Source organism: Podarcis melisellensis (assembly GCF_964234715.1).
Source record: "Podarcis melisellensis genome assembly, chromosome: 10".
In the NCBI taxonomy this organism is placed as follows: Eukaryota; Metazoa; Chordata; class Lepidosauria; order Squamata; family Lacertidae; genus Podarcis; species Podarcis melisellensis.
In genome coordinates this window covers 9,610,357-9,855,237 of record NC_138542.1, presented here as the reverse complement: position 1 = coordinate 9,855,237, position 244,881 = coordinate 9,610,357, and the positions used below count along the sequence as shown (strand labels likewise).

The window sequence follows — 244,881 nt, the reverse complement described above, 5'->3', positions numbered from 1 at the left end:
AACAGTTTCAGGTTAAGAACAGACCTCCAGAACGAATTAAGTACTTAACCCAAGGTACCACTGTACAGGAGAGAAGAGCATGAAGGAGTCAGGCAAAGGCTAAATCAAGATTTGCTCCAGTCAGGCTGTCCCCTCGCAAGGCCAACTGATACCACCTGCCCTGAAGGAAGGAAAAAGGGAGAGACGTGCAAAGAGAACTGGCACTTTGCCAGTTAGACTCTCTCACCCCCACCAATTTTTATATCCTTTGTGTTGGCATTTTAAAATTCTAAACTGCCTTGGAAGAAATGGTTTCATTAAAAACAATGAACCTCTAGAAGACGTTTTGACAGCAATTCCAGAGAAGAGGTCTGGGAGTCTCAAGAAACCTTAAATCTGCAGTCCAAATGGTCAGGTCAGGAATGGTCAAGTCTCAGTAATCAATGGGACTGAACTATAAATATTCTGGTTTAGTGTGCTTATGGATTATGGCCATTGTGACTGGAAGTTTTGAAGCAGAAGCTGCCAAGGAAAGCAAAAGGACATGAACAAGAAAGGACTGAAGCAGCAGTCGGAGAAGCTGCTGGGAGGGGGAAACAGAACACTTTGTATGCATGGCACTCCTATATCGACAGGTGCTTCTCATCTGAGGTAATCTTCAACAACAACAAATCCGTATATTGTGAGGACCATGCCTGTACACAAAAATCAACACTACAATAGTTAAAAATATTAAAATTCATTACATACTATGCCAACAAAAACTTCTTCCCACAAAATAGAAAAGGAGGGAAAACGAGCAACGAGTTAAACAGACGATGAAGGGGTCTTTACATTGTCGTCCAACTTCGTAAACGTCGTAAATACCAACTTCTGGAAAATTATCTCCAGTCAAACCAAAGCTCCTAACGAGGGCACAATAATCCCTGCAAACCTATGGGAAGAGCACTATAAAGTGCTGTTTAGGGAACATCGACCTTCTGCGCTGCTTAACATCCCCTTAGATAATGATACATCATGGCCCCCAACATCTGAAACTGAAATCACTTCGTTAATTCTACAAATGAAATCTGGCAAAGCCCCAGGAAGTGATTTCATTGTCGCTGAACTTCTGAAAGCGCAAATAAACTGGTGGGCCCCGGTTCTTGCAAATCTATTTTCATATATAGATAAGACAACAGAAATCCCTAAAGATTGGGGACTGGCTATAATTGTTCCTATATTTAAAAAGGGCAACCCCTCTGATCCATCTAATTATAGATCAATTAGTCTTCTGAATGTGATCTGCAAACTTTATACAAAACATCTATGCCTAAAATTATGTGAATGGTTAGATCATAATGACTTACTAGAAATTGAACAAGCAGGGTTTACATCTGGACGTTCCACCATTGATCACTGCTTAGTGTTAGATTATTTTGTCTATAAGTATGTGAAACATTGGAAAAAGTCATTGTATGCGGCTTTTGTGGACCTAAAGGCAGCATTTGATTCTGTATCCAGGGGTAGGCTCTGGGCCAAATTGGCCAATATGGGTATTAACAGAAGGTTATTACTTCTGATGATTAAGCTTCATGAGAACAATACCCTCCAGATAAGACTCGCACAGGACGGCAGACTCTCTAGAGAAATCCCAGTCCATAGAGGAGTTAGACAAGGATGCCTATTAGCCCCATTTTTATTTAACATCTATGTTAACTCTCTGGTCACATGCTGCCGTGAAATTGAACACCCCCCCCCCCCGTGTTCTCTAACGGCAAAAAAGTACCAGTTTTAATGTATGTGGATGACGCTGTTCTTCTCTCTCAAACCAAAGTGGGTCTGAAACGTGCCTTAGGAAAGTTTAGTGACCAATGTAACACTGAACTGCTAACAATTAACTTTGCCAAAACCAAAATTGTACATTTTAACTGCTCCTTCAGGAAAGATAATTGGAGCGTAAAGGAAAACGCCATTGAACAGACTAAGACCTTCCAATACTTAGGCATTACTTTCTCTTATAATGCCAAATTGTCAGCACACCTGACCACATCAGCTATATCAGCAGGAAGAAGTGCAAATGCCATCCTTAGATTATTCAGAAGGAAAGGAGCTGGCTTCCTCCCGATGGCCCTAAAAGTTTTTCAGGCAAAATCTTTAGCCCAACTCCTGTATGGCTCTCAAATTAGCCCCTCTGCCAACCTTAAGACCCTTGAAACAGTACAATCAAAATTCTTAAGATCATTATTTGCTACCCCAAAGTGTACACCTAATGCAGTCTTAAGGCAAGAGGCAGGACTGCCCAGAGTGGAATTAAAAGTCTGGGAGCAAGCAATATCCCTCTGGTTGAAAATCCATTACAATCCTAAGGGACTGTTACCTTGCTTCCTGGCCGCAGTCCCCTATCCTCCTTGGCTTATGCAAATAACTAACAAGATCAAACAAATTGGCCTAAACCCTGAAAATCTTCTTCTTGGAACTCTGAACAAGGCAAAAGCAATTATCACTCAGAGACTTTACGATGTCGAATTACAACAAGAAGACGCCCTACTCCCGGAGACGTATAGATGTTTAAAAGCTTGGCCTAATTTTGCAGCTGCCCCCTACTTAACTAACATCACTAACGAAGCTTATAGATGGGCTTTCTCTAGAGCCCGCTTTGAGACAATGCCCTCAGCAGTCCTGTACGGCAAATTCACGCGGGTACCAATGCATGCACGTCTCTGCCCCTGTATGTCTAATAAGGTAGAATCTGTTACACACATCCTCCTATTCTGCGAATTTTATAGTGAAGAACGAGCTCATCTTATTTTGCCGCTTTTATCAAAATTTATACCCCTACAACATTATTTGGAATCCTCCCCCGAAATTCTACGAAAATATCTTCTGGAAGATTCCTCAAGCTCAATATCATATGAGGTGGCCAAATTTTGCACTTTAGTAATCAGGAAGCATAAATCTCTTCTGTTGAATGGCACACTGCAAAGTTCCCTTGTGTAATCTTTTTTTTTTCCTTCTTTCTGATGTTGCTGTTGATTCCCTTTTGTTTGACCTTGTGGTGTTCAGTGTCACTGGCTTTTGCCACAATAAAACTAGTCTAGTTCACAGGAAGAGAGCCCAGAAGTCACATATTCAGTCACCAGATATTGCGCTGCCATGATAGATATTTGACGAAGAATGATCTATGCTACAATTCAATCCTAAACTGAAGGCCCATATTATTAGATCCGCACTTCTGAAGCCCACCCCATATAGCTGTGTTAATTGATCTTTTAATCTTTCTTATAAATTTTTATCCACCCATTATCTATCCTTAATTAAGTATCCTATGTACATGTTTAAATCTACGTTTGGTTCTAGCTACTATTTATTTAATAATTATTCGTCTGGATTCATACTGGTATGCTATTTATGTATATGTTTTGTCTATGCTGGTCTATGACCGTAATAAAGTACTTGACTTGACATTGTCGTCCATAAATCTTTCCCCGCCTTTCATGGCCTTCATCACAAAAACCGCTACCACATGGGTAATGCGTGGGTTTGCATCAACTAGCAAAAATTTTACTCTATCTTCAGGACTGGTTATAGAGTTGGGTATAATTTGCAGCAATGCGTCTCTGAAGCCCGAGTAAATGGGGCAATAGAGGAAGTAATGTGTAAGATCCTCTTTAATTTTCATAGGGCAAGGACATAAACGATGTTCTACTGGGGTTTTTGTGTATCTACCGGTCAGATAAGCAGTTGGCAATGTTTGAAACCGTGCCATAGTGAAAGCTCTCCAAAGGGTGGGATCAGTGATCTCCACCAAGTAGTTGGCACAGATTTTGACTGCTTTTACTCGGGGGAACCAGTAGGAAAACCCAGAGTTTTTTATCTTAGTGGAGTCCAAAAAGGCGTCTTTTTCAAAGATCCATTCCCGAACTTTATCAGGGCTCCACAATTTGAGAGTATTAAACTCAGGTAGGTTGTATCTGGATAGAATGTCTAGTAGGTTTTTATGCCAAATGGTATTATTTTGTAGTGATACAAAGGCTTGTTTAGCCAATAAGGTGTTCGGGGCATCTATGAGGTTGGTGAAAAAACGCAGGAATCTTAAGTGGGCCCTGGCAGACACAGAAGGTAATCCTACTTCCACTCTTAGGAGAGCTGCCGGAGTACTCTGGGGGAGGCCTAGAATTCTTCTGAGATAAAAATTTTGGAAGATTTCAAGCCGTTCTAACAGCTTCTGATTCCATCCCCAGAGTTCTACTCCGTATAACATCTGGGGAATCACTTTTCCAACAAAAGTTTTTAGTGCCGGGGTCACCAGTTGCCCTCCCCTCGAATAAAAAAACCTGAGCAGAGCACCAATTGAGGTAATCTTGATGATATCCATAGTACCAAAAGCAGCCCTGCAGCTTAATTCAGAGGCACATTTGTATGCAGTGAATGCTGAGTTGGATACAGTGGTACCTCTGGTTACGTACTTAATTCGTTCCGGAGGTCCGTTCTTAACCTGAAACTATTCTTAACCTGAAGCACCACTTTAGTTAACGGGGCCTCCCACTGCTGCTGCGCCGCCGCGCGATTTCTGTTCTCATCCTGAAGCAAAGTTCTTAACCAGAGGTACTGTTTCTGGGTTAGCGGAGTCTGTAACCTGAAGCGTCAGTAACCTGAAGCCTATTTAACCCAAGGTACCACTGTACATCTTTGTGGTGAAGATACATCTTAGACTACTGCTAGTCCTTAGAGCAGGGGTGGCTCCGGCCCAAGGAGGGTAGGTTTTGCTTTAGTGGGGGTCGTGTCTCTAGTGGTTGTGGTTGCCACACACACAATCCACACCACACAGGCTGCACTTAGTCCCTTACGAAAAGCTTGTGCTTTTTTGAGAGGGGGTGTGGGGGAAAAAATCTGTCACTGAAAATATTTACAAAATGTGCAGGTCTTTGGATGGTGAGAGTGTGGTGAATTAATCAATGCAGAGTCTTCTTCATACACAATAAAACTTTTACTTGAGAAAAATAAAGTTCATAAACAGCATAGTTAAAGAGCATACACAGAGTGCTCATAGCAGCTACAGTATCTGACTCTTCACATACACAGTCTCAGTTATCGATTTACTGCAGTCCTGGAGCCACTCTGCAGCAACACGACACACAGAGACACTGGCTGAGACACACACAGAGAGACTTGACACTAAGGCCCACAGAGAGGCTGGCTACTTTAATAGGGAGAATAAAGATAAGTCACAAGTCACAGTGACAGCAGTTTGCTGTTAGCAGTTGCTGGCTTGAATGATTGTGTAGGCTTTGTAGGCCTTGCTGCTTCTGCCCTCAAGAACCTTTGTCTCATGACAGAGAGAAAAGCTGAGGTGAGACAGCAGCTTGCCAAGACAGCTGGGAATCAAAACAGCAGCAACTTTGTGCATCATGCGCTTCAGCCTTTGAGCTTGCCACTGCTGAGGATGTGCCCATTATGTTACATCAGTTGCAGCAAGAACTGAGGAAGCCCAATATAGCACCTCTCGTTTGTCTTTCCAGCATGCATGCATGCATGACTTTCCCTGAAGGTTTAGCAGAACCGTAAACCACATCTGTCTTCAGCGCCGTTTTGCAGCCTGAAACAGGCTTTTAATAGGGAAATGTAACAGCTCCTGCATACTGTGGGATTGGCCTAGCAACAGAGACCAAAATAATACCTCTGCTTCGTCAAGTGCTAAACCGATCCCACAATTGCTTTATTGGTGTACGAGGAAAGGTCTGGGCATTGGATTGGGCAATCAAACTGTCTTTGATAGGTTTACCACACCTATCAGCCAATCGCCCATTCTCACCACCCTTCTGAGTAATACCCCTCCCTACCCTCTCACTATATATACCGTATATTTCGCTCTATAAGACGCACCAGACCACAAGACGCACCTAGTGTTTGGAGGAGGAAAACATTGAAAAAAAATATTCTGAATCTCAGAAGCCAGAACAGCAAGAGGGATCGCTGCACAGTGAAAGCATAAATCCCTCTTGCTGTTCTGGCTTCTGGGATAGCTGCGCAGCCTGCATTCGCTCCATAAGACGCACACACATTTCCCCTTTTTAGGAGGGAAAAAGTGAGTCTTCTAGAGCAAAAAATACGGTTATATATGGATCTGGTGACTTCAGTGTATCCGAAGAAGTGTGCATGCACACAAAAGCTCATACTGGTAACAAACTTAGTTGGTCTCTAAGGTACTACTGGAAGGAATTTTTAAATTTTGTTTAAAATGGAAGATCCTGGGGGAAGCTGAGGCACGGACTCAACCACATTTTGCAGCCTGAATTGGAGCCAGGATGGGGTGGGTCTGTCCATTTGTCCATCCCACCCTGAGCCAACATTATTCAGACACTTAATTCCTGCCTTCCTTTATCCACCACCAGCAACCAGGGCCTACACCTGAAGCAGGTTCCTTTACCCTACAAACCTTTTTCTAGCAAAACCTTAGCTGCTATTAATTTCTGTGAGGAGCTGTGATAGCAGATACTGGTAATTTGGATGCTTGGTCGTCAAGATGTTTTTTCTATGGCTTGGAAAAGAGGCATCTCTTCCCTCTGTCTTGAGTTCTAAATTATTTAAAAAGCTGGCAATGGATATTTGATAGGGAGGCATGTGACATTTATTTTCATAAAACATTAAAAGAGCTGCGTGGTGCTCCTTTGTACACGCAATTATAGCCCCTAGTACGCTTTAGTTTTTCCTTTCAATTGAAAATTATTTTTGTGATGTTGGAGTCCCTGTGCCACTGGTGCCAATTTTACCAGCTCCGTGGCGCCTAGGAGGACTAGCATGTCTCCTGTTCCCTTCATTTAATGGGGTATACTGGAATTGTAATGAACAATTAAAGAGTTGTTTGTCATCTTCAAGAGAGTCTGAAATCTCTTGAAGCACAATGCCAATTGAATACCCTGGAAAGCTCAGAGAGGGAGGGGGCAATCCAGCCTGTGTGTGTGTGTGTGTGTGTGTGTGTCTGTATGACAAGCATGCACACTGTATTTTCTTTAAAGCAATGTTTAAAGGTGGTTAGCATTAAAATTAGTAGGGATGCGGGTGGCGCTGTGAGTTAAACCACAGAGCCTAGGACTTGCTGATCAGAAGGTTGGCGGTTTGAATCCCGCGACGGGGTGAGCTCCCATTGTTTGGTCCCAGCTCCTGCCAACCTAGCAGTTCAAAAGCACAAAGTGCAAGTGGATAAATAGGTACCGCTCTGGTGGGAAGGTAAACGCCGTTTCCATGTGCTGCTCTGGTTCGCTGTCTGCGGACAAACGCTGACTCCCTCGGCCAATAAAGCAAGATGAGCGCCGCAACCCCAGAGTCAGTCACAACTGGACTTAATGGTCAGGGGTCCCTTTAACGAGTGTTAAAATTACTGGTGCTACCCATCTGAAACATGGCCAGGTTGATTAGCTCTAGAGGGGCTACCATGTCCCCAAATTTCATGCCCCCTTGTGGACAAACAATGATGTTATGGCCGTTTTGGTTTCATAGTGCAAGACTATGAGATTTCCAGATCCGGTCAGAAAGGATCCAATCTACATTTATAAATCAGGGCCACAAATCGGATCGGTGTGTGTCTTGCGTGTCGCCAGGATTGCTAGAGGGCTTAAGTTGCTGCCTCCCAAAATTCATGCATAAGGCTTGCTTCTCCCCCCCCAAAAAAAAAACTGGACAGTGTCTACATCTGTACAATATGCTGTGCATGAGTCTGCTATGTCCTCTAAAATGAATGGGTTCAGAGTGGAGCCTGCCTTTGCAGAAGTCCCAGGTTGTAAGTTCTAGGCTCTGTAGGATGCCATTTAATTGAATTATGTGGCTAGTACATACAGATGCAGAATGCGTTAACACCTGGATAACTCTAATTTTCTAAATTAAATAAGGCAGTTACCTAAGCAATCCTTCCACCTCAATGCGAGCATCTGCGTCATCAGGTGACTCAGGAGACCTACACCTTCTGTTAACAAATGCATTAATAAATGTGGTGCAGATGTTCTACTGAGAACCTTTTGCAGAAAATAATCCAAGATCTGGGGAAAAACAAAAGACTTTGCAGCTTTGCACAGATTTCTGACACCACTGAACATTTTCTTGTGGTTCACACCAGGATGCAATTATGTTGCTCTGACAGAGCACCCGTTGTTGAATTTCCCCTTTGACTTCTCACTCCGTTTTCTCAAATGCATCAACCTGGCAGAAATCAGAAGCCAGATTTAGCAGCTCAAGGAAGCGTTCGCCTAAACTGTTATAAATTAGTTGAAGCTGAATCTTTACAGCATTCGTTTGTATCAGGCTTTGTGAGTTTGCTGTAGGCACTTTGGGGTTTTATTGAAGAAGCGGGGCCAGCAAGATGTAAAATGATTTCCACATTTATTTGGTGATATATATGGAGCCCCATTGAGGCCAAACTTGTGGGTCAAAATCCAGAAGAGCCTGTCCCATCTTCCCCTCAAAAAATGGCAACATGGGAATATCAGAGCCAATCTCGGTTAGAACATGATGCTGGTAACACCAAGGTTACAAGTTTGATCCTTACATGGGACAGCTATGTATTCTTGCTTCGCAGGTCGTTCACTAGATGATCGTCAGGTTCCCTTCCAACTCAATGATTCTGTGATACTGTTTTTCACAACAAACATTCCCACCCCCTTAAAAAGAGTTGTTTTTATAGCATTTGAGCATGCCGTGTAGTGAAACTCGAGTCAAACTGGATTTTCACCAGGCCAGAGGCACAGTGGGGAAACAAATGGCAGGTGCAACTGGAACTATACTGGAAAAAGGTAAAATATACTAAACTGTGCTCTGAACCCTCTGCAAAAAGGCTGTTTTTAAGAGAAAGCACTTCCTTGCTTTTGTAGAAAGGTGCAATTCAAGATGCACTTCTGTGTTTTACTAGAACTGTATTTACTTAATCCATCTAGCAAATTAACACTTCCTTCTGCCATCTGTACTATACAGCTCCCTGGTAATGTACAGATCTGGTAATGAGGCCTCGATGGTGATGGGGGGAAATCAAATAACACTAAAGCAATAAGTCTGGGTGACATACATAAATTATTCAGGAGGATGAGTCATTGCAAGTATTAATGACTCAGTCTAGGCTGTGTATTTGCAATCAGATTTAATTCAGTCATTAGCTTCAGCAGAATCAGAAATGTTCTGTTGCTCTAGAACAGAGATGGCGGCCTATCGCCAACCAGCGTGACAAATAGGGATGATGAGAGTTGTAGTACAGCAATATCTGGAAAACTAAAGAATTCCCGTCCTTTCTCTATAATATAACAATAAGCTCTATTGCCTTGAGTTTTGCATAGTTCTCAGTTCTCACTGCAAGTTGCTGTGTCTTTTGCATTTGCTTACAAGTATACAGTGTACTGTGTTCTTTTATATTTGCTTACATAATATTCCACACAGGCAGGTGGAGTCCAGGTTGAAGTAGCAAAGGCTATATCACTATTGCTACTACCAAGTGAGACATACCATGGCATACAGACCATGGCTTAGGGTTTCTTTGGAGTGAGACAAAGCATGAGATCAGGGACTCATCTATATTGGCAAAGAAAAAGCGCTTTATATGCGTTGTACTGTATATGCATTATAACAGTGTTTCCCAACCGGTGTTCCGCGGCACACTAGTGTGCCGCTGGACGTTGCCTAGTGTGCCGTGGGAGGGAGGCGGGCGAGTCGGGCTAATCCGCCGACGAGCTCCACCTCCAGACCCATTGCTCAAATCCTTTAACCCAGGAGGGCGGGGGGGGGGGGAGAAAGAGAAAAAAGAAAGGGTGGGAAAAAAGAAGGGGAAGAGAAAATATTTTTTTAAAAAAAGGAAAGAGGGAAAAAAGCGAGGGATGGAGGAAGGGGAATAAACAGAAGGGGAGGACAATGAAGAGGGGCGGGGCTTGGCAGGCAGCAGATAACTGGGGAGGGGGGCGCGGCTGGCGGCGGCTCAAGGCAGGAAGGGAGGAGCTGCCTCGCGGAGAGTCTTGGGCTGCAGAGATTTCCCGTTCAGGAGCGCGGAAGGCCACGCCGTGGATGGGAATCTCCTCCTCCTCCTCCAGGAGAGAGGGTGGTCCGCCCCACCGAGTCGGGCGTGCTCAAGCGTGGGAGCCTATAGTTAGAGCTCAGCTCCTTTTCTTGCCTTCCCCGCCCCCCCCCCCACGGAGCACATTTTCCTCGCCCCCCCCAACCCCCGCATGTAGAATAGAAGCCCTCCAGCCTCCACGGTGCACAAACTCTCCCCTCTGCAACGAAGCGCTTTGTTGCATATCTTTGGTGAGGTTTTTAGGCAGTCTTGGTGCACCTTAAATCAGCGCTAATTGCGCCTGGACGCAGTATTTACTTCCGAGTAGGCCCCCTCCCCCCCCCCCGGTAGCACCTGACGTTGCTATTCGTATCATCAGGTTTGTTTGTTGATAATTTAATTGTTTTAAAAGCATCATGCTAAAGAGCTCTCTCCCACCCCCAGACCCTTGGGCAAAACAGAAACACACACATACACAAACACAGAGATTGAGCCCTGCAGGTTTTATGAAATGAATGGATTCTGAATGCCTGTTTCAGTGGCTTGTCCGCCTTAGGCTGCTGGGCCAGACACCTGTTACACGGTGCAGTCCGTAAGCTGTGAGCGCTGCTACCTGCCGCCGAGGCCACGTAACGACAGTCTTGAAAGACCTACATTGGCTCCCAGTACCTTTCCGAGCACAATTCAAAGTGTTGGTGCTGACCTTTAAAGCCCTAAGCGGTTTCGGTCCAGTATACCTGAAGTAGCGTCTCCGCCACCATCGTTCAGCCCAGACACTGAGATCCAGTGCCAAGGGCCTTCTGGCAATTCCCTCACTGTGAAAAGTGAGGTTACAGGGAACCAGGCAGAGGGCCTTCTCAGTAGTGGCGCCCGCCCTGTGGAATGCCCTCCCATCAGACATCAAAGAGATAACCATTACCTTCTATGCTGTTACAATTTTTTTTTTTTTTTACATAAGTAAAAAGTGACCTTTCCCCATCTGGCATGGTGGTGTGCCTCGAGATTTTTTTCATGAAACAAGTGTGCCTTTGCCCAAAAAAGGTTGGGAAACACTGCATTATAACACTGTGACACCAGATGGTGCCACTGTATGTATTTCAGCCTGTCGCCCTGCATGACAGAGACCACCTCCATTTCTAAAGCTGCAATCCTATATGCGCTTAAATCGGAGTAGGACTGGATGTGGCCACTGAGGCTTGGCAGCTCCCGGTACAAGTAGACAGGATTGCACTCTACTGTAGATCCTTCTGCGGGGGGGGGGGGTAACCAAACACTTCCCAACAAAAACGGGTCTATCTTTGCAGTCACAGGAATGCGCACGCACACCTTCCCCAGATCCGCAAAGTGTTTCAAGGGAACGTTACATAAAGATGCTGGAGCTATGGCTCAGAAACAGCAGGGCTTTTCAGTGGAGTTTGGGTCAGAGGCTCCACTCTGAGTAAGGACTGTCCTCGGACCTGCCTTAAGGGAGGCAATGCACATGGCCATCTCAAGAGCTCCCCTTCCAGCAAGACTTAATTCGAGTCTAAAATTACCCAGCTATGTTACTGTGGATTTGGGGGGCATTAAATTATAACAACCATAAAGAAGGCTGATTGCCGAAGAATCGATGCTTTTGAATTATGGTGCTGGAGGAGACTCTTGAGAGTCCCATGGACTGCAAGAAGATCAAACCTATCCATTCTGAAGGAAATCAGCCCTGAGTGCTCACTGGAAGGACAGATCGTGAAGCTGAAGCTCCAGTACTTTGGCCACCTCATGAGAAGAGAAGACTCCCTGGAAAAGACCCTGATGTTGGGAAAGATGGAGGGCACAAGGATAAGGGGACAACGGAGGACGAGATGGTTGGGACAGTGTTCTCGAAGCTACGAACATGAGTTTGACCAAACTGCGGGAGGCAGTGGAAGACAGGAGTGCCTGGCGTGCTCTGGTCCATGGGGTCACGAAGAGGCGGACACGACTAAACAACAACCACCACCCAGGGCTGCAGTCCCTATGCACTCTCGCGTGTCACGGGAGTGCAAACACCCTCTGAACTCCGCAGGATTTTTTTGTGGGTAAATATGCAGAGAACCTGGCTGCACTAATGCCATTGCAGAACAAGAGCTAGGTGTCGAGAGAGAGAGAGGGAAGAGGATGGGGCGACTAGCAATCGAAATAAATCCCTTTCTGCATTTGCATTTGCGCCGCTTCAGCGCTCGCCGCCGGGTTCCTTTGGTTGCCTCCGCAATGAGGCCCTTCCTGGCCCCCCCCTTTTCTCCAAAGGGGCTCCCTCCGTCGCTTCTAACCAGGCTGCCAGCCTCAAAAGCAGCCGGAGATGCCGCCGAGCCATTCCCAGGCAGCGGCAGGAGAAGCTGTCTGTCGCCACTTCGAGGCGCAACGTGTTGCTCTTGGTGACTCGGCAGCTTCTGAGCCGATAATGCCTGCAGCCTGTGCCTCCTCGCGGCCACCCTTCTCTCCTGGAGCAAAGCCCCCGCTCCTGCCGCTGCTGGCAGCTCCGCCAATTCCAGATGTTTAAGCGGAGACCTTAAACGACCTCTGGGCGGCGTTCAACCCATTGCATTCCGCTGGGGGGCTTCCTTCGCCGCTGCAAAGCGCCTTCTCCAACAGCTCGTTGCGGCGGCTACCGCGGAGGACGCTTCCTTTCGCGCAACTGCCCTTTGCAAATCGCCCCTCTCTTCTTCGGAGAGGGGGTGGGTGAGATCCTGCACTAGACTTGGGGACCAAGAGGAAGTACTATGTGAAGGCCGGAGTCTTGCCAGCCTGCCGCAGCCGGATTTTTATTTTTTTCCCCCTTTACCATCTCTGATTTTGCCGAGTCACCCTTGCGCTCCTCTCTCGGCTTTGGAGCAGGAGAAGCGCGGGGATTTAAAAAAAAGACTTCCATCAAGGTAACCGGAAAAGGACCATTCTAGTTCTGCAACAAGCTTCTTGGTACATACATCTGTGTGTGTATTTCTTTGTGTGTGTGTGTGTATAATATGTTCTAGATAGAAATTATATATAACCAGCTTCTGATGGGCTTTTATTGCGCAGCAGAGCCGCGATAAGGTGTTGATCGCGCTGGTTTTTATTATTCTTATCCACGCAGGGGGGGGGGGGTTTACGCCCGCGGCGCTTTCCCTGCCCGCTGGTTTTTGCGCGCTGGCTGCAACCACCCAGCTTGGCGCAATCCGGGTCGCGCCTTTCCGGGGCTGACCGCCAGCACCCCGTCCTCGGCGGTATTGCATGGCGCTTAATCTCCGCCGCCGCCTGGGGAAGGGAGGCCTGGGGAGAGGGGGATGGCGGGCACGGAGATCCGCGTCTGCGGGCGCCAAGGGCACCCCCCGATCGCCGTTGCCGCAGTCTCGCTAGGGACGCGGCTGTTGCGCAAAAAGGGAGATGGTGCCTCGTCGCCTCCCTCGGTCTCCACGTGCGCCCTCTCTAGTTCTCATCGCTCTCCGGTGTCGCTCCTGCTCCCCGCAGGCCAGGACCACCTTCCTCGGCTCGGGATCCGCTGGATCTTCTCCTGGATTTCGTGGATCTCCTCCGGCCAGGCGGCGACGGCGACGCTTCCCCTGCTGCAGGCAGGAGCGCCCGGGTGAGGAGCGCCGCTTATGCAACACATCATCGAGAACCACCCGGACATGGCCACGGCGCTGCTGGCGGGCGAGAAACTCAAGGAGCTGATCCTGCCCGGCGCGCAGGACGACAAGGCGGGCTCGCTGGCGGCGCTGCTGCTGCAGCTCAAACTCGAGCTGCCCTTCGACCGCGTCGTCACCATCGGCACCGTCCTCATCCCCATCGTCCTCGTCACGCTGGTTTTCACCAAGAACTTTGCCGGTAAGGTGGGCCTTCAGGGCAGCAGCGTGGAAAGCACGGAATGGGAGAGGTGGGAGGGGATCCAGTCCAACCGATTTGCAATACAGCAGGGCTGGCCAACTCCCAAGAGACTGCTATCTACTCACAGAGCTAAAAACTGGCAATGATTGACCCCCTTTTGGGGGGCTCGGGTCAAAGTTGTTGAGTTTTTTTCAGGGAGGAGGTAAAATGTTGAAGAAGAAGGGGAGTTTGGATTTGATATCCCGCTTTATCACTACCCGAAGGAGTCTCAAAGCGGCTAACATTCTCCTTTCCCTTCCTCCCCCACAACAAACACCTCTGTGAGGTGGGGCTGAGAGACTTCAGAGAAGTGTGACTGGCCCAAGGTCACCTGTATGTGGAGGAGCGGGGAAGCGAACCCGGTTCACCAGATTACGAGTCCACCGCTCTTAACCACTACACCACACTGGCTCTCTTGTCCTGTTGAGCTTTCTTTAGGGGAGCCACAGTTGTTCAGCTTCTTTGGGGGGAGCCAGTGATCTACCGCAGACGTCCAGTGATTTACTGGTAGATCACGATCTACCTGTTGGACATGTCTACAATACGGGGATCTCAAGGCATCCAGTTTGAAATCATGCCTAAGCTTTGCAAATGTGCTGGCAGTTTTGTTGCTGCGCTGCTAGGAGGAACCGGACGTCCAGCCGGTGAAGCCTTTCCTCACTCCTATTGCTGCACCTCGGAAATGGGGGGCAGCTTCACCTGTTGAAAATCCGCCTGTCTGGCAGCTGTAGAAGAAGCTTTGCTGAGGAGAGGAGAGGTGGGGAGGTAGCAGTGGTTGGGACACACACACACATAATTCCCTTCCCTTCTCATGTAGTTAGACGAATGAGGGAGGCGCAGGGCTGTAGCTAGGGGGAGTGCTAGTCGGGTTATTGCCCCGATGAAGCCTCAAGAGGGGTGCCATTGAGGCTCCCAGCCTGTTGGTCGGTGGACGCAAATGTGGATGGGTGTGCCAAACTGGGTCTTTGACCTGTGTGAAATAAAGTCCAGTTTCACCCCGGGGAGTCATCCTCCTGGCAAATAATCATTATAGTTTAGTCGGTAAGGCATGAGACTCTTAATCTCAGAGTTGTGGGTTTGAGCCTCACTTTGGGCGAAAGATTCTTACATTGCAGAAGGTTGAACTAGATGACCCTCACAGTCCCTTCCAATTATATTTATTTATTTATTGAGTTTATACAGTGGAACCTCGGCTTGCGAATGTGATCCGTGTGGGTGGCACGTTTGCAACCCACAGCACTGGGTCTGCGCGCGCGGGTCGCGATTTGGTGCTTCTGCACATGAGCGAGCGCCGAAACCCAGAAGTACAGTGGTACTTCGGGTTAAGTACTTAATTCGTTCCGGAGGTCTGTTCTTAAAATGAAACAGTTCTTAACCTGAAGCACCACTTTAGCTAATGGGGCCTCCCGCTGCTGCCGCGCGATTTCTGTTCTCATCCTGAAGCAAAGTTCTTAACCTGAGGTATTATTTCTGGGTTAGCGGAGTCTGTAACCTGAAGCATATGTAACCTGAAGCATATGTAACCTGAGGTACCACTGTAACTGATTCCGGTATTTCTGGGTTTAGCGCGGTGCGCAACCCGAAATCGCATAACCTGAAGCGTCGGTAACCCGAGGTACTACTGTATACCACCCTATACCTGGAGGTCTCAGTGCACAGAAAAGATCACAACATATATAATCAGAATGAAAACAACAACCCAATAATACTCCCCCAGAAAAGAGCCACATTTTAAAAGGGTGCAGGATGTCAAACAGATCAACCATAGGCCTGGTTAAAAAGGAACATTTTTGCCTGATACCTGAAGGTGTATAATGAAGGCACCAGGCGAACAGTTCTATGACTCTATGAAAACAGGCATTTATTAGGATTCTGATAAAAGCAATCCTGCATGATAGGGAAGAAGAAGAAGAGTTTGGATTTGATATCCCGCTTTATCACTTCCCTAAGGAGTCTCAAAGCGGCTAACAATCTCCTTTTCCCTTCCTTCCCCACAAGAAACACTCTGTGAGGTGAGTGGGGCTGAGAAACTTCAAAGAAGTGTGACTGGCCCAAGGTCACCCAGCAGCTGCAGGTGGAGGAGCGGAGACGCGAACCCGGTTCCCCAGATTACGAGTCCACTGCTCTTAACCACTACACCACACTGAAACCTCCCAGAGAAGAGAAACTTGGCAATGTGGCATGAGAAAGGCCAAGGGCTTAGTAGTGGGGCTAGACTTGATGCACTGTGGAGGCTCATCTTTGAATCAGAAAAACACACAGTCCTGATTGAATCTCATCTCTGCCCTTAGACCAGGAGTGGGGAACCTCTGGCCCTCCAGATGTTGCCAGACTTGAATCCCCCCACCTTTGGGGAGCTGGAGACCATCAACATCTGGAGGACCTCGGGTTTCGGCATCCCTGCCTTAGATGAACTACGCCATACACTTAAACCACATTTTCTCCACTCTCCCAAAGTGCAGGTAGATCTCTTCTAAAGTTTTGGCGCGTTGTGCAGCAACTGTCTTGATCCTGTGGAATCGCACCGCTCTACTTTACCGGGTTCTTGTTGCAAGGATTACAACAAAATGTAGTATTTTGGCACGAGGCGTTCTTTGAAGACTCTCAATTACTGTATAAGTTATTGCTTATTTATTATATCTGCAAGCGTCTGCTTAGCACCAGAATGTGATTAGTGGGTAGGGGAGGAGTGGCCAGAAACACTGTGGAAGGCGGAATGGTAAACTGAAACAGTTTCAGAGGGAGATGTACTATCCAACTTAGTCCTCCGTGAAAAAGCAGTTGAAAGTGGAGTCCGTGGCCTCAGTGGAACCACCACCCAGAGGGTTTTGAAGTGGGGGGCATAATGAACAGAAAGCGGCTAGAATTTTGCTCCCCAGAACCACAATTACGAACATGCTCGAAATTTTATTTCGGGATCTCTTCCCCTCAAAAAACAACAGGACGAACAATGTCCAGCTGCTCCCAGAGACTTTGCCTCCTCCATTCTTGAAGCACATGGTTGTATTTTCGCTGCAGCTGCCGAGGGAGTGCAACAGGGCGAGTGACTCCCATTCTCTCCAGAGATGCTGCGCTACCTTTGCAAATAAGCTGCCCTTGCTTTTTGCTCTTCACGGAGCACTGCTTGCTTGCCATCCCTCCTGTTCCTAGGTGTGTGATGGCCTGGGAATCCGATTCAGAGGCTGAACCGGAGGAATCCCAGCCTGCACAGGAGTCCCCGCCTCCAGGGCCGGCTGAACTGGGGCAGGGCCTTGATTCTGAAGCACCTGCACCTGTGCCGGATCCTCAGGAGCAGACACCAGGTGAATCCACTCTGGCTCCAGAGGTGGTTGAGGACTCAGTGCCTGCAGGTGAGTCTCCCCCTGGGTCCAGTAACCCTTCAGCCTCTCCTGAACTGCAGAGGCTCAGGGCAGAGAGGCGAAGGGAACTGGTTTCTCCCAGGAGGAGTGCTCGCCTTAAGGCCAGGAGAGGTGGGTCTCCTGGGGGCCGGGACTGCCCCTGGCCTCAGAGAAGATAAAGGCCAGTCAGCCTGGTCCCAGGTTGCGGGAGCAACGTTGTTGATGAGCTGTTTCGGCCAGCATCCAGTCCTGTTTCCCCCAGAGTTCCTGTCCTTGCCCGGCTTCCCGCTGTGGACCCCGCTTCGCCCGAGGAGGACTGTCTGCCGACCCTCAACTCAGGTCCTGGACCTCGCCCCACGGTAACCTCGCCCCTGAACCAGCACAAGGTGTGTCGTTTGCCCTCCTAAAAGTGTGACATCATACCGGGTTCATGAGGAAAGGGTTAGCTAATTGTAAAATGACTAACCAATGGGAACCCAAGGGGCAGAGTTAACTGTGTATAAGGTTTAAGCACAGAGGGTTTTTTGGAGAACTTAGAGTTAGGCTGGTTGAGAAGACAGTCTGGAGTTGGAAGAGACAGAGAAGATAAGTCTGTGGGTTGGGCTAGTCTGATGTGAGAGAATTTGTTAAGAGGAGTCAAACAGCTGAGATAATCAGTCAGAAGGTATTAGGAAAGTATAGGCTGGTAAAGAAACTAAAGTTAAGATACTGACAGGAATATTAGCTGAGAAACCATAAACTTGTTAATGTTTGTAAAGTAAACTTGGGGTATTTTTGGTTCACTTTTAACAACTGTCTGGACTAAGTGTTTTACCTGAGAGTAACGGGTTGGCGGCAGTGGGGAAGCAAGCACAGTGGTGGCACAGGGATCAATAGACGGTTAAACATCTGGGGACCCTGTGTGATCACCACACTAGGTATCTCGGTTTTGCCTTCTGGGTTCCTAGCGCCCCTTGCTCCCTTGACACCTACTTTTCTGAGCGGAGGAGCGCTTTGGTACAGAGGAGCATTCGGTCACACGAGCTGCCTCTCACACAGAGTCCAGCCCAGACACAGATTGATTGATTTACTTGTTAAATTTATATTCTGCCCTATACCCGGAGGTCTCAGAGCGGTTCACAGAAAAGATTACAATATGTAAAATTAAAATTTTAAAAAAACAACCAATGAACACCCCCTCCCCCAAAAGCCACATTTTAAAAAAGTATAGGATGTCAATCAGGTCAACCAAAGACCTGGTTAAAAAGGAACATTTTTGCCTGGTGCCTAAAGGTGTATAATGAAGGAGCCAGGTGAACTTCGCTGGGGAGAACATTCTATGGACAGGGAGCCACTGCAGAGAAGGCCCCGTTCTCGTGTTGCCACCCTCCAGATCTCTCGAGGAGGGGCCACATGAAGTAGGGCGTCAGAAGATGATCTCAGGGTCTGGGTAGGTTCATATGGAAAGAGGCAGTCCTTGAGGTCTTGCGGTCCTGAGCCGTTTAAGGCTTTATAGGTCAGAACTAGCACTTTGAATTGGGCCCGGAAACTAGTTGGTAGCCAGTGCAATCGGACTTTGATTAGTGTAATATGCTCAAACCGTCTTGCTCTGGTGAGCAACCGGGCCGCTGAATTCTGCACTTGCTGACGTTTCTGAATCGTCTTCAGACGCAGCCCAACATATAACACATTGCACTAATCTAACCCTGAGGTTCCCAGAGCATAGACAACAGTAGTTAGGCTATCCCTGTCCAGATAGAGGCATAGCTGGGCCACCAGTCAAAGCTGATGGAAGGCACTCCAGGCCACTGAGGCCACCTGAGCCTTGAGCGACAGCAAATAATAAATAAATAAATAAATAAATAAATAAATAATACCCCACCCATCTGGCTGGGCTTTCCCAGCCACTCTGAGCGGCTTCCAACAGAAAATTAAAATACAGTAATGCATCAAACATTAAAAGCTTCCCTAAACAGGGTTGCCTTCAGATGTCTTCTAAAAGTCTGGTAGTTGTTGTTCTCTTTGACATCTGGTGGGAGGGTGTTCCACAGGGCAGGTGCCGCTACTGAGAAGGCCCTCTGCCTGCTTCCCTGTAACTTGGCTTCTTGCAGTGAGGGAACCGCCAGACGGCCCTCGGCGCTGGACCTCAGTGTCCGGATAGAACAATGGGGGTGGAGACGCTCCTTCAGATATACTGGACCGAGGCTGTTTAGGGCTTTAAAGGTCAGCACCAACACTTCGAATTGTGCTCGGAAACGTACTGGGAGCCAATGTTGGTCTTTCAAGATCCAGGAGTACCCCTTCCTCCTTTAGGGGAAGTGAAACCCCATCAAGAGCAAGCGACCTCCCACCCATCTGGTCTAGGGAACCACCCACTAACAGTGCCTCCAGTTTGCTGGCTCTCATCCAGTCCATTATCGAGGCAAGACACTGGTCCAGCACTTCCACTGCCTCACCTACAGTTGCAAAGGAGACACAGAGCTGTGTGTCATCAGCATACTGCTGACAACGTACTCTGAACCTCCAGATTCCCTACCCAAGTCTTTGGGTATTGGCCTTCTTTTGCCCTTTCTCTGCCCTGTTACTGGCACACGGTCTCCTTGTGGTTTGGTGTCGTTGCCCTGAATTCTTACAAGCGGTCCCCTTCGTCATGACTCTTCGTCATAACATGTCCTTACCTATGCATCAGCCTCAGAAGGCCCCCCGAAGGCGCCGGAGTTGGTTTTAGCTCAAAGGATTTCATGGCAGGCGGATAAAGCACAGTAATCACTTGTCATCACTGGAACATAAGAAACTGGATTAAGACGAATCAGACCATTGGTTTATTTAGCTCAGTGCTGACTACACTGATTGGCAGAGGTTGTCCAGGGTTCCAGACTGCAGTCCAGGGTGGATAAAAATCAATGATTTTTTAAAAGAAAATCAAAGAAACAGATTTTTGTTATTTAAATCGGATTTTTAAAAATTTAAATCAGATTTTTAAAATAAAATGCTTTTGGAGGAAAAATCTTTATAAAGCTAGTTTTCTATTTAAGTTACATTTTCATAAATAAGGAAATAAGGATTTGTTTTAAGTTTTTCATATGTGCTAAAACTCAAAGTTTTGTTCTAATTGTTTAACCACATCAGTTAACAAACATGGATACGTATGCTATAATGTTATTGTTTTGGTTAAATAGATTGTTTAAATTGTTGTTAAGGAAATGATTATCTTTCTCTTTCCAATAAAGCACAGCAGAAAAGTTGTCCAAATATAAATAGTTAACTTAATGAACCTTACAATAATTTCATAATTATCTGTCTATGTATTTCTAATAGTATAACCAAATTAGTAATCTTTGATATAAGTGTAAAAACTACTCTGAAAATTTATTATTCCAAAAATGAAACCTTCATCTGGTAAATATTAAGATTATACCAGGAAGAATGGGTCTTTCTGTAAAAACATGATTTAAATCAAGTCTTACTGACTAGTGATTTAAATCATGATTTTAAATCGTGATTTAAATTGATTTGATTTAAATCAAATCCACCCTGCTGCAGTCTGTCCTATCCCTTCCTGGAGATGTCAGGAATTGAACCTGGGACCTTGTGAATTCAAGACTGATTCTCCACCACCAAGCTATAGCCCTGCCCTTATTGATTTCCTCCATATCTGTGTACACCTTCAGGCATTCTGAAGGATTCCAGGTTCCCCCTTCCCACCTTTTGCTGGAGGATATAGAAATGCAATAGGCTGCAACTATAAAAGGGTCTCTTTTCTTTTCTTTTCTTTTCTTTTAAGTGGCAATTTCCAGAGGGATAACTGTGCAGCTAAAGCAACCAAGAGTCTTGTGGTAACCTTGAAGATTTAACACATGTATTGCATGTCGAGACCCCAAGACCACCCCCTCGTTGATGAATAAGACACAAGGACACAGATATTAGGCTAATGTTATTGGGCAAATTTAGGCCACATCTTTATTGGTTACAGAATGTGAGCAGTATTGGCTTAGGCATTGGAATTGACCCGACTATATCTGACTCCTGCCCGCCATGCAGGGAGTCCTGTAAGGGTCAACCACCAATAGGGGGAGCCCCATCGATGCGAACCAACTTGAGCTCCCTCTGGGTTCCCGACGAGGTTGTGGATGTTAGTTTCTGTGTGTTGCCACTGCGCAGTGCTCTTGGAGTCACAGGACTCTGTTTACATTCCTGGGATTCCAGATCGTTGGAAGTCTCACAGAAGACAGGAGACGGATGTGATGTCACTGGTTTCCTGTTCCTTTGTTTTTCGGTTGCTCTCTGCTCTCACAGAGAGAGGGTGTATTTCTTTTCTGTCTGCATAGCTTAGTAATAAAACCCTTTAGCCATGTAGCTCAAACTTCTCATCCTTCCCTGTGCTGGATACTCTGAGTAATAGGGAATGTGCCTGGAGACTTATCAGAGGCTCAGGTCGTTAATCACGTCGGAGGCAATTCCGGAAGAGTCGCTCGGTCGAGCGCAGCTCCGACAGTGTCATGGCCCTAGCCCAACCCCGGACTTCAGAAAAGATCCACACCCCAGATTCCTTTAACGGGATACCCTTAAGCTTGGAGGGGCAGTGATGGCCACACCTCCCCTCCCCCACACAAGATCAACCAATGCCTAACCGCCAAACCTTACAAAGTTGTGACGATTGCTACGAGGTAGGCGAAAACCCAATGGCCCATGCCAATTTGCCAAGTGGAAAGATTCCTACCAGGCCCCTCAATGGCGACCAACCGGGTCTATAGCAAGGCCAAATTCGAAACCTGAAAATAGGGAGGGAGGGCGGGAGATTGAGGAAGTGAGCCAAGAGGAATCGCTCTGGCTCACACCTCAGTTTAAATGGGGCCCGGCCACGCCCCCCAGCCAGCGGATTGGCTGGCAGGCGAATGACATGGCTGGGAACCTCCGGGGGATGTGGGACTTCATCCCCCGCCCCCAGAGGGGAGTGGGTGGCCACATGGTCCACCGCAACTCCTCCCCACTGGGAAGTGGAGTGGATTTGTGGTGTAAGTGTGGTTTCATTTTCGTCTCAACGCCACTTTGAACCTTGTTTCTGCTGTGTGCTCGCTAGGTCACCAATCCGCAATGTAGGAATAGTAATCCTGGTCTCCCTTTCAAGGCTGTTGTAGGGATTACAAGATAATGTACAGAAAATGCAAAGTGTCCTTATATCCCTCTAACTTTCTGAAGCTATTGTATCCATTGCAAACAAGGCAGTAGCTTTTTGAACATGCAGTATTAAATTACTATCAGAGTAACTTCTTATTTCTAAAAAAAATAATCATATGAACATGAAATATAAATGTATTTGCGGATATAAGTCTATAGTTAGAAGAGCTGAGTTTCCAAGTGACCATTTAGTACCGGGGAATAGGGTTGGCTGGAAACAGCAATGGGATATGATATGGAAATTATTGTCTCTTTGCGAATAGCTATTAATGTTGTGTGAATCTGCATTGAGGCATTTAAAAGCAATACGTTTTCAGCTTGAATGACCATAGCACAAACACCCCCAAGCTTTTAGAAAGTGAATCATTCAGCCCACTGAAAATTACTGATTCAACACATTGTTTGGGTTTGTAGTGAAACCTTTTAGGTGCTCACATTAATCCCTTGGTTGGTTTTTGTGGGGCAGCAGCGAAGATAGCAAAGTATCAAGAGTTAAGTTGTGGGGCCTTCCGTTAAACCATTTTCCGTCGATGTAAGAACATGCAGGCTTCTGAACTGAAGAAAAACGTAATAACTAAAAGATATGCAGCTTTCTGGCAGCAGACTGAGTTCTGGTTTTATTTAGGATGCGCTCATATTACAGCCTTTGAGCGCAATGTAGTTGTTTTATTCATGGGGAATTTCACAGCTCTTTCCTTCCAGCTGCTCACATCAGCACGGCTTCATTCGGGGCAGATTTGTTTCTGCTTGTACACACACTAAGGGGGCATTGGTGGGGCAGGGATGTCTTTACCCCCCACCTCAGGCATGTCCAAAGTCCGTTTCGGGGGCTTAATCTGGCCCGCTGGTCGGTTTAATCCGGCCCCTGTGGCAGTTTATTTCCTGGGGTAAAATCCTAAAAAAAAAAACCACCTCAACAACTTCAATTCTAAAAAAAGGTTAACAACTTCACGGTCCTTCGCTTCATCAAATCTGGCCCTCTTTGAAAAAAGCTTTGACAGCACTGCTAGCCTAGGCAAAGGTGTTTGCACCTTGCCTAGAGATGAATTAGGAACGGCTCGCTGTGGAAGCTGCTTTGAGAAACATCTCAAACTGTAGCATACAGTCGTACCTTGAATCCCGAACACCCTGCAAGTCGAACGTTTTGGCTCCCGAATGCCGCAAACCCGGAAGTGAGTGTTCCGATCGGTGAACGTTCTTTGGAACCCGAACATCCGACGCGGCTTCCGATTGGCTGCAGGAGCTTCCTGCAGCCAGTCGGAAGCCACACTTCGGTTTTTGAACATTTTGGAAGTCGAAAGACTTCCAGAACGGATTCCATTCGACTTCCGAGGTACGACTGTATAGTATAACCCCAAGACTTGACCATTGTGATACTGAAAGACTGAAAGACTCCAGCTGGTACAAAATGCTGTGGGTAGGCTGTGACTATCGCTAGTATGTAAGTTTCTTTAAAACTTTTCAAAAGCTGCACTAAGATGTCCCAACTCATTGTTTTCCCCTGGAAATATTAAAAAGGACTCTTTAAAAAAAGAGTGTAAAATCGCTGTAGATTATAGTACAGTGGTACCTCTGGTTAAGAACTTAATTCGTTCCGGAGGTCCGTTCTTAACCTGAAACTGTTCTTAACCTGAGGTACCACTTCAGCTAATGGGGCCTCCTGCTGCCGCCACGCAATTTCTGTTCTCATCCTGAAGCAAAGTTCTTAACCCGAGGTACTATTTCTGGGTTAGCGAAGTCTGTAACCCGAGGTACCACTGTATTGGGTTATAAATCAACTTTCAATAGCTGGAATGCTTGGCCCTCAAAATTAGTAGAGGAATTAGAAGCTCCAAGCAGAAAATTATTGCCTCTAGCTTTTTGTTTCTTTGTTGAGTGTTGGAAGGGCCTGCAGAGAATATTGAGTGTGGCATCCTTCAGATAGCCCATCAAAATGTGTGACTCTGGCATGGTGGCCGGAACAAATTGACTGACCATTTTCAGTTCCCGGGGACAAAGTGTTACAAGCAAATAAATAACATTCCGGGCACAGAGCAGCTTCAGCATAGGAGCAGCTGGCGCAAACATTCCCAAAGGTAAAGATGAAGTGAACATTTTGTTTTCCTGTGCGCCAGGACAAGCAATTGAATTTGAGAGGGCAAAGGTTTGAAAACAATTAATTGCCTAAGTGGGCATGGTCCAGTTTTCATGCACAATTAATGCCGGCAAATTGTTGGGCTTGGCTCTGAACTGTAGCAACATTTTAGATTTGGTGTAGAGACATTAAGAGGGAAGTGCGCTTATTTCAGGAGCAACATCATGCTTTTGAAAAGATACTGCTTAATTATCCAGGGGCTATCTTCTGTACTATCTTCAGTACAGTGGTACCTCGGGTTAAGTACTTAATTCGTTCCGGAGGTCCGTTCTTAACCTGAAACTGTTCTTAACCTGAAGCACCACTTGAGCTAATGGGGCCTCGATTTCTGCTCTCATCCTGAAGCAAAGTTCTTAACCTGAGGTACTATTTCTGGGTTAGCGGAGTCTGTAACCTGAAGCGTATGTAACCTGAAGCATATGTAACCCGAGGTACCACTGTATTTTTATCCAACTCCTTATTGCATCTCCATTGTTAATCACCCTTCTATATCTATGGCGCCATTGAGGAATATGACCACTATCTGTGAACTGCCCTGTGATTTTCGGATGGAGGGTGGTGTCGTCATCATCATCATCATCAAATTATATGCCACCCTATACCCGGAGGTCTCAGATGGTTCACAGAAAAGATCACAATATATAAAAATAAAAACAATAACCCAATAACCCCCTCCCAAAAGAGCCACATTTTAAAAGGGTATAGCACATGCTTCCTCAACCTCGGCCCTCCAGATGTTTTTGGCCTACAACTCCCATGATCCCTAGCTAGCAGGACCAGTGGTCAGGGATGATGGGAATTGTAGTCTCAAAACATCTGGAGAGCCGAGGTTGAGGAAGCCTGGTATAGCATGTCAATCAGGTCAACCAAAGGCCAGGAAAGGTTTTGCCTCGCATCTAAAGATGTATAATGAAGGAGCCAGGTGAACTTCCCTGGGCAGAGCATTCCATAGACGGGGAGCCACTGCAGAAAAGGCCCCGTTCTCGTGTTGCTACCCTCCGGACCTCTCGAGGAGGAGGCACACGAAGGAGGGCCTCAGAAGATGATCTCAGGGTCCGGCTAGGTTCATATGGGAAGAGGCAGACCTTGAGGTATTGTGGTCCTGAGCCATTTAAGGCTTTATAGGTCAAAACTGGCACTTTGAATTGGACCCGGAAACTAATTGGTAGCCAGTGCAGTCGGACCAGGATTGGTGTAATATGCTCAAACTGTCTTGCTCCGGTGAGCAACCTGGCCGCTGAATTCTGCACTTGCTGAAGTTTTTGAACTGTCTTCAGATGCAGTATATAATAATAATAATAATAATAATAATAATAATAATAATAATAGTTAGACATTTCACTGCCAGGAAAGCCTCATAATTAGCTGACTTTGTGATTGCCCATATTTCCCAGTTTTCCAAATTCACTGGGTTGCCCCTCACATAAATCCCTATGGGTGCTATCCAGTGCTATCCAGACTTCCATTCTGACCCTGCAGATTTGTGGTGGGTAATAGTAGAGTGGGAAATTCAGGTGTACCTTCATAATAGTCACAGCCACACACTCCTTCTAAGATTATACAATAAACTTACAATTATACATTGTAATTAGGTAATCGTTGCAATGATCAATGTATATCTCCATGTGTGTCGCCTTTCAGTTAGCTCTGTTCTATGTGCGTACATGAGTAAATGGTTTGGGGTATTTCAATATCTTCTTTTGGAATGACTTCAGTTGTATTTTGCTTTAAGTACTGTTGTACATTACAAAAAAATTGTACACCATTCTCTTGAAACCTAATTTCATGCAGGTCCTGCTATCTGCACACTCACTATCCAAAAATTCACTTACCCACACGAAAATAATGATGGCCAAAACTTGCTATACACTCCACAGATTCACTTATCCAAACAACCAGTTTCCTTACTTCCTTGTTCGTTGCGCTTTGCTGGTCGGCTACAGCCATTTTTGGGCAGAAGCAATGGAAAGACAGTGGACAAATCAGAGAGCAGAAGCCTTTGGACAAATCAGTTTTCTACTTTTTCTGGTTAGCTGCAGCCATTTCAGTAAGAAAACACAGAAGGGGTAGAAGGAAAGCAAACAAATCCCGCATTAGAAATATTTCCATAGGAAACAATGGAAATCGTGGACTCGTTATATGAACACTTGCCTAATGAAAGGTTTCTATGGAATGCATTGTGTTTGGTAAACCGGACCTGTGTGTGCTTGTGTTTTCATTGTTCCTAAATGGTTAGCTCTGGAGCATACAGAAAAACTGTGTGCTTTCTCCAGAGTAACCCTAAGAGCCAATCCTGAGTGTCTGGTACTTTTTAGGATGCTGGAGGCAGGAACCATGCTAGGACCAGGCTGCAGAAATAGAAATGGATCTTGGACCCCCTGCAACCCAGGACCACTACACCTCTGTTGACATCTGTGTTTTAGGACACACTTTCAAGTTGCACAGTGCAACAGTGAGGGCCGGTTACATGCCGTATACTTTCCACGCACTGTAGAGCAACGGTCTTCCAACTTGGTGGGTTGGAAGCCTCTGTTGGGTCACAGTTTGGTCTGAGGTGGGTCACAACTGCGGCACTATTAACATGCAAGTATACGATGATAAATTAAGAAGTGGCTCCCCAGATGGGTACTTGGTTCTTGGGTTTGAAAAGGAAGAAGACTACTGCTATAAAGCTTCCTAAAACTTGCCCCAGAATTGTATACAATGCACGGGGGGCGGAGGGCTTAAAGCAGACCAGTCAAGGTGGGAAGGATTCCCTCCAACGTTGAAAGTTTGAAAAACAGAACTTTCAAGCCAATAGTTTCAATATCCAGGATTAGAGGATCTCTTGTTTCCAAATAATGGGACGCAGGTGGCGCTGTGGGTTAAACCACAGAGCCTAGGACTTGCCGATCAGAAGGTCAGCGGTTCAAATCCCTGTGACAGGGTGAGCTCCCATTGCTCGGTCCCAGCTCCTGCCAACCTAGCAGTTCGAAAGCACGTCAAAGTGCAAGTAGATAAATAGGTACCACTACAGCGGGAAGGTAAACAGCGTTTCCATGTGCTGCTCTGGTTCACCAGAAGTGGCTTAGTCATGCTGGCCACAAGACCTGGAAGCTGTACGCCGGCTCTCTCGGACAATAAAGCGAGATGAGCGCCGCAACCCCAGAGTCAGTCATGACTGGACCTAATAGTCAGTTTCCAAATAGTGTTGAGATTTGACTTGCTTCCAGATCTTCTCATCACCTGATACACATTTCCTGTCTTGCTTTCCCCCATGGCAAGAGCAGCAAGGAAATAGCTAGGAACGGTTTAATGGTGCAATCCCGTGCATGTCTACTTGGAATAAATTCAGTGGGATTTCCTCTCAGGTAAGGGTACATGGGACTGTAATCTAAGTATTCCCATAGCCTAGTATGAAGACTCAGTGCATCATGGAATATATTGCCAATTAGGGATTGGAATGGGTTCTTTGATTGTTTATGGCCAAACTTGGCCCTCCAGCTGTTTTGGGACTACAACTCCCATCATCCCTAGCTAACAGGACCAGTGGTCTGGGATGATGGGAATTGTTGTCCCAAAACAACTGGAGGGCCAAGTTTGACCATGCCTGGCTTATGGGGTTCTTGCTCCAGTTTTTTCAATCTGTTGCATCTTTCTGTGGACTGCTGTGACTGTGGTTTCTGAATGTGGAAGCTGCTCGCTTGTGTCTGGGTTCACGGGGCTTGCAAAAGGAATGATTCATCACTGGATCATGGGACGGTTTCATTTCGCAGCAGCCCTGGCATCTGAATGAAAGGAGGAGGGGTTGTTAACCTCCACCGCTGGTTACTCATCTGGAATTACAGCATCTCTCAGATGCCCTTTAAGAGGCTTAAGGATAGATCCTTTTCAAAGGGTAGCTTATATAATATTGAGTTGTATATTTCAAAAGTGATAACAGTATCTGACTTGCAGCAAAGATTGCACTTTTCTTCTTCTATAGATCCTCTTCTCTTCCCCCAAATATTCCAGTTGGGTTTTTTTGTTTTTAAGACAGCAGAAAAGCCAGGTGGCAGTGTACAGATTAATCCATAGCCCTCTCTTTGGCTTTCTCATGACAGCCGCTCAAAATGGCTTGATTACACCCAAATAAGCTCATGAATACTGTATTTTTCTGTCTCTTAGCAGTTCCCCACTGCAGCCCTCCACCACTCTCCTGCTAAAGAAGTAATGGAGGAGACAGTAAGTTATATGACTGATGAGTCATTTTCGGTCTTTTGTTTAATCCCCAATATGTAATCTCTCCTGCTTAACTTGTACTTTTCAATGTGTTAAGTTTAGTACATCTGTTTGAATGGGGCACCTTGACCAACCCTTGGGTGGGAGGGTCACATATTGGCAGTGGACATCCCAAAGTCTCATGTACACACACACACACAGGAAAACAGCCTGCCCCTCCTCATCTGAACTGTGTTTCAAAATTGTAGACTCAACCCCCAAACTGGGGGTTAGCCACCCCAGAATTAAAATATAGTATTAAGGATTTCCTCAATACTGGTAGTATAGCTGAACCTCAGATATTCCTATTCACTCTCATGCAGACTGTTCCTATGCATATTTACTCAGCAATCATTCATGACCGTCTCAGTGGGGCCGGCCTACTCCCAAGTAAGTGTTTGATATAGAACGGCACCTTCAGTGGACTGATCTTTTAGAAGAGAATTGATGAGAAAGCTCAAGATCTTTCCAAAACAATTTCAGTGTGGCTCTATATTGGTTACCTTTCTGGTTGCCAGAGGTATGCAGATAGACATTGGGTTAGTGTCTGACTTAATCACACTCAGAATAGATGCATTGAATTCAGTGGACTTAGGTCAGAATACAACCCAGTGTGTTACTGCTTATACACATCCAAGGCAGCCCCAACAACTTAATAATAATTAATAATAATAATTTACTACTTATACCCTGCCCATCTGACTGGGACTCCCCAGCCACTCTGGGTGGCTCCCAACAGAATACAGTCTTACCTTGGTTCTTGTATGGAATCTGTTCCAGAAGTCTGTTCGACTTCCGAAAATGTTAAAAAACCAAGTCACAGCTTCCGATTGGCTGCAGGAGCTTCCTGCACTCAGTTGGAAGCCCCGTCAGACGTTTGGCTTCCCAAAAAAAGTTTGCAAATTGGAACACTCACTTCTGGGTTTGCGGCATTCGGGAGCCAAAACGTTCGACTCACAAGGCGTTTGAAAACCAAACATTAAAAACTGCCTTCAGATGTCTTCTAAAAGTCAGATAGTTGTTTATTTCCTTGACATCTGATGGGAAGGCGTTGCACAGGGTGGACGCCACTACCGAGAAGCCCCTCTGCCTGGTTCCCTGTAACTCCACTTCTTGCAGTGAGGGAACTGCCAGAAGGCCCTCAGAAGTGGACCTCAGTGAACATCACTAAAACATGTTAAGATGTCATGCAACCTTCTCCATCAAACCTATTCAAAAGAAAATTAGCTAAGTAAGATGAAGATTTTGATTTGTGGCGCAAAATATCCACAGATTTTGAAATAATGATTTCCAGATCTGTGAAAGGACTGTGATGTAATCAAACAAGTTAGAGTTGGGGCTCCGCCATCCCCAAATGATAGCTGTAGCTTTGATGTGTGCTAAAATTAGACTTTGGATCTCTACAACGGCTGATTTTCGTTAAAGAGCAGGATGTGAGCCCTATTTAGTCTCCTTTCCCCATACAGAAAAGGTCAGGAAGAATCTCAGATAATTTGAATGTACCATGGAGTTTTTTAATTCCTGTGTTCCTTCATCTCTCTCTTTTTTCTTGAATGCCGCCGTGACATTGAGAAAACGAGATCAAAAGAGTTTTCAGACTTTTATGTTTGACGTGTTCCATAAGGTCAGCAAGAGAAGAAAAGCCACATTGGTTTATATCCAAAGCTGGTACAACCACTTCGCAGAAGTAGCACGTATACAGTTTTATGTTCTTTACGTAAGCCAGGATGTAAAGAACCACACAGATATTGCTGCACACCTGTTTAGGAACTTGAACGCTTCCAGAATTTTGAAGGACCAGGTTGGCTTTCAAAGTTTTGGTCCCTTTCATCAGCAAAGGGCTGGCTGGTGGAGGGGACAGAATGTGGCCAGCCTATAAGCCAGATTCTCAATGTGTCTAAGAGATTGATTTATTTTGTTCCATTTATGAATTGCTGCCTTGTAAAACACGTGGAAGCGATTTAGCAATAAAGCATTGAAAACGATTTCATATACAACAACACAATAATTTCAAATCAGATACGGGGTAGAATAAAGATGTGCGCAATCTGTTCTTTCAACAGAGGGAACTTGGAAGCCTAGTTAAGATTGAAGGGGTGGCAAAGAGCATATAGCGCCTTTGTCCCTCAGACCCCACTGAAGGGTAGGCTCTTTTGATATTTGAATGAGTTTCATTTGCCCCCAACTAAACTGAAAAAGTCTGAACCCGTAAACCTGGTCATTTATTTCAGAGGAACTCTCGCCCGTGAGCTGTGTTCTGAATCATGGCATAGAGAGAGGTCTGTATTTAACTGTGCACATTGTGGGAGAATGTTTTCTCAAGAAAGCGGTGTTTGCCACTGAGGATACTTCTCTTAACCAGAGGTACTATAATTATATTTTTATTAAATTGGGGGGGGGGGGAATACTTAGAACGAATATCACCACCACTTCCTAGTTGAGATTTCATCCCAAACTCTTTTTATGATGTATTTTGTTTATATATATATATAAATTTTATGTTGTGAGCCACCCTGAGATTGCCAGACGAAGGGAGGTATACAAATCTAATTAATATTAATAATAACACAGTGGTACCTTGGCTCCTGAATGGTTTAGTTGGCGAACAAATCGTCTCCCAATGCCACAAACCTGGAAGTAAGTGTTCCTGTTTGCGAACGTTTTTCTGAAGCCGAACGTCCGACAGGGCTTCCAGCTGAGTGCAGGAATCTCCTGCAGCCAGTCGGAAGCCGTGCCTTGGTTTTCGAACGGTTTCAAGAATCGAACGGACTCTCAGAACGGATTAAGTTTGAGAGCCACTGTACATGAAAAAACATAAAGGTGGCACACAGTTGTAGTAAATAAAACAATTGCACACACCTTTATGTTTTTCCACCTATAATATTGTTATTTTACGTTATTTTAATTTAATTAAATTAATTAATTTAATTTGTATACCACCCTTTGTCCGTAGATCTTGGGGCAGTTCACAACATAAAATTACAATATAAGAAACACAAATTATGTAACAAAAACAAACCACTAATCACCCCTCCCAGAACACATTTAAAAGGACATTGGGTGTCAGTCATAGCTGTCAACTTTTCCCTTTTCTTGCGAGGAATCCTATTCGGAATAAGCAAATTTTCCTTAAAAAAAGGGAAACGTTGACAGCTATGGTGTCAGCTAGCCAAAGGAACTTTTTTGCCTGGCACCAAAAGGTGTATAATGTAAGCACTTGTGATGCGAGCAACCAAGTCACCTGATTATTTGAATCAGCGTTGGCCTGTCTTGGAGACCATTGGTCATAGGCAGCATTGGGATCAGACCTCAGCAGTGATTGAGCCCAGACAAATGTCTGGGAGAAGCTGGCCAGCAGAGATGCATCAGTACTGTAGGATAACAGCTCAGAGGTTTAAACCAGAGGTGATCACAGTTCAGGTCCAAATCAGTAGCCATGAGATGTATCCCAAATGTTGGAAGATTGAGCTGGATCTGTGGCAGCCTTGAGTTTTAGCAGTTCGTCTGGTTTTCTTAGACAACAAAGAAATCCATGCCTATGAGGAATCAAGCTAGTGGTTTCCTTGCTGGCGACAGAGAAAAGGAAGCCCACCCCTTAGCTCTCCCGTCTCCACCAACCCTCTCAGTAGAAGGCAATTTTTCAATTAGCTTGCTAAGTAGAACACGTTTCTGTGCTGGCTGTTGGGGGAGAGGATTCCCTCCATGACTGGCATGGAAACACAGGATATGAGCCTCCGGGCAGATTCCACAAGAGTATTGAGGGGCTAGGCCAAGGATGAGAAAGTCGTGGCCCCACAGCTGTTTTTGGACTCCAACTCCCACCAGTGGTCAATGGTGAGGGACAGGAGTTGTAGTCCAGCAACAACTGGAGGAGCAGATTTTCTTCACTTCTGGATTAGGAAAAGCTAGAAGGGCTATCGGGATGCAGGTGGCGCTGTGGTCTAAACCACTGAGCCTTGGGCTTGCCGCGCAGAAGGTCAGCAGTTTGAATCCCCGCGATGGGGTGAACTCCCATTGTTCGGTCCCAGCTCCTGCCCACCTAGCAGTTTGAAAGCACGTCAAGTGCAAGTAGATAAGTAGGTACCGCTCCGGCGGGAAGGTAAACGGCCTTTCCGCGCACTGCTCTGGTTCGCCAGAAACGACTTAGTCGTGCTGGCCACATGACCCGGAAGCTGTCTGCGGACAAACGCCGGCTCCCTCGGCCTATACAGCGAGACGAGTGCGCAACCCCAGAGTCGTCCGTAACTGGACCTAATGATCAGGCGTACCTTTACCTAGGAGGGATATCGGGCAATGGAAGGCAGCAGTGCTCAACCAGACGACTCTCAGGAACCAATCACCTGCTTTGGCCCCTGCCGTCTTCTCAGAAAGCACAGCCTGCAAAAACCATGACTCTTGCCTATGAGTGGCTTAGCAAGAAGTGGTTGCCAAACATGGCGTCAGAGTCCTCGATTCACCAGTTCATGGTGCATTTCATTTGATGATACATTCAGTGGCAGCCATTGTTTTTGTAACAATTTGTGGATTTGCATTTTTAAAAATCACCTGGCCCAAGTGAGGAAAGCTGATACGTTTACTTGCTGTCAAACAAAATATAACGAGTTTTATTTAAACTATTTTAACCGATTTATCATTTCTTTTCCAGAAAGAAGAGGTTCCGGGGACATTGTTCTTTTAAGCTGATTCACAGGAACATTGCAATGCCTGCTTTTCACTCAATTAAAGGAATCAAGGAATTCACATGTTGTGTTGTATTTTTGTTCAGCTTAGAAGAGCGCTAGGAGATTTCTTTCTGGGCACAGTTGCATAACATTATGGTACAATATGGGCACGGTCTAACAGGTGTGCGCTCTTGTGCAGCTCTCTCATTTCAGCCGAGTTTGCACATGCAAAGCTTTGAGTGGATTGGAAACAATGTCCTATGTGGAGCCTGTTATTCGTGCACAATAGCTCTCTCCATTAGCTGAACCCGCTGTGCTTTCTCTCTTTGTTTTTCACGCTGAGGTCTGTTGTTGCAAAGGTCAAAGAGCCCGACTTTCAGTATTACCTAATGCCGTAGAATACGCTCAAATCCAAACGATGAATGCCTGCTTATTATGAAGCTGCATCTATCGGAAAACAAGCACTTTCAGGTAGCATGATCTCAGCCGAGAGGAGTTGTGTGTAGAGAGCCAAACTACTTAACAGTTTCTGGGCATTGATTTTGCTGCTGCTGCTGCGCTGTTTTCAAAAGATGTTATCACTTATTCTGGCCTCCTTGTTTCGCTGTTTCCAGCCATGTCAGTCTGTTGCAGAAAAAACAGCAGTGTCTTGCTTCGCCACATTTATTACTGCATAATATTTATTACAACATCTAAAGGCAACCCTGTTTTGGGAAATTTTTTAATGTCTAATGTTTTACAATTATGTGCTTTGAGCCGCCCAGTATGGCTGGGGAAACACAGCCAGATGGGCGTGGTATAAATAATAATAAAATATTATTATAATTTATACTTTTTTGAGATCTAGAATCGCTACATCAAGTGTGCTAAATATTATCCTCAGCAGGAATATGGAGGAGTGAGTGTGTGTGTATGTGTATGTGTAAAAAGTGAGGTCAGGAGGAAATTAAAATGCAGAGTTTTCAGTCTGTGACAATTAAAGCTTACATGTATGCAAAATAAGCAGCCTAGTGGCCAGAAGCAACTGATGATATAACAAGCATTCCAGCGTTGCTAAGGCACTTAGCTTGCCATATGTTTTCTTGCTTGATCTTATTGATTTGAATGAAATCCTGAACAAGGTGGATTAGCAATGCTATAACCATGGTTCACACCTACATGTTCAAAACAGGGCAGCTGACGTTTAGGATTAGAGAGTCCCTTCTCCTAGATCAGGGGTCAGCAAACTTTTTCAGCAGGGGGCTAGTCCACTGTCCCTCAGACCTAGTGGGGGACTAGGTCCCACAAATAACCCAGAGATGCATTTTAAATAAAAGCACACATTCTACTCATGTAAAAACACGCTAATTCCCGGACCGTCCGCTAGCCGGATTAAGAAGGCGATTGGGCCGGATCCATCCCCCGGGCCTTAGTTTGCCTACCCATGTCCTAGATGGGCAACGCTCCCAGTTGATGAGCCCTATCTGCCCCTACCAGGACGCGGGTGGCGCTGTGGGTAAAACCTCAGCGCCTAGGACTTGCTGATCGCATGGTTGGCGGTTCGAATTCCCGCGGCGGGGTGAGCTCCCGCCTTTCGGTCCCAGCTCCTGCCCACCTAGCAGTTGGAAAGCACCCTTAAGTGCAAGTAGATAAATAGGTACCGCTTTATAGCGGGAAGGTAAACAGCGTTTCCGTGTGCTGCTCTGGTGCCGGTTCGCCAGAGCAGCTTCGTCACGCTGGCCATGTGACCTGGAAGTGTCTGCGGACAGCACTGGCTCCCGGCCTCTAGAGTGAGATGAGCGCACAACCCTAGAGTCTGTCAAGACTGGCCCGTACGGTCAGGGGTACCTTTACCTATCTGCCCCTACAGCATATGCAGAAACCACCTTCTTGACCGTGGACCCATTACTGGTCTCATCAACTCAATCCTCCTGAGCCTGTTTCCTATAGAGAATTAAAAGAATTCTGCTTAACAACCTGCCTCATGGCCATAGCCAGTGAATCAGATTCCCATGCAGATGAGTGAGGGGGATCTGGAAGTCTCCTTGATTTCCATGCTGACTGCAGAGAGGAAGAGAAACCAATTCTTTAGTCTGTCTCTCCTGCACCAGCCCGTTGGGTCACCCATCCACAGAGGCATACCAGCCCATGTCAACACACTGCTCTCAGCTTGCCTCTTTCCAGTCAGGAGGTGAACTTGGAACAGCAGCTCACCCAGCAACACATTAGGAATGGGCTCGCCTTCTTACTCTTCCATTCTATATTTATTTTCTATAAAATGCCTTGTTGGTGTTAGTTGGGAGCATATTTTCTTTTTCTTTTTTTTTTCTTTTTTTGAGGCCCAAATTCCCCACTATAATATATAAATTTTTATTAAGTTTTTCTTTAACAAATAATTTTGACAACCATGTTTACCAATTTACAGTTTTTGAATTTCCACCAGTACCTCCTTCAATCATCCATTTTTCATATCTTTACACATTTTCTATGTAGTATTGCCGATTTGATAATAACCTTCCATCTCAGTTTCTTTCTTACAATATACCTTGGTTTATCACAAAGCCTCTTTAAAACCCACTAGCGTTGTCTGTTCATCACATACAGTTTTCAGATATTCCGTAAACTTTCCCCAGTCCTCAATGAATTTGTGATCTTTCTGATATCTAATTTTTCCAGTCATTTTATCCAATTCAGCATAATCCATAAGTTTCATTCTCCACTCAGTCAAGGTCGGTAATTCCTCTTGCTTCCATTTTTGGGCCATTAGTATTTTTGCCGCTGTAACTGCATATTGAAACAGTTTATAATCACATCTTTTTATCTCTCTTCCTGTTATTCCTAACAAAAAGGCTTCTGGTTTTTTAACAAACGTATATTTAAACATCTTTTTCAATTCGTTGTATATCATTTCCCAGAAACCCTTTACCTTCTTACATTCCCACCACATATGAAAAAATGAACCTTCTTTTTCTTTACATTTCCAACACTTATTACATGTTTTATACATTTTTGCTAACTTTACGGGTGTAATATACCATCTGTAAACCATTTTTATAATATTTTCCTTTAACACCGTACATGCAGTGAATTTCATATTATCATTCCATACCTTTTCCCAATCATCCAATTGTATATTATAACCAAAATCTCTGGCCCATTGAATCATGACCGACTTTATCTCCTCATCTTTTGTTTGCCATTCCAAAAGTATTTTATACATTTTTGACAATATCTTAACATCATTATCAATTATCTCCTTTTGAAATTTCGATTCTTTCTCTGTAAATCCCCTCTCTTTGAGGTCCATTTTGAACCTTTCATTTACCTGAAGATAATGGTATAATAGTTGGGAGCATATTTTCATTCAGGGGGGGAAAGACAGGTAACCAGCTTCGTTTGAAAAGTATAGATAGCCATGCAGGTCCAGTAATCCAAAATTGGCAGCGAGATAATAACTCCATTTTGAACACATGACTATGCGCAGTGAGAAGTTGTACTGGGGTTGTGTGGTTTAAGCAGGTGAGGTGTAATGCTGCAAATATATTTCTTTATACTAGCAGGGTTTCCCATACGTTGGTCTCCAGCTGCTTTTGGACTACAATTCCCATCATCCCTGACCACAGATCCTACTAGCTAGGGATGATGGCAGTTGTAGTCCCTTTCTTCCTTTTCCTTTTTTGCAAGTGATTGCCTTCACTTGATGTTGAATGATGTTGAACAGCTTGCGCTAAGTCATGATGAGACCTACTACCAAGGTATTTCAGGAACTGCTTGCCGTAATATTGTCAGGAAATGTATGGGATGTAGAGGTCATTCGCACAACACATCTCTTCATGTGTCCTGTGACGGGAGTCACTCTGTTTCCAGAAATCATACAATATGAATCAGCTGAGGCAGCTTCTTACAGAAGGCTAGCCTTGATATGACTTTGTCCTATATGGTAGCCTGAGCCATGGTTGTGTGATCACAATCCACCAAAATGTGACAGTCTTTGTACTTTCAGTATACATCTTCCAAAGCTAGATGTTAATAGCATTGTTTTAGGAGCTCCTTGCCAGGGCACTGTGAATAATTTAGCCCATTTCCTGCATTTAGTAAAGGAGCATCTGTGAGCTGTTATGAGTACAGAATAGACTCACCCATGCAGATCCCTTGCCCAAAACTATTATTGTGTCATTGTATGCCACAGTAAATTTCTCCCTAGAGAACGCTTGAAAGCAAATATTTGCAGAATCCTTAGCGGCAAACACAAATATTCAGATGCAAAAAATAATCTTTGGCAGTGCAAACTACATAAATGAGGCAAAATTAATTGCAGCCCTATTGAAATCAGTTAGACAGACCCTCCCACACAAGTGAAACAAGGCATTTCTAACTGAATTAATACTTTTATAGCACATGCAAAAAACCTATCATTACTGCAAGTGGAACTTACGGTATATGGAGGCTTGTATATTGTCGACAGTCCTTGTGTTTCTGTGCACTATCTGAGTGCGTTGTGGGCAAACTCACGCATGGCAGGATCCCATCGATAGGAGTTGGTCCCATGCCTGAGTGGCTGAGAACTGACTTTACTCCCACAACAGCATCATGAAGTACAGAACTTTGTCTTTGCCTATACAGTGGATGGCAGACATTCACATATGTAGGACAAATTAAAATGCTTTGTTTAAGTACATTTCTGGGGTGGGAGGAAATCTCCATTCAGCCATAAGATTTAGAGTCCTACTCTTAAATGGTGTCATAGTTACAGGATTTCTGTTAGCCGACTGGCTGGTTGCTCTCCCCTAGTGAGAACTTTTGTATCAGAAAGGGCTTTGAGATCCCTGGTTTAGTGGATTGCAGAGGCTATGTTTTAAGTTAGATTCTAATTTCTGATCGTTTTAAATTATTGTAAGACACTAACGGAGCCTGAATTGTCTAAGTCAGGGGTCAGCAACCTAAGGCCCATGGGCCGAAAGTGGCCTGCAGAGGTCATTTGACCAGCCCATGAGCCATCTCCAAACTGAGTTGCCCGCTCACGCACTGCGCTAAACCAGTGTGGCATGGGGACTCACTTCCAGAAATTGCATCTGTACATGCGCAGATGCCAGAAATTGTGTTGACGCAGACACCGGAAATGCGGGTGGGCACGCAATCCAACCCATGGAGGGATCTCCATGGGACTGATCAGGCCCAGGCAAGCTAAACCTTGCTGACCCTTGGTCTAAGTTGTCAAGATTTAAAGTTAAAAATATGCCTCCCTGAAGGATAAGTGTGTGTTTGGATTCTAGATCACTCGATATCCATACTGAGAAACGTTGGTTGTGTTGAGATATAACCATGGTTTAGTGTTACAAAAATGAACCTAGCCTTCCTTTGGTGTGGTAATGAGAAATATTGATTGAGAGCTTCAGCTTCTGTTTTTACCACAGGTTAGCATGTTCTCTGAGCTACGTCTAATCTTTTAACTATGTTTAGTGGAAACAAGTCGGCTTCATAAAGTCTGGTTTGAAGATGGCTTGTTTCCAGTAATCATAGGTTAAAAGTAACCACAGTTTGCCTGAGTTCAGAAGACACAGCAAGCTGTAGTTTACTTAAAATGGGAGTGAACATTTCCCAACCCTTCCTTCCAGCTGTACCAGAAAAAAAGGGAGCACACAAACCTGAGAGGAGCCCGTCATAATACTTAACGGTAGTTTAGTGCTGCAGTGAAACCAACCCATTATGTACCTAAATCTATATTTTAATTGGGTTCCCAGATGATTTACAGGACACCGGACAGCTGCATCTACATAGAATGTATATAGCCAAAATGGGGCTGATGGGTTTCTAAAAATCATAGCTGTTGTGCTTTTCTCCATATAGAAAATGTGTGGTGTTCACCACAAAATGTCTTGGTGTTCAAATTATAAGGGAGCACTTTACATTGATCATTAGCTTGCAGCAGTTTCCCTTGGAAACATAGATACAGAAGGAAGTAAAGCTGTTGGCTATCATCTACCCTGTCTCGTGTTTTATAATAAACAAACAAGCTCGGGACAAGTTATGAATAGAAGTTATTCTGTTACCCTGAATATGGTGTTCGAATCCAGCATGCTTTGAGGGGGCTGCCATACTGCTAAATTCACAACGGGCTGCGCATTGCTTTGGAATATGATGCGTTGGGATACGGATTCTGTACCCTTTCCCAATGGGCTGTGATTTCAAGACAGGCCAGATTAACTGTCATAGAAATATACCATGGGATAGTCTGGTATTTCTGGTAGTATCGTTGTCTGAGAACATCTCTGTATAGAGATTGGGCCTCTCCTTCAGGACTTATTTTTAGAAGCTCCAAAATTTAGAACACAGCAGCTGTTCCTTCAGCACATGAGAGGTCAACAACCGCCATGGTCCTAGATGCCTTGATAATTTTAAAATACCTTTCTCTGTCTGAGTACATTCAGATACAGATCTCACAGAGAAGAATCTGGACACAGCAAAGAGAATGTAGGACTTAAAAATGCTGCTCAGCATTTGAGCAGCCAAGTTCTTTGAATATATTGTTGCTGAATAGTCAAAGCTTCTGTTCCATTAAGTCAGGAGTGTGGAACCTCCAGTCTGCAGGTCAAACGAGGGTTCAATTTTGGCCCATGAGGCCGTTTCCCCCCCAAACCACACCTACCTGCCCTACAGCTTTTGTCATATACGACATCAGGTGTGGCACAGGTAGAGATGTGGCTTCTAGTGCACAATTGGTAACCTTAAAGTCCACTCCCGATGGTGCAATGGCAAGGAGAAGCTGGCTTCAGCTCTGCTGGTCCATCAGTTGGTGGGTGGCAGAGCCAAAGTCTGTTAAATTGGCTGTGCGAGCCATCCCTACAAGCAAGCCTTGCATGGTTCTTTGAAGTCCTGACTTTGGAACGTCAAAGCACCCAGTCACCTGATAACATGCGAGGTCAGGGGGTTGACAGGTATGGAGTCCCTCCCGCCTGCCAAATTTGGCTTGTGACGCTAAAAAAATGCAACCTGTGCTGCTAATAGAAGTACAGTGGTAACTTGGGTTAAGTACTTAATTCATTCCAGAGGTCCGCTCTTAACCTGAAACTGTTCTTAACTTGAAGCACCACTTTAGCTAATGGGGCCTTCTGCTGCTGCCACGCTGCCGGAGCACGATTTCTGTTCTCATCCTGAAGCAAAGTTCTTAACCTGGAGCACTATTTCTATTTCTGGGTTAGCAGAGACTGTAAATTGAAGCGTATGTAACCTGAAGCGTATGTAACCCGAGGTACCACTGTAGTACGACTCGAGCAACACGTTGGCGACTAATATACACACAATAATTACCAAAATAATTATACATTCTTTATCAGTCTTCTGAGAGAAATATACAAAACCTTATGCAAAGCCACAGAGACTTGCAAACTACCCAACGTAAGATGAACTTACAGTGTCTGGTTTCAATGGATTTTTCAAATGCTTAACTCCCTCTTTTGTTTTCTTTATTTTTTTAGGTAAGTTCATGAAGATACCAACATATCTTAACATTCATTAACATCTATCTACAACTTCACTAGCATCTCTCGGTATTGTGAACAACACCAAACTTACCTTTTGTTGGTATCTTCATGAACTTACTTAAAAAGATTTTTTAAAAAAAGATGGAGTTAAGTATTTGAAAAATCCATTGAAACCAGACATTATAAGTTCATCTTAGGTTGGAAATTAGGCTTGTGAGGCTAGGATTTGATAAGGAACTGACCTTCAGGACCAGAAGGTTCCACCACACCTGCTTTAAGGATTTCAAGGAGGTGGGAAAGTTCTTTGGCTTTTTACTCACTGCCCCTCCTGGATTTTGACCTGCTTCAAATGGGTTTTTAAAGAAATAATAATAATATAGTAAACCTGCTTAGTCACGTGTTCTTAAAGAAATGTATCTAGTCTTTGAAACAGTAAGACTGCACCTGTTCAAGGAGAAACGCAGCACAAACGCAGGTGGTGCTGTGGGTTAAGCCACAGAGCCTAGGACTTGCCAATCAGAAGGTTGGAGGTTCGAATCCCTGCTACAGGGTGAGCTCCCATTGCTCGGTCCCTGCTCCTGCCAACCTAGCAGTTCGAAAGCACGTCAAGGTGCAAGTAGATAAATAGGTACCGCTCTGGCGAGAAGGTAAACAGCGTTTGCGTGCGCTGCTCTGGTTCTCCAGAAGCGGCTTAGTCATGCTGGCCACATGACCCGGAAGCTGTACGCCAGCTCCCTTGGCCAATAAAGTGAGATGAGCGCCGCAACCCCAGAGTCGGCCACGACTGGACCTAATGGTCAGGGGTCCCTTTACCTTTACCTTACCCTCGCTAATTGTATTGCTGTGGCATCCTGTTCATTTGCTTTCCAGAGCACATTATGGTTTACATTGGAAATCTCCCCCAAGACAACTGCTGCAAGTGTTAAATGATATTCCTAGCTCATGTTCATCCTTGAGTTTTCAGGTTTACAGATTCCTCTGTAAACTGCCTAAGTTTAAGAGCTATGATCTCTATGCAGATCTATGGAATGTAAAGATTTATGTCACGATTAGGAAGACCGAGTTGGCCATGGCAATTAGATTGGTGCAGTTCTATGCTCGTTGATGCTATTTTAAATATGCAGTAGACGAAAATTGATATAGTTTATGAAATATTTATTTTGCAGAGCTTCTTTTTGTAGGTTAAATGCACAGCAGTGACTTTTCTCTCTGTTATACAGAGGAACCCATATACTGTTACACACCACACAACTTCACCCGTGACCAAGCCTTGTATGCCAGAGGATACTGTTGGACAGAACTAAGGGATGCCTTGCCAGGAGTAAATGCCAGCCGCTGGCCCTCCCTGTTTGAGCATAAGTTCCTTCCATATGCCCTGCTGGCTTTTGCTGGTATTATGTACATTCCAGCTCTTGGCTGGGAATTCCTGGCCTCCACCAGGCTGACTTCTGAACTTAACTTTTTGCTCCAGGAGATAGATAACTGCTACCACCGAGCAGCCGAAGGCCGCGCGCCAAAAATCGAAAAGCAAATCCAGTCCAAAGGCCCTGGGATTACAGAGCGGGAGAAAAGAGAAATAATTGAGAACGCGGAAAAGGAAAAGAGCCCGGAGCAAAACTTATTTGAGAAGTACCTGGAGCGGAGGGGACGCAGCAATTTCTTAGCCAAACTTTACCTTGCGCGGCACCTGTTCATCATATTTTTAAGTATCATCCCGATCACGTACTTGTCCACCTATTATGCCACGCAGAAGCAGAACGAGTTTACGTGTGCTCTGGGGGAGCCTCCCGACAAAACGAGCAGTTCAAAGTTGCTCATCCGGGTGAACTGCAAACTGCCGTCCGTTCAGCTCCAGCGCATCATTGCCGCGGTAGACATTGTCCTCCTCTGTTTCATGAACCTGATTATCCTCATCAATTTGATCCACCTCTTTATAGTCCGCAAATCCAACTTCATCTTTGACAAGTTGAACAAGGTCGGCATCAAGACAAAAAAGCAGTGGCAGAAGTCCCAGTTCTGCGACATCAATATCTTGGCTATGTTTTGCAACGAGAACCGGGACCACATCAAATCGCTGAACCGCTTGGATTTCATCACCAACGAGAGTGACCTGATGTACGACAACGTGGTGCGCCAGCTGCTGGCGGCGCTCGCTCAATCTAATCACGATGTCACTCCAACCGTGCGCGATTCCGGGATACAAACCATTGACCCCAGCATTGACCCTGCGGACATCGACCACAGCGAACCGCTGGTCATTAAGCGGCCCCGGAAGAAAATGAAGTGGATCCCGAGTTCCAATCCTCTTCCTCAGCCGTTCAAAGAGCAGTTGGCTATTATGAAGGTTGAAAACAACAAGCCTGAGAAGCCCAAGCCCGTGCGTCGGAAAACGGCGACGGACAGCCTGGTTGCCCCTTTGCTGGAGGCCAACTCGAAAAACTCTCAGCCGTCTTCAGCCCACAAAAATGAATCTGCCGCCCTCTCTGGCACAGGCAATGAGAAGAAACATACGCGGCACTTCTCCTTAGACGTTCATCCGTATCTACTGAGCAGTAAGAAACCCAAGCCGGAGATTCAACCTATTACCTCCATGGCAACATCCAAAAGCCAAGGGAGTGGATTTTTAAGCCAAGAAGAGAAAGTCATCGTGCATGTCGCTTCTTCCCTCAAAGGTAATAATAATAAACAACAATAATAAAATTTTATTTATATCCCTCCCTCCCCAGCCGAGGCTCAGAGTGGCTAACAACAGTAAAAATAATACAGTTTACATAAAATCATAATCATTTAATTGAAATACATTCTAAAATCAATTCATTCTAAAATCAATTCAGAGTCAAATTAATGGCAACCATTGGGCTAGAGTTCTATAAGGATTACAAAAGGAGGGGGGCAGACTGTGCCTCAGCCAAAGGCCTGGCGGAACAGCTCCGTCTTGCAGACCCTGCGAAAAGATGTCAAGTCCTGCAGGGCCCTAGTCTCTTGTGACAGAACGTTCCACCAGATCGGGGCCACGGCCAAAAAAGCCCTGGCTCTGGTTGAGGCCAGCCTAACCTCCCTGTGGCCTGGGATCTCCAAGATGTTTTTATTTGAAGACTGTAAGGTCCTCTGTGGGACATACCAGGAGAGGTAGCCCCGTAGGTACAAGGGTCCTAGGCTGTATAGGGCTTTAAAGGTTAAAACCAGCACCTTAAACCTGATCCTGGTACAGTGAATGTTGTGGCTAATTGTCCCATGGGGTCCAAGTCAAATGCAAAAGCTGATTGCAAACTTGCTTCTGATGTTAGGCGGTTCTCTCCACAATTACTTAGAAGTTCCTGGACAGGGTTGCTGCTTTCCACATGGTTGGAATCTCACATCACACCAATACAATAGCTTCTGTATTGGAATCTATATGTGTCAGATGGGAGGAGGTAGGATGGGAAGGTGCGGTCGCAGAGTCATGGGATTCTGAGCATGCAGATACAGAAACCAGACCCCAGGGATGTAAGCTGAACCTGGGACTTGCCGATAGGAATTTCCCCCTTCTTGCATATTCTCTTGTTAACCCAGAGGCTGGACGCCCACATCTGCAGCTTATTTTTAAATTTTAACTCACTAATGTAACAGTTAAAAGAAAATAGTCTTGTTGTTCGTTCAGATGCTCTGGTAATTCAGTCTAAACTCTTGCAAAACCAAGCTTTTTATTCCTCTTGCGCTTGTCAACTGATGTTTTTTAGGAAGGTGGTTCACTTCGAATGACGTGAGCCTCAGAATCGAAGCAGAGGCAGAGCAAATGCAGAATGTGGGTCGTATTAGTCATGTAAATTGCACCCTAGTTTTCCAAGTGGTGGGGTTTCAAGAGTTCCAGTGTTTACCCTGGGTTTTGGTTTCCTTTGCATGAGGTCATTAGGGACGTTTTCATGTTTTGTTCCATCTAGCTTCTTTACACAGCTGAACTGCTTGGACACCCTAATAGGTGTCCCAGAGCTCTGCTCTGAGTCTCTTCTTGCTTGGTCTGCCTCAAACACAACTGCAAAGTTGCAGGCCGATTGTTCTCCTCAACATAGGTACCTGCTTTCCCCCCATCCCTTACTGTTGGAGAGGGAGGGGGATAAGAATAGTCACCTCCGCCATCTTGGGCGTTTCTAGACACAAGTCAGCTGAATATCACAGGCTGTCCATCGATTTTTTTGTTAGATCTCAAAATGTCTCACCTCAGAGGGATGCACACAAATAGCTCTGCTTGCGGAAAACTCACACAGCTGAAGGGAATCCAGACCAGTGTTTCCCAAAGCTGTGTCTCCAGCTGGTTTTGGACTACAACTCCCATCATCCCTAGCTAGCAGGACTAGTGCTCAGGGATGATGGGAGTTGTAGTCCAAAAGCAGCTGGAGGCCCAACTTTGGGAAACACAAATCCAGACCAATGATCAAAAATCACACTAGGGACTTTAAAAGGGTGTCGTTCTGGAAAACGTTCTGGAATAACTCAGGTTTTACATTCTCGTTGCAAATGCTGGGATATTTAGAGTTAAATTGCTTTGTAGAATTTGGCTTTTCCTGGGGGGAATAAAGTGTGCGAATTACTCCTCTTTCAATGTCACTCAGAAGTATTTCTAGACTAGGAAAATTTATATGAGTTTTGTACTTGACATGAGCCAACAGTGTGACGCGGCAGCTAAAAAAGCCAATGCAATTCTGGGCTGTATCAATAGGAGTATAGCATCTAGATCAAGGGAAGTAAAAGTGCCACTGTATTCTGCTCTGGTCAGACCTCACCTGGAGTACTGTGTCCAGTTCTGGGCACCACAGTTCAAGAAGGACACTGACAAACTGGAACGTGTCCAGAGGGCAACCAAAATGGTCAAAGGCCTGGAAACGATGCCCTATGAGGAAGGGCTAAGGGAGCTGGGCATGTTTAGCCTGGAGAAGAGGAGGTTAAGGGGTGATATGATAGCCATGTTCAAATATATAAAAGGATGTCACATAGAGGAGGGAGAAAGTTTGTTTTCTGCTGCTCCAGAGAAGCGGACATGGAGCAATGGTTCCAAACTACAAGAAAGAAGATTCCACCTAAACATTAGGAAGAACTTCCTGACAGTAAGAGCTGTTTGACAGTGGAATTTGCTGCCAAGGAGTGTGGTGGAGTCTCCTTCTTTGGAGGTCTTTAAGCAGAGGCTTGACAACCATATGTCAGGAGTTCTCTGGTGGTGTTTCCTGCTTGGCAGGGGGTTGGACTCAATGGCCATTGTGGTCTCTTCCAACTCTATGATTCTACTAATCAGTCATGGCTTCCTTCAAAGGAATTCTGGGAGTTATAGCTGAGGATACTGAGAATTCTCAGCTTCCCAGCCACCCCCTCGCAGTACTACAGTTAACTGAGGAAAATAACTCTTAAACCTATTTAACTGTAGCATTAATATGCTCTGAAAGCTTTCCTAGACCATTAATGCCCATCATCAAATTACTTAGTACTGAGCAATCCTATTAGTTTTAATACAGCTACTTTGATATAAGCAGTTGAGGTTTGCTTGCTTTTTTACTTAATATATATTCTGGCAACAGCTCTTCTATGAATAATACTACTTCATATTTTTATTGCTTTGGCCTTTGGGTGTTTACGTCAGCTGCTTAAAATATCCTGCTTTCCTGTGTGTTGAAATATTTAAGGTGTTTATTTTTAAGAATTCATCCTCCAGCTTCCATATTCCAGCTTCCACACTTCAAGAAAGCTATTTAAAAGAAGAAAGTAGAAACAATAAAACCACGCAGCAGTTAATAAAAACAATAGGGATAATGAACCGATAAATAAAATTTAAAGCAATCACCCAATTAAAAAGAAGGTCGGATATTCTAAAATGACATGAAAACACTGAGAGAATAATGTAGACTTTGGCATCTAAAAAATATCTAGGGAGATACTCAATTCAAGGGACACTGCAGAAAAGACTCTCTTCAATAATGCCCACTTTGGAAGAAAGGGCTGTATAGAAAACAGCCTCTGATGAACATCCTAATTGAATATTCTGGTTTTCATGTGGGAGAAGACAGACAGTGAATATCTTGGCATTTCCCCTCTGGATCCCTCCTCAAAGAATTCTGTGTATGTTTCTCTGAGAGACCTTTTGCGTTAACAATTATTTAGAATCTGGAGCAATGTTCTCACCACCAGAGTCTAAAATAGCTTTCTAGACAGCAAGGCTTTCTGCAGCTGCTGATGGTCTCTCAGGATCTGTTCACGCATTAGCCTCTAAGGACGCATCCTGAGCATCTCCCTGCTTCTGGCGGCCTCTCCAGGTGCCCAAGGCGTCACCATGCGCTCACTACCATAGCATCCTTGCCTTTTCCGACTGCGGAGAAAGAGAGTCACTGCCCCTGTTCTTCTTCTTCTTCCTTGTTCTCTCAGATGCCAGCTGGTTTTCCTTGCTCTGTCTCCTCCCAGCTGAAATCAAGAGCAGCAAATAATAGAAAGAATAAGGAAGGAAAACAAGTAACTTCCTTTTTACCTTCAGTGAGTTAGGTGAGGATGGGTGAGTATTGCTTGCTGTCCTTCTGAGGGTTGGAAGAAGGTTCCCCAGATCAGGTACCTGTAGTGGCTGTTGAAACCAGTGGCCACTACAGGGACAATGAGGCTTTGATAGGCTAATGTGTCAACTAGCCCAGAGAGGCCTAAGATGATACAGGATCCTCTTATAGATACTCTGTCCAACTGTATCACAGTGTAGATCCATGGAGAACATAGTCTCCGCCAGTTGCTTGTTTTCATGGAGGTGAACCCACAAAACATGAATGCCGGAACTGATCCTGTTGGGTGTATGAAAAGCGAGCAATGATTAAAAAAAGTGTTTTGTTTCTCTTTTAGGATCTTCTGTTCCGGGGAAAGATACCCTTTACTCTCACAACACATGCAGGACTGTGCCTGCCGCCGGGACTTTTCTCACCTGCAATCACAACCACATAGCAACTTCCGGTGCTGCGAAAAAGGTCACTCTGCCTCACATAAGCCCAGCAGAGCCAGTGCCTGCCTTAAACTGTAACGCTGCTCACCCTCTTCTGCATATCAATACGTTGTATGAAAACCATGAAGAAGAAGTAGTGTCAAACCTTATAGATGAGTCTTTAGACAATAGTATTCACTCGCCCACGGAGGCAGGAGACATCATCTCCAGACCTTCCACGAAGCAAGTCATGTTGGCGACGTTTGATGAGCCCCTGGCAATGGTGAACTCTGTAGAGTATTGACGGTCTAGAGCTGACGCTGATCACAGCTGGATGGCCCGCCTCCCAGTGCCACTTTCACGTGAACCATGCTGCCCTGTCAATGCCATCCACTGCATGAGCATGGAGTGCTGAAATGCAGACCATTGGCTTCACCAATACTCCAAATCGGTCGTTCAGGGTAGTGTTGTCGTGTCTTATCGATAGCTTGCAAAATGTTATAACAATAACCACCATAATAACAACAACCAAATTATATACTATGCTTGGAACACCAAGAAACAAAGCACAAAGACGTTAGCTGTAGCTTCATGAGTTCTGTGTGGATTACTACAACTATCCAAATATTTAAAGTGCTTGAGCGCATGCCACACAGTGTTTCTTAAACAAAGCACTTATAGCCTTGGTACTTGATCTCACTCTCTGTAAAGCGGGGGTGGGGGGGAGAGACCTGGAGCTCCTCAGATGATGCTGGACCACAACTCCCATAATCCCTCACTGTTGGCCATGTGGGCCAGGACTGATGGAGTCTTAACAGCATTTTGAGAGTCACAGAGCCCCCATCTCCTGCGGTAAAGTAATGAAGCACATAACATGTATGATATTTATTCTTCCATTTTAAAAGGCAGGAGTAACATCGTGTTTTGTCTCTTAAGGTACAAAGAAACAAACAAAAAACACAGCCAGGTGCGTGTGTTCTTAATGACATGGTTGTAAGCAAGTTGTATTTTGGTCCACGGGTATTGGGCAACCAGGGCTGGCCCTAAAAATTTTGCCGCCTGAGGCAAAGGAGAAGAGCGCTCGCCACACACATGCATTCCGAATACTGCAACAACAGGCCAGTATCCTCCACCATATTGTGAGGGCAGCAGGCTAGTTTAGCAGGTGCAAGCCGGGCTACATGGGAAACAGAGCTGCATCCATCTCACTCTGCCAAATAGTTGGGCCGGCCCTGCCAGCCACTTAAGTGGCAATTGGTCTTCCACCAGCATCAGTGTAAAGAGAACTGAAACTGGCCAGCCTGCTGCACTTACGAATGAGGAAACGAAGAGCTACGTCCTGCCCTTTAGTACGTTCATATGTGTTGCAAGAGGTGACGAAAACAAAGAGTTTATTTTTTTAACGTCTATTTTCTTGTGAATGAGGGTGAATGTTGAGTCAGATGTTCTATTCTAGCAGAGCGGAGAGAGGAGGGTTGCTTATTTTTGTCCATAGAATGACGTCTGCAAAACCAGGTTAGAAACTTTCTAAGGTGCTTCACGATGTGAAGGATATTCCAGCGCTGCTAAAAAAATATCCAATAAGAGCTAATTTCTCCAATGGTCTGGTGTTTCAGCAGATGGTTACTTGAGTCTTTTTAAAGGACTTGTCTACGCTACACCTTACCACAGGTCAAGAAAATATTGACTCATCCCGCTTGTAATGGTTTTGCATCTGAACCATTTTGCTGCTTGAACTGTGGCTGAATGAGGGCAGATTCAAAAGTGCATGAAATACCATGTGGTACAGACCTTCCACAACTGCATCACTTCAAATTGTGGGTGCAGGATTGCAAGTTGGAACGATTCTCCGTGCTTTTAAAAATTGCCTGTGTGTGGAAAGCTTGCATGCATGGGAGAGGAATGTCCGCACTGTTTTCTTTCAGAAGGGCTTCTTTTCTACATGGCAGCGGGTGTGACTCAAATATTAAAATTCTTGTCTGCAGTGGCACGGATCAGAAAGGAAGGATTGCTCAGCGCACAGTATTTTTTGTACATTTGAGTCTGTCTTTAGAAACGTCAGCAGGAATTCCAGTTAAGGACAGTTAAAAGTTTCACACAGCTGAAGTGTGCCACATAGGACCATGTTCTGATCTTAGCTTCTCACACCACCATTTGCTAGTTTGGTGTGCCCAGAGAGACTGATTTAACACAGGGAAGAAAGCTGCTCCTTTCTGTTGAATGCTCTGCATTCACAATCCCTCGAGGAGAAGGAAATTAATAGCAGACCCAAATCAGCAAATGTTGGTTGAGAATACCCATAGCGTTCATGAATATCTGCTACTGCTACACACTGATAGCTGTTTAGTGTCTTCAAAAGTAGCCTTGAGCTGCTTCCTTCCATCATTTTCACAGGATCTGCTTTCCCCTTAGAATGGAAACAGATGACACCAAAGGATATGGGATATTTTGGAGGTGGAGAGAACGAGAAGAGCCCAGAATCTCTAGAATGTGGCAGCAGAAAATCCTCATGCACAGCCATGACAAGGAAATAAATCGGCCTGTAGAAGAGCTCTTAGACAACACGTTTTGGCCTTTGTGTGGAAGATAATACAGGCCGAAAGCGGTGTCTGAACAGGGTTAAGTGTGAGCCAGCAAGGTGGGACAAGAGGGCAAACTAGCTCTGATGCCAAAATATGAGGTTCTGTCCCGTTACATCAAGTCTGGGGTAGGGAATATGGTTTAACAACATAGTCATATTTAGCAAATGACATAAGCTTGGGTTTGCCAACCTGTGGCCCCCTGTCGAGATGCTGTGAGTTATAGTTCAACATCTGGACTAGGTGAAATCCAGCGCTGCTGTTCCATTTATGGAACGGCTTTTCTTCCTGTCAGTACCCCTTCTAATATAAGGGGTGGGTGGATGGGTGGAAATAATGTTCTCTAAGTCTGCCGATCCAGCTTCCATGCTGTTCTGGAGGGCCCTCCAATCCTCTGGGGTGTATTTTCAGGGCGTGTCAAGGGCTGCAAGGGGGAAACACTGGCAAGTATCACCTTCCTTCCTTGTGAGTTAGCAAACCGATCGCCCAGATGCTTTTATTCAGGGCAGATGCTGCAGGTCAGCTTCTAGCTAAGCCACTCCCATGTTCAGCATTCACCTGTGGTAATGCAGTAGCATAGAGAAGGCCGATGTAGCAGAGCACTCAAGTAGCTTTAAATATCGGTGCAGCTTTGTTGAAATCGATGGGTTGCACCTTTGAAGATTACACGGCGTGCCTGAAAGCACATTGCTATTCCAGGCCATCCGTTAACGAGGGTAATAAACAAGCAGTAATAAACATACTGTCATTTTCGAGCAATCTTTACCTTGCTTTTGGCCACAAGCGCGTCCTCATGGCCTGGTTCTTCCTATAACTTTGATGTGCAAGTTTCTTAGAAATATACCTAGCGTAGTTTTCAAAAGGCACACAGGAAAAACGTAGCACGCAATAACTGACACATTTCTAAGGAGAGGAGAAGTTTTTATTAAAGCAATGTTAAGCCAATATCGAGGATTTTGACATTTCTGTATAACGGTAGAAAACACTGCACAAATTATGGGTCTACATTGAGTGGTTTTTTTCATTTGTTTTACCTCAGATAATCAATATGGCACCCGTATTTATTGAAAAATAGCACTGAAAGCAAATAAATATTCTCAATACGGTTTGTGTCTACTGTCTTATCATTAGAACGCTGCTCTATTATCCTAAGAGCATTTATTGGGAAAATAAGTACTCTTATCTACAGTGCCTGGTTTGATAACTGCATTTTAACAACCAAAAGCAAACCCAATCAAATGAATGCTGAGCTGTTCCAGAGCATCACTGTCGCCCACTTCCCATGTTTTTCACATGCATGTTTCCTAGAAATGCTGTATTGTTTTTAATTAATGCTGTATTGTTTTTAATACTGATTGGGAGCCGCCCAGAGTGGCTGGGGAAACTCAGCCAGATGGGCGGGGTATAAATAATAAATTATTATTATTATTATTATAGAAACAACAAGCAGTTTTTCAAAGGGAAATTCGGAACATTTATTATTGCACAGTCTCTGCACAAGGCCAGCAAAGTCATCTTATTAAACGAAGTGGCATTTCATGTGAGCCTGACAATTCATAGCGAGAAAGAAACGTAGCTTGTGGTACGCACATCCTTGATGCTTTTTAAAACTCAAATAGCCTCAGACATGAATGTGTTATGCCAGTAGTGTTAATGGAGAAATCTGAGGGTTCCCTTGGACAAAAAAACAAGGACACTAGCCAGGAATACCAGAGCAAAACAGCAGCCTATAAAGGCTTGGTCTTTATTGAAGACTGTCGCAATAGGACTCCCACCTGCCACAAGGTGGAACAAGATGGAAGCCCTGAACAAAAGAAGACCCCAACTTTTATTAGCTACTAATCCCCCATGCTACACCCCCAAGACTACATCATAACTACATCACTGACACATCACAAAGAGGAGGGGTTGAGGGAGGAGTTGTGGTGGTAACCTGAGTGTCTTGTCACCTGGCTGGTTCTACCTTTCCCCCTCCTCATGAGTACTTTCCAGAGGACAAAAGGGAGTTTGCAATTTCCTGTCCCCAGAGGGAAGAGCTGATCACTGTCCTTTGTTTCAGTCCATGCTGAATCCATTCCCATATGCAGGTCCTTTGTGAGTGTGATGGTCTTCTGTCTAGGACCATCAAGGTTGGCATGCCAACTGGGCAGGTTTCCTGCGGACGTGTTGGTACGCTCAAGAGATTATGGCTGCCCTGTATCAAACCTTCCACATTTAGTAGTCCTTCCTTCATGGAGTAAAATAAAAGTGGAACGGTGCAGATCCGATGTATGGTTGATTTTCTATGAATTTATAACAGAAGTGTCGTGTGTGAGTGTGTTTGTGTGTGTCGGGTTTGTACAAACTAAATGATTGGGGGGAGGGGTTCCTGCGGCAGTAGCTATAGAAGAAGCACAAAAAATGAACATACCTTTCACTACAGGTGACACTGACATGGGAGGATGTAAAAAAGATTCCCAATTGCTGAAAAATATGACTTTAAGATTGGAAAAATAAGGAACTAAGAGAACTGAAGTGGGCAGATCCATTCCTACCTTTGAGTAAGTCCCATTGACTTAAATGGAGTTCCCTCCCAGGTGAATGGACTTAGAAGAGCAGCCTTAGTTATAACTACCTTTTAAGCGTTGCTGCTATTCTGTTGCTTTACAAAAAAACAAATCAGCTTGTCTCATGAGACTGACAGCAGATGAATTTTCAGATTGACTATACAGCTTATTTTACTGATCATTTTTTTAAATGTTCTCCATGTTTCCACATAACTTTGGTACAGCAACAATTGTCATAGAATTGACTTCTGGTCTATTTTTAGTTCCTCTTCCCAGAAAGAACTACAAAAGCGGAATGTCTGAAGCGCTAAAGCTTTCACACAAATGATTCTATATATGTCTGGCCTTGATGTTTGCACAAAAGCGCACATCTCAACGCGCCAGTATAAAAGAATTGGGTAAGTCATCTATAGCACTATTTGCCTCAAAACACTCGCACATTCTGGAAAATTCTGTGACTAGATTGCATCAGGGTCACGTGATTGATCCAAGCATTCAGCCTCTCTGTTATGCAAAATAAGTTGGCAGAATTCATGATGTTTTCCCCACATGAAAACTGATATAAGAGGGAGAAAGGTTTAGCAGGGACCTCCCCACTAGGTACCAATTTACTACATGCCAAAACCTTGTTATATAGGGGGAAATTCAGAAACATGACTTCCCACACACATTCGGTACAGTTCATCATTCATCCTACCCACTGTGCGGAATGGCTGTGAGCTGCAGAGCTCCTTTTTCCCCTTCCCAAAACCAATAAATGCTATCATTACTCTTGTTTTTGTGCATTCGTTGATCTACAGCTTGTGCTCCAGTGTGGAATACTGGTTGGCATGCCAGATGAGGAGTAAGTAGACCTGGTTTCCAAACTCCCCACCCTGCACTTGTATGAAGGGTGCTGGGTGCTGAAAATCTCTAGCGGCCAATGTACCTTGCAGGTTGTTATGAAGATGGGAGAGGGAAGCCGCGTGCATCACCCTGAATTCCTTGAGAAGGGATTAAAACTCAGATTTTGGTTTCAAACCTCTTATTTCCCTTGATTGTCCAGGTCTACAGGAACAAAACCCGCACTGCATGTTGTACATTGTTTCGATAGCAATCCAGGAGGCAACATTTCTCCCTAAATACAGTCATACCTTGGATTACAGACACTTCAGGTTGTGCGTTTTTGGGTTGCGCACCACGCCGAACCTAGAAGCACTGGAACGGGTTACTTCTGGGTTTCGGCGCATGTGCAGAAACATTAAATTGCGCTTTGCACATGCGCAGAAGTGCCAAATTGCAGCCCGTGTGTGCACAGATGCAGTGCTGTGGGTTGTGAACACTGCGGGTTGTGAACGTGCCTTCCGCACGAATCACTTTTGCAACCCGAGCGTCCACTGTAAAGAGGTTGACATTCCAGCTGGAAAGACTCCGTGAAGCATAAGTGTAGACTTCCAGGTGTTTGAGAAGCATTTTAGCAAGCAGCAAATAAACTACCACATGGATCATGACACCCTTAAGGGATTCCCCTGGCACCTGTGAAGTTCCTGCCCCTCCTCTCGCTGCTTCTTTGGTCCTTGGGTTGGGGTTAACCTTTCTCCCCCTTGAAAAGCACATAGAGCTGAGGGAGGAAGTTGAAAGAATGACACTCTTTCCCACTTCCTCTTTCACCTCTATGTGCTTTTCATTTTTGGTTATTAATTTTTATTGAATTTTCCGCTTTATAATATTTAGACACATCATCATTATCCATTTTACTTCTTTAGCTCTTAAGAGCCTGCAACTTACTTCCCTCCCTCCCGCCTCATGGTTTTCAAAGTTACTTCGCAGTTCAAAAGCACACCTGTGCAAGTAGATAAATAGGTACCGCTGCAGCAGGAAGGTAAACGGCATTTCCATGCACTCTGGTTTCCGTCATGGTGTTCCATTGTACCAAAAGCAGTTTAGTCATGCTGGCCACATGACCCGGAAAGCTGTCTGTGGACAAACGCCAGTTCCCTCAGCCTGAAAGTGAGATGAGCACTGCAACCCCATAGTCACCTTTGACTGGACTTAACTGTCCAGGGCTCCTTTACCTTTTACCTTTAATCCAAAACATCTGGAGAGCATCAGGTTGGGAAAGGCTGCTAACCAAATGTACCTGGAAGTAAGTCTTATTTAGCCTGATGGAATAGAAATACATAGCATTTATGTATGTTGTAGCATTGCCAGGTTCTTCCACTCATGTGGCTGGGGACTTATTTAAGTGAGCATGCACACTTTAAAAATACAGTGGTACCTCAGGTTAAGTACTTAATTCGTTCCGGAGGTCCGTTCTTAACCTGAAACTGTTCTTAACCTGAAGCACCACTTTAGCTAATGGGGCCTCCTGCTGCTGCCGTGCCGCCGGAGCACGATTTCTGTTCTCACCCTGAAGCAAAGTTCTTAATCTGAGGTAATATTTCTGGGTTAGCGGAGTCTGTAACCTGAAGCGTATGTAACCCGAGGTACCACTGTATTAAATTATCAGCCACTTTTTCAGATCGGGAAGAAGTATTTTATATAAAAGCTCCAGATGGGTCAAAATGAAGTTTAATTGCATTCAACGGCCTGTCAAGCTCTGTTTAATAATTGCTTCCACAAATAGTTACCTTTAATGAGTTTTCATCTGCTGATTTACACCGTCGCACAATAAAGGAAGAAGCATATGGCTCTCAAGGCACATCGATAAGACCAGTTTGGCAGGGATGGTGAGGAGGGGATGGTTTCATGGCATCAAAGTAGCTTTAATCAAATGCAAATGCGCGATTTTACAGCTTTGGCTCTTCCATATGAGTAAATGTTAATTAAGCAGGAGCCGGGTGAAAATTATAGTAATTTCCAGGAAAATCTGGATGGCAGCTGAACTAGTAAATGTATATAGGCTTATAGATGCACATACATAAACACACACACACACACATTCAGCTTTAATTTTGTGTGCATAATCTCTCCCCCCCCATTTGAAGATCCGTAAAAATGTGTGGAAAAGGGAAAATCCCATGTCCTATTAGCTAACTGCTTTGGTGCCCGCATCTCAAACTTCCCAAATTTTCTTTGATACACACTAAACTCGCTAGATCAATTACATTAGCAAACCTCTGCTGAAGAAATGGAAATAAATCAATTCCCATCCAAGGTAGCTCCGAACTTCGGACCATTAGAGCCGCAGCATTAATCAACCTGATTAAATTAACAAGGGTCAATTGGATCCCCAATTAATCACCATGGCTCCTTTTTTCAGTCCTAAAGTTCCTTAGCCCCCAAGCCAACCCGTGTATTTATTTATCTATCTGCTTTGAATATTTATAAGCTACGCTTCTGCAAAGCGGCTTACAATAAAACAACAATTGTAAAACATATTTTTTTAAAAAATAGAGTGGAACAATAAAATAAGATTAAATGCCAGCCTCATACACTACTTAAAATGGTTGAGCAAATATAAAGATTTTCACCTGGCACCAACAAGAGACAAAGATGTGTGCCTCCTTCGTGTGTCACTTTTTCAAGAGGTCCGGAGGGTGGCAACATGAGAACGGGGCCTTCTCTACAGTGGCTCCCCATCTGTGGAATGCTCTCCCCAGGGAAGTCCGCCTGGCGCCTTCATTACATGCCTTTATGCTAAGGTTACCAGATGTTCCCATTTCCCGGGGACAGTCCCCGGGTTTACAAATCAGTCCCCATACAAAAATCTATTGAAGTTGAAAAGTGTCCCCAGATTCATTGGAAAAAATCTGGTAACCTTACTTTAGGCGCCAGGCAAAAACATTCCTTTTTAACCAGGTCTTTGGTTGATCCGATTTACATCCTTTGCCCATTTATTTATTTATTTATTTATTTATTTGGGTGGTGGTGGGAGCTATTGGGATGCTGTTTTTATTTTTATTAGGTATTTTGTGATTATATCTTGATTTCATTCTGTGAACCACCATGAGACCCCTGGGATATAAATAAATAAATAAATAAATAAATAAATAAATAATAATAATAATAATAATAATAATAATAATAATAATAAAAAAGATATGTACTTTGTTGTTGTTGTTTAGTCATTTAGTCATGTCCGACTCTTCGTGACCCCATGGACCAGAGCATGCCAGGCATTCCTGTCTTCCACTGCCTCCTGCAGTTTGGTCAAACTCATACTGGTAGCTTCGAGAACACTGTCCAACCATCTCGTCCTCTATCGTCCCCTTCTCCTTGTGCCCTCCATCTTTCCCAACATCAGGGTCTTTTCCAGGGAGTCTTCTCTTCTCATGAGGTGGCCAAAGTATTGGAGCCTCAGCTTCAGGATCTGTCCTTCCAGTGAGCACTCAGGGCTGATTTCCTTCAGAATGGATACGTTTGATCTTCTTGCAGTCCATGGGACTCTCAAGAGTCTCCTCCAGCACCATAATTCGAAAGCATCAATTCTTTGGCGATCAGCTTTCTTTATGGTCCAGCTCTCACTTCCATACATCACTAATGGGAAAACCATAGCTTTAACTACACGGACCTTTGTTGGCAAGGTGATGTCTCTACTTTTTAGGATGCTGTCTAGGTTTGTCATTGCTTTTCTCCCAAGAATCAGGCGTCTTTTAATTTCGTGGCTGCTGTCACCATCTGCAGTGATCATGGAGCCCAAGAAAGTAAAATCTCTCACTGCCTCCATTTCTTCCCCTTCTATTTGCCAGGATGTGATGGGACCAGTGGCCATGATCTTTGTTTTTTTGATGTTGAGCTTCAAACCATATTTTGTGCTCTCCTCTTTCACCCTCATTAAAAGGTTCTTTAATTCCTCCTCACTTTCTGCCATCAAGGTTGTGTCATCTGCATATCTGAGGTTGTTGATATTTCTTAGGAGTGTACTTAGGAGCGCTTAATTCCAGAGATGAGGTGCTCCAACAGACAAGGCCCTGTTTCTCGTCACCATTCCACCTCGGAAGGTGGGCTGGTGGGACCTGGAACATGGCCCCATTTTAACATCCGGGCAGGTTCATACCATAGGACACATTTTTTCCCTCCTAAAAAGTAAGGGGAAGTGTCTGTGCATCTTATGGAGCGAATGTGTGGTCAATCGCTGGCTCCCTTTCTGGCCCCGGCCCCTTGCCCAGGCCTCCATTGTTGAATGTTCTGCAAACGGAGCCTGTTTGTTTCCCCAGTGACATGTGACTGTGTGCTGGTCCCGAGGGTTAACCATGCGGCGAGGTCTGAGTCCAGTCCGAGGTAGAGGGTGCGGTATGGAGGCTGTTGGTCAAAGCTGAAGCGGGTTCCAGGGCAAGGAGTCGGGTGAGGTCAGGAACTCTGGCAGAAGAGCAGGACAGGGTGCAGGCAGGAACAGACTACCAACAATGTTGCTCCCACAACTTGGGACTGAGGCTGGCTGGCTTTTATCTGCCCTGAGGCACAGGGCGGCCCCGGTTCACAGGTGACTCACCTCTCCTGTCCTGGAGGTGAGCACTTCTCCTGCGGGAACTTAGTTCCCTCCGCCTCTCTGCCCTGAGCCTCTGCAGCTCAGGAGAGGCTGGAGGGTTACCGGACCCAGAGGCAACCTCAGCTTCCCCTAACGGGGCTGAGAGTGGAGCACCTGCAGGCAATGGGTCCTCCATCACCTCAGGAGCCAGAGCGGATTCAGCTGGTACCTGCACCTGAGGATCCAGCACAGGTGAGGACCCTTCAGGCTCAAGCCCCAGCCCCGGCTCAGCTGGTTCTGGAGGCGGGGACTCCTGTGCAGGCTGGGATTCCTCAAGTTCAGCCTCTGAGTCCGAATCCCAGGCCATCACAGACTGGCTGATTAGATTATCTGTCTGGGAACTGTCGAAACAGCTCCCTTTCCTTTCCTAAAGAAGCTGCAGAACTGTGAGTTGAACCCCATAAAAACAGGATTCTTTTCCCAACAACTTTGAGCTGATCCTCAAAAAAGAGGCTTTTCCCCTTTGCAAAAGAAGCTGCACAACTGTGAGCTGACCCCCCCAAAAAACGGGGCTTTCCCCCTTTCCTCCTCTAAAAACTAGGTGCGTGTTGTGGTCGGGTGCATCTTATGGAGCGAAAAATACAGTAACTTGGTCTTATCCACTTTTTTGGCCAGAGAGCCACATTCCCTTGTGGGCAGTAGTGCGGGGAACCGGAGACAAAGGTGGGAGAGCAATGAATGTGACTCTTACCTTTGTAAAGCACGTTACACTACAGTCATGCAAAGGTTTGAGACTGGGTAGGATGCATTCCGGTCCCCTCCCCCCTTAGAATAGTGAAGCCTGACCCCTTGTGGTTACAAAACAAAAAAAGAACCATTAGGCAGCATAATCTGACATTCTGCTGATGAACGTTGCAACCCACAAATAATTTAATAATGTCCCTAAAGCTGATTATTTTCATGGAGTTCAATCCTTATACAGTTTTACCTTGAATAATAATAATAATAATAATAATAATAATAATAATAATAATTTATACCCACCCATCTGGCTGGGTTTCCACAGCTACTCTGGGAGGCTTCCAACAAAAGATTAAAAATACATTAAAATATCAGTCATTAAAAACTTCCCTAAACAGGGCTGCCTTCAGGTGTCTTCAGGAGCCAGTGTGGTGTAGTGGTTAAGAGCGGTGGACCGGGTTCACGTCTCTGCTCCTCCACATGCAGCTGCTGGGTGACCTTGGACTAGTCACACGTCTCTGAAGTCTCTCAGCCCCACTCACCTCACAGAGTGTTTGTTGTGGGGGAGGAAGGGAAAGGAGATTGTTAGCTGCTTTGAGACTTCTTTGGGTAGTGATAAAGCGGGATATCAAATTCAAACTCCTCCTCCTCCTCCACCTCCTCCTCCTCCTCCTCCTCCTCCTCCTCCTCTTCTTCTTCTTCTTCTTCTTCTTCTTCTTCTTCTTCTTCTTCTTCTTCTAAACATCAGAAGTCACACTTTGGTTTCCGAACATTTTGGAAGTCGAACGGACTTCCGGAACAGATTCCATTCGACTTCCAAGGTACGACTGTTCCATTGACATTCAGTACAAATCTTCCATTCACTTTAATGGTTAACGTAAAAAGATAAAGATTGCCTTGCGAGACCAAAGATAATCAAGAACATGCAATAGCCTCAAGATTTGGCTTTGCTGCTGCAGCCACTGGAAACCAAAGCAGCTGGCAACAAGAGTAACCCTTCTGGACCGATGTATAATATTGAAAATGAAACAATACTATCCCTATTATTTTCTCATTTGTTCCAGCTGAATAGGAAGCATTTTCAGGGAGAAACTGCCAAGAGGTTGTAAATGATTTCCTGGCAGTAATAAAGCTTTCCTGACATTAATATCATTTTTGCCTTCACTCTAGAGGCTTTTGTGATTCATGCATGCGGCGCCTCCGTCTCGAGCCATTTGCTGGCCCTGAGTTGGCTAGTAAAAATAATAACATGGGGGGGTGGCGGCTGCAGGAATGGCGGTGTTGCTAAAACTCTTAATAACTGAGGGTTCCCAGGAGTTGAGATTGTGTTGCAGCACAATACAAGCAACAAACCCCCACTGATGCATCTCGTGCCTTGATCTCAGACTTCAAGTTTAAGGATGTGTAATTGCATTTATAGACATTGTATTCATCTCTTAATGGGATGCGGGTGGCACTGTGGAGAGCCTAGGACTTGCTGATCAGAAGGTCGGCAGTTCGAATCCCTGCAACGGGGTGAGCTCCCGTTGCTCGGTCCCTGCTCCTGCCAACCTAGCAGTTCGAAAGCACGTCAAAGTGCAAGTAGATAAATAGGTACCGCTCCGGCGGGAAGGTAAACGGTGTTTCCGTGTGCTGCTCTGGTTCGCCAAAAGCGGCTTAGACATGCTGGCCACATGACCCGGAAGCTGTATGCCGGCTCCCTTGGCCAATAAAGCGAGATGAGCGCCGCAACCCCAGAGTCGGTCACGACTGGACCTAATGGTCAGGGGTCCCTTTACCTTTACCTTTATTCATCTCTTGCTTGTGCTACCCCTTCCAATTTTACTCTTACAATATGGTTACCAGATTTTTTTCAGTGAATCCAGGGACATTTTTTGAAGCTGAGTAGCAACAGGGAGTCAGTAGTGGGGATGGTGAAGCAAAAGACCCTGGGCCCAAGCACACATGCATATTGTATAAAGGTGCAAAGCCCTTCTTTTGCATCCTGTGAAACATAAATGCACAGAGTTTTTTAAAAACTGGGCAACAGCCGCCCACCTGCGACTCCCAAGCCTCCCCCGATCAGTCAAAACAAAGGGGGAAGGGGGCAGGAGATCACACAAGACACATCATATGGGGAGTTCGGTGAGGGAAAATGGCGGACGCCATGGCAGCTCCTGAAGCCAGCCAGAGCCAAATGTGCTACCAGGCTGGCTCCGGGCTGCTGAGGCTGCTGCTGCCATGTTTCCCAGGGAGAGATTTGCAAATCTGGGGACATTCTGAGGACGGAATTTGTTTGGGGGCGGATTTGAAAATCCGGGGACTGTCCCTGGGAACCGGGGACGTCTGGTAACCTTACCTTACAACAACCCTGTGAGATAGGTTAGGCTAAGAGATCAGGATGACTAGCTCCGCTTAATCCGGTGAGTTTCATAGATGGGTAGGGATTTGAACCCAAGTCTTTCATAGTCGGACACTCTAACTACGTAGGGTCTCTTTCTTTTCTTCCCTGTTTTCCTCAATTTTGATTTTAAACTTTAAGCTCCTTGGGGAGGGATCTGCTTTATTTTATTTTATTTTTTGCTTATGAAACTCTGTAGCATGTCATGTTTTTTAATTGATTTTAGAATGAATTGATTTTAGAATGCTGTGTTACTTTTACAGTGGTACCTCGGGTTAAGTACTTAATTCGTTCTGGAGGTCCGTTCTTAACCTGAAGCACCACTTTAACTAATGCTGCCACCGTGCCGCTGAAGCACGATTTCTGTTCTCATCCTGAAGCAAAGTTCTTAACCTGAAGCACTATTTCTGGGTTAGTGGAGTCTGTAACCTGAAGCGTCTGTAACCTGAAGCACATGTAACCCGAGGTACCACTGTATTGTTTTTAGCTGCTCTGAGCCCGGCTTCGGCTGGGGAGGGCGGGATATAAATACATTATTATTATTATTATTATTATTATTATTATTATTATTATTACTATGTACATTGATAATGATGATGATGATGTTCCCTAGATTAGTATAAATACAACATGGACTGAGGTTGTCACTAATATTCAGATAAGACCAAGTTCTCTATATCTTTTTCATCAAATCTAAGCTGATGCATTTGGGTGTTCTGAATGTGGTCTGAGCATAGTAATGGACCAGATCATGGAATCATGGAGTTGTAGACTCTACAAATCTTTTATTCTATGAATTGCTTGGGGGCAGCAGATTCCAGAAATAAGACCGTCCTGCTGTCAACTTTCCTCTCCGCCCATATCCCAGTCGCTTGAGCTTTTGCACAATGCAAACATCTACCCAAGAGCCCGTGTAATGAAAGCGTGCATGTATTTATCAGAATTAAAATGATTAGGAGGAGGCGAGAGAACAACAGGCTGTCTTTCGTATCAGATTTACATTGCTGCTGGTTCTTGAAAACAAGAAGACATTTCAAGATCAGTAATTATATAATTTTCAGTGTACGCAATTGCAAAAAGGATGGACACGGTACACAAAGAACAATGGAACGGGGGAGCATTACATAAGGACATTAAGAAGATAGCATGAAGTTTAGCATTTATGAGTTATGTCAGAGGCCGGAGATATTTGTCTTGTAACCTATGCTTTTGAGATACATCCTACCTACTTTGCCAGACACATTATTTGTTCCAGTAATCTTGGAATAAGAACTCTTCTGAACATTTTTTTTCCCCTTGGCAGAACATGATAAATCTGGAGAAGCTTGGGTGGTTTCAGATTTCCAAAGGCCAGATAATCTGTTCCACTTTCAGAGAAGACACTGCTTGGCTGAAAGTGGGAACTGAATAGTGAAGTGAATTCCATGGAGGCACAAGTTACAGCAACAGCTAAGGAAACATTTTTCCACCTTCGCCGCATCAAGCAGTTGGTCCCTTACCTTTCCCGCCCCGATCTGGCCACAGTGATCCATGCAACGGTCACCTCCAGGCTTGACTACTGTAATTCGCTCTACGTGGGGCTGCCCTTGAAGCTGTCCCACAAACTCCAGTGGGTGCAGAATACTGCAGCAAGGCTCCTCATGGGGTCCCTGCCATGGGAGCATATTCACCCAGTGTTTTACCAGTTGCACTGGTTCTCCGTGGAGTATGGGGTCAGGTTCAAGGTGCTGGTCTTGACTTTTAAAGCCCTTTGTGACTTAGGACCCTCGTATCTATGGGACCGCCTCTCCTGGTATGCCCCGCAGAGGACCTTAAGGTCCATGAATAACCATAGTTTAGAGGTACTGGACCCTAAGGAAGTCAGACTATCCTCCACCAGGGCCAGGGCCTTTTCAGTGATGGCTCCGACCTGGTGGAATGCTCTATCCCATGAGACTAGGGCCCTTCAGGATTTAACCTTCTTCCGTCGGGCCTGTAAGACACAGCTATTCCGCCTGGCCTTTAATTTGATTTCAGCCTGATCTTTTATTTCCCTTCTCTTTCCTCCCCCTCCCCTTTTATGAAGATCTCCCGCTCTGAGACCCCACAGCTAATTCTCCCCTGGCCTCCTCGCTGGCCCAAGTAGGATCAATTCAGCCAGCTAGCCCTGGGGATTATTTAACTGATTTTTGAATTTTATTGTTATTCATGTGTTTATACTGTATTTTATGCTGCTTTTATCATTAAGTGTTTTAAAGTGTTTTAAATTTGTTGTTAGCCGCCCTGAGCCCAGTTTTTGAACCGGGAAGGGCGGAGTATAAAGAAAAAGTTGTTGTTGTTATTATTGTTATTGATGTTGTTGTTTAGTCGTTTAGTCGTGTCCGACTCTTCGTGACCCCATGAACCAGAACACGCCAGGCACTCCTGTCTTCCACTGCCTGCCGCAGTTTGGTCAAACTCATGCTGGTAGCTTCGAGAACACTGTCCAACCATCTCGTCCTCTGTCATCCCCTTCTCCTTGTGCCCTCCATCTTTCCCAACATCAGGGTCTTTTCCACGGAGTCTTCTCTTCTCATGAGGTAGCCAAAGTATTGGAGCCTCAGCTTCACGATCTATCCTTCCAGTGAGCACTCAGGGCTGATTTCCTTAAGAATGGATGGGTTTGATCTTCTTGCAGTCCATGGGACTCTCAAGAGTCTCCTCCAGCACCATAATTCAAAAGCATCAATTCTTCGGCGACCAGCCTTCTTTATGGTCCAGCTCTCACTTCCATACATCACTACTGGGAAAACCATAGCTTTAACTATACAGACCTTTGTTGTTGTTGTTGTTGTTAAAGGTGCCGCTGTCAGCCCTATAGTCTGTTTAGTGCCCAGCCCAGCGACAGAAAACTTTACGAGTTTTGTTTTCAAAAGAGCAGGTTTATAGCACTGAGCTGGCGACGAAGAAAATGTGTGTGCATCACTCACAAACCTAAACAAGGCATTTGGAGGATAGCTCAGTCCATAGACCACAAGACTCATCATCTCTGAGTTGTGGGTTTGAGCCCCCCTTTGGGTGAAGGATTGCTGCATAGCAGGGGGCTGGACTAGATTCCTTCTTGGTCCCTTCCAACTCTACAGTTTTATGATTCTACAACGTCCTCTACCGAGAGTGGTTCAACTGACTCTCCTGGAATCTGCCAAATCTCTGAGAATTTATTTTGAAATGTTGGCCGATGAATTTTGGGAGGGTGTATTATTTCTCATAAGTCTGTAAGCTGATTTCTGACATCATCCACCCTCAATATTTTCCTCTTCCAAAACTCGCTGTAGGAAACCAACCATGTGGACTGTGGAGTCCAGCACTGAATGCTTTCAGTAGTGTCAACTAATGGATGTCTTCCTCCCATCGCATGCAGATGGCTATGTCCTCCTAGGACCTACAGACTTAGGTGCCTTCACAAATCTGCAGGAAAACAGTGCCAGCATGGGTGACATCAGATGAGAAGGGCGATAGAGGCATGCACACTGTTATGTACTGAGTTGAATAGGATCCGAAATGCAGCAGTCTGATTGGTCCTAGAACAATAGGATCCAGAATGGAGCAGTCTGATTGGTCCACAGGAGCCACCTAATCCAGCTCCAGATGGAAGTGAATCCACAACCTGATTGGCCTACAGGTGAATCCCAGAATTAGCCAATCACATGGGGCCCATTGTGTAAATAATGTATATAAAGCAGGCATTCTGGGGGAACTTCCATTCCTCCTCACTACTATGAGCTGAATAAAGAGCATGAAATCCACTCGACTCCGAGTATATTTCACACCCCCCCCCAAATGGGCACTGCCCCACCAACCTCAGCCAGCCCCTTCTTACTTACAACAAGGCACCATCTGTCATCTTTCTCCTTAAGTTTAGTTGTAGAACTCGGCTGTGGAAGCAGTTGTCATTGCCACCTGTCATTGACTCTGGCTCCACCTACTGGTGGCCTCCCAACCTTTTACCCTACCATTCCCAATGGACACTAGCCACTATTGCACCGTTCGGACCAAACTTTTGTTGACACTCTTTGGCTGAGATTGCTGTTAAAGAGTGTGTTCATCTTATCTTCATATGGCAAGCCTCTTCACATTTAGCATTTCAGTTTTGCTGTCACATCTGTTTCGGAATGGGGTCTCAGTCTGACAACAGGCTTCAGAAGAAGTAATGGAAAAAGATGAATCTGCAAGCATATATCTTCATGAATCTGCAAGCATACATCCAACACACCATTCTCTTTGTGCTTCTAAAAGTCCTTAGTTTCAAAAGCCACCAGCACGACAGTCAGCATTTTCCAGTTCAGAACACCAACTTCCTGACTAGGAAAAACATTTGGACTCCTGGAGGATAAAGCAATTCACAGCACGGGCTAATCTCATAGAAAAAGCACATTGTTTAATGAGGACGGTGCTGCGATACGACCTTTAAAGCTCTGGGCAGCAGCTTATCGTAAAGAACAAAAGCAAACACTCGTTTCATTCATGTGTGAAGAGGAGAGCTTATAATAATCGTTTTCACAACAGGACGGGTTGGTATTTGTGATGTTTTTGTCACCGCCGCTCCAGCATCCACCAAACAGTTTAACAGATCTGTTTAAAAAGACTTCTTATTGCACAGAATGGAGGCCATGTCCTAAGGAAGCTAAAGAAATTACAGTAAAGGAAGCACAGTTGCCTTGAGAGTTCTCATTTATTTATTTATTTTTACAACCCCTGAAGTGAAGTGCAGGTAACCTTTTTGAGACGGAGGTGTTTTTTTATTATTATTATTTTAATTAAAAAAAAATTCATTTTATAACACAAAGAAACAACACCAACAGAAAAACAAACAATACAAACCAATTCTTGTCTTATCCTTATTTTTTCTAAACATTGTTAGGTGGGCTTCCCCAAGTCCCCCCTATCTGATTTTCATTTTACCTCATCTTTAGCAGTTTACATATATCATAATTTCTAACCATTTTTTATCACGCTTACTTTTACCATAAAAATCTTCACATTTTATCACTTACAAATAATACTATTTTAAAATACACTATCTTCTAACCCTACAGCCTATATCCACTTCCAAAGCTATTCTAAGTTTTAAATATTAACATATTTTTTCAAATATTCCTTAATCTTCTTCCACCGTCTCTTCTCTCTGATCTCGGAGTCTCCCAGTCAGTTCGGCAAGTTCCATATAGTCCATCATCTTCATCTGCCATTCTCCGATAGTTGGTAAATCTCGTTTCTTCCAATTCTTCGCCAGTAATATTCTCGCAGCTGTTGTGGCATACAAAAAAAAAAGTAACATCCTTTTGGGGGATTTCCCCCCCCCCCACTATACCAAGTAAAAAGGCTTCTGGTTTCTTACTAAATATGTTTTTCAATTCATTATAAATCCTTTCCCAGAAGTCTTTTATCTTGGGTGTTGTTTTTAGGGGAGCACGGGGGGGAGGATGCTGTGATCTAGACTGAGGTGGGCAGTGCGGTGAAATGAGGGCTAAAGAAGGTAAAGGAAGACAGGGAAAGAATGGAAGGTTTCAGATGTGAGTGGAAAGATTTTGTCCGAATGCCAGGTTCACCAACAGATATGCAGGGAGCTTACCCATTGAGAAGCAATGGAGGGGTCCAAATGGAACAAAATCAGAGGCCAAGTCTCCTAAGGCCTCGCCAACACACAGTCACCAGATCTACCAGAAAATGTAGACCTGTTCTCTGATACTAGTTATGTATAAAAGGTAAAGGAACCCCTGACCATTAGGTCCAGTCGTGACCGAATCTGGGGTTGCGGCACTCATCTCGCTTTATTGGCCAAGGGAGCCAGCGTACAGCTTCCGGGTCATGTGGCCAGCATGACTAAGCCGCTTCTGGCAAACCAGAGCAGTGCACGGAAACGCTGTTTACCTTCCCACTGGAGGGGTACCTATTAATCTACTTGCACTTTGACGTGCTTTCGAACTGCTAGGTTGGCAGGAGCAGGGACCAAGCAACGGGAGCTCACCCCATCGCGGGGATTTGAACCGCCGACCTTCTGATCGGCAAGTCTTAGGCTCTGTGGCTTAACCCACAGCGGCACCCGTGTCCCACTAGTTATGTATGCATGTACGTAAAATTCACTTTGCCTGCACCTAGGAAAAATTCCTGTGGATGCCCTTGTATAGGGATAATGGATTGCATTCTCGTTGTAAGTCTGCCTGATCAGCATATAAATAAATACGTGTCATGGCTGTCTGAAATGTACACAACTCAGTTTAACTGTGCCATACGTTTTCAAGTTGGATGGAAGCAGATTTGAAGGAAAACATACCATGTAGCAGTATTTCTCAAGAAACTACAGGATACCTATGGTTTGTGGCTTGCATCATGTAAACGGCATTTCTGTGCACTCTGGTTGTTCCGTTGTGCCAGAAGCAGTTTAGCTGTCTGTGGACAAATGTCGGCTCCCTTGGGCTTGCCGATCAGAAAGTTGGCGGTTCAAATCTGCACAACAGGTGAGCTCCCATTGCTCTGTCCCAGCTCCTGCCTACCCAGCAGTTCGAAATCACACCAGTGCAAGTAGATAAATAGGTACCGCTGTGGCGAGAAGGTAAAGGGCGTTCCTGTGCGTTCTGGTTTCTGTCATGGTGTTCTGTTGTACCAGAAACTGTTTAGTCCTGCTGGCCACATGACCCAGAAAACTGTCTTTGGACAAACGCCGGCTCCCTTGGCCTGAAAGCGAGATGAGCGCCGCAACCCCATAGTCACCTTTGCTTGGACTTAACCGTCCAGGGGTCCTTTACTGTTTTCCCTTTTTTTACCTATATCGTGTGTACTCCAAACACCAGTGTTGGGAGTGCACTGATGCCTGAGATTGCATGCGCAAGCCTGAGAACTTGGATTTCATGCGACTTGAGTAGCCCATGGTCAGCAGTCAGCTTTGTGGCAATGGGAGGATTTGGACCTGAGTTCTAATAATTGCACCACACCAGCTCTCACGTTAAATCAATTTGAAATTAAAAGAGGGTTTTTGATTCCTATAACAGAGCAGCACAAGGCAGGGCAGAAAAACTATGAAGGCATGTACTTAAGCGTCAGGTACATATGATCCATAAGGCAAGAGAAGCGGGAAATAAAATAATGCAATTGCTTCATGAATGATGAACAACACTCCGGCTGGCTGTATTTTGCCAGTTCTGCAATCTTATAATTAAAAGTGCAGGGAAAGCAGCGTGACGGTAATAAAATTTAAAATAAGTTGCAAGCAAGGCAGTCGTCATCTGAAAATAAATAAATAGGCACTTTTGTCGGCAGAGCAGTTTGCATGATAAAATGAAGCTGCTGCTGTTAAGATTGATGAAAAAAATTGAAATAAAATGAGGAGCAAGTGAAACATTGCAAAGAACGAGGGAAAGCAAAGCCATTTTCCCAAGAGGGGAATTTGCTGGAAAGGTTTAGAGAACCAACGGTTTAAGGAAACAAAGACCAGTGTTTTACCTTTGCTGGTTTAAGCTATATGTGGGTGGTGCTGTGGTCTAAACCACTGAGCCTAAGGCTTGCCAATCAGAAGGTTGGCGGTTCGAGTCCCCGCAACGGGGTGAGCTCCCATTTCTTGGTCCCTGCTCCTGCCCACCTAGGAGTTCAAAAGCACATCAAAATGCAAGTAGATAAATAGGTACCGCTTCAGCGGGAAGGTAAACGGTGTTTCCACATGACCCAGAAACTGTTTGCGGACAAACGCCAGCTCCCTCGGCCTATAGAGCGAGATGAGCACACAACCTCAGAGTCGTCCACAACTGGACCTAATGTTCAGGGGTACCTTTATCTTTTTAAAAAGGAAAAGAAAGGAAGAGCATGATATGGTGGTCAAAAATGGAAGAAGAGAGCTGGTGAATGCCAAATTTTGGCCTCTGTAATTTGAAAAACCAAAGTCCCACCTGCATGGCGGCACATGTCTCTCTTCTCATGACTCCTCTTCTAATCTTCTGTACTCCCACAAGGTTAGAATTCTTTTTTTAAAAAAAAACAGTGAAAGAACTTATGCAGGGGTCCCCAAACTAAGGCCCATGGGCCGGATAAGGGCTGAGGGACTCGTTTATCCTGCCTGCAACGACCCCCACTGCTGCCGCCCACTCTTACCGGCACTACGCTGTGTGGCTGCCCACCTCTGGGTCGGAGGAGCACCAGAAATAGCTTGCGCGCATGCGCAAGCGTTATTTGCACAAGCGTTATTTCCGGTGCACATCTGGGTTGGAGGAGGCCTGTGCACATGCGCACAAGCTATTTCTGGTGCTTTTCCGACCTGGAAGTGCACTGGAAATAGTGTGTACGCACACGTATGGGCACGCGCTCCCCCACCCTCTGGCCCGCTGCGCGATGGGCGCTGGAGACACTGGTCTGAGGCGCGGTAAGTTTGCTGACCCCTGATCTTATGTGTGCATGCTCTTAACTCCACTGTTTCCTGGCTGGAGGACCAAGAATGTGACCTTAGCCACAGACGTTTTCTTAATTTGGATACAACTCACCATTAGTGTGGAAGGGGAGAACCACACTCAGTCTCCTATAACAGCAACACGACCAAAGGTGTAGACAGTCAGCTCCAAATTTATTCCCTGTGCATTTAAAGCAGTATTGTACCAGCTGCCTATCAGCAACAGCGTTTATGTAGATTGGGGAAGACCCAATCTCCTTCGCCCTGTGCTCACTATATGGGAGTCTGTCATTGGGAAAGGGCCAAGTTTGGTCTCTGTTGCTTTCTAACAATTAGTTCTTCCTTTGTTGGTGTTCCTGCAGAGTAAAACAAACTTAATTGCTTGATGTGGTTGAAGATGATTTTATGTAATGGATTTAAATAGTTTCAAAACAGGTGGCTTCGGATAGTCAGATGTTAAAATAGGTTTGACTTAATTTGTGGTTGTTGGGTTTTTTTATATATATAAAAAGGTAAACATGGATTTCTTCTAGAAATAAACTGGAAGTGGGGGCAGAATTGGCTCCCTCTGTTTGTCAGCAAACATTTTTCATGCCTGCATGGTTACTAGAATTGAATATTCTTTTAAGATGAAGGCTCTGTGAGTGAATAAACTTCTACTTCTACTCTGGACTCAGCTACACAGCTGCAAATAAAACATTTAAAATGTGTTGTGAAGTGCAATGTGCAAATGTGACACTAGATGGCGAAAGTGAGCTATGCAATATTCAATGTATTTTTCAAAACTTTTTTCTAAAACCATTTTCACAGCGTTTTTTTATTTGTGTGTAGATTCCGCCTCTGTTAGCAAATCACCTAAAGGCTTCAGGTATAGCTGTACTCAAAAGTCTCAAAATCAGTTAACCCAAGATGGCGTCTGGAAATTTTGATTTAAAAGGAAATAACTGTACATCAGCTAAATTGGACATTTTTATTTTTATTTTGCTAAATAATGTACTTTAAAATATTTAACCAATATTTGCACTACAGGTCAACACATTTTGGTTACCTACTCTTCATTCTGATGTTCCTGTTATAGCATCCAACATGGCCAATGCAAGACTTTGCCATGGTTTTAAAAGCCTTCTAACTGCTAATTTCCGTCACTGTCCAACAGATCTCCCTCCCTTACCATTCCTGCTTTCTCTCCCTTGTGCTTAAACCACAATCCGGTTGCGGTGTGTTAACTGGGAAATTACAATTTTAGCATTTCTTGCAAACAACATCTGAAGGGCTGCTTAAGTTCTCATGCAGAAAGGAAGGAGGTCATAATGAATTAAGCCTCCATTTAATTTACGGATCGTTATTCAATATGTTGCCTGGCCTGACTTTACCTTCCAAGTTAGATATATGGACCTGAACGCTTGTCGGCATAGTAAGAAGTGCGACGCCAAGACTGTGAACTTTTGCAAGCATTGTGCTGGCAGAATCGACAGTTTGATGGACTGCCTTAGAAAGGTCATGAGGCAGACAGAGAATCTCCACTGGGAAACAAAGAGTTTATAGCTGTGTCTGTTTATTTGTCTGAATATCCATTAGCAAGTGGGGAGAGACTCTAAAGCAGGGGTAGGCAACCTAAGGCCCGTGGGCCGGATGTGGCCCATTCGCCTTCTAAATCTGGCCCGCAGACAGTCCGGGAATCAGCATGTTTTTACATGAGTAGAATGTGCCCTTTTATTTAAAATGCATCTCTGGGTTATTCGTGGGGCATAGGAATTGGTTCATATTTTTTTTCCAAAATATAGTCCGGCACACAACATGGCTTGAGGGACGGTGGACCGGCCCACGGCTGAAAAAGTTTGCTGACCCCTGCTCTGAAGGGACTTTAATCTTAGCAGGCAAAAGTATCTTGAGAGACTGTGGCTGGAAATGTATACCTGATTTAAATTCAAAAAGGGTGGAAAACCCAAGCATCACATTTTAAATCTTGAGGTGTGCATAACTTGGCGCAACACTTCTCATCTTCAAGTCGAAGAACCATCTGCCCTGAACAGGCTGCATAAAATCAATGATTTTTTTAAAAAAAAATCAGATTCTTTTTTATTTAAATCAGATTTTTAAAATTTAAATTGGATTTTTAAAATAAAATGCTTTTGGAGGAAAAATCTTTCTAAAGATAGTTTTCTATCTAAGTTACATTATAGTCCAAAGGCTATTCATCAGGAAATAAGGATTTGTTTTAAGTTTTTCAGTCTAAGTTGGTTTTTTTAAAACCGTTTAACCACATCAGTTAACAAACATGGATACATATGCTATAATGTTATTGTTTTAGTTAAATAAATTGTTTAAACTGTTATTAAGGACATGATTATTTTTCTCCTTCCAATAAAGTACAGCAGAAAATTTGTCCAACTATAAACGGTTAACTTGTTAAACCTCACAATAATTTCATAATTATCTGTCTGTCTATTTCTAATATTACAACCAAATCAGTAATTTTTTATATGTAAATACTACTCTGAACAATTTATTATTCCAAAAATGAAACCTTCATCTGGTTGTAAAGATTAAGATTATACCAGCAAGAATGAGTCTTTCTGTAAAAAAAAAAAAAAGACTTAAATCAATTCTTACTCACTAGTGATTTAAATCAAGTCTTATGACTAGTAGTGATTTAAATTGATTTGATTTAAATCAAATCCACCCTGGCACTAAGGGACCGTCACATGCTATGAGGAAGCAAGAGGCGAAGAGGAATGATGTACACTAAGAACAGGAAGATCCATTCTCCTTGGAATATTAGGTCCTGAACTGCCCAAGAAAGATGTAAAGGTATTTTTGTATGCCACAACAGCTGCACGAATTTTAATAGCTAAAAAATGGAAAACACAAGAATTACCAACTGTGGAAGAATGGCACATGAAGATGATGGACTTAATGGAGCTGGCTGATCTCACTGGGAGAATCCGCGACCAGAAAGAAGAGGAATACCAAGAAGATTGAAAGAAATTTAAAGACTATTTGAATAAATATTGTAATATTAAAGAGTAGTAGTTACTTGAAAGTACTAAATAGGCCTAGGATTAAATTAGGATTTAAATAATTAAAGGAGACATAGAATGTTCAGAAAAGTTAAGAAATTTGATTATTAGTCAGAATATTGTGGGGGGTTTTTTTGAATAATGATATTGGAAAACTGCTACATTTAGTTACAAGGAAATTCAGATGGAAGAGATTAGAAGAAGTCAAGCAATATGTTTATAAGGTGGAAGTTTAACTAATTAATTAACGTTTATTGTCTATGTGTATGTGGTTATATTTTTTGTTATTATTTGCCATATTTGTTTTAATTCTTTTTTCTTATTCTTTTCTTTTCGTTTCATTGGTTTTATAGTATGTGCTGTATTTGTATGAAACTTAATAAATATTATTGGGAGGGGGGAGAACAGGAAGATCCAGGACAAGTGGCAGGGAAGTTGGAACTCCCTGGGACTTGACACTGGACCACTCCCATCTCAACGCTGCACTAAATGCCAACTGTGGCACTTGGGGCCATCTGCAGGCAAAGCCAAACCTCATCCATATTCCTTCTCGCAGAGAAGTGGCTGAGGAAAAAGGCAACATTTCTCCTCTTCTCAGTCCTCCTCACCCTATGACTGCTCTCCTGCTGTTCTGCTACGTCTGCAGTCGGAAAGAAAACAAGGTTCAGTTCTGGCACGGATGAAATGCAATAAAATCCTGTGTAGATGGTCTTTCTCCCCATTAACATAAAAACATATTTATAGTAATACCAGCTGCAAAGTGGCAGAGAGGCTCTGAGGCGTTAGGAACATTTTACCATATGCTTTGGATGAAAATGTTTTCAGAATGTAGTAAAATAATTGGCAAGCACTGGTGTTGTATTCCTCCTATTTGCATTACTGCTTTTCTTTGCTGAAATGAAATTTTGTTGTATAAGGAATTGTTCGTATTCACGATGATGGCAGCAGCCAGAGGGGAAAATCATACAGAAAAACTGGGGGTTTCGTACATAGCTGTCAACGTTTCCCTTTTTTAAAGGGAAATTCCCTTATTCCGAATAGGATTCCTCACGAGAAAAGGGAAAAGTTGACAGCTATGGTTTCGTATCGAACGGGGCCAGCCCAAGACATTTAGGCACCTGAGGCGAACCACAAAATGGCGCCCGCCCCGCCAGGGAAAAAGCGGAGAAATGAAGATCTACATCACAAAGAAGCGGGGAATAAAGATCTACATTGGGAATAAAGGGGCAGGAATCAAATCAGCAGATCTGGCCTCCAAGGGGTTTGCCACAGTATACTTGCCACAGTGGCAGCAGCGCCAGATGGTACCTTCCTTGGAGGCCAGATCTGCTGCCCCTGTGGATTTTCCCACCTGAGGCAGTCACTTCTCCTTGCCTCATGGGTCCCTGGTATCCAACAAAAAGGTACAAGGTATGTTAATTTGTGGGTGAACATATCAGATGACACAGCGATTCTTCAAACAGCTCTTGTTTATTCACAGGCCAGAACAGAACTGAACTGAAGGGTTCAGCCAGCCTGCTTATACAGAGCTCCAGTACAACACAACAGTAACCATTTTCTGTAACTATCCAATCACTGAACGTCACTTTCAATCCCTTATTTGCATATGTGGACCTGAGTGAAAACTATCTACAGTATCCTCCTGCTAGCCCAGGGTGAGAACTTCAGTACATAACAAGGTAAAGGACCCGTGGACAGTTAAGTCCAGTCAAAGGCGACTCTAGGGTTGCAGCGCTTATCTCGCTTTCAGGCCAAGGGAGCCGGCGTTTGTCCACAGATACTTTTCCGGGTCAGAAAGTTTTCTGCTTCTGACGCATGGAGGACCATGACGATTGCCAGAGTGCACGGAAACACCGTTTACCTTCCCACTGCAGTGGTACCTATTTATTTATTTACTTGCACTGGCATGCTTTCGAACTGTTAGGTTGGCAGGAGCTGGGACAGAGCAATGGGAGCTCACCCGGTCGCAGGGATTCAAACCACCGGCCTTCCGATCAGCAAGCCCAAAAGTAGTCCCATTCATGCAAGGCGTTCCTGTGTGCCTCCGTCTCCCAGAACTGCTCCAGACATTTGAGGTTCCTCTGGACGTATTATCCTATTTTCCTCTTTGTGGAAGTTCTAGGAGCCTAGAACCTTGGTGTTCACGGTAGCTTTTGCCAAGCAATACAAAGTCAAGTAAACTGGACAGATGACATTTGTGATTTCAAAGCTTTATTGGCTCATATATCAGGAAGACTGTGGCGACAAACTTAGCATTCAAAGTTTCAAAATGTGTAGATATTAACTAGATATCAATAAGAAATATTGCAACAGATATCACCCAAGCAACAGTTATGTGTGTACTCCACAGTGAAACATGTGATTAGTGCACAGTTCTGTATAAAGTTGTGGATGAACGTACAAGGCTCACCAATGCAATGTCTGGGAAGAACAAAATATTTGTGGCTCATTTAGTCATTTATAAATAAGCAGTGGAACATGGCCCTTAGCATGCATTTTCCATGCACAAAGACATCTTCACATGTTCAACGTATTTCCTTGATCCAGCCATTGATTTATTTTATTTTTTAAGAATGTGCATTTGATTATTTGCTGCGTTTGAAGACAAAATATCCAAAGACAGAGAAACAGAAATGTAAATGCAGTTATCCTTTGGAAAGTAGTCATTCCAAAGTCCTATATACCTTCGCTTTGACTCATGCCTATGTTACATAAGTTCAAATATAACTTCTGACTGTCAACATCACACACACACACACACACACATACATACATACATACATATATATATATATATATATATATATATATGTATGTATGTATGTATGTGTGTGTGTGTGTGTGTGTGATGTTGACAGTCAGAAGTTATATTTGAACTTTTGTTGCATAAGCATATGTAATATAGATCCAAACCACAAAAAAATAACTCAGCTTCTTCAGGATAACTATGCATCTTACTGTATAATCTATAGTTGGCAATGCTGGCCTGGAGTAAATGAGAGATGTACATAGTCCAACAATTTTTAGAGGGCACTGGTTTGAGGAAGTCTGTTCCTTCAGAGAACACTTGGGTTTTTAAAATGTTGCAGCCTGTCTTGAGTGTTCGGGATAAAACAGGACATGAAATAAATTAAAATTAAAATACTGTACATAGATCTGCTTCTGTGTTCCTGTTGTACTTTGGGCTGCATTTTGCTCACCCTCTTTATCATACTTTGTAAATTAAGAAGTAAAAACATAATTATGTGTCATTTAATTCGTTATGATTTAAAAATATTCCTCATATTCAACAGAGGTGCACTTGAATACATTCATACATTACGGTCATAATGGCATTGCACGTTATATTGGAATTTACAAATTGTCAGCTAATAGCTAGTTACCCTAAAACTATGAACGCAAACTAGTGATGTCTAGTTAACTAATAACCCTCTGATTAATGAGCAGAAGTACAGAATAGTTCTTTGCTCTTTGAATATTGCACCGTTTGGAAAATTACACTAGAGTCAGGCACAGAATATCAGCTTTTCCAAGAAAATATTTCCAATTGACGCCTTCCTATAATTGTATAATATTTTAAGAAAAACAGTACCTCTAAGTAATGAAATATGCACCAATAAAAAGCCCCCTCCTCCTTTTCCCTAAATATCAAGGTCTTAGTCAGATGTTATGTTTTCAGCCGGGATATTCACCCTGTGACTTTTTCTCTACAGATTACATGTTCCGCGATGCTGACGACTTTCCCATGATCATCTCTGGAATGATCCCATAATCAGCTATGGAAAAGGAAAGCCCAATCTTTGCAAATGGCTCCCTCCCGCACACAGCTTTATCTTTTGAGATTCAGCTACGGAGAATTTGTATACTTGAAGTCTTTGAGATGGCAGCCAATAACATCAAATTGGCTCCTAGAGAGCTTCCATGAGACAAATTACTATAATGGGTACTTCATCACAGGGAACATGGAGGACAGCAAAAGTGTTATTGGGCTCTGATGGGCTCAGAAGACATAATAGGGAACACTCTGAGAACAGAAAACTGACGGGAAGACAGATCTTTTTATTCTAGTACAGTAAGTGGACTTTTAAATCCTAAATTTGTCTATGGAAACTGTGATCATGTCTGCTCATGTCTGGTGTACTAATAGATAAAATATTAGATGTCACACAAGAAAGAATAGGGACAAATTATTTGCAAAGTGCTGACACGTGTGAATCACATTTTGAAATAATGTACGTAAGAGCCATAGGAACTTGAAGCTGGAATAGTTGCGGCATCAGTGCTAATAATTCAATAATTTTTCAGGTTCAGTTGGCGCATAGGGCTTGCTTAGGTTGTAATCCTGTGTGCATTTATCCGGAAATAAGTCCCGTAAACTCTGGGCTTACTCCAGAGACAGCATGCATAAGACTGCATTGTCAGAAAAACATTTACGTTATAACCTGAGATATAATTTAGGTAGAAAATGGGCATTTTATGGAGAGAAAGCAATTGAAATGACTTCTTTGCTCTATTTCTAGAGCAATGTGATTCCCCTCCAAGTTCCTTATCAAAGCATTATTTGGGAATGATGACATATCTCACGTATCATATTATAGAGTTGTATCTGACTATGTCATACTCAGAGTAAACCCAGTAAATAAAGCCAGCCATGACTAACTTTAAGCCCATTGATGTCAGTGAGTCTATTGGGTATGCCTTAGCCAGACACAACACATAATTATTTATATGTAGGGATTTATCATTTTTCTTAAAAGGGCGTTTAATCAAAATTGTCTCCGAAAATATTTCTTCTCCAGGGCAAGGCGAGGGTCCATTGCTATGAGTTTCATCGTGCAGTTTCAAAGTGAAAATGGTGAAGTAGATACATCAATTTATTCAAACTTCCCGTAGATACATCAATTTATTGAAATGACAACTTATTCAATCGTCAGTTATCAAAACCGACAAATGGCACTATTCAAATTTCCCATAGATGCATCAATTTATTCAAAGAACAACTTACTCAATTGTCAGTTATCAAAGCTGGCAATTGGCATTAGACAGTCTGAATTATTTTCCTGCTACTTTTAAATTGCCCCAGGGAACTGAAAGGCTACAGATCCCTATTCCTGATTGGCCTTAGCACATTTCATTCCAACAATGCACAAACTGCAGTATTCTGCACAGTGCAATCCCGTAAATGCCTACTCAAAAAACCCTGGGACTTGGCTGCATACATACCATACATTTGAAGTACATAGCTTTCCCCAAAGAATCCCGAGAACTGTAGTTTGCCCCTCGCTGAGCTACAATTCCCAGCACCCTTAACAATCTGCATTTAAGCATGTTGCCTGAACCTTTATCAAATGCCTTTGCCTTGTGTGGCTTGGCTCCTTTGTACAATTGGATATCTTTTTTCCCTTTCCTAAAGCTCCCCTCTCAAGCTCACGTCAATTAACCTCTTGACAATCTCTGCTGAACAGGCAGAGAGGGTTTTGTTTTGTTTTACACATGAAGAGTCTAAGACAAGCATGTCCGAAGTCCGTTTGGGGGGCTTAATCCGGGCCGCTGGTCGGTTTAATCCTGCCCCTGTGGCAGTTTGTTTCCCGAGGTAAAATTCTTCAATCTTAAAAAAACAACTTTGGGGTAGAATCATAAAAAAAGCTCAACAACTTTAATCCTAAAAAAAGGTTAACAACTTTGGTCGGCCCTTTGGTCGGCCCTCACGGCCTTTTGCCTTTTACTTCATCAAATCTGGCCCTCTTTGAAAAAAGTTTGGACACCACTGGTCTAAGACTTGCCAAAGGGCTTTGACGCTTAAACCGTTTATCCAAGCATCCCATGGAAAACCTCTTCTCTGGTCCCCCAGGCTTACCAAATAGAAAGATGAACATGCAGCTATTGACTCTCGTACACTATTTCAGCCAACAAAACTATAAATATGATAATAGCACCACTTCTTTCTTCCAGCCTGCAGATTTTATATGATAGCTCATCTGATGGAAAAGTGGCTGCGTAATGGTAGGTGAAATGCTAAGATTAATGCGGGGGACATCTAAATCTCTCCTGGTTAGAAATTCTGAAGGATCTTCTATGTGGCATTCCCATCTCCCAGCCAGCCAACTTTTAAAATTCTTGTTTTATGGATTTGATTTACAAAAACTCACTCTTCGTCTTTTCCAGATTAAAATCAACAGCATTTTTCTCATTTCCTGGGCTGAAATAGGATTCAACTCCTAAAGTTTTGTTGCAAGTGGATGATTACCATTGGCTGCTGAATCGAATGATTATCAAGCACACCTAAGGAAAAATTTTGTTTTTAAAAAATCGGTATATATGCAACTGTGCATCATTCTGATGATGACTGCATGCTTTTCACTAGAACAACACAAAGATGCAGAACACCACAGGTGCATAGGGAGGAAGCATCATATACAAAAACACAACACAAAGGTTTAGAAATTGCATTCAGGGCAAGTTTTCTTGGCTGCAGTTTGGAGAGAAACACAGCCCATTGGCCACCGGGATTGGCATGTGTTTTGCCAGGAATTAACTTTTCTATCATATTAGGACTACACAAAGGGCCCTTTGAGATTATTTTCACCTTCTGAAAATTGTACTGGACTATTATTTTTCTAAGATAAGCCCCTTTCAGAAAACATCAACACCATTTTACATTGCAAAGAAATGCATCTCACCTCATCTGGTCTTGCATGATTAAATAACAGAGAGCTCAAAGTTCTGCCCTTTCCGCCTCTTCGTTCTCAAGAGTTTTCTTCCTTTCTGATCTTCAATTTTCCTTTGCCCTCCCAAAGGAAAGCAACAAAGGCCATTCTCCTGCTTTCTTCCCGTCAGTAACTGTTCAGATCTCTGTCTTCCCCTCGATGTTTGATCCATTCCCTCCCATTTTCCTTCCATGACTCAAAACACGGTGAAACTTTATGGCAAATGTCTTGGGACAAGGAAAATTTATGAGTTTGCTTTTCTTCCCACCGTTTTATATAAAGAAGCACCAAAGCTGAGAGCAGATTTGTAGGTGGAGGGGATGATTGACACAAACAAACACACACACACACATCCCGCTGCTACCAGTAAAGTGGGCAAAATAAAGTTGGGCAGAATGAAAGCTGTTGCTGCCATTCGTGTCTTCTGAAGGCATTGAAGGGGTTCAGTGTGGGTGGATGGAAAAACATTTCAGGGGAAAAAATTAGGAATTGGTCCATCTTGCAGAAAAAGAGAGAGATAAAAAGGGGGAGATTTAGCCAGGTTCCCTGGCACAGTGTCACTGATGGTAGGTAGAAGGAGAATTAGGAGGGGGTTACAGGGGGAACCAATTGCAAAGATAATGAGGTGCCGTGCCAGAAAGATGGTTAATTTGTTTATGTATGCAACCACAGCAGCTAGGATCCTTTATGCTCAGAAATGGGAAAACAAAGAAGTTCCCACTAAAGAAGAATGGATAAGCAAAGTTAGGGACCACGTCGATCCAGCAAAGCTAACAGCTAAAATAAGAGAATTTAATGATGCTTGTCTTTTTTGAAGAATGGAAGCCCTTTTCGGATTATTTGAAGAAATATGAAAATATGAAGAATCCGTGAGCAGGATTAAGATGATGAGCAACAGAAAGAATTAGAGACTCTTGTGTTATGATTATAAAAAAGGGGGTGGAGACAGGATGCAGCACAGCAGGGGGGACAAGGAAAACATCATGGACAATGGGATGGGAAGTCAATAATATAGAAGCTGGGGTTTTTTAATGTACAGCCATACCTCATGTTACGTTTGCTTCATGATACGTTTTTTCAGGTTGCGTCCCACAGCGACCCGGAAGTACTGGAAAGGGTTACTTCCGGGTTTCACCGCTCGCGCATGCGCAGAAGTGCTAAATCGCGCCGCGCACCTGCGCAGATACGGCGCTCCGCAACCAGGGGTACCACTGTATTGGAATTGTATGTGGGATTTCTGGAGATTTAATCAAATAAATTTTGGGGGGGGGGAGAGATCATTGAGGTGCCTTGGGAATGCATGCAGAGAGTGTGGTTGGAGGGTTTGTGGTGGGGCCACAGTACCTTCCACAATCTCAGAGCTGCGTCCGAGTGAGCTACGAGCCATATTCAGTGTGGGATGGTGCCTCCGGGTGGCTGGGCGTGGGGCGGGACCCGAGCAGCCAGCAAGCAAGCCAAGATGATGCCCACCACCTGCATGAGTGCCAGCCCAAGGGCCGCCGTGGCAATGTAGAACATGTTGTCGCTGACGAAATTGTAGACCTTGCTGTAGCACCCGTCGCGGTAAATTCCCCGGGTGCCGAAAGGGAGAGGGCTGTGCAGGCACTTTTTGCGTGCCCTGCAGCAGCTCGCGGGCACGGAGCCGTTGGGTGGCTGTTGCTCCATAGACCATGGCGAGGAAAACCAGTCGCGGTAACCTTCCACCCCGCAGCAGTCGAGGGTGCGCTGGACGGAATCCAGAGCCTCGGCCTTCTCCTCGTCCTCTGCGTAGGAGCGTATGGCTTCGCGGAGGCCGTTCTGGAAGCCTTCGGCGATATCCTTGCGGTAGAACAAGCTGGAGAGGCCCGCCGCTAAGCCAGCGGCCAGCACCGCCAACTGAAAGCTCCCATAAGTGCGCAGCAGGCATCGGTGTTCGGTGGCGGCGCTGAAGCAGCCCAGGAAGCCCCACACGATGACAGCTGCGCCGGTCGCCAACAAAATGAAGGAGGTGTTTGGGTATTGGTTGGTGGAGAGCACCAAGTAGGTGCCCAGGGAAATCTTGGCCCAAATGCCAAGGGTAACCATGGTGAGCCCCGCTGCCCAGAAGACAAAGCTGAAAGCCATGAGGAAAAGCTTGAGCACAGCCATGGTACCTTTCTGGCGACGGTTGATAAAATCTCCTAGGTGCTTATAACCGGTATGGAGGAAGGAAGTGGCACCTGGTCCTGCCGACTGATGCTCCTTGAAGCTGACTGATGCTCTGTGATGCCACCTTTAGATGGTTTTTCCTTGAAGTTTTGGTTAATCTCCTCCACCTTGCAAGCTGGGCAATGGTGAACACCTTCACTCGGGACCCCAAGTATGAAATGCTGAATGCATGCTCTTGCCAGACGATGGAACTGGGATGGTGTTCTTTGGGGTTCAGCAGCTCCACAACCAGTGGACGTTGTTGCAGGGATGCTAGAGCAGCTCTCACGGAGAGAAATGTTCAGAAATCTCTGCCTGCTTCACCTGGTCAGAACTCAAGATACCAGTCTCTTTCTCCCTATTCCGCAGAATGCAAAGAAGATTGCACAGCGCAAAACCAGTTGGACAGGCTCTCTGGTCAAATTGCTGCCCTGGTTGTAGTAAAAGCGGCTTTTGACAGAGAGCAGGACTGCCTCCTGCCAGAATTGTCTCTCAATCACTCCAGACACTCCTGTCCTTGCCTCTACAGTTGCACGCTCCGCCTTGGTATGTCAGCTGCTAATTTGTCCGTCATGGGCTCTGGTTCCCCAATTCACGCAAGCTTTTGTAGCTCAGAGATTGCTTTTCATTCAGCTGCCACAGAGGAAATTCAGCCTCAGTAACGGGGAGCTCGTTTTTCCTGCAAAGCGGGCAGGTAGCTCTTCAACTTTGATCCTTCCCCTCTCAAGAGATAATATATAAATGTTACATACCTTCTTTTTAGCCAAAGATTGCAAGATTTCCCGGTGCATCTCAACCGGTGGTGAAACACTCATGTTAAAAGATTTCCCCATTCCTGAAAGGGGGAATGTTGCTTCTTGCCATAGACTGTGCTGATAACTTTCAGATGTAGGTAAAGACTGTCAGAGTTAAAAATAAATAAAGAAGAAGGAAGAATATTGTACAGCTGTTTTGCTCCATAAGGTAAATTCCATGGAGCTACCGTATCCTTACGGATACAGAACATCTGGTGACTCCTGTGCTGTATTATGGAGATGAATGAGAGTCTTGCAACCAGCCATTCCCAGAGTTTACACTATTTCAAGCATTAATCTAAGGGGGGAGAAGTACATCAGAAAAAACCAGGTTACTGCCATGAGATAACAAGGATCCCTGATCTAAACACCCACTTTTCTTCACTGCTCTGCCACCATTCATGAATAGCAAGTGGTACGGCTTTCCAGGAGGCTGAAATAAATAGACTGTTTAGATTTATGGCATGATGAGAACAGGGCTGTATAACTTGCTCTTTTCTTGGGAGTTGCAAGCTATAAAATGAAAGGGTTTTGCAGCTGGCTGGGCAAGATTAGTCCTGGACACAAGATATCGGCATCCCAGATTGCATTCACCAAATAGCAAATGTTTCCTAGTCATGTATCAGCATACAGAGATGGGCACCGGAGAGTAATTTTAAGAACCTTCACAAAAAAGGGAATCTTTTATTTCATTCCACAGCTGTTATCCAATACCTGTTGAGTTTCCCTCCAGAAAATATACTCATGACTATGCAGTTGCCCTGGAGCTCAAGGAAAAAACATGATTTTATTTTATTTGTTTCTTCAGAGAGGCTGCAAAAAAAGAAAAAAGGGGGGGAAGCAGCATGCTAATTGGAACATAAGGCCCAACAAAGAAAGACTGTATGAGACCACCACCTTGCTGAACCTTAGCAGGTCTGGATCTGATCAGTGCAGACCCTCCAAGTGTCGCTATTTTACAGGGACAGTCCCAGACTTACAGTAGCTGTCCTGGTTTCTGATTTGATCCTGGAATGTCCTGCTTTTCCTTAAAAGGGTAAAGGGACCCCTGACCATTAGGTCAAGTCGTGGCCGACTCTAGGGTTGTGTCACTCATCTCGCTTTATTGGCTGAGGGAGCCGGTGTACCCCGTTGTGGGGATTCGAACTGCCAACCTTCTGATCGGCAATTCCTAGGCTCCGTGGTTTAACCCACAGTGCCACCTGCGCCCCTGCTTTTCCTTAGGAGGTCCCTATTTTCATCAGAGAAATAGAAGGGTATGGGGTTATGTGGCCCCTGAACCAAGGAGATTATTATTATTATTGAATGAAAGGTAAAGGGACCCCTGACCAGTCCAGTCGCGGATGACTCTGGGGTTGCAGCACTCATCTCACTTTATTGGCCAAGGGAGCCGGCGTACAGCTTCCGGGTCATGTGGCCAGCATGACTAAGCCACTTCCAGCAAACCAGAGCAGCACACGGAAATGCCGTTTACCTTCCCGTTGGAGCGGTACCTATTTATCTACTTGCACTTTGTGCTTTCGAACTGCTAGGTGGGCAGGAGCAGGGACCGAGCAACGGGAGCTGACCCCGTTGCGGGGATTCGAACTGTCGACCTTCTGATCAGCAAGCCCTAGGCTCTGTGGTTTAACCCACAGCGCCACCCGCATCCCTTTCCATTTATTATATCTGACCATAAATGTTACGTACTGAAGTCTTCACATGGCAACACTGCCATCATGGCGTGGCTTTTCCCAGAAAGGAGAAGGCTCTTTCATCTTCATTTCACTACAAAGTCCATGGGGCTAGCTCAGTGCTTTTTCCCTAATGTAGACTGCTCTGTGCTATTTGGCATCCCTATGTTCTGTTTGTGTTTTTCTGATAATAAAACAAGTCTCCGGTGCTCATGCAAACTACATCAGACCTATGGAACACCACAGCTTGGAACCAGGGAGTGCGAAATACAATTTATTTGGTTGGTTAAAGCAACGATTACCTGTAAATCATTAAGCCACACGCATTTCTTGCCTTCACTATGAATAGTACAAACTGCTGATCTCACATACTGATTGCCGAGTTTTTCCAGGGAGCTTTGAAAAAAGTACAGGTTTTTCATTTTTTTTAGTACTACCAGTGGTGCGATGGGGGGAGGGAATGCAGATTATTGTGCATTTAAGTCTGTTGGGGAAAAGGGCCACTGGATCCGATACTTGTTGGATACCCCCTGGGAAATATTATAATATTCCAATTAGCATGCAAATGGCACTCTATTATTACAGAAATGTGTGGTGCTGCAATCTGGGGTACCCTAGCTCTAGTAGAGATGAACTGGATCTAATCCAAAACAAATTCTCCTACTTGGGAGTCCTATGCCGTATACCAGACACATCGCTTAGAATTGCAGTAGGTGTTGCTTTTCTCAAAACACACATTAATAAATCCATGATTCCATACCGGGGGGCGGGGGGGAATCTGATCTCAGACAAACCATTATTTTTTTAGGCTTGCAGAATGGGGAAGGCTGGGCACACAATGTTGTATTATCTACCTGCCGTGTACGTTGCTAAGGATCATATGGTTCTCTGGAGGCCTTGGTGAAGATAATAATGATATATGGAAGCATTTTAGGCTGTTAGCCCACAGGATTAAATGTATTCAGGTATGCTGCGTACCACTAAAAAGGCGATGTAAGCTCCCTCTAGTGACCCATTTAAGATAAACCATTTGCCTCTCAAAAGCCAGCCTGTACTTTCAGCGTGCCTGTCTATAAAATGGAAATAAGTAAATATAGTTTCTGTTTGCGTTTTGTGTCTCTCCTGTGACAGGTTTTCCTGATACTGGATGCCAAATTTCAGGTTATTAAAGTTTTAAAAGTAAAATCATAAGGACGTTAAAACGGTCTGCGTCACATCTGGAAAGGAGAAAACAGATGTGCTGTTTCAGCTATGGAAAAGCTGAAATTAATCTACTAAACAATTAGAGACTCTTTAATTGCATTTTGGGCAGCTAGGCCTCTCCGTGTGGCTACTAGCAGAACCCTGGGGAAAATCTCTTCCCTCTTATTTATTTTTCAAAGTATTTATAACCCGCACTTTCATAAAAATATAACAAGGCAGAATACAGCATGCAAAGTTTTGTATACTCCAAATGCTCCCCAGTCTCCAACTGACTGTGATGCTATCCAGAAGATAGCATTAAAAAGAGTATGTCCTGCATTAACGGCCAACTGGAATTTCAAAAAAACGGATAATTTTGGCCTTTGCAGGACTACACAGAAGCCTTAAAAGCTCAGGCCAGAATTGCGATATTTCAAAGCTAAAAATACCAATCTCTTCAGAACTTCATGGACTTTAATATTATATGAAACATGAGGGACTTACTTTAAAATTTAAAGTTAAAAAATTTTACATTTTAAAAAGTGATTTAAAAAGTCAATATGATTAAAAATCTCCCCAAGTATTGATCATTTCATATTTCTAAGAGCTTCCTGCAGAATTTCATTACATTCTTTTTTTAAAAAAATGAATGTATATGTTTGCCTTATTGTGTGCTATTTAGGATAAATGGGTCTTCTTGGGAGTAAATCATGCCCTAGACAGCTTAGAGGACAGAGTTCAATGGGACGTACTCCCAGATGAGTTAGGAGAGGCAGTACAGTTTCTGAACCAATGGATGTAGACCAATGAACTGAAGCCGAATTCAGATAAATGGAGGTTCTGTGGACAGTGAGATTTCAAATCAGGAAATTGGTAGGACATCTTGTTCTCCATGGTGCGGCAATCTTAATAAGAGCAGGTTTGTTGTTTGGGGGTGCTGCTGGTGTCAATGTTGTCAAAGGAGGGTCAGTGGGATATGGGTGGCACTGTGGTCTAAACCACTGAGCTTCTTGGGCTTGCCGATCAAAAGGTCAGTGGTTCGAATCTCCATGACAGAGTGAGCTCCCGTTGCTCTGTTCCAGCTCCTGCCAACCTCCTAGCAGTTCGATAGCAAGCTTGTGCAAGCAGATAAATAGGTACCACTGTGGCGGGTAAACGGCATTTCCATGCGCCCTGGTTTCCATCACAGTGTTCTGTTGTGCCAGAAGCGGTTTAGTCCTGCTGGCCACACGACCCAGAAAGCTGTCTGTTGACAAATGCCGGCTCCCTCGGCCTGAAAGTGAGATGAGCGCCACACCCCATAGTTGCCTTTGACTGGACTTCACCATCCAGGGGTCCTTTACCGTTTACCAACGTTGCTGTTGAAGGCTCAGTGGTCAGTAGTTGTAGCTCATCAACTACAGCTGTTCCAGGATATTGTACCCACATTTTGGTAACTTCCAGATTGGACTATAGTAATGTACTCTACATGGGGCTACCCCTGAAAAGATTTTGGAAATAACAACTGGTACAACAGCCAAGGTGTTAAGAAGCACCACAGGCTGATCTCCTGTAACATCAGTTTTGAAAGAATTGTACTAGTTGCCACTTGCCTTTCAAGTCCTATTCAAGGTGCTTCTGGTGACACAGAAAGCTCCAAATGACTTAGGGTCCAAATATTTGAAAGAATGTCCTTGTACTGTATCAACCTGAGCAATTATTGAGATCAACAAAGGATACCCTGCTTTTAGTCTCAACACCAAGTGAGGTCTGGGGTGGAGTGTGAGAAGGGCCTTCTCTGTGGTGGCCCTACGCCTATGGAATGACTTCCCTCCTGAGGTTCATCATGGACCAATGTTGCTGCCATTCTGACAGGTAGCCTTAAAAACCATACCTATTTAAAGGCTAAAGCCTTAAAACACAAACACCCCTCGCCCTGCAACTTTCCCTCTCTTGCCATCTTGCCGCCTGCTGATGGAAAGCCCAGCGGCGTAGCGTGGGTTGTCAGCACCCGGGGCAAGGCAAGTAATTTGCGCCCCCTAACCCGGGGCAAGGCAAGTAATTTGCGCCCCCTAACCCCTAACCTGCCGCCGCTGCCAGCTTCTTCTTGCTGCTGCCTGGTCTGGTCTGGTGTGGTTCTCTCCCGCGCTCAGCGCTGCGCTGGGCGGCCGCTGCACTGTCCCTCCCCCAGGTAGTCCCTCGCTCTCTCTTCGCACCACACGCCTGGGACCCACCCCCTCCACAGTGGGCAGATCGAATTCAACAGCCAGCACTGCAGTGAGAGAGAGTGAGTGAGCCAGGTAGGGGCAGAGAGCTGCGAGTGCGAGCGCCCCCCCCAGATGTTGCGCCCGGTGCGCCCGGCCCCCCCTGCACCCCCCACGCCACTGGGAAAGCCTCAATCCAACCTGCGCTTACTCAGGAGCAAACTCTGCTGGAATTACAGGACGCAAAGGATCAGACTGGAACAGGTTTGTAGGGCATTTGGAGGGGGTACAATTTTTGCAAATTTTTTCAGCAAGGGGTGTTAAAAATATGTTTTCAGGTGTGAGGAAGTCAAACCTGCTATTATTTTTAATCTTTAAAATTTAAAGTTTTTAAAGTTTTATTATGTTTTTGTATATGTTGGAAGCTGCCCAAAGGGGGCAATGCAGTTAGATGGGCGGGGTACAAATAGTGGAATTATTCTTACTGCTATTAGTGACTGGACAACTTTTAACTTTGTAAGTTTACATTTGATCAAGAAGCATATAAACTGCTTTCGGAAAGCCAACAGATTTTAATTTTACCTTCTGAAAATGTCAGGAAATGCTAAATAACAATAACAACTGCAAGTGCTCGGCAATCATTTTTTAATGATTTCTATGCAGTCTTACACACATTTTACTTCCCAAGCAAAACTAAATTCCATTAATTTAACCGAAGCACCATTCAAGTGCCCAAGCCACGTCACAACTTTCCAGCACCCCTTGTTTTTGTTGCAATTCGGAAAGCTGGAAAAATCCAACACTCCAACGATGCAATTCTGGGGCACCTTTGCACAACCAGTTGCGGAAGCTCCCAGGTGAGTTTATCATCATCCTTACCCCTTGCCCCTCTACTTTTTCTTCTTTTTTTTAAATTTATTTATTTTTTCATTCATTTTTAAAATCATTTTTATTTGATTTTACAAATATAAATTTATAACAATCCAAATGCATATCCGTACGTATACAGGTGCCTCTGTACAATATCTCGAGACTTCCCCCCCCATCCCCTCCACGGGTCCTATTGTCAACCTTTCCAACTGCGCGTTATCCCATAATCTATATTTGGCACAGTATCCATAGATTAAAATCCTGCCAATGTTTTAAAACATCTGCTTACAGTGGTCATTCTTTTTAAAAAGTTTTTGCCCTCTTGGTTCCTGTGCTTATTTATTTCTTCGACAGAGGAAACATCTATCATCTATCTATCTATCTATCTATCTATCTATCTATCTATCTATCATCTATCTATATCTATCTATCTATCTATCTATCTATCTATCTATCTATCTATCTATCTATCTATCTATCATCTATCTATCTATCTATCTATCTATCTATCATCTATCTATCTATCTATCTATCTATCTATCTATCTATCTATCTATCTATCTATCATCTAAAAAAGCACCCCTCCCGATTCAGTCCAAGACAGGCAAGGCAGTGCGCTTCCCGCGGCGCACTTTGGGAGATGTAGTCGCCTCTCCTTCCCTCCGCCCTTGGCCTGCGCGGGGCCGGGGGCAGGAAGCGAGGCCGAACTACAGCTCCCAGAATGCACCGCGGAGGTGCCTCCACCCCCCCACTCCCTCCCCGCCTTCCTCCCCTCCCTCTATGAATGACTAATACCAACATGTTGTCGGGCTAATGTGGCCGCGAGTACCTGGAGGGCTCGCCTCCCTTTCGGGTCTCCTTGGAGCGAGCTGGGGTCCTCTCCAAGCGACGCCGACGTCTCCAAGCTCGGGCTGGTAGCTTCCTTCCCCCCCCCCGCCGCCCCACCGAAAGCACCCTGCGCGGAGAGGGGGGGCTCGGCTTGCCAAGTAAGTCAGGGGGGCGAAGTGTGGGGCGAGGAGGGAGAGAGACCCTTGGGTGGGCGCGCGCAGGGAAGGAGACCCGGCTGCCTCGCCTCGCCTTGCGCGCCCAGGAGCGCGCGCCTCATTGTCGCTGTGCCACCGCGACACAAGTCCTGCTGCGAGGGGGGGTCAGGCGACAACAACAGCAGCGACAGCGACAACATTCCCTCTCTTTTTCTCCCCTTCCTTTCTTTCAAAATGGCCAGGAATCAAGAGGGGAAGGGAAGGAGTTTGCAAAAGGAACTCCTACTTCTTGGGAGTTCCCTAGCAAATGGGATTTTGTGTGTGTTTGCATTTTTCATTTTGGGGTGGGAGTTTGAAATGCTGTCCGTTTTTTTAACTTTTCCCCCCCTTTTGCCCCAGCTCAGCAAGTGTTGCCTCGTGTTTGGAAGGCTGCAGATTCGCCCCTAAGGTTTAAGTTTTCGCTGGCTTGGAAAGCGCACAAACTTTCCTGGGTGGGCCTGCTTTTTGGTGCGAGCGAAGGCAGAAGCTGTAACAATACTGCTTTGAAAAGTGTGTGTCATACTTGTGGCGAGGGCAGAGAAAATGCGGCCTCATCTGATGGATATGTGTCTTCAACCACCACTTCCTTTCCTCCACCACCACCTCCGATTTTATTTTAAATTATTTTTCCAGGGACTAGGAGCGTAGTATGTCATGCCCTAGGAACTTAATTAACTGGGGACACAGCGCTTCTGGGCTTTTATTTTAGAACAGCGTGCATAGTTTGATTAGATCGCAGGTCGTCCTGTACTAACTATTCTTCTAGCGAGCAAAGCATATTTCTCGGCCACGTGTGTTACTGGGTGATGACGCTGCCTTGCAAATGCAGTTGATTTTGAACAAAAACCGGAGAGATTGTTTCAGCCACTTGGATTGAAAACGTCAATTTCCTTTCGTGTCATAACCAATGTTGTGTTACAGAGAACATCTGGCCTCATACAGGCAGTGTGGACAGCTTGTCTCGGAAATAAATTTATACTGGAATTGTGGAGTAGCCCCGCCATTGTTATGATACAGCCTTGATTCATCTAAAACTACCTGGTTTATTGGAGGAATAGAATGGGGAAATTTTGTGCGATCTCTTGGTGGGTTTTTTGTAAGAGCAAACATTGAGGCATTTGTGAAATACGATAGTACAGTGGTACCTTGGTTTAAGTCTGTTCTTAAACCAAAGCGTTCTTAAACCAAGGCGTGCTTTCCCATAGCAGCGGGGGACTTAATTTATACTCAACAGGAAATGAAACATTTTCTGCTTCCAAGACAAAGTTCACAAACCAAAACACATACTTCCGAGTTTGCAGCATTCTTAATCCAAGTTGTTCATAAACTAAGCTGTTCTTAAACTGAGCTACCACTGTATTATCTTAACAGTAAGGTAACTCAGAATTGTTGCAGAAATTTAAGCAAAACTCAAAATGGCTCACTGGATCAGTCTTCCTGACATGTTTTGGACCCTAACTCCCACCAGCCGTAGCCAGCATGACCAATGGTCAGGGGTGGTGGAAGTCCAAAACATCTGGAGGGCACCAGGTTGGGGAAGCCTATGTTGGACTGAAGGCAATCCCATGTGTTCTTAAGTTTTGACTTAGTTGTACTGTGTTATGCCTAAAAGCTTTCTTATACCTTGCAATCAGCAAAAGTTGTTACCATATGGTTGGGTGCAGAGTTTAGCTAACACGTCACTGCTTAAAGGGGTGGTCCCTGCTACATTGAAAGAGGCAGTGGTACGACCACTTCTAAAGAAACCAGCTCTGGACCCTTTGAATCGGGACAACTATTGGCCAGTTATCAATACCCCGTTTGGGGAAGGCAGGGGAGAGGACCATGGCATTCTTGGAGGACACAGATTATTTAGCTCCATTCCAGGGTTCAGGCCTGTCCATGGAACTGAGTCACCCTTGGTCACCCTGATGGGTGAGAGCAGGACAGAAGGAGTGCAACCTTGCTCCTGCTTCTTGACCTCTCGGCAGTGTTTGGTACCATTGACCATGGTGTCCTCCTGGACCAGCTGTGGGGAACTGAGGGCATTGTATTACAGTGGTTCCAATCCTACCTTCAGGACCGAGTCCAGAGAGTAGTGCTTTCTCTCCAGTACTATTTAATATCGACATGAAACCTATGGGAGCAATCATTAGGAGTTTTGGGGCGAGGTGCTGTCAGTATACTGATGACACTCAGCTTGATTTCTCCATAACATCTGAATCGGGAGAGGCTGTACAATCGCTGGGCCATTGTCTAGACCAGTGTTTCCCAACCTTGTGCCTCCAGCTGTTTTTGGACTACAATTCCCATCATCCCTTGCCACTGGTCTTGCTAGTCAGGGATGATGGGCGTTGTAGTTCAAAAACAGCTGGAGGCACAAGGTTGGGAAACACTGGTCTAGACGCAGGGGGGAAATGGAGGAGAAAAACAAACTGAGCTTCAGTCCTGGCAAGAAGGAGGCACTGTGGGTGAGTAGCTGCTGTGTCCAAGAAATTGGTCCGTTGCCTACCCTGAATGGGGTTGCACTCCCCCTGAAGGAACAAGTTTGCGGTTTGGAAGAAGGGTTGCTTCTGTCACTGGAGGCTCAGGTAGCCTCAGTGGCTAGAAGTGCCTTTGACCCAACTGTGACTGGTTCAACAGTAGCACATGCATTGGTTGCTTCAAGACTGGATTACTGCAATGCACTCTGCATGGGGCATCCCTTGCGCTTGATGCGGAAGCTGCAGTTATTGCAGAATGCTGCAGCACAATTGCTGATAGGAGGGAGTCAGCATATAACACATGTGGTCAGAGTTTGCACTGGTTGCGAATTTGTTCCTGGGCCAAGTTCAAGGTGTTACTGTCAGTATATAAGACCTTAGCAATTTGGGACCAGTTTACCTACAAGATTGATTTACCCTACGCATGCCAGTCTCTTAAGATTTGCAGAACTTGCGCTACTGCAGGTGCCACATAATACCCACCCCATATTTGTAAGAACTTGATTGTTTAGTGTGGACTACAACTGACTGGGGCTGATGGGAGCTGTAGTCCAAAACATTTGGAGAGTGCCGGGTTGGCAAAGGCTTCAGGGTGCTTTCAGGTGACCATGCCAACTGTAGTGAAACTGACCTAGATGTCAGCCTTGGTGTGCTGAATAGTCTAGAACAGGGTTTCACAAACTTGGGTCTCCAGCTGTTTTTAGACTACAACTCCCATCATCCCTAGCTAGTGGTCAGGGATGATGGGAACTGTAGTCCAAATTTGGGCGAACACTGTTCTAGAAACCCCTCTTTATCGCCTCACCCAAAGGCAAGGTGCAGGTCAGCCCAGTTCTGGAGACGGTTGAGCTTGCAAAAATTCAGCCTCCCAACATATGTAGCTTCTGAATAGTCAGTTGGGTTAGTCTGCCAGCTGAGACCTGGCAAGCTGTTGTGTTGGAACACGCCCAGCTGTTCCACCCCCCAGAGAATACTCAATGCCTCAAGTTCCAAGGAGCTAACATAAAGTTATTGGGTGAAAGGCATCTAAAGTGAATGTTTCAAATTCTTAAGGGTTGTGAAAAGTGTAAATTCTATTTTGTTCATTTTCCTAACCTTCCAGGAAGTGGTATTAGGCTCTGTGTGACATGCAGGCCACATGGAGGTCACTCATGATATACTGCAGTGAATTATCCGGGCCTTTTAACTAACATGTTGCATATGAGCAGGTACAGTACATGTAGAGTGGGACCTCTGGATGTGAACGGAATCCGTTCCAGAGCCCCGTTCGCATCCTGAGTAGAACGTAACACGCGACTGCGCGGGTCGCGTTTTGCCGCTTCCGCACATGCGCGTGATGTCATTTTGAGCGTATGCATGAGCGGCGAAACCCGGAAGTAACGCGCTCCGTTACTTCCGGGTCGCCGTGGAGTGCAACCTGAAAATGCTTAACCTGAAGCTACTTCAACCCGAGGTATGACTGTACTCTATAATACTCAAGGCAGATGCATGAGGAAACACACCTTTATCTGCTGCTAGCACACACTGTACTCCAATGTCCTCAAGATGAGATAAATGCCAATATTCTCCTTGCACCATCATGCAGAACGCCAGACGTTTATCTAATGTGTGCGCTACAAATTAGCAGAGCAATTCAAAGCCTGGCAGGGCATGAAGGATTGGTATATCCACATCCCTAGCCCCATTGCTTGTTCCTTCAACTGCCATAGTGCTCAGGCCTTATGCCATCAAATAATGACAGTACACCATGTTCCATTTCAGGGCTTCCAAGTTCCTGCCAGCAATATTTCCACTCACCTACACTTTTGGTGGGTAGAATGGGGGAGCTTTGCACCAGCAGAGTGGTGGTACCATCAGACAGCTGTGGTGGAACTGTTCTGGACTGGGCCTTCCAATCCTCCTCCCCTGCGTGGTGGATTAGTGGCATGTATTTTATCCTTAAGTAGCTTTTGCTTCTCCTCCCCTTAAATATGACCTTGGTCTAGTTCAGCAGGTTTCACAAGGACTGGAAAGCACATAAAATGATAATCTTGAGCTGGGAAGACAAGCTGGTTTGATGGGAGACGAACTCATCAGGATGATCGTTCCACTGTCTTAATTATGTCTTGGCTTGCGTTAGTGAACGTCAAGTATTTTGAAGAACTTCCATTGGTTCAAAACCAGTGTGACTGGTCTGACGATGAAATCTCATTTCTTGCTCTGGTTGATTTAATGCGTGAGGGAAAAATTATTTAGGAACCAAATATTCATTCTCAACCAAGTTGGAAAAGTACTTTTACTATTATCTATCCAATAGGTTCTGTATTAAGATAAAAGAGAGGATACACTGGTATTTCTCAGAAAACAGCAAGACAAATGTGTAATCAGTTGTCCTAGCCTGGTCGATCCCAGGGTTGCAATTTTTGTATAAGAGCAAAAAAATCAAGTTTCAGGGTTGGGTGGCAAGGCAGATTTAAAAATTTGTTTGCTGTAGAGATTTCTTTTATCTGTTATATTCAACCAGTTGATGTTGAATGTCATTGAAACCTAAATGTAGCACAGTCTACCATGGGTTTTAATAGTGGTAAGAGAGAGTGGATCCCTTTTCTGAAGTTATACTCAGGTGTAAGACCAAAATCAGTGTGTGAATGGAAAGCAGGCAATACAAACTTCAAGTCTCCCTGGTGTTGTGCATGTTGTCTAGCACTCCTAGTGTCCACAGGTTTAGTGTGCAAAGGTGTTTGTACAACTGTACATACAAAGGCAGCTGTCCTGCAGATATTCATGCAAAGGCAGAGCGTGTGTTGATCTCACACATCGGTTGTTAGCATCCATCCCATCTCCAGTTGGTTACAACAATGTGCTGGTTGCACCAAGGTTCAATCCCTATAAGAAACAGCTGCATATTTGTGCATTGCAAGGTGTTAGACTAGATGATTCCTTCCAGTTCTATAATTCTATAATCTCATGGAAGAGCGCTGCTTCGGGGACAAACAGCTGGAGAGTTATAGCGCTTGCTGTGGCTGTAGAGACTGATATGGAAGAGACAAGTTTTATTGCAGCTGGGGCAGAAGAGGCGTCTGGTTTTGCTTTGCCAGATGCACCATGGCGTTTCTTCTCTTTGCTCTCCTCCCAGCAGCCATTCCTCCTCTCCTTACTGCTATGGATACACACACGTCATAACTTCAGAATAGGGCGTAAGGAGAACCCAAAGCACATGGTCTGTAAAGAAGTGTTGCCTACAAAATATTAGGCATGGAACTGCACGAAGGACATACCGTATTTATTGCTCTATAAGACTCACTTTTTCCCTCCTAAAAAGTAAGGGGAAGTGTGTGTGCGTCTTATGGGGCGAATGCAGGCTGCACAGCTATCCCAGAAGCCAGAACAGCAAGAGGGATTGCTGCTTTCACTGCGCAGCAATCCCTCTTGCTGTTCTGGCTTCTGAGATTCAGAATATTTTTTTGTTTTCCTCCTCCAAAAACTAGGTGCGTCTTGTGGTCTGGTGCGTCTTATAGAGCGAAAAATACAGTAAATTATTTCGGAACAACTATAAACAGTGGTGCTTCAGGTTACATACGCTTCAGGTTACATATGCTTCAGGTTACAGACTCCGCTAACCCAGATAGTGCTTCAGGTTAAGAACTTTGCTTCAGGATGAGAACAAAAATCGTGTTCCGGCGGTGCGGCAGCAGCAGGAGGCCCCATTAGCTAAAGTGGTGCTTCAGGTTAAGAACAGTTTCAGGTTAAGTACAGACCTCTGAAACGAATTAAGTACTTAACCTGAGGTACCACTGTACCTGTATAATGATTTCGTTGCTTTCATTTGCTGCGTGTGTGTGTGTGTGTGTGGTTTTTTGGTTTTTTTTACTGTCCTTCTGCAAAGTGCTGCGGCCAGAAATTGCCTACCCTTCCTCACCTTTTATCCCCTCTACAAGCGAACCAGTGTGGCGTAATGGTTAGAGGGTTGGGCTAGGACCTGGAAGAGCTGGGTTCGAATCCCCACTTAGCCATGAAGCTCATTGAATGTGGCTCCATCATTCCCATCAACTTGGTGCGATGTTTCAGTGCAATTCCTAATCTTGTTTGGTCCATTTCCAGCAAAGGAAGGGCTATGCTGCAGTTGTTCTGCTTCCAAGAAGCTTCCGCTGATTCACCCAGTACTCACCACCCCCTTGGCCAGATACCCCTCTGATGTAGCTCATTGCGGCAGCTCTTATCTTCATTATCTGTCTAGATCTGGATGATCCTGATGTGTGCGTCTGCAAAAGACTGGTGCAGCCGGTGCTGCTATGCAAAGCCATAAGACCAAGGACCAAACTACACATTGCATTAAATACACAGTTTTCCTTTCCATTCTTTTCATCCTTCTGCATGGGAGTAGTAGTCGTAAGTGCTGACTACTGAAAGCTTCTGAGAATATCCCTGCCGTTCAGGAAAACTGAACCAAAACTTTGATTTTCTGCCTTTGCCACGGCTGAAAAATCCATTAAAATTATGGGCACTGAATGTAGTTGACAAAGCATAATTGTATGTATGCGTATCTTCCTTGTGTACAAGTCTTAACTTCTATAGTTATGTTAAAGTGTTGTCTTCTTAGAAGGCATATCCCCTCACACATCACTCCCAAAAGTAAGTAGCATTAAAAATGAGCCATTGTGAACATGGGGAACAGAATTAGTGATTTTTAGGACAGCGGTTCCCAACCTTTTTGGTATGGCGACGAACAAGTCCACATTTACCTGGTGTGGTGACCCATTGATTTGTTGTCACATAAATTTTGGACCTTAGGTTAGAATCGTAGAGTTTGCAAGGGACTTCAAGGGTCTCCTAATGCAGCTGCCTGCAATGCACGGATCCTGTCCACAGCCGGACCCGGGTAGACTTGGACCAGGTCTTCAGCAGCTGTTGGTTTCATGCATTTTAACTGCACATTTGGCTCTTTTATAACCATTATCTGAGGCATCCCAAGCAGAGATGTATATAATGCCCTGGTTCATGTGGAATTCATTGAAATATTAATGTTAGTTATACAAGTTATTCAGAGGGTGGCATTCATCTAGTGCAGTTTTGGGACCAGTGCAGATTTCCCTCTTCTGCCCTCCCACTTCCCCAAATCTCCTCTGCAGGGCTGGAGAGGGGACCAAGAACTGATTATGGGAGAGGAGTGTGAAGCCTGCCCTTCCCACCTGAGAGAGCCCCAACCCCACTCCTGCTTGCACGAGAGTAGGAGTGGGGTCAGGGCTGCGGCCTTGCTTGGCTACTGTCCAGCGGCCTTCCTCTGGGAGGGTATCTTACGCCTTTCCTCCCAGTGGAAGGCAGGCAAGTGGTGTAGGGGCTCTTTGATGCTGCTGCTGGCCCAGCACTCTCCAGCAGCCCCTCTCCACAAGGTGTGGATGGGGTGATCTTTGCACCCCACGCCTTGCAGACTTCGCTTGGGAGGGTGGGCTGTGTCCTTCCTCCTGGGGTGAACGAGGAAAGAGACCTGCACAGGCGAAGGCAGTCAAACACATAGAGCCTGACAGTTCTGTGCGCTTGGCTATTGCCGCTTGGTCCGTCTTTGGGGAGTGGGGGGGCAAGCGGACAAGGTAGATCGCCCACCCCCCACGCCAGCGAAGGCAGAGGCAGCCTGGCCAAGGAGCCCTGAGGCCCCTGCTGGTTGCACACAAGCGGCAGGGGCCTCAGGGCTCACTCAGCTGGGGACAGGAGCCTTTCCGCCCTCCAGCTGAGCAATAGGCTAGGACCAGCTGTATTGGCCGCAGCCCAAGAGGCACTATGGTGAAAGCACCTCAACTGCCTCCAGCAGTTTCACCTGGCTGGGGCCAGTGCAGCTTTTTTCAACATCTCAGCTTATTGCCAAGCGACAATGTTTGGCTGACGAAACACCGCCATGTTGAAAGCCCAACATCGCCCAGCCCTGAATTGTACAGTTGCACAAGTCATGTAAGTTATAACAAACCACGAGTATATTTAATAGTTTTCTTTTCATGTTAAAGGACATTATGGCACATATCCGTGGGATGGCTGAGCTTGCATATTGCAGGTTATGTCAAACATAATCTGGTTATTGATAACATAGCCTGCTTTTCTGTTTCACCTTCATAGTAGTCACTGCTGAAAAACCTGTCTTGCAAAGATACGCACTTCCCAAATGATCACAACACAGATACGGCTTCTTTGGCAAGCTCAGGATACTCAGTGGTAACGGGGAACCAAAATTTGGATAACCTTGCTTTCGAAAAGTTTACCTGTGAGGGCCCTACCAGACGGCAGTTCAATGAGTTGCTCTTTTTGTGCAAAGACAACTTTGCGACGTTGGCTGCAAGTGGGTTTTGTGCTCGTGCAAAGTTCTCTATTAATGCGAGGACTTCAAATCACCCTGGGCTTAACTGCTGGTCACAGACAAGATGCTCATACAGAGGGTTACTTTGAGTGACTATTACAGCTCACCCTTGATGAGCGAGTGTGTGTGCAAAAAGAAGAGGTTAAAAATGGGTGTGCCGTTGGACTGTGAGCTAAAGTACATGGGCAGTACCTGGATGAACTGCCTGCTGCCTACTGAGTCAGAGAACTAGGAGTAGAACTGCAAAGACAAGACAGGTAGGAATACAACTCTTCTTGCTCCAGTCCAAGAATACTACACATGCTATGAATGACACATGTGCCACAAGTTTACCATTAAGGCTGGGTGATAGCTCGTTTTCAATATCGTGATGTACCACCAGCTAAGCATTGTGATATACTGATATATCACTATACCTGAAATAAGAATAGAGCTATATGGAGGCATTGGCTAGCTGCATGGTTTTTGCATAGCACACCCACCCACACCCCATGTTTGCAATATATTGCAAGGTCAAAAATTATGAAACTGATAGAACTGATATAATGAATTGAAAAAAAGTTTAAATTGACATTTGTAAAAAAAAAAACTAGAGGGTTGGGGGGGAATAATGTAATTGATTATGAGGATTGACAAATTGTTATGTTGAAATTGGTTAATAAAAATATTTTCTAAAAACAATATGAAACTGATATCATTATATGGACTTCAAACCGGTTTTATTGATATATCGCCCAGCCCTACATACCACCCAGGCCGCTGGTGAAAGTTTTGGCTTTAAAGAAGTTGTTCTGATGAGCCAGTGTGGTGTAGTGGTTAAGAGCGGTAGTCTTGTAATCTGGGGAACCGGGTTCGCGTCTCCGCTCCTCCACATGCAGCTGCTGGGTGACCTTGGGCTAGTCACACTTCTCTGATGTATCTCAGCCTCACTCACCTCACAGAGTGTTTGTTGTGGGGGAGAAAGGGATAGGAGAATGTAAGCCCCTTGTGAGACTCCTTTGGGTAGTGATAAAGCGGGATATCAAATCCAAACTCTTCTTCTTCTTCTTTTTATATATATATTAAAAACCAACAACTTTAAACTCTTGACAACTTTCAGAAAGCTTGCTGGGTTAGTCTGGTATGCATCAAATAGCCTTTCTAGCATCCTAATGACTAATTCGTTTATTGCAGAATTATCTTTTTTTAACCAGATGGATGGTGTGCTTTGGCTTATGCTGTGGGGGGGTTGTTGGTAGGAAATGGTTTATGAAACAATACTGAACCAGCTGAGCAGATGAGAGTGCTTTCTTTGTATTCTTGTGTTTCTGACATGAGGAAGATGGGTTCTCTTTCAGGAGGAAGAAGGAGAGGAAGTAACTGAAATGTGGCCTCTAACTATGTTTGACCAAGCTTCATGTTCCTGCTAATTGCCTCTGGACAGAATGTTCAGGCTCAGGCTTCCCTATATATTTATCTTTCCACCTTTTTGAATGAATCAATAGGCACAAAAAGCCAGGTTGGCAACAGAGACAATCGTTACGTCGTGTATCACCGCTTTTGTGTATTTCAATAACAACATTTGTGCAGATCTATACTGCCAAACACTAGCCAATCGTTAAGTCTTTTTAAATGCATACTTCACACCTTGCTAATTATTACCGCTGAACTTCTCTACCCCTCTTTTAATGTTTTGCAGGTCTGATCTGGCTGGTGGAATTTAAAGAACATTCTCGTAATGGAGGGGGAACAGCAGCAGGAGGTAAATTTTGGGAACAGCAACATCCTGTGTGGAGAGCGGAAGACGCTTCACTGGGCATTTTGGATTAACAAAATTTCTGAGGGGCTGCTGTGTTTGAGCTGCAGAAGCAGAAAACCAAAGCACGCTGAGATCTTTTGAGAGAGAAGCTTGAGTCACTGTGGCATGTATTTCTTGTAGGCAGCAACTAACCCGATAAGAAGTTTAATGTATTGTTTTGCTTGCTCTGCAGCCTTCTGCCTTATCCAGGGTAGAAAGGGCAAATGTTAAATTCCTGCAAATGTTAAGTTCCAGGTCCCATCAGCCTCAGCCAGCATGACCAATGGTCAGGGATGATGGGAGCTAGGCCTTCTCTTGGAGATAGATAAGTGACGCTGGTTCTCATATCTCTATAAAATACTGTGGTACCTCAGGTTACATACGCTTCAGGTTACAGACTCCACTAACCCAGAAATAGTGCTTCAGGTTAAGAACTTTGCTTCAGGATGAGAACAGAAATTGTGCTCCGGCGGCGCAGCAGCAGCAGGAGGCCCCATTAGCTAAAGTGGTGCTTCAGGTTAAGAACAGTTTCAGGTTAAGTACGGACCTCCGGAACCAATTAAGTACTTAACCTGAGGTACCACTGGAACCCCTAGTGGGCCACAGGCTCCCATTTCTGCCTTATGTAATTTGTGAATCTATGGGTGTGTTGCATTATGGGGAATTTTATGTATTTTTTTTAATTTAAAAACCCAACATGTCTCATGGCTACTTTTGTATCTGAAAGGAGCCCTGTTTAGGGAAGTTTTTAATGTTCGATGTTTTATCGTGTTTTTAATATTCTGTTGGGAGCTGCCCAGAGTGGCTGGGGAAACCCAGCCAGATGGGTGGGGTATAAATAATAAAAATATTATTATTATTATTATTATTATTATTATTATTATTATTATTATTAACACCACTAATACACCCCAATGAGCAAATATGTGCACTCACCCATTGTCTTCTATGGAGAAAGAAGTATGGGCTTAATTTATGCCCAGCAAGATAGCAGAGATAGTGTGCTTGTTTTGCTGAGCCCTCACACAAACCCTACAGATGTATCTTGAGCTGCTAGTGACTTGAAATCAGAGCCACATAATTCTAGCATAAGGTAAAGGTAAAGATACCCCTGCCCGTACGGGCCAGTCTTGACAGACTCTGGGGTTGTGCGCCCATCTCACTCAAGAGGCCAGGGGCCAGCGCTGTCCGGAGACACTTCCGGGTCACGTGGCCAGCGTGACATCGCTGCTCTGGCGAGCCAGAGCTGCACACGGAAACGCCGTTTACCTTCCCGCTGGTAAGCGGTCCCTATTTATCTACTTGCACCCGGAGGTGCTTTCGAACTGCTAGGTTGGCAGGCGCTGGGACCGAGCAGCGGGAGCGCACCCCGCAGCAGGGATTCGAACCGCCGACCTTTCGATCAGCAAGTCCTAGGCGCTGAGGCTTTAACCCACAGCACCACCTGTGTCCCAAATTCTAGCATAGATCTCCACAAAGTGAAGCAATTGTGCTACAAGATGCAAAACAAACTTGCCTTGCAGCCCAGACTGTGTTTTAAGTTTATCAGCTTCTAACATTTGTTATAATCGTCGATTTATCCGTGCACAAAACATGCTTTATTCAAGCTCTTCTTTCCACTCAGACCATTCACCCCTTTTTTTTAAACCAACACAGATGGCTGCAGAACCAGCGCCTTCACCCGAGGCACAAGGAGATGAGCCGAAGGAAGCTGCCGGCATTGCGTCAAATATTTGTATGTTATAGTTGTGGATAGCAAAGCCATTTTGCCTCCTACGTCTTGTCTTGGTTTAAAGCAGTTAATGGCTAGAGTTTGGGGTGGGTGAGGGTTAAGTCTACCTATGCAGTGGCAGAGCTTGGTAGAATGGACTGTACCACTTTAGAATGGACTGCACCATTCCAGTATGTGGAGTGATGATAGTCGTGTTTTGAGCAATTGTCTCTAAGGACCAGTGGCAACCAGGAAAGTGGGCAGCTGGGACCTTTTCCCTTGATGTTTTTGTTTTTTCTTGTCAGGGAGGCATTCAGAAATGAACCTTCAGTGGTACAGTCCAAGCTGCCATCTTGTTGTAATGCATGTGTGGGCGAGATCCTAAGGCACATTGGAATACTTAACTAGCATGAGCACAATGTCTAAGCCTGAAATCCTAAACACACTTTCTAGGTAGTAAAAAAGGTAAAGGACCCCATGGCGGTTAAGTCCAGTCAAAGGCGACTATGGGGTTGCAGCGTTCATCTCGCTTTCAGGCCAAGGGAGCTGGCGTTTGCTTTCCAGGTCATGTGGCCAGCATGACTTCTGACGCAATGGGACACTGTGACGGAAACCACAGCTCACAGAAACGCCGTTTACCTTTCCGCCGCAGTGGTACCTATTTATCTACTTGCACTAGGTTGGCAGGAGCTGGGACAGAGCAACGGGAACTCACCCCGTTGCAGGGATTCGAACCGCCGACCTTCTGATCGGCAAGCCCAAGAGGCTCAGTGGTTTAGACCACAGCACCACCTGCCTAAATCCCATTGAGCACCCTGGAAATTGCTTTGGAGAAAGCATGCATAGAATTGTGCTTTAAGTTAATGAGGCGGGGGACTGTGGGCACCACATCTTCTCTGGGTACCACTCTTCGGAGTATTATCACCAGCAATGTGTTTGGGTCCTATTTTAATTAGATGACTAGCTGAAATATTTTGGCCCTGCCTTTCGATACAGAATTTCATGGTGTACTTAAACCAGTTGAGCGGAGTTCTGTAGAGCAATATTTTCAGCTCCAATGGAATCATCAAGCTGCTTATGGAAAACCCAGTATGCTGGGTAGAGAATTACTCTCTTGATGGGATGTTGCTGATTCTGGGCACTTAGGTATCAAGGATGCTAACCTCACGATTTGGAGCCAGCCAGCATTTCTGAACTAAATTTATTTCACAGGGTTGTTGTGAGGACAAAATAGATCTTTGGAGGGAAGGCAGTTATAAATTAATGTGATAAAACAGATAAAGTTGATCCATATATTTATTTCAGACATTTGTGTTTTGCCTTTTAGGGCCGTACAGTCCTCTGAAGGCAGTTTACATTCCCCAACCCCCCCCCCCCAAAATAAAAGTATAATGCCATATTTATAATAGCATTAATGTTATCCTGTGTAGAGATCTTGTAAGAAAACAGACTGTTCCTAAAACAAAGGTTAATGCTGTATAACACATGAATTATAAACTGTGTCGGCGCCAAAGCAGGAAGTATTTTGTGAAAAAAAATTCCTCAAAGTTCAACTCCACCCCCTAAACCATCCCCAGTTTGATGGGGAGCAGCCTGAGAATTATCTTGACAATGCCTGTCTATTCAGAGTCAAGGAAGCAAGCCTCACCGTCCCTCTGGTATGGCTTGGTGACTTCATGGAGCCAGATCTGATTAGCACTGTGACAATATTGCTTCTATAAGAAGCTCCTGCTGTGTTTTTGTTTTTAATTGGCACCAGCTCTGGATTGGGGCCAGGCAGGGGGCAACGTTGCTGCAAACATGAAGTGAGCGGGGGGGGGGGGGAGGGCAAGAAAGTTGGTGGTTTGGGGATATTTTTCAAACACACACACTTAGTCTGAAACCCTCCCATTTGTCACCAGAATGTTTATGGTCAAAACTTTGACCTAGCCCCATTTAAACATTGCACAGTCATACATTGGTTCTCGAACGCCTTGTGACTCGAACGTTTTGGCTACATTTAAACATTATACAGTCGTACCTTGATTCTCAAACACCTTGTGACTCGGACGGTTTGGCTCCCTTTAAACATTATACAGTCGTACCTTGATTCTCAAACACCTTGTGACTCGGACGGTTTGGCTCCCGAACGCTGCAAATCTGGAAGTGAGCGTTCCGGTTTGCGAACGGTTTTTTTGGAAGCCGAACGTCCAAACTGCTGCTTCCACGGCTTCCGATTGAGTACCGGCAGCTCCTGCAGCCCATCGGAAGCCGCGCCTTGGTTTTCAAATGCTTTTGGAAGTCAGACAGGCTTCTGGAACAGATCTCGTTCGAGAACCCAAGGTACGACTGTGGTCGATTCATATCCTTTTCATAGGTATTGCAGCAAAGTGGGAGATGAATACGCAAACTAAACATGAGCTTGTTTATTCAAATTATATGCAGCTGATGCAGATGCTTTGAAAATACTTTTGGAGATGAAGATGAAGAGAAGAAAGCAAAAGCCCAGCCTCCCAAGCACCGTGACGGAACTGTCCACTGAGGAGGGCTCCAAAGTATATGTTGTTGGCACTGCTCACTTCAGTGATAGCAGCAAAAGAGATGTAGTGAAGGTAAATCTTTTTTTAAAAAATTGGGGCCCTAAAAGCTCCCCCCCATCCCTTAGGGCCGGAAGTTCACCTTTGAAACCTTGGTTATTTTTGTAACGCGGAAAAGGATTACATTTTGGGTTGGGAATGTAGCTGCGGTCGTGGATAACTTTATATAGAACCAATTCGTACAGAGGTTCTATCGTGTATACTGTAGTCTTCTCCCATATTATTCATCCTGATTGTAAACCTGTGAGGAGATAATCTTATCATCCATGTTTCAAACAAAGCTGCAGAGGCCAGGAGTTGGGTAGAATTTATGCAGAGGTGGAGAAATTGGGAACGAGGAGGTCAGTTTCCTGTTTTCTCTGCGGAGAGCTGATATGGGTAATTTGGCAGGAGGAGGGCACTGAAAAATCTCTTGAATTTGTTTGTTTTTACTGTTTGGCAATATTCTTTCTTTTTCCTGAAATATTTTAAAGTCCTTGAGATGGTAACAGCAAAATACAAAAATGTGTAATTAATAAATAAACACATTCTTTCCTGAGAGTTTTTCTCTTTTTAGATGAGAAACCTTATATTCTCCTCCAAAACATAAACAAAAAACAGTTTTATTTTTAAAATAGTTTGTGGGTTGGGACTCTGCTACGATATGCTTGGGACATTTCTCCCAGGAAAACATCAGTACAGTACTGCAAGCATGCAACTGAATCCGTATTTTTCAGACAATACAAGAAGTACAGCCTGACGTGGTCGTGGTTGAGCTGTGCCAATACAGAGTTTCTATGTTAAAAATGGATGAAAAGACATTGCTAAAGGAAGCCAAAGAAATCAATCTGGAGAAACTTCAGCAAGCTATAAAACAGGTAGGAGTTCTTCAGTGACAAAATCATCTGTCCGTCTGTATGCGAAATTGAAATACCGCTTTCCTAACTTTTAATAATCTGGCGCAGTCAAGGCTTGTATGAACATGCAGTTAATTGCACAGCCAATCCCATTCAGGGCTTTGTTCTATAGGGAGTGTTATAAAAGCAGGGATATGCAGGGACTAGGTTTTCAGTGGAGCAGAGCTCTACTGTATGTTTATGTAAAACCAAATAACAGGATTACAGTCCGGTATGATATCCATGCAAAAATTCCATGCAGGTAAACAGCTAGAGGGGGAAGCTAAAGGAGGATGGTGCAACAAAATATGGTCCTTTGCAACAGCAGAAAATCTTCTCTTAATCAAAAGCCAAATAAAGAGACTCTCCCCCGTGGCAAGAAATGGCTAGACTTTTATTTGTTTTATACATTCTGAAAGCAAGTCTTTAGTCCAGCACGGTACACTGGTATCTGGAGCTTCCTGCTGCCTCTTCAATAAGCTTTTCAAAGATGTAAAAATACATCCCTAAACTGCCACTAATTTCCTGTAGAAGATATGCAAATGATAATATCACAATTGCCATTCTAGTTAGTCAATTTATATATTCTGTTGTTTTATTTCAGATAATCTCTGTTTCTATTTAAAAAATTGTTTATTTATGTCTAATTTTGCTGCAGGATAACACTTTTCTTTTTAAAAAGTCATAACATTAAAAAAACAATTCTTATTTATTTCATTTCTATATCGCATTATATTTTAAAGAAAAATCTGAAAGCGGTTTACAGCATATTGAAACATCAATAAAGCAATTCAGAATCAAACATTTCTGAAGGAAGTCAAACATAGAGTATACAGTCAAAGCAACATAATTAACAGAAAACTAAAATGTTATCCTAAAGATTTCAAAATAAAACATTACAAAGGAGGTCAACTTAGAAATAGAAAAAAATAATTAGGTGACTAATTTAGTAAATGCTCCAGGAGATTTAGTATGTAAAGGGTGCTGAGAGGTCTTGGGAGACACAGAGCTGCAATTCACAGAGTAGTTAACAATCCCTCTTCCCAGGGAACTCTGCATGCAACTGAGAGACATTTAGACGGCCAAAGCAAGGCATCACATTCTGTTTTTAGCAAAGGGTTATGTCCTATGTACAGTAGATTTCAGAAATCAGATGGATTTGGACAGTCAGGAAAGCTGTAAAATTACAACTGATGTGTGTTGCACATCTTCGACACCATGAAGTCTCCTCAGTGCTCTTGGCAAGCAAGACTTCACCTTGCAAATGTTTCTGCCTGCCCCGGGAACGTCCATTGCTTGAGAGCGGATCTGTTGGCATTTGGAAAGCTGTCTGCCTAACAGAAAACTACTGCCCAAGTTTGAGCGAGGAGAATGGTTAGCCATTGACTTGTGACTCAGCACGAAAGCAACAGTTTCTCCTTCCTGGATCATTTTTCACAGCATTGCGACATCAACTCTGCCACACAAAAGAAAGCAGGAACACAGGAGTTTCTAGTTTTTTCTCCAGGGGTGAGCTAGAATTGTTTTCCAGCATATTTCTCAGTGTGAACCTAAAAGATACTTTGTCCAATGCTTTTATCCAATACAGTCACCTTAATATTCCAAAACACCCTCCACACTCATTGTGTAAAGGTAGATAATAGATATCTGGCAAAAAGTTCATCTGTAAATATCAAACTGAAACCAAATGTACATTTTTGGCAACTAAGTAAGGAGGCTGGCACCCAGTGATAATCTGCTTCTGAGGGAGGACACAGTGGGAAGGCTGTTTAGTTGCAGGAGTAGCAAGAACTAACATGACATGAGATTTTCTTGCATCTACCGTGGTACCTCGGGTTACATACGCTTCAGGTTACATACGCTTCAGGTTACAGACTCCACTAACCCAGAAATAGTACCTCAGGTTAAGAACTTTGCTTCAGGATAAGAACAGAAATCGGGCTCTGGCGGTGCGGCAGCAGCAGGAGGCCCCATTAGCTAAATGGTGCTTCAGGTTAAGAACAGTTTCAGGTTAAGAACGGACCTCCGGAACGAATTAAGTACTTAACCTGAGGTACTCCTGTATATACTTTCTCAACTAGCTGAGTTGACAGGTTTAAAAATATTTTTTTAAACCCTCATCTCTCAACTCTGAAACTATTACGTACGTGCTTTAGGTATTTTCTACACTTTCAGTGTAAAGCTTTGTTTGCACTGTGTGTGTGTGTGCTTATAAATTGTTCAAATGTTGCAATCCCCCCCCCCTTTATGCAATAGGTAAATAAGTCTATGCCAATCTGTTTAAATTGCAAACCTATGCAAGGAATTACGCATGCTATTTGCATACTTGAGTCACTTTCTTCTCTCGAGCAGAGATGGGTGGGTAGAAATAATAAATATTATGCCGCCAGACAGGTTAATTTAGTGCTATTTTCTCCTCTGTTCCTCCACAAGGAAACAAATTAGCAGATGTCTAAAAGGCTTCTTAGCAACGATCCTGTATGTTGAAATAAGGGGGTTTGTGTTCAGCAATAAATCAGCTCCCAGAGGCGGACTTGGTGTTTTACTCCTTCGCCAGCTGTGTTTCATCACAGCTATTAATGGCACCGTGCATCTTGTCTTTTCTAGTAATCTGCAAAAGGTTAACTCGTTCTTTTTTAATGGTTCTTCTTATGATAGAATGGAGTCATGTCTGGGTTGATGCAAATGCTGCTACTGAAAGTCTCTGCACATATCACAGAACAGCTGGGAATGGCTCCCGGAGGAGAGTTCAGGGAGGCTTTCAAAGAGGTGAGACTTTTCTTTCTTTCTTCTTTTAACTGTGTGTGATTTTGTGTGCGATTTCGCCCCTGAGGTAAAAAACGCTGAATGAATTGTGGGAGGCTGGCAACGACAGAAACCGGTGTGGGTTTCACTTGGGCCAAATTCTTTGTGCTGTATTCTGTCTCTTAAAAACAAATCAAAATCTGGAGAAAAATAATAATTACCGGTTCAAAGAACATTTGGTTTTAAAAATCTGGGCCTCCCATCTACCGTTTTCAGTCTGATTGTCTTAACGCTGGCAAAACATAATGAAAGCTGTAATATGAATGGTATCCTTTGCGGCTGCCGAGGGAACTTTAAACATATCAGAAAATTGAGTGTGTGATTCATTTTGTCCCATGTCTCGGCTGCTAGGCTAATAGATTTTCGGATAGCAATTAAGCCAGATACACCTCTCTTTAAGAACAAAAACAAAAAAAGGTGGGAGTGGGAGAAAGTTTGTGTTTTCGTAAAGGGAAAACTGGGGGAGGAATTCAACATTGTGCTATTTTGATTGTTTCAACCCCCCCTTTCCTCTTCCTACAATGCTGTTCTGAACCTTCAGATTTGGGGGCGCCATGGGGGGGGAGGAAGCCCTCTTATTAACTAACAGCTGCCCTTCCTCTAGCTTCCATCCTGGACACTTTAAATATTTTCAAATTGGGTGAACAATTCTGTTTTACGTAACAAATTTTGTCTGATTCCCCCTGTCAACAATCGCGCAAATCATCTCATAAATTTGAATTTATTTTTCTTGAGAGAGGTGTTAGAACTATTACCATAATCCTTGGCCAATATTAAAGCATTTTTTCTCACTGCATATTGAAACATTTTTCTCAATGGGTATTGCAGTTGATAATTTTGTTTGTTGGCTTATCTTTATGGATTTATAATCTGTATTGTTTATTGGTACTGCTTCTGCGGGTTTGTCATGGCCTTTAGCTAGAACAATAAACTTATATCGATTGACTGATTGAGTTCGATTTTTTTCATGTGGATTGTCCACGCAATTTGCATTTGATTTGTGATGACAGCACTTGCACTTTCTGAGCCATGCTAGTCTGAGGAGTCTCTTGTATCCAGTCTGCTTTGGTAACTTGTAATTATTCAGTATAGCTGTAAATGCTGCCATGATAAGTTTCAACCCATAACCCCTTATTTATACCACACTTTTTCATGTAAAATGCGGTTAATGACAGTTAGCAATGAAATGCATAGCAAAATGGGGACCAGTCAATAAAATATAAGCAGTAATTATTGAAAATGATAAGTAAAAACAAAGAATAATCAAATTGGAGAAGATGAAAATTAGACAACAGCTGTCAACTAGTTAGACAAGTTGAGTGGCATTCAACTAAGTTTTGCCCAGGGTAGACCCATTGAAATCCATTAGTTTGTTAATTTCAGTTCATCTGCTATTGAGGAAAACTTAGTAAGATACCACTCACTACGATTAAAATGCAAAACAAGACAAATCCACTCAGTAATCTGAACATCTCTTAAGATACTGTTTTACCTGCCAACATCAACAAAGTTTGGGTGCAGTCACTGAGAAGGCCCTGTCTTGAATTCTTGCCCAAACGCTCATCTTCCATTGGCAGGACAAGAGCTCAACTGGGATTGTAGAGGAAAAGTAGTTTCCTTGAGGTAGCCTGCCCCCAAGCCTTCTAGGCTATAACCAGCACTTTGAATTGTGCCCAGAAATGGACAGTGAAACTGTTGCATCTCAGAGAGGTCTGAAGACTTTGCTACTGCTACTCGTGTCCCTTTTTTCTTCTGCTTTCAACAATTTCTCTAAGAGAAAACAGATCATTTCTGAAAACCAACTTAATAGCCTGATGTAAGCTATGAAACCCTGAAAGAACCTTTGTGCAAGAAGCCTTTATGCAAGATAGCTAAACTGAAAATAATTTATTTGTATTATTATTATTGTTGTTGTTGTTATGTTACACACCCTGTGTAGTGCCTTAGCGTCCTGTTGTATGTAATGCTGTCTAATCGCTAATGTTCATATTCATCTTGCAGGCTAGTAAAGTACCTTTCTGCAAATTTCATCTTGGGGACAGGCCGATCCCGGTGACCTTCAAGAGGGCCATTGCTGCACTTTCTTTCTGGCAAAAGGTCAAGCTTGCTTGGGGCCTCTGCTTCCTTTCTGACCCAATCAGGTAGGAATGAGTGTGGCAACTTGTGGTTGGGTGCTCAGACCTGAGGCAGCCCTGGGGTATATCTTCTGATGGTGCTGGCAAATATTTCTGGTGCCAGTAACAACAAAAGAAAGGGCAGCCGTTGGAACAGTAGACTAGAGGCTCTCTGGATATTGTTGGGATTCCAGCTCCTGTCAACACCAAACTCTCCGTCCAACCCCTTTACACCCAACTGAAGGGGCTGTGGTCTAAATCACTGAGCCTCTTGGGCTTGCCAAGGTTGGCGGTTTGAATCCCAGCTCCCGTTGCTCTGTCCCAGCTCCTGCCAACCTAGCAGTTCGAAAGCATGCCAGTGCAAGTATATAAATATTTACCGCTGTGTCGGGAAGGTAAACGGCATTTCCGTACGCTCTGGCACTCATCACGATGTTCCGTTGTGCCAGAAGCAGTTTAGTCCTGCTGGCCGCATGACCCGGAAAGCTGCCTGTGGACAAATGCCAGCTCCCTTGGCCTGAAAGCAAAATGAGTGCCGTAACCCCATAGTCACCTTTGACTGGACTTAACCATCCAGGGGTCCTTTACCTTTTTACCTTTTACTTTTAGACCCAACTGATCACAGGTGAGGGCTTCCTGACATACCTTATTTGGAGGTCTGTACTGTACAATGTAGGAATCTGGTTGGTTGAGAACTTTCCCATCTGTATTGGATTTTTAAATACATTTAATCACCTGTTTTGCCACCCTAGGTTCCTTTAGGAACAAGGGTAGGATGTAAGTTTAATACATAAACATTCATCCCATTGAAATGCAGGCAACCCCCCCCCCCCATTTACATGCATTCAGTGTGTGCACAGCCGTGTATACCAATCACGCCGAATCCAGAAGAAACATCGCTAAAAGGAGAAATGGGAGCAGGATTTTTCCATGGGTTTCAATTACAGCAGTACCCCGGATTACAAACACCTCAGGTTACAAACGCTTTGGGTTACAGACTCTACTAACGTGGAAGTAGTACCTCGGGTTAAGAACTTTACCTCAGGATGAGAACAGAAATCACGCGGCGGCAGCGGGAGGCCCCGTTAGCTAAAGTGGTACCTCAGGTTAAGAACGGTTTCAGGTTAAGAATAGACCTCCGGAACGAATTAAGTTCATAACCAGAGGTACCACTATATATGCAATTTCAGTGATGCATGCAGTGCCTCAGAATGTAACCCCCCCTCGCCCACATAAATGGGGATTCCTGTGTAAAAACGCCTGATAAAAGGACAAGATCCTACTTGCTGCTCTTTATTTAAGTGCTCTTAAGCTATGCCAAATAGCTCTTAGGGTCAGTGAGTGTTCGGTGCCCTCTTTAAAACATGTGTTTTACTCGCACGTCAAGCAATTGTGTGACGAAAGGGGGTGCACTTTGAGCCCCGCCCCTGATTCTTTCCTGTAATTTTTGTGCTGTTGTCTGTAAGAAGTTCACGTGTAAAGGGTCAGTGTGATCAGGATTCCTGGTTGTGTGGATTCCCCAATTTCACAGAGCTCACACATGTGACTGAGCCGTAGCTACGGGGTCGAGGGGGGTACTAGTCAGGGTTTTTGACCCAGGTGAAGTTTCCAGAGGGGAGCCATTGAGGCTCCCAGCCTCTGTGTGTGTGTGTGTGTGTGAACGCAAACACATGTGGGGAGTGAATTAAAGCTTAGTTTTGACCCAGGTGAATTAAAGCCTAGTTTTGCCCCTGCGTATGAGCAAGAGTGCATATGCTGAGTTGTCTTTACAGCTAACTGTACACAATGCACAGTCCTAAACGGCCTCAGTCCAATATACCTGAAAGAGCGTCTTCACCTCCATCATTCAGCCCGGACACTGAGGTCCAGTGCCGAGGGCCTTCTGGCGGTTCCCTCGCTGCGAGAAGCTAAGTTACAGGGAGCCAGGCAGAGGGTCTTCTTGGTAGTGGCGCCCGCCTTGTGGAACGCCCTCCCACCAGATGTCAAAGAGAACAACAACTACCAAACTTTGAGAAGACATCTGAAGGCAGCCCTGTTTAGGGAAGCTTTTAATATTTAATAGGTTATTGTATTTTAGGGTTTTGCTGGAAGCCGCCCAGAGTGTCTGGGGGGACCCAGCCAGATGGGTGGGGTATAAATAATAAATTATTATTATTATTATTATTATTATTATTATTATTATTAGAAGTGAATGCAATTGGTGGGGCTGAAAGCACAGGCCCACTCCCCAGTCATCCTACCATCGCCCTATGAGGGAGTAGCATGTAACTAGGGCTTTGTTTACGCTGTGTTGGTAGTCAGCGAATTATTTGATACATTCATGCATGGCTACAGAGCTTTTTCTAATACAAGTGCTTCTATCGTGGCAATTTTCAGGTTATTTTTATCCATCACAGCAACAGCAGTGAGATGTTCTTTTACCATAAGCAGTTCTTTGCATGTTTAAATTTCCGTGTGATTCAGTGCCTCGCAGCGCTATTTTTCTGCTGCCGTGTATAAAAAATTGCATTATATGCAGTAGTAGGTTTCTACCATTTGCAACCGCCGTACGCCCAAGAGGATCTCGTTGTCTGCAATAGAATTAGCAATGTGTTTGGTAAGAAGGGCCGTTTGAGAAATATAGCAGGCACTACAGAGCTGTGAAAAAAAGAAAAGACTGAGAGAGAAAAGAAGCTGTGGTCGTGTTGGATATTTAAACTGTGTGTATGAGCATCATTTATATGCAAGAACATTGCAAGCGTTCTCTAGCTCAGTACAGTGGTACCTCGGGTTACATATGCTTCAGGTTACATACGCTTCAGGTTACAGACTCCGCTAACCCAGAAATATTACCTCGGGTTAAGAACTTTGCTTCAGGATGAGAACAGAAATGGCGTGGTGGCAGTGCGACAGCAGCGGGAGGCCCCATTAGCTAAAGTGGTTGTCAGGTTAAGAACAGTTTCAGGTTAAGAACGGACCTCCAGAACAAATTAGGAAGTAACCAGAGGTACCACTGTATAAGGCAACTTCATATGTCTTGCAGATACCAGAATACATCAGGTACACAAAATGGAGGAGAGAATCCTGGGATGGGTTTTCCTCTCACTAGGAAGGACTGTGCAAATTAAGTGGCTTTTACCTCAGTGCTGGGGGGGGTGTGTGACCCCCAGTGCCTTCTCACCTAGCTTCCCCCCTGCCTTTGGTTTATGCTAGGAAAGCCCTTCAGTTGTTAAGTTGTGGCCCGCAGGGAGATTGATGGAGAGAATGCACTATTTCCACAATACAGTCATACCTCGGGTTGAAGTTGCTTCAGGTTGAGTGCTTTTGGGTTGCGCTCCGCGGCAACCCAGAAGTAATGGAACGTGTTACTTCTGGGTTTCGTAGCTCACGCGTGCACAGACGGTCAAAATGACATCACATGCATGAACGGAAGCGGCGACACGCACAGACGCGGGTTGCATTTACTTAAGGATGCGAACGGGGCTCCTGAACGGATCCCGTTCGTATCCAGAGGTACCACTGTAGAGGCAGCGACCGTTTTAGTTGCGTCCAATTGACACGCGATTTCTGGCGCATGGGTCCTTTTGCAGCCAGAAGAGGACATAATGGGGCTGTGCATGTTTATACACCTTCCGCCAACATGGGGGGGTAGAGCCCCCACAAGAAATTGCCTCCGCTTGTAATATAGTTGCACTGCTCCCCCCCCACACACACATTTGAAGGCAGTAGCGTACCTGTTTCAGGCTATGGCTGGAGCAAACAAGGTAGCTTTGTGTCCTTCAGAAAAGTTGCATTTAGAGAAAATAAGCACATCCAAAAAGAGACTGCAGTCCGAAAGATATACCATAGGGCTTACCAGGAACCTAATAAGAACAGAAGGAGTTGGAATACTCCCCAAGTGGGAGATACCGTAGCTGCTTCTAGAACTGCGTAGCAGTGAATTACTAACACAAGACGTATTGTTTTACATCTACTAGGCAAGGAAGGCCAGGGTTCGTCAACTTGTGGCCCATTATTGTACGTTTTGACCTTCATATACAGTTTCAAGTGGTGCTCCACTTTAAGATACTTTGCATGGACAGATAGTAGTCAGAAATACAGATGGAGTCTGTGTCTTAACAGTTGGCCAGTTGAGAGCAATGGGTAGTGGGTGGGAATAAGCAATACTTCAGTTCTTTTATCTCTCAGTGGAGAGTAGACCCCACTGAACTCCGAGTAGAAATGCATAGGGTTGCATTGCAAAATATGTCATTTAGGTAAGCTAACCCCAAACTGCTTACATAATAAATAATCCTGACCACCACTGGGTTTGCCTGATTCTGCTCTGAACCTCGGAGCATGGAAGAATATTTAAAATAGGGTGCATGGTTGCCTTGCTATCCGCTATGTGGGTAGCCCAAGTAATAATGTTACAGCTGTGTACCTTTGGATCTTATCCAAAAACATAAAACATTCAAAATAGCAAGATCCTGTAGAAAATATTTCCCCTGTCTTGAACTCAGAAAATGCATCATGGTGTGAATTTTTCTCAAAGAAGTGCAGAACAGAAGTTCTATCTCTGGCTGTTTCGTACACTTAGGGTCAATTCACACATTCATGTTCAATGCCTAAGGGTGCAAGTGTCTGTCTCATTTTGGGCTGCATATTTAATTATTTATTGTACTGGTTACCTCAGCCACCCCACCATAATTTTCCAGGATTGGGTTTCACCTAGAGAATACGATAAAAAGACTCACACGCCACAATACTATGCAATATGGATCAACCAAACCAGGGCGGGTTTTTTGGTGGGGAGAGACTAACAATAAAAGTTCAACTATCACAGGAGTAGAGGTGCAATTTTTTAGACACGGTTTAGTGCTTTAAGACTTGGCTATTGTTAAAATGTAATAAAGATTATGAGCTGCATGTTCAGAAATAATCAAACAGGGAATATTCTTAGAAGCTGTCCCCTAGTACTAAGTTGGACTAAGCTGATGCTGGAAGAATTGTTATCAAGTGAAGCCTAATTGACAAGCTAAAAGGCGCATTTTTTGCTCCTGCTGTTGTGTTTCGGCAGCATCAAGGCAGAAGCGCAACATAGCTATGACATCAGAGCAAGGCTGAAGTGCTCTCTCTCTCCCCAAGGAATTAACATGTTATACTGTAATTAGAATGAGGTTTATATGCTTTTACACATCCATACCTCCCACTCACTACTTGAGTGTGAAAGGGGTAACAACCGGTTTGATTTTTCTTTGCACTGCACTTGCAGCGCAGATGCCTGCCAATTTGTTTTTGTTTGTTTTTTTCAGAAATGAAAATTGATTCCTTGGGAAGAAAGAGTTCTGTGCCAAATTCTAAACTGAATTTTTATGCAGTGCTTTTTAATTGTGTGTGTGTTGCTGCTGTTGCTGTATCTCTTTGTGAGCTGTCTTTCAGCAAGGCTTTTCTGCAGAAAAAGCAATCTGCGAATTCCATTCTTATCTCTGACCCCATTATGAGGTTAAGCAGCACTTTCTTTCCTGCAACTTACACGTCCTGGTTCTGTTCCAAGCGTGCTTGTAGGTTCATTGAGGGTGGGTTCAAGTAACCAACTTTGTACCCACACTCCTCAGTACCTTCAGAGTGGAAGTCACTTGGGAGTTTTCCATGGGAATTTAACATACCAATCAGCTCTGCAGTTATTTCACTTTCAATAAACCCGGGAAATCCAACTTGCTGGAAGGCTAGTAGCTGTAACAGACTGTGCCCTTACCTTCTACATTAGTAGCTAGCCTGTTGAGACAGCCAGTAATAACACTTTCAGCTTCTTCTGTAAGAAATAGTAATTTGAAAGAGTGGAGAAATCCCTCCTTGTACTTGCCTTTATCCATCTGGATTTTTTAAAAACAATTTTTGGCATTATTGAGACTCAAAGGGCATTGGTTCGGTTTATTGTTCTTTCTCCTTTTGCTTTCGTTCATCACTGAGAGCATAATGTAGACGTTGAAACTGTTTGTTTCAGTAAAGATGATGTGGAGAAGTGTAAACAAAAGGATCTGCTGGAGCAAATGATGGCCGAGATGATTGGCGAGTTTCCTGATCTTCATCGGACAATCGTCTCAGAAAGAGATATTTACTTGACTTACATGTTGAAGCAAGCTGCAAAGCGAACAGAACTACCTCGTGCATCTGAAGGTAAGTTAACATTTATGACTATGAATTGCACTCCTCCAGCAGTGTGGTTCTTCAGCTATGCTGCCTCTCAGGAAATCTAGACACATATTTGCAGATTAATGTGCAACATAGGGATTAGTTCTGTTAGCCAACTAGCCGAGAGAGTGTTGCCACTCTGCCTGATTGCTAAGTTTTTTCTTCATTGAGGTAGGAAATGCTCTACAATGGTACCTCGGGTTACATACGCTTCAAGTTACATATGCTTCAGGTTACAGACTCTGCTAACCCAGAAATAGTACCTCGGGTTAAGAACTTTGCTTCAGGATGAAAACAGAAATCGTGGGGTGGCGGCGGGAGGCCCCATTAGCTAAAGTGGTGCTTCAGGTTAAGAACAGTTTCAGGTTAAGAACGGACCTTCGGAACGAATTAAGTGCGTAACCAGAGGTACCACTGTAATTGGCTGTGAAGATTTGAGGGAATTTTCCTCTGTATGCTTCATTTCCCTACTATGTTCAAGGCTTGAACTAAGACAAAAGCTCCCTGTTCTTTCCCCTCAAATTATACACAGTTTTGTTCAGTTTCCTCAGCCAAGACTTTTCTCTCTGGACTCTGTCTTCATAATTTAAGTGACTTTGCCAACATAGCAAGACATGTGAATGGGCCCGATATTGCAGCCTATCTGCAAAATGGGAATTAAAAGTATTCTGATTTGAAGGATTATTGAAATGAGAGAGGTGACACTGTCCATTTAGGAATTCTATGTACCTTTTATAAAGGGGTCATACGTTTTTAGATAATGTTCCCGTTAGAAGAACTGGCTATGCCTTGGTTTCTGAACATTTTGGAAGTCAAACGGAATCCGTTCCAGACGTCCGTTTGACTTCCAAGGTACCACTGTATCCCTTTGTTTCTGTTTGAGAGCTGTGGCTGAAGAGAATCCGAAAAATAGTGGTAGTAAATATAATAAACACATTGAACATAAGCTTTTTGTTTATGTTTCTTCTGCTGTCTCAGCTGAACCCAGAAGATGCGTCCCGTCCATTGTAGTTGGGGTGGTTGGAATGGGTCACGTCCCTGGGATCGAAAAGAACTGGAATACAGACTTGAACATCCAGGAAATAATGAGGTAATTCTCTCTCTGGTAGGTTTGGTCATTTTCCTTATATGTTATGATTTCTGCAGTTAGCCTGGGGGCAGGAGGTAAAGAAAAGGCAGTGAATAGGTATAGTGGCAGACTGCTAATGACACTAAAGGTGAAACAGGATGAACTCCCAGAGATTCGGGCAATGCTAAAATGTCCTTGGTTAGGCAGGAAGTATCTCCTGAGAAATGAGTATTTGGGAGAAAGCTTGTTGTGCAGTTTTCCCTATGGAACAGATGACTGAAAACAAAGATTAAGTAACTGCATTTTGGGTTTCTGTTTTATCTGCGCAGTACCGAGGCCTGAGATACAGATTGTTTCCTGTGATCTGAAGGTTGAAATTTGATGCTCTGTATAAATAAAACGGGAAAAGAGAGCACCCAATTATTATTTTTTAAAGGGTCTCTGGGGTGAATATTTCAATGAAAATAATTAAAAGTGCATCATATAAATTAATGTTCCTATTACAGAATTATAAACCTGGAAACTACCACAAGTAGATATAATGGTGACATTCAGACATTATGCTGAGTCACCATTGAGAGTGATGAGAACAAGCCAAACAAACCGCAAGCTATAACCAAGATTACATCTTGACTTGTCGCTTGTGGTACATTTGGGGGAGATGAACAATAAGACTCAGTTCATATGTAACCATAAGCCAAACCATGGTTTAGCTACCAGTAGCACAACAGGAGCAAAGCAGAGAAGTTTTTACTCTATGCACCAGCCTGCTTGCCCATTCATACCTAACCATCATTTGGCTTGGAGTTACCGTATTTTTCGCTCTATAGGATGCACCCGACCATAGGACGCACCTTGTTTTAGAGGGGGAGAACAAGGAAAAAAAATCTCCCCCTCTCTGCGCAGCACCCCTTCAGCGAAGCCGCAGGAGAAATGGAGCCCCTTCCATTTCTCCTCCCGCTTGGCTGACGGGGTGCTGCGCAGCTCTCCCTCTCTGCTGAAGCCAGGAGAGTCTTGCTCTCCCAGCTTCAGCAAAAGGAACCCGAAGCCTCCGGAGCGCAGCAGGACCTCCCGCAAGACTCTCCTGGCTTCAGCGAAAGGAACCTGAAGCCTCCGGAGCGTAGCGGGAACTTGCGCTGCGCTCCGAAGGCTTCAGGCGGCTATCCCTGAAGCCTGGAGAACGAGAGGGGTCGGTTCGCACTGACCCCTCTCACTTTCCAGGCTTCAACGAAAGCAACGCAAAGCCTCCGGAGCGCAGAGGGAGCGCTCCCTCTGAGCTTTGGAGGCTTCTCATTGCTATCGCTGAAGACAAGGAGCCTGCATTCGCTCCATAGGACGCACACACATTTCCCCTTAATTTTTGGTGGGGGAAAAGTGCGTCCTATAGAGCGAAAAATACGGTACATGTGAACAAGGCCATTTTGGCGTCAAATAAAGGGTTCCACTTCCGTTTTTCCTTAAATGCAGCTTGTCATATTATTGGAACCACTAAACTGTAGCTTAACATTAGCCATGCTTTGTTTGAAACAAACCAACTTCAAGTCATGGATTATATTATAAGAACATAATAAGATAATAATAAGATCAGCCAAAACACTTGACTGGCCCAGCATCCTGCCTTTCACTGTGGCCAACTACTTAAATTTAAAATAAATTTAAAACCAGGTGCCTCTAGGAAGCTTGCAATCTGAATATAAATGCAATAGCATACTCTTGCTCCTATTAATAAGTTGGGAATTAAGAGTTTGAATGGAAAGCTAAACTGTAGTTAGTGGAAAGCAGAACTGAAAGCTTTCAAACCTCCCACCCGCGTCAGCTGCCACACCTAAGAATGATGGGGTGGAATGCAGAGCCTGAAGTTATCTGCAACTCATTCTCATCATGCCAAATACAGTTTTGACATGGCATGTGAATGTAGCCAATAAATGCTCATTTAGATGAAGGTAGTGGTGCAAGAAAAATCCATCTGTGATTTCCTCTCCCAAGATACATGAATCAAGTAATTTTACGGAATCGTTTTTATATATTGCAAGACTCATTGTAAAATGAAAAGAATTTCAAAAATCAAATCCATAATAGTATAAATAAATCGTAAGATATATGTAACAAATACTGCTGATGTGGACTGTTAGCTCATGGCCTGATCCATGAAAGATTATTTTCATTTAAAGCAATTGATAATGGTTGAACTGTATCGTGTATGCTGTTACCCAAAAGATAAGTGGCCAGAATAGGGCAAAATGGCCCTATTCTGGTGGTGGTGATGGTTTTGTGTGTGTGTGTGTAAGCTCAGTAGCTATTACATTGGCACAATTAAACAAAACACACATATTGCTGCATGATGCATACTGGATTCCCACCCAAGTAATAAAGGTAATGGCAGACATTTTAGTGTTTGAGGCAAGTAGTGTTTAGTATTAATTATTTGAACATAGGTGGATGATAAGTCTCTCCTCCCCCCTTCTCCTTTTTCCAGTGTGCCGCCTCCATCAACCTCAAGTAAAATCCTCAAGTTTGCTCTAAAGGCCACAGTATTTGGACTAGTGGGCTACGGCTGCTATAGGATGGGACAAAGGACAGTTCGGTTTATTCTCTCCATGCCCGTTGCACAGAACTATCTTCAGAAACTGGCAGATGTCAAGACTCAGCACTGAATTGGAAGAAGATTCTGCAAGTAGCTGGGGCAAGATCTAACATACGTAAAAATAGGTTGGAAAGGAGTGACTTGTCAAATTTAACCAAATTCTGTCCAGAGGTCTCATTTGATGCTGAGCTGGAGCATAACCAGTGGATCAGTACTAAACGCCACACCAGCTGCGACCTAAGCATTTGCCCCCAAACCTAGTGAAATGGGCAGCATAAAATGACATGCCAGTATAGGGTACCTAAAGTATGTACACATATATATCATACTATTATGTGTATATAGTGCATTTATAAAGATGGTGATATAATGGATCAACAACATAGAATCTAATATCCTCGGACACAATTCACTGGAAACTTCCGTTATGCAAGCACCTTTGAAACGAATGAGACTGTACAAAGATGCAGCTGTTCATTTAACTGAAGCTGGCACAGGAGAACTTGCTGGTGCATTGTGTCCCATGATCTGTTTTCTCCCCCAGAGGAACAGAACAAACCATAGGCTAGTTGTGTTCCTATTAGAAAGCACAGTGGCCCATTAAGTATGTGTGCGTTTGGTACAGGTAAATAAATACCAGGCTATCCTTCCTGGTGCCAAGTACCTATAAGATGACTTAGAAGGACCTCTTCTTACTGGAAAACTTTTATACTTAGTGGCTTTTTTTAAAAGAAGACAACCTGCTAAAAGCTTTTGAAATATCAGAAACGTGCTGGCTGCTATCGATGAAACCTCTACATATCTTTTACAAGCCTTACTTTTTTTAGAAGAAAAAGTTGCCTTCAGCATTGTATCCCGCCAAAATGGATCACTTTAAAACCCCAACTCTTTTATTAATGGAAAGCTCACAAGTTCCATTCAAGACTCCTTATGTTTGGTTAGCCCAACCTGACGCCCTCCAGATGTCTTTAAATTCAGAATCATCTGGGGAAAGTTGGGGAAGGACAAGCAAGATTGTGCTTTGTCGTTTGGGGGCTTTCCCAAGGTTTTCTCTGTCTCAAACGAAACATTGCAATATGTCTACTTTTCTCCCTCTCCTTAAGTTGTTGTTGGGTAACTTCCTTTGTTTACAGGGCACACAGTTCCTCCTAGGTTAGATTAATGTCACTGATAATTAGTAAACCAAATCCTTGTCAGGATAAATTTCAGTACTGCAAAATTATTGAGACTCTTATCCCTCCCACTAATGAACTTTCACTTCTCCTTTTGGGGGAAAACAAATCTGGAACTGTTGTGTATGTCGTATTTACCCTTCCTCGGATGCCATGTAAGCTATTTATCACAATTCCAGTGGAATGTAATAAAATGCTGATTTAAAAGAAAAAATCAGTGGAATGTTGTTTTAACAGATTTCAACCAGTATTTTTTGAAACTGCCTAGGTTTTGTTTGTGTAGCTTTTATGCGTCCTTTTCAATAATTCTACTTTTTTAACATACACATTTTTTTAAAGAAACATTTTGTCATGTACATTTTGTAGACATTTATATGCCCTTAAGATTGCCTTGGAGTGCATATTGCTTGTTGCCATCTCAACAGAATATTAATCGTAAAAATGCGGTTGTTAATCTATCCCGTGGAAAGCCTTTTGCCTTTTATGCAATTGTCCATCGGCTGGAGTAAAGACATTTTCTGACTTTAGTCTTCCCTGCTCCCTCTTCTTTAGAGAAGGTGGCATTTGAGGAGCGGAAACTAAACGCTGACATAGTCCACAACCTGACTGCATATTTAGCAAAGCAAATGTTTCCAGATTAATACCGTTACAGCCTGTCTTTCAAAATGCTCTTTTGCAAGTTTCCATTAACTGGACATAATGCAGCACAGATAAGTGCACTTAGGTCCAGTTGCGGGGAAGGGGAGATAAACAGGAAATATGCACAATTAGCTGGGTAATGATTGTTCCTGGGTTTAGTTCTTGCTTCTCACCAAAAGGAGGCTATAGTCTTCTTCTTCTTGGGTATTTTTGCTGATGATATGATGCTGGTGGGGAATTCTACATCTTTTGATGGGACTTACGATGGATTCCAAAGTTTTATTTAACTAAATTCAAGTGATAGATTTACAGGGCCTAACAGATTGTATTCCCCAACATCAATGAAAACAAATATCCCTAAATGAAATTTGATGCTGCTTTTTTTGTTTTTGCATCATGTATTGCAATTATATCTTGCAAAAAAATAAAAATGGTGGTGCTTGCCTGTTAATAGCACTTGAGACAATTTGCTCTGGAACCGCAACAGTTAAGTACAGTATATTGATACAATTAATTGGTTTGAGTTGGGATACTCTTCCACATACCCTCCATAGGCAAACCTCTTGAATACCTTATACAGAAGAAAATGGAAATTTGTTAAATGATGGGAGAAAGGTGCACAGGTTGATTTTTACAGGTACAGCTCAACACAAGATGCAAGAGAGAAAGGTTTGTGTCATTGGTCTTTGCCACTTATACTGCTTTCCTGACAACTGTTTGGAAGAAAAAGGAGTGAGCTGGAAAGTACCATGTTATAAGCAACTTTTCAACAATTGAAATGATTATTTTTATTTTGATGGTTTCTCCTTTACCTTTTAAAAGGTTTCCAATGATATATTTTTGGTTAGTTATCATACCTCTTGGGAATATGTTAGATAATCAGCTGATTGAGCTATTAAATTACCTTTTACATCTTACCAAATATGTTGGCTCTCTTTATTGTGTTCCTCCAGTCCCATTTTGTAAGTTAACTGTATTATGTTTACTTTAAAGTATTCATACTCAGGTAAATTTCACAAAAGTTACAAAAAACAAGATGAATGGCAAGAGTCAGCCTTAAGCTTGAATGGACTAATGTTAAATGATGGACTTGAGGCATGCTGTATTTTGTGTATTTCCATATGCCAAAAAGAGAGAAATAGAATAAAAGGTCTATCCAACAGCTAGCATTTCATATTTACCAATTCAGTGTGTGCGTGTGTTCTTTCAAGAGAATATGCTATTCCATGTCCCAAAGACTTCTGCACAATGCAGTTGAATGGGGCTACCAGTATTTGATATATATTGAATGCCTCTTAGTGCTTGACCTAACTGAAATTGCCTGATTTAAATATGCCCCATGGATACTGAATAAAGATGATTCATAGAATTTTTTTTTTACTTCCTGAAAAATGCAAAACCAACGTAATAAAAAGTGAATTATCAAGTCCCTTGTTTTTACTGTGGTGATACAGCATATTCTATAAGCCTATTTCAAACATAGCTATAGTGTAATGCAGGGGTTGCCAACTTTTTTGGGCTAGTGGGCACATTTTGAATTTTGAGAGTGCTGAGCGTGTCCATCACAAAATAGCTGCGCTGTGGGGTGTGGTATAACAAAAGTTAGAGAGGCACCTGCCTGCTGGAACCTTACACTTTACCATGAGAAGTCAGTGATTTGCTGCTGCTGAAGATCACAATATTGATTTTACAGACACCGAGATGCTGTTGCCGTCCAATAGCAAAAGGGGGCAAAAGGGGGCATTCATTATGTACGAAGTGGCCACACCATACTCATTTCACAGAAATTGCACAGAAGGATCTTGGACTTTGCACCGTAATTCTCTTTCTAGGAAGGTGATTTTAAAAAATGAAAATTTGGAGTCTGGGACACCTGCCTAGAGACACCAGTGAGAGCCTTTGTAGATAATCGGTAACCAACTCCTAGGTTAATACTATCAGACTAAAGGAAAACAAACCCTTCAGTTTCTTAGGATTAGCCTTAACCAGTATGGCATCCCAGGCAAAAAATTGAAAATGTTCTTCTGCATTGCACCTGAAGTTTTACAGGCTTGTCAACATTGTTCCCAAGTAAATGTGGGAACTGGTTTTGTTTAGATAAATCCAGTTATTGGCACAGCTGCCCATCTTCCTTTATACAACTTGAGTTTAGGCCAGGCATAGGCAAACTTGGCCCTCCAGATGTTTTGGGACTACAACTCCCATCATTCCTAGCTAACAGGACCAGTGATTAGGGATGATGGGAGTTGTAGTCCCAAAACATCTGGAGGGCCAAGTTTGCCTATGCCTGTTTTAGGTTCATAACTTTTGGGAGGCAAGACTTACACTGATTTCAGGCAACTACAGTACTGTAAACAAATATATATTTGCATATTTGAAGTCTGTCCTTGTGTTGAAATTGGTGTGTGATTCACTTGAGTAAACATGGGCTTCTGCAGACATTCCCACCATCATTTATGACATGACAGCTGCCCAACCCAAATTCTGGTTTTATAAAAATGGAGGGTCTTACTGTAGCTGTGACCAGGCTGGTGTCCTCTTAATCTTCCAAAGTATCACCAAATCTAGTTAAGATTTCCTATTTTAATTTGGGTCCTGCCTCATGTGAAAGAGAAGTAAATCCCTTTCAGTTCAAAGGGGTTTACTACCAAGTAAGTGAGAGCCCAACTGCAGCATTAGCTGTGTTGGTGGTTTTTAAGCATTAAAACAAAAGGTATGAAAAGGCAATTCTACCGAAAGAGGTGTATTCTGTGCCGTGTTTTTTATTGGTGTGGGAGGCCGAGGCTGAAAATCATAAACTGCACTCTTCCACATTTAAGCTGCTGGAACGTGTGGGCAGCAAAGGTGATTGAGGGTCTGGAAACCAAGCCTTATGAAGAACAGTTGAAGGAGCTGGGTATATTTAGCCTGGAAAAGAGGAGATACGATAACCATTGTCAAGTATCTCAAGGGCTGTCACACGAAGAGGGAACGAGCTTGTTTTCTCCTGCTCTGGAGGGTAGGACTCAAACCAATGGCTTCAAGTTACAAGAAAGGAGATTCAGACTAAATATCAGGAAGAACTTTCTGACGGTAAGAACACAGAACACTTCTTCAACAGTGGAATGAGAGGTTGTGGACTCTCCTTCCTCGGAGGTTTTTAAGCAGAAGTTGGACGGCCATCTGTCATAGATGTCTGTAGCTGACCTCCTTTGTAATGTTTTATTTTGAAATCTTTCAAGATAATATTTTAGTTTTCTGTTATGTTGCTTTGACTGTATACTCTATATTTGACTTGCTTTGACTGTATACTCTACATTTGACTTTCTTCATATTGTTTTATTGATTTAATATGCTGTAAACCGCTTTGAGGTTTTTCTTAAAAATATAAAAGAAATTTATATATAAGAATATAAAAGAAAATTTAAATAAATATAAAAGAATAAAAATATAATAAAATAAAAAATATAAAATATAAAAGAAATTTAAATAAATTAATAAATGCTTCAGCTGAGATTTCTGCATTGCAGTGGGTTTGGACCAGATGACCCTGGGGGTCCCAATTCTATTAAATTAAAATATACAGGCAGACCTATCATAAGCCACAAGATATTATGGATCGATTTTTGCCAGTGATCACTCTCCCCGCCCCCCTTTGAAATAATTCTGTTCAAATAACCGTTCCCACGAGTTGAGGCAGCTGCGCCTGCGCGACAGCGTCACTCCCAAGCGGAGGCGAAATTAATAGCTCTCTCCCTCGTCTCATTGGCCAGTTCCTTGGAGCCCTTTCCCTGATTGGGTGAAAATAAGGGGGCGAGCTGGGATAGGCTAGAGAGAGGGTGGTCGGTTATGGGCGGGACTCGGAAGGCGGTTATGGGCGGGACCGACGGTGGCCGAAAAGGCCGGAGAAAAGCGAATGGCAACGGCGCTGCTGCGTAGTAACAGCCGGCGCCTCAGCCGTTTGTTGCCGGTGCCTGTTTCTCGCCCTTTGGGCAGCATGGAGGCCGCGGCTGCTGCTGCTGCTTCTCCCTCAGGCCCGGCCGCCGAGGCTGGTCTGTGGCTGGGGGCGCTTCGCTTCGACAACCGGGCGCTGCGGGCCCTGCCCCTGGACCCGAGCGAGGAGAACGTGCCGCGGCCCGTGTCGGGCGCCTGCTTCTCGCGGGTGCGGCCTACCCCGGTGCGCGGCCCTCGCCTGGTGGCCGCGTCCGCCCCGGCGCTGGAGCTGCTGGGCCTGAGGGAGCCTCGCGCGGCCGACGAGGAAGCCGAGGCGGCGCTCTACTTCAGCGGGAACCGGCTGCCTCCCGGCGCGGAGCCCGCCGCCCACTGCTACTGCGGCCACCAGTTCGGCAGCTTCGCCGGGCAGCTGGGCGACGGCGCGGCCGTCTACCTGGGCGAGGTGCTGAACCTGCGCGGCGAGCGCTGGGAGATCCAGCTGAAGGGAGCCGGCCTCACCCCTTTCTCCCGGTAAACCGCGAAGGCGCACGCCCAGCGACACACGCGTTGTTTTCGGGAGAGGGGAGTGGCAGAGACCGGCCCCCTTCTCTTAATCCAGGAAGGGCCGGATTTACGTAAACGCTAAACAAGCTATCGTTTAGACGCCCCGCTCTCTTGCCCCCCCCAATTTTTTTTTAAGTATTTCATTATTAATATACTTCTTCAAAATTGTATTTCAGTTCAACAATTACTTTGATAAAATACATACAGCGGTACCTCAGGTTACATACGCTTCAGGTTACATACGCTTCAGGTTACAGATTTCACTAACCCAGAAATAGTGCTTCAGGTTAAGAACTTTGCTTCAGGATGAGAACAGAAATCGTGCTCCGGCGGCAGCAGGAGGCCCCATTAGCTAAAGTGGTGCTTCAGGTTAAGAACAGTTTCAGGTTAAGTACGGATCTCCGGAACAAATTAAGTACTTAACCCGAGGTACCACTGTATTTTGTTATGTGCAAATGGCTTTAGATACCTGGTAAAGATAAAGGGCCATTAGGTGCAGTCGTGTCCGACTCTGGGGTTGCAGTGCTTTTCTTGCTTTATTGGCCAAGGGAGCCGGTGTACAGCTTTTGGGTCATGTAGCCAGCATGACTAAGCCGCTTCTGCCGAACCAGAGCAACGCACGGAAACGCCGTTTACCTTCCTGCCGGAGTGGTACCTATTTATCTACTTGCACTTTGATGTGCTTTTGAACTGCTAGGTTGCAGGAGCAGGGACCGAACAACGGGAGCTCACCCCGTTGCAGGGATTCGAACCGCCGACTTTCTGATCGGCAAGTCCTAGGCTCTGTGGTTTAACCCACAGTGCCACCTGCGTCCCTTTAGATACCTGTTAGGTTATAGCATATATTCAACACACAAAAAAGCTACAGTTGTTGACAATGGACAGCTGGACATATAAAGGGCCCCACCAACCTTCAGTAGCTTAGGGCCTCATCAAACTTAAATGTGGCCCTGAGAAGGCCATTGCGCACCATACAGTCTGCAGGCCTTTGTGTTGGACAGTGTGATTTAAATAAAAACAAAACCCATTTGGTTTAGGCTGGCTTGAGTCAATGTGCATTGGGTAGGGCCTGTTAATGTCCATGGAGGTGAGGGCAGCCCACCCCCCAAATCAAGTAAATAAATAAAAATATTCTAATGCAGAATTGTCCAGGCTACTCCTGGAAGCGAGAGATTACAGCGTTGGTTCCAGAATTTCATGCATCTAAAATAAAATGATAAATAAATAATACTACTCAAAAGTAAAAATTGTAGAAAGGTTTTCGACAGGTTTTTTCTGAGCACATGGGGTCAAAAGAAAGTAATTTAAAATGAACTTCTTGTCAAGAAGTTTCATTCCAGATCTGCTAGACAGAGCCAGTTGGGATGATGGCACCTAATAATAATAATAATAATAAATTTTATTTATATCCCGCCCTCCCCAGCCGAAGCCGAGCTCAGGGCGGCTAATAACATTAAAACAGTACAAAGGTACAGCACAAACAACACTCTAAAATCATTCAATATAAAATTGATTCAAATCAAGCCACTGGCAACCATTGTGCCAGAGCTCCACAAAGATTGCCGAGGGAGGGAGTCAGGCTGTGCCCTGGCCAAAGGCCTGGTGGAACAGCTCTGTCTTGCAGGCCCTGTGGAAAGATGTCAAGTCCCGCAGGGCCCTAGTCTCTTGTGACAGAGCGTTCCACCAGATCGGAGCCACAGCCGAAAAAGCCCTGGCTCTAGTTGAGGCCAGCCTAACTTCTCTGTGGCCTGGGACCTTCAAGATGTTTTTATTTGAAGACCGTAAGTTTCTCTGTGGGGCATACCAGGAGAGGCGGTCCCGTAGGTACGAGGGTCCTAGGCCGTATAGGGCTTTAAAGGTTAAAACCAGCACCTTAAACCTGATCCTGTACTCCACCGGGAGCCAGTGCAGCTGGTATAGCACCGGGTGAATGTGGTCTCGCAGCGAAGACCCCGTAAGGAGTCTCGCTGCAGCATTCTGCACCCGCTGGAGTTTCTGGGTCAGTCTCAAGGGCAGCCCCACGTAGAGCGAGTTACAATAACCCAGTCTGCAGGTGATCGTCGCATGGATCACAGTGGCTAGGTCAGGGCGAGAGAGGTAAGGAGCCAACCGCTTAGCTTGGCGGAGATGAAAACCTAACATAAATGCTTGCTACCTGCTGCTCCTAACGTAAATCCTGCCTACGCCCATGTCACTGGCTCATGCAGCCTGTTGTTTTCTCCCTTCCTTGACAACTTGAATCAAGGTTTAGATCCATAACTCGTCTTTATTAAAATCACAGAATTGTAGGAGTAGGGCGAGATCCCGAGGATCATCTAGTCCACCCCCTGCAATGCAGGAATCTTTTGCCCAACGTGACCTTGAGATTAAGATTCTCATGCTCTGCTAACTGCGCTATTAGTTAGCTATTGTCAAGGATGCATAGCATACCATGAATAACAAAGTATGAGCAGAATTCATGCCCCCGCTCCAGTTGCTAAAGGCTGCTTCATGTATATCCACTTTGCTGCTGCATCATTTAGCGGCCTGCAGAAGAACATGTGAAAAGTTTCCCCTAAATATAGTACAGTTAGTCTGCAGCATACACACATTTAACTTGTGCACATTCAGCTTTATTAAGGTTACCAGATGTTTTTCAATGAATCCGTGGATACTTTTCAACTTCAATGGATTTTGTATAGGGGCAGATTTGTAAATCCACAGACTGTCCCTGGGAAATGGGGACATCTGGTAACCTTAAGCTTTATGCGCATTGCAAAAAAAAAAATTGTTTAAAAAAGTGGGACGGGTTTTGGGAAAGACTGGCAATCTCTCTAGCCATTGTACCCAATGTGTTTTGGCTACACAGTATGTGATTTTGGCTTTAGGTGTGATCCCCTGAGGGCTTACTTGAGCTCTCATAAAACATCTGTATTGAGATGATAACATGACTTGGTATGTGCAGACACACTAAGGCAGGGTTTCCCAAACTTGGATCTCCAACTGTTTTGGGACTACAATTCCCTACATCCCTGACCACTGGTTAGGGATGATGGGAGTTGTAGTCCAAAAACAGCTGGAGACCAGGTTTGGAAAACCCTGCACTAACACACTTCACTGAGAGTAAGTAATTGGGACTTTTGAGTAGACATGTCTAGAATTGAGCTATAAAGTGAGCAGAAGTAGCTTAATCCCTGCTTCGTTTTTTACTACAGAGCAAGTATACTTCTTTCTTCTGAAATAAAATGCTGTCTAAATGCCTAATTATTGATACTGAGTGAATTTGACCATTCTCATCTGTTAATTATGCTTTAAAAATATTTTAGAGATTATTATTTTTTTTAAAAAAACTTATTCTAGTATCTTATTAATTTAATTTCAGACAAGCAGATGGTCGTAAAGTTCTGCGATCAAGCATAAGAGAATTTTTGTGCAGCGAAGCAATGTTTCACCTAGGAATACCTACAACCAGAGCTGGAACGTGTGTAACATCTGATTCAGAAGTTATTCGGGACATTTTTTACGATGGAAATCCAAAAAAAGAAAGGTGCACAATTGTCCTGAGAATAGCACCCACGTTTATTAGGTAAATATCCTGCTTTGGGTTTTATATTAAAACAGGTATTATATACAGTTTTGATGTGTTACAGATAAACTGTCTATAATATTGACATTTCAGGTACCTGTGACTTTTGCCTACTAAAATTGTAGCTATTAATTACTCATATTTGGCTCTAAAATATTGGCCATCGACAAGTGATTTGGCGCCCAATACCGAGTTGCAGTTGCAGCCCTAGTAGTATGGGTAAAAAATTAAGAAGTCGTTCTCCAAATGCTTGTTTGGGGCAGAGGTGAGCTCCATATCTCATAGAATTATAGAAATAAATTGGAAGGGATCCCAAGGGTCATCTAGTCCTGCCCCCTGCAATGGCAATTCCATCCTTGAAACACAATTCAGTCACTTGTCTCTAATAGCCAAGAAAGCGATGAGGTTTCAAAATACTTATAAAGCACATCTTTCAGAATTGGGGCTTACTAATTAAATATTCTGTTTCTCTAGTAAAACTATACCATAGCATTTCCTGTTGTTGCAGTACATGGAGCTAAATAGCAATTTATTTACTTTTTGTTATTTTAAAATATATATAAATAAACTATACGGGGCGGGAACCCTCAATGAAATATATTTATATCCCGGTGATATAGCACAATAATTGACAATCCTTTTATTTAGGTTTGGATCATTTGAAATTTTTAAAGCTACTGATGAATATACAGGACGTAAAGGCCCCAGTGTTGATAGAAATGATATTCGAATACAAATGCTTGATTATGTAATCAGCACTTTCTACCCAGAGATTCTACAAGCGCACACAGACAATAATGTCCAGAGAAATGCTGCTTTCTTTCGGGAGGTAATAATTAATTCTTACTATTTTTATAAAAAATATGTTTGCATTCCACTCCTTGGAATGCTAATCTTTTCCAAATTATATGGTCTGCAGTGGGCTGATTTTTCACCCTTTGACATCCTGTTAACATAGGCAAGACAATTTTCATTCACACAGCGTTGGCAACTATTAGTCTTTTATTCTCCATAGGAACTCTTAAGGATCTGTGGAGATGGCATACATGGATGGGAAATGTTCAACACACATTTGCAACTGCCTGTTTTTTAAATATTACTCTACTTAATATGCAGTGTGTATGCAAGCATAAAGTTCATAGATGAAAAGAAATTGAAAATCAGCTTGTATTTTTAAGGTAACAAGGCGGACAGCAAGGATGGTTGCCGATTGGCAGTGTGTTGGATTTTGTCATGGTGTGCTCAATACGGATAATATGAGTATTATTGGACTTACAATTGACTATGGACCCTTTGGCTTTATGGACAGGTTAGTGTATCTCAGTATCTTCAAAACATAGATTTGTTATATTGACTGGATCAAATGAACTGTGGAAGAAATTTAAATGTATGGTATGTATGTTTTCAGGTGACCCTTGTATTCACTTTTACTTGTTAGTGTTAATGGAATTAATCGAGGATAATTTTGCTGTATAATGCAGCAGCAGTGTGATCAACCTTGTTAGATCTATAGATGTTGAAGGTTTATATTGGTTACCTTGTACTTTATCCCTGTTCAGTAAGATTAAACTAGGGAAGAGGGAAACTGTAATGGTTATAAGGGGTTACTTGTGCGTAAGTTGCTGTTACTGCTGGTTAGATCGCCTGGTTAACCTTGCCTCGGCTGACAGCCTTTCGCTCCGTGGCCGTTCAGTCGCTTGCAGAATCCGTCAGTGGGCGTTTCTTGAACCTCTTCCAGCAAAGAAGTTGTTTGACGCCAAGTCTCCGCCTACTCTCCCTGCGCGGAAATCTTCTGCACAGGGAAGGAGTGGGCAGAGGCGTGCCTGTGCTTTCCCCACTAGTTTCGGGCGAAGAGTCTCGGAGACCCCTCTCCGACTCCTCCATCTCCCTCCCTTCTCTACTGGTGTTGCACTGATTTCCTTCCCCTCTGCTGGTCCCCTCTCCTGCATCGCTCGGGAGCCTTGCCTCCACCTCTCGCTCTGATGTCAGTTCCCTGACAGAAACAAAGTATTTGTTTGACATGGTGATACACAATAATTCTTAAAGATGTAGAGTTGTATCCAATTGGTGTGCACTGACAGAAGACTGTTTGATTTAGCAGAGCTTCCCGCCAGCAAAATGGGGATTGAGGCTCTTTTCAGCAATTGCCTGTCCCCCTGAGGCTTCCCACAACCCCTTCTCTCCCCCCCAAAAAACTGCTCTAGCGGGCTGAGGGGGAACCCTTTTGGAAATGCTGTGGGAAACTACAAGGGGAGGAGGAAACAGTCTGCATTGTATTTGTACATTATCTAGTTACTGCAATATTACTATTCATTCATATAAACTAAATATTAAACCAAATACTCCTGTTTTGCAGATACGATCCTGAACATATTTGCAATGGTTCTGATAACGCAGGGCGCTATGCTTATAATAAGCAACCAGAGATTTGTAAGTGGAACCTAGGCAAGCTTGCTGAGGCCTTAGTCCCAGAGCTTCCATTGGAAATCAGCATACCCATCCTGGAAGAAGAATATGAAGCAGAATTTGAGAGGCATTATTTGCAAACAATGAGAAAAAAGCTAGGATTAATTCAGCTCCAGTTGGATGATGATAATAAATTGGTTTCTGATTTATTGGAAACTATGCAAGTCACAGGTTAGTGTGCATTGTATATTAATATTTAAAATAACAAATTATAATTCATGTGATGTTCTGCATAAAACAATTCAAATCATCTAAATTAATACTCTGTAATTAAAGACATAATGCCAATACATGATAAAACAGTTTGAACTGAATTATAGAAACAGCTAAATAAAGTTCCCATTAAATCTGTTTCATAGGTGCAGATTTTACAAATGCTTTCCGCTTGCTGAGCTCTTTCCCAGCAGATTCTGATCCTTTAAACCTGGAAGAGTTCTTAGATAAGATTTCAAAGCAGTGTGCATCCTTGGAAGAACTGAAAGTTGCATACAAGCCTCAAATGGACCCCAGGTATACTAAGCTGTGATATTGTGCAAAGTTCCTGTGTGTTTTAGGATTAGAGGAAATAATAGATTGACAGGTTATATATTTGACAGGTTGCATGTGGACAGTAACAGATATTTTTTTTTGTTCTCTGCAAGTTTATAGTTCCAGATTAATGTGCTAGTTCTAATCTGGAAAACTGGAGATTTGTATTTCAACTTCTGGATACATTTCTTAGTTACTGTATTTTTTGCCATATAGGACACACTTTTCCCCCTCCAAAAATGAAGGGGAAATCTGTGTGCGTCCTATGGGGCGAATACAGGCTTTCGCTGAAGCTTGGAGAGCGAGAGGGGTCGGTGCGCTCATGTTCCTGTTTTCTTTTTCTATTTCTTTTTTAATGAATATTTCCTTAACATTAAGTAATAGTATAAAATACAGCAATACAATAGCAAGCACTCATGTAGTTCCTGTCAATCTGTTGCATATTTCATTGTTTATTTTCCTGTTTTCAGACACAGGCACCTTTTTACATTTTGAGTTTAAGAAAAATGGTTTCTCTTTCCCTGTTCTCATTATGGTTTTTGCTCATGGTCCTTCTGTCAAGAACTAACATAAATAATGGTTGCTTTAGTAATATGCACATATTGAAGTTTATGTGGCATGCAAAACATTCCATGTATAATTAGATTTTTAAAAACTTACTTTACAAACAGAATATAGGAACCTATCAATAGTTTTAAAGTGTTCAGTACATGCAATCTGCCTGAACAAAGCTGTTCGTGATATTGGTACTATGAAACAATTTAGCAGTAGCAAGTTTGTGCTAGGAGACAGATCTATTGAAACAAAATCTCTGAAGTCCATGTTGTTTGTACCATGGGATGTGTTCACTCCCCATTATGGTGCACTCACGATGTTTCTAGGCTGGGTTTTCAATGTTCATCGACCATTACCCAAATTGCACATGAATCCTATACTTTGTTATAAAATACTGTTGTTTGATGCATGATTTCCCAAGCCAGCTTCACACCAGTTGGAGAGTTGAAGCGTTTCCTAATTCATATACAGGCAAGGTATTTCACTGTTTTCTACGAACGATATCATGACATTGGTATTATGAGGAGTTCCAATAGTGCAGGGATGCCCAAACTTTTTTCAAAGAGGGCCAGATTTGATGAAGTGAATATGCGTGAGGGCCAACCAAAATTGTTGAGCTTTTTTAAGGATTTCCCCCCATGGGGATCAGATTAAATCGACCAGTGGACCGGATTAGGACGTGCCTGCAATAGTGCATTTCCATGAGTTTCTCCCATTCTTTTTCCAAACAGGCTGATTCAACATAGAGAAGCCACGGGTTCCTAAACAATTAAGACAAAGTTGCAATCTGACAAAACCTGCTTTATTAGCTGCATTTTTTAATGTATTTCTATTTTGCCAGTAATGAAAGAGATGTTTTCCACCACTCTTCAGAAAAGTGAAGAATTTTTTGTTTTTTTCATTCATTATATTTCTATACCGCTTTTCTATCCCCCCCCCAACAAAATGGTGATCAAAGCAGCTTCCAACAAAGAAACAGGGATGCATTTCAAACAAACACTGCAAATACAATTTCATAAAAACATAGCAAAACATGGCAACAATTTCATCAGAATATAGCAAAACGAAAACATAATAACATACAAAAATAACACATTTCAGTACTATATATATAATACAAGATTATATAAACAACATAACAGCAGCATCCAGTAGCAAAAATAACAAGGGAGCTTCACAGTTTCACCATAGTCCTAGAAACCTTTCCCTCACATGATGTTGCTCTCCAGCAGCAGCTCTCCTCCTTCTTTCAAGACCAAAGGGTAGGCTAGGTGGAAACAGCCTTCCCATGAAGCACTCCAGTGGCACTCTGCACGTGTTGTTCTTCAGTCTGATATTTATGCATCTAGCAAGTCTCCAAAGGTTGCTACTGCTTCATTGTTGCTTCTGAGTTGCATTGTATTGGTGCCTGCCCACCATTAATTAAGGTTGCGTTAGTGCCAAGTAGAAATAAGGGACAATCAACATTTCAAATTGGTGTGTCTGGTGTTAGGCTTTGTGTCCTGAATTCTGTTCATTTTTACTAGGACAATGGTGTGTTGCATCACTGAGTTCCACCTGTTACCCAGTTAAGAATGTTACTGCCCGTTTAACTGCAGACAATGATCTGAATGTCAAGGCATTGTTCGCCATTGTGTCACAGAACCTGATGCTATCGTCATTCATTCTTTTTGCAAAGCCTTGTTTTGACAAACACTTTTAATGGTTGTTGTCTTAAGATCTTAGTACGCAGAAGTGAGTTCAGAACAACTAGCATGACTAAAAGCTTGTTTCCATTTGTCCTGCGGAGTAGCTGGAGTGAAATCGGAGACTCTTTGCTGTAGGTCCCACCTTCTCATAGTTAGTTGTGGTGATGCCAATGATACTTGCTGTTTTGCCAACAGCATTTCGACCATATTTGACTGTCAGGATCCAGGAGACTTCTTGACAAGAAAATTACCCTTTCTGAAATCCTCTTTAATTTCATCCAGTACCTGGCAAATGTCACAGGTGTATGGTTCTCCAGCATGCATAATTAATATGATAAAATAATAAGTAATAAAAAATGATGCATAAGTAATATGATAAAAAGAGGGGTGACATTGCTTGGAAAGAATCGAGACGTTAAGCCCCTCCTTGTGCTTGTTCATATATGCCCACCATAACAGAAAAATTAAAAAGATATTGTCCATAATGAAAGAAAATATTGTCCTTTAGGTCTGGATCACTAGCTAGATATGAGATTAAACTGTTCACATCACCACATGCAACTATTTTAGCCTTTAATCTGTGTTGTTTTTTTAAATTTAAAAATGCAGTAAAATGACTACATACAAATTCAATACAGCAGACAATACACCAATACATAGTGTAACTTAGTCTTTAATCGTCAAGTTAAATGAAGTTCCACAACTAGAACATTACTGTCAATGTATTTTGGAATGTGTACTTGTTCACCCTCACACCTCTGGCATACCATTTGCCTAATACCACCTGTTTTGCAGAACTAATAACCAACGTATCACCTGGTTCCTTACAAGCATCAATATCCCTGAAGACTTGGGTGTGTTGACCCAATACCTTTCACAGGGTTGTTGTCATACATAGTTCACCCAGCCAAGCTGTCAATAAGTCTTGGTATTTGAGAGCAGCTCACTTATTATTAAATTTGCACTACAGTGAAAAACATATAAGCTAGCCATCAAAAATAGCATTGAGCTGAAAGTTAAAGGATAATATGTGGGGGAGTTCACGTTTTAAAAAACATTTTCTATTTCTTTCTATTACTTAGCTTTTAATTGATTTCCAGCATTGTTCTCTTTGTTGACTGCTTTACTGTTTCATTTTTAGTGGAAACATGCTGCCCTTGTGCATGTTTAGCGATTTCAGGCTGTAAAGACAGAAATATACCCTGGCATTCAGGGTATATGAGCAGAGTTCATATATATGAGCAGAGTTGCGTAGCTGAAATGTATGACAAAACATGTCTGCTAATTTTTTTTCAAAATTCCCCTTAGAAGTCAAATATTTTGCCTGTACCCTTATAATTCATAATTTAAGGAATTGTATGTTTTTTAAGCACAACTTAACACACAACTCACAGTAACTGATTTCTAATAGTCTTCCATTTCCCCCCTTCCCCTTTTTTCTAGACAGCTTTCAATGATGCTGATGTTAGCCCAGTCTAACCCACAACTTTTTGCCTTAATTGGGACAAAATCTAACATAAATAAAGAACTGGAACGCATAGAGCAATTTTCTAAGCTACAGCAGTTAACAGCATCTGAACTGGCTAGTAGAAATAAAGGACACTGGAAAGATTGGCTTCAGAACTACAGGTGAGACTAATGGTTATGTACTGTGAAATGCAAATATATTTCTATTTCTATATATTTCTATATGCTATTGATACATATGTGCATAAATGTTTGTTGTAAAGGATTTGGCTATGATTTCATGGAAGCACCCTAAGGCTTTCATGTTGCAGCATTTGTTATCAGAATATATTCCAAATAAGATCTTTAAAATTGTCTTCTTGAAATGAATTGTTTGTATTGGCTGTGTAGCATACAATGCTCAAATAAGTTTTCAGGATGAACTCTCAGCCTTGTGCTCTGGATGTCCTATCAGAGTGCCTTTTTAGACCTGTCCTCTTAAATGATTCTTCGTTGTATGCTCCTGAGTCTCAGGATTGTGACAGAAGCAGTGTGTGTGTGTGTGTGTGTGTGTGTGTGTGTGTTTGTTAGTTTGTTTAAAACTCACCCATTATGCGAAGCTTTCTGTGTCCTTTCAGAGTTCGGCTAGAAAAAGAAATGGAGCAATTTGGCAATTCTGATAACTGGAGTGCTGAGCATGTGAAAATTATGAACTCAAATAACCCAAAATACATATTGAGAAATTACATTGCTCAAAATGCTATAGAAGCAGCAGAAAATGGAGACTTCATGGAGGTAAGCAGTATTGCTAAATCAGGCATCCCCAAACTCGGCCTTCCAGATGTTTTGGTGACTGCAACTCCCATCATCCCTAGCTAACAGGACCAGTGGTCAGGGCTGATGAGAATTGTGGTCCCAAAACATATGGAGGGCCGAGTGTGGGGATGCCTGAGCTAAACGTTGCAAAATAAATATTGAGAGGTATTGACCAGATATGGAATCCCCAAACTTTGGCTTTCCCCTGGGGACAAAAATAATATAAATACAGTTGAGGTTTGGCGGTAATAATTGTACTCCTCCTTTTCCAGGTAAGGAAAGTTTTGAGGCTCCTAGAAAAGCCATATGAAGAAGACTTGGAATGCTACAATGAGGCGACTGAGGATCCTGAAGTAGAAGAAGTGGGGGCTGCCGCTGCTGAGTGCAGTTCAGCATCCAGGAGAAGAGTTCCCTATAGCAGTAAACCTCCACTCTGGGCTTCAGAGCTCTGTGTTACATGATCTTCCTAACTGCCTTGTTTGTATTTTCCACAAAGGGATAGTGATCTTCCCGAGTGGAGATTTCAGCAAGGTGTATAGAAGTGCTATTAAGTCTCAAACAGATGGGTCGGATGTCTTCACAGTCAAGCCGTATTCATTTTACTACTTGTGACCATCACAACTGTCCACGCACACTGTTGAAAGACAGACCAAAGTTTTATCTTTTATTCATCGCAAAGTGCAGTTATATTTTTTCCGCCCTGATCTGTGAACATCCAAGTGAAATCTGTGTTTGTGAAGACAAAAATAGCAATCCAGATGCTGGAATTATTTTTGTCTGAAAATGAACTAATAGTACTTCCTGGCAATATATTTGTAACATTTTTTATTATTATGCAGGGATATCTCTCAATGGGGAGTGGGTTTAAGCTCATCATTGCTTATTCTAAGCTATGTTTCATTTAATTGTGTAGTTCATTTATTGTGAACCTTTGTGTTTAAATCAGGTTTTTAGAGAAATTATTTTTGGGTCGTAGGGAAAATATGATGGTGTATATTTTAAAAAATGGAATGAAGAAGAAAACTAGTTTCAGTATAAATAATTTACATATAGTGGCATACTAAAGCATATGGTTCAAGACTCTATTCTGGGTCTCTGCGTGCAGTTTGAGTTACTGGATCAGGAATAGTTAATGCAATCCCACAAAAAGAGGCTCCATGCTGACAGCACCAATTGTTGGAATAGTGGGGAAATTACTCCCCTCTGCCTCCTGTAGGTGTTCAGCATTGACAGTAAAGAGCATGAGTCAACAGGTTAATTTTTGCCAAAATGTATAATGTATAAATTGCTTTGTATTTGAACAATGCCTTCAAATGACGTATGCTTTCACTCTTGCATCTCAGATAACCTATTTATTTCCTATGTAAACAACTTTGCTACCTCATGGAAAGTCTTCCGTTCTCGCGCTTTTTGCCTTTTGTGGCAATTGAGTTATATTTTAACTTAAAGCTTATTTCAGCTTCATCGAAACAGCTGCATGAAAACATGGCTGTTCTTCAGAGATGTGTTAAAAGAGGTGTTGCTCCAATACATCCTGAAGGCTGTGACTGTAGTACTAAGGTCTGTTCTTTATAGTCAGTATCCCTTTAAAATCAGTAGGAATGTACTGGAGTGTCTTTCTGCCTTATAATGTAAACGTAGACTAGCAGTTGGAAAATAATACGTTGATGTGAGTTATTGACAAATGGCAGGCGCAGGAATTTTTGCAAACAACTGCTAAACTTTTCTTGCTTTTAATTTAGAGTTCTGTACACACAAATGAATGAATAGGGCTATTATTAATTGGTCTTGCTGTTAGCAGATCTTAATTGTGGCTTCTGAGGGTCTTCTGTAGAGTTTTAAATTAAAAAAACAGTGCTCAGGTCAGCTGTTGTGAATGGAATACCTGTTGCTCACAATCAAAATTACTTACTTTTTATGCAGTTTTAGCAATAAAAACACGCCACGTGAATGTTTTTATGATACTTTTAAGTATTGCACTCTATACCTTTTGAAGGATGTTGTGGACATTTACTCATTCAGCAAATAATAGCAAAAATCTGAAATCTAGTATCCTGAGCTGTGTTCATTGAAAATAAATTATTTTGACCATGCTTATATTATAAGTTTGTACTGTGTTATTTTTAGACTAATTAAGAAATCTGAGAAATTATTAAAATGTTCACTACTCGCAGGTATGTCCATTGTCGTTATATTTCTGAGAAATCCAATGCTGAAGTTTCTGGATCTTTGTTAATTACTTATTTACTGTATTTCACCCCACTTTTCAGAGGATTGTCTCCCAAAAAAGGCTTGTGTCGTTTTTTTAGAGAGAGAAAGATAGGCACTGACAATCAGGCTCACAATGACATGCAGGAAAAAAGAGAAAAGATGGGAAGAGAGCATTTCTATAGGTGGTGAGTTATGAATGGGTGTTATATGCAGTTGGGGGTAGGCTGATCTTCCCTTGGTGGCATTTTTGCCGGCATAGCAGTTGGAGGCCCTTTCCCCTTTGCTTCTGCAGTCCCAGATGCAATGAAATACAATCAGACATCAGCAGTAAAATATCAGTAATTATTTACACATTTGTACCTTTTCCCCATCATTCATAAAGAGACATTGATCAGAAATGGCACATAAGTAGAAACTTTGTATTTTCCTTTCGTTCTAGCCATATATTGCCATAAATACATTGTGTGTGAAGAGCAATCATTGCATTTTGGGTCTCCTTTGCACACATCTGTACCAAATCTAGGAGCTGCTTGTCTCAGAAAGAGATCTATTGTCATCTACTGGGGGAAATAACAACAGAGATTTGTGGAACTACCTGGGAGACTGTTTGGATCCAGATTTTGGCACTTAGTAGACCCATTGAAATCAATGGGATTGAAGTTAGTTGTAACTATTCAGCTCTATTAATTCCAGTACGTTCACTCTAAGCTTGACTAAGTTTGGGTCCAGGTTTAATGATTTACTTAAGGCATTTGTTTTTGTGCAGACATGTTGCTAGGCTAAACTGGCAGGTCTATACAGATGCTTTGGGAGAGGTAGAGGTTATAAACAATGAGATTAGCGGAAACCAGCAAAAGTACAGCCTGTGACAATTACATTAAATGTAATTGTCACAGTCTGTACTTTTTGTGTTTACCTATAACCTAACTTTTTGTGTTTGCCTATAACCTCACTTCCTTCTCCGCTCCTCCCCCTGCTGCCCACCCCAGCCAATTTATCTGCTAATTTAGGATAATGCATCTGCTGAAGTGGGCTCTGGTCCACAAAAGCTTATGCCATAATACATTTGGTAGTCTTTAAGTTGCCGTTAGACATTCTGTTGGGTTTGTAGCAGCAAAGTAACACAGCCTTCCCCTTCTGGAAATCCTACTGGAAAGGTGATCAAGTGTGCTTGGGCGTGGACCCAAGACAAAGGTTTCACTAACAAGGTTGTGTGTGTTTTATTTGGGGGGGGGGTCGTTCAAAAATCTCGTTCTGCTAATATGAATCTGGAGGGATTTTATGCATAGTGGAGAGTATTTGCTGTCTGTCGTTTTTCCTGTTTAATAACCATTCTTAGTCTTAGCATTGTGGAGAAGGAACTTCATAGCACCATCCTGTACATATCTACTCTGAAGTAAGTCCCATTGTGTTCAGTCTAGTTAACTTCCAGGTAAGTGGGAAGTGGATTACATGTTTGCAGAGAAATACATAGGATCTGATCTCTTTTTTCCTCCTCTCTCCATTTAGTCCTTGACGCAGTGTAACTCGCATTGTCTGTGCCAAATCGATGACCAGACAGGCATACACACACTCATTTATCACACCAGCAAATTTATAACTGTAAAATGTTATAAGAACAGTCATGACTGTTATTTGCCTCTGTTGTTGCTGGATGATCTATGACCAGTCTTACATTTCAGAGACAAAATGAGGTTAACTCCTCTTTATTCACTTGCCATTAATGTCCCCTAATGACTCTCCTTCTGTTTCCTTGACAGAATTCTTCCTTGTGGATATAGTATTGTGAATCTGGGGTTTTTACCATAGGGCTAATTTAAATGTGATGTGGGACTTTGTGAGCAGCATGTACCATATTTAAAATGTACCATCAGGCCCTGGACTGACTGCCCTCCATGCTCACTGCTGAATTCACCTGAATTGGAAGGATTGTAAGAGAGCTTCCTGTTCTACCTGAGCTTTGCTTGAGCAGCAAGGTCTCTGGCTTGCTCCTTAACCCCACTTCCAGGTTTATCCTCTGCCTCTGACTTCAGTCTAGGCTTGCCCCTTGACTCTTGCCACCTAGCTTCCCTTACAATTATGACTTCTCCTTGGTCCTGACTGGCTTGCTGGCCTCATGGCTTCTGGTTCCTAGCTGTTGGCTTGCCTTAGACCCACCTGGCACTGTTGTTGTCGTTTAGTCGTGTCCGACTCCTCATGACCCCATGGATCAGAGCATGCCAGGTACTCCTGTCTTCCACTGCCTCCTGCAGTTTGGTCAAACTCATGCTGGTAGCTTCGGGAACACTATCCAACCATCTCATCCTCTGTCGTCCCCTTCTCCTTGTGCCCTCCATCTTTCCCAACATCAGGGTCTTTTCCAGGGAGTCTTCTCATGAGGTGGCCAAAATATTGGAGTCTCAGCTTCAGGATCTGTCCTTCCAGTGAGCACTCAGGGTTGATTTCCTTCAGAATGGATAGGTTTGATCTTCTTGCAGTCCATGGGACTCTCAAGAGTCTCCTCCAGCACCATAATTCAAAAGCATCAATTCTTCGGCGATCAGCCTTCTTTATGGTCCAGCTCTCACTGGACCAGCCTGGACTCTCACTGGACCAGCTCTCCAGGCGAAATTAGAGCTCCCCCCAATGTTGTCCCCCTCCCCCAGATTAAAATTGTGTATGTTTGCCAAGACATTCAGGTACCCGTATTTTAATAACCAAGTTTCCTCCAACAACTGTCAACCCTGTTCTTAGGGAACTGCCATAGTAAATTCACCAAAAACTACCATAGAGATATCAACATTTTCAAAAATAGGGGGTCCATGGTTTGGCTTTTGAAAAACAAAGGGCCTGCAGTACTTAGCTAACTGGGAACCACAAGTATGTGCTGTAATGATTCTATGGTTTCTCAGATATAAGCTGAACTTTGCTATGGAAAGCAATAGCTATACTGTATTATTATTATTATTATTTATTTCAGTTATGAGAATGAACCTGTGTTTCCAGATCAAGAGCATTGCGGGGGTTTTATTAATTCTGGATTTTCAGCAAGCCGGGACAAAGGTAGTAAACAAATCTATTGCCACTTTCATTGATGCCCAAGGGCAGGGAATTTTTTGTCCATTTGAGGGTCACATTGTTGTGGGGGACCTTCTGGGACTGGAGCCAGATGCAAAAGCAGGTAGAGCAAAGGACGTGGCTCTTAGCCAGGTAAGTAAGAGGCATAATCATGGTTCAGGGACACATTCCAGCAAGGTAGAGGCACTTGAGGAGGGTGTGGAACAGGCCTGGGGAGGGGAGTGGTCTGAATGAGGGGGTGTGTCTCAGGGAGGGTGAGAGAGAGTGGGATAGAGAGGCCTGGAGGACCACAGCTGACCCCTGATCCAGAGATTCCCCACCCCAGGTTGAAGCAGAAAAGCCAAATATTGAAGCTTTACTTCTTTGACTGGGCCTCCCTTTTACTGTCTGGCTGCGATGCCTCTGGCAGTATGGAAACAGCAGAGAATGAATGAGAGGAAATGTGGCAGAAGGAGTTCACTCTGAATGCCAGTCTTTGCTAAAGAAGGCTGCCGCACAAGTTACCTAACTGGAGAGGAAATAACTTCCTTTCATCTGGAAATACCCCTTTAAAAACTCAGTTTTCTGGCTGTCCTCCAGGTGAAACTACTAGAGCAACAATCCCTAGCCTGATCCCCTTCAGGTGTTGGACTACAGCTTCCTGGCCATTGGCTGTGCTGCTGAAAATTGGAGTGCAACATCACCTGGAGAGCCACAGATTGGGGAAGGCTGAGCAGAGAGAGGGGAGAGCAGTCCTGGGGCAAAAAGGTGCAAGGGAGTTGCATATTTCCACTTTTCTCCAAAATGAAAGATAGCACTGGTGTAAGGTCTGCTTATCTCAAATATAAACCTTTGTACAGCAGTGCGTGGGGGGGGGGTGATGTTTTTGCATGAAGACAGGAATGTTTCTTAACTTTGTACATAAGTAAAGTTAGACAATTTCATTTTTACAGTGTTTGTAGCGGTCTAATATAAACATAATTTGATCTCTGCAGGCACAACCACGGCGGGTGGCTCAAGGTAGGTGTTGTTTTTTTGTTGTTCATATTTTAATGATCATTAACCTATTTTCATGCAATGTGGGGGCACATCTCTGTTTGATAAACATGTGACTGGGGCCTTGATTCACGATAGCTTATAATAATAATAATAATAATAATAATAATAATAATAATAATAATAATTAATAATTTATTATTTATACCCTGCCCATCTGGCTGAGTTTCCCCAGCCACTCTTGGCATCTTCCAATCGAGTGTTAAAAACAATACAGCATTAAATATTAAAAACTTCCCTAAACAGGGCTGCCTTCAGATGTCTTATAAAATAAACTGAATGGAGAGTCATATAATTGTTTGTAGAGTTGGGAAGGGACCCCAGGGGTCATCTAGTCTAACCCCTGCAGTGCAGAGCCTCTTTACTTCCTGTAACCAGTTTTAAGAGGAAGCAAAGTGGTGAAAACACAGGAGAGGTTGGTCATTGCGAAAAACAGGGCAAGATGTGACATAGTGGGGGGTGGGATTATTTGCTTTTTAATTAAGTGTTATATAGTATTTTGGTGGTTCTGATGGCCTTTGCAAGCATCAGTGGCTAGAGATCTTATTCCTCGCATTGATGTACGCTTCAGTCAGAAAAGCGGCTGATAGCAGAGATAATAAGGAAGGAAAAGAGCTGGAGAATGACTTCTTGTTCTTCTCTGCATGTACTGCTGCAGATGAGTGGCATTTCATTAACGGCACTTAATGGAAGCTATTCCTATGTGCTGCATCACTCTGAAATTAAGTACCACTGTTTGATCCTTCAAGGGCCGGGGAAGAAACACACCCTGACACAGCTTGTGTGAAGGACAAATTATGGCTAATTCACAAAATTCCTGGCTGTGGTTTTTGCTTAAGTACAGTATCATCGGCCTTGAGAAACAAGATGGATCATTTGGGCCTGTGATCGCATCCTAGCTAGATACAGTTGCAGCTGAAAAACTAGGAGCAAGAGGAGGCTACGAAACTGGTCTCTCACATTTTAAACCTTATTTGGGTGTTCATTGGAAAACCCACAGAGGAAGAATTGGGCCCACACATGCTATCTCAGCCTCCAGTGTCTCCATCTCTGCCAGCTTCATCCCCAAACTTTGCAACTTTAACAGGAAGGTCCGGCACGAGATTCTGCACACATTGGCTGAATATATTTCTAACTAAGAAACCTACGCTATCAGGGAAGAGTCTTTGGAAGTTCAGTTGAATGCATGAATTCCCAAGTTTCTGAAACAAATCATGCTTGGCTCATAATACCCCAGAATATACCAGAATAGGTAATTACATATTTGGATGCAATTAGTAATTACTTTTTGCCATTTGCTTCACCCCACTTCCCTTAAGCACAGCTAGGGGTGGGGAAGAATTTATCTTCAGTTCACATATAAAGGTGAACCGCACTTTCTAAAACAGAGGAACTGAAACACATCCAGCCTTTGAAAATTGCACTCTATGAATTTTGCAGTGCCTAGTAATTTGTGCAAAAATGCATACGCTAAGGTTCAGTGTCATAAAAGCATGTATTAGCAAAATAGCATGCAATTATAGGTTATATTTGGGGAAATGGATTGACTAAAATGTATGTATTAAGCAAAACAGCCTATCAGTGTGTATACTGGGAGAAATTAACGCTTAAACGCTGATGCATTTTCATAAGGATTTTTTTAAAAGAACTTTTGTTAGTTGATATAAAAATGTAGAGAACTGAACTCAAGATGGGAAGAAACCCAGAGAAACCGAAACTGACAGATTTACACATCCCTAAGCCCAGCCACCAACTTCCCTTGACTCTCATCAGGTACCACTGAGCTTTGCCCTTATTCTATCAGGTTCCACCTTATTATCAACCAGCTTCTGCCCTTAATTCCAAGGCTCCATTTTGCTGTTCACACATTCTGAGCTGCAGGAGTCTCATCAGCCTTACTCATTCTTTCCATTACAGGACCTGATTGCACAGCGATATTTGCTGCCAATGCATCTCTCCTCAGCGGCGTTTACATGATCAAACCAAAGCATTTTCATAAGTCTTTTGAGGTAAGGTATGGTTCTACAATTACATTCTGAGCCGCAGGTGTTATTGAGAGCCCCTGTTTTTACAAATGCCTTGTCTTCTGAACAACTGCATGATCTGGAGGTCTGGGCCTGTATACTGATGGCACACAGATCTACCTCTAACTTCCATAATCTGATCCTGGAGAGGCATTGGAAACTCGAACTAATGTCTGCAAGGGGGAAGGAGAACTTAATTCAGTCAATTGAGAGAGCTGGCAGGTGGTGTACAACCTGCCTCCAAACTTCCTCTGAAAGGTCAAGTGTGCAGCTTAGGTGCACATCTGGAGCCACCATTGTCCTTGAATTTTCAAGTTGTGTTTGTGGCCATATTTTATAAATTTCATCTGGTTTGCTAGGTTTGGCCATACCTGGTGAAGGCAATTCTGACTCGTACCCTAACTGCATCCAAGTTGGTTACAATGTTCTCTCCATGGGGGTATCTAGATATTTTGGAAACGCCATTTGGTTCAAAATACAGTCATAAGATTGTTGGTTAGTGCAGCATGGCTGAATCATATTACACCGACCCAACACCAGGTTCACTGGTTACCTATTGGTTTCTGGCTTCAGATTAAAGTGCTGATACTAACCTGAAAAGTCCTAAACAGCCTCAGGTTACCTTAAGGCCTGCCTTTGTGCATACAGCTGAGCCCTAGACTCCTGTTGTCTCTGGTCAGACTTTGCAGGAGTTCTGATGGGTGAGTGCCAGGATGGTGGTGCCACAACTCACGCAATCCTATGGAAAGCCATCTTGGCTCCCTTTGCCCACTTTTGATAGTCAATTGTGTTTAGGATCCTATAATTCAGATCGGTTACCTACCAACGTAAATTTCTAGGTATTCTGTGAAAAGAGATACGATGGTGGATGGACTATTATCCAGCGACGCAATGGACAAGGGGTGTATGGTGGACCTGAGAACTTTCAGAGGTGGATGTCTGAATACGAAAAAGGATTTGGCCATGTTGAATGTAAGTAAATTATTCCCCTCAACTAAAATCTTTTGATCTGTGGACTTACTTTTAGACGTCACAATATGTGCACAAATGGATCTTATTGATTGACTTCAACAATCAACCTACATGTGCAGCATTTCTCAAAGGTCTCAGGCAGAGGTCTTTTACCCCATCCCATTTTGCCACCTAATTATTTTCAAGAGGTGGCAAGGATTGAACCTGGGACCTTCCACATTCAAAAGCCTCTGCTATGATCCTTTCCCATGTACGTACAAGTAGAAAGTAAAGGTAAAGGGACCCCTGACCGTTAGGTCCAGTTGCAGATGACTCTGGGGTTGTAGCACTCATCTTGCTTTATTGGCCGAGGGAGCCGGTGTACAGCTTCGGGGTCATGATGCCAGCATGACTAAGCCGCTTCTGGCAAACCAGAGCAGCGCACGGAAATGCCGTTTACCTTCCCGCTGGAGTGGTACCTATTTATCTACTTGCACTTTTACGTGCTTTTGAACTGCTAGGTGGGCAGGAGCTGGGACTGAACAGCGGGAGCTCACCCCATCATGGGGATTCGAACTGCCGACCTTCTGATCGGCAAGCCCAAGAGGCTCAGTGGTGCGCCACCCACATCTCTAAGTAGGAAGCTGAAAACTGTTGTGGGTCTCAAAACTGCAGGCGTTTATTTCCTTGCATTCAAGATGATGTACAGTTGGCGATGGATACATGAAAGCACAACTTTATATTTTCCAGTTGAACATTGGCTAGGGCTTGTCTACATTCATGCTCTGACCCACCAGAGAGACAAAAAATGCGAGCTCCGAGTGGACATGAGAAACTGCAAAGGAAAGAAAGGCTATGCTGTATACAAGACCTTCGAAATTGGCAACGAAGATGAAAAATACCGCCTTTCTTTGGGGAAATACAGAGGGAATGTGGGTAAGAGATTCAGTGATGATGTGTTCAATGACTCCCATGTTTACCAGTTTAGCATCTCTCAAAATCGGGTCCAGAACCAAGTAAGCTGGAAAACAAAGACATTATTGGTAGGTTGCACCCCTGGAATAAAATTCTGATTTTCCTGAAGCAGCTTCTCAGGCAGGATTAACCTTCCAGAGCCATTGTAGCCACTTAGAGTCACTCTGGCCTGGTAGCAATGCATTCATGGTTTTAAATAAATACAGCTGCCTTTAGATAGGTGTGTAGTGGCTGGATATAAGCATAATTTTAGCAAGAAGTCGAAAGACGTATCGGTACATTTTGTGATTGAAAATAATTGCAAAATTAAGGAAAGGAAAGGGGAAACTCATATATGGTCCTTACCCAACTGCACTTTCAAAATTGATTTTGATCCAGGGGATGCCTCTTCTAATAAGAGAGGTAATTTTTGCTGATTCCCCCCCCCCCCCAACACCTCCTAGAAAAACAGCTTACATGATCTGGGGAACCCTCTCCCCAGGACACAGTGGAAAATGGAGAGGGTCTGCAGGGCAAAAAGGGAAATCCCTCTGAAAATCGTCTTCTGGATCAAAATACTTAAATGAGTGCAATGGTCCCAGTTGGGTTCTATCTGTTCATAGATTTTATATTTGGTAAAAAATAAGAATTATACAATTATTTTAAAGGGGGGAGAACAAAGAGTGTGGGTATACAGTATTATGAAGGTGACTGTTCCAGTTGCTTCCGTTTAGATGCTACACAGGTTCTGGCAGTTGATAAGGGACATCTTACCACTTCTACGCCTTCAGTTCATGTGCAGGAAGCTTTTGGCCCTTTAAATGTTGCTTCCCTATATCTCTCATCAACCTTTAATAACGATGTTTGCTTGACCTAATGAGCCTTGTAGTTCAGTAACTTCTGAAGGACTGAAGGCTCCCCACACTTGCTTCAGCCCATACTACTCTTGTTGCTTTTCTTCAGATAACCAAACAATACAAATTTAGGGCTGCGTTGGGACGCGGGTGGTGCTGTGGGTTAAACCACAGAGCCTAGGACTTGCCAATCAGAAAGTCGGCGGTTCGAATCCCCGCAACGGGGTGAGCTCCCGTTGTTCGGTCCCTGCTCCTGCCAACCTAGCAGTTCGAAAGCACGTCAAAGTGTAAGTAGATAAATAGGTATCGCTCCAGTGGGAAGGTAAATGGCATTTCCATGCGCTGCTCTGGTTTGCCAGAAGCAGCTTAGTCATGCTGGCCACATGACCCGGAAGCTGTACACCGGCTCCCTCGGCCAATAAAGCGAGATGAGTGTCGCAACCCCAGAGTCGGTCACGACTGGACCTAATGGTCAGGGGTCCCTTTACCTTTACCTTGAAGCAAACACCTGGTAATTTGATTCATACTATATTTTGCAAGGGCATTTTAGTTACCATAAGGCAGTTTCAGAGCCAAGTGGAGAATGCCAGCTGCTCTAGACTGACACCTCCTAATCGCAACGTGGTTAAGATTGTAAAAAGGTGTGTTAAATCACCAAGGAGTTCAATACAATTTGTAAAAGCTTCAAGAACAGCCTGCTGTTCTTTTAAAAACGTGTGTATTTGTTTTGGTGTGTTGTCATGTTGACATCTCCAGGGTTATGGCAGTTAGAATTAATTTACTCTATCCAAAAAGACAAAAAGCAGAAGTATTGTGGAAGAAACAAATTATACCACTAAGCCAATAAGAATTTGCCTCTCTTTGCCCCAAATGCCCTGATGCAGGCAATTAATGAGACTAAAATTTAGGGGGTTTTTTTGTTTGTTTGTTTAGGAGATGCATTCAGAGGGCGTGAACCCTCTGAGAATCAAGATGGCAATTTCTTCAGTGCGGTTGATAGTGACAATGACGACTGTGGCCCATGTTTTGTGGGCGATGAAGCATTCGACAGCTGTGCTGGCGAGCTCTACGGTTCTGGGTGGTGGTTCAGTAACTGCGGCATGGCGGATCTCAACGGGATGTGGCATCCCAAAGACAGCTGTAGAGGTTGGGTATCTGGCGTGTACTGGAAAACATGGAGTAATATTGATTCACTGCTATTTAGTGAACTCAAGATAAAATGTACTTAGCTGTAACAATGTCAGACTCTCCAGCCTGAGATGGCTTGCGAGTTCATTTCCCTTTCTGCAGCAATTTTAGTACTAAACCATCCCAAATCGCTGCGTATGTAACATATAATCAAGTAGCAAGTCTGACTGATCTAAGAAATGAAGTTTCTGCTAATTGATTGAAATTTTTCTAGTTTTTCAGTAGACGTAGTCCCCTTCCCCTCCCTTTTTGCCAAAACCATTTCAGCAATAAAGAACATCTATTTTAGTGCAGTCATAATCCTAGATGTACTACTTCTGTCCCCTGTAGAACAAATTAGCTAGGAACCCACACATATTTCCATCAAACCCCAATGCAAAAAGAGAGGATTAAAGACCTTGCTTAGTAACAGGCAAGACAGTAGAGATGTGTCATCTGTGCCTTAGCAGTGCAACAGCTCCCCACCAGTTAATTTCCCTCTTTGATTATTCCCCAAATAGTTGCACCAAATTTCAAAGTTTATGGAATTTCTCCTCCTGGCAAAAACCAGACGTTTTGTGTGCTGCTTGGATGAATATTTCGCTCCCCCACCATTTTCTTCCTTGAAAAAGAACTGCAGGCTTCTTTGCTGCTAGGACTGCACACAAGAACCAAGCTAGTTTTTTTAAAAAAAATTTTAGTGGGCAGGGGTGTTTTATTACTGTTGCTTGATATCTGCTCAGCTTTGTATGCTTTGCCCAGCTGAATGGAGGCCGCAAAATCCTCACCTACTGCCCTAGATAGAATAAAAGTGTGTTGTTACCAAAGCTAGGAGAATTTAGAATTTGGGTTTTACAGCTAAATGGGCTGGAGGAATTTAGGAGACAATGTCATTAACTCTGATTGCTGTTGTCAATGCAATGATTAGTGCATTCCATTAAACCATAAATTGGTTTATGCAATGCAATTTATATCACATTCCTTTGTTGCTTTATTTCCTTCAATTTTCAGAATATGCCATTTGCTTTTTTTCAGATTTGATAAGGCCGTTAAGCTTTGTACACCAATAAACCGATTGATTCATTCCAGTTATAACCTTGAGTCTGTGGCCATCACTAGTTGTGCTTTAACTTCCTATTCCACTGGGTTGCTGCTCTTATTCTCAAATCTGTTTCCTGAGAGTGATGTTAGTAATACACACTGCTGACGACCAAGTGGTATGTTTCTGCTTTGCTTTTTATTTCTTACACATTTACATGAGAAGATTTCACAATGCTACTAGGAAAAATATACACATTAACAAATTTACACTAATGCACATATTGCTGTATCGGCACTTGGCAGCATGCTTTGCAGCACAGAGGAGAATAAAAACTTCTACCATGCTAAGCAGGGCGGAATGACGTTATCTTCCTAGTTATGATGATATTTTCCATGGATCCCGTTCTATCCTTCAATTGTCTTTGATAAACATGCTTTTCTTTACAGAAGCGTCTTGACACTGGCAGCTTTCAGTGTGCCAGTTAATGAAAACACGTAGCTGAGTCTGTTCTATCACTGGTTTGCGATGTATTTTAAGAAAGCTCAGTTATCTTTATAGTAGTTATTAAAGTTGATTCGCAACAGGAAATCTTCCAGGTGAGGCTGGTACCCCCTGTTTACAAGCTTAGTTACTACTGTAAGAAGAGAAAATAAGACAACACTTGTTTAATATGGCAAGAGATATACAGATCGGTCAGCCGCAAATCTCTGTCCCTCTGAACAGTGTGCACAAGCTCAATGAGGTAAGCAAGCTGCTGCCCTCTTATTTGTCCTAGCAGAGGTTTCATTTCAGTTGAGCCTATTCGTTTAGGCATCTGTGCTCTTTTATCGTACAGTGGTGCCTCGCAAGACGAAATTAATTCGTTCCGCAAGTTTTTTCTTCTTGCGAGTTTTTCGTCTTGCGAAGCACGGTTTCCCATAGGAATGCATTGAAAATCAATCAATGCGTTCCTATGGAAACCGCCTTCAGACCAGGTCTGGGGACAGTCTGTCCCCCGACCTCTTCTGAAGGCTTGGGGGGGGGGACAAGGGCTTTTTTCCCCACCGGCAGCCTTCAGAAGGCTGGTGGTGGGAAGAAAAGCCCTTCTCCCCACCTCCCGCCCCGCAAGCTCCGGGGACAGGAGGGCTTTGCTACCGACCGCCAGCATTTTAAAAGCCCCCACTGTCCCGGGGGTGATTTTAAAATGCTGGGGGGCGGCAGCGAAACCTTCGCTGCCGTCCCCCAGCATTTAACAGCCCCCGAGACAGCGGAGACTTCTCTGCCGTTTCTCTGCTATCCCGACGGCTTTTGAAGGCAGGCGGGGGGGAGCAAAGACTTTTGCCCCCCGCCGGCCTTCAGAAGAGGTCCAGGACCTTCAAAAGCCGTCGGGATAGCGGAGAAACGCGCTGCGCTTCTCCGCTATCCCGGGAAGGGAGGGGAGCAAAGACTTTTGCCCCCCGCCGGCCTTCAGAAGAGGTCCAGGACCTCTTCTGAAGGCTGGCGGTGGGCAAAAGTCTTTGTTCCCGACGGCCAGCATTTTAAAAGCGGTCCGGGATAGCGGGAAAGCACAGCGCAATTCCCTGCTATCCCGGACCGCTTTTAAAATGCTGGCCGTCGGGAACTAAGCCTTTCGGCCCCTGCCGGCCTTCCTAGACGTCTTCTGAAGGCCGGAGGGGAGCGAAAGGCTTTGCTCCCCACCGCCAGCATTTAAAAGAGGTCCCCGGAGATTTCCCTATGGGCTTTCTTCTTGCGAAGCAAGCCCATAGGGAAATTCGTCTTGCGGAACGACTCAAAAATGGAAAACTCTTTCGTTTTGCGAGGCGTTCGTCTTGCGGGCACCACTGTAAATATTATCTCACTTGCCCATGCTAACAAACTCTATTAAGCACAGTGCTCTACAGATTTCGCTTACAACTGCTGCAAGGTCTGTTGAGCACACCAGATTCTGAGCAAACATACATAGGACTGAAAACAGAACGCCAAGTGGAAGGACTACAGCAGAGCACATCCTCTACATGCCAACGTTCAATCTCTAGCATCCAGGAAGCTAGCGATGTTAAAGAGCTGTGTCTGCAATTCTGGAGAGTACTGCCAGCCAGAGGAGACAAATACTGGGCAAGACGGACAAGTAGCCTGACCCCAATGTAAGGTAACCTATGTTATCTTCTATAGGTGCACCTCTTCCTGTTGAAGATCATGCAAGCTTTACACAATGGCCTGGTTCAGACATGACATTGATCCTGCTGGCCAGAGTTGACAGGAATTGCAGTCAAACAGCATCTGAAGCATATTTGGTTGGGGAGGGCTGGTTTAAAATAATAGGAACACAGTCACGACTAGGACTGGGCGTGAAATATCACCAGTTAACCATCACAATATAGCTGGGGAAACTGTGCCCCTCCACCAGAAGTTGCTAGACTACAACTTCCATCATCCCTTACCATCGGCCATGCTATCAGAGGCTGGTGGGAAGTTTGGGGACAGCCCCCAGGTTCCCATCCTTGCAACAAGAGAAGTCTTACCGTTGAATAAGAAATGGGAGTAGTACTTGAACGTGTTATAAGACTGCTGCATTAAGCCAAAGTTGGGATGAACAGCCATTTGTTTGCTGGTATCGAAACTCCACGATTGAGAGATTAACTGGCTACGGAACTTCAAAATGAGGCTGAAGATGCTGTGAATAATGTTCATTACAGGTGCTGCCTTTTCAGTCAGCAATCCTCTGTCAAAAGAAAAGAGATGGTTTTGATATTAAGTTAGCAAGCAGCAATACTTTTCATCTGCAGCAATGTTTAGGAGCATCTTAAAGAACATGCCTGCTGAGGTTTGATCGCAGATGCAATTTTTGAATCGTTTCGGATAGGAAAGACAACGTGCCAGTTTTATAGTGAATTTGTGTCCTTTGTATCTTCTTACCTTTCAGTACTAGGATATAGTTATCCTAAATAACATTTTGATGGACTAGATGCAGCCAGGTACTAAAGAGCATTTACTAAGGCTTAGCTTGTTTCAGATTGCTACTGTAAGTCAGAGATGCATTTGCCCAAGGGGTGGGCCTGGCCTATATTATCGCCTATTAGGGGTTTTAGGGGCAGATCACGATGACAGCTTCACTCAGTAGTATATCGCTGGTAAAACTGCTGCCTCCTGAGTCCCTCTGCTACCAGCGCCCAGTGCATTGAGGGGAAAACAAGCGACAGCTGGGTGCTGCGACTCATGAGTTTCCCCAGCGATATACTGTTGAGTGAAACTACAATCACAGTGTGCCCTGATACCGCTGCAGAGGGAGAAACAAGCTGTGATACAGCTTGTTCTTCCCTCTGCTTCAACAAGCCCCGTCACTCTGGCTCGCAGTTATTGCCCAGCCCTGCTAGTGGGGGTGTGGCATTCTACCCACAGGAAATGCACAAAGACATACACATCCATGCAGATCAGCTGGGGTGGAATCTTATCACCCTCTCCTCAAACGATTAGTCGATAATTGGGGAGGGACAATATGCATCCACGCCAAGCTGCTGGCTTAGAGGTTTAGACTTTTCTGCTCTCTTCTGTGCTATAATTTCCCTGCTTGGCCCCCCAAGGACAGGCACCGCTTCCGGAGACATTTCTGTCTCCATCTTCCTGCTCCTTCCCACTTCACTTTTCCCTTCCTCGGTCCATAAGCTGGGTGAGGGGAGAGGCATTGTGCAGTCTGCGAGAGAAATGGTCTGGTTCTCTTTCTCAGATTTTGCAAATATGTTGAAAGCAAAGTGCAACTATCCCTTTGCCCAAGTTCCCATATTTGCAATGCCTAAGTGGTGGGGCCTACTAGTTCCTCTCGCTGTCTACGTCACAATGGCAGCAGAACTGGTGGCAGAAGCCTATGTAAAGACAAGACACGTCCACCCAACTTTCTAGTTACATGAGAATTGTCCATCTCTACATGCAGACAAGGGAAGGCAAATGTGCAACGCTTTGTTAAGAAATCTTCTTACCGGAAGATGGCTTTGTTGAGGTAGTCAGCATGCGTTCTGTAGATTTCCTCCAAGTTCCCTACAGAAGACAGTTTATTTCCAAATTCACACCACGTCACGTGCAGGATTTGGTTGGCAATGTAGCCTTGAATAACTTTCACAAAGTGCTGCATTTCGTGCTTATAAAGCTGGAGCTGTCGAAACTGAACTGAGTTGGATGCATGCTTCACCAGAGCTGAAAAACCAAAACATTTTGTGAAGAGCCACAAAAAACATGTTGGGATCACAGTAGCAGGTGGCCTATGGGGGCAGTCAGTAAAAAAACAATGATTTAAGTTACTTTTTTGGGAGGGAATCTAAACTGTTCTTAAAACAGAAAAATCTCTGAAGGCGTCTTGCAAGGGCACAAAACACTTAGCATGGCATCACAGTAAGGGACCCAAAGGAGCTGTCAGATTTTTTAGCGTGGGGGTCATAGTATGTAGCCCACAGATTCACCATCCTGGTTTAATACAACTAGGAGAGAAGTTTTCAATCATTTCTGAGTCCACGGCTCCCTTGACCAACTACATTCTTTCTGTGGCAACCCTGTGGAGCCAAGTTACGTCACCCCTTGCCTGCAGAGCCGGCTGCCTCTCACCCTTTTTCGAACACCCTCCCTTGTGGAGTGTTCCCTCTGTCTCCTCGCCCCTCGGGAGTCATCTGGGCAGCTGCAGCCCCAGGTTTCTGAGTCCCCCTCCCCCCCCCACCACAAAGGGGCCTGGGAAGGACCCCCTGGCCAGCCCCAGAGGTAATATATGCCTGGCGAGCTCGTAGCCAGGGCCACTGCAACAAACAGCTGTGGGAGGCAGAGATGCGAGGGGGGACAGACGCCAGTGTTGCCCGCAGCACCCCTATCATTCAAGGCACCCCAGGGTGCCACAGCACACTGGTTGAAAACCACTGTACTAGGAGACCAGATTAGAAATCAAATAGATCTTACTTGAAACAGGCTTTCATAAATTCACCCTCAATCAATATATCCATTGGTCTTTTTGTGCTTGGTTATGTTTTTCCTCTTTACTATTTCAAATATGGTATTGTGCAATACCTACAATGTACTAGGTGAAGCAGGGGTTATTTTTTCTTGCTGTTGCATTAATAGCTCACAGAGCAAACTGGAATACCACCCTTGGAAGACAATTGGCCTTTCTTTTATTCCATCTGGATGAGAATCCAAAACTTCTTCTGTTGTGTCAAAGCAAACCGCTTTCACCTTCAGTTATATGGGTTTGCGGTTGAATAATCAAACTCTCATGGAATATACCGTATTTACTCAAGTCTAAGGCACCATTGATTCTAATGCGCACCTCATCAGTCTTGAAACTAAATAAAGTATTTGCTGGCGAATGTGAATGTGCCATCGAATCTAATGTGCACCTCAGTTTTCACAACGTAATTGGGCCAAAAAAGGTGAGCATTAGATTCAAGTAAATACGGTAGAAATAGGAAACAGTGATTTTAGATTTAACTCACTTATCTGAATCTTCTGAACAGGTTAGCTTTCAGGCTAAATAAAAGTAGTCAGATTTTATCTTACCAGTTCGCTTTAAGTGGAACCAAACATCCTTAAGAGTCCACACCATATGCTTCAATTGCAACAGGAAAGAGAAAATCTTGTTATATTTATTCATGCAGTTCTCCGTAATGACAATGTTCATGGGCCAGTCAACCTATATATTAAAAAAAAACACCTATTATGACTGCATGTCTCCCAAGGCATCAGAATATTCCGCTGCCTATTTAAGATGAGGATTACGTCACAGTTAGCAGAACAGAATGCATTTCTAAGGAGCATCAGAGAACAAGCAGGATCGATTAACTGCAATGCATATAGGGGAATCTTAAAATCTGGCTCACTTCTCAACTCTTGTGTGTCTTCTCACCTTATAGCGTAGTTCTAAGCAGTTTAGGGCATCGGGCGCATTGGGCTTGAACATCTCTGGAAGGTACTTCAGTGCAAATGAGAGATTGGAAGCCAAGTGAGTGTCCCCATGGAGACTATATTGCAGAGCCTTATTTAAAATGGAATTGAGGACCAGTGGGTTCAAAAGTTCGCCAGGTGTCTGTCCTGATCCAAGCTGAAATTAGAAAACACATTAGATATTGAGAATTTATTTGTCAGAATAACCTTTCCAAAGTAGATAATGGGATTTTTTTAAATGTTCCTACAAACACAGCTCAAGCCAGAAAGTCCCTTATATTTAAAACTTCCAAGAGAGGTTGTTCAGGTTGTGATCATTGAAACTACTGCCAAATGCTACACAATCCCTATCTTTAGTAGGACATACACATGTAATATGATTTCCTCACATGCCAGCAACTAGATATATAGTCAATAATCAGGCGTTTAAGGAAAAGCCTTTGCAAATACCTTTTCAAAAAGTAGATCACTGAGCGACTGAGCAAACTCTCCATCTTCCATCAACAAAAAATGCCTTAGTGCTCCAAAATGCTTCTCAATATTGAGTTCCACAAAATAGTAGTCAACAATGGCTTTGTTCACAAGTGAAACACTAGGAACAAATGAAAACAAACACCAGTTACTTTTTTTAAAAAAAGCCAATAAAAAGGTAAAACAGCATTTTAGCTTCATGGATAGGGTAAATTAAAAATGGCCAAGGTTTTGATCCTCTACCCACAATCAAATTATAGGCTCCCTCCAAACACCCTTTGAAAGAAATCCCAGTTGCCCATTCTCACTTCTGTTCATTACACTTGCAAGTAATTCTTCCTGCACTGTTCAAAATCTGTAACAGCTGCTGTGTTCTAACTAGAAGCTTTACGGTTTCTCATTCTAGAGCAGAGCACCAAACCTTCACTACTAGGCCCCGTTCAATAGTTCACTGGTGGTAGGTAGTGTTTGCACTGTACAGGGGGAGGAAGTGTGCAGAACCAAGCAGAGGCAGTGCAACCTGCGTTGCCGTCAAGGCTCTGGAATGGACAAGAGAAGTTTAAACCTCTACCACCTAGCGCTTTGATGCAGATGGAAACTGCTCCCTTCCCTGCTCCATCAAGTGAATGATCTGCATCCCTATTAAGGCTCAAGGCTAGGCTAGGCAGAGAAGTTCAGACCTTTTTGCCTGGTGTCCTGAAGGGCATGGGAATGCCAATGAGGAAGAAATGGAGCACAAGACTCCCTATCCAGTCCAGCACCTTATATTCAGACTGCTCTGTCCCTTCTTGGCTTTGCATGCCACTCTCTGAAATCTGACTTTAATTTCCACTTTTTTTTAATGGGACTAATCCATACTGAGCTCTCCCACTTGAAAAGCCATCGGTTTCAATGAAGGAAGCAAATCTCTATTCAGGTTCTTTGTGTGTATGACCCTGATTCTACACTGAAAGAAAAAGGATTATACATGGGGATCTTCATAATGGGTGAATGGCAGCAATGGGTTTGTAGTTTTTACTGTGTCTGTGTGTATGTGGAGTTTTGGCTGGCCCTAGAGGGTTGGTGAAGGGTCCAGGTTTTTCAGGTTGAAAAACATCCCCCCCCCCACGTTCCAGGTTTTTCAGGTTGAAAAACATCCTCCCCCCCCCCCCCCCACGTTCTGAAGTGAATGGACAGTGGATAAGAACTCTGAAGCACATCCAGCCTGAAAAAGAGAAGACTGCGGAAGAAATATGATTTGCAGTTTAAAGATCTGCTAAAGAATGCCGTCCAATAATAGATATCCGAACTATATACTGCTGAATCAGTTCACATTTCTTGTTACAACAGTCACTGAATTGCTTACCTTACTAACCAAATAAAAGGAAAGAAGGTCAATGTATGTATCGATGTGTTTCCACATTAAGGAAAGAATATGACCAGCAATGCAAGCTATATTATTACTACAATGTTGACCGATCACTTCTACATTTTACTTACTGAGAAACCAAAGGGGCAGTGATTGACCGTTTCATCAGTACTGGGAGTGATAAGAGCTCACTCAGTTGCACAGCTGTTTCGTCTGTTGCTGACTGTGCTGATGGGTCCACAGGGAAGGTGTAGGATCTTGGTATCACATGATGCAGAAGATGGGAAACTGGAAGTTCTGCTGTGTTAGAGCATAGGTAAAAACAATGATTACTGTTTCTAAAGCACTTTCAAAACAAAATGCTATACAGCAAATAAAAATGAGAGGCAACCATTACGGCCAATGAGCCCATTTCAAATTTCAAGGAAGTGTGGTGGGTGACAATCACAGAGCGGGGGGGGGGGGGGACATGGCAAAACACAAAAATAGAGAGTGTGTGGTCAGGGCTGCTCCACGTTTCCCAAGATAACCTCATGATTGGAAGTCACCCATGTCCTGCTGGTCCTGATTGTGGAGATCGAACAATACTGATCTCCCTGACACACAATGCTGTTGCTGTTTAATAACAGGGAGCATTCCTTCCTCCAGTGCAATATGTGGTGTCCACACTTTCTCTTGTACACAGCACACACTCACTTCACATATGCCCAGCGACATATACAGTGGTGCCTCGCAAGACAAAATTAATTCGTTCCACGAATTTTTTCGTCTAGCGAATTTTTCGTCTTGCGAAGCACGAAATCCCATAGGAATGCATTGAAAATCAATTAATGCGTTCCTATGGTCAAAAAAAGTCCAAACGAAGCCAAATTTGGTACAACAAGAGCTTATTAAGTGCTCTTTAAAGTCACACATACTGTAAAGAGCATTTCAAAATTCAAACCCAGAATTTTTTTTAAAAAACAGCAGAGTGGCCCAATGGTCACAGAAAATCATAAAAATGCAGGGGGAAAAAACAAGCTTCCAGATTCTTGTAAACACCTCCCCAACTGTTCCCCCAGCCACCCAGCACACAGAAATTCAAATCCAGAATTTTTTTAAAAACAGCAGAGTGGCCCAATGGTCACAGAAAATCATAAAAATGCAGAAAAAAAACACAAGCTTCCAGATTCTTGCAAACCCCTCCCCAACACCAAGTCCTTGAATTCCAAACACCCCAACCCAAAATCCAAAACCCCCCAAAAAAGTTTTAAAAGCTTAACAAATGGCTGCAAAAGAAGTTTTGGAAAAGCTTCAAAAATCACCAAAGTCTTTTAAAACCTCAAAAAAGGCTACCATGTACACTGCGTTCTATGAGTTGCTCCTCAAAGTCAAGTCGCAACTGTATTAATGGTGTTAAGAAAAAGGAAACAAACTTGCAAGACGTTTTCGTCTTGCAAAGCAAGCCCATAGGGAAATTCATCTTGCAAAGCAGCTCAAAAAACAGAAAACCCTTTCGTCTAGCGAGTTTTCCGTCTTGCGAGGCATTCGTCTTGCGGGGCACCACTGTACATGCCTTCCTCTCTCATCACACAGGATCACACGTACATCTCCCCTCCACCCCACTCTGCCCAAATATATCCGTCTCAATCACACACACCATACACATTCAGAAAAGCCTCTCAATTGGTGAAGGAAGTGCCTGCCATTAAAAATAAAAATCCAAAACAGGGTGAACAAAAATATATTTAAATGATGTTCCAAAAGAAAAATGAGAGGGGCGTTCTAATATCGGGGGCACGGCATTTCAGAGGTAATTAGTAATGAGGAAAGGGTACAAGTGAATGCAATTTAGAGTTTAACCAAATGAGGTCTACAGAATCCTGCACAAACTTGTGCTGCAACACTGCTGCAGTCTGGGGCTACTTATTTGGACTTGGGAGAATCCGCGAAGGACTGACACAATCTCTATGTGCCTTAATGATACCAAGTGTGCAACGTCAGCATGATGGCACAATAAAAAACCTTTCTGTCTAGAAGAACAGGTATAGGGCAGTATATAAATTCAATAAATAAAAAATAATGATGATTAGGTGGTGGCCTGCTGTGTGGATCCCCATCATGGAATTGAAATCCTTAAGAGACCCCAACCTACGTGGCTGGATCATTTAAATGTGACCCAAGTTGTCTGCGGGAAAGAGACTCCCCAGAAATGTTTTTAGTGAATGACGCTCTAGACGACAACATTCTACAAGCACTACTCTCCTTGAGGGATAATGGCATATCAAGTGATTCCATTCTCTTAATGCACCTCATGTTAGGAGTACTCACACATCAAATCGTAGCTGTCCTGGTATTTTTCAAGGCAATACTGATCAGATAAGGCTTTCACATAATCTTCCTCTTTCTTCCACTTGGCAATAGCAGTGCTTATGCCTTCTGAACTTTCAGATGTGCTGACTTCAGAGAGAGAAATCTGCTGAGTCATAAGAACCAATTCGGTCGATTTTTCAGGATCCTCTACCTGATGAAAAAAAGTGGAATGGATATTGGAGAAAAGGAGGCTCATTTTTGATCCAGAAGGCGTTGCAGTCTTGCTTAAGCACACTTATCATTGCATCTTGGGTTTTCCTGAACCTTCAAGATTCTTGTCATTTAAGCAGCCCTCCTTAGGTGTTGTTGCTAGTAATAGTGTTGCTTGTAATAACGTATGTTAAATGATATATGAGAAAATGGGCTAGAGTTATCCTCATCTTAAGCTTAATTTTCTCTCTCTGCCCTTTTCACTTTGATTTTAGCTAAGCGATCTGTCAAGTCGGTATCAGAATTTTTGCAAATTCCTAAAGTCAGAGGGCCCTGAGAGAATAAAACAAGGTTCAGATAAGGAATTCAGAGGACACTTAGCCAATCAGCAAGTAAAGACAATAATACTTTCTGGTAATATTTTCTGTTTAAGATATAAATGAGTGAAGACAGGGAATAACATTGGGGAGAATTAAAATAATTCATATTTGGGAGAATTAAAATAATTCAAGGGAACATCGTGCCCACTACTTCAGTAATTTTACTTGAGTGTCACAATGAGATTCATCTACTTAAGATTAGGGAGCTAGTAATTTGAAACTTACCGTATTTTTTGCTCTATAAGACTCACTTTTCCCCTCCTAAAAAGTAAGGAGGAATGTGTGTGCGTCTTATGGAGCGAATGCAGGCTGCGCAGCTATCCCAGAAGCCAGAACAGAAAGAGGGATTGCTGCTTTCACTGCACAGCGATCCCTCTTGCTGTTCTGGCTTCTGAGATTGAGAATATTTTTTTTCTTGTTTTCCTCCTCCAAAAGCTAGGTGCGTCTTGTGGTCTGGTGCGTCTTATAGAGCGAAAAATACGGTAAGTTGCTGTTTCCTCACCTGTATATCCTGAGAAGGCGCTGTGGAGAGATCTTTGGCATCATCCATTATGATTGCTATATTAACCAAAAAAGAGGGGATTTATTACTGGAGGGAACTGAAAAACATGACAAATATTGTCTAGCCTTAAGGAATCTAGAAGCAGTGTGAAATGTACAGAGCCTCACAAGACACACAAGCATTTCAAATACATGATTTAGTCTCCCACTCATGTTACCCAGCACCAATATAGTAATAATAAAAAACTATCAGGCTTTTTTTCTGTTTCATAATAGAATTTTGTCTGTTAATGGTGATGGTCTCTTGCATTTATATGGCTCTAGGTTTCCTTTGTAGAGAAAGCAGTATTTAGGAAACATGAACAATTAATTCATTTCTGTTTTAACTGCCCATTAAAATGTAGTTAAAATAAAGTTTTTACTCAGTACAGCCGTACCTTGGTTGTCAAACACCTTGCAACTCAAACATTTTGGCTCCCAAACGCCGTAATCCCGGAAGTGAGTGTTTTGGTTTGCAAACATTCTTTGGAACCCGAACGTCCAACACGGCTTCCGATCGAATACAGGAAGCTCCTGCAGCCAATCGGAAGCTGCGCCTTGGTTTTCAAACATTTTCGGATATCGAACAAACTTCAGGAACGGATTCCGTTTGAAAACCAAGGTACGACTGTATAACCTAAGCACAAACCCACTGAAGACAAAGGATCCTAACTGGATTGTCTCGGCCTGAATAGACTTCTATTTTAGGGCTCTTAATAATGGAGGGGAGGGAGGAAGTCTACAAAGTAATTTGTTCACTGATTGCCACTCACCCCCCTGTTCTTCTAGGCTTCTTTGTGGCTTTTCATCCAGGTTATCGCTCAACACACAACCAGAAGGCATCGACTCTTGTCCTGTATCATGCTCTTTGATTGTAGGGAATTGTCCGTTATACAGGAATGTCTGAACTGTAGAGTCAGATGCGGGGCCAGAGACGGCTTTAAGATGAGGTATCGGATCGCTGAAAGTTGAAGGGGTCCACTCTCCTATTTGAATACTCGACTGCGAGGCATGGCCAAAGACACTCCATCGAGGCACGGAAACCTCCGAATCAGAAACCATGTCTCCAATTTTAATGTGTGACTGAGAGGCGTGCCCATGAATATTCCAGCGAGGTCGCGAGGACACAACATCAGACGTATTTTCCCCAACTCTGATATTAGCATCCGACGAGTGGCCATGGATGTTCCAGCGAGGTCTAGCTGGCTCTATATTTGATACATACTCGCCAATCTTAATATTGGCATCCGAAGCATGGCCGTGGATATTCCACCTTGGCCTTGATGGCTCAAACTCAGAGGCATATTCACCAATCTGAATATGAGCTGCAGAGACATGCCCATGGATATTCCAGCGTGGGCGGCTAGGTTCGACTTCGGAAGCATACTGTCCAATTTTGATGTGTGCATCCGAGGAGTGGCCATGAGGGTTTGAATGCGGGTGGGAGAGTTCAGCGTCAGGTACGTATTCCCCAATTTTAATATTTGCATCAGACGCATGGCCGTGAACGTTCCAGCGAGGTACCCTGTCCTCAACATCAAAGACGTTTTCTCCAGCTGCAACATGGCTGTGTGAGACTGAAGGCCTGAGAACAGTATTAAAGTCATACCCGTCGTATTCGGAGACTTGGGTACCGGTTTCCCCTTCTGCCGCACCTTTCAGTGCAGAACTGTTTTCATCTGTCTGACCATGCAAGGAAAGATCTGAACTGATATTCTGCAGGGCTTCATCCAACAAGTTGGTCTCTTGGGCACTGGGGACAACAAATGTTTCTTCCTGAGGCTTTGGTAAAAAATCTTCAAAATCCAGACCAAGTTCAGATACACTCTTTGGCAGAGTAGCTGCTTGCTCCATATGGAGTACCTGAGATGCAGTTTCTGTTTCTTCGGACTCTGAATAATCATTAGACTGTATATTTGTTGCCTGCAGTAAGCCTGGGGATATCACTAGTTGAGATTCTGGGTCTCTGCCGATGTCCACACCATCAGGACACTCGGGCTCTGCAGAAGTTAACTAAAATGGAAAAAAGAAAATTAATTACTAGAACAGATATGCAACTCAATTATACAGCTGGGATATCTTCACCTTCATTATTTTATCCATAGTTTCTGAAACTACCTTTTAATAGTTTTATATCACTGTTTATTTTTTAAGCAGTTTAGGGTTATTATCATCTTCACCGAGCTTTTCAAATGCTCCAGTAGCTACTTCAATCACTATGGAAACAGTTGATATTTGCTTGCATAACCAGCTGTATTGTTTGGATATCGGGTGAAAACAAAGACCTCTGTCTGAAACACTGGTTTCTACATTTTTTTTAAATTGCACAATCCATAACCCAACATTGTAACACTTGCTCAAGAAAAAGAAGATAGGCATAGAGAACAAATGGCCTATTCTGTACCTATTATTCACACTAACATGCAATTTGGTCCTCAAAGCTCCCAATTTAAAACCAGAATAACAGGCCACTTTATAAACTCCCCTCCTTCTACTGGGCTATAAAACAGGCACCCCCAAACTCAGCCCTCCAGATGTTTTGGGACTACAATTCCCAGCATCCCTTACCACTGGCCCTGTTAGGCCCACATTTTAGAGCAGGCATCACCAAACTCGGCCCTCCAGATGTTTTGGGACTACAACTCACATCGAGTTGTAGTCCCAAAACATCTGGAGGGCCGAGTTTGGCGATGCCTGCTCTAAAATGTGGGTCTTACTGTGCACACTGTGACATGCAATCTTACAAAGCACAGATCACAAAAAAGGAGGAAAGCAAAAAGAAAGGGAAGTTCTAGGAGTGCCCAGAAATGACTAAATGGTGATCTAAACATCAATAAATCTGACACATATAGTACAAAATGCCAGAAGAACAGGGGGTGGTGAACCAGCAGTTCGCGGTGTTGCTGGACTACAACTCCCATCATCCCTCACCACTGGCTATGCAGGATGTTGCTGATGAGAATTGGAGTCCAACAACATCTGGAGGGTCACGTTACCCACTTTTACTATAAAATACAATGTTTTACTCAGCCAAATCTTAAAGGAACAACTCTACCTTTTACTCTAACCCAAAAGAGTTGTACCCTTGAATGGATCTACAAAGGATATATGCAGACAATAGTCCCATATAGCTGGAAATAGGATTAAAGCTTGAGGAATAAACCTCAAAGAGTACGGGAGATAAAATAACTCTTTACCGAAAGACCCAGAAATAGTGCAAAAAAAAAAAGTTACAGACTTAGAAAACTGTTTTTGAGATAAATAATACAGCAGATGTCTCAAAAATGTTAATAATGGAATACAAGTAAAACCATTTTATGGGAGCAATTTATATCAGCCTGTCTGAACAAAGAAAGAATTAAGAAAAGCATATATGAAAGAAATAGAGGAGTTAGAAAAGAAACATTAAAAAAGAAAACAAGATTAAAAGATGACTTAAAAAAAAATTAAAAATGGTAACAAATACAGAGAAGATAGCTGAAGAGTTTATTCCATAATATATTACTTTATTTAAATAATAAAACCTGAAAAAATGGGATACTTATGAATGAATGGATGAATGGGAACGTAGTCCTTGCCACAGGTGAATCAAGAAGATGATGGTGTTTATGGAACAGGAGTTTTCTTAAAGGAACACCAACCTGAATGCTGGAATCACTGACTGGCACAACTGTGGCGGAAGACTGCTGACACCACCCTTCCCCAATGTCTGCTTTCCTCCTATACTTTCCACCTGGAAGTTTCTCAAGCATGTCCTACACATCAAATGGAAAAGATCAAAGATTTATACATACCAATGCATACATAAATAACCACTGTCAATGTGCTTTCTAAAAAAAAGCAACAGCAGCAGCATTTAAGCTACCTCGGTACGCTTTTGATCTTCCATCAAAAATTTGAGACGGGCCGTTTCCAATTTGTGCCTCTGAATTTTCCATATGGCTTTTCTCTCTCTACGGGCTGCCTCTTCGGAGAGTTTGCTATAGTGGTCAATCAGCTCTTGCCTAAGTGAAAAGAAAGGTAGAATAACTTCACCATGTAGTTTTACAGGATATATACCATGATAGAGCAGAGTACAACAGGAAGGTGTTTAGATTACTTAGGCTACCATCCCTCCAGAGTAAAAATGTAGCTCACAAGCTCAAGATTTAGTGAGCTAGCAAGTCGGATAATTTATCAATGCATCATATAACATGTTGAAGTTCCTAAGCAACCAATGCTCACTGAAAAATAAATAATTTTAAACCTAATTATAAATTTTGGGGACACAGGTGGCGCTGTGGGTTAAACCACAGAGCCTAGGACTTGCCGATCAGAAGGTCGGTGGTTCGAATCCCCACAACGGGGTGAGCTCCCGTTGCTCGGTCCCTGCTCCTGCCAACCTAGCAGTTCGAAAGCACGTTAAAGTGCAAGTAGATAAATAGGTACCGCTCCAGCGGGAAGGTAAACAGCGTTTCCGTGTGCTGCTCTGGTTCGCCAGAAGTGGCTTAGTCATGCTGGCCACATGACCCAGAAGCTGTATGCCGGCTCCCTCAGCCAATAAAGCGAGATGAGCGCCGTAACCCCAGAGTCGGTCACGACTGGACCTAATGGTCAGGGGTCCCTTTACCTTTAATTATAAATTAAACAGGTGAAAATTTGGGAGCTTTGTGTCTGTTGTGTTTTCAAATGATACATACACTGTGCTGTGCAGTCAGATATTTGTGCAAGCTTAATGCTGTTCTGTAACAGATCAAACACAAGAAAAGCACCTTAAAGCTGTATAGTTTTGGCTGTTCACTAAATACCAATGGCTATAACATACTCAAAGTTATACCATTTTTCATTCAGAACTAGCAGCACACAGTTGAATCAATAACAGGGCTGAGTTTAGACTAGCAGGGTGGCAGCTCTGAGCTGACTTCCACATTACTGCTAAATATCAGGATGAGGCTGGCATGGTGCAGGCACATCAGCAGAGCCGATAAAAGTGTATCTACACTCGCAACCGCCATATTGCTCCAACTTTGATATGCAGCAGCTGAGATGCCAAGACAAAGACAATGTAAAGACTCCTGGTACGACATACACAGCAGCTAGGCTGGCAGGGCATAAGGGGGAGTTTATAGTTTATCAGCAAAACCTTCTTCCATTCTGAAAGATGAGAAACTGGACTATCCATTTTCCAGCTTGGGAGCTATTTTTGTAAACATACAACTGCTTGGTACAAAATTTTGAATGTGCAGTTTTAACAGCCTTCCTTCCTTCCACACTTTTACCTTGCCCTTTTCTCCAATTCCTCTTCCAAAGCCTTCAGTCTTCTTTCCCTCTCTCTCAGTTCCCGAGCATAACTGAAATCATCATCAGTCTCCTCCTGTTTCAGAGCACGTCGGCGCTACATAAACATTTAAGAAAGCTTTAGAAACCACATTCCAAAAGCACACATTGTGCTCTGCATATTTTTATCGAAGCAAGTTCTATATAAAGATTCTCTGTCTCTTAACGTTGCTAGCAGAAAAGGCACGTTGCAAATACCTCTTTATCTTTTTCAAATTGTTCTTTCAATTTCTGAAACTGCTCACGCTTCTTTGCATCCAGCACCATTTTCTCTGATATTTGTTGATCTGAAACAAATTTAAGACGCAGAAATGTTAAAAAGAAATAAAGAAAACAGTCGCTGTGAAAAACCAACTGGACTGCAAAGACACCTGTAACTTACCAGTAAAAGCTTTTAGAGCTTTGGTAGCTGTTTCTCGAGCGTGGAAAATTAGCTCCTGTTTTTCAATTTCCATGCGCAAGTCCTAGGAAGCAATTTCACAGGATTTAATGTGGTTTTCAAGCGTAACTCGGGTTAGTTCAACTTTATTAATAATCCACTAACCCTCAAACATTTGGATTTCATACGGGGGGGGGGGGGGAAATAAACACAAAAATACGGAAAGGTCAATTTTCAGTACTACACACACACACACACACACACACCAGCACAAGATTAAAAAACAAAAACCCTAGCATCCATTATGTCAAAATTGCTTAGAAACCTTTATAGCTAGAACATAAATTACAACCAATTCATTTATCTGATGGTTCAGGACCCACTAAAGGCTCACAACCCAATCAATAGTGGAATGCAAAAGTATCATTCCTGCTATACAAACATATGATTAAAAATTGAGAAGCAGGTTCTCAAATGCATGTTTTGTTAAATGAAAGTTCTGGGTCATAAAAGATTGAAGACTAAAGGTGTAAAAAGGCTGTATGCCATTCTGAGAAGGGTGTGATCAAAGAACAAACAAGTCTGGTTCTGTCACCTCTATTAAAAAATACACAACTCTTTACTGACACGCAGAGACATACAAGATTTGCATATGGAGTGCCATTAAGTCTTCATCCAAAACAGCTGATGGGAGAACATTGAAGTGAATGAATATAAAGGCTTTCCTGTATTTGGGGACAAAACAAAAACCCTAAGCATGTATTCAGGTGTGCAATTTCATGAAAGAAGAACAAGTTATCAGGCAAGCAAAGAAACTATCTTACCTATAAATGGGGGGGTCTTAACTGAAACAATTACAGTATTGTAATTTGATGGGTAAAATAAAGTTTGGCTTTTCATTTGTCTGGGCCTAAGATCTGCTGCACCAGTAGCACCCTAATGCCTATGCCAAGGCAGCATGCTTTCTCACTTGTCCCAGTGAAATTAATGACTTATTTTCAAACACACATGCGCAAGGACCACACTGTTGTTTTTGATACACCATACAAAGGCAGAGTCCATGTTCTGGGCAACGGCACTTTCCTGATACAAAAAAAGATTTATTTGGTTGAGTCAGTCTACCTTTTCCTCCTTGCTGATGGTACTATAGCGTGCGATTCTTTCCATTCGGCCCACGTACACTGCACAATCTCTCTCAATCTCTCTCAATTCGTCGAGGGAGAAGATGACAGAAATCCGAGGAACGGGGATGTCGGACCAGCAGATGTAGTGCTGCAAAATGTTTTAATGTTGTATTTTCATCTTGTTTTTAAGTTCAATTTGTTTTTATATTGGGTGTTAGCCACCCTCAGCTTAGTCTTGGCTGGGGAGGGCAGGGTATATTATTATTATTATTATTATTATTATTATTATTGAGTGGCAGTAAACATCTGAAGAATGCAATCCAAGCTTTCGTGCACTTTAGAACTGCAAACCTATTGGTAGGGTCTCATTCAGTCTTAAGTCTGTTGTGGACTGTGGGTGGGAATCCTCATGACCTGGGCCTGGAACAAATGTGGCCCCCAGACCTCCTTAAGTGGCCCTCAGGGATCTCCCCAGGCCACACCCCTCCCTGTCTAGGCTACACTCTCTCCTCTAGTTCTGCTGCCTGACCAGAGAGATGTACTGTATGTGTAGAAATGCATGTGTGGCTGGCCCTAGTCAAATATAAGAGTAACATCACTTGTTCCATGTGCCACTGACATGGGTTCCCTGGAAGGGATTGTGGCCTTTGCGCTTAAAAGAGTTATCCGCCCTTGTGACAGTATTTATTATATTATTCCATTAACTGCTGGGCTGTGGGACTATAGTGACTGTTTCTGATGTTCTTTGTGGAACGTTTTGTCGTGAACACCTCCATGGGATATGCTTTGCCGTTTCTTTCAGATTGTTTCATTGTGAAAGGTTCGTCCGGTTAGTTTAGATCAAACATAAGGCAGCCAATTATGAAGTAAGAATTTTAAACTTACGTTCCACGATAACGTGATACGGAAGACAAGCAACATATTCATGATATGACAGAGAGCAAGCACAGAATGATTTGTGGTTAAAAAAAATCAAATCATAATTAAGCCTATGAAGAGATGCTCTACTTGGAAGTCTATCTTTGCATGAAAAATGAGGGGGAAGCAAAGAATTCAGCTTTTTATTTAAATTAGCTGTCATTTAGTCTTCAATTTAAGAAACATTCTAAACTAAAAGATTCCTGTAATTGGGGTGTGTGTGTGTAATTGGGCTGTTGTTTTTATTTTGATTATATATATCGTGGTTTTTATGTTGATCTTTTCTGTGGACCACCTTGAGACCTCCTGGTATAGCGTGGTATATAAATTCAATAAATAATAATAATAGCTTGATCTTGGCCAATAACAGAATAATCTCAGTAGAAAGGTCCTATAATACATTTGGGTGGGGCAGTGGCTTACAGTCCAGGAACAAGGAATTTCTATGTATGAAATTAACCCAAAATATGGACGTGCTGCATGAATGTCATAGTTAGGGAAGGTGTTCTCAGCCAATCTGAGAGACTGCAAGGGGAGTCATAGTCTCTTCAGCTAAAACTGACTTTCCAAGGGTATATGACTTCAAATGTACTTGAAAGCAATGCTTACTCCATGATTTTCAAGAGCAAGGGGTACTTACCCTGGGACAACACAACTTTAGCAAGTTTATGGTTTTCCCACAAATGTAGACATCATTAGCAATATGTTTCAAAAACACAGGCACACAGTCTTCTACTTCCTTGGAAATTAAAACGTACCCATGGGTCCAGTAGTGTTTGTCTAGAGATCCAAAAGGACAGAGAGGTCAGAAAGTGAGGCATATAAAGAGTACTTTGCTGTATTAAGTTTTTAATTCAATAAAAGTGAAACTATTATCTATTTGTTGAACAGAACCCAATGATTTACCGTATTTTTCGCTCTATAGGACGCACTTTTTCCCCTTCAAAAATGAAGGGGAAATGTGTGTGCGTCCTATGGAGCGAAGACACCATAGCCCCGCGACCCTCTCCCGGCTGGAGAGGCGACGCGCGGCTCTGGCAGGAGCCTCCATAGCCGCGCGTCACCTCTCCAGCCGGGAGAGCGCGCGCGGAGCTAAAGCAGCCCCCCGCGACCCTCTCCCGGCTGGAGAGGTGACGCGCGGCTCTGGCAGGAGCCTCCATAGCCGCGCGTCACCTCTCCAGCCGGGAGAGCGCGCGCGGAGCTAAAGCAGCCCCCCGCGACCCTCTCCTGGCTGGAGAGGTGATGCGCGGCTATGGCAGGAGCCTCAATAGCCGTGCGTCACCTCTCCAGCCGGGAGAGCGCGGACGGGGATAAAGAAACCATAGCCCCGCGACCCTCTCCCAGCTGGAGAAGTGACGCGTGACTATGGCAGCAGCCTCTCCGCTGCGCCTTTCCGCTGCTCCCAGACCTGCTCTTTGGGGCTGGTGGTGGGCTTCCCCCCGCCAGCCCCAAAGAGCAGGTCGAAAGGAACCTGAAGCCTGGAGAGCGAGATGGGTTGGTGCGCACTGACCCCTCTAGCTCTCCAGGCTTCCAAGGTAGCCGCCTGAACGCACCTTAAATGGCACCTTGTTTTAGAGTGGGAAAACAAGAGGGGGGAAATTCTCCCACTCTCTGCGCCGCGCTTCCTGCCGCTTCGCTAAAGGGGCGCTGGTCAGAGAGCGGAAGAATTTTTCCCCCTTGTTCTCCCCCCTCTAAAACAAGGTGCGTCCTATTGTCCGGTGCGTCCTATGGTGCGAAAAATATGGTACTTTGCAATCACTCTATTTCATTTCAAGCAAAATCCACAACTTCATCCAGATGATGCACCTTGTGACTGGCATCAGGAATATGGTAACGCTAGTGTCATTGATGTCTAGTGGCTAGTGTCTTGTGATATTGTTAGCTGTATAACCTCTGAGAATACAGTGGTAGCTTGGTTTAAGAACAGCTTAGTTTATGAACAACTTGGATTCAGAACGCTGCAAACCCAGAAGTAGGTGTTTTGGTTTGTGAACTTTGCCTTGGAAGCAGAACATGTTCCACTTCCTGTTGAGTGTGTTCCATTTGTAAATTGAGTCCCCTGCTGCTATGGGAAAGTCTTTACTTTAATGCTTTACTTTAAGAACAGACTTCCAGAACAAATTAAGTTCGTAAACCAAGGTACCGCTGTATTTACTTAGCACTAGTTCTAAAAAGGTTTTCTTTGTTTCTCTTTGTTCTTAAGTCCACAAGCCAAGTCCACAAAACAAGAGTGCATGGGGAGAAAAAGGAAATAGGCACAATATACATACGTGTTTTGAACAACACACACAGAAACAGCTAAATACCGTATTTTTCGCCCTATAGGACGCACTTTTTCCCCTCCAAAAATGAAGGGGAAATGTGTGTGCGTCCTATGGGGCGAATGCAGGCTTTCGCTGAAGCCTGGACAGCGAGAGAGGTCGGTGCGCACCGACCCCTCTCACTCTCCAGGCTTCAGGAGAGCCCCACCGCCAGCCCCACAAGCTCAGGGGACAGTGGGGAGGCGGAACGGCGCCATCCCAGTGTCCCCCAACTTGGTAAGAAGGCTGGTGGGGGGGAGAAGCCTGCTCCTCCCCGTCGCCAGCCCCGCAAACTCGGGGGACAGCGGGGAGGCGCAGCGCGCCATACCGCTGTCTCCTGACCTGGTTTGGAGGCTGGCGGAGGGCTTCCCCCTTCCCCAGCCCCGCAAGCTCCCAGAGCGATGCCAAAGCTGCACGCATCTTCGGCATCACTCTGGATCCCGTTCTGGGTGCTGGGGTCAGGGGAAGCACGCAGCTTCGGCATGGCTCTGGGAGCCGGGGGGGGGTTTTATCCCCCCCCCAATCTAGGTGTGTCCTATGGGCCAGTGCACCCTATAGGGCGAAAAATACGGTACACAAAGAAAAGAAAACAAACATGGTGTTACGTGTAAAAGAAAGTTAATGCCATCTCCCAGGGAAACGGTAATGGAATAAATCAACCATAACTTTTCCAGTTGTCCGCCATAGGCCCTTAAGTCACTAGCCAGAGGGGAAAGCAAGGGAGCCACAGTGATCATGCCTGGATTCAAGGAAGGCAGGAAGTGAGCTAGAGCATCACTGGAGATGCCAGCTTCCAAAGCTTTCATTCCTGCCATTCCCTGCTAGCCAAAGGGTAATTTCAAAAGAAAGCAATTCATTTGTAACATACCTCTAAAGCCAAGATAATCCTCATTCACCTGAATCATGAATTCGCCATACACATCTCTGAATACACCGCTATAAACCCAATCGTGTATAAACCTAAAGGCAAAAGGTTGAATGTTGAAAAAGGTGTTTTATAAAAAGGTAAAGGACCCCTGACAGTTACCGTATTTTTCGCTCTATAACACGCACCTGACGATAACACGCACATCGTTTTTAGAGGAGGAAAACAAGGGGGGGAATTCTGAATGAAACAGTGGATGTATGATTTTTGTGCTTCATGCTGTGGCCACAGACATGTGATCTGATGGTGAATTTGGGGTGACCCAATGCAAAGATCCTGAGGATCCATGTGGATCCATGCTTTTTAACCACGTTTTTGCACCATTGCAGTCCCAGGCAACAGTGGGTGCGTGATTTTTTTGGTGCAGGCTGTAGCCATGGACATGCTATGTGATCTGATGGTGAATTTGGGGTGACCCAATGCAAAGATCCTGAGGACCCATGTGGATCCATGCTTTGTAACTACATTTTAAGTGGAGAGGGAAGGAAAAACACATAAGGGACAAGGAGCACGAGAGGGGTGTGCAGAGAAGCAGCTGGCTAAGAATGCAGGAGAGGGATTTAACGGGAGGGAGGAAAGAATGGCAAAAGTCCCCACCCACCCACCCACCCAAGCCAGCCCCCCCCTCTCCCCCTCTCTCCCCCCTGCATGTTTTCTGGCTGCCTGCGAGGAGCAGGGAGAGGAATTAGAAGGACGCTCTGCTTTCCCCTCTGCTTGCCTGGAGGGGAGGGGATTTGCCTGCTCTTTGTTCCGTTTGAGCAAACACAGCAACGAAACACAAGCGGGTGGGCAGTAAGACCCTGAGGCAGAATGCAGGAAAGCAGCAACTTCCTCTTTTCAGGTTTCCCTTCTCCGACACTCGATTTGATTTTTGCCTGATTTTTGTTCCTGCGCTTGCCCTAGTCGGCTCCAGGGACCACACATTCGCTCAATAACACGCACAGACATTTCCCCTTCCTTTTTAGGAGAAAAAATCTGCGTGTTATAGAGAGAAAAATATACGGTAAGTCCAGTCGCAAACGACTCTGGGGTTGCAGTGCTCATCTTGCTTTATGGATTGAGGGAGCTGATGTTTGTCAGCAGACAGTTTTTCCGGTCATGTGGCCAGCAAGACTAAGATGCTTCTGGTGAAAACAGAGCAGCACACGGAAACGCTGTTTACCTTCCCACCACTTTGACATGCTTTCGAACTGCTAGGTGGGGAGGAGCTGGGACAGAGCTGGGGGAGCTCACCCCATCGTGGGGATTCGAACCACCAACCTTCCGATCGGCAAGCTGTCGTCTCAGTGGTTTAGACCACAGCACCACCCGCATCCCTGTATTTTATAAACACCCTCTTAAATAAGGATATGCTGTCCAAACAGAAAACAGATCTGATAAAAATACTACCACTAAAATAACTATTCAGGTTAGATAGCAACTGTAAAGACCTATGGCTCAGGTTCAAAACGGTCCCCAAAGAAGATACCTGAATGCTATAACTGCTCAGTTTTTCACTAGTACTGAAAGAGATAGATTAACTATCATGCCAAGCAGAGTCTCATATTAATTGGGATTTCTGCTTTGATACTTGAGGTTTCCAGAAGGGTCTCTCAGTGTCTTGATCGTTGTATAAGCATTTAAATAATAATAATATGCCACTCTGAAATACACAGAGAATTATTTTAATGTGCAGAAAGAAAAAAACTTTAAAAAGTCCCAGAACATATTTCAGTAAGCATACACCATTTTAAGATTTTTGCTACAATCCTATACCCACTGACCAAGGAGTAAGCTCAACTGAAATCAATAGGACCTGAGAATATGCAAACAGGAATGAATTGCTAGCTTTATTTCAGCACACTAAAATAAGACTGTCGCCATTTAGAAATTCCAGCTCCTTTTAAGAACTCACAGGAACGCCATCTATAGGAAATGCATTAGATCATCTTTGTAACAGCACGTCCACAATGCACAATTTTAAACTGAAATACTTACCGTGTATATGGTTCACAGCTTGTTTTTAGTAGGGAGAGAAGAACTGGGTAATGTTCATTGCTGCAGTTATTAAGAGCTTCTTGGTATAGATAGGAAAGTAGTTTCACACCCTGAAATAAATGCATAAGCCACTCTTTGAAAGGAAAACCATAAACACATATAGGTACTTCTGATGAGGCTCAGCTTCATTGGATAGTTTTATTACATTGGCAGGACTCAGCTGGAAGTGCTGGTTTGGCTGGAAAAATCCTTAAAGCCTTCTGTTGACTTTTGGAGATACCTTTTTATTAATGCTGAATGAAATCAGAAATGTGCTCCTCCTAACTATATTTCTTTTAAAACCAATACATTCCGACACGTCTATACAATCTGACTTGGGTTTTTTAAAATACTGATGAGCAGACACATTACAAGCTGATCCAGTGGTGGAAATCACTTTTCTTAGAAATGGAAGCATACAGGATGGAAACAGCACCCAAAGCACTCTGAGATTGCTTGCTTATGTTTGAATCACACCTAGTCGTTTCATGTTTAAAAATGCACACCACTCGGTTGGCTGCGACTACAAAGAGAAGCACAATCATACTCACTGTTGGAAATGAAGTAGCAGCAGCAGTTCCCTGCGCAGTCACTCCTATGCCGCAGAGTTCAGCTATATACCTTCACAAAACACAACAGCAGCAAATTACACTTGCGTAGTACCTTTAAGAGCATGGGGTGGGAGGAAGACCTGTGGGCCCCAGATTACAATTTCCATCACTCCTGGCTATTGGCCATGCTGGCTGGAGCTGATAGGAGGTGGAATCCAAGACCCAGAGAGCCACAGCTTCCTGTTTAAGAGCCTAAGAACCGGTTTACTGGACCTTCCAGGCTAGAATTCCGTCTTCCCCAGTGGATAACTAAATGCTTCTGCGTTTTGTTTTTCAGTATTTGGCCCCTGCAGCTGGTGCTGAGATGTATAGCAAGGTAAAAATATAAAGGACCCCTAGATGGTTAAGTCCAGTCACAGGCGACTATGGGGTTGTGGCGCTCATCTTGCTTTCAGGCCAAGGTAGCCGGCGATTGTCCACAGACAGCTTTCCGGGTCATGTGGCCAGCATGACTAAACCACTTCTGGAACAACAGAACACCGTGAAAGAAACCAGAGCACACAGAAACTATGTTTACCTTCCTGCCACAGCAGTACCTATTTATCTACTTGCACTGGCATTCTTTTGAACTGCTAGGCTGGCAGGAGCTGGGACAGAGCAACGGGAGCTCACTCCATCGCAGGGATTCAAACCGCGACCTTCTGATCGGCAAGCCCGAGAGGCTCAGTGGTTTAGACCACAGCGCCACCCACATCAGTCTGTTAGTGAAGGTTCCATTTAGCTATCAAGCCTACATACTTTTGCCTAATCCTTTTTTTAAAAAGCCACATAAGCAAGTAGACAACCCCATATCAACACTAACTCTTACTCTAAAACTAACACTAACTCTTACCACACCATCCAAACTGTTCCTAAAAACTGTCTCCAATTTCAGCCTCACTGTCTAATTAATGGCCTTATTTTCAACTCCATCAACTGACTGTTCCGGTTTGCAAATGTTCTTTGGAACCTGAACATCTGCCGCGGCTTCCGATTGGCTGCAGAAGCATCCTGCAGCCAATCGGTAGCTGCGCCTTGGTTCCCGAACATTTTGGAAGTTGAACGGACTTTCAAAATGGATTCTGTTTGACTTCAGAAATACGACTGTGTATATATGCTCCAAACTTGGGAAGCTGTTATGGCTACACTACAGCAACTTTATTGTTGTTTTTATTCAAAAGTTACAATACAGTTACAATGCAATTCATTTTCTATGAATATCTCTGCTTTATAACATGTGTCAGTTTGCCTAATAGAATACACTTCTGGAACAGTATCCCTCAGAATACAGGCGACTCCCCACATATATATGCAGTACCAGGAAAAAAAATAATCCAAGTTAAACTACAAAAACAGACCCCAAAAGTGTGAAAACTTGGGGGGTGGGGAGGGAGATGGCGTGAAAAGAGCAGGGAAATCAGCCAGCAATTCCATGAGCACCGACCATTGAGGCCTTTGGAGAGTTGATATTTGGGAAAGGAGGTGATGAAGAAGACTGAGAACCACCAGTGCTGTCATTCATACCAATCTGGTATGTGCTACTGGTTATCAGGGGTTTAGAGGGTGTCTACAGGTTTCCCCCCCACTATACGCAACTTCCCGTATACAAGGGATATCCAGGAACAAAAGCCCCACGTAAGTGGAGAGTTGCCTGTACTAAAGCTGGAAACCCTGGTTCTAGTGTAAGTAATATAGGTTACTGAGGAAGGGAATAATATATATAAAGAGGTAGGGCATCTGCCTCGCATGCGAAAGGTCGTAGGTTCAATTCCCATCATCTCCAGGTAGAAATAGGAAATCTTCTGCCTGAAAGCCTAGTGAGCCACTGCCAATTAGTGCAGACAATACTGAACTGAGATGGACCAATGGCATGACTCGGTATAAGGCAGCTTCCTATGCCTCTATGGTTACTTAAAATGTCTCATCTATGAACCCACTGTCTAAATTAACTCACTAAAAATATTATGCTACAACTATGCTGCATAAGCAGACGGTATAACAGTGAAGGAGACAGAGAACTGATCATCAGATTACAGACGATAGAAGCAGTACAATGCTAGCTAATCTAGTCTGAAATTGATTTACCAATTAGGACTAAACTACAGCAATGCTATCAGCAGTTCAAAGGTCTCTCGATTCCTTTGTGGTTTGGATCAAGCATGGAAGATGTCAAGGCTTCTTTTCCATTAACTTTTAATGCCGTGGTATTACCTTAGCTGGCGTCCTAGTTTCCTGAAGAGGAAGCTGATGGTTAGAAGTGTCAGAGTGGAAGGAGTCGACAAAACACATGCTCGGTAGTACTGCAGGTATTTTCTCAGCCCGCTTGTAAATGCCTGGCAGGAGAGAAGTGAAAAGAAGATCTGCTATGAAAATTGTTTGTGCACGGCATACATTCAGTGTATGCTTTATAGGAAAGTGGCAACTGGGTGTACTATTCTTGTTGAGCCTCCTTCAGATGCTTAGGATCTGTGCAAGCCCAATTTACACCCTGTGAGCAGAAGCTCGTTTTTAACTTTTTTTTCTAACTTTCTTTTCACTTGCATTCTATGGCTTTTATCTTTTTAATGCTGTAAACCGCTTTGATTTTTTTGTATGATTTAGTGGTAAATAAACCAACCCCTAAATAAAAAGCTCAACAACTTCAATCCTAAAAAACAGGTTAACAACTATGGTCGCCCCTTTGGTCAGCGCTCACGGCCCTTCACTTCATCAAATCTGGCACTTTTTGAAAAAAGTTTGGACACCACTGAAAGAGTTTGGGTACTCTCCAGAGATCCCCGGGTTCTACTAATAGAAAAGGGTGCTCTGTTCTTCTTTCCCCTTTGCTTCTCCCAAAACTCTGCTCAGGAGTGTTGGGGACCCTACAGTACAGCTTGGGAAGTGAAGCTGTAGGATCCTAGCTGCTTTCTTTTTTTCCCTTTTTTTAAATATCTTTTTATTGAATTCTTCACTGCACAAAAGACATAAAACATTAGAAATAAAATATAACAACACACAAACAAAAGAGAAAAAAACAAAAAGAAAAGGCCAAAAACTAACACACGTAACAATTAACAGACAAATCTACTTTAAAACAATAATTGACTTCCCTCCATCTCAGATTGGGCTGTTCAGACCCCATATCTCTCTGCAGTTTATTTCACTAAATCTTTACGTCGCAGGTTTTATATTTCACCTACTGTGATTTTAATATTTCCTAAATTTGCTTCTATATATGTTGTAAATTTGTTCCAATCATTAATAAACTTTATATTTTTCTGATGTCTGATTTTCTGTGTCATCTTGGCTAGTTCTATGTACTCAAATAATTTAGTTTGCCATTCTCAGACAGTTGGAATGTTGGGGTTTTTCCAATTTTGCGCTAACAATATCCTAGCTGCTTTCATGAACAAGAGGGCGTAATTGGATCTAACCAATAGACATCAGATAAAGTCAGAAATATAGCAGGACATCAAGCTGGATTAGTGATAGCAAAACTGCCAGCATACTACCTGAAAAACAAGTCCTTTTCTGTACGAAGAGTCCAAAACTGGTTGGACAGAGAAGCGGCTCAGTCGTGTGTAATAAGTTCCATATTCAGCAACTTCTGACAGGAGACTGCTCATGCTTTCAGGGGAAGTTCCAGATACATGTAGACCCTGCTTGGCCACAAACAGCACAGCTGCCTACAGGGTTGTAAAAAGAAGGCATCAATGAAAATGTACAGCACACAAAGTAGTTACAAAAATGATACACAAGTCCTCATCATCATAAGTTAGAGCTACTAAATAGGTGCACTGTTTGTTTTTAAAAATCTTTTTTTTTGGGGGGGAAGCCTACTATGCAAAAAACCACTAAGTGATAATTAATAGCTTATCAGCAGATATAATATTATGGCATAAGGTAAAACAATAAAAATACACACATGGTAAAATTGTAAAGAAAATTAAATCCATAGAATGAAAATTCACATGGAAACCCTTGTTTTCTAGGGAATAGTTCCCAAAACATTCCTTTCTGCGCAATGCAAATTGCATTTTATTGCCAGATCTACCATGCCTGGATTGTATGCTTGGGTCCATACTGGCAATTAATGTCAGTCTCTTCTTAATCTGGGTTTACTGTTATTATTATATAAGTACTGGTTTTACTGCATACTTTGTACTATAAACTAGTTTGTGATTTGTATGTGTGTGTGTTTTTAATGAATACTCTTATGATGGATACAGCCCGTATTAGTTTTTTCTGTCTACTTAGTAACTCTTCATAAGGATACGGGTATATAAGTGATACTTGCAGAGCATCTTAAGTCTTGTTTTCATATGCTTTGCAAAATTCAGTAACATGCATCCTCTCTGTGAAATGATGTATGTTACTATATTATTTCTGCTGACATAAAATACAAGTGTGCATGCTGGGTCTTAAAAGCAAAGGTTAGAGCTCCTCAGCAGCTATTTACATACTTCTGTATACCTGATTAAATGAGAATGAAGTAGATACCACCCCAATAAGGACATTCAAAACATCTTTAACAAGTTCTGATTCTTTTATTAAAACACGTTGTGGAAGCTGAAGTTTGGTACTGCTGAAAAACTGCAATTCCCCTTCTCGAAGTCTGCAAAATTTGTCAAAGGCTTCTCTGCCAGCTTCAGAAAGGTACGGCTCCTCTTTTTTCCCAGGAGGACTGTGTTTGGGGGGAAAAACAAATAACAATCAAATGTATAAAGTGCCACTCTGAAAAACGTAGGCCTGTAGAAGAGAGATATTCTGAATGGCTTTCATCCAATCCACCATAAAGCCTAGGGTTTTCATGGCCTCGTATCAATTCAGATGTTACAGCAAAAAATGTTCATGCAATTATAGGCTGTATCAACAGAAGTCTAGTGTCCAGATCTACTCTATTCTGCAGGACACCACCTGGGGTCCTGTGCAGCACAATTTCAGAAGGACATCAACAAGTCAGTGTGCAGAGGAAGGTGACCAAGATGATAAAGGGTCTGGAAACCAAGCCTAAGAGGATCAGTTGATGGAGTTGGGTACGTTTAGCCTGGATAACAGGAGACTGAGAGGAGATATGAGAGCCATCTTCAAATATATGAAGGGCCGTTACACGGTCGACGGAGCAAGTTTGTTTTCTGCTGCTCGGTGGGCTGGAGAGACCCAAACCAATGGATTCAAAAGATAAGAAAGGAGAATCGTTAGGAAGAGTTTTCTGATGGGAAGAGCTGTTTGACAGTGAAACAGTCTCCCTCGAAAGGTGGTGGACTCTACATCCTTAAAGGTTTTTAAGCAGAGGTTGGACAGCTATCTCTCAAGGTTTCTTTAGTTGTGATTCCTGCACTGCGGGGGGTTGGACTAGATAACCTTCAGGGTCCCTTCCAACTCTACCGTTGTAAGATGATCTCCTTGAAGTCACAAGGAGGAAAGGAAAGCCTGGGATCCAAAGGTTCACTGCAGCCGATTTTTCATAATGGTAGACCATGGTTCAGAATTACATGCAAAGTCTCCCAATTGTTAGGATCTAGGCAGATCCATGGGAATGCCTAGAGCACATTGGGGGTTTGCCAGATTCCCCTCAGTTAATAGTACAATGGATGCCACTCTAGAGATTCCCCATCTGCCAGGCTCTGTAACTTTTTGGACGATACAACAGGAAGGCCTGAGAAGCTTATGTGGGTATGGCCTTTTGGATCCCAGTTTCCATTCAGCTGCCATTCTCAAGTCCCAGTTTTATTGGGAACATTAGAGGGGTGGTATTCAACTAAGTTTTAATCAGAAAAGACACAGTGAAGTTAATGTACAAGTTAGGTTTATTCATTTTAATAGGTCTACACTGAGTAAAAACTTAGTTGAATACCACCCTAGGCCTTGAATTTTGCTATTTCAAAAATAATTCAGCGCAACATTCTGAATCTTAAAGACAAATACGTACCATCCAATCCTTTCCCAACATCTCCGCTTACTAGGTCCATAGGTGAGCACTGCTTCCCATAGATCAATATCTGGTGTGACACTGGGTTCTGACTGAGAGTCAGGGGTGAGATTGGATGCAGACTGGAATCCCTCATCTTCCGAAGGATCTATACTTTGGGGGACCTATAAAAACATGTACCCAGTCGATTATCTTTCAGCACAGTGATTTTCCATAATTGTGACCAAAAGAGTTAACTTCTTAGCCTGCCTCCCTAGTTCCTCAGATCGTTCCTGTTGCATCTCCTCATTAAAAATCATTCCTAGTACAGTGCTGCATATTCTATTTACACCCTGGTGGACCAACGGCGTTTCCGTGTGCAGCTCTGGCTCGCCAGAGCAGTGATGTCACGCTGGCCACGTGACCCGGAAGTGTCTTTGGACAGCGCTGGCCCCTGGCCTCTTGAGTGAGATGGGCGCACAACCCCCGAGTCTGGCAAGACTGGCCCGTACGGGCAGGGGTACCTTTACCTTTACCTTTAAGTGTGGCAAAGCATGTATTGCTCAACTGCAAGGAGTAACTTGATAAATTAATTCTTACATTTGAGATGGTGCTGCCTCTTTTACTAGGCAGAAGAACTAAAGGGCATAAAGGGCATAGCGAGAAACAAGACTGACCATGAATGTGGGTTCAAATCCTTGTTTAGCCATACAATAAGACGTGGTTTCCCTGCCCCCTCTTTAAAATGAGAACACTAATGAGCTATCTTACAAAGCTGTTGCAATATACAGATCATGATCAGATCAAGATACATCATTTGGTAGGATTCAGGAGAGAAATACATGAAGCATTTCCTTAAAAGAAAAATATTGCCTTCTCCCTCCCCCCTGCTCCTTAAATTTCAAAAGTTGTTTACAATGGTGTATACTGTGGTATACAAGGTGTTGGAGGAAAAGCAAGTGAAAAAGACAACAAAAGCCCTGCTGCACATATAAATCCGACACACAAGATGGTGGCTACAGATTGTACCACTTTGGATTTCAAAAATAATGTGACATGTGGAAACTACTATTTGCAAAAGAGCTGAATGGGTCAAAATGATGCAAGTGCTCTCAGATCCACAAGCAAGAGAGAAAGAGAAACACCAGGTAGACTGTGGTAAACTTGCCCCCAGCCGCTCGCCCCTCCCTCACCTGTCTTTGCTCTCCAGCCAGACCAGGTTTCTTGAGCAGGGCTGGCGGGCGCGTTTACGTTTTACAGAAACAAGACCAAATAGACCCGGTAGGGCTGCCACCACTCCCTCTGTTCCGGGGAACCCAGAGCCACAACCCAGGGAGAAGGCTGTGCCCCGTTGTTGTTGGTTATCCCCACTCCACAAGTTGTATCTACAGACTTGCAGACAGAAATTCTACAGTAGAGCGCAACCAAGCGTAAGGCTAGGAATTAGCTCCCCCCCCCCCCCCCGGAAAGGCACACAAACCAAACAGTTTCTTCTTTAAAATTTATTTTAAAAGAACCTAAGAAAACATGCTAAAATAGCAGGCACTTCTTTAGCAAGTCACAAGCAAGAAAATAAGAACATTATGAAATCTAACTGACTTACATACTCACGACTAAGACACAGATAGAATAGTTAAAGTCCTTTCAATGTTCCACATTCAGAGGCTTTCGCAATTCTCCATCACAAAGGACGAAAGGACGGCTACTTAGTTGGAACATCAGCAGCCGGGAGATTTGCAGACTGCAGAGCGCACTTTCTCAGCCATTCCCAATATCTTTTATCCCCAATTTGCACATAGCGTCGGAACCCCCGAAACCAATCATAACTCCTGATTATTTTTAAATTCTCCAATGACCTGCTTGTGGGCTATTCAATCTAACTTCTGGCAGCTGGACTCATTAAGAACCCAGAGCCTAAATCAAAGGAGTTCCTCCCTTTCCATGGAGCTTATGCAGATACACATTCCCAGGCAATCAAGGCCAGATAACATCACTGAGGGAATGCACATAACTTCGGACCCAGGTGTCAAAGCTTTCATTAAATCAGGGGTTTCCTTTCCCATAGTACACCTCTCACACCCTGGAAGCCTGTTAGTCTGAGGTTAAAGGGACAAGACTTATTTTCCATGGTTCTTGTGGCTTGTTGGTTACCCACAAGGCCTCACTCTTGTTGCTTCACCAAGGAACAGCTTCCAAACAAACACTAACTTTACTACATAGACAACAAAAGGAAGACACAAGGAAATTATTAACAAAGAATTTTGCTCATGAGCATCTAACTGAAAACAACAGCATTGATGAAGAAGATGCCACAATTTATTACAACTTGCATGCTCAAACAAATATCTATGCTAAATATAAATAAAATAAGGGTCACCCAAAATACTCCATACCTTGATTGCAAGTCCAGACAAATCAGCACTGTCAGGCACTGGTGGAAAATCCAACTTGATATCCATGTCATATGTACGACTGTGAATAAGAGCCCCAAAGAGCGAGACACGGGTTTCTCTCTCAAACTTGTCGCCGACCGAGCAGCTTTGTGAAAATAATTCCACAGTAGGAAGACCTGTGCCAGGTGCTGCCTCCATGATCTGCAGTGTCTTTTGAACTGTATCACTAAACTGATGTTCCTCATTTGCAATTAAAGCCTGCATATCGGCTTCAAACACACTAACATCATAATAATCATAACCTTGGTATTTTACATTTCTTCCAACATATTTGTTGTTTGCAAAGTAGTCTTTCTTGGGTGGTAAGCACTGAGGCGGTCCTGTTCCTGCAAGCTGAATCAGAAGATCCAGAACAGAAGTAATTTCAGTAAATGGTAAACAGGTAGACCTTTCCAAATCGTCTACAAGCTCCTCCAGCCGGTCAGCTTCCTTCCCCATTCCAGCAACTCTCAAGTTGAAAGATAGCATTAGAATTCTGTTTTTCACTGGAAGTCTAGAAACATTTGACTGTGCCTTCTGGGTCTCATCCACAAAAAGGGTGGAAAACAAAGCATTATACGCAATTTTCTTGAGGCTTTTACTGGATCCTTTTTTGCTGTTCTTTTCCCTGCCCAAATGGACCTTCTTTGACAAACCTGCTATGTGGGCCTCACACAAATCACCAAACAGCTTTGTAATACTCTCCATGGCAGCAGCAGTTAACTGGATATCCTCTTTAAGTCAAGATCGTGTATAACCAGTACTAAGAATCTGCTGGGGATCCATTACGCTGCTTGGAAAAGCAAATGGAGAATAATTAATGATCTTCTCCCTACTGAAATAGAGTTTCAATTACTTTATTAATGCAACATCCTTATGAACTGTGTATTAAGGGTCTAGATCCCAATTAGCTAAGTACTGTGGGACCCCTGTTCTTCAAAAACCAAGCCATGGACCCTCTACATTTCAAAATTTTGGTATCTCTACGATATTTCTGATATTTGAATGGAGCCACGAACCCCCAACAACCATACCTATATCTATACCCTGATAACCATACCTACATTTATATGGGCACTTACGGAGATAATCCATTTCAAAAGCAACGGTACCCAAATGAATTGTCATGAAGGAAAGGGGTGGGGGAGAAGTTTGTCCTCCTCGCTCACAGTACCATATTATTATTATTATTATTATTATTATTATTATTATTATTATTATTATTATTTCCATTTCTATACTGCTTTATATTTTTAAGAAAAACCTCAAAGCAGTTTACAACACATTAAAACATCAATAAAAACAATCCAGAACTAAACATTACTGAAGAAAGTAAAAAAAACAGCAATACCTAACACGGCGGAATGGCAAATCCTAATGGTAGAATACCTGCAGCTAGCAAAGACGACAGGAAGGATAAGAGGCCAAACAAAACAAATAGTCTAGAAGGATGGAGAATTTTTAAAGAATACTTTAAAATTTATGGTATAAAAGCAAACTTCTTAGCAGAATTAGACTGAACCTTGCCTTGTATAAATATAAGCTTGTAGGGACGTTAACAGAAGCTATGTAAGAAATATGTAACTGTGCGGTATAAAATAATCAACAGATAAAGTCCAGTGAGAGTAATTGGAAGTCCTTTTTAATTTGTTTCACAATCGTTCACATCATTGGGAGTACAAATGATGTTAGTTATAAGAATTGTGTTGTTTCATATATTGCTATTGACTGTTTGTCAATTTATAGTTTGTTTGTTTGTTTGTTTGACTGTATGTTTGCTGGTTGGTTGGTTTGCTTTCCTGGCATCAATGTATCTATTTTAAAACAACGAATATATATATATGAAAAGTCAAATATAAAGTATACAGTCAAAGCAACACAGGGGCTCTGTGTGTGTTTGTGTGTCCCCGAAAAAAGCTGCCTCCTTTTGGTCTCCATGCTTCATATTACCAAAGTGAGCCCCTGCCCCCCCCAACAGACCCTACTTTTTTTTAAAAAAAGAAGGGGGGACAATTAATGGGGCTTAAAAGGAGCCAGGGCTCACTAGGATGTAACACCTGTGCTGAGTGCCAACCCTGCACCACCCTGAGAGGCCCCCATACCACCTAGAACGAAGAAGGCGGGAAGAACTTCTAGGGTCGAGACTCGGGCGCTTCCCCTCCATAAGGCCTGGCGCACCCGCTTCCCCCCCTTCACGGTATCCATGGCAACGCCCCATACCGAACAGGCCTCACGTCGCTCCGGGGTGTTTCACGGCGACGCGAACCGCCCGCCCGCCCAGTATTTGCCTCTCTTCAGCCCATCCCCGCTGAAGGGCGGCGAGAAAAACGGGCGCCCCGCCGAGTTCTCAGCGCTGCCGCCGCCGCCGCCGCCGTGATGGGAAAACGCGCTCCTCAGAGAGTCGCGGCCTTGTGACATCACAGGAGAGCGACGAAGGCGGGAATGCGGGGTTTTTAGAACGCTGAGGCCTTGTTGCCTGAGGGGAAAGGAAAGGGGGCGGGGCTAAGCAAGAGCCCTGGAAACGCAGCGGCGGGGTTTGTTGTGGTTGTCGGCGTGTGGAGAAGACGCAGTGCGCATGCTCAGGGCGGGACATGGCCCTTACTGCTTCCAGACCACGGGAAGTAACTTCCAGGGCTGCTGGAGCTAAAAGCATCTTTTGCTTAGGGCGCCCTAAGCAAATGCCCAGAAAGCACTGGGACTTGTGTTAAACGCCTTTCCTGCAGGAAAGGTGTCATCAAGGTCTCCCAAACTTGGGTCTCCAGATGTTTTGGGACTACAACTTCCATCATCCCTAGCTAGCAGGACAAGTAGTCAGGGATGATGGGAACTAGTCCCAAAACAGCTGGAAGACAGATACATTATAATTCAGGGAACAATGGCAGGGGAACAATGCACTATAATTAATATTTATGCTCCTAATGAAAATCAGGTGGGTTTTTTTCTATAAAGTGTTTAACGAAATGGAGGATATTCAAAAGGAGATTTCAATATGGTATTAGATAAACGACTGGATAAGTCAAATCCTACGCCAGAGGAAATACGTAGTAACATTCCAGGATTAGCTAAAATTATGAAAAGGAAAGAGATGAAAGATGTTTGGAGAGTGATGAGGGGAGAAGAGAAGAATTTCCCCACCACCACCAGTGCATAAGCCCTACTCAAGGATCAATTACATCTTCGTTTCAAAAAAACATAGTATCTAAAATAACAAATACGGATATTGGAATAATAAAGGTAACCGGTAAGGGGTTCATATCCTCTGATCTGAAAACCCAGGTCCTTAGTTCCAGATGGTAGGAGTAGGTGGGCTCATTATTGGGAGTTTTCCTGTATAGAATTTGTGAATGAACATATAGTCGGACCTTGGATCTCAAACGCCTTGTGACTCAAACATTTTGGCTCCCAAACACTGCAACCCCAGAAGTGAGTGTTCCAGTTTGAGAACATTCTTTGGAAGCTGAACCCCATGGGCTTTTGCCACCACTCGGCAGAGAGATGGGAGGCACCCAACTTTTGGAACAATATTTTATCCACCCTGCTCTGTGCCCTGTTAGAAGCTCTGTGCCCTGTTAGAAGCACATTCCTGGTTCCTAGGAAATTGGGGGAAGTGAGCTGCAGGTTCTCCTCCCTGCTCCAAAAAGCAGGTGTCTTCCCCCAAATGATCATGGGAATTGTAGTTTCTTAGGGGTTCTGGGAACTGTAGGTCTGTGAGAGGGAAGCTACAACGCCCAGGATCATTTGGGCGCAGTCATGTGCTTTAATAATAATAATAAAGGTAACCGGTAAGGGGTTCATATCCTCTGATCTGAAAACCCAGGTCCTTAGTTCCAGATGGTAGGAGTAGGTGGGCTCATTATTGGGAGTTTTCCTGTATAGAATTTGTGAATGAACATATAGTCGGACCTTGGATCTCAAACGCCTTGTGACTCAAACATTTTGGCTCCCAAACACTGCAACCCCAGAAGTGAGTGTTCCAGTTTGAGAACATTCTTTGGAAGCTGAACGTCCGACATGGCTTCCGATTGAGTGCAGGAATCTGCTGCAGCCAATTGGAAGCCGTGCCTTGACCTCCCCCCCCCCATTCTAGAACCCACCACTCTCAACCAACTCTCAACTGCCTCCCCCCCCCAAACATTTAAACTCGATTTCAAAGCAGCCTCCAATTGTCACTCTCCACCAGAATTCTGGAATCCAACTGGCTGCCCTGCTGTGGAGGACAAGTCCCTCTTGAAAGGACTCAGCTGTACTCTTTCTGAAAGCTAGAACAGTCTCCGCCATGTCCCAGTTCTCCAAAGGTGAGAGCCTGGAACCCCATGGGCTTTTGCCACCACTCGGCAGAGAGATGGGAGGCACCCAACTTTTGGAACAATATTTTATCCACCCTGCTCTGTGCCCTGTTAGAAGCTCTGTGCCCTGTTAGAAGCACATTCCTGGTTCCTAGGAAATTGGGGGAAGTGAGCTGCAGGTTCTCCTCCCTGCTCCAAAAAGCAGGTGTCTTCCCCCAAATGATCATGGGAATTGTAGTTTCTTAGGGGTTCTGGGAACTGTAGGTCTGTGAGAGGGAAGCTACAATGCCCAGGATCATTTGGGCGCAGTCATGTGCTTTAAATGCTCATTGGATGCACTTTAAATCGTAGGATCATAGAGTTGGGCGGTATCCCCTGCAATGCAGGAATCTCAGCTAAAGCATCCATAGCTGATGGCCATCCAACCTTTGCTGAAAAACCTCCCAGGAAGGAGAGTCTACCGCCTTCCAAGGGATTTCCTCCCACTGTCAAACAGCTCTTGCTGTCAGAACGTTCTTCCTGAAGTTGAGTCGTAATCTCCTTTCTTGTAGTTTGAAGCCATGGCTTCAGGTCCTGAGGGCCTCTGGAACAGGACAAAACAAGCTTCCTCTCTCCTCCCTGTGACGGCCCTTGAGATATTGACAGGACTGCATGGTGTGGTTCTCATATCCATATCCTGTGGGACAGAGAGCAAAACGTTTTTCTCTCTCCTTTCTCCACCCCCATGCAGAATTGCAAAAGGTCAGTGCATCTGGCTAGTAAGAAGATGGTCGGAGTTTGGAGCCCAGCCAAGGCTGGCTGTGGGCAGGATCCTGGCATTGCAGGGGGTTGGATTAGACAACCCTTGGGATCTCTTCCAACTCTACCATGCTATGATTCTATCAAGCAGCTAAAGGAACAGGCGGGGGAGCAAGATGCAGAACAAGGGGGGGCACAACCACACACCCCAACAGCACCCTCTGGCCTGACCCACGGGGGCCTCATCCCAGCACACTTTGAAATGTAGCCTTTTTAATCCATGGGTAGGAATAATTGTTGCACCCGAGCAGAGACAAAAGGAGCCAAACAACACCAAGGGGTTAATCCAGAGAAAGAGCGTTTTATTCTGCCATCGGGGGGGGGGGGGCAGAGGCACCTGTGTGATTCAATTCACAAAAGACAGGCCGCACTGAAAACATTTTACAAGCAGGTTTTATCCTTTTTTCAAACCCCTTTTTTCCTCTCCCCCTTCACAGATTCTTACATAGAAATGTTGCTTTTCGGTCTCTGGCCCTGCTCCCGGAAGTATGTTGCAAGTCAATGTACCAGGACAAGGTTATCTTGGATCTGGGAAGCAAAAAGCTTTACTGTTCTCAGCTATGGGTTTGTTACAGAGTTTTTGCTACAGAGAGGACTGCTTAGCTCATGTTTTTTGTCTTAGAGGGAAATGCAGTTTTTAAAATGCGTAGGCCGAGGCCTGGCTGGGGGGGGGGGAATTCACAAACAGTTTTTTTTAGGGCTTTCTGGGGTAACCCTAACTGTACCCCTTCAGAAACACCCCCCCCCTGATTTTCTTCCTATTAATTCAGCTGCCCGGCAACCTAGCAGCCTGGCCCCTGTTTGTGATGTCACAAAGTGCTGCTTTGCAAGCAAGCCTTATAGTGCCCTGCAAAAGGGATGCCTGTCAGATGATGGTGAGATACTTGCTGGACAAGTGATGATAAAAATGAATTCTGAAGGTAGGATGCCCAGAGGAGATGAGTGGCATTATTATTATTATTATTATTATTATTATTATTATTACTACTACTACTATTATTAGCGTCACCCGTCATTGGTGCCTGTGGCTTGGCTCCTTGGCTTGACTTGTCCACAGATGTTGTCAGAATGGCAGGTCCTCAGCTGTGGACCTCAGATTATATTTTCTGTTGTGAATATCTGGTTGCTTACAAGGTTAAACCATATGGCCTTTCCATGCTTCTGTTTTCTTAACTCTAAGGCTTGAAATCACTGGGTAATTCCATTGAAATGTCAACGTAATAAGTTGCAGATCATTTTAAAGAGAATTTCCCAAAGTTTCAGGATCTTGTCACTGTGTGGGATGGGTTTTAACAGGAAGGAGAGTATACATTAATTGAAATTTATCCCTCCAGATACCCACAAATGTGAGATGAACAGAGTTTTAAAATCCCCTCCTCGACAGCAAAACTAAAAGCTTAGGAGCAGCCACCGGGACCATATAACACCGGTCCTAAAGGATCCACGATGGCTTCTAGTACGTTTGCGAGCACCAAAGTGTGGGTCCTGTATACCTGAAGTAGGTTTGCCACCTGGTTCTTAAAAAACAGAGTTTTAAAATCCCATCTTTGACAGAAAACATAAAATGATAGGAATTAGGCTGTGGAACCTTGTTTGGAGCAGGTCGAGCTATGAAGTCAGCTGCCCACTTCAGAAAGAATCAGGCCGCAAGCTGAGAAGTTAAAAATAAGCCGTCCTTCCTTTATTCTCATGTATTGGTTCATAGCAACAGTAGTAGTAAAAAGTATGCAGGCAAAAAGTGTTATATATTTGCAGGGGACACCCTAAACTCTAGAGATTAATAAATGGTAGATTTGGAGTACAGTGGTACCTCTGGTTACGAATTTAATTTGTTCCAGTGGTCCATTCTTAAGCTGAAACCGTTCTTATTCTGAGGCGCGCTTTCGCTAATGGGGCTGCCTCTGGTGCGTGATTTCCGTTTGCATCCTGAGGCAAAGTTCACAACCAGGAGCAGTTACTTCCGGGTTATCGGAGCTCGTAACCTGAAGTGTTTGTAACCAGAAGTGTTTGTAACCAGAGGTACTGAAGGAAGAGCCAAATAGAATTTATTCTGAACCACCAAATTGAGTAGAAAATATCCAATTTTGCAAACGATCCCCCAAGCCTGTAATACAAAAGGATGTAAAAAGAGAAACTTCCCCTCAGCAGTCCTGCAATTCACCGGGAGGTAAAAAGTCCACGCTGACCCAGCTTAGAAACTTGTAAGGAATGAACAGTGAGTGATTGAATCCATGTGAGCTAGGTCAGAGTTAGGTAAACATAACGCGGGTGGCGCTGTGGTCTAAATCATAGAGCCTAGGGCTTGCCGATCAGAAAGGGTGAGCTCCCGTTGCTCTGCCCCAGCTCCTGCCAACCTAGCAGTTCGAAAGCACGTCAAAATGCAAGTAGATAAATAGGTATCTCTCCAGCGGGAAGGTAAACGGCGTTTCCCTGCACTGCTCTGGTTCGCCAGAAGCAGCTTAGTCATGCTGGCCACATGACCCGGAAGCTGTATGCCAGCTCCTTTGGCCAGTAAAGCGAGATGAGCGCCGCAACCCCAGAGTCGGCCCCGACTGGACCTAATGGTCAGGGGCCCCTTTACCTTTAGCTTTATTAGAATTCCCAAGTGACTGTCAAGCAGGGAGGGAGGGTGGAAGAGAGAGTGGAATTCTGGAGGAGGCTTGGAAAGGGAGCGTGAATGTTGGGGGAGGCAGTTGAGAGTCGGTTGAGAGTGGTGGATTCTAGAAGGAGGCACTTGGTGGGGGACCTGAAGCTGGGCTGGGCAGCTCTTCGGGATCAGTAGTCCAGTAATAGGATCAAGTGTGTCCATCAGTGCCCATGAGAAGGAACTCTGAAGGTAGGAGCTCCAAGGCCCAGAGGAGATGAGTGGCATAGAAATACTGTTGTTGTTAATAATAATAATAATAATAATAATAATAATAATAATGTTGTTTAGTTGTTTAGTTGTGTCCGACTCTTCGTGACCCCATGGATCAGAGCATGCCAGGCACTCCCCTGTCCTAATAATAATAATAATAATAATAATAATAATAATAATAATAATAACAGCAGCATCACCTGTCACTGGTGCATGTGGCTTGGCTCCCTGGCTTGACTTGTCCATAGCTGTTGATAGCTTGGCAGGTCCCCAGCTGTGGTCCCCTGATTATATTTACTGTTGTGAATACTGTAACTGGTTGGTTACAAGTATCCCCCACCCTCCTGCCCCAGACTGGTGCTGTGGCGCCTGGACTGAGAGAAGGAGAGGGTGCCGGACATAAAAATGGAACCTTGGAAGTTGTGGTATGTTAATTCCATGGGGAATCCATTCCCCACATGTGCAGGGAGGTTGTGGCGCCGACCTGAGTGAAAAGGGGCTGGGCTGGGGGGGGGAGCAGGCCCATCTTGTCCCAGCCCCTCGCCCTTCCTCCTTCCAAGCCAGGGGTCGGGGCGTCGTGTGCCCAGGCAGGAGCAGAGATTGTTGGCAGTCAGTGGTGATGTGGGCATGGGCAGCATGGCAGGGGAGGGAAGGCTTGCCTTTCCCTGCGCTGCTGCTGAGCTGCTCTGTGCCACGCAGGAGATGGAGGGATGTTGGCTGTGGGGAGGCTGCAGACTGAGAAAAAGAGCTGAGGAGGCTGTTGGGGTGGGGGGAAATATTGAGGGCGATCTGCCCCAGAAGAAAATCGTTGAGGAGGGCCCATAGGACCCCTGTCCCCGAGAGTGGATGCCTATGTCAGGAGCATACAATGTCCTTCTTCCTTCGCAGGGCCATGGTTTAAGAAAGGCTCTGGCCAAGCAGCAGCCCAGCGGTGCCATGATACAAACCAAAATGTGCAGGTATGCTGTGACTTTCTGTGGCGGGGAAGTATTTTCCTGTCATCTTGCCAGCTGGAGGAGAAAGGCCTGATTTAGATATTCCTATAGTTTTATAGAGGGACGCGGGTGGCGCTGTGGGTTAAACCACCGAGCCTAGGACTTGCCGATCAGAAGGTCAGTGGTTCGATTCCCCGCGGCGGGGTGAGCTCCTGTTTCTCGGTCCCTGCTCCTGCCAACCTAGCAGTTCAAAAGCACATCAAAGTGCAAGTAGATAAAGAGGTAATGCTCCGGCGGGAAGGTAAACGGTGTTTCCATGTGCTGCTCTGGTTCGCCAGAAGCGGCTTAGTCATGCTGGCCACATGACCCGGAAGCTGTACACTGGCTCCCTTGGCCAGTAATGCGAGATGAGCGCCGCAACCCCAGAGTCGGCCACAACTGGACCTAATGGTCAGGGGTCCCTTTACCTTTATAGTTTTATGGAGGTTTCTCTGCAGTCCACCTGGCCAGGACAGGGGGTGTGATTCTTTCGCATGCCAACACCGCATCCCAAGGCTGGGCTGGGGCAGTTTAAGGATGGCACGACTGGTGCACTCACACCGGGCACCACGCTGCAGAGGGGGCTAAAACAATGCAGGCGAACAAGAGGGAAGGCTGCCAAATTGTAGGGTCATACAGGGCTCTGTTGACATTTGAGATTAAAACCTGTGGAGGCCCCTAGGAAGTCAAAATCTCACTGGGTTCCTTGCAAATGATCTCCTGATATGTTTTTTATTTTACCAACCAACAATATTAATAAACCAATTTTATTATGCAAAACAACAGGATTTATTTTGATCTGTTGTCACAGGCCCATAGGCTGGTGTCTGCTCTGCCCATTGGGTAATCCAGCTTTGGTTGGGAATGCTTCTGTGGAGATGAATCCCAGAATTCTCTCCCCCTCCTCCCGGTCATTCCTTCCTTCAGACTGAAGCAGAAATGGTGTGTGGAACTGGACCAGGGGAAGAATTGGCTCTCCTTGCCTTCTTAGCCCATAAAAAAGGTAAAGGACTCCTGACAGTTAAGTCCAGTCATTAATGACTCTGGGGTTGCGGCTCTCATCTCTCTTTACTGGCCGAGGGAGCCGACGTTTATCCACAGTTTTTCCTGGTCACATGGCCAGCATGACTATGCCAGAGCAGCGCATGGAAACGCTGTTTACCTTCCCACCTATTTATCTACCTATTTATCTACTTGCACTTTGACATGCTTTTGAACTGCTAGGTTGGCAGGCGCTGGGACCAAGCAACGGGAGCTCACCCCATCGTGGGTATTCGAACCGCCGACCTTCCGATCGGCAAGACCTAGGCTCAGTGGTTTAGACCACAGCGCCACCCACGTCCCATATTTTTCTCTAATTTCTGTATCCCATGAAAATGCCCTTCCTGAGATTCTAGCTAACCTCAACCAGTGTTCTCAATTACCATAATGAACCTTGGGAAAAAAATAGATACATAATTCAACAGCTGCAACTGTTGCAAATGTGAAATCAAACTATGGTTTGACTCTGGGTAGTGTGGCAGAATTGGGAGAAGCAGCTATGATTTTTGCTCCATGCTTACTCAGTCACGGTCAGCCATAGTTTGGTTTAGTGTTACATGCAAACCAAACCAGTGTCTTTATTGGCATCCTTAGTTTTGGCAAATTTATTTCTTACAACCTGAAGTTAACACAATCTTGTTTAATTGTAGTTTAATCTTAAAAAGATAGAAAAGTATTTTATGAAATACATAAATTCCATTTGGAAAGGATAGAAAAGTAAAATGTGAAATGATTCTTGCAGTATCATTCCTGATGCGTAGCTCACTCGTCATTCTTTTTCCCTGCTGATTTTCTAGATAATCTTCATTTTCCCTTTTATTTTGATTCCGGATATGCAGATCAAAAGGGAGAGCCAAAATGACAGCCAAGTAAATTTCATCTTTCAGCAATGGAAACGTTTGCTATACAAGGGAGCGGGGGGGGGGGGGGAAATCCATCAGATTTTAGAGCATAAAGCAACATGAGCTTTTGTAAGGGCAGTTAATTCAGGGCCTTGAAAAAGCACAGAGTATTTAGAAAAACAGTACTAGCAACTCAATCCTATGCACTCAGAAGCAAGCCGCATAAGTTCAACTTGGTTCCCTTCTAGATAAACGTGTTTAGGACTGCAGTCTAAATTCAACGTCCATTTGAATTTTACTTTCCTTCTATAATTGATACATACCTTATTACTTGCCTGAACACTGTAGCAATTTCCATTCGTTTTGAAGTTGCTCTCTTAATTCTATTACCCTTTGCACATTCTCCTTCAGATCTGGTGCATACGTTCCAAAGGAAGGTGTAAAGTCACTCGTCAGGGGTTTGATTATATCTTGCAATAAGGTTACCTCAGTATCCTTTTAAAAAAAAAGCCAATAAAACATGATATTCCAATGAATCCATACTGATTTATGGATTACATCTTTGGAACACCCCTCCTCAGGAACTATAACTGGTTCTTTCATTTTTAAGAACATCTTTTGTTCTGCTTGGTTGTTTGATGATTTTATGCTGGCTTCCATGTTTTAATTGCTTCTATTTTAGTTGTTGATTAATTGATCTTGTTTTAATGAGGAAGGGGTGTCTCTCAGTGGTAGAGCACCTGGCTTTGTACACAGAAGGTTCCGGATTCAATTCTCAGCATGTTCAGACAGGGCTGAGAATGTCCTCTGTCTGATACGCTGAAAAGATTCTACCAAGGAAGGGAGTTCAAAATATATGATTGATAAATCAGCATCAGGGGTCATGTGCCTCAAATACAAGTTTAATAGGAGGGTTATGAGAACCACTCTTGATCACTGGTATGGGGATAATGAAAGCTAGATTGTAATTGCTATGCATATGCACATTTTCCAGGGGACTAGAGAATGTAGAAATATGGAACAAATACAAAAATTAAAAAATAGGGTAAAGGACCCCTGGACGGTTAAGTCCAGTCAAAGGCAACTATGGGGTTGCAGTGCTCATCTCACTTTCAGGCCGAGAGAGCCGGCATTTGTCCACAGACTGTTTTCTGGGTCATGAGGCCAGCAGGACTAAACTGCTTCTGGTGCAACGGAACACCGTGACAGAAACCAGAGTGCATGGAAATGCCGCTTACCTTCCTGCCACAGTGGTACCTTGGGTTACAAATGCCTCAGGTTACAAACGCTTCGGGTTACAAACTCCACTAACCTGGAAGAGTCATCTCGAGTTGAGAACTTTGCCCCAGGATGAGAACAGAAATCGTGTGCCGGCGGCGCAGTGGCATCAAGAGGCCCCATTAGCGAAAGCACACCTCTAGTTAAGAACAGTTTCAGGATAAGAACGGACCTCCGGAACAAATTAAGTTCATAACTAGAGGTACCACTGTACCTATTTATCTACTTGCACTGGTGTGCTTTCAAATTGCTAGGCTGGCAGGAGCTGGGACAGAGCAACAGGAGCTCACCCCATCGTGGGGATTCAAACAGCCGACCTTCTGATCAGCAAGCCCAAGAGGCTCAGTGGTTTAGACCATAGTCCTGAAGGGTATCACATGCTGGGGAAATTCTTTGATATGAAAATGTAATTTTGCACTGGAATTAGGCTACAAGACTGTTCAACACTTTACAGAATATATGGATGACACAAACTTTTTATGTGGGGAGGCAGAAAATGCAATGTGTTCTCTCTGGTTCTTTCCTCCTAAAAACCCAATATGATATACTTATTTTGTCATTAAGATCAACTTTTTACCTGAATGAGAGCAAGAATGTGAGACTGTGCCAAGCCTTGCAGCAAGCGAATAAGCAAGGAAATCCCATTTTGCCCAACACTCTGGTTTGGTCCAAGAACTATAATGGTTAGGTCAGGTTGATAGCTGTATGCAACTGGAAGAATGAGTCCAAGGGCAGGAGAGAAGAAGTTGTTTGTTTCAACACCCTTCAGTTAAAAAATAAAACAAAATTAATACAGTCGTATAGTCACAAACCCAAAGTCAATCAATTGGTTTTTGTTCCGAAAAATAAAAAATTCCTAACCACTAGGTGCATGTTTGGGTAGTAAGCTCAGTGCAACACATTTGCAAAGTAGGGTTTCTAAGCAATTTATGCTCGAGTTCATCCACCTTCACACAACAAATGTGTTTACAGGACACATATCGATATTTCCTGCAGTCAACAAGTAAGGCACAGGCTTCATACATGTGTAGACACACAGCCTTAAGAACATATACCGTATTTTTCGCTCTATAAGACGTACTCAACCTTGAGACGCACCTAGTTTTTAGAGGAGGAAAACAAGAAGAAGAAAAATTCTGAATCTTTTATTTCTGTAGAGCCTCTTTTCAAAAGCTTCATTTTGCAAGTGAACAGGAGAAGCATTTTAACAGGCATTAGTGCTTGGATTTCATTCTCTCACGGAAAGCCCCAGAAAAATATGGGATCATCTGGCCGTTTGGAGAGACAGAGGCACATGGTTTGGGCAGTGATGGAATCCAAGATTGACTGAAGAGGGGAAACAAGAATAATGTTTTCCTGTCTGTTTGTCAAGTTGCTCAGGGGGCTAAAAAAGGGCTACCACACAACAACCTCACAACAACCCAGTGAGGTTAAGGTGGCCCTCTCTGCGCAGCGCCTCTCCAGTTTCTCCTCCTGCTTCGCTGAAGAGGCGCTGTGCAGAGAGGGAGAGCTGCGCAGCGCCATTCGCTCCCTAAGACGCACACACATTTCCCCTTACTTTTTAGGAGGAAAAAATTGCGTCTTATGGAGCGAAAAATACGGTACACATATTTGCAATCCCTAACTGGCTCAAGGTTCCCAAACACTTGGGTGTCATCAGCCCTTGAAATCAGGGGATATTGCTCAATGTTTAGCTCAGCTTCAAGCTCACACTCTTGCACCCTCTATAAATTATACTTAGGGAAGAAAAGGAATCTGAAAAATGTTAAGCCTACCTTTTCCCAGTTCACGGTTATATTGTATTTGGTGTCCGATTTCTTTGGCGGCTTAGCACTGATATTTATCAGGAGAACTTTGCTGTGAAGCAAAAAGGAGGAGGTAGATTCTACCAGAGTGATGGGAAACCTGTGACACACACACACTGGCTGTTGTTGGATTCCCAAGCTATGTCAACTCCAGCCAGAATGGTCAGTGCTAAGGAAGGATGGAAGTTACAGTCCAGCAAAACTTGAAGGGCCACAATTTCCCCATTTGTGTCCTACTAGATGCCAAATACGAATACTTTATGAATTAAAGCAACAAGTAACTGGGCTCTTGTAGGGCTGGTTGAAATCCACATAACAATCCTCACATTTTAGGAAGGGGTCATCTAGAGTCATAGAAAACATGGGAGAAACTGTCTGTAAATAATCACGATAGCCAACTCGTTTGTTCTTTTTCCATTTTAGCAGATATATTTTCAAAAGATGCTCTAGAAACCAGTCTGGCAATAGGAAGACCGATTTACAGTTCAACCATAGGCAAGTACACTAAGGAGGAAGTCCTACTGATTTTCATTAGACTTGCTCCCAGGTAAGAATGTGCAGAACAGTAGACCGAGGAATGAGTCTATCTCCATCTCTTCAATGTCATTTTAAAAACTTGCCCAAATTGTCATCAGCAATATAATAGTACAGTCTGTAGTTTGGGCGTTTAAACCCACCTAGCAGGGACTGGGTATGAAATCCTTACCCATCATCCAAATCAGTTTTCACATCCACGTCACCGACAGACACACACAGGACTCTGCAGAACGACATTAAAGTGTTGTAACACACATGAAAATAGATGAGGCATTTAAATTAGATACCATGCACAAAAATAACATGCCAATAAGCTGTACGTAAAAAGAGAGGCAGGGCGAACAGTGCAAGTAAATTTACAAAATATAGCCAGGTAAGTAACTAACAAACAAGCAGGCAGGCAGAAATGATGACTAAAGATCCAGGGAATAAACTACAAATGGATGACAAAAGGGAAAAAGAAAAGAATTGTGCCTTGTATTCTACAAGCATGTGTCAAGCTCTCTAGTTCACAAAAGAACCGTTTCAGGATTGCAGAATCTGGAACTAAAAGTATCTGCATACATGGAGTGTCACTCAGAATGGTTAATACTTTGCACCTGCATGTGAGAAGCGACAAACATATTTGCACCAAAGCAACGTAACAAGTGTCTCTTCACTCCCTGTGCAGGAGAAAATATGTGTTTTTCATCACATCTAATCCTGGGTCCTTCTACCCAATTATACAAACTGAAAATACGCACAAAAAATATATTAAGATTTGTTTTCCTAATGTCAGGAATTATCCCAGTCCTGAAAAAAGGTAGACATTATTGCTCTGTAGCATTGCTGCGCTCATTAACAAGAGGTAGCACTAAGCAGTTATATAACTAAAGCGTCTTAAACGTTTTATAACTGAACAACTGAACTCCACAGAAAAGCACAGGATGCAAAAGGCTTTTTACTCACTTTTGTACCTTCAGGTTACGGCAATGTTTTAGAGCGATAGCGGAAGAAAGAGATACTTCAGATGAGACTGCGAGACCGTTGGTCACCTAAAGAACAAGGATACAGTGGTACCTCGGGTTAAGTACTTAATTCGTTGCGGAGGTCCGTACTTAACCTGAAACTGTTCTTAACCTGAAGCACTACTTTAGCTAATGGGGCCTCCTGCTGCTGCTGCGCCGTAGGAGCACGATTTCTGTTCTCATCCTGAAGCAAAGTTCTTAACCTGAAGCACTATTTCTGGGTTAGCGGAGTCTGTAACCTGAAGCGTATGTAACCTGAAGCGTATGTAACCTGAGATACCACTGTACTTTTATTTCTATTCTGAAATGCAATCAAGATGTGTTTAAAAGCACAACTAATAAAAAGGTTCCCCTTAAAACAGTCTGTTGAGTATATCTTTGTGCTGCAAAGTAAAGGAGACCACGTTCACCATTCGTAGGAGCCAACTCCTAGGGACAGAGGCCCCTTCACCCCACCCCCTATAAAATATTTGAGGGGGCCCGGCTCCTCCAAAGTTGATGGGCATTGCCATTCAAATGGCATGTGTGCGCCATGTTTTGTGATCAATTACGCAAGACGGGCTTACCTGGGCCTCCCAATATTTTATTCAAATTGGCACCCCTGTCACCATTACTAACTGAATTGGTGGTCGTGAACCCAATTTTCTCTGGATTTTTCCCAATGATCAAAATAAGCAAGGAGCTGGAAAACAAATGTAGCTATTGCCTCCTAATAAACAGGATGCTGAAATTTAATGGGGAATGTCTTTTAACAATGCAGATGTGGTAATCTTTATATCATAGCGAGGGGTGATACCCACCTAAGTCTGAGTAATGTTAGCTATCGCCCAAGGTGTTTTGAAACATATATGTCATATCAAGATTCAGATTTGTATGCATAAGATACATATCCATGTAAAAGTAACACAAGTTAATATACATAATACAGCTAACGAACACGTTGGGCTCTAGAGGCTTTAAAGCAGAGCCTGGATAGCAACCACTCCCAGACTAAAGAAGAATCAGGAGCTACAACATGCACAATTGTGACTGTTGATATTACCTCGTTTTTAATGATTTTGTCAAGGACAGCCAACATGTTCCAAAATGAATTTAAGTCCTTTCCTTCTTTCACAAGATCAGCATCAAGTCCGCTGCAAGAGACGTGTTTTTTGAAACAGGTCACAGTCTGGGAAAGCTGGAATAACTGTGCAATCTGAATAATGTGTGAAATTGTTAAACCTATATCAAGGCATATAATTAAGCAGCAAAGGTTATGCTGTCGTTCTCCAACGAGGAGCCGTCTTTTACTAAGCATTAGCATCATTTGGCACATTTTACGAAAACGGAAAATGAAGGCAGAGAGACGTGAGGGTAAATGGGAGAAATCCAATCAGTTTATTAGTGCATGGTCTATAATTGTAGATTGTTCTTGTTCTCCTAACTCAGTATTAACTGGTTTGACACACTGCATGCCAATATCAGAGAAACTGATATTGAAGTTAGCTGCAGGTGACGCTACCCAAAAAAGGATTAGGAATATTCCAAGTGTAGAAAATAATAATAATTATTGCTTTGGAATTTGCATTAACAGGCACTGCAATCTCTCATAAACATACGCTATTCCTGACCTGCAACAGTATGGCTAACCTGAGAAGGGCCTTGAGTTCTTTCGTATCCTTTTCCTTCTCAATTTGAACAGACGGCGAAAGCAAGCGTGCATTGCTTTCATCAACGGCGACGGTTGTTTTAATATGAGGTCTTGGAAATGAAATATTTTTCATGTGGAGCTCCAGAAACATGTCTGTTTTGATGGCCTCTTCAGTATTCGGTCTTCCAGCTTCTAGTGGGGTTAGGAGTTGTGCCCTGGTACTGAGGTCTTGCAATGGAGCTATGTCTGAAAACAACAGAAAACATCAACACACAATGAAAAGCTTAACTCTTAACAGAAGACAATCAATGCCAGTGTTTCTCAACCTGTGGGTCCCCAGATGTTGTTGGACTACAACTCCCATCATTCCTAGCCAGCATGACCAGTGGTCAGGGATGATGGGAGCTGTAGTCCAACAACATCTGGGGACCCACAGGCTGAGAACCACTGATCTCTGCTGTTAACACTGCATACATTCCCATCTTCTCCAGGAGTTCCAGAGGTCTTCAAGAATGAACAAGGTTCTGAAATCCAGCCCACAAATGAGGGATAGCCAAGGTGGTACTTTCCAGATGTTGCTGAACTCATATCCTCCCAGATCATTGGCCACACTCGCCGGGGTTGATTGGAATCCAACAACATCTGGAAAATGCCACCTTTGCCACAGATCATACTGTGTGTATGCTTCTAAATAGATGGAATGGCTCAGCAGAAATCAACAGAGCAGGTTTCTAGGAAGGCAATGTTAAAAGTTACGTAAATTTTATTCAGAATCTTGCTCTAGCCTTACCTTTTGTAAACACCGTATAATATTTAACCATTCAGGAGGGAAAACCTGGAACCACGTGCTATGCTCTACAAGCCAGATGAATTGTTTCCCCTAAGCCTAAACATGTTTAGCCTCAATGACTTCAACCCAAATATACTGGCCAAACACCCCCTCATTAGACTATCCAGTGTAAACTTGCCATCATTTCATTTGAGTGTTGGGTTGGAAAGTGAGGGGGGCAGACTAAAAATTATCCATGTTCATTCAATCAGTTATATTCCCCCACTTACACAGAATCCCTATCCAGCTATATCAAGGTCTAGCCAAAGTTTCCTCTAAACTGACAGACTAGAGAACTTAGTTGAACTGGAGGTCTAACTCCAGGATTATCTGAACCTGAAAATATGTGTTGCTTTAATACATTCACTGCATTCGTTTTATCAATTTGTCTGCACTTTAGAACACATTTTAGACAAGTTTGTCATTACCTTCATGCATCAAACACTTCCAGTATGGTTTGTGTACAGCTCTTACATTGTGGATTGATTCTAATGCACTAACGAAGAGACAAAAGAGTGTAGGAAAGGTTATCTACAAAATACACACACAAATGAGTATCAACCCAGTCCCTATATTGTTTAAAAGCAAGAATCTGTAAAGATGTTGCATTAGCAAGTTGCAATGACACAGGACAGAAAAAACTTTTAAAATATCACAGGTTTTGTGGCATGGGTGGCGCTGTGGGTTAAACCACAGAGCCTAGGACTTGCCAATCAGAAGGTCGGCGGTTCGAATCCCCGCAACGGGGTGAGCTCCCGTTGCTCGGTCCCTGCTCCTGCCAACCTAGCAGTTCGAAAGCATGTCAAAGTGCAAGTAGATAAATAGGTACCGCTCCAGCGGAAAGGTAAACGGCGTTTCTGTATGCTGCTCTGGTTCACCAGAAGCAGCTTAGTCATGCTGGTCACATGACCCGGAAGCTGTACGCTGGCTCCCTCGGCCAATAAAGCGAGATGAGCGCTGCAACCCCAGAGTCGGTCACGACTGGACCTAATGGTCAGGGCTCCCTTTACCTTTACTTTAAGGACTAAAAAATGTATTTTTGACATAGCAGAGTCTGGTCCTTCAACTATATTAGTATTCAATAGACCAGGCATAGGCAAACTCGGCCCTCCAGATGTTTTTTTAGGACTACAACTCCCATCATCCCTAGCTAACAGGACCAGTGGTCAAGGGATGATGGGAATTGTAGTCTCAAAACATATGGAGGGCCAAGTTTGGCCATGCTTGCATTAAACTAATAGGAAGATGGCACATGGGTGCAGATAATCAAACCAATCACTTGTGCTAGGATGAGGAATGGAAAGGAGGAGAGGCAGCTGTGGATGAGGAGCAAATAATTTTGCTCTTTACATGAAGGTCTGTGGTTTATATTGCAAAACTCTCCGTTGTACAGAGCTGGGGGAATCCTGACCATGGACTAGCAAACAAACAAAAAGAAACTATGCAAGTCAGTCGGTAATCAACACATTTTTACATGATGTGTTAAAGGATGACAGGCATGTCCTTCCTTGCCATGCAAGTGTTTTATTATGGTGCATGGAGCTCAGCCCAAATTCCAACACAGTGACTATATACCCAGCTCAGCGACCAACCTCTCCTCTGTAGGTTTGCTAGTTTTCTGTTGTTCACAATGAGGTTTCACTTTTAAAAGTCTCATTAAGTTTAACTTCTTCATTAAATATATAGTAAAGGTAAAGGGACCCCTGACCATTAGGTCCAGTCGTGGCCGACTCTGGGGTTGCGGCGCTCATCTCACTTTATTGGCCGAGGGAGCCGGCGTACAGCTTCCGGGTAATGTGGCCAGCATGACTAAGCTGCTTCTGGCGAACCAGAGCAGCGCACGGAAATGCCGTTTACCTTCCTGCCAGAGTGGTACCTATTTATCTACTTGCACTTTGATGTGCTTTCGAACTGCTAGGTTGGCAGGAGCAGGAACCGAGAAACGGGAGCTCACCCCGTTGCGGGGCTTCAAACCGCCAACCTTCTGATCGGCAAGCCCTAGGCTCTGTGGTTTAACCTCCCCAGCCACTCTGGGTGGCTTCCATAGAAACCAAAAATACAGTAAAATATCACACGTTAAAAACTTCCCTGAACAGGGCTGCCTTATGATGTCTTCTGAATGTCAGGTAGTTGTTTATCGCTTTGACATCTGCTGGAAGGGTGTTCCACAGGGCAGGCGCCACTACCGAGAAGGCCCTCTGCCTCGTTCCCTGTAGCTTTGCTTCTCGCAATGAGGGAACCGCCAGAAGGCCCTCAGCACTGGACCTCAGCATCTGGGCATAATGATGGGGGTGGAGACGCTCCTTCAGGTATACTGGACCGAGGCCGTTTAGGGCTTTAAAGGTCAGCACCAACACTTTGAATTGTGCTCGGAAACGTACTGGGAGCCAATGTAGGTCTTTCAAGACCGGTGTTATATGGTCTCGGCGGCCGCCCCCAGTCACCAGTCTAGCTGCCGCATTCTGGATTAGTTGTAGTTTCCGAGTCACCTTCAAAGGTAGCCCCACATAGAGTGCATTGCAGTAGTCCAAGCGGGAGATAACAAGAGCATGCACCACTCTGGCGAGACAGTCCGCAGGCAGATAGGGTCTCAGCCTACGTACCAGATGGAGCTGGTAGACAGCTTCCCTGGACACAGATTTGACCTGCGCCTCCATGGACAGCTGTGAGTCCAAAATGACTCCCAGGCTGCACACCCGGTGGTCCTTCAGGGGCACAGTTACCCCATTCAGGACCAGGGAATCCTCCACACCTGCCTGCCTCCTGTCCCCCCCAAACAGTAATAAATAGTACATACTTCCAAATATACTACCAATGTCTTCCAAAAACAGCAACTTCATGCATGAAGATGGGATACAAGATTTGCTTATTTCAACAGGGAATGATTGAGCAGGGGATTAAAACTTCCTCAGTTAAGTGAACTTAAAATGTGCTCCCCGTTTGGCTGAATTCTGCTCACATATGGAGATAATGTTTACACTGGAGTTATTTTCAAGCACTGCTCATGCGAAAGGAGCATGGATGCCCCCATGTTCAGCCATCCCACCCCACATGTGATTCCCACAGCCCTTTTTGCTTGCCCCCGTCATGTGAGTAACTCCTGGGGGGAGCGGCAGTCTTTTATTCCAGACATGCAGACACGTGCGCACAAACCTACACAAATACCTTAAGCATGGCGCCATTTCTCCGGACAAACGTGGCAATGGATCTCCAAGCAAAGTTTTTAGAGTCATACAAACTGATTCAGACAGCGACCTCAGATGATATCCGCCCTAAAATACATTTGAAAATATATACTGAATTTGCCGTAGCTCGCTATTGCCATCTCGTGTCACATTTTCACATTGCACTTTACAACACACTTGAAACGTTTCATTTGCAAATGCCAGCAAGGCAGGGAGCAGGTCTTCCAGGACTCATAGCCAATCTGGGCACAGCCAAAATGCAGAAACAGCCTCCCCTCAGAAGGACGTATCCACAGACTCCATTCTTTTCAAAGTATGTTAAAAAACAAGTTTGTTCACCCAGGAGTTTCTTGACTGTTAATTTTAATTTGGCATATGTCACCACCTACAGTGGATAATGTCTTCCAAGAAGCCTTTCCTGGCTCATTCATTACACATTTTTAGGGGCCAGGCAAAATTGTTTTTCTTCAACCAGGTGTTTGGCTGATTAACAGTCTATAATCTTTTACATGTATCTGTGAGAGGGGGTTATTGGTTTGGTTTGGTTTGGTTTTATTATGTATTCTGTCTTTTCATTTTGTCTTTTTATGATGTGAACCACTCTGTGATCTTTGGATGAAGGGTAGTATAATTAATTAATTAATTAATTAATAATAAATTCCCGTTTATTATTGGTTATTATTGGTTTATTATTGTTCTCTAATGTGTCTTATTACTTTTGTACAACACTTAGGCTATGGTTTGTTTGTTCTTGGTACAGAGTGGCAAGTAAGTGCTTTAAACAAATAACAAAAAAAAGCTTGCAGCATTTAAAGTTTACCTCCAGAACCACACATAATTTTCCTTTCGCCAACTGCATTAGGAAATGAGTGAGGTGGGCAAAACATTCCGGCGTAGCGCTCATCTGACCCTAGAAAATGAGAAAGAAAGATACAAGCAGCTCATCAAACCAGAAAACCACTTCTGGGAAATTTGCCTGTTCTCGCTCTTATATGAAAAGAAATTTTAACTCTCAAGTCAGGGGGGTGGCAAATATATATGCAGAAGATTACTTACCTCTGGGTCACCAATTCCGGAATCGTAACCAGCAGAGACCAAAACAAGTTCTGGATCAAACTAAGATTTTTTTAAAAAACCAAACAAAACTGTCAATACATTATAGTGCACTCTGAATGAAGCTATAGAAATCTGCCAGTAATACTTCAATTCAAGCAGATACATTGGCATGTGAGTATTGATGGTCTACTTAAATGGACTGCAAATACTGCTTTCTCATTCTCTATAAATGGTACACATTGACCTGCCTTACACCAAGTTAGACGGTCGTCCACCTCACCCGCTCTTCCCCAACCTGGTGCCCTACAGACTTTTTGAACTAAAACTCCCATTTTCTGTAGGCAGAATAGCCAAAGGTCAGAGATGAAGAGAGCTGAAGCCCAGGAACATTTGGAGAGTGGTACCAGGTTGCAGAAGTCTGCTCCGCTTGGACTCGTAGCCTCTGGAGACCCTAGGGACTGAATCTAGACCCTTAAGCATGCAAAGCATTTACAGTGGTACCTCGGGTTAAGTACTTAATTGTTCCGGAGGTCCGTTCTTAACCTGAAACTGTTCTTAACCTGAAGCACCACTTTAGCTAATGGGGCCTCCTGCTGCCGCTGCAGTGCCGGAGCCCGATTTCTGTTCTTATCCTGAAGCAAAGTTCTTAACCTGAAGCACTATTTCTGGGTTAGCGGAGTCTGTAACCTGAAGTGTATGTAACCTGAAGAGTAAGTAACCCGAGGTACCACTGTACTCTACCACATACAAATGGCATCTCCACTAACAGAACGATCATTGTACTCTAAGATGGGTCGCCAACCTTTTCAGGCCAGTGGGCACATTTGGCATTTTGAGAGTGTGCTGTGGGGTGCCAGCTGCTGGGGCGAGGTACAGCATAAAACAAAATGGCTGCCACGTGGAGTGTGGCATAGCCCAAAATGGGAGAGGCTGAGCCTCCCTTACGCTTACCAATTGGAAATCAGATATGTCACACCGGTCCTGATTGTGTAAAATCAATACTGCATGATCTCCACATACACAGAGGTGCCATTGTTATCAAACAGGGAGCATTCCTCAGTAACAGGATGAAAATACAAGATGGCCACCACACAACCACTCTCATTTCACAGAAATCGCTTAGAAGATACCTGCACATTTTACCTCATAAATTTTTTCTAGGAGGGCTGGGGACTTTTTTTTTTAATGAAAGCTCAGAGTCTAGGGCATCTGTCCAGGGACACTGGTGAAAGCCTTCGCGGGCATCATGGTGCCCACAGGTGCCAGGTTGGCAACCCTTGCTCTAAGCTCCTCTAAAACTACCAGCATCTCAAGGCTTCTATTTACTTTCCTCTGTGCTTGCTGATAATAGCTGTATATTTCTTTAATCACTCCCTAGTCAATGCAGTTCTATCTGATAACTGCCTTCACCCCTGTGGACCATTTTTCTAGAAGCAACAACATAAAATACCGTATTTTTCCATGTATAAGACTAGGGTTTTCCCCCTAAAAAATAATGTCAAAAATTAGAGGGCATCTCATACACGGGTACATCTCCCCCCATTTTCTTAAATCTGAGTCTCCAAAAACAGGGGGCGTCTTATACACGGGGGCGTCTTATAGACGGAAAAATACGGCAATCACTATAGCAGAAGATCATTTCTCAAGATGCCGCTACCAAGGAATATGTTGAAATGGCTTTTAGATACAATTTCTAATTCATGCAAATGAGATTTACAACATTCAGAATGGGGGAGGAAAGTTACCTCAAAAGCCAATGGAAGCAACACATGAAGAAATACGGCTACATAATCTGCATTGCCCATTCCAATCTGCAAAGGCAATGCATTAAAACAGAATGAACAAATCGCTTTTAAAACTGTCAAGGCAGTCTAAGATTTCATTAAGACCTCAGGGAAATGATCCAAGGCTTCAAAGAATGAGGCAGAGTTGTGGCTCCTGCCATTATCAGAAGGATCAAATCCTAAAATTGTACATTGAGTGGGAAGAATCTTACATGCCTGTTTAATGCTGGATTGAGTCACAACTGACAACATGTAAATAGAATACAGATGTGAAATTCAGTTACAGGGTTTGGCTGTGTTTGTTACCATTATGACGGAAGCCATGTCAGTACAAAATCAATTAGCATACCTGGGAAATGCTTTTCTGTGCTAATTAGAGATTACCGCTAACCAAGGGATGTGTACATGGGAAATGAATCTTCTCCTTATTTGTTTGTTAAAAAGTTATCAGAACACACGCAACACAGAAAGATTATCTGTGAAACAGTATCATGCAGATGCAGTTATCTGTACAAACTTTGCTATGTTACATATCAGGTTATAAATCCCTTTTCTAATCTGTTATTCATCTAAGCATTACAAACTCTTATCACCAATTCCATAACCTTCAGCTTCGAATCACTTTTAACAAACTGGGTTCGACTCATTTTACACCTCTCTTGATACCTTACTATTGCAGTCTAAAACATTTTTAAAAACATAAATAATCAAGGTAACAATTGAAAAACATTTTTAAACAGAAATTGCACCAGGTGCATGACTTCTAGAGCTTATTGCAGTTGCATTCTTAAACTATCTTGTGATTTACCTTATTCCAAGGCACATTTATATTGAATCCTTTTCCTTTCCCCTGACCAACAGCATCATAATCAGACTCTCTAAGTGTAGGCCAATACTGCTGGTGTTCATACCGATGCCAGGAAAAATAGAGGACACTGGAAGCAAGAACAAAACAAGGTTAATTATGCCATTAATGCTCACCTGAAGGTTTTTTTCAGCATGCGCAATCACCAAATTTGTACCTCAAGAGTGAACGCGAAACATGACAACATTACACACTGGCCTGGTCCACATGTCCACTAAATCAAAGCATGGCTTGGAAGGAATATGTGATTTACAGGAGAGGAGATAGTGAGCATTTTGTCCCTATTCTAGTCATTCTGCTGCCTGACATGTCATCCAAACCTGGGCTCATTGCTTAGCTCTCTCTCCTGACTAGCCATGAGCTGTAACCAGGGTTTGTCCTGTGGTATACAGTTCATGGTTTATCCAGGAAACCTAAACCACAAATCTGGATTCAGATGACATGAGATGCCAAACCATTATTATTCATAGCTGTCAACTTACAGATTTGAAAATAAGGGACAAGAAGCCTTGAAAATAAGGGACCAGCAGCCAAAAAAAGGGACCTGCAGCCTCACCTGTTCCAGGCACTCCAGTCTTCCTGTCCTCCTGCAGTCTGGTCAAACTCATGCTGGTAGCTTCAAGAACACTGTCCAACCAGCTTTGTAACCAGAGGTTCAACTGAATAGAATCTGAATCACATGCACCACAAGGCCTATGCAGCCTCAACTTAAGATGGCTCCCCGGCCTGGCTTTGCACTGCAAAGTTTGCAGCAGCACGTGCAACAAAATGGCGTCCAGCATTCAAAAAAACCCTCAGCTTGCATTAACTAGCCACACACAAGGCATGCAAGCTCCACCCCCCAGTCGTTCTTAGACTTCTTATTGGGTGAGCAACATAGCCAAGCAACACAGTTGTAGCTTCCCTCCTCTGTGGCCGGCAGGGAGGGAGGGAGAGGAGCTGCTTCCTTTGAAATTTAAGGGACATCATTTAAGGGACATTTAAGGGACATCCATCAATAAGGGACAGCAGCGGGACATGGCGCTGGAATAAGGGACTGTCCCTTCAAATAAGGGACACTTGACAGCTATGTTATTATTACAGCAAACAGCCAAACCACTCTCTCTCAACTTTGGATTTCCAAGTTCACCCAGAAAGCTAACAGGTAAATTGGGTTTTGAAGTCGTTGTCCTGAACACAGGCAAACCTGGAAAAGGTCTGAATTATTTTTTTTAATACTCTCTATGGCGCTGTGGGTTAAACCACAGAGCCTAGGACTTGCCGATCAGAACGTCAGCGGTTCGAATCCCCATGATAGGTGAGCTCCCGTTGCTCGGTCCCTGCTCCTGCCAACCTAGCAGTTCAAAAGCACGTGAAAGTGCAAGTAGATAAATAGGTACCACTCCAGCGGGAAGGTAAACGGCGTTTCCGTGCACTGCTCTGGTTTGCCAGAAGCGGCTTAGTCATGCTGGCCACATGACCCGGAAGCTGTATGCCGGCTCCCTCGAGCAGGATGAGCGCTGCAACCCCAGAGTCGGCCACGACTGGAGCTAATGGTCAGGGGTCCCTTTACCTTTACGGCACAATGCAGCTATCCCCAGAAGAATTACAGGATAAACTGGAAGAATGAACTGACATAATAAAAGATGGGCGTGAATAATAAAAAATATAGAACATGATGCAAGACACATAATGATAAAATAGTTATGTTACAACTGAACATCATTCTAAGTGTGTGTGTGTGTGTAGATTTTACAATGATCAGTTTTAACGATTTATGCATCTTAAGGATATCAAAAAGTGCCAAAATATGTCAGGAACTGACATGTTCTATTAAATATGCTTGATACCCACTTCCAGACTAATTGCAAACATTTTGAAAGGCATATACAATGTTGCTCCAAATCTGTAAAAACAAGTAAACATCAAACCTTGGATCTTCATTAAATATATATTGAATTCCTTGTCCGTGATGCACGTCCCAGTCAACAATGAGAACTCTGCAGGAACCAACAATGACAATATTCAGTAGAGAAGCAAGAAAACCTCTAGGCCAGAAACTAAGAAATGTAGAGACCAATATATACTTAACCTCCGCAGACCATATTTCCTTTGGGCATATTTTGCTGCTATAGCAACATTGTTGAATATACAAAACCCATTGGCTGCATTTCTCTGGCTGTGGTGGCCTGGAGGCCTGCAAGCAAGCAAAGTGGCAAATTAAGCATTAATTAATAGAACCACAGGAACCTAGATTTGGAAGTGGGGCTTATAGGTCACCTAATCCTCTGGTCAACGTAGGAAATCCAGAGCTAGAACATCCTCAGTGGATGGCCATTGAGGTTGAATCCTGACAAGACAGAAGTACTGTTTTGGGGGACTGCGGGCGGGTCAGATCTGGAGGACTCCCTGGTCCTGAATGGGGTAACTGAAGGATCAGGTGTGCAGCCTGGGAGTCATTTTGGACTCATAGTTGTCCATGGAGGTGCAGATTAATTCTGCACCATGGAGGTGCAGATTAATTCTGTGTCCAGGGCAGCTATCTACCAGCTCCATCTGGTACGCAGGTTGAGACCCTACCTGCTTGCGGACTGTCTTGCCAGAGTGGTGCAAGCTCTGATTATCTCCAGCTTGGACTACTGCAATGCGCTCTACGTGGGGCTCCCTTTGAAGGTGACTCGGAAACAGCAACTAATCCAGAATGTGGCAGCTAGACTAGTGACTGGGAGTGGCCACTGAGACCACATAACACCAGTCTTGAAAGACCTACATTGGCTCCCAGTATATTTCAAAGCACAATTCAAAGTGTTGGTGCTGACCTCTAAAGCCCTAAATGGCCTCGGCCCAGTATACCTGAAGGAGTGTCTCCACCCCCATCGTTCTGCCCAGACACTGAGGTCCAATGCCAAGGGCCTTCTGGCGGTTCCCTCCCTAAGAGAAGTGAGGTTACAGGGAACCAGGCAGAGGGACTTCTCGGTAGTGCTGCCCACCTTGTGGAACGCCTTCCCATCATATGTCAAGGAAATAAACAACTATCTGACTTTTAGAAGACATCTGAATTCAGTCCTGTTTAGGGACGTTTTTAATGTTTAATGCTGTATTGTATTTTTAATATTCGATTGGGAGCCATCCAGAGTGGCTGGGGAAACCCAGCCAGATGGATGGGGTATAAATAATAAATTATTATTATTATTATTATTATTATTATTATTATTATTATTATTATTATTATTTATCTAGAGCTAGAACATCCTCAGTGGATGGCTGTCCAGACCTTGCTTGAAGACCTCTACAAAGGGACCACCCCTCTAGGCCTAATTTCATGCTGTTGATGAGGAAGGAGAAAACCTGAGGAGAAAGTGGGTGGTAGGAAGGAAGGAGGAGAAAAAGAGGGTGCCCTGTCCCTTTTTGTCTGTGGACCCATCTACCACTTCTTCCTGCCTTGGCCCGCCACCAACATGCCGTATCAACAGATAAGCTTCTGAGGAAGCACACCCCACAATGGGGAAAAGTTCCCCATCCCTGCTCTTGGTTACTGGTCCCATTTACAAATGGGACTGGAAAACACACAGGGTTTCCGATAAGAAGAATGATCTTGTTGTTACCTTATTAGAGCCATCCCATTTCGTGTTTTCCCCGACATCACAGCATCCACCATGTCCAGAGTTCCTCCCACAGCCAATTTGGCACAGCGATACGTGGTCTAAAGAACAGCAGAGGTTGCAATTCAAGTCTTTCACCACTCTGAGAAGGAGCATTTTGGAGCATATTTCAGCGCGTCAAAGTAAGCCTAGTACGTTCCCTTCCTTCTCTCTCTTGACATGAGGCCCAGCAGAGAGATGCACACGGAGATTTACCCATGTGAAAAGTTCTATATCAGAGTTTCCCAAACCTGGGTCTCCAGCTGTTTTTGGACTACAACTCCCATCATCCCTAGCTGACAAGGCCAGTGGTCAAGGGTGATGGGAACTGTAGTCCACAAACAGCTGGAGACCCAAGTTTGGGAAACCCTGTTCTATATAGAAAGTGATCATTATTGTGTCGGCACATACCGGGTGAAAGAAAACGGCATCGTAACCAGCCGAGGTTTTTCGGAGCTCCTCTTCTGTCATTTTTGGAGTTCTCTTCACAGTTTCCAAATAATCTGAGCTGGGGAAGAAAAAATGCCTCGATAAGACCGATAAGGCGGTGAATTTGCAGCCCTCCAGACATTGTTGGACTACAACTCCCATCATCCATGACCACTGACCAAGCTGACTGGCACTGATGGAAACTGGAGTGTAGCAACAGCTGGAGGGCCACAGGTTTTCCACGGCTAACCTAGAAGGACAAACAATTCTACCTTTTCTTTTTGGCAAAAAGAGATTGGGAACAGGCCACAAACTTGTATTCAGGCTTGGAATTGCTTGGCCAGAAGTGCAGGATATATCAATTTAATATATATATACATAAATATGGGAAGACAGGAAGCAAGTATGCTCACAGCTTGCCCTCTTTACCATGGTTAAGGGGAAAAGGAGTATGATATCTCCAATTAAAGAATTTCAAGTTCGGATTTAGACTAACTTGTATTGAGCTTCAGCTACTTCCAATATCTTTCCTATCAACCTGAACATTATGAAGTATTTCCTGTCTTTCAACCTAGGCCTCATCGGCTTTTTGCAAAAGGCCAGGATTTCATTTCCCATTTTACATACAGGTCTTAGGGTTAGGCTATTTCATTATAAGAACAAATTGTGTGAGGAAAGTTTGAGGAAAATATCAAGGGGTGAATTCCTTTTCTATTTCTTGAACATAGCGATGGAAATGCATCATGACAGACGTCAGACCTGTGAACCAACATGACCTCTTCTTCAGTTCCTTCTCTGACAGGTACAGAGACGCATCTTTCAACCAGGTTATAGCATTTAAGGCGCTCATAGCAGGAAGAAAGCCGCTCAGGGACTTCAATGTCACAGACTGGGCTGAAAAACAAGCAAATGTTTTATTTTTGCAGTAAAATCACCAAGGAAGCATCCATATTACTACTGAGAGAAAACAATTTTGGGGGGCAGGAGAAATTAAAAGTAGACATTTTCTCTCTCTTTAAACCACAACTTTAACCCCTGAATCTGAAGTCCTGAAGAATGATGATTAACTTTTAATTTTTTTTTTAATCATCCATAGGCTAGAACAACAACAAAAAGGAGAACTTCAGAATAGCCTTGTTCACATGTTTCACTGAACACAGGTACAAGCTGTCTGTACACTCATACAAGTGTTTGTGTGAAAGAGCGTACAATTGTTGACTGCAGTTGTGAGTTACTTAGCAGAAAACAGGATCACACATGTTGTTCTCAAACCACATTTGTAGTTGTTTGTTCTTGGTTTTAAAAAACTAAGATTTAACTTACAGTGGTGCCCCGCAAGACGAATGCCTCGCAAAACGAAAAACACGCAAGACGAAAGGGTTTTTCGGTTTTTGCGTCGCTTCGCAAGACGAAAACGTCTTGCGAGTTTGTTCGCTTTTTTCCTAAAGCCGCTTGAAGAGGCGCAGTTGCGATGGACCGCAAGACGGAAAACATCGCAAGACGAAAAGACTCGCGGAACGAATTATTTTCGTCTTGCGAGGCACCACTGTATTCTTAGTAGTAGTAGTATTAAATTTATATACCGCCCTATACCCAGGGGTCTCAGGGCGGTTCACGGAATAAAATCAAGATATAAAAACACAAAATACATAATAAAAATAAAAACAACAACTCAATAGCGCCCCCCCAAAACCCCCCACACATTTTAAAAGGGCATAGAACTTACTCATCCCAAAGGAGCTTATGGCTGGTCATTTCATCATCATAAACCAATGCTGTTCCAGAAGTCATGCCTGTAACTGAAACAAACCATAAAGAAGGCTGATCATCAAAGAATTGATGCTTTTGAATTATGGTGCTGGAGGAGACTCTTGAGAGTCCCATGGACTGCAAGAAGATCAAACCTCTCCATTCTGAAGGAAATCAGCCCTGAGTGCTCACTGGAAGGACAGATCCTGAAGCTGAGGCTCCAATACTCTGGCCACCTCATGAGAAGAGAAGACTCCCTGGAAAAGTCCCTGATGTTGTGAAAAATGGAGGGCACAAGGAGAAGGGGATGACAGAGGACGAGATGGTTGGACAGTGTTCTCGAAGCTACTAACATGAGTTTGACCAAACTGCGGGAGGCAGTGGAAGACAGGAGTGCCTGGCGTGCTCTGCTCCATGGGGTCACGAAGAGTTGGACACGACTAAACGACTAAACAAGAACAAATATGTCAACAACAAATTGTCGCTGTCTTTCCTCTACTTTGAATATATCCCATATGGTAATTTATGGACCTAATAGGTATCTAAAGCTATTTGCATATAAGAATATTTTTAGTATCTTATATTTTGGAAATGTACAACCAGTTTTTTCTTTAAATTTTTTTGGGGCCCCCAAGAGAGTGGGGCCCTAAGCTATAGCTTGTTTAGCTTATGCGTAAATCCGGCATGGGGAAGGTGTTCAAAAAGGGCTGACGGGCTGCCGCCTCTGCAGGCAAGGGGTGATGTAACAGGGCTCCTGAGGCTCTGAGTGTGTTTCCTCACAGAAGAGCTGCAGAAATAATGTAGTTGGCCAAGGGAGCCGTGGACTCCGAAAAGTTGAAAACCTCTGGGTTAGTGTCGGACTATGACTTCAGCCATGAAGCTCATTGGGCGACCTTGTTTGGGCCAGTCACCAGGGTTGTTTGCAAGAATGAAATGGGGAGGAGAGAATCATGTACACCTTGAGCTACTGGGAGGTGGGGAGGTGGGATATAAATGTAATTAAATGAAAATAGTAAATAGAGCTCATGCAAACCAATCAGGTACTCTTCGCTTACACTCTGTGCACATACATTGCTGCCTATGCCCTTCCCCCCATTCCCTTAACATGTGAACAGGTAAGTAACCACCTAAGCCAGGCATGTCCAAAGTCCGTTTGGGGGCATAATCCGGCCCCACGGCTGGTTTTCTCTGGCCCCTATTTCTTTAAAAAGGTCAACAATTTCAATTGTAAAAAAATGTCAACAACTTCAAATCTGGCCCTCTTTGAAAAAAGTTTGGGCACCCCCAGCCCTGGTGCTGAATTGAGAAAAAAATCTTTTATTAAATCTTAGAATTGTAAATTTGTAAGGTACCCAAGGGTCCAACCCACTGCAGTGCCTGGAACCTGGCATTGGGCTGCAAGAATGTACTGTAAGCTATCACATTTTCAAAATGTCTGATAGCCAAGTTCCACTACTTTTCAAAGGCTGGGAGTAGTGGCTCTCTCATATTGTACCCATTATGGAATTAAGACTTGAAAAGAAAGTACTAGCACAGTTTGTGTTGTGGATATGCTATTTCCATAGTTTACTTGACATGGTTCAGACTGACCAATGCATTGTTTTCAGTGACAGTTCTGGCAACTGAAGCTGTGAAATGTGCTAGGGGCAAGCATTTTTGTTGTTGTGAATTCTACTGATGTTTACAACGTTATCTGACCAATAGTACACAAAATCTGGCATGTGAAGCATACAATATGCGTTAATTTTTTTTGAGAGCTGGCTTGATGTGGTGGATTTCAAATTATTTTAAAATACGTTTGCACGTTGTTTTATGGTCTCCCTTATTAAAGGAAAGGATTAAGGTGTTAGGAGAACCTTAGAATTTGAGGAAAAACTATACCATACAATGTACTGTATCAAACTACAGTGGTACCTCGGGTTACAGATGCTTCAGGTTACAGACCCAGAAATAGCACCTCGGGTTAAGAACTTTGCTTCAGGATGAGAACAGAAATTGTGCGGCGGCAATGCAGCGGCAGGCCCCATTAGCTAAAGTGATACCTCAGGTTAAGAACAGTTTCAGGTTAAGAACAGACCTTCAGAACGAATTAAGTTCTTAACCCTAGGTACCACTGGATTTTACATGAATAATGCAGGTACTCTGAATTTAAAAAGAAAGCAACATTGTTAAAAACAAGGTGTTACATAATAAGATAATTTGTCTCAAATCTGCCCAAATCAATGTGGTGGTTTTGTATCTATAAGTGCATTGTTAATAAACAAGCAACTAAAAAAGTATGTTTATGTTTCCTGTCTCCCCCCCCCCCCAACAAGCAGATATAATGTGTAACTCTGGGAAAGGGGCGGGGGGCGCCGGAGGGATCTTTGCACCACGGCGCCGGATATGCTTAAGACGGTCCTGCAGGTCCCCTCCCAAAAAATAAAATGCAAAACATGTCATGCGTCTCTTGGGGTTACCACTGAGCAGATCCTTGTTGACGGCTTGAAGCTCAAGCAAGGAACCCTTAATGCCCGACGGTTAGCAAAAGGACGTGGTGCCTCTGAGCATGTGCAGAGTGCAGTTTCTGCCCCTCTCTCCCGCAACTTCGACCAACTGCAGCAGGAACGGCAAAGGATCAATGCAGGTCCCTGGTTTTATTTGAGAGTTACTTTTGACCTACCTAAGGTAAGGCGGGCCGATGCTTCTGTCTGCTGCACCCAGCGCGGAAAACAAAAAAGGTTAAGCAAAGGGTTAAGAGTGGAGATCTTCCCTCCTGCTAAACCTCAGGGACTCTCCGTTGTGTGCAGAGAGGAAAGACAGATCAAAGGGCTTGAAGGGCGGAGCGAAAATCTTCCGCTCCTGATTAGCCAGGGGAAATGGAGAAGAATTCTTCGTCGGCCCAATGAGAATCCGCGATGCAAGGGACAGGCGCAGATTTAGGAGTGTCAATCTGCATCGCCGCCTCTCATTGGGCTTTCAGGACTACTAGCTAATCCATTCAAGTGCTGAGTGGCGCGCGAAAGGCGAGGCTGGCAAAGCGTTTGCGGCCGCGCAGTCACGGATAAAACAAGGTTGTGTGGATGGGATAGTATCCATTCTTTAGTTACAACGTGTCGGCTGTTTAAAATGACTTTTAGGTGTAAAAAAGCATTATGAGTTTTCACTGAACTGGCGTTTTCCTCTGGTTTTGTAAATAATAATAATTAATAATATTAATATTATCAATAGTATTAGTATTATTAATAGTATCAATATTATTAATATTAATTAATAATAATATTATTATTAATACCCCACCCATCTGGCTGGGTTTCCCCAGCCACTCTGGACGGCTCCCAACAGAATATGAAAAGCACGATAAAACACCAAACATTAAAAACTTCCCTAAACAGGGGCTGCCTTCAGGTGTCTTCTAAAATGTAACACTAATGTGTCAACAAATGAAACTTATCTGTAGAAAATGCAACTTGAAAAAAGAGGGAATGCGTGTATTTTTGTAAACAAAAAAATCTAAGTGTACAGATGTCTTCTAAAAGTCAGATAGTTGTTTATTTCCTTGACGTCTGATGGGAGGGTGTTTCGTATGGCGACTCCATACCCTCCAAGATTTCTCCGATGAAAATAAGGAGGTCCTTTTATCAATCAATCAATCAATCAATACCCTGCCCATCTGCCTGGATTGCTCCAGCCATTCTGGGTGGCTTCCTATGTATATAAAAACATACTGTAAAACATTTTTTAAAAACCCTTCCCTATACAGGGCTGCTTTCAGATGTCTTCTAAAGGTTGTATAGTTACTTATCTCCTTGGCTCAAGGGGTCGCATAACTCCAGACCCTTCAACATTTCTCCGATGAAAATAGGAAAAGCGGGACACTCTGGGATCAAGTCAGAAACCAGGACGGGTTCTCTAAATCCAGAACCGTCCCTAGAAAATAGTGACACTTGGAGGGTCTGTAAGATCCAGAAATTTCAAACCAGTAATCAACAAAAGGTTTTGAGTGGCGCTAATAATACAGACGCACACACAAAACCAGCATGCAGGCGCTTCATACATAAGTGTACAGACTAAGGGAGGCGCTTCTGGCTTCAAGTTTTAGTTGAGAAGGCCAAGAAACCACAGGTATAAATCAAATTCAGATTCCAGTCACATAAACATCCCTCCCAGTGATCTGCTTTCTTGTGATGTGGTCCAGCTTCCAGGCTACAGGGCAGAAGTTGCTGTACTCTTGCAATACCACCCAAATCTGCCATGTAGCAAAAAGTATAACATAGAGATATAAAAACAGGGCTGCTTCTGACATGGTCCCAGGCTGCTATCCTGTTCAACCTTTTGGGAACTCAGTGCTGCTTCCTGTGGTCTTCCATCTAAACATCAGTGAGGTCCAAATGCACATATTTTCAATAATGCTATAGCATCAGATGCTACAGGTCATACCTATTTACTCAGGTGAGCCTTGTTTCACCCTAAACATTTTATACACGGTACAGGGATGAACCAGGCTGAAGTTTGATTCTGAGAACCCACCACATGTGGAATGAGCCAATTTGGGGCCATGAGCGAATAGAAATGGACATGCATTGCATGCTAAGTTCTGAACTTACAGGCTCCATAAAAACACTTTAAAGGAGTTGGATCAATTAAGAGCCTTTTCCAGCTATTTTACAAGCCCATTTAGTTAACACAAATGCTCTTTCCCTGTGTTTCAGCATGAAGTAACTAAAATGTGAAGTACAATTGATAATTGCTGCAACCTATCAAACAATCATATTGATTGGAAATCCAAAAAGGGGGCTGTAAAACAGAGGGAGAAGGTTCATAACCTCCCCAAAGCTTAAACAAACAAGAAACGAATCAATATTCCTGGGTTTCATTTTTTTATTTTACTATTGATTTTGCTATTTAACAGATCGGTCAGACAGAAGAATGGGTAAGGAGTCAAATTGTTAATCAATCAAATGTTTAATTGGTTTGCCATTGTTGTTAAATGTCTATTAGGTGTTGGCACATATTCCTTTAAACATGCAGGTGAAAGCTGATGTAGAGGACGGACTTGCATTGGCTTTAGTGCTTGGTGTTGATGACATGAATGTTACCTGCTTAGTTCATCTGGCGAAAGTCCAAAGTCTGTGAAACAGGCCTTCATCATGGAGAAGAAAGCACTCTACTCAGTCTTTAGTACACCTGCGGCTGCGATTCTCACTTTCATTGATAGGTTGATCGATTAACTGGAATCAACGGTTGCCCCTTAGTCCCTAACACGCGAAAGAGCAAATGATCAGGTAATCCAGTTATGCTAAGAGAGAGTTGTCAAGCTTTTAACACAAGCCTCAGCTTAGCACCTCCATCCGTTTGTTAATGCACACAGATGGTAAGTTAAGAACAGAGCTTCATGAGGAAAAAACCAACAATGGCGGAAAGGAGGAATCCAGTTGGTCCAAGAGGCATATTGGCTGTGCTGCTGGAGGCTGCTCTGCATTCAAGGTTTGTGATGGCCGAACTGATCCCCGTAAATGTTGCTGCCCCTCCCAAAATAGGAGCGCAGACCGCAGGCGTAGCACAACCCTTCATAGCAACTTTCCCGGTAGCTTCACCTGGTATTGGAAAGAGAGAATATAATAAGGTGGTTGTCAGCCACAAGAGGGCGGCAGATGATCATCTAAAGATCCACCCCGCTCACTCTTACACTTTCAAGAGCAGAGGGCAGATTTTCTGGGAATTTTTGTTTTGTTTGGATAGACTGATATCCTGCCTCTTTCGTAAAAGTTGCAAGGCAGCTCACAATCAAAGGCAACACTACAGCAATGTAGAATAGAATAATATTTACTGTGTTGCTTTATATACGGGTGGCGCTGTGGTCTAAACCACTGAGCCTAGGGCTTGCTGGTCGGAAGGTCGGCGGTTCAAATCCCCGCAACTGGGTGAGCTCCTGTTGCTCAGTCCCTGCTCCTGCCCACCTAGCAGTTCGAAAGCATGCAGTGCAAGTAGATAAATAGGTACCGCTCTGGCGGGAAGGTAAACGGCGTTTCCGTGTGCTGCTCTGGTTTCACCAGAAGCAGCTTAGTCATGCTAGCCACATGACCTGGAAAAACTGTCTGCGGACAAATGTCGGCTCTCTCGGCCTGTAAAGCGAGATGAGCACCGCAACCCCAGAGTCGTTCATGACTGGACTTAACTGTCAGGGGTCCTTTACAGGTAGGTAGCCGTGTTGGTCTGCTGTAGTCGAAAAAAGAAAAAAAATCCTTCCAGTAGCACCTTAAAAGGTAAAGGTAAAGGTACCCCAGCCCGTACGGGCCAGTCTTGCCAGACTCTGGGGTTGTGTGCCCATCTCACTCAAGAGGCCGGGGGCCAGCGCTGTCCGAAAACACTTCCGGGTCACGTGGCCAGCGTGACATCGCTGCTCTGGCGAGCCAGAGCTGCACATGGAAATGCCGTTTACCTTCCCGCTAGAAAGCGGTCCCTATTTATCTACTTGCACCCGAGGGCAGGCGCTGGGACCGAGCAACGGGAGCGCACCCCGCCACGGGGATTCAAACTGCCGACCTTTCGATCGGCAAGCCCTAGGCGCTGAGGCTTTTACCCACAGCACCTTAGAGATCAACTAAGTTAGTTATTGGTATGAGCTTTCATGGGCATGCACACTTCTTCAGATACCTTATTGGTATGAGCTTTCGTGTGCATTACCTTTACCTTTACCTTTACCTTTTTTATAGTAGGGTTGCCATATTTGAAGAAGTAAAAATCCGGACACAAGTTGCTTTAAAAAAACAACAACACAGCAAACAAAAACAGCAATGCAGTAGACATCAGAATCAACAGAACGGAACAGCCCATAATCAAAGGAACAACCTTGGTGCCTTGGCTAATTCAGCTGATATCTCATGCTTAATTGGAAGTTAATAAATTCAGTCCATTTCCCAGGGCTAAGCAAGTGTGAGTCTGGGTAGAGCTTACATGTTTTGGAAGGAAGGTGGGATATAAATGTAATAATTTTTAAAAATAAAATTACCGTAGAATTTCATTTGCAGCGAAACCAAAAGAGAATTTATTCCCGTCGGCATAAATTGACATGGGAAGCTGAGAGCCATCTGTTGCATTCAGCCGCACAGTAAAGAGAATTTACCACTGTTTTGCTCCCCCAAATTTCTGATCTGGTGAAGTAGGACTAATACAAAAGTTTGAGGGGCCCTGGCAAGTGCCTTCTGGTACTATTCTTTGTTGGTGGACCCATACTTGGTGTGGTGGTGGTGAAAGGTGGCAGCAGCAATATTCCAAAAAGAACCAGGCAATTGGGTCCAACTGCCATTTTCATTTCCAACAGCGCTCCCACTATGTCATTGTTCCAAGGCATTGAGGGAAATGTAAATAGTCTGAACTTCTGGAAGTGCCATGCCAGGTATTTTTTTAAAGGCATCTGAACTGTGTTTATGATATGAAGATAATGAGCGAAGTCCAAAAGAACCCAAACCAAATGCATACATGGGAATGAATAAATTACCTGTATGTATGAATCCAGCTAAGTCAATGCAATGAGATTCAGATCCAACACAATCCACTGTTTCATCACTGCATGAATCGGAAAAGGAAGCATAACAGGCTGGGCAGCGAAGGCCGTTGAGTTTGGTCTCCAGACGCTTCACTGAACCAAGAGAGAAAAAGTCAACTTCCTGAGAACATTACTGGGTGCTGCAAATATAACTGTGTTGCGCAGTGGCGTGAGAAAAAGAGTTGTAAAGTACGACAAATAATAATTTAATAATTTATAATAATTTATTATTTATACCCCGCCCATCTGGCTGGGTTTCCCCAGCCACTCTGGGCGGCTTCCAACCGAATATTAAAAACAATACAGCGTCAGACATTAAAAACTTCCCGAAACAGGGCCACCTTCAGTTGTCTTTTAAAAGTAAAATACTGTATTTTTTCGCTCTATAAGACACACCAGACCACAAGACACACCTAGTTTTTGGAGGAGGAAAACAAGAAAAACATATTCTGAATCTCAGAAGCCAGAACAGCAAGAGGGATCGCTGCGCAGTGAAAGCAGCAATCCCTCTTGCTGTTCTGGCTTCTGGGATAGGTGTGCAACCTGCATTCGCTCCATAAGACACACACACATTTCCCCTTACTTTTTAGGAGGGAAAAAGTGAGTCTTATAGAGCAAAAAATACGATAGTTGTTTATTGCCTTGACATATGCTGGGAGGGCATTCCACAGGGCAGGCGCCACTAATAATAATTTCTAGCTTACATTAAGCTAGAAATTCCAAGGAGGAGGGAACTGGCCAAGGGGACCCCCATTTTCTGCCACTTCCCCATTGTTATAAGAAAAAACTGCTCCTTTTCCCTTATGGGATACCCAAGAGCCGGTATAGAGTCCTTATGTAGGTTCTCTATCAGTAGGAGAAAATTACAGAAGCCAACCAGAAAATATTGAGAAGCAAGGCAGCCAGTAAGCCTGATCTTTATTAAACTGTTGCAACAGGGTGCTCACCTCCCACGCAGGAGGGACCCAGAACATTGGTGTGCATGCTCTTATACAGACTTTCGAAATTGCCACCCTGTAGTTCAAGACCACCTCCAAAAACATCATACATACATCACTGAAGGGGCGGCCTACAGCAGAAAACCTGTCTGCCAGGATGCCTGATAATGGTCACTGTTTGCTTTTACCTGGGCATTCTGGCCATTCTTTTGTGATGGTAAATACCCAGTTCGTGAATCCAGGTCACAGGCTCACCCTATTCATACACAGATACGCCCTTAAGACAGGATTTGTGAGCAAAGAGACAATGGGGAGGTTTTCCTGTTTCCTTCCTCCTTGCAGAGGTCAATTTGGGAGAGCCAAAATGGCTTCAGGATTGTTCTCCTGTACTATTTCAGACACATGGTTTATATACTTAGGTATGTGTTTGCCTTGTACATTTATGAACATTTACTTTATATATATATATATATATATATATATGCAGGTTTTGGTGTCCTCGGGTGTCTTCCCGTGTAAAAGTTGGGGTGTCTAGGCGACGTTTCGACGAGGTCTCACTCGTCATCTTCAGGCTGGTGCTTTCGGCTTCTTGTTACTGGAACAGAGCAGGATCTCAGTGTTTGAGTTCCTATAAATACTGTTGAGGGGGTGTGGTGTATAGCCTCCAATGTTCTGGGCAGAGAGGAAGTTCCCAGGCTAGTGTGCCTTTTCTTCTTTTGTTCCTTAATTACTTGAGGGATATCTTGAGTGATTTCTTGAGTGATATCCTGAGTACCACTTAGGTGGGTCATTAGGTGTGGATTAGTTGCTAAAGTCTTTGTGTCTTGACCTCTTGAACTTTGTGAAGAGTTTTTCTGAGAAGATGGCTGTACTGCACTTAGTTGTGCTCTGGCTTGGCTTCGTGTATAGGGGCGAGCTGTGGTTTTGTGGCCTGTGTCAGCCAGATCTGTGTAGGGATTGCAGGGGGGTGCAGCATCCGGAGGTGCCACCATGGTTTGGCTACTGGATGGTGTCTGTAATTTATCTGTGGAGAGGGTCTGGGTTTGGGTCTGGTGTGGTTGATTGGTGATAGCGTTCTGTGTGCCTCTGGATCTGGTGTCAGTTTTTGTGGGGAGGGCTAATTTCCAGATGTCTGGCAAGCGGGATGTGTCGTCACGCTTGTTCATGTTGTGAGGGTGTTTCTCTATCTCGATGGCTTCCATGATTATTCTCTTGTGGTGATGTTCCATGTTAAAGAGCAATTTGGAATCTGCAAAATTAATTTCGTGTCCTGTTTCTTTCATGTGTTGGAAAAGAGAGGAAGTTTTTTCTTCTTTTTTGACGGCATTCTTGTGTTCTGCGATACGTGCATTTATTCGTCTGGTTAGCCAATATCCTCAGAAACCCCAAGGATAAAATCCAGTTGGAAAACCAAGGGGTCTATGAAATACCCTGCAAAGTCTGCCCAGCCACGTACATTGGACAAACAAACAGACGAATAAATGCACGTATCGCAGAACACAAGAATGCAGTCAAAAAAGAAGAAAAAACTTCCTCTCTTTTCCAACACATGAAAGAAACAGGACACGAAATTAATTTTGCAGATTCCAAATTGCTCTTTAACATGGAACATCACCACAAGAGAATAATCATGGAAGCCATCGAGATAGAGAAACACCCTCACAACATGAACAAGCGTGACGACACATCCCGCTTGCCAGACATCTGGAAATTAGCCCTCCCCACAAAAACTGACACCAGATCCAGAGGCACACAGAACGCTATCACCAATCAACCACACCAGACCCAAACCCAGACCCTCTCCACAGATAAATTACAGACACCATCCAGTAGCCAAACCATGGTGGCACCTCCGGATGCTGCACCCCCCTGCAATCCCTACACAGATCTGTCTGACACAAGCCACAAAACCACAGCTCGCCCCTATACACGAAGCCAAGCCAGAGCACAACTAAGTGCAGTACAGCCATCTTCTCAGAAAAACTCTTCACAAAGTTCAAGAGGTCAAGACACAAAGACTTTAGCAACTAATCCACACCTAATGACCCACCTAAGTGGTAATCAGGATATCACTCAAGAAATCACTCAAGATATCCCTCAAGTAATTAAGGAACAAAAGAAGAAAAGGCACACTAGCCTGGGAACTTCCTCTCTGCCCAGAACATTGGAGGCTATACACCACACCCCCTCAACAGTATTTATAGGAACTCAAACACTGAGATCTTGCTCTGTTCCAGTAACAAGAAGCCGAAAGCACCAGCCTGAAGATGACGAGTGAGACCTCGTCGAAACGTCGCCTAGACACCCCAACTTTTACACGGGAAGACACCCGAGGACACCAAAACCTGCATTCCTGTACCCGTGAAAATCTACGAAAGCATATATATATATATATATATATATATATATATATATATATATATATATATATATATAATGACCTCAGAATTTCTATAACACCATGTTCGGTGTAAAATGCAAACTGGATGCCAAGGTACATGCAGTACAAAGCAATCTCTTGGGATAGCAATGTTTTAGTCTAGCCAGTGGAGCAGTGAGTGAACACAGACCCCCAGAAAGCCCTTGAGATGTTGTTTGCCGGTCATATATCTGATAAATACTGATAAAGGGAGAGGGGAAATGCCTCAGGCCGGCCTGTCCTGGCAACCTGATTTTAAACAAACTGGGTCCTCCCTTAAAGAGGGCACGTGTTGCAGTGAGACCTGGCAACCAAACCCTGTGTTGTGGGTGGGTAAGATTAGACAGCCACAACACCCAATTGGTAGGTCCCTTGATGCAGGGTTTAATCAGGCCAATGGGACCCAGGCTAAACAGATCAAGGGACCTATATATACCTATGCACATGACCCAGAGCTTCCTCTTTCGGTGCGTGCACCCACCCACCTCTCCCTACTCTTAGGGCTTTGCGCTTGACCTTGCTATGCTGTCATGCGTCGTCTATCGTTGGGAGAGGGGCACGGCAGGAATTTTCCCCACTTGGCTGATTGGCTGGTGCCATTTGGGTTTCGCCTGCTGCATAGCAAATCGTCACAACTTGTAAGGTTGTGGATAGGCTCTGGTTCAGGTGATAGGGATGAGGGAACGCTCTCGCCATCCCTATGTGAAGGGTGTTCCATTAAAGGAATCCAGGGACTCGGTGGTTTGGTCAACCCCTGAGAGGGGGTTGTGCCAGTGCCTGAGTCCAGGGGGGCATTTGGGTGGCGGAGATAGCCTGTTCTCAGCTTTCTGCTTATCCAGGTGTTCACCTTTGGCTGACGTATGCTGGTGCCCTGAGTCAGCGCTACCTGCATGGCAGGGAGCTAGTCGAACCAGAGCCTATGCAACCAGTCACTTGCTGTAATCAATAAGGTTGTGGCCTAAATTCTGCCAGAAACCAAACCAAAATTTGAATCTTGTCTGAATTTATTTAAGGGGGAGGTTTAAAGGTCTGAACATGCAAAAGCTCCAAAGGCATGTATACAGTTGGGTGCACAAAAGGAATCAGAAAAGGAAAATACAAACTGATACCTACATTTGGCAGGAAAGGCGGTATTGCAAGCATCTGTCTTACAGCAGGAAACACTGGTCCTCGATCTTCTCTTTTTACCCAAGTTAATATCAGCAGAACCGACTTCGCAGTAATTGGATGGAACACAGTTCTTAATAATGCCATTAACCTTTACATTTTCTGCAAGAGGGTATGGGGAGAAAGATGTGAGACTTCCTATCAGATCATGAGTATAATGCACATAGCACAGAGGCTCAAAAGCCAATTATTTCTATAAAACCATATATTACTGAGAACTGGGAAAACTAAAGGCCCCTGCTGTCAGCCCCCTCGCACAATGATACTATGCTTTTACATTTCTTAAAAAATAATTTTATTCTTATGTATTTCTTTACCACAATTGCCTCCCAGCTTTTAAAAAAGGAGTTTGAAGCAGCACACATAATTAATTCCCTTTCTATTTCAACTTCACAACAACCCTGTGCGGTAGATTAAGCTGAGAGTTAGCCCTACTCTCTAACCTCTGCATCGTACCAACTCCACCATTGCCTTCCCTGCCAATATTGCACTCTGAGACGCTTAACAAAATTAACCGTGGTGCAATAAAATAGAAGGCAGCACAACAAAATACAAAAGTCTAAAACCACAGTCATTCTGCTGCTATACCAACCTGAGCTGAATATGCCTTGGTTTAGTGTGTCGCCAGAGCCTGGACTCATGGTTTAGTTGTCTCCACGCTAACCATGGTTTGTTGTAACCATGAGCTGTAACCATGGTTTGTTGTAACCATGAGCTGTAACCATGGTTTGTTGTAACCATGAGCTGTAACCATGGATTGTCCTTTGTAAAAGTCCTGATGGTCACCTAATACTTCACTCCTCATCCCCAGTTACACCAGTTGGAGGGGTTAGGATGGAATCTATTCCCCTGCCCCAGTGTAAATGGCTTACACTGGTGTAAACCTGGTGAATATTTTCCAGTTATATTTTACTAGTTAGTATCGCTCTACCCAGTGTGAGTGCTTTTAAGAAGTAAAGTATTGCACCCCTAGTTGACTGGTTCTGCTAAGGCAGAGAATTACCATGGAGAGAGGGGGCCACCACAGATGAGGCCCTTAATAAGACAGTCATCTGCAGGCTTTCCAGTGGAAGAGGCACCAATAGTAAACCCTCACCAATACGCAACAACAAATCATGGATGCATCCCACCACTGACATTAAAAAATAAATTAAAAATAAATCATGAATACCTTCAAAAAGTTCACTTTCAAACAAAGTGATGCCACAGAAATTGTGGTCTTGGGGGCAAGTCACCACTTCACCAGTGCAGTTTTGGCCTAGGCCTGTGCAAGCTTCACATTGTAAAGCAGTCCCTGGAAAAGGAAAAGGAAAAAGAAAGGAAATATATTATGTCAGTTGGATTTAACTAGTTTCCTGTGATTTCTCTGTACCTCTCTCTGTTTTTCCAGGGAAGGAAATGTCCGGACCTAAATAGCTTTAAAGGATGAAGTTTCCTCTCAGACCAGAAGCACTTGTCTGACAGGATCAAAACCAGTCCCCATACTTAAGTTATGGGTGTGTGTACACAGTTTCACATGCTTTTGAGAAGGGGGGTGGAATGTAGACAGGGTATAATTAATTCCTAGCATTTGCATAAACTTAAAGCTATACAAGCCAAGATACAGAGGCCATCTTCTGACCTCACATACATTAGGAAAACACCTTGAGGTGCTTCTTTCGATTTACATCAGTTTCAGAGACAGGGGATGAGTTCCACCTCATCTATCTCTTAAGTTGACTTGACCACATCGCCAACAGCCAAAACCTGCTCACCTGGTTCACATACCTGTTCAGCAACAGCTAAGAAACATTTTTGCTGGCTTTGGGTGAGTCATTGTTTCTAAATTTAGGCTAATTCGCTGGATTGTTGACAGAACTGTGTATAACTCTTAAGCTTCAAAACAAAGCAAATTACCTTAAGTCCTGCAGGGGGAAAGTAGCATTCTGAGACTGGCGACGTTTTGTAAATAAGGTATGCTTGCACAAATTTGCATAATTAATTCTGCACAGGGCCAGCCCAGAACATGTTTGTGGCCTGAGGCAATGGTGCCTCCACCATTCTATGCATGGCGGACAATTGGAATGGTAGTTAATTCAATGCTAATCATGGGCCAGTGTTTCCTAATATGCCTGAAGGCAACAGGTTTTCTTAGGGGGGGGGTGAAGATCAGGCTGCATGGCAGCTCTGAAAAGCAGCTTAAAAAGCAACAACAACAGTAAAAATATTTTTATTCTTTTAAAGTGATAAACCATTGACTTCAAAGCAGATGTAGAGATAACCATGTGGCTGTTCACTCCATGTTTCTTGCTGAAACACACACATATACACATGATGCAATATATAATAACTGGAATGTATTGTCTTCTAGAAAATTAGGAACATAACAACATATGAAGACTGGATTGCACCAAAAGTCTATCTAGTCCCATATCCTGCTTCTCAAAGTGCCTGACCAGCACCCTGGCTAGCTCCACAAACAGAGTGTGAAGGCTATAACCCCACTCCGTAGTACAGTGGTACCTTGGGTTAACGCTTCAGGTTACAGACTCCACTAACCCAGAAATAGTACTGGGTTAAGAACTTTGCTTCAGGATGAGAACAGAAATCGCGTGGTGGCGGCGGGAGGCCCCATTAGCTAAAGTGATATGGTAAAGGTAAAGGGACCCCTGACCATTAGGTCCAGTCGTGGCCAACTCTGGGGTGGCAGCACTCATCTCTCTTTATTGGCCGAGGGAGCCGGCATACAGCTTCCGGGTCATGTGGCCAGCATGACTAAGCCGCTTCTGGCGAACCAGAGCAGCGCACGGAAACGCTGTTTACCTTCCCGCCAGAGCGGTATCTATTTATCTACTTGCACTTTGACGTGCTTTCGAACTGCTAGGTGGGCAGGAGCAGGGACCGAACAACAGGAGCCCACCCCGTCGCAGGGATTCAAACCACCGACCTTATGATCGGCAAGTCCTAGGCTCTGTGGTTTAACCCTGCGTCCCCAGCTAAAGTGGTACCTCAGGTTAAGAACAGTTTCAGGTTAAGAACGGACCTCCAGAACGAATTAAGTTCTTAAGCCGAGGTACCACTGCATTCAGCGGCATCCTATTGCAGAATCTGGAAGTTACATTTAGCCAGTAAAATAACAGTGCAATCCTAAGGTGGCAGTGGCAGCGGGGTAAGAATCTGTGGCAGAGGAACTGCACCAGCCAGGGCAGAAGGTAGAGGGATGATTTTTCCATTTTCTCTACCATTTAAACCAGGGGTGAGCAAACTTTTCCCTCAGACCTTGTGGGGAGCTGGACTATAAGCCACTCCCCCATGACTCTCCCCTCCCTTCTCCACATAGCTGTCAACGTTCCCCTTTTTTAAAGGAAAGTTCCCTTATTCAGAATAGGATACCTTGCAAGAAAAGGGAGAAGTTGACAGCTATGCTTCTCCACAGCACCGGACGAGCCCCGGCGGCTGCTTAGCTGTGTCTTGTGAGCGGCAAGGGCTGGCGGCGGCGGGGACGACGAGCGGCGCACGAAAGGGCTCCAGAGAGGGGCTGCTTAAAATGGCGGCCGCTCGAGCGCTGCTTCTGCCTGCACCACCAAAGCCCAGCCCCCTTCCTCCTCTAGGCAGGGCGGGGAGAAGCCAGGAGGAGGGAGGGAGGAGGCGCCGCTGCCGTGGGAGGGAGAGGGAAAGAATGCGCACACTGGCGATCCATGTGGCGATTCCCAGACCATCCATGGAACAGATCCAGAAGGCAATTGGGCCTGATCCGGCCCGCGAGGCCTTAGTTTGCCAACCCATGATTTAAACCAATGAGAGGCAAAATACATCGGCTCCAAAGCCTCAGGTCCTTTTTTGACATTTCCAGAGGCATATCAGGGAACTGAGAGATCTCTCCTGACTGCCCTCCATATCTCATTTTCAGGACCATCACCCCCAGTGTTACAGGAACGCCCCCCCCCCATTCTCTGCTGCTAAACTGGGGAGGTCTCCCTCTCTGCCCATTTGACCCCCACCCCTTGGCAGTGGAGAGGCAAGCGCCCAACATCCAACAGCTCATTGGTTGCTCTGTTTGGAAGCTTAGAATTACTTTCTAACCGAGTTTGTATACTTTAGGTAAAATTAAGGTATAGAAAAGCTCACAACATGGTGAGTTGCACTGGATATTGGGGGAAGGAACGGGTAGAAAGAAGAGACGGGTCCACTTTCCTTCTATTCACCATTTTTGAAATAAAACATTTTTGGCTCATGAGTGATCTTGTCCTGGAGCTATTCATAATTTCCAGCATTTATTTTTTTAACATTAATGAAATAAAACTTAATGAAAGCTGTGGCATAAAATCTTCAAGACATTCAGGGGAGGAGGGGAATGTTCTTTGTGACACAATATGTTTCCAATAGGTAGAAATTACACTCACACAAGTATATTATTATATTATATTATATTATATTATATTATATTATATTATATTATATTAGCATTAAATTAGCAGGGGAGGCAGTCAGGTTATCATATCTTCCCAGCTACGATTTTTATGTTGGAAAGCCCTCAAAATAAGTTCAATTCTCGGAAAACATTGTGGCAGGGATTTAGGGAGAACAATTGGTTTAGTTTAGCAGTGAAACTGCTGCTGGCTAGATCTCGCATATCTCTGTGAATGGCTGCATAGTTAGCAAAAAGTCATACAGGACTTGGGAGCTAGCTACATTCCAGAAAAGAGATACATCCAGATTCAGAAACGAGCAACATACAATTATCTCCTGTAGAGCTATAATATTCTAAAGCAAACAGCATTAAGTACGTACCGGGGATATTTAAGAAAAGGGTGTCAGAGAATCCTTGCTTCCCAAGCACACACATGCAAACACACATATATACATACATACATACATACATACATACATACATATACATCAGCACAATCGGACGTCTTCTTCTGCCCCAGCTGCAACAAAACATGTCTATCCCATATTGCGATACAGCCACACCGAGCGCTGTAGCTCTCAACTGGCTTGACTTTACCACAAAAGGTCCACACTTCCATTGTCTTCCAGACAGATGGATGCTGCCAATAATATTATGCCCACACCCAGATATAGATATAGATGCTCTAGATAGAGATATAACTCTACCTGCATAGGATGGGATACTCACCTCTGGCTATGAGTGCTGAGAGGAAGCAAATGCCAAGGAAGATCTGCATTGCTGCTGGGTGAGAAGTGGGTTGAGTCTCTGATGAAGCCAACTCTTCAGATGGGAGTTATAGTCATGTCGACAATTACTGCCTGGGAGGGAGGAGCATTTAAAAGCATCTTTCCTCCTCAAGGCCACATTGGAGAGGAAGTTGAGCAAGGAAGGCTCATCTGCTACATTTTTCTCTCTCTCTTTCTCTCACCCTCATCCTTCCTCCGCGGAGCCCGAGTGGGGTGGGCATTTGCGCCATGTTATCTTAAGAACAAGGGACGCGGGTGGCACTGTGGGTTAAACCACAGAGCCTAGGACTTGCCGATCAGAAGGTCGGCGGTTCGAATCCCCATGATGGGGTGAGCTCCCGTTGTTCGGTCCCTGCTTCTGCCAACCTAGCAGTTCGAAAGCACGTCAAAGTGCAAGTAGATAAATAGGTACCACTCCGGCGGGAAGGTAAACGACATTTCCGTGCGCTGCTCTGGTTCGTGCGCTGCTCTGGCCACATGACCGGGAAGCTGTACGCCGGCTCCCTTGACCAATAAAGCGAGATGAGCGCCGCAACCCCAGAGTCGGTCACGACTGGACCTAATGGTCAGGGGTCCCTTTACCTTTACCTATCCTGACAACAACCCTGAGGTAGATGAGAGATCAGTGACCAACCCCCAGATCACCGTCATGGCTGAACAGGGGTTGGAACTTGCCCACCTTGACCTCACCACACAGCTCCATGTCAGTATCGAAGCCAGAATCTATTCTGGTTTTGACCAGGTGTCACGTGATACTTGCTTCGCCATTGTAAGAAATTCAGCACCTACACTTTGGAACTACTTGCCACTTGACATCAAGCACATTTTGGCCCCTGCTTAAGACATTTTTGTTTAGGCATGTCCAGTGCTTTTTTTCTGGGGGGTACGCAGGGGTACGCCTACCCCTAAACATTTTGTGCATCTAAGTTTGGCCTCATTGAGGGGCAGTATTTCAATATGAGTTGGAAAGTGAGACTAACCTTTTTTTAAGGAAAAAAAAGCACTGGGCATGTCTCTCCAGACACATAGCTGTAGGTGTGTTTTAATTTATTTTACGGTTCATTTTAATCATCTTTAACTGTTTTAATTGTTTTTATTGATCATTTTAATATTCCTTATAAACTACTTTGTGATTTTACTGCATTCAAGCAGTATATACATTTAGATGATAGATGATAGATAGCTAGATAGATAGCTAGATATAGATGATAGATGATATAGATAGATGATAGATAGATAGATGATAGATGATAGATATAGACAGACTTCTTCCTGAGGATACCAGCTTCCCCCTACAGCCCTGACGTGTTTGCCATCTGAATAGTGCAAAAAGTGATGGAACAGTGAGACTCCCATAAGTGTAACACTTGTTGTTGTTTAGTCATTTAGTCGTGTCCGACTCTTCGTGACCCCATGGACCAGAGCACGCCAGGCACTCCTGTCTTCCACTGCCTCCTGCAGTTTGGTCAAACTCATGCTGGTAGCTTCGAGAACACTGTCCAACCATCTCGTCCTCTGTCGTCCCCTTCTCCTTGTGCCCTCCATCTTTCCCAACATCAGGGTCTTTTCCAGGGAGTCTTCTCTTCTCATGAGGTGGCCAAAGTATTGGAGCCTCAGCTTCGCGATCTGTCCTTCCAGTGAACACTCAGGGCTGATTTCCTTCAGAATGGATAGGTTTGATCTTCTTGCAGTCCATGGGACTCTCAAGTGTCTCCTCCAGACCATAATTCAAAAGCATCAATTCTTCGGAGATCAGCCTTCTTTATGGTCCAGCTCTCACTTCCATACATCACTACTGGGATGTAACACTGTAATCACTGAGTTATTCCCATTTAAGGCAATAACTGCCCAGAGTCTTCAGCTTGAAAAATGAATGCTGATAGCCAGAGATCTTCAGGTGATGTCTCTTAATGGGATCCAAGAGTCAGGCAGGCTTGGCCACACTCCTGGCTAAATAGGTATTAGATGCTCTCTCAGTAGCTAGGAAATAGCTGGAGGGTTTCACATTCTTTTGCTTCAAACAGGGGCATACTTTTTCTCCCCCACCCCAACAACCCAGCTAAGGGTTAATGCTGTATATACAAGGGAAAGGCACTGCAGATTTTTAGACATGGGAAATATGACTGAGCTGAGTTCTGGATCTCTGTAATGGAAGAGTTGATCTGGGAGCAGTGGAATTTGCTGGTTGTATGTGTTAAACTGTGCTTCTGCCTAGGCCCAACTCCTCTGGAACCTGTCCTCAATTTGTACATTTCTGGATAAATTCAAATTTTATAGAACTGTTCACCCCCCCCCCCCAGGAAACAAAATCCAGGTAGGTGTTGTTCCCCTAGAGCCTGGAAGCACGTAGAACAAGACTACAGACCATTCACTATCCGATGTTAAGATCAGAATCCTGTTTGCTGTCTTAAAGGTGAGCACATTTAAATCCTCATGGCCGCCAGTCCATTTTGGAAGATGCAATTGCACTTTTAATGGACTGCGGTCCATGAAAGCTTGTGTCATAATGAAGTGGTTATCCCTGATGGTTTCACAAGGCTCATTTGTGGTTTTACTGCAACCCCTCCAGACATTGAATTATACTGCTAAAAGGATGGCAACTGGATCCTAGTAAATAATAATAATAATAATAATAATAATAATAATAATAGGCCACCCAGCCACCAGCCAGCCACTTGAGGTGGCTTCCAGCATGGAAAATAGATAGATAGATAGATGATAGATAGATAGATAGATAGATAGATAGATAGATAGATAGATAGATAGATGATAGATGATAGATGATAGATAGATGATAGATAGATAGATGATAGATAGATAGATGATAGAAAATGATAGATAGATGATAGATGATAGATAGATGATAGATAGATAGATAGATAGATAGATAGATAGATAGATAGATGATAGATAGATAGATATAGATCAACTGAAGGTTTAGGCTGGAAGAGCAACAGCAGGAGAGACTGCTTATCTCTTTACCTTTTCCCAAAACAATCGTTCCCATGCTGATTTTCTCCCCAAGGCAGAAAGAGCATCCATCTTAACAATGGTCAAATAGATGTCTCCAATAACTCCATGTGCAAGATATGAGGGCAATAGCGGCCCCCACGCCTTCCTCTGAATTGTGAAACACATTGGCCAGGACAGCAAGCTATGAACCACAAGCCTCCAGGGCACGTGCGTAGCCAGGATTTATGTTGGGTGTGTGTGTCAGGATTTATATTATGTGGGGGGCACAACCGAGCTATCTGTGGCCCAATTGGTCAGTCGGCTAGGTATTTTGATTTATTTACTTGATGGGGGGCAGCTGGCGCCCTTGTCCCCCCCCGGGTGACGCTATGGTCTAAACCACTGAGCCTCTTGGGCTTGTCGATCAAAAGGTCGGCGGTTTGAATCCCCGTGACGGGGTGAGCTCCCATTGCTCGGTCCCAACTCCTGCCAACCTAGCAATTCGAAAGCATGCCAGTGCAAGTAGGTACCACTGTGGCGGGAAGCTAAATGGTGTTTCCATGCGCTCTGGTTTCTGTCACGGTGTTCTGTTGCACCAGAAGCGGTTTACTCGTGCTGGCCACATGACCCAGAAAGCTGTCTGTGGACAAACGTTGGCTCCCTCGGCCTGAAAGCGAGATGAGTGCTGCAACCTCATAGTCGCCTTTGACTGGACTTAACCGTCCAGGGGTCCTTTACCTTTACCAGTTACACCCATGCTCCAGGGCTGAATTCACAAGATGGCCTTAGGGCTGAACGAGATAATAATACAGTGGTACCTCGGGTTAAATACTTAATTTGTTTCGGAGGTCCGTTCTTAACCTGAAACTGTTCTTAACCTGAAGCACCACTTTATCTAATCGGGCCTCCCGGTGCTGCCACGCCGCTGGAGCACCATTTCTGTTCTCATCCTGAAGCAAAGTTCTTAACCCGAGGTACTGTTTCTGGGTTAGCAGAGCCTGTAACCTGAAGCATATGTAACCTGAAGTGTATGCAACCCGAGGTACCACTGTATAAATAAACCCCAGCCACTCTGGGTGCATTCCAACAAAAGATTAAAAATGCATTCATTCAAACATCAGTCATTAAAAACTTCCCTAAACTGTATAAGGCAGCCTTACTAGGGTCCTTGATTTTTGTCCCTAGCATCTGGTATAGATTCCCTCCAGATGTTGATCTTCAACTCCCATCTGCCGCAGGTAATGGGAGCTGAATCAAGCAACGTCTGGAGGCCTCTGTCTTCCACTACAGTCGTCCGGCAACTAAGTTACACTATCATTGCTTCAAACCTGTAGTTAAGACGTTCCAGTGTAGCTATTAAGACCTAGGTGTAAAGAGCAATGAGTCACACACAGACTTCCTTTGCAACCAACAAACATAAGTAAACAAACTTCCCAAACACAACATTCAGCTACCTGCCTGTCTGCCTCCCACATAGAAAATTTGTCCCTGAGTTGCACACGACCTTGGTCCTTCTCTTGTCATAAACATCTGGAAGGCCACACGTTCCCATCCCTGATTTTGAGCAATATTTTTTATTGTTTATGTTAATCTTTCCCTTCTCTTTTCCCGCCTGGCTTTCCTACTTACTCTTACGAAAGCCATTAAGGGGGGGGGGTAAATTAAATTTAAAATTGGCATTACATTGGCTACTTTCCAGTCCTCTGGTATGGAAGATGATCTGAGGGGAAAGTTAGGACATCAGCAATGTCACATTTGAGCTCTCAGGTGGATGCCATCGAGACTCAAAAATTTATCTCGTTTTTATTTTGTTTTTTATTTTATCTATTCTGAGACCCCCGGTTGTAGGGCAGTCTATAAATTCAATAAAGAAAAACAAGCAAATAAATATTAGGCCTAGTCTCTCGTCATTTATTTATTTATTCTATATATTCCAACCTATACCTGAGGGGGTATCAGGACGGTTCATGGAATAAAATCAAGATATAAAACCACAAAATTCATAATAAAAACTGTCTGCCTTAGTTCCCCAAACTCGTCTCTTTGTTGGGGTGTTGGGATCTGTTGTGAAGACAGACACAAATAATTAATCTGGCTTCTTCACAATCTCCATATCAAAAATAAAGAAATAAATACCAACACACTAAGCTTGCAAAAAAAGAGAGAATGGTTTTTGACATGACAGCCCTACTCTGCTTTAGGCAGCAAAATCCCTTTTGTAAGCAGGAACACCCTTTGCTTGTTTCCAGATGCATGTAGAAGATGTTTGCAGCAGAGAGTCATTGCCTAGCTACAGCTATTTCTCGTTTCCGGGGTTAATTTGTACTGTAATTGGAGCTCTGGTAAATTCCAAAGACAAATTCCACAAGGAAAAACTTCCGTTGTTGATATCTCCATGGATACTTAACTAGCAAATATTTCATACATGCACAGGCACTTATTTGCCTGTCATAGATGTTGAATCTAGGAGTGTCAAGTGAGACCTGGCTATAACAAAATATTGCAGTGTGAAATATGCTATAGACTGTTCAGGTTTCCAGTCAAGCCCTCTTCTAGAATATTCAATTTCTCACTTCCTAGTTAGTTGACATTCTGTGGTCAGAGAGACATTGCACACTTTTGTAAATCAACAAAATCTTATATATATATATATACACATACCATGTGCCCATTCTTCACTGGGATTAGTTTTTTTGTGGTACGGGTAGGGGATCACCTCTGAAGACTGTTTCACCTCCTAAATATTTGCATACTTCTGCAAACCTTGGGGTTCCCTCAAGCTGGCTGATATCTCCCTCTTGTGTGTGGATTGTACTCTTTTGGCTACGTAAGAACTGGCAACTGAAGAATGGAGTTTGGTATTAAGTCTATTTATGCAAGTGGCGTCCTAACTGTTTCGTTGCATTCCTAGTTGAAATATGTGTTACCTGAAAACTTTGACTGAGGGGAGTGGGCCTCACAGACAAGAATCATTGCTTAACGTGCATTAAAAAAAAAAGTCCTACAGTAACTACCGTAATAGCTTTTACATGAGTAGAATGTGCCCTTTTATTTAAAATGCATCTCTGAGTGATTTGTGGGGCATAGGAATTTGTTCATATATTTTTTTTTCAAAATATAGTCTGGCCCCTCACAAGGTCTGAGGGACAGTGGACTGGTCCCATGCTGAAAAACTTTGCTGACCCCTGGTTTAGGGAGACACAAATTGCATTTAGCCAATGGTGGTGGTATGCATAAATTGTAAATGCCAGCAAAATCACACGTGTGATTAAATCCAAAGAAATCGAAATCCAGACACCTAAATCTAAAGAAGACCTCTTTAGGCTTGATGCATTTTATTAGCAATTTTATTATAGTTTTCTAAATATTATACAATATGATACAACCAAATGTTCTGAAGGCTTGACGTCTTGCCACAAGCAACTGCAACTAAAGTCACACCAGATACTTGTAGCACTTTAAGCATCACAGTTTCCCACCCACCCATTCCCAAAAAAGAATCCCGAGAACCATAGCTGAACCCCAGCAGAGCTAAAATTCCCAGCACCCTTAGCAAACTACAGTTCCCAGAATCCTTTGGCGGAAGTGTTGTGCTTTTAAATATATAACATGGATGTGATCCCATGGAAAATATTCAGAGTCCACAGCACAAGTAGATGTTTATATCTGTTCTATCACATTTCAGAAAGAGGTAAGGCTTGATGTTTGGTTTATGATACACTTGGATTTTACACAACACCTTTTGGCCTGGCCCATTGCACCTATTATTCTGGGAATGGGAGCTCCAAATACGTACACAGCCTAAGCCGTCCCGACACAACTTTTCCATACATTTCAAAAAGGAACATATTCATATGCCTCCTGTTCTATATTAGCTCCAGTACCAGATTTACATATAAGCTAAACAAGCTACAGCTTAGGGCTCCACTCTCTTGGGGGGGCCCAAAAAATTAAAGGAAAAAAAACCTGGATGTACATTTCCAAAACAAAAGATAAAAAAGAAATAAAATAAAACCTACATACAGCAACAGTGTTTTGTGTTGTGTAGGCTCCTATGATGTAAGTAATGGGCCCCGCCTGCTAGCCTGCTCCCTAAAATATCACTGGTTTGCTCATTTCTATATACAGTGGTACCTCAGGTTAAGTACTTAATTCATTCCGGAGGTCCGTACTTAACCTGAAACTGTTCTTAACCTGAAGCACCACTTTAGCTAATGGGGCCTCCCGCTGCTGCTGCGCCGCTGGAGCACAATTTCTGTTCTCATCCTGAAGCAAAGTTCTTAACCTGAAGCACTATTTCTGGGTTAGCGGCGTCTGGAACCTGAAGCGTGTGTAATCTGAAGCATATGTAACCCGAGGTACCACTGTATAGGGTGCCTACATTCTGCATGGACTGGTTGCATAGCAACACGTGCAAATGGCTTTAGATACCTATTAGGTCCATAAATTACCATATAGCATATATTCAACACAAAAAACAGCAACCATTTGTTGTTGACAAAGGACAGCTGGACATAGAAAGGGCCCCATTACTTTCCATTGCTTAGGGCCTCATCAAACCTAGCTTCCTCCATTGAAGTGAATGGGCCTACTGAGAATATGCTGGGCCTTTGCTTGTGCTCTTGGATCAGCGGAGAATTCACGAATGCTGGAAGCTGGATAATGAAGAGTTACGCACATTTGCGATGCTTCAGTTTCTGCGTTGCCAGGGTCAGCCTGTAATCCCACTTCTGCCAGTGATACACTTGGTTGACAACAATGTTCATTTCCTCGGTGGTCCCCACAATGAGATATAACTTGGGACGGTGGGCATGGACCAGTTGCCGAGTACAGTTTTCATTAATCAGAAACCACTGCTTAATCACACTGCGAGCATCGAAAGGCAAGAGCGACCCCTGGTTAATGAATTCCACCTCGCAGTCAAGGTCATATTCTGGAGCGCCAAAGGCAGGCCGTTTCCTGGACAGTTTCACCTTTGCGGCTGCAAAGAGAGAGAAAGAAAAATAATGTGTGTGTGTTGTGTGTGTGTGCCGCTTCTCCTGTATTAATACAGAAATTAAGAGAGAAGATGTTGTAGAATCTAGCAAGCCCCATCGCAGGGATGCCTCGATCCTAACTGTGCCAATAATAACTTACCAAAATTGCCGATACAAAAAATGTCCAGCACTTTCCTGCGCGTCAAGAGCTCATCAATGGCCGGGCAAGTCTGGCAGATAGGCTTGGGAAAGGCTGGCGGTTAAGAGGAGAAAAATCCAATTTGTCACGGGGGCATGCACTTGATTCCCACAGAAAGTAAACCTGTCATGTCTGGAGATCTCCTGAAGAATTCTCAGACATTTTTTGACAACTTGGAAGATAAAGTTGAGCTAGGGGCTCTGTATATTATAGGATAAGCCCTCAGAATCATAGAATTGTAGAGTTGGAAGGGACCAGGAGGGTCAGTCTAGTCCGACCCCTTGCAGTGCAGGATTTTTTGGTCCAACGTGGGGCGTGAACCCATAGCCCTGAGATTAAGAAACTCAAGTTCTGCCGACAAAGCTATTCCAGTCAGATAGAACGCTTCAGCAGGACGCCATATGTGCCAATTGTTATATCTTAGGAATTATACCCAACAGCACAATTCTTTTTCTTTTTTTCTTTTTTTTTAGATTAAAAAGGCATTTTATTTATTTTTATTATTTCGAAAAAGTAACAAAATAATTTCTGCTGCGTATTCCCCGTCTTACTTTAACGGCACATGTTAAAGTAATGTTAATTTATTATTTGTAGCTATATCCTACACCTCTTTATGCCATTCTCCCATTTTATATTCTGCTTGCCCCTTCCACTTCCTGGCTATTGTAATTCGTGCAGCTGTCAATAAATTTGTCAGCAAGTCCTTCTTAGCCTGCGAACCTTCCACCCCACCGTAAATGGATAATAATGCTACCTCTGGACTTTTGGTCAGCTTTAACCCAGTGATTTCCAACAGCACAATTCTAACCATGAATACTCTACACAGAACTAAGTTCCATTAAATCCAGTGGAGCTTTCTCCCAGGTAAGTGAGGTTGAATCCTGACAAGACAGAAGTACTGCTTTGGGGGAAAGGGGGCGGGCGAGTGTGGGGAACTCCCTGGTCCTGAATGGGGTAACTGTGCCCCTGAGGGACCAGGTGTGCAGCCTGGGAGTCATTTTGGACTCACAGCTGTCCATCAAGGCGCAGGTTAATTCTGTGTCCAGGGCAGCTGTTTACCAGCTCCATCTGGTACGCAAGGTAAGACCCTACCTGCCTGCGGACTGTCTTGCCAGAGTGGTGCATGCTCTAGTTATCTCTCGCTTGGACTACTGCAATGCGCTCTACGTGGGGCTATCTTTGAAGGTGACCCGGAAAGTGGGAGAGCACCTTTTTTAAAAATATTAAAATGAAATTGAAAAACACAACAGAAAGCTAACAAGCAAGAACAGAGAGGATGAGACGAGACCCACTCTCTCTAGGACAGGTGATGCTGCCAGCCTGCTGTGGGTCTGGGAACCTCAAGAGGAGAAAGGTAGGATCTGAATGTACCAGTGTGTGAAACAATGGTATCTGGTGCCCAATAAAACTGGCAGCACAGAAGGCAGGGAGGCCATCAGTAAGCAGAGCCAGAGCAAGAGGCAACCAATTCTACTTTTGAACCCCTTCTGAGTTCTGCAAGGGCAACAATGAGGCCAAGCCTCAACCCACTAGACCCGTCGCAAGGACATGCAACCCAAACCCCCATATAAAGCTGTACCTCCGAGACCACGCTTAGCTTCTTTGCCGAGGGATGCAAGACACGTGTCCTCATCTGCGGGGAACCGATCGCAGTCCAAACTGCTGGGCCAGGTGCGTCCTTGGCATTGCAAGACAGGAGCGCAGCTGTCGCGGACCGCAACGCACATGCTCCTGCAAGGCTGGATGAAGCTGTCGGGGAAGCAGGGCAGCTCTTAGGAGCAAAACACGCAGGCACGCCGCGCACGTCTGAAAGGGCACCGAGGGGGGCCGCCCGCCGGAGAGAAGGCTTCGAGGAAGAAGACGAGGCTTTCCTTCCCCATTTCCTCCCCAAGTCGAGGGCAGCCACCAGCTGTGCTGTCGGCGCCCTTCTCCCCCCCCGGACTCGCATCTCCCGAGTTGAACGTGTGAACGGCCCACGCGGGTCCGGCGGCGGGTACTCACGTGTCCAAGCACACGGGTGCGAAGAGCGAGCAGAGGAAGATCCCCGCGTGCGGGTGGCAGCCGGTGCTGACGAGGCGCTGCCACGCGGCGGCTTTCCCCACGACCTCGGGCAAACCGACGTGACCCAGCAGGTTGGGCAGCCTCATCTCCGAGTAGCCGATGTCGTGGCACATGGCCATGTCCGTGGGGATGGAGACGCACTTGGTGGATAAGCCCAGGTCCAGCCCCGCCGCCCGGCGCAGGGCCAAGGCCAGCAGGACGGCCGTGGGGAGCATCGCTGGCTCCTCCGTAACGTGAGGATGCCTCGCAGAGTCAAAGGTCTCTTTGCAGAGCTGAGCAAACCTCGGCAGGGTGTGGGGCGCTTTATATCTGCACGACCCCCACCCACCAACCCCCAGGGCTCTGCTCCTTTTATCTGATGGAAACCCCCAAGGTGGTGTGTGTTTGCTTATAGGCCATTTAAGTGATCTGATGGGATTAGTGGTTCCCAAAGGGTGTGAATGGCAAAGAAACATTTAAACATTTCAGTGCGTCAAGAACAGAAAAGAGAAGCTGCTCAAACCTGAAGACCTCTTGGCCAAAGCGCCTTTATAATTCTTGATCCTTTTACAGTGAGATGTTGCCAATGACTGACCTGAATGTCTTATGTATTCTAAAGAGGAAATCCTTCATTTTTTTAAAAAAATGGTGGAATAAACCTGCATTGTTTTTTATTGGACACTTTGGTTTTTAAATGAACTGATGGAGTACGACGGCCACCAAAAAACAAGAGGTGTTTGTTTGGATTGCTGCTAAGGAGGGTGATATTCGAAGAGGGGGTGGGAAGAAAAAATGGGGTTCTTCCCTCTGCACTTCTGGGGTCTCTGGTTTTTGCTAGCTGTGGATGGCAAGCTGCTTCTCAGACCTTCCTAGTTTGCAACTTGGTCCATTTTTAACAAAACAGTTCATATAGATGCTCTTACGTGTCTTCATTTTTAAATAAAATGCGGTCAGCTGCCGGGGGGAAAACAAGAGAGAAAAGCTTCTTTGTGTTGAAGAGAGTTTGTCTCAAATTAGACCTAATCTTCTTCTTCTTCTCTGGCGATCACTTGTAGCTTGTAAGATTGTCTTCCATGAAAACGATCTCAACAATGAGTCCGTAAGTGACTGTGGAGGCCAATTCTGGATCCACACATCCTTCCACAGTGGGGACATAGGTTTCCGGGTGGGAGTTGATCATGGTGAGGGTTTGCCAAGCATGCCTTCCTTTTTATTAGACCTAATACAAATGAGATCGCAAAGCAAAAGCAAGTTCAAACCTCTCATTGAGTTTATATACAAATGTAAGAGGCTCGTTTATCAATATATTTCGGGCAGGGCACATCAAAATGCAAGTAGATAAATAGGTACCGCTCTGGCGGGAAGGTAAACAGTGTCTCCGTGCGCTGCTCTGGTTTCGCCAGAAGCCGCTTAGTCATGCTGGCCACGTGAGCTGGAAAAACTTTCTGAGGACAAACGTTGGCTCCCTTGGCCAGTAAAGCGAGATGAGCGCCGCAACCCCAGAGTCGTTCGCGGCTAGACTTAACTGTCAGGGGTCCTTTACCTTTACCTTTAAGCTAGTGAAGCTAATGGGGCCCTTTATATGTCCAGCTGTCCTTTGTCAACAACAAATTGTCACTGTTTTTTGTGTTGAATAGATGTTATATGGTAATTTATGGACCTAATAGGTATCTAAAGCCATTTGCACATGTTACCATGTAACCAGTCCATGCAGAATGTAGGCACCCTATATATAGAAATGAGCAAAGCAAAGCAAAGTGATATTTTAGGGAGCAGGCTAGCAGGCGGGACCCATTACTTACATCATAGGAGCGTACACAACACAAAACACTGTTGCTGTATGTAGGTTTTATTTTATTTGTTTTTTATCTTATAGTTTGGAAATGTACATCCAGGTTTTTTCCTTTAATTTTTTTTTGGGTCCCCCCAAGAGAGTGGGGCCCAAAGCTGTAGCTTGTTTGGCTTATATGTAAATCTGGCACTGATTTTGGGAATAATTCATGATCTTATATAGCTGCATAGTTGTTGTTTTTCAGTTTCTGGATTTCCCATGATCATATTATAAAGCAGTTGTGTCCTGTGTTATAAATTAAGTACTGCTATGAGTTGTTCCTTTTTGTTTTCCAATGTATTTCTTAACAATAAAAAATGGGTGTGGTGCCAGCAAATTTTTATTCCAAAAAAAGTTTGAGAGCCACCGGATTGTGTCCATGTGGTGGACACAAGGTGCCTGGGTGGGTGTTTAATGAACATTTTGGGTTTTTTTTTTTGCAGGTGAGACTTGCAAGGTGTGAGGAGGGGATTCTGCCAGGGAATTCTGCAAATGAAGTGTGAAGCTGAGTTAAGGCAGACTCCTGGAAAAAGGGTGTGAGGAGGAGACAGCCTGTCTCCTTGTGGCCTGGGTTTGTCGGCTTGGCTTCAGACATGGCTGGTGTAACCGAAAAGACAGACTAGATGGATCCCCAAGAGAAAATGTTTTGCCTTTGTCAATTGCCTCCCGGCGCTTGCTTGCCTCAGAAGCATGTGGAAAGACTTTTCTCGGTGAGGTAAAGTGCTAGAAATCAGATTAGCTTGTCTGTCAAAAGGGGCTGCCTAATTTCTAAAGAAATTGGGCCCCAGAAGCAGCCTAGAATCGTAAGATTTTATTGATAATTGAAATGTGTCAACTCTGCAGAAGGTGGAGTGGATGAAAGGAGACAGCTTCATTTTCCTCATTTCCCATATTCGAGTTCGGATGTTTAACCTGAATTCAGGACCATAAGCATCACATCAAAGCCCACTTTCCACCAGACGGAAAAACAGGCAGTTATCAAGTCCTTCTGTACAGGCGACAGTTCTGTAAATTAGAATTTTAAAAGGGCAAGTTAAAATTACAAGACTTTTACTGCACAGGGAGTTACAAGGTTTTAATGATGCCACAACTGAAAAAGGTGGCATTTGAATCGTGGTTAAATCTATAGAAACGTGGATGTATATTCAGCTAGTCAGGAAACATAAAACATATACAGTACTTCTTCAGTCATGTAACCATTAAATGGAGGAGCCTTACTTGGATTAGGAGTTGGCAATGCTATACAAGGTAGATATCTGATCTGGCCCGGGGTGCCTGCTATTTCAGTTGCAATTCACAGCAATTTCTTTCTTTTATTACAAAGGTGTGCTTTTGATGGGCAATAAATGAGAAAGCCTAAAGAATACACATATAACTCAGAGTTAGGTTTAAAAAAGAAAGAAAAAAAGCAACCTTCATCGATCGTTTCTTTCCATCATATAAATAATGTAACTCAAATGATGGACTTTTTTTTGTGTGTGAAACATTTAATAATTTCTACTGCAGTATTTGGTGTGGAAAGTGATCTGCAGCAGTGATCTCATCAGTTTCGTGATCCAGAGG

The 244,881-nt window shown here is 43.9% G+C and overlaps 8 protein-coding genes, 2 long non-coding RNA genes and 1 pseudogene across 22 annotated transcripts; 5 read left to right on the top strand and 6 right to left on the bottom strand.

The window, feature by feature from the left end:
• Positions 1 to 12,776: 12,776 nt before the first annotated feature.
• Positions 12,777 to 51,439, top strand: PANX2 (pannexin 2). 9 transcript variants are annotated; one of them, XM_081927731.1, is made up of 6 exons: positions 13,762 to 13,807; positions 28,622 to 28,678; positions 30,946 to 30,993; positions 33,360 to 33,556; positions 42,056 to 43,507; positions 47,679 to 51,439. In XM_081927731.1, exons 4-6 carry the CDS (start codon positions 33,529 to 33,531, stop codon positions 48,056 to 48,058), a joined length of 1,860 nt encoding a protein of 619 aa, XP_081783857.1. In that variant the 5' UTR covers positions 13,762 to 13,807; positions 28,622 to 28,678; positions 30,946 to 30,993; positions 33,360 to 33,528; the 3' UTR covers positions 48,059 to 51,439. The 9 variants fall into 9 exon arrangements, with proteins under 9 accessions (XP_081783851.1, XP_081783852.1, XP_081783854.1 ...); XM_081927729.1 differs by having other exon boundaries at positions 30,946 to 31,078; XM_081927730.1 differs by having other exon boundaries at positions 13,774 to 13,807; positions 28,625 to 28,678; positions 30,946 to 31,078.
• Positions 51,440 to 80,714: 29,275 nt separating this feature from the next.
• On the bottom strand, positions 80,715 to 82,902 carry LOC309379091 (tetraspanin-7 pseudogene; annotated as a pseudogene). The gene has a single exon. The product of its transcript is annotated as a tetraspanin-7 pseudogene (transcript).
• A 6,234-nt stretch (positions 82,903 to 89,136) lies between these two features.
• Positions 89,137 to 122,841, top strand: TRABD (TraB domain containing). Of its 2 annotated transcripts, none has more exons than XM_081927866.1 (10): positions 89,137 to 89,362; positions 99,861 to 99,923; positions 101,616 to 101,694; positions 104,095 to 104,261; positions 104,963 to 105,103; positions 107,780 to 107,890; positions 109,928 to 110,067; positions 116,006 to 116,178; positions 117,172 to 117,283; positions 119,739 to 122,841. In XM_081927866.1, exons 2-10 carry the CDS (start codon positions 99,900 to 99,902, stop codon positions 119,914 to 119,916), a joined length of 1,125 nt encoding a protein of 374 aa, XP_081783992.1. In that variant the 5' UTR covers positions 89,137 to 89,362; positions 99,861 to 99,899; the 3' UTR covers positions 119,917 to 122,841. The 2 variants fall into 2 exon arrangements, with proteins under 2 accessions (XP_081783992.1, XP_081783993.1); XM_081927867.1 differs by having other exon boundaries at positions 117,172 to 117,298; positions 119,739 to 119,877.
• Positions 122,842 to 125,515: 2,674 nt separating this feature from the next.
• Positions 125,516 to 138,250, top strand: SELENOO (selenoprotein O). Its single transcript, XM_081927737.1, has 9 exons — positions 125,516 to 126,100; positions 129,495 to 129,698; positions 130,347 to 130,527; positions 130,877 to 131,007; positions 132,055 to 132,335; positions 132,524 to 132,674; positions 136,379 to 136,564; positions 137,020 to 137,176; positions 137,470 to 138,250. Exons 1-9 carry the CDS (start codon positions 125,553 to 125,555, stop codon positions 137,656 to 137,658), a joined length of 2,028 nt encoding a protein of 675 aa, XP_081783863.1. The 5' UTR covers positions 125,516 to 125,552; the 3' UTR covers positions 137,659 to 138,250.
• Positions 133,115 to 135,065, bottom strand: LOC309379086. The gene is made up of 2 exons (XR_014172359.1): positions 134,460 to 135,065; positions 133,115 to 133,256 (listed from the first exon to the last, which is right to left on the bottom strand). It is a non-coding gene; the product is annotated as an uncharacterized lncRNA (long non-coding RNA).
• Positions 138,251 to 138,817: 567 nt separating the features above from the next.
• Positions 138,818 to 149,590, top strand: LOC309379037 (angiopoietin-related protein 5-like). 2 transcript variants are annotated; one of them, XM_081927885.1, is made up of 7 exons: positions 138,818 to 139,593; positions 142,368 to 142,450; positions 143,440 to 143,464; positions 145,418 to 145,509; positions 146,364 to 146,496; positions 147,226 to 147,411; positions 149,217 to 149,590. In XM_081927885.1, exons 1-7 carry the CDS (start codon positions 139,542 to 139,544, stop codon positions 149,510 to 149,512), a joined length of 867 nt encoding a protein of 288 aa, XP_081784011.1. In that variant the 5' UTR covers positions 138,818 to 139,541; the 3' UTR covers positions 149,513 to 149,590. The 2 variants fall into 2 exon arrangements, with proteins under 2 accessions (XP_081784011.1, XP_081784010.1); XM_081927884.1 differs by lacking the exon at positions 138,818 to 139,593 and having other exon boundaries at positions 141,113 to 142,450.
• A 1,078-nt stretch (positions 149,591 to 150,668) lies between these two features.
• TUBGCP6 (tubulin gamma complex component 6) lies at positions 150,669 to 185,960 on the bottom strand. 2 transcript variants are annotated; one of them, XM_081927607.1, is made up of 26 exons: positions 185,739 to 185,960; positions 183,480 to 184,311; positions 181,108 to 181,271; positions 179,649 to 179,859; positions 178,688 to 178,861; positions 177,408 to 177,529; positions 175,158 to 175,227; positions 174,568 to 174,677; positions 172,534 to 172,625; positions 170,006 to 170,145; positions 168,446 to 168,595; positions 167,327 to 167,408; positions 167,143 to 167,231; positions 166,887 to 167,002; positions 165,494 to 165,632; positions 165,270 to 165,383; positions 162,402 to 163,641; positions 161,591 to 161,646; positions 160,517 to 160,709; positions 158,338 to 158,506; positions 156,838 to 156,979; positions 156,350 to 156,544; positions 156,004 to 156,136; positions 154,446 to 154,659; positions 152,994 to 153,193; positions 150,669 to 151,126 (listed from the first exon to the last, which is right to left on the bottom strand). In XM_081927607.1, exons 2-26 carry the CDS (start codon positions 184,224 to 184,226, stop codon positions 151,035 to 151,037), a joined length of 5,154 nt encoding a protein of 1,717 aa, XP_081783733.1. In that variant the 5' UTR covers positions 184,227 to 184,311; positions 185,739 to 185,960; the 3' UTR covers positions 150,669 to 151,034. The 2 variants fall into 2 exon arrangements, with proteins under 2 accessions (XP_081783733.1, XP_081783734.1); XM_081927608.1 differs by having other exon boundaries at positions 183,480 to 184,308.
• Positions 185,961 to 191,320: 5,360 nt separating this feature from the next.
• LOC309379055 lies at positions 191,321 to 198,934 on the top strand. The gene is made up of 3 exons (XR_014172326.1): positions 191,321 to 191,438; positions 197,823 to 197,946; positions 198,899 to 198,934. It is a non-coding gene; the product is annotated as an uncharacterized lncRNA (long non-coding RNA).
• On the bottom strand, positions 194,016 to 216,896 carry HDAC10 (histone deacetylase 10). Its single transcript, XM_081927739.1, has 21 exons — positions 216,753 to 216,896; positions 214,068 to 214,140; positions 213,101 to 213,235; positions 212,324 to 212,420; positions 211,877 to 211,974; positions 210,364 to 210,468; positions 210,203 to 210,271; positions 208,236 to 208,362; positions 207,389 to 207,454; positions 205,644 to 205,703; positions 205,408 to 205,497; positions 204,568 to 204,674; positions 201,831 to 201,898; positions 200,573 to 200,819; positions 199,986 to 200,076; positions 198,885 to 198,970; positions 198,106 to 198,159; positions 197,370 to 197,451; positions 196,172 to 196,357; positions 194,640 to 194,811; positions 194,016 to 194,376 (listed from the first exon to the last, which is right to left on the bottom strand). The coding sequence occupies exons 2-20, from the start codon at positions 214,130 to 214,132 to the stop codon at positions 194,644 to 194,646; spliced, it is 2,001 nt and encodes a 666-aa protein (XP_081783865.1). The 5' UTR covers positions 214,133 to 214,140; positions 216,753 to 216,896; the 3' UTR covers positions 194,016 to 194,376; positions 194,640 to 194,643.
• Positions 216,897 to 218,932: 2,036 nt separating this feature from the next.
• Positions 218,933 to 231,392, bottom strand: LOC309379556 (phospholipase A2 inhibitor and Ly6/PLAUR domain-containing protein-like). The gene is made up of 5 exons (XM_081928802.1): positions 231,262 to 231,392; positions 227,314 to 227,436; positions 226,089 to 226,244; positions 221,571 to 221,711; positions 218,933 to 219,666 (listed from the first exon to the last, which is right to left on the bottom strand). Exons 1-5 carry the CDS (start codon positions 231,308 to 231,310, stop codon positions 219,449 to 219,451), a joined length of 687 nt encoding a protein of 228 aa, XP_081784928.1. The 5' UTR covers positions 231,311 to 231,392; the 3' UTR covers positions 218,933 to 219,448.
• A 7,447-nt stretch (positions 231,393 to 238,839) lies between these two features.
• Positions 238,840 to 241,747, bottom strand: LOC309379417 (secreted frizzled-related protein 2-like). Its single transcript, XM_081928529.1, has 4 exons — positions 241,449 to 241,747; positions 241,027 to 241,196; positions 239,409 to 239,501; positions 238,840 to 239,253 (listed from the first exon to the last, which is right to left on the bottom strand). Exons 1-4 carry the CDS (start codon positions 241,721 to 241,723, stop codon positions 238,943 to 238,945), a joined length of 849 nt encoding a protein of 282 aa, XP_081784655.1. The 5' UTR covers positions 241,724 to 241,747; the 3' UTR covers positions 238,840 to 238,942.
• Positions 241,748 to 244,881: the final 3,134 nt, after the last annotated feature.

Excerpts from the sequence above, each read along its gene's own strand:
- SELENOO (XM_081927737.1), top strand. The coding sequence starts at position 125,553 with ATGGCAACGGCGCTGCTGCGTAGTAACAGCCGGCGCCTCAGCCGTTTG. Across the intron at positions 129,699-130,346 it reads ATAGCACCCACGTTTATTAG|GTTTGGATCATTTGAAATTT; the intron begins GTAAATATCCTG and ends CCTTTTATTTAG. Across the intron at positions 131,008-132,054 it reads CCCTTTGGCTTTATGGACAG|ATACGATCCTGAACATATTT; the intron begins GTTAGTGTATCT and ends CCTGTTTTGCAG.
- HDAC10 (XM_081927739.1), bottom strand. The coding sequence starts at position 214,132 with ATGACTTCTGGAACAGCATTGGTTTATGATGATGAAATGACCAGCCAT. Across the intron at positions 205,704-207,388 it reads TGCTTCCATTGGCTTTTGAG|TTTGATCCAGAACTTGTTTT; the intron begins GTAACTTTCCTC and ends AAAAAATCTTAG. Across the intron at positions 196,358-197,369 it reads TAACCGTGAACTGGGAAAAG|GGTGTTGAAACAAACAACTT; the intron begins GTAGGCTTAACA and ends TTTTAACTGAAG.
- LOC309379037 (XM_081927884.1), top strand. The coding sequence starts at position 142,280 with ATGATTCTATGGTTTCTCAGATATAAGCTGAACTTTGCTATGGAAAGC. Across the intron at positions 143,465-145,417 it reads ACCACGGCGGGTGGCTCAAG|GACCTGATTGCACAGCGATA; the intron begins GTAGGTGTTGTT and ends TTTCCATTACAG. Across the intron at positions 147,412-149,216 it reads GAAATACAGAGGGAATGTGG|GAGATGCATTCAGAGGGCGT; the intron begins GTAAGAGATTCA and ends TTGTTTGTTTAG.
- TUBGCP6 (XM_081927607.1), bottom strand. The coding sequence starts at position 184,226 with ATGGAGAGTATTACAAAGCTGTTTGGTGATTTGTGTGAGGCCCACATA. Across the intron at positions 174,678-175,157 it reads CTGCTACTTCATTTCCAACA|GGTGTGAAACTACTTTCCTA; the intron begins GTGAGTATGATT and ends CATTTATTTCAG. Across the intron at positions 167,003-167,142 it reads AATTTGAAAAAGATAAAGAG|CGCCGACGTGCTCTGAAACA; the intron begins GTATTTGCAACG and ends ATGTTTATGTAG.
- PANX2 (XM_081927725.1), top strand. The coding sequence starts at position 13,582 with ATGCAACACATCATCGAGAACCACCCGGACATGGCCACGGCGCTGCTG. Across the intron at positions 13,808-42,055 it reads TTTCACCAAGAACTTTGCCG|AGGAACCCATATACTGTTAC; the intron begins GTAAGGTGGGCC and ends TCTGTTATACAG. Across the intron at positions 43,508-47,678 it reads TGTCGCTTCTTCCCTCAAAG|GATCTTCTGTTCCGGGGAAA; the intron begins GTAATAATAATA and ends TTTCTCTTTTAG.
- TRABD (XM_081927866.1), top strand. The coding sequence starts at position 99,900 with ATGGAGGGGGAACAGCAGCAGGAG. Across the intron at positions 107,891-109,927 it reads TCAGGGAGGCTTTCAAAGAG|GCTAGTAAAGTACCTTTCTG; the intron begins GTGAGACTTTTC and ends TTCATCTTGCAG. Across the intron at positions 116,179-117,171 it reads ACTACCTCGTGCATCTGAAG|CTGAACCCAGAAGATGCGTC; the intron begins GTAAGTTAACAT and ends CTGCTGTCTCAG.
- LOC309379556 (XM_081928802.1), bottom strand. The coding sequence starts at position 231,310 with ATGCAGATCTTCCTTGGCATTTGCTTCCTCTCAGCACTCATAGCCAGA. Across the intron at positions 226,245-227,313 it reads TGAAAGTGAACTTTTTGAAG|AAAATGTAAAGGTTAATGGC; the intron begins GTATTCATGATT and ends ACCCTCTTGCAG. Across the intron at positions 219,667-221,570 it reads AGCTGGATTCATACATACAG|GTGAAGCTACCGGGAAAGTT; the intron begins GTAATTTATTCA and ends TTCCAATACCAG.
- LOC309379417 (XM_081928529.1), bottom strand. The coding sequence starts at position 241,723 with ATGCTCCCCACGGCCGTCCTGCTGGCCTTGGCCCTGCGCCGGGCGGCG. Across the intron at positions 239,502-241,026 it reads AGCTAAGCGTGGTCTCGGAG|CCTTTCCCAAGCCTATCTGC; the intron begins GTACAGCTTTAT and ends CTTAACCGCCAG. Across the intron at positions 239,254-239,408 it reads TTTTTGTATCGGCAATTTTG|CCGCAAAGGTGAAACTGTCC; the intron begins GTAAGTTATTAT and ends CTCTCTTTGCAG.